We start from the raw sequence: 288,358 nt of genomic DNA on the forward strand, positions 1-288,358 counted from the left end.
GAGAATAAAATACCTATTTTTCTACCTGGAATCACTGTGGTATTATTGGAAAATTGTTAGAGGAAAACTGTTATTTTCGTTAAATAAGTAAGGAAAAAAAAGGCATTTTATTTGTCCTAGAAATGGTCAATTCCTGCAGGGACAAAAGCAAATTCAAATATTCTTACATGGGCTTCTTTAGGTTGTGTCACCAAAGGCACTTTTCCAAATGGTAAGTTATAATTTAAGATTTGACAAGTCCTGTGCCCACTTTTCTGATCTAGCCAAGTTTAGTATGGGAATGACTGAAACTTCCCTATTATTCTTTAAATTTGAAGAATATGTCACGTATAAAGTGAACACACTGAAAAGTGCATTATCTGGGGCTATCATCCTGTAGTCTTTTACTTTTGCATCACATGAGGTCTTAATCAGAGATGATACAGATTCGTGCTTCACAAGGTCTTGGAAGGAAATGTGCTGAATGTAAACCTTAGTTCTCTATCTAAGTGTAACAGATGATGTTAACCTTTTTTTATGTAGCTTTCTTAAGATGTGAGAGAGGCTTGTCCAACATTGGTACTTTATTTAACACAGAAAAGCAATTTATTGTTTGAAATTAATGAACTGGTTGATGTAAGCATAATTTCACAATGTTTTCTTAACACTTTTGCTTCCAATTTGCTGCCTCATTTAAGAAGCTCCCTCCAGTTCTTTTTTTAAACTAAGGTTGACTTTTCAGGCTCAAATTTGATTGGGGTAAGAGTAACTTTTCTGTGGGTACAGATGTCTGTGTATTTATATACAGGACTCTTTTATCCCTGGGCCTTTCAATATGTAAAATTGCAGTTGCACAAACTGTCTCTTCTGCTAAGAAAGTGTATGCAAAACTGGAACAATGAATAAATGTCTTCTTCTTCTTTGAGGTTTGTGATTTCAGTGTCTGATCCCACTGACCTTTATCTTTGCCCCAGCAGTTGTAGTTTGTAGTATAGATTGAGTAGCTTTTGCCAGTAGGTACAACAAAACAAAACCCTCATTTTCAGCACTAGAGCAATGATTTTGAAGACACGATAGTTGAAGGCCTTATTGGCCACAGGGACCTTTTCCACTTATTTTCTGCTTTTCATTGGTGAACTAATTTAAGATGTTACTCCATCTTTTCTCAGGTGCTAAAAATAGAGGTCAATACCATTGTCCTTTCACTGAAGGTTATGCAAAGCTTTTCTTACTTTGTATTTGATCAGCCATAGATAGACAAGTGCCTCTTCTGCTCTGATGAATGTGAATTCCACACATTGCTTTGTAAACAAATTTTTTCCTTTTTAATCCATGGACTCTTGCATCCCCTTGAGCGTTCATGTACCAAGATGTCCACCTTGGTTTGACGCACATCTAGAAGTGGATTGAGTGATGCCAATTGCCAAAATTCCTTTTCTCATTTAGTTTTTTAAGAGACTTTTAAGACTTGGCTGTTCTTTCCAACTTGAGTAGTTCATAGGTTGTTTTTGAGTGTTTCTAAAGGAAATAAACATCATCTTGGGAATCAGCAATACATAGATATTGTGAGTTTGTGCTTCTTCCTGATAAAAAAAGCCCCTTGATACTTTGTGCTTTCCTGTCTGCCTTCCTCCATTATCAGCCTTTTATAGCAAAGAATAAGGAAGGAAAGTGAGTAGCGACCTTAATAAGCTCCTTTCCCCATTTGCTGTGCAAGGAACCTGAGTGACACTTTTCTAACAACTTTAGAAAATTGGCTAAATCAGTATCACACACAGACCCCAACACACTCTGGAGATGTTTCATTGGCTTGGACACATCACAGGACCTGCCAGCACGGAGCTGCTGCCCCTGCAGAGCCTGTCTGTGGCACTGGGCTGGGCTCTCTCTTGCTGCTCTCCTGTGTCTGCCCCACTGTATGGGGCTCAGACACAAACCTTGAAGCTCCCTTGGGTCAGAAATACATGTAATGGTCAGACTTTTCTTCTTTCCTGATTTAGCCATGCTGGTGCTAATAGTGGTTATTTAATCTGATTCTTTAGCTTTTCATGGATGTTTCCCTACAAATGCTGTGCTAATCCAGAAATTCAGTTTCTTTCTGTGCCTACTTGATCAGGGCTCTTGCAGGATCTGTCATCTTTATGCCTCTAAGTGTTGTCTTTTTTTGGTCTGTCATCTATGCTGGACATGTTCTTCATTTTTCCCTTGATCTTTCTGTTGACTGTTGACTTTGGAATTTACATTCATCAACTTATTCTAGACTTAATACAGTTCCACTTATTTTTAAAAGCCTAGTCATGCTAAAGCAAGCTTGTGCTGCTCTTGGAGATCATATTTACCATATCCATCAAACACTGTGGCATGGCAGTGGTCTACAGCCAGCTCAGAAGGATGCTTGGATCACTGCTGTCATGATCTGAGTCTGTGGGACAGTATCAGCAGAGTTGTTTCTAGGCTGTCTAGTACCCATGAATCTCAAACAGGAGTGCTGCTCTCACTTTTTCTTGAAATCAAGTTAAATCCAGCTTCAAACATGTGCTGTTATTATTTAAGTAATGATTTAGGACTTATTTATCCAACCACCTTTGTTACAAGTGAGGGTGAGTTCTCATAATTCCTGGTGCAAGTAAATGCTGACTCACAGTTACAAGAGGTGGCCAATTAACAAGTGAAATTCTGGAACCAAGGAAATATTTCTCATATATTTTATGTTGAGGATCTTGCATGTAATTAGTACCAAAAAGCTTAACTTGAGAAGCTTCGTGGTCATACTGATCTTACAGCTGGAGGATGAAGCCCAAGATACAGCCAAGTATCTGTGCCTGTATCACCAACAGATACAGCCCAGTATCTGTGCCTGTCAGATACTTAGCTGAGTTAAAGTGCATGGTGCAAGTGGGAGTGAAAACAAAAGATAGAGTGTAATTGACTCTGATCCTTAATTCACTTTAGCCAGTGAGTGCATCTATCCTGTTTTTCACTTAGTAAAAAACCACATTATGAGTTATATTTAGCCCTGATGTGCAGCACCCAGAGGTCTCATTCTGCTCTGTCCCTCAGCAGGCTCAGCTCTCTGGGAATACAAAAATGTGTAATTCCCTAGGGAGCACAGAGCCTGGCTGCACCCTGGGGCAGATGAGAGCCAGGGCTCTGCCCAGGGTCACTCCAACATCCTAAATTAACTTGTTGGAATAAGTGAGCCCCCTGCCAGCCGCTGTGCCTGCTGGCCCTTGGCTCAGCTGTGCTCCCTGGAGCAGGGATGAGAGCTGCCTGAGGGCAGCCAGGAGGGCAGCTCCAGCTCAAGGGGCCTCTTGAGTTTGCTCAGAAGCCTCGTGTGCGTCACTCACCCAATTCTGTGCCCAGCCAGCAGCACTGAAGTGAGCCCATCCCCATGATGGGCACTATAAAAGGGCAGCAAAGGCTCTGTGGGGTGCACAGAGCTGCCTCAGGACAGAAGGGGATGGGGCTCCCCCATTGCAAGATGGGCTCCATCCCATTTTGCACCCTCTGTTGCTTTATTAGCATAGCAACAGCCAATATATTTGGTAAGTACACTTGTCCTTTCCTCTGCCTGTGTCCAAGAGTGACTGATCTTTGTGCTGCTCTGTGTGTTGTCCTGATGGAGTATATAATGGTCTTGAATCTTGCACTCTGCAAATGTAGCAGGTTATTGAGTGCTGTGCAAACTAAGGCTGGGCTGCTGGTTGAATAGTAAACTATCAGGATCTTTAAGTGGTCAGGCTTACCTTAGTTTGTACAACTGAATTTTAGGTGGAAAAAAACCATTTTCTCAAGGGCTAGAGAAGGAACACAGGTAAGAAAAGGTGCTGCTGCAGGGTTGTGAAGTTCCTCAGTCACATCTTCTACTTGTAGGTGCCATCGTCTAATTTAGGCTTGAACCTAAAGATATTGGACAGTCTGAGTGCTGCCCCCAGTTCTTTGGCCTGAGTTTGATAGCCCTGCACAACCAGTGATTTGAATCACTGAATGAATTAGTTATTTAACTCAGATGTCTTGGTAGACCCTCTCTAGCACTGTACAAAGGGATCTCCACCATCCCAGAGCAGCTGATGTTTGAGGTGAAAAGGGGGAGCTTTGCCTATGTGACATTGTTTATAGATGAGATCACCTGAAATTTTGCAATCTCATGAAAACTTTCACATGGTCTTAAGGGGACACGGTAAAAACTCAACAAACTGATGTGATTGAGAAGCATTAGAAGAACAGGAACGGTCTGTAGCTGTAGAAGTTCCATGAGTTGCAAATTATTTCAGGCTGAAAAGCATTCAGAACACTTATGATGTATTTGCACTACAGTGTATGATCATGCTCAGACCAAATACTGGCTTAAGCAAACATTTGGACTAAATTGCTGTGGGGCTTGTTTGCTGTATTTTTATAAACTAATCCGTGGTATTAAGAGCATGACATTCATCAGTTTTTAAAGGGTGAGGAAAGTGTCAGATCAACTAATCTGCTCTGTAAAAAAGAACTTATTGAATTTCATCATTCTACATTCTGCATCTAAAACAGCAGCTAGGGCAGCTTTGAATGCATTAAAAATTTGCTACGTGGCTTCAGTAGTTGTCCCATTGAAAACACAGAGTACTCCTAGTAGGAATTAGTCTGATGCTAGTGCTAGAAATTGATTATTTTAAAATATTTTATGAGATTAAGAAGAAATACCTCTCCTTTTGGTGAAATAGTGAGTGACTTAGCTTCAGTAAAGGATAATTTCTCAGAAAATTTAATAGTCGTGTGTGTGGTTATGCAAAGGGCTCTTTTGTGGTCATAGGCACAAGTAAGTAAAGAACCCCAAGTACCAGAAAATTATAGCCAGGCCAGTGCAGAACAGAGCTGAGACTAACTAAGCACAGGCCTGGAAAAGGCTTTCATGATCATCTCCACCATGTGCTCATCCTGCAGCTGGCAGAGCAGTGGTTTGTTCAGTACCTCCCTGTGCTGTCCCACATGGAAATGCACATGGGGAGCAATGGGAAAACAGCCAGGGAGGACCCCTGAACCTGCTCCCCTGCAGCACTGGCACTAACAGGGGTTTGGTAAGAATGGGTTTGTGGCGAGACCACCCTTAGGTGTTTGTCTCCTTGCTGTTTTCAGAGTACCAGACTGACTCCCAGCCCCTGCGTCCGTGTGAGCTTCAGAGGGAAGAGGCTTTTTCAGCAGGAGAAGCCTACGTTCCTCAGTGCTCGGAGGATGGCCAGTTCAGGTAATTCATCCCTCCTATTAATGTGCTGCCATATGATGTGACCTTTTGTTGCTAATGGAAGTTTTACCCTGTCTGGAAGAGCCACTGCATCAGTGGACTGGAGGATGAGGGGTGCAGGAGACTTGAAAGGACTTCACTGAGCCATGTTGCAGATCCAAATGAATTCCTTGTTATGGGAAATAATCTCTGAGTAAAGATGTCTATCTAAGATTAACAGGCTAATTTTGGCAGCATTATTTGCATGTCAAATGCTTTTGTGGTCAGTTTACAATGTGGTGCATTTTGCTGTCTTCCTACACATGCTCATGGGTGAATGGAGTGCCAGCTGGCACAGCTCAGCCAAGTGACTGAGAACTTATCCACCATGGTCAGTGGCACAGTCAGGGTTCCCTCTAAAGGCAGTGAAGGAACTGAAAAGCACACAGAGAACAGTGATTTAGAGAGCAGCATGTTGCTTGAAGGTGCAAGAAGCTAACAAGTTAAAGCTGAGGCTAAGTACAGATTTTAATTTCTCTATTATCTTTTCTTTTTGCCACTGGTGGCAGCTGTGACCATTCTAGATTTGACTTTGAAACTGCCTCAAAGTGTTTGGTGAATTTCAGATAATGACAATTAGGGTTCTGTCCAATGTGCTTGCTTCCTCAATGACTTCAATTCACGTATCTGCAATTCCTGAAGAGTTCAGAGAATTACTGGAATTAAGGGCTCCCACTGATCAGTCACCAGAAATGCAGCTCTTGCCAGTTCCATTATTTGTGATTTTGAAGTATTTGATGTGGTTTGCTTTGCTTTATGGTTTTTTGGTGTTTTTTTTTTTTTTTAATGTCTGGTACTGACTGAGGACTCTGCAAACACAAAATAAAATATTACTTGTGATCTTCTTCAGGACAGTCCAGTGCACTAGGAATGGTCTTTCCTGTTGGTGTGTAGATGAGAATGGTGTTGAGGTTCCTGGCAGCAAACAGAATGGATATCCCATATCTTGTAAGTAAAAAGTTTCTCTCTTTCCTCAGATTGGGTAAAGAACCATTTAAATCTGCATTTGAACTGCTGAAATCAAGAAAAGGCCAGCCACAGACTTTGATGGACTCTAGTTTGTGATAATTGCTATTGGAAGGTCTGGAGTTTCTACAAGGCTTCAACCTGATACACCTGGATGTCTGTCCCAGTAAGACAAATTGTGAATGAAAGATTGATTTAGTGTAATGGCTTTTGAGTTGGAGAACTTCAACCCCATCTGTGGTGGGCTTCTCTATACCCATTTTCATAACCTCAAGTCCATCAATGCCCTCATGCCACCTAGGTGGGAGACTTAGAACTTGTAGTTCTGAGAAAACTCAGATGTTGCCTCAATAAAGGACTCAGTGCCCAACAAGAACCTTCCTCTAACAGTGCCCCTCTCTGGTACCACAGGCTTGTCCTTCTGCCAGCTGCAAAAGCAGAGGATCTTGGTGAGCCGATACATCAACAGCAGCAGCATCTCCTACATCCCTCAGTGCCTGGATTCAGGGGCTTTCGACCAGGTGCAGTGTGACACAGAGCTGGGGCAGTGCTGGTGTGTAGATCCAGAGGGAATGGAGATTTATGGCACCAGACAAAGAGGAAAGCCAGTACGGTGTAAGTGATATTCAACAAAATGATGGGGTTTGTGGGTTTGAAAGGCTTGGTGTGAATAGGGACTAATAAGATTATTAAGTCCAACTCCCTGCTCTTCATAAAAACAAGATAATGCACCTCAGTGTCCCTGCTCAATGTAACCCCCTTTTAAACAACAGGGTGGTCATTCAGCTGTTTGGGGGAAATTAATACACAAATAAACATTCCCTCTTTTCTTATTAGGTCCAGGGAACTGTGAGATCCGGGACCGTCGCATCCTGCACGGGTTTGGGGAGAAGAGCCCACCACAGTGCTCAGCAGATGGAGAGTTTCTGCCTGTCCAGTGCAAGTTTGTCAACACAACAGACATGAGTGTTTTTGATCTTGTTCATAGTTACAACAGGTAAGAGCTCAGGCTTCTGAATCAAGAATGTAATCCTGCATACCCCTACAAGGCACCATCTGACTGCTTTTTTGTGGTTTTTGCTACATGGAGCCCTTATTCTGTAACTGCACATTATGATATTTTCTGTTAAAGAATGGACCAAGTGAGAAAAACCTTTTTCTTCTGAATTAAATCTGCTGATTAAAAAAAAAAAAAATATATATGTATATCATCCATCCCTGCAGTCTAATTGTTGTGTCCTCACACAGCCCTGGATACCACGTTGTGATCTGTAGTTGGAAAAGTAGCCAGGGCTACTTTTGAGACAGACAGACAACAGCAAATGAGATAGATGCAGAAGGAGCAGAGGAATTTGGATGTATATATGAGGTAGGAAAGGACAATTCCATATGGGAGATGAGAGCAGATGGACAAGTGATAACATGCAAAGATGAAGTTCCATCTGATGATGAGAACCTCTTACCTGTCTAAATATTAGGCAGTGCCAGGGCTGCTCACATGGCTGAAACAGCAAATGATGAACAGCTGTGCTTCAGAACACCAGATCAAATCCTTGTCTGTGGGGATAGGAAGCTCCCTGTCCTGTGGAGGAGCTGGGAATTAACACTGTGATGGAGACACGGGGATGGGCAAGGGGAGCTGATGGGAGAGGAGTTTGTTTTGGTGCAGATGTTCAGACTCTCCAGAGAAACCTTTCAGTGTCTCGTGAAGTGCCACTGACTTGGCTCCTCCGTCAGCACCAGTTTCCCTGGTGGAGAGCAGAGCACTAAACATAACATCTCATTGTGACTTGGCTCTGTAGCAGCAAAGGTGTTTTATTGTAAATGTCAGTTTTGCTGTGTGGAGAGGTTTCTTTTTTTAAAATTTAAGTTAAACTGAAAGACAGGTCTGAATGCACAGTGCTAATTTGTCAGAGCTTCAGGAGAGACTATTTTGGTGAGAGCAAAATAATCTGACTGTTTTGTTTGTTGGTGTTAAAATGCTAAAAAGCAACTACAGTGGAGAAATCAATGCTTTAAATTGACATTTTTTTCCTCCCACTGGGAGATTTGCTTGCAAAGACCTGCAAGATTTGATTTTTCTGTCTGTGTAATGTAATTAATCACAGCAGGATCATTTCAGTCCCAGCTGTCTACCTTCTAATTATAGCATTGGCTTAACCTATTGCCATCATATCTGGGTATTTCAGGTCATTAATATATTTATTTTCACACTACTCCTGCCTGAAATGTCATTATTCCTTCCCCAAACCAGGGCAGAATGTGGAATTGAAGGGATGAGTTCCACAGCAAAGGGCTGTAGCTGAACAGGGATTTTAACCCATGTTTATGGTCATATGGAACCAGTGGAGAAAATTTCTTTGGTTCCACAGACTGATTTTTAAAGTGTAGACATATAATCCTACCTCTCTTTCCAAACAGTTTCCCTAGACCTTCATAAATATTCCAGAATAAGCCAGGTGGTTTAACATACAAACACACAAATGGGGAAACTCAGAAGTTTAGAGCTGAGACTTTCCCAAACAGAAGACTTCCACAAAGAAAGGTGAGCCCAAATTTCCTGCCTCACCTGGAGGGCTTGGCTGCTGTTACTTTTTCTGCATGGACTGTGTCCAGGTCCTGCCTGGATAGGCAGCTATATAGAACACCCTGTAGCAAATTGATGGGAATTATCAAAAAATCAAAAGTCAAAGAAGATTTTTTTTTACTTTCTTGCAATAATCAATAATGAGTAGTCTTTGCTGGAAGCCAAGAGCAGAGACTTATATTCTGAAGGCCAAAAACTTCACATTTATGTTTTCCTGTATTTTTGAGTGTGAGCATTCTTGTTGAAACATATAGAAACACTAGAAATTTACCCATAACTTAAATGCAGTCACAGTTGGTTTGGACTGGCTCTGAAAGATGAGGAATTCTATGGTTTTGCTACTCATCTTGATGGCTGTGGTTAAAGAGTCTGAGAAAATAAAAAATGTGGTAAGAATTGGGTTTTCCACATAAGGTGAGAAAAGTTTTGCCCTCTTGTTTGTGTGGGCCTAATTTATATCTGTTTGTAATTTATTTAGCTTTACTCTCCACTTGGAACAAAAATAACCAGAATGACAAGATGTGACTACACATCTGCCCCATATAAAGTAGTGTGTGTGACTTTTTAATGTTGAAAATGAAAGAAAGCAGGATGCAAATTTTGCCATTGAATCCTGTGTCACTCAGAGGTTGAGATGCTTGAGGTGATGAGCTCCAAGGACATGAGCAGTGCAGAAGAAAGATCATATTCCTGACTAGGAAGTGGACAGTGCATGATAATCCAGGGCAGCTGAGAGGTCTTAAAATACCCCAAGCTGTTCATGCCTGTGTGCACATGGAACACTACAGAAATCAGCTATTTATATGTTTATACCTTAAATTGTATTGTTTTCATGCTGGCAGAAGTCCCTCTGTGCCCTGAAGTGTGACATTTTGATCTCTCTCAGCATGCCAGTGTCAGCAGTGGAGCAGGATTTGACAATCCAAAGTGGAGGGACTCAGTGGGCTTTCAGTTTGTAGATGTGGAAGGGTGCCAGAGCAAAGCAGCACTAGACAGGGATGTGCAAATTCTGAGACAGGAGCACTGCTGGGACAACCCTGAGCTTACAGCCCCCTCCTCTGACAGAGGTACTGTTGCTGTGGGCTTCCCCAAGGCTGTGCTTTGATGTCCTGTGGAAGCAGAAACATCTTCAGCTCTCCTGACAGGAGGTAGTGGAGCTTCCAGGAGTGCCCTCTCCTATGAAGACAGGGTGAGAGAGTCCCCCCTGGAGAAGAGAAGACTCTCAAGGGACTTTACAGCACCTCTCAGCACCTCAGGGGAGCTACAAGAGAGGTGAAGGACTTTTAACAAATGCGGTAGTGTTAGAACAAAGGGGAATGGCTTTGGACTGAAAGAGGGTAGGTTTAGATTTAGATATTAGAAAGAAATCCTTTCCTGTGAGGTGCTGAGGCACTGGCACAGGTTACCTACAGAAAATATGGATGCCCCATCCTTAGGAGTGTTGGAGGCCAAAGCTGGATGGGACCCTGAGCGGCTTGGTCTGGTGGAAGTGGCCCCTGCCCATGGCAGGGGGGTTGGAATTAGATAGTTTTCAAGGTTCCTTCCAACCCAGAATATTCTATGATTCAGGCAAAGTCTTGGAGGTGGCAATGACCCCTTGCTCTGCTCAGCTGAGCACCAGCTCTGAGCCAGACAAGCATTTCACTGCTGCTCTCAGGCTACTCATTCTGGAGCATTCCTGAGGCTGCTGGAGTGTGGCACTGAATCCCTGGTCACAGTTCACAGGGAGGCTGTGAACTGCTTTTCCCCAGTTAATCAGTGCCTAATCCACCAATATTCTTATTGCTGAGTGTCCATCCTTGGAAAAAACCTAATTTGTGTAACTCTCTGGAGGTGTTGAGCAGAAAATCCCACTTCCTTGTTATTAGGTTTTTCCAAATAAGCTACATGCAGCTGGGACACCACACCTTTATAGTATTTCAGGGTAAGGGGATGTGTCCATAAAATAATATGATTGTTTTAGAGCTTGGCACTTTGAAACTAGAACTTGAAACTTACCTTTTGCTTGGAGAAACCCTAGGATGTCTGTCAGTTAAGACCACATTTATTATGGTGTTTCTAGCTTGGACCCTATTAAGTTTCTTTCTTAAATAATTGCTTTGCTGGAATCTGGCTGTTGTCATTCCTAGAATATTACACTGTAAACCATCTCTTTGATCTCCAGAAGCCAAAGTGATTCTTGTTTCATATTAGAATCCCTTTCTCCTTTTCCTTAATCTGTTGAGCCATGACTTGAAAATGGAAGATATTAGCAAGGTTTTTATCAGCTTTTGTACTTAATTCAGTGCAGAAATTGTACGTGGCATGTAAGGAAGGGGAAGCAACCTGTTTTTTTAGGCATTCTGCCATCTCATGCAGATTTGTGGAAGGAGCTAATGAATGGGTGTTGTAATAACATTAAGCCAACGCCCATCTATTTTACACTCTTTGACAGGCTTCTGAAGATGAGAATATAATTGAAAGTGAGTTAGATGCTGGGTACATGTTTAGGAGGGCTCAGAAATCTGTTTGAAGGGAGATTATCCACCATTTGTTTAGAAAAATGGCATTTAGGAGAGTTGCTATCCTGCTGAAACAGCACTCTGGATCATGTCAGAGCCTGGTTGCCAAAAGGAGACCAAAGCCTTTTGTACTGGCCTTGTGCTCTGCAGACATCCTTCTCCTATGAAATCAGGAAGGAAACAGCTGATTCTTTGTTGTGGTTGATGGGGCTCCCTGGGCTCTTCACAGCAGGCTGCTTTTTATTCCAGGCTCCCAAGGGCTTTCCAAAAATTCAGCTCGGTGAGGGAAGTGTTCCCGGAGATCTCTGGGTACTGTTACTGCGTGGACAGCCTGGGGAGGGAGTTAGCAGACACAGGTGAGTGCCTTCCAGCATCTTATCCTCTGATCTGGGGGTGTTGAATTCCCAAGGGAAGGGACAAATAACAACTGTCAGTCTTCAGGTTCATTTGTTAGTTCAATTTCACTCTTACAAGGGGTAAGAACAATGTGACTAGTGTAATGCCCATGGAAAGGGCTGGAGCTCACTAATGAAATCCCACCCTTTTGAGCAGAGCTCAGCAGCAATGAGTGGAGTTGGGAGCTAATCCTGTCCTCTTTGGGATGTGGAATGGGATTTCTGAATGTCCACTTTCTGCCCACGCTAGGGAGCTGTGTCATATTTGATATGTCCTATTAGCAAATACAGGGGAATATAAAGGGCCTGAAGAATGAACTCGTTTCTTCTTGCTTAGGTAAAATCTAGAATTGTTTGGGTTGGAAAAGACCTGTAAAGAACATCTAGTCCAACCTGTCTACAGTGGGCAGGGACATCCTCTTCTCTCATAATCTCAGGATTTAGGCATGTTAATAGTTGATGGGATGCTTTAGAAGAAAGAATGTTCTTTTTTCAGCAAGGAGGAATGAGGAGGTTGAGAATTTATAGACCTTCCTTAGATACTGTGGTTTTAATTTTCAATTTTTTTAAAGGGGAAAAATACAAAGCGCAATATCTTGAAATTTAGGTGATAGACAAGACCCTCAACATTTAATTCCCAGAAAAGAAAGAAGTACTCAAGAAATCTGTGCAGTCAGAGAAACTACTGAATGTCTTGGTTTTTAGTATGCAACCAAAATGACTTGTAGTTGGTTTTGGTAACATCTGTTTCCAAAATTCCATCAGTTTCTGTACTGGAGGCTGAACCTAACAAAACCACAGACTATAGCTAGGTATGGGATGTTTTTCTTGCTTGTTTTGGTAGATGTCAAGGCATAAAGGTGGTGCATGGACACCCATCCCTGGGTCCAGGGTGTGGTGCATTAGGGTTATGTAGGGTTATAAGGGTTATGCCAACTTCACATTTGACTTGTTTAGAGAACTGGATTTATTTTACCTGAGAATCTCCCAGCTTTGCTCTTCTGGGGTAATGGTGACTTCTGTCTTAAATGGAGTCCCTGTGCTAAAAGTCTGTCTTTCCCAGGCCTGGAGCTGCTGCTGGATGAAGTTTACGACACGGTTTTCTCAGGGCCAGAGCCTGCCCGCACGTTCACGGAGAGCAGCATCCATCGGATCCTGCAGAGGAGATTCCTGGCAGTCCAGCTGGCCACCTCTGGCAACTTCAGATGTAAGTAGCACCCAGGAGATGCCCTGTAAATCAGGTGGCAGTTCTGGAGCTTTTATGTGACAGCTACTGTTGGGGAGAGTTGTTCTAAAAATGTATAATTTCACATTTCCAATGCAAGAATCAAGGTCACTGAATTGCAGATGGCTTTTATCCTCTGCACTGAACATTCTTTACAAGCAGATTTTCCCTGTCTCTGATCAATGCTTTCCCACGTGCCTGCAGATCACATTGTTTGAAATCCCATGAACTCTCTGTATCTCTTGCCCCGAGATTACGGAGATGGATTTGTTGATTTATTAAATTAAAAGCCTGAGAAAATGCTCCCTCATTTATGTTGGTACACTCAGAAACAGGAAGGGTTTTACACTGACCACAACACACTCCACTCCCAGGAGGCCACACAAAAGTTTGTAGAACCTTGGTCAGCAAGGCTGAACTTTTGGATCTGCCCTTGGGCCCATTCCTTCCCTGGTCAGGACAGGCATGTGGGGAGAGAGTTTCTCCACCTACAGGCAATGAACTCTGCAGGACAGGAGGTCAGGGACCTCCTCCCTCCTAGACCAGAGCCCAATGCAAACTGGGAAGAGTTTGAATCTCCCATGTGATACTTCATCCTCCCATCCAAATTCCCAAACTCCTCTGACATTGCTTTCTGAATCTTGCTAAGGAGTTGCATCACCAGAAATATGAAGCAGATATGATGTCAGTCTTTTGGTCATATAGTCACACAGTTTTCCTGGCTTTGGGACAAGCTGATCCTTCTGGGGAGTTTTGAAGGCATCTTCCCTCTGCACTGCACAGTGGTTCTGGCTTAGCTCTGGCTGTGGCTGAGGCTGCAGCAGCTGTCAGCACAGATCAAGCTGTACCAGCCACAAGATGGAGATGTGACCTCAGTCATCAGCCACTGAGGGGGATGCTCTGGTGACTCAGGAAGCTCTCGCACTGTCACCTGAATCCACTCAAACTGGGGAAGCTGTCAGAGTCCCCTGGATGAACAGGTTGCTCTGACATAGTGCTCTTGCTGCCTCACTCAGGTAGCTGGGTGTAGCTGGAAACTTCTTGAAGTTGAGAAGTGTTTAGGCTGTAGGATTTCAGGTTAATATAAACAAGCAAAATTTCTGTTCAGAGGGTGAAGTCTTGTATTGGAGAGATCATACCCCAGAAAATTTACTTGCTGGATTTTTGCCCTCTTTGCCTTTAAGGCCAGTTTGACAGGAAAAGGATCTTCAGATCCCTGCAGAGGGAAATGGAGAAATTCTCAGCCCAAATTTCCACAGTCAGGTGCAGATCTGTTTGCCGGAGCAATGCTTCATTCTCTTCAGAAACACTGAAGTTTGCCTTCAAATCAGTTCCCCAGGCTGTACATCTGTCTCTGTTGACCAGCTTTGCTTTTGTACAAAGGTCTAGAGCTCCCCCAGCCTCCAGCATGGTTTCCTGGGAGAAATATTCCTGCTCTGCCTACTTGCAACCACGGCTGAAAAATGTGTTGAGACTTTATCTTCTGTTTAGTTTTCAGAAATTGTCACCATTAGGTTGGATGTGACATACACACGTGATCAGGGTCTAAGAAGAAAAAGTTTTTTATTCTGTGTGTTCTCCTGCTTATATACTTTTAACAAAGTGTGATCTTAAGTCATTAACTACATCACAATAACTTATTATATTCATTGGTGCAAAGCAATTAAAGTCGATGTAATTGGCAAAAGTTTTACAGAAATTTAATAAGGCACATATACACATCTACTGATGCACGTAGTCTAGCTTACAAAAATTTTCATGTATCTTTTCTAATCTGTTTTCATGCTGACAGCCTTGTCTTCTTCCTTGCTATGGATACACTTGAAATTCATCAATTGTTATTTCTTCTATTAACTCAGCTTTACTTGCAAGCCAGCTGTCAAGCCCCTCCATAGAAATTAATACCTACAGTGGAAAACCACGGGGCAAATTCTTCATGGGAAAAGAGGATGGAGAATTCACATTTTGAGCTAGTAGTTGATGTGCCACTGGAAGTGATCAGGAAGTTAAATTCTCTTTCCTAATTTGTTTTTTCTTCCCAATCTCGGAATCTCTGCTGGTCAGAGTGACCCTGAGATACATTAGAAAGTCTCTTTTCCCATCCTGGCAGTCAAAGAAGGAGCCAGAACTCTTCAGTTCTCGTTCTCAAGGTTGTTTATTGTTTCTTATCTATAAAATTCTTTCTCCTGGCCTGCTGAGGTTTACTCAGCAAGTCAGACAGAGGCACTCTGACTGCCTCAGAGACAGTGTTATCTTTTATACTAAAAACTACATGTACATTATTTACCATAACTTCCCAATACCTATCACCTATGTTAGACAGTGAGTTTCTATTCTAAACCAATCTAAAATTGCCAATATCACCCAGAAGATAGAGGGTAGGAGGAAGAAGGTAAAAGGCTAGGAAGAAGAAAGAAAAATTCCTCCATCTTGGGACCCTGAGCCCCCATACTAAAAACCTTAAAAATCTATTTTTCACCCTGTGACAAACTAACTATTGTTCTACTTAAACTTTCTTGACTTGCAATTCTTCATATAAAGGTTGGTAATTGTTTTTCCATGAGTCAGCATCAAAGGCACAAGGGTCTTGGGCTCTGTGCCATGGTCTCTGAGCCCCCTGTCACGGTCTCAAGTCCTCCAGGGAAGCCAGAGGAATTTCCTGGGTTCCAACACCCAAACAGGCAAACAATGGGATCAAACAAAGGTGGCTCTGAAACTTTGAGCTTTCCGTGCTTAACACTTGCTGTTTTCCCTGCAGGCCCCTCGAGGTGCGAGGCTGAGCGCTCGGCAGCGCTGCGATTCCAGGAGCCCTTGGTGCCATTCTGTGCAGCCAGCGGGGCCTACGCGGCCCGGCAGTGCCACCCGCAGGGCCCGTGCTGGTGCTCAGACAGCCGCGGCCAGGAGGTGCCGGGCACACGGAGCCGTGGCCAGCTCCCAGCCTGTGGTATGTATGAGATTGGCCAAGGGAAAAATCCCTCAGTGTCTTTAGCACTGCGCTTCCAGCAGCTCTTGGTGCCATCCTGCACGGCCAGCGGAGCCTACGCGGCCCAGCAGTGCCACCCACGGGGCCCATGCTGGTGCTCAGACAGCCATGGCCGGGAGGTGCTGGGAACACGCAGGCGAGGCCAGCCCCTAGCCTGTGGTACATACTGAAATAAACACGGGCAGGAGACCTTTCTCCTTTTAATGCCTTTATTAAAAGTGATCAGCTCTGGGAGGGAGAACTGGCGGGTCCGCGCTTATGGCGCCGCTGCTCCCAGGAATGGCACGGAGGAGGAGGAAGAGTGCAGCTTTGTCCACTGGTCTGGGGGCAGAGCTGGGGGTCCCATCCTCATGAGAGCATCAGGAGATTCCCCGCTTTTCACTTCAACATTGGAGGTATTCTGTCTAGCCAACATCTTTGTTAGGGTGAGGGATAAAAAGGGTCTTAGCAGGTACTAGATTCTGTTCCTCACGTCTAGACATCACTTTGATTTGTCAATTTTGTGTTGGCTCATTGTTTTTAGGGGTTTTTGGCTAGGTTTGGTGAGGGGCTTCTCCTGTTGCATGCTGGTTCCTAGGTCATTTGCATGCTAACGCCGATGTCTCCTCCTCTTCACCTTCCGGGTGCCATCCTCCAGGAAGCAGCAGGGTGTCACTCGACAAAAGGGGGAATTCTTAACCATAATGACAGGTAGTTAATGAAAATGACAGGTGATTACAATAAGAAACAGTTAGAATTCCACTCTGGCAGCAACTGGCCCAACCTGTGAACTCTGCAACCTTTTGAAAAAATGGGCAGTTTTTTCTACTCATAACACATACGAGATTGGCCAAAGGAAAAATCTCTCAGTGTCTTTTGAGATAAATAAAGGGCAGGAGATTTTTCTCCTTTTTAATGCCTTTATTAAGAGTGACCAACTGGAGTGGGGGCCCAATGGGGTCGCGCTCACGCCACCGCTGCTTCCCAGAGTGGCTTGGAGGAGGAGGAGGGGGTGTGCAGCTTTGTCCACTTTGCACAGCAGCAGAGCTGGGGATTTCATCCTCACGGGTGCGGCAGGATTTCCATACCCCAATTCAACCTCTGAGGTCCTCCCTCCTTAGACGTCACTTAAGTTGTTCAGTTCTGTGGTGGCTCGTTGTTCCAGGGGTTTTCTTTGCTGAACTTGGTGAAGTGTTCCTACTTTTGCATACCAGCTCTGATGTCACTTCCTCCTCACAGTCCTGGGTGCCATTTTTTAGGAAGTAGCATAGGTGAAAACCTGACCCTATGGAGAGGGAAGTCCAACAGGTAATTGACAGGGGATGAACAACAAGTAATTGATATTCAACAGGGTAACCTCCCCAGGACTAGTAACAGTGGGTTTAACTTTATCAACTATGTAACTTTTGATAAATAGGTGTTTTCTTATTCATAACATCTTTAGATGGGAACAGAGCAGACCAGCTCCTTTCTCAGCTCTGACAGATTCTGGTGGTCAAAGATCCTGGAACCTCCCCAGGGCTAAGAGTCACATTCTAATAATTTAAATATCATACTGCTTTTATTTTCTGTTGTGATCTTTTAGTTTTGCATGCAGCAAGGCTTTTCTTAGCATCTCTGATATCTGGTGTCATGGTTTGACACTGGCACAATGCCAGTGCCTCTATGAAGATACATTTTCTCTGGTAGCTGCTGTGAGATGTGACCAGGAATAAGTAAAGCAGGCTCTTACTTAGGAAAGAAAAGAATCAGAACTTTATTAACTACTCTACAACTACAGATAAAAAGGAACACACACACAGGGAAAATGAAAACTTCACAAATGCATTTTTTCTTCTTCTACTAAATTTCTAACTCAATACATTTGTTCTTCAAATCATTAACTCTCAGTCTAGCAGCACCTTTTAGACAATCAATCTTCAGTTCATCAAGAGGAGAGGAGTCTTTCTTGTACTATGGGCTTCTCCTGGAAACACAGCTGAAGCTTCGTGTGTTTCTGTGTCACTTGTGGCACTGCCCGGAGTACATCTGCCGTCGTGACTTCTTCTTTTCTATGTCCAGTGCTCTCACCACTGAACACGGACTAGAACTGCTTCTAGGGTTGTCTTTTAAGGATGCTCTGTCTCGATCTAAAAAAAAAAGGCACAGTCTCTCTTTTGGGACACCTGTCTCCACAATCTCTCTTTTGGGACACTTGTCTTCTTCATATTTTCACCCCCTGGGGCCGAGGGGCATCAACACTGAACTCTCTTGGTTCTGAGGCCATTGCTTCCTTCTAGAATGCAGTCTCTGTATCACAAGGAACATGGTTCTGTCCATGGCTATACAAAAAGAGTCCAGCAAAAGCCACTCTATTATCTCTTCTCACTAGGATTCTTCTCTATTCTTCTACTATCTCTCACTCGCCCAGACTTCTCTCACACTGGCCCATTTCCTTCTTCATCTTCCACTCTATCTTCTAGGAAAGGTCAATGATCTGTAAAGTTCTCATTCTCTAAAAAGGGGTTAAAAGCTCCTACAAGCGGCCGGCTGAACCCCCCCCTCTTCTCCGTCTCAGCCGTGCTGCCAGCACAGGCCCATGTTTATCAAGTCTCAAGGTTACAGTCCCAGGCAGCGGCTCTCTCTCTCTTTCTCTCTCTCTCTGTGTCTCAGGGGGGGCTGCCCGATGGCTCCCGGTGTCTCTCTCTCTCTCTCTTTCTCTCTCTTCCACCCTTCTACCCTGGGGCTCAGGCCTACCTCTCTCGGCCTCATGGCTTTCCCCTCCCCCTGCCCAGCCAGCAGCTGGGCCGGGGGAGAGACCCGAACTCTTTCTCGCCGGAAACCCAAGAGGACCCTCCCAGGGGAGAGCTCTGCTTTTAACCCTGTGTTCTCAGAGGCGTGTCTATGTCTCAATGGTCAGGTTAAATGCTAATATTAAAGTCTGAATATCTATTGGCCAAAAACACAGCATCCCAAAAAACACATTTCCTGTCAAACCACCACATCTGGATATCATCCCCACTTGCACAGAGCCCCTTTGCCAGCCAGACTCCTGATCTAGAAGCCACCCTCAGTGAAGCCATCGCAGGGATGTTCCCCTCCAGGGAACTGGCTCGAGTGGCACTGCAATTTACTGCCAATCCAAAGCGTTTCCAAGAAAACCTCTTTGGAGGAAGGTTCTTGAAGAATTTGATCCAGTTTAACTTCACAGGGGCGCTTGGCACTAGTGGGAAGTACAGCATTGGCCAGTTTTTCCCACAGGAGGATCTGTCAGAGATGGGTAATGGGTAATAGCCAAGGCCCTCTGGAGTCAGCTGAGGCATTTTCACTGGACTCCAGGAACTGAGGTGTTAAGTGAGAATATCTTGGGTAATATAAGAAAGCAGGTGATGGTGATTTTGTGTTTTGCCTCCTTTCTTTGGTGAAATGCTGTGGAATTTCATCTCCTATTCTGACTGTTTTTTCTTCCAACTCTGTCACTGTAAGTTTTGCCATGAAAACTGCCAAATCCTGTAAAAAACCACCCAACAAACAATTCAGAAAAGGTGTATAGGTTAGGGCTTTGAGAGATTCCACAGAGAATACACCATCAAATCACTGCCCCAAATAGAAATGACAGCAGAAATGTCCAGGGGCTGGGGGGGAGGAGGAAAGTTAAAAACCTTTGCTCCGAAGTGCATTGCCTAAATATTCAGGATTGTGCTGGAGGGCTGGGGCACAGGGTCTTAATGTGGGGGCTGCCTTGGGGAAGGCAGTTGCTGTGTCTGTGAGACACACACAGCTTCCCATGCAGCTGAAAAAGGAGGAATCTGCCCTAGGTGTCACATCTCCAAGTGCTCAGAGCACTCTGGGCACACACAGGCTTGCTGTGAAATGAAAACTTCAGTGTGCCTTCAAGGCTGATCACCAAGGATATTACAAGGGAACCTCTGAGAGTCCTTGCCATATGTTGGAGCTGGTTGTTTTCTCTTTGAGTATGCTTTGCTGAGCCCTCCTCATAATTTTTTTGGGAGGGAGTGAAGAAAGGGGGGCAATGACTTCAGGCTGCTTGCAGCTTTTATTGGCAGACTCAGGAAATTTGAGCAGGGAAAAATTTCTGCAGAGGTTTCACAGATTAACTCCTGAGAAGGTATTTCATGAGGTTATGGCTGAAGTCTTCAGACAGCTACATGCCATGTATGTGTCTCCAGTTCTCCTCTGTTTTATTTCATGTTCAAAACCCATGTAGATGTGGTACTTAGGGACACAGTTTAGCGGTGGACCTGGCAGGGCTGGGTTAATGGTTGGACTCAATGACCTTACAGGTCTCTTCCAAACTTAATGATTCTGTGATTGTTTAATGTCTTTGGTTCTCACACTCAGCAGTGTTAACACTGGAGGAGTCAGAGCACCAGTCAGTCCTGATGGGGACGTGCTTCTTTTCAGACCTTCTGCAGTAGATTCACGCCAGCAGGGCCTTTGGTGTTTATTCTTTCTTCCTCTGTTTTGATTTGATTCAGCAGTGGGTAGGAGGGGAGAGTGTTTATGACCCGTGATCCTACATTTGTTTCATATTACTGTTCTTGTGGAATTGTGGCTTACACTAACTTATTGGCCCTCTGAGGAATGTGCTTCATCCCTCCAACCACCAAGAGCCAACACTGAAAACAGAAGGGGCCCATCCTACAGAAAGTTCTTTTACAAAGGAACTTCTGGGAAGGGGCCCTCAGCTCCTGTCAGGAACTGCAGAGCACGACAAGGGTGCAAAAGCAGGAGTGAGAAAGATGTCAATCATAGAACATCAGATGACTTGCTTATCTTTTTAGCAGCTTTTTAGGTTTCCAGCTTTTATCCTTATTGTTAACAGGATTTGTGACTGCTTTATCATATTGCTTGGTTGTGGAATAAATGGAGATGGAGTGGGAAGCCCAGGGGAGCTGGTGCTGGAGCAGACTTAAGCTGCTTATCCATCTTGTCCCCTACAGGGACAGCAGTGGTGCTGAGTAAGAACGACTGAGAAGCATGGAAAATGTTAAAAACAACTTCCAAATATCCTCCTGCAGGTGGGAGATGCCCCAAACTGGAGGCTGAGTCAAGATCATTGTTTTCATCCCTCCCCTCCCTCCCTTCCAGGGATTTGCCTAATTGCCCTCTAACCTTTTAGCCTTCCTAGAACTCTCTGGAAATAAATTTCATTATCATAATTATGTGCTCTACATCTGGACTTCTCTGTACTGTGAGAAATACTGAATAATAATTGTCTATTGTGAATGATGTGGAGAATCCTGTTTTTTAAAAACCTTTTCCAATATTTTTTTGTCCAGGCTGAATGTTCTCTTGTACAGCTTGGAAAAGCTGTTCTGTCCTCAAAATATTTTTGTCTCCCCTTCTCTATAGTTCTGCTACTTTTGCCTCCCTTGTCTATAATTCTGCTCTCCAAGGACAGGTAACTGTGTGGCACGTGAGTTAAGCTGCTGTGTGCATTCCAGACATGCAGTCAGTGCCATAACCATGCTGTCTCTCTGCTTCTTGCTGTCTTTATATTTACCAAGTCTTTCCTTATTGCTGTCTTTTGAGCCCTAAGCTTTGTCCTTTTTCACTGGTGTGTTGCATCCTAACTTGTAGCTATTGCTGCCTGTGTGTCAGTGCACAGATGGGGCTGGATGCAGCTACACCTGGGACACAGCTTAGCACAGGATATGGGTGCCCAAGGCCACTGTTGGTACCCTCAGTACGCTGACATTGGACGTTTTTTGTTGAAATTCTGTTATTTTTTCCCTTAGAGTTCATTCATTAATGCCATCTGGTCCTTAGCACTCTATTACTGCTAATTTTAACAATTCATTTTCAAACCTCTTGCAAGGAGCACCTCACTATGAAACTGAAGATCTAGTTAGGAAACATCCATAAATTCCTCATTGGTGGATATTGTTTAAAATAACTTTGTGTTCTTCCACAATCTATTTCTCCTTCTAAGGTTCCCACGTTTCACCTGGATCATTGGAGTTTTCTATTAGCAGCAGGGATCCTACTAGAGTGCTAAAATATTTGGAAAAGACATTTTTTATTCTTTCAGCCATGAGAACAGGGATGAAAATTTACATTGGGAAGCAACAGAACCAGTAAAAGAGCACAGAGAAGAGAACAGAGCAGTGGGGAAGGAATGCTTCCTTTCATTTGGGGTCTTAAATGGAGAATTTTATTTGTAGACCATAGGCATTAACATTTCAAATTCCTTAACAATGTGCATGATGCATAGTTGAGAAGCAAGTTAATCTGTATTTTAATGTTGTTTTTGCCCCAGCTGCATGAAAGAGAGCAATAGAATTACAGGTTCTGGAGGTTCCAAAATGTACTTTTTTCTTTTCTAAATCTTTTTCTAGGTGAGGAGCAATCGTGCATCTCCGAGCGGCGACGGGCCTTGTCGAGGCTCCTCTATGGCCCTGCTGGCTACTTCAGTCAGTCCAGTTTGTTTTCCACTCCAGATAAACAGTCAGACAAAACTGATGGCTTTTCAAGGCCCTGCCCTCCCTCTTTCAAGGAGCTGTTTCTGGACTCTGGATTGTCATCCCCACTTGCACAGAGCCCCTTTGCCAGCCAGACTCCTGATCTAGAAGCCACCCTCAGTGAAGCCATCACAGGGATGTTCCCCTCCAGGGAACTGGCTCGAGTGGCACTGCAATTTACTGCCAATCCAAAGCGTTTCCAAGAAAACCTCTTTGGAGGAAGGTTCTTGAAGAATTTGATCCAGTTTAACTTCACAGGGGCGCTTGGCACTAGTGGGAAGTACAGCATTGGTCAGTTTTTCCCACAGGAGGATCTGTCAGAGATGGGTAATGGCCAAGGCCCTCTGGAGTCAGCTGAGGCATTTTCACTGGAGGTATCAAAGGGGAGCTCCCTTTTGAGTAAACCTCTTGTGAGCAGCTTTGGCCGCACAGTAACTCTGCAGGACAATCAGAATCGGATGAAATTCCTTTCTTCTCTCCTGGAACTACCAGAGTTCTTTACTTTTCTTCAGCAAGTGATTTCTGTCCCTGAAAGTGTTGCTGAAGATTTAGGTGAAGTTGTGAAACTAGCACTGGGATCCAGAGGCTGTGGTGAGGAGCCAAGGGACCTGTTTGTTCCAACATGCACCAAGGAGGGGGGGTATGAGGAGGTTCAGTGCTATGCAGGAGAGTGCTGGTGTTTGGACACTTTGGGTAAGGAGGTTCCAGGCTCAAGACGTCAAGGCAAACGCCCAAGGTGCCCCACTGAGTGTGAGAAGCAAAGGAGAAACCTGAAAAAGCTGAAGCAAAGCCTGCCTGCAGGATCAGATCTCTTTATTCCCTCTTGTACTGAGAATGGAGACTTTCTGCCACTCCAGTGTTATGGATCAAATTGCTTCTGTGTTGATTTGAATGGCAAGACTATTCCAGGAATCAGGGAGAAGGCTGGAAATCCAATGCAATGTAAGTTTTAGGGACTGGGAATTTAAAGGTGCTTTCTTTTTTATTGGAATTCAATGATTCTTTCTTCATATCTGATTACATCTGGAACTAAATGGATGATGTATGCAAACATCTCCTTACAGGAAGGCAAGCCAGCTTTACAGTGTGTGTCAGCCTTGATATCCCCAGTCCTAAAGGTGGTCAGGGTGTAAGGTGGGCCCACTCAAAGCAGAGGAGCCTGAGGTTTTCCCTGGCTCCTGAATGTGTCATTGGCATGTCTCTACCTCAGTGTGCAGCTGGAGTGTGTAACATCCATGATGCCCAGGAGACCTGAAGCATCTGTGGAACTGAATGTGACCCCTGCCTAGTGAAAAAAAAGCCCTTTTACTTCCAGACCAAAGCACCTGGGCATGGTCACTGGCTCATCTTTTCATAAGAACTTAAGATTTTCAGTGCCTTGAACTATGAACTTGATTTAGCCTTTTTAGCTCAAGAATATATCCTCAAATCGGTAAGATATCACAGGACTCCAAACATAAAGGGGGGATTTAATGGCAGGTAGGTTTTTCATAAGTCACAAAGTCAGGCCAAAAAGGTGAGCTGCAAATGACTTCTGACATCAGGTTGATAGACTATGAACTGCCTCTCCTTGCCCTTTTTAAAAATGGAATATGAAGAAGGAAGTAAGCACAAAGGCAGTGAATACTTGTCTTTCAAGTTTCTGTGAACTGACAACAACACATCAACAGGGAGAATAGACCAAGAGGAGAGCCTGATTCTCATTTTGGGGGAAATAGCAGTGTCCAGCAGTTGAGAATGGTGCGTAGTGGGGGAGCTCCTTTGAATAGTAGTTTGCAGAAGTAGTGGGAAGTTTGTTATAACAATCTGAATTGAGAGGGGATTTATATCTAACAACTCATCTGTAGTACAATCCAAAATAAGGTTCAGAATTCTCTGGTGCTCAAAAGAAGATGAACTCCATGGTTGGCTGAGTCTGCAGAGCTGCTTGGTGGCAAAGTGAAATTTGGCTCTGGAGATGGCAGGAAAGGTTTCCAAACCAAACTCACCCCAGTATTTTGAGGGATGTTTTTTTTATATTCAGCAGCAATGTTCTGTAGAGTGTGGGAAGAGAGGACACAGTATTAAGATTCGGGTTCAGTCTAAGGGGAAATAAAATTATCCCACTATTCAGATGGTTGCTTTTGCATTGACTGGCTGAATAACAAGTAACAACCCGACTACCATGTATATCTGAAAATACCTGATCTGTGAAAACAGATTCAGGAAGGCATTTAGTGACACCTGGCCCTCCAGTAAGAAATACAAGTACCTAATGTACTCACAGATTTTAAAAAAAACATATCTGTATTCATCTTGGAGGGCTCACATCCCTCTGGAAATCTTACCCTGGTTCAGCATGGGACCTTAATAATGCTAAGCCCTCTTAGTAAAAGGCAAGGAATGTTGTTATTATTGGGCTGAGTTACCAATTTTTAGTAGTGGTGTTTATTGTACTAGAGGACAGGGCTATTGTATATCTTCAGTGCATTCAGAAGATGTGCATGTTTTTCTTTTCCCAGGCCCAAGTGCTTGCCAAGTCACAGCTGGTCAGGAGTTTCTCAGGGCTGTGAAGCTGCTGTTGTCAGATCCAAGAGCTGTGCCCCAGCTGTCCAGCCTTCATGTCCCTCAGTGTGATGATGAGGGTGGCTGGAGGCAGGTGCAGTGCAGTGGCCTCCCTGAGCAAGCCTTCGAGTGGTACCAAAGGTGGATTGCAGAGAACAACGAGGGCAAGCCCCTGCCTGTTCCTGACCTATTGGACATAATAGCTGGGTATAAGGAGGCATCCTCTGGAGACTTTTCAGCTTTTGTTAAAGCTTTGTATGAGGCTGGGCACCAGAATGTCTTCCCCACGTTCTCCATGTATTCCTCCTTCACGGATCTCCCACCTCAGGTGCTGAAGGGAAACCTGACCAGTGCATCAGAGAACATTTTGCTGGACCCATACATATTCTGGCAGCTTCTGACTGACCAGCTCAGCTACTACCCAGGACCCTACACTGATTTCAGTGCTCCTTTGGGCCACTTTGAACTTCGGGACTGTTGGTGTGTTGACAGCAAAGGAGGAGAGCTGGAAGGAACAAAGGCAGGAGTGAACCAGGTTCCAGCATGTAAGTAACAATTAATGGCATGTAAGTAGGAGTGTTTTCTGGTCTCTTATGTTATGCCACAAGAGAGGGAAGTCCTTTCAATTGCTGTAAAGTAGCCAACAAGAACTTGTCAGAAAGATCATCAGCACTGCCATTATCATTGGATGTCAGAAGTAGGGTGACTCTTTTCCAGGGGTGTCAGAAGTAGGGTGACTCTTTTCCAGTAAATAAGTGATGGCTGAGCTTTGGGAATAAGGAAAAATAAAGTTCCATATCAAGTTTGAGTAAATTTTATAATTTGGAGTTGGGACATATAATGCTTTTGCAGAAGATACCTATCCAGGTGGTGAAGGATATTAGAATGTGTGAAGAGTTGTATGGAAAAATCAGGATTACACTTTCAAGAGTGCCTTAAAATGAAGCAAGAGGGATTTTCTTTACTGTTTCTTATTAGAATAACAGTGGTCAAGAGTAACAAATGTCCCCTAGAAGTCATTAGAAGTCACTGAGGCCAGCACGGAAGTTCAGTAAGCTCTCTGTCTCAACACCTCCTCCAAAGGTGCTGGGCCCTCTTTGGGGTTACTCCAGCAGGTGACCTGTATTATAAATGCCATCACTGAAATTGTTCTCATCACATGGTATTTTTGCAGCTGTGAAGAAGAGACAGGACAATGAACTGGTGGAGGTTCCAGTTCTATGGGAAAGTGGGGAATAAAGGGATGAAGAAGATTAACAGAGTTATTTTGGAGGAGCAGCTTTCATGGAGCTGGTTCAGTGCATTGAAGTGCCCTTTCTGGGTCAGTAGATGTGTGGAGAGGACAGGCCAAGTGCCAGCTACTACTCCAGACCCAAAGGATCAACCTTCCTTTTCCTTTCTGACTCTCACTTGTGATTAGCCACATTTTTTAATGGCAGCAACTGAGTGGATGTTCTGTAGAGACATATTAACTCAGTTTGTAACCAATAAGGATGTAAAAACATCAAGCCTTTGGCTCAGGGCATGGAGAATGTTTGTGTGACTTATGGCACTCTAAGACTTGTGCTGTTAAACAGCTGAACACTGGCAAGTCTCCTTTGTTTGTTTCGTTATGCAATTCAACACTGATTTCAGAAGGAAACAGGCAATGCTAATTAAAGACCAGTTAGTTTTCACATGCAAATATTGACTGGATTTGGATGAAAGTCATTAATATACTCTTCTTTAATATATACTTTTTAATACAGGCCCTGGTATATGTGAAGGTGTGAAGCAGGAAGCCATGAAATTTATGGAGGAGGCCGAGCAGCTCATCCTGGCCTCAAATGGGTCCCAGTTTGCCTTTGGAGAGAGCTTCCTGCTGGCAAAGGGGATCCAGCTCATGGACAGGGACCTCCTGCGCCCCGCTGGGCCCTACGGGCTGGAGGCAGAGATCTCCCAGAAGCTGCTGTCAGGCACTGACTCTGCTCTGCAGCTGGCTGCATGGTCAGGTGGGTCAGGAAGGGAGAGGAGGGCTGAACTGAATGGAGTCATGCCCAGAATCTGTGCAAGAGCACTTGATGTCAAATGCATCTTTGCTGCAAAGCAGGTGGGACTCAGCAGGTGTAATTAATCAGGGTCATTGAGCTGTCCCCTAAGAATTGATCTCAGTTGTCTCGTGTGCATGACACAATGCAAATATAAAATCTGGGCACTTAATTTATGTATTTAAAACATCTATTAATTTATCTTCTGAAGTACAGGGAACATTCAGATTTTTGCAAATGTGTGCATTTTATATATCCTCTATGGGCACTAGAGCTTTCTTTTACTTCTCTTTTATAGTCCTGCGCTTCTACTGGCAGAGCCACTTTACTTCAAAGAGTTCTGCTGGGGAAGCAGCACAGCTGGGATTTTTCCCTTACATCCCTCAGTGTGATAGCCTGGGAAACTGGGAGCCAACTCAGTGCTATGAGAGCACAGGTGAGCAATTCCTAACAAGACATTCTGAGCTATCTAAACAAAGAAAAACTCCAAGCAACCCAAACAAAATATAGCAAAAACCTAAGAATTCTAATTAAAAGATAGAAAACCAGTAGTCGTCAGACTGGAGGAAGGTGATGTGGTCTACAAGATGTGTGTAAATTGACTGGACTCAAGTGGAAGCTCATTGGGACTCAAAAATCAGTAGATATTCAGTTGCTTGCTGCTAGTTGTGTTCCCTGTGGGTTGGTCCAGGGGTTGCTATTGCCTTATGCCTTCACTCATGACCAGGATGATGAGATGGAGCACACCCTCAGCAAGTTTGTGGATGAGGCCAAATTTCTGGGAGTAGTTGATAGGGCTGCAGTGGGGGAGTGTCACCAGAGCTGCTACATTTCCATTTGTACCACTGCTCTCAGGTGTGCTCTACTTACCCCTGGATAGCTGTGCTTGGATTTACTGACCCCTTCCTATAGAGCTACTGAGGGTGAAAATCTTCCTAGTATGCAACAAAGCACACAGCAGTACCACATCTGAAATGAAGCTGCTTTTCTTCCCTGGCCAGGTCACTGCTGGTGTGTGGATGAGAGAGGTCGTTATGTCATGGATTCCTTGGTCTCACGCTCAGCAGAACTTCCCAAATGTCAGTTGGGTTTTCTTCCTAAATATTTGTCTTGACCTGTTCTTGCAAATTTTAATATTTATTGGAAATTCTAATATGCATGAAGTAAGGCTTGCTTCTAGCCATTCCAAGAAAAGTAAAAAGAATTATATTTTTGCTAATTCATTTAATATCATTGTGTGTGATTTTGGCTTGCATGATTTGAGAGTGGACCCTCTACTGTTGGTGGCCCTGCCTGAGACTGTAGCAGTGCCTAATGCAGATGTGTGAGGGAGCTGGTGATGTAACTCTTTCTCTTGCTTGGGCCTGAAACTTGATTTTATTTTAAAAATGTTTTCCCTCTGACAGGCCGCACTTCATGTCAGCGATCTCAAGACAATGCACTCATTTCCAGCTGGAGACAGAGCAGTGCAAAGCTGGACACCTCTACAGCTGATCTGCTCATCCCCAGCTGCCTTGAGGTGATTTCACATGACTGAGGGAAGAAGCAGTTTTGCTTACACCATGCACACACACTTTCTGTCCATGCTCCTTGTGCATTTCTATTAACCTGAAAGAAGAGGGTAAGACAAAACTAACAGCTGGTGTTGCCCTGCAGAAGGCAGAATTTAAATAGCTTTGAGATGGAGACTGGGGACAGGAAGCTCTGTGCCTGCCCACCCTTCCCTCCCACAGGCTGGCTCTGCCTGGTGCTCTTTCAGAGCTGTGCTTTAAAGGCACATCTTAATTGACTGACATTTGTGGTGCTCCTTCTGCCTGAGCTGTGAGATAATGACAATGTAGGGGGGAGCTGGGTGCACATGTCCCAAAAAACCAGGGTCTGTGATGCTCTCAAAATGTGGCAATGAGCAGGAGAGAGACAGGCAAGGAATAGACATTTCATGTAATAGAGTCATTATCATATGGAATCACATAATCATTTAGGTTGGAAAAGACTGCAGAGATCAAGTCCAACTCCTACCCCAGTATTGCTGAGTCCACCACTAAATCGTATCTTGAAGCACCACATTTCAAATTTTTTGAAAACATTTCAAGCTAGGATGTTATCAGGACTTTATGTCAATGGACTTCTAGCCTACATCCTGCTTAATGGTTGGACTCAGTGATCTTAGAGGTCTTTTCCAACCTAAATGATTCTTGATTCTCTCAGGGACTGGTCTATCTATTAAATTAGTTAGACAGTATTTTGTGTTTCTTTTCAATATGTTTTAGTAATGGACAAGTGTAAATATAATAAAGCATTTTAACCAATCTTTGGGGTATGGACTTTGGTGTGTCTGTACTAAAACACATTGCTCTGCAGTGACAGCTCCTTAATTCTTTGTAGACAGGAGAATACACTGTGCTGCAGAGATCTGACACAGATATTTGGTGTGTGGATCCTGTGTCAGGAGAAATATTCCAGCGTGGCAGCAAAGACTTGGATGGCAATCCTGAGTGTGAGTAATGCTTTGCCCCCTTCCTGTGATCCCTCATGCTCTGCAGCATGTGCACTTTCCTTTTCAGAATGCTGCCTGTGAACCATGGGAGGTTTAAGTAGTTTAAAATAATTAAAATAGTTTAATAGTTTAATTCCTCAGTGATGGGGTTCATACAAAGCACAGCAACATTAAAAGGGTATCTGAGAATTGTTACCCTTTACTTTCGTAACACCAGAAATAAAACACCCTATAGAAACTTATGAATAGACTTTTATGCATTTTTTAATTTTTGATTTCTTAACACCATTTTAACTATTTAAAAATGTAAATTATCATATCATTACATTTAAAATTACCTTGATCAAAAATTTTTACTAAAAGCTAAATTTTTCTAACTTGATTTTTTTTTTGTCTCCTAAGTAGGAGCTGCTAAATCATACACCATCACATTTGTAAAAAAAAAAATAAATATATATATAAATGAAAAATAAATAACAGCATTTTTCCAACTGTTTTTCTAGAAGAATATAATTTGCACTTAAATCTTTAGAAAAAATATGTTTTTTTTTTTTCTAGTAGAAGTAAATTCCCCACTTCTATAATGAAACAAATTATTTGTTTTTGAGGTCACTCTTCTTTCTTCCTATTAAAACAAGCTGGAAGCACTGCTGCTGAAGTCTCTAGGTCAATTTGTTGTCTTCTGTTGTGTATCTTGCAAAGAATCTCTCTCTTTGCAGGTCCCAGTTTCTGTAACCTGCTGAAGTCCAAAGTGGTTTCCCGAGAAGCTGCCAGAGGAGACATCCCCCAGTGTGAGGGGCCCAGGGGGAGTTTCTCCCCTGTGCAGTGCAGCCAGGAGCAGGAGAGCTGCTGGTGTGTCTTTGGCAATGGAGAAGAGGTGCCAGGGACACGAGTGAATGGGGCAAGACCGGAATGTGCAAGTGAGTTCCTGCTTCAGGCATTTCACTTGTGAGCAAATCCAGGCCTGAAATTTAACCCAGACCCTAAATTTTTCCACTCCCTACTTGAATTTAATCTTATTTCTTCAGACCTTTAGCGATTTTTTCTCAAGCAACAAGCTTATCTTTGTCTTACAGAAGATTTCAGACTTGCCTGGGCGTGCTGTCTGATTATCTTCAGGTGCTTTGTGAGGGGAAAAAGGAGAACGGAATGGATCCTTGACTTTTTTAATTCATAAAATTGGTTGAATCAAACCATTTGAGCTATGAAACCCAGCTATAAGGCCAATCTGAAAAGCTTGCTGCAAACTTGAACCTGCTCCAATGTGAGCTGGCTCTGGGATTAAAACCCATTCAGCTGACTAAAATAAAATTTGAAAAATGTATGCTTCTGCCATTCTGACTCTTGGCTTGTGACCAGAATTGTGTAAAAGATGTGCCAAAACATTGCATATTCACAGAGTATTTCCTGAATGACCAGAGCTGTGTGAAGCACTGGAATTCACTCATGGTTTCCAGTGAGACATCCAAATGGGAGACATTTGGATAAATTTAATTTGTAATGTCCTTTATGCATTTTCCCATCACTGAAGTGAAGCAAAATTAATTAAACTTTGTACAAGGCTATGCTCCAAAATGTAATGGTTAGTGGGAAGTAGAGATGTAAAAAGAAAACCTTCAACAGTTGTCTGCAGGACACTACTGTTTTCAGGTTTTTTGCTGGTTTTGGGGGAGAAGGGTTGAAAAAAAAATTAGAGAAACAAGACCACATAATTTGCTTCAGTTTCCTTTTGTGATTCTGCTGTATAAAGATCAACACAGGCTTGTGCTCACTGACCAAATGGAAGATGTGACACTTAAGGACATGGTTTAGTGGTGGAGCTGACAGTGCTGGGTTAGTTGCTGGACTCAATGATCTTACAGGTCATTTCCAAACTTAATGATTCTACAATTCTATTGTAAAATACCTGAATGTGTGAACCCAATTGCCTGCAAGGTTTTTATCAACTAGGTAACTGCTAGCCATCTTGGAAATAATTTTCTTTGCACCCTCTTGTATCGATAGAGAGTTCTGAGGATGGGATTTTATGAGAAGCCAGCAGGAGACCCCATGGCTGTATCTGCCCCATGCTTGTGGGGTTGTGTGAAGATGCCAACTGAGCTCTGAGGAGATAAGCTCCAAAGTAGGGTGGTGTAGTCACCGGAATGTAGACATCCAAGGCAGGTTTTTAGCTCTTCAGAGAAACAGAGCTGACCACAAGTACAGTGCTGCTGCCATCCTGTACTGTTCCTAGAGAAAATAATGACTAATAGTGATTCATGACCTTTCTTTTTAAAATACTGAGCTGAGAAGGAGAACTGCTTTGAAAATATAATGGAAGCCTGGTTTTACTGAAAGCTATTCATTTTTTTCTGCATAAAGATTGAAATAATTCCCTGAATTTTGAAATAGCGATGGAACTTCTCATGATACGCAACTTAGTTATTGTGTAAAAAATAAAGGAATCAAAAGTTAGTTTTCTCCTCAGTCTGCCCAGCCTTATGCCTCTAGACCTGGGAATTACTAATAATTGTTCAGAAAAAAGGAAAAAGGAGTACTATACTGCCACTCTGGAGATCTTGCCTTTCAGCAAAATAAGCTGTTGTGGTGGGAAAATATGATAAATTTCTCCTCCAGCATCAGAACAGACAGCTGTAAACAGAAAGTAATAACTCAGAGTGTCCAGTACATGCCAGGAGGTTTTCATTAGTTTAATCACTTCCATAAGAGGTAGAATGCAGCTTCTTCTAGCTGGCATGCACTGGAGAGACAATGCCAAGTATCCCAGCAGTCCTCTTGCCTCTCCCATCCTCATGCCCATTTCCCATAACTCTGAGTAGAGTTAGAGGGGAGGGGTTTCCAGAGAAGGTCCTGGAGTTGTTATTTTCCTTGTGAAAATCTTTGGAAACACCTATGAAGGAAGTGTTAGTATTCATCTGGATTCTGATTCACTCCTACAGGACCAAGAAACAGAACAATGACAAAATGGTACAGGCTTAGTAAATAGTAAATGAAGTGTAATCTGCAGAGGGATAAATGAGCAAGTTACTGATGGTGAGTTGAAACCTCTGAACCACACCAGGAAACCATTGATCACTTCTGCTTTGGGGGCTGGGTATTTTCCTGGCTCACACACCAAATCTCAGTGGAACAGGCAGTAAGAGATTGTAGCCCATTTCAGCTGAGACTGGATACAAATTGCTGGATATAGAAACATGCTAGAGCAATTAAGAAACCACAGACTGATTTTTAAATACTCTGTATAAAGATTATATTATTGTAATTTAACAGCCAGGATGAGTATTACTATCTCTTTTACAGAGATGCCTTCTGGTCCTAAAAGCTTGGGAGATTTATTTGAAGTTTGTTAAGCAAGGATTCCAGGTTTCCACCTTTACTGAGAGAGTCTGGCTGCAGAGTCAATGAGTGAAGAGAAGGAATGCAGTGGCCCCATTTACAGAGTTATTGCAAAAAAGTTGCTGTAAAGGAGACTTGGATAAAAATATGCATTTGGCAATTCAGAGAGGCAGATATGAAAGCTTTTTTATTTGTTGGCATTGAAATGCTTAGAATTGGAAAACAAAGATGTACTGCACACATTGGATTCGAGATTCATCCTGCAATGTTTTAATACTTTAACTGAAAGTTTAATACAAGATATATTATATTGATCTTTAAATGATGTGGCTGCTTAGTTATGGAATTAATCTCCATCAGAAGGGGAGAGGGAGGGAGGGTGCTCAGACCTGAACCATCATCAGTGTTTGCCTCCCTTCAATGATCAGGAAGTTTAGGTCTGATCTGAGCATTGTAATTTGGAAAATGATCTATATATACACCAAGCAAGTGAATTGTATGATATGATAACATCTTTTTCTCTGTATTTATTTATAAGTGAGGAAGTTGTTTTTTTCTTCTTATGTTTTGTAGCTCTGGAACTAACAAGTGTTTAACTATTACTGTATATATTTAGCAATTAAGTTGGTATTTGGCTAATATTGAGTGAAGTAGTTGGCCTGTACTGATTAGTAAAAATTAATTATCACTGTAATTAGTCTGTTACAGTGGGCTAGCAGGGTTTGAATGACTGCACTCTCTCTCTATATATATATATGTATTATATATATATATATGTATATATATATTTATTATATATATATGTATATATATATAGAGAGAGAGAGTGCAGTCATTCAAACCCTGCTAGCCCACTGTAACAGACTTATTACATATATATGTATATATATATATATATATATATATATATATATATATATATATAAATATATAATGTATATTCTGCCCTTCTGCCCTACTGGTCACTACAAACATCTTGGTGCTGCTGCAGACACCACAGTCATGAATTCCTGATCTCAAACCTTTCAAACTTCAGTCTAAGGTGAACTGAGGTTTATTTGGCCCTGCCTGTTTCCACTAGATATCTTCTATAAAGGTTTATTCTGCTGTTGGTTAGATAGATATCTTCTATAAAGGTTTGTTCTGCTGTTGGTTAGAAGTCTCCTTCTCATTTCCTGCTGAAATTTAGTCATGACTGTTCAAAATGTATCTGTTCCTAGAAACCACGCACGTCCCTTTCTGGGCCTGATGCATTACCCATCACAGTCAATATGTGTCTTTCCATCAGCTTCAGTAAACTGAACCAAGCTGCCCTCAAACCAGGTCAAAGCTGATGAGTGGGAAGGGCACAGGATGCTGTCTAGGTTTGAATCTTTGGATGTGAGGGATTTATGGACTTTGTCCTAGAAGTCATCATGGCCCCTAACACATCTCCCCTTTCTCCCGTGCCTGCAGGTCCGCAGTGTGCTCTGCCATTTGGTGCCTCAGCAGTTGCCAATGGGGTTGTACTTTGTGAAAACATCCCTGGGGAAGCTCCAAGCATCCAGCAGTGCCAGCTCCTGTGTCGCCAGGGCTTCCACAGTGCCACCCCCAGCACCTCATTCCAGTGCGACGCACGGCAGCGGCGCTGGGTCTCGGCTGCCCCTCTGCTCCAGGCCTGCCAGAGTATGTCTGATCTGATCTGATCTGATCTGATCTGGTTTGATCTTCTGGGGCCTGGGGAGGGCTCAGAGCTGTGTAAACAGTGCAAAAATCAGCTTTTATCACACAAATACTGTGTGAATAACAACCATAAGTTATAGGGGAGTGGCTAAGTTGAGGTGCAGAAGATGTGTTCTGTCTTCTGCCATCTTCATCTCTGGCTCTTGGCTGGCCCCTGTGCCAGAAACTGTCCCTCTTGCCTGTAATAATAGAGCTATAAATAGCTATTCAATCTATATGCAGATTTTTCTTGTTAGTTAAAAGATGCTGGCACCATAAGTGATTCTGATGGAACTACTTAGCCCTGGAAGAACAGATGAGTGCCAGATGTTTGAATTTGGCAGAACTTGACTGTTTATTTGCATAATCAAGTCACTGTTACTTCTGCATCTTTTTTGCAGCAGTGTGTTCTTAAGGATTATTGTTGTAGTTTTTGGCTGACTTCTGGTATTTTTCAAAACATTTTGCTTTCAAGAAAAAAATAGCACTTTAAAATCTTGTAAGAATTGGATGTCCATTCAGAGCTCATGTAAATGAATATTAGTGTTGGCCTTTTCAATTATTTTAAAAAGACATACATTCTGGTCAAAATGGCAGTTTGTACCAGTGTTGAACTTTGAGAAATGCAGGTCTTCCTGCCAAATTTGCAGCTACTTTTCACTTCCAGAATAGGTTACTCTCATTAAACAGTCTTCAGAATGGGTTAAACTCTTCTATTCCAAATGCAAAACTTTTCATTTCAGACTGAAATTTTTGTCTGTTTGTGATTGTGTTTGTGAGGTTTCTGTAGCATGTTATGAAATAACTTCCATGTTTTCCTGATGGCATGGGATAATGTTGTGAGGGCACAGAGGGACAGAGGGGAGTGTGTGGCAATCTGCTGTAAAGTTTACTGTAAGCCAAGGACTTCCCCCAGTAATTTGTGTTTGGGATAGAGCATGGTTTTAAGGAGAAAGAAGAAATTCCCAATGCATGAGAAGGTGATTGAACAAACTTCACAATAATGGAGAATTCACCACAACACTTAGTAATTTGTTCCAATGGATAATTACCCTCACTCTCAAAAATCATGTTTCCTGTTCTTTATGTATACATCTAGAGACTGTGTTAAATCAGCTCTTTAAATACTCTCTGAGAAGCTAAGCAGAGAGAGGCCTTTGTGCCTTGCAGGAAGAAGCAGGGGTTTGTGTCCATCTGCCATTCTCCTTGGAAGCTCCCCAGGCTTTCTCATGCTCCTTTTTGGGGTGAGGTATTGTTCTCCAGCAGTGACCCCTGTATGTGATGCATGGAGGGCCTGCAGAGGAGCTGAATGAGGGAGAGCTCTGCTGCTTGTCCAGCCTGGTGGGATAAGAGCCAGCTCCACTTGGAGGTGGAATGACCACATTGCCCTTGTGCTGAACCTGAGATAACAAGCCCTCCATGGGGCCTGGGATCAGTGTTACTCCAGGGGAGACAAGAAATTTACATTTTTTCTTGCTAAAAACTGATAAAATAGATTTTGATTTTCTGATTGATGAGCTCACAATTTGTCATCAATTTGTGTGATTAGCATCACTTGGGTTTTCTATCAAAAATTCAGAAAGCTCTTGTAGACATCCATAGCAACACCATTATTCTGCAAATTTATTGTCTACTAAAACTTACTTCCAATTAGTTTGACAAGCTGGGTTTCCAAAAGCCCATTTACATTAATATTAGTTGCTTTCATCATCTAATTCCTTTTTTAATTGAAGTGTTTTCATGATTACATGTAAGGGAAGTGAAAATTGACAGGTCAATAATTCCTGTCTTTCTGTTTCTTTTCTAAGTATTGACATAATGTCAGCTTTCATATTGTTCTCTGGAACTTCTTATTTGCTAAGGTTTATAAAAGAGTATCAGTAATGATCCAGATTGTCCTTATGCTTCTGTGAGCTAGTGCTCCAGTGTAAAATAGCTCTTCATTATTATGTAAGTGTACCACTTGTTTTTTTCTCTAATGCACAACATTTATATTTATCAAGCTTGTGCTTGTTATTATCTTGCTGCTTGTTATTTACTACTGACAGCTCTATTGGTTTCATCTAAAAGTGGGGAGATGTTTTTGATGCAAAGTGAGAATGTCAAATCAATGTTGTCTTTTCTCAAAGTAACTCTGAAGGTCAGGTTCCTCATTAGTGAGGTTACTAAATGTCCTCTCTCCTTCATTTTAGAGCTCCAGTTATTTCAGACAGTCCAAGCTCAAACACACTTTCAACTACGCCTGCCTCCTGAGAAGACATGTACTTCTGACTACTCTGGATTACTCCAGGCATTCCAGATATTTATTTTAGATGAATTGAAGGCTCGTGGTTTATGTCACCTCCAGGTAATTTAAATTCCTTTTGGTGGATTTTGTTTGTTTGGTTCGTTTTTGTTTTCTTTGGTTGGGTTTTGTGTTGCATTAAAAATAATAATAAAAAAAGTGAAACACAACATAGACCTTTGCCTGTTTGAGAAATGTGGAAGAATGGAATAGGCCATGAAATCTGTCAGGATTGGCAGCACTCTCATATGAGTGAGTGGGAAAATAGGTTTAGTCTCAGACCACATCATCAGATCAGTTTAGTTCCAGCCATAAAAATCATGTCACACCAGTCCAATATTTGTTAAAAAGTTGTTTCAATGGAATAGAATATTTTGACTATTCTTACAGTAAGTGTATGGCTTGCTAAAATTATATTTTCTTGCTTCTGTTTTTACAGCCCCTTTTCACAGTGTTACTTTCAGTATAGTACAGTGCAAATGAATAGGGCAAGTCAAGAATAAGTTCTCAGGTTGTCTAACTGTGATTTCACTTAATTCTGCATTCAAGGTGAGTGCATTTGGAACAACTGGCTCTGTTTCCATGTGTGATGATTCCACAGTCTATGTCGAGTGCCTGAGCGTGGATCGCCTGGGAGTGAACATCACGTGGAGGACTCAGCTGGAAAACATCCCCACAGCGTCTCTCCCTGACTTACATGATATTGGTAATTTTTCTTTCTCTGATTGTTCTGTGGATTAAACCTGATTTGCTTTTAATAATTTTGCTTCCCTGTCTTTATAATGCTGATGCTGTATTTTTTGAGCTTTTGGTGTTGATATATTTCCCTTCTCAGGCTGTCACCACACAGTGGAAAGAAGCTATAATTGAATGTTTCTTTCAGATAGGACTGCGGCTGCCTTAACTAGGATTGCAAATTACTTTATCAGGCATGAGCTGAACTGTCCCAGATGTTAGTTTCCATTGGCAAGTCCTCAGTGGTGGAAAAATGTTTATATTCATTGTATTCAGAGAAACACAATTCACACATTGTCATAAAATCAACTAATTTCTTCCAAGTTATTTTTTCTTTTTTTTTTTCCCTTTTCCTTCTTTTTCTATTAGTTGCATTACCTTTGACACTAAAGAATGATCTTTACTTCTGACATTCTAGAGCAACTATACAGAGACCACTGACTGGTAGCTGTTTGCTGTGGTTTCCATGAGAGTTAGGGGTGGTATAAGGAACTTCTTTCAAAGCAGTCAGTATTTTCCTTCAATATAAAATATAACAAAAAATATATCCAAAGTTCAAATGCCCTCTGTGGGCATATCAAGGACAGTGGCCTGTATCAAGAATAATGTGGCCAGCAGGACCAGGGCAGTGATTGACCCCCATACTCAGCACTGGTGAGGCCACACCTCGAATCTTGTGTTCATTTTTGGACCCCTCACTTCGAAAAGGATGTTGAGGTTCTACAATGTGTCCAGAGAAGGGCAATGGAGCTGGAGAAGGGTCTGGAGCTCAAGTCTGATGTGGAGCCGTTGAGGGAGTTGGGGCTGTTTAGCCTGGAGAAAAGGGGAGATCTTATTGCTTTCTACAGTTGCCTGAAAGGAGGTGGAAGTCATTCTCTTCTCCCAGGTCTCAAGTGACAGGACAAGAGGAAATGGGCTCGGGTAGTCCCAGGGGAGGTTCAGATTAGATATTAGAAATTTTTTCATTGAGAGAATGGTCAGGCATTAGAACAAGCTGGCCAGGCAAGTGGTGAAGTCACCATCTCTGCCAGTGTTCAAAGGGCATCTGGATGTGTCACTTGAGGATGTCATTTAGGGGTGATTATGGTGCTGCTGGGTTGGTGGTTGGACTAGATTATCTTGAAGGTCTCTCCCAACCTTGGTGATTCTGTGTGACCTTTTCTCCAGTTTTACTGCTTTGGAAAGGTGTGTCCAGCACTAAAAAGAAATAGCTCTGTCTGCATGTGTTCTTCCTTCTAACTTTGGGGCTTGGAGATATGTGTCCTACAGCAATTTTGCTTGACCAGAACTGAATCAAAATCCTTCAAGATACAGATGGCAGCTGTAGTGGTCCTGTAGCTCCTGGCTCTACAGTTTGATATTGTTTACATCCATCCAGTTGTTCCATATCGTAAGGGAAACACAAAATACAGTGATAGAATGATTTGGCTTGGAAGGGACATTTAAAGGTCATCTAATCCAACACCTCTGCCATGGGCAGGGACATCTTCAACTCAGTCAGGTCCCTCAGAGTCCCTTCCAATCTGACCTTGAACATCTCCAGGGGTGCAGGATCTACTGCCTCTCTGGGCAACTTGGTCAAGTGTTTCACCACCATCACTGTAAAAAAACTTCTTCCTTTTATCTAATCTAAATTATATCTAATCTCAATTATATCTTATCTACTATTCCATTGCCCCTGGGAATATTCAAGCAGTTTGCAGAAAGTGAATCAAAGTATAAGTGTGTTTGGTTTTAAATTCAACTTTTCTTTTGAAAGTGTTATTCTTTGAGGAAATTACCTTTTTGACCCTCTCCACACTAAAAATTACCTGTAGTACAAAAATAACTTTTTGAGGGAATGATTGTATGGTTTCAGAAGAGACAGAGCAGAACTTGCTCTCTTTGTATGGTCATGGCACCATCATGTCCCATTAAGTTCCAACTTCCATTACCTGCTAAGGCAGCTTTGGGGCCTTCTGTTTGAGGTGGTTTTGGGTGTATTTAAACAGAGTAAAGTAAGACTGTAATTTTATAGATGCTGTACAGATTAATTATGGTCTGCTGTTTGTTAACATGCTTGTATTTCTGCATCTGCCTCTGTTTTTAGCTTCAAACCATCAGTTTCTGTGTGGTTATCAATTCCTGTACTACGGAAATGTCTTTCATGCTATTTTGTTGTATTTTTTTTCCCCTCTATAGAAAATGCAATTGTTGGGGAAAATCTCATTGGAGCATTTATAAAAGAGATTAAGGATGGTGTTTTTCTGCTGCATTTGGATTCCAAGCAGTTCCTAGCAGATTCTGTCATTGATTTTCCCCGGGATGAAGAGTTTGATCTGTCTCCCCGTGTGCAGCTCGGATGTAGAAGCGGGTTTAGAAGAATTTCATCTCCTGGGAAAGCAGGCCCTAATTCACAAGGATGTGGTAGGTCTCATTGTTAGCCTTCCATTCTTAGATGTTGTCAGGAATCAGTATAAAGCAGAAATTAGACAGTCATCAGTGAACTTGTGTTTAAGGTTCATATTTAAAAGGTGTGAGGCACCAATGTGAATGGGAGAGATGGGATTTAGTGCTTTGCTTACTGTTCTTTCCTTGTGTTGAACCAATGATTTGGAAATAGGCATCATTGCACTGACATTGTGTAGAGAGTTTTGTAAACATTTTTAAGATTTTTGTAAACATTCTAGATCTGTCTGGTGATAGAAGGTCATTCTGTAATGCACATGATCCTTAATAAGAGGATTTCACAAAGATAATATAGCCAGAGCTTCAGATAATGATCCATTACCTGGAATAGAAACCTAGAGTCAGAAATGCCAAAAGTCCTGGGATTGTGAATTCCTGGGCCAAGTCGAGCCAGCTCAGATGGAAGCTTTCCTTGATGCTGGCCAACACCCAGACCTAACTACACTTCTGCCCTCTTTTCTTCTTCTTTCCTTCTGTTTAGTCTGCTTCCCTGGAACAGGCTGCCTTTCTGCCAGCATCCTGCTTAGGGCTGCCAAACCTGCCTTTTCCACAGCTCCCTGTGGCTGTGCCAACCTTTCCTTGGTACCAGGCCACGCTGCCAAAGTGCCTTTGCCTTACCAGCTCCACTCTTGTTTCTGTCAACACCAGCCCTCCTTCAGATCTTGGTTGTTCTTGTTGGCCAATTGTCCTCAGTGAGTCCATGTCTCATTTATGCCACTTTGGGATGTATTCACTATCCCTAGCCCTTTTTAATCTAGGGAACAGAGGAGAGAGGGACCACTTGTAGGTATAAGATAACAGAGACAGGTTTTGGATAGGTTTACTAATGGAAATGTTTCCAGATATTAATCACTTCATTGCTATGAAGCACATCAAAATATGTGAAAAAAACTTATCTCCCTGCTTGGTGTGGTGTTTCTGTTTAAGTTCAGAGTTTCCTATGCCTGGGTCAGGTAATCAAGTGCTGAACACTTTTGAACTGCTGCATTTTCCAGCCTGGACATTTAAGGGTAAATTGCCTGCACGTTTAGTTCCTCTCCACAGTCTAAAGCACTTCAGATCTGCATTATTTAAACACATGCAAAAAAAAAAAAAAAATTAATTCCTGCTGAGGCCAGAGCCCATAGCAACTTGCAGCTACCTAACAAGATATAGTGTTGTATTGCTTAAAGCTATCATTTTTTAAGTAGAATCCATCACCTAGAGCAGAACTTACAACTTGGATCTTTCTGCCAAGTCCTGCCTGCCAGGCATAAAGGCCTCTAGGAAGCAGTGAATTAACTTGCCTTGTGAGTTAATTCATACATAGTTGAACTAGCTAGCTGTGGAAAATGTCACTCAGTAAAACAGACATCAAAGTTATGTGGAAAGGAGACTGCTCCAGCCTTTGACAGAGATTTTGTACTCTAAGCTGTCATAGTGTACCTGCTGTTGGATACTGGTTTGTGTTGCAGGACTGCATATTTTATTCTGAACAGGGAACTTAGGAATTCAGGTTCTGGTTCTTCTAACAGATAGATAGATAGATAGATAGATAGATAGATAGATAGATAGATAGATAGATAGATAGATAGATCCTACTCATCCATCCTGTCTTGGTCTGTTTCCCCACTAATAATAGTGACAATTAGTAAGAAGCATCACCTGTGACAGCAGAAAACATAATTATGTGAGGGTGGCAGAGATTCTTTATTCTCTTCTCCTTCCTGTTCTGGCTTGTTCTTGAAATACAAATTGTGTTTTCAGATCCTTATCCTTTTGATTTGTTTGGTTTTATTTCATTGTCAATGTCATTGCTTTTCCTTCAGGAAGCTCAGTAGCAACAGGTTTCTGGTGTTCTCAATAAGCTTAATATATTAATTAATATATGAACATGCAACTTACATGGATCTACCTCTTTGTCTCTTGTATTTTACTTACAGTAATCTGTTTATTTGCATCTATTGTTGTGTTGTTTCATGTTTTCCTGCCTGTGAAATGGGTAACATTTATCATATGTTAATTTTTCTCATATCACATTTTTTCTTAGTCTCAGCCTTACACTGATTTGTGTTATGTCACAGGTAGCTATGAATACAATTCCTTAAGAGTTGGGGGTAACAATATTATTTTAGCTAAATTTTAATAGTAGAAAAGACACTTTCTTTTGCTAATGTATGATTTAAAACGAAGAGAGTTAGAAACTGTCCAGGGAGACTTTAGGAGCATAACCCTTCTCCCCCATTTATTTCAGGAAAAAACCTAAAGGCTGTTTGTAAATTAGCGTTGTCTTGTGCTGGTTATTTTTATTAAAAACCATTTATTAAAAACCTTTTTATTAAACCTTTTTATTTAAGAACCATTTTTATGCTGGCTCTTTTTTATTTAAAATGCTTGATGTTTCTATTAGATTTGCTTTAAACATAATATAACTCAAATGAAAGGGCTAGATTTATGAATGACTGACTGCTGAAAACTTAATTTCTAATAATCTATATCAAGAATCTGATATTCCAAAATTTTCCAGTATCCCTGGAGGGAAGCAGGAGCAGGGCAAGCACTGGACAATGATCAGCTGGGACAGTTTTTGAAGTTGCTCAGTGTAGTGAGAGCTGAGGCTTTAATGAAGGGCAGTATCCCTGTGGAATCACTTCACAGGGAGCTGCTCCTCAGCCTGGATTTTGCAGCTTGTTCCCCTGGTACACAGAAGCCCAAGTCCAATTAGAATTGAGAACAGGTTCCAAATTTCATGCAGGAGCAAAGGGTTAAATTTATTTGATTTTTTTTTAAATTTTTTTTTTGGTGTGTTTTAGGGTTACACAGTTTGGTCCCACTGCTAACACTTAGCTCTGGTATTTTGGTTGAAAGTTGTTCTCTAGTTTCTTATGGTGTTAAAATGTATTCATGTTAATGCTTGAAAGAAATACAATATAGTGGCTTGTCTCACTTGTAGGGTCAAACTGAACCTACATGTGATTATGTCAGAGTGGCCTGTAGCTGAAGTGATAGGTCCCTCCAAGAGTTAAAGACTCTAGAAAATGTGATTCTGCACCAACATTTTTTACTCTTCTTTGTGCCCTTTTGTCAATCCAACATGTGAAATAAAAGACAATTTTTCCTGCTCAAAATGTGATAAGAAACACAGATATTTCTTTCACCTTGTGACTAAAACTACAAAAAAAAAAAACAAAAAAAACCAGAGTGCTTTGAAAAGCTTAATTTGTTTCTTTTTAAACTTTAATTGCTTAATTAGCCTCTTCATTCATTGCATTTTGTCTTCAATTTAGGCGTGGATTTCTCATCTCACTTTAATTTTTACTGCTGTTCAATGAGTATTATGCTTTTTGCATGTGTTGGAAATTGTCTTTAAAACACATCAGACACTTGTGTATTAGATGATGGGTTTTTGAAAGGAGAATTCTGACTGATCCAGGATTTTTTTCATTCTGTAATTGATTTTAGATATGTGTTTTGCCCAGAGTAATTGCCTTGATTCATATTAGGAGGAAAATTTCAGTCTCACAGTTGAATCCTCCCAGACCTTCCCACTGGATTATTTACAGAAGATGAAGGAAGATAGGATAATTTTCCTACTAGTTGTCTTTTTAGTCTGTTTTAATTTAGGTGGTCCCATGAGTTAAATTCATTTATATTCTAGTGTGTTGGCCAGAACAGCAATTCATCACATGGGTTGTAGTGAGAATGGCCAATATTCTGTTGCTGTTTCTCTCTCATGGAAACTTAAACTTCTATCAGCATGCAGGGCAAGGACAGAAATAAAGTTTTGCACCTTGTCAAAGTCCCAAAATATACTTTTGATAGTGTTTTGAAGGAAATCTACATCTGGGAAGCAGCTGTGAAATAACAAGCAGGGGTATTGTCCTGCAAATATGTCTGTGACTCTTCTGCTTTAATGTTCATTTGAATGCTCTGGAGGGAAAGACAGTATTCCATGACATCCCAGAAGATAAAGAACTTTCTCTGTAATATGCAACAAGTCAGCTGGAAATATTGCTCCTGATTGTTTTGAAAATGATATAGATACAGACTAAGAACATCACTGAGAGCACCTTTTTGTTTTGGGTTTGGGTTGTCATGTGCACAGCTAGTGGCTTTTAATCCAGCCCTTACTGTTTAGTTTGGAAGTGCTTAACAAAAATTTCTTTACCAGGAATTCTGAATAAAAGTGTTACCATATGGTGGATTTCTGTATGATGGTTTTGGAGTTTCTGCTCCTCAGAACCTTCCTGTTTCTGTTTGTAGTGTTAGAAGTTACTCTTTTTGTAGCTCGTCTTCCTTTGTTTTCTTTCACAACTCATCCACCTGCCTTATCTTATTACAAATGGATTTGACAGTTGGGAATCAGGCCTGGACTTGGCATTTCCAAAGAGCTTCATGTGCTCTAATTCAAGAAGAGAATTTGGGTGATCTGAGAAAACATATCACAGCCCATCTTCCTGTCATTTATGAGTTTAATGATCGCTTAAAAGGTGTTTACTTTGTTCTACCACTTAGAAACACATTTATGAAGAGCTTGAAGCCTATGGCAAATCTATCAGCATTTTATATATATATATATATATATATATATATATACACATACATGCATACATACATATATATATATATATACATTTGGCACATATATAATATATATATATATATTTATATTTATGTATCTTTTATATATATATATATATACCCACACATGTGTGCAAATGCCAGAAGTGGTTGAATTCCAAAGGAGTAATAAGGTGATTGTTCTCTTTGCAGTTGTTTGTCCTCCAGGCAGTTATTTCCAGAACAATGAATGCATTCCCTGCCCTCTTGGCTACTATCAGTATCAGACAGGACATTCCTTCTGTATCAAGTGTCCTGTGGGCAAAACTACCAACTCCTATGGGGCAATCACTGCTGATCACTGTAAGTTGAACTCATTTTTTCCATATCCTTTATTTTCTGGCTTCAAATATCTAATGATTTTTTTTATTCATCTCTAAGCTTTTTTAAAAAAAATTAATCCTCCCTCTGGGGGTTTTTGGATGGATATGATCCCTTCTGCATACATTCAGAAGCATTTTACAAAGTACAAACTGTCTGGTTTTTAGACCAAAAATGCATGAGAAACAAGCGGTCAGTCTCGTCCAGGATGTTGTGGTTCCTCTAGACATGTTCATGGTCCTCAGGAATGATATCTGGGTGTTCAGTATCAGTAAGAAACTTCTTATGAAGTTCATTTATTGTCATTTCCATGAACACTAAAATAGTCCTGTTTTGTGTAGCTCTTTCTCCTTCAAATACAAGCACTTCTCGCAAAGCAACTATTGAAATGTTCACTAAAGCTGGTGAATTCAGCTTAAATGTTTTGCTTTTTTCATACAGTTCTATACAGAAAACCAGTTATTAGGTACAAATTCAGTTTTGTCTACAGAATTATATAAAATAAGATATAAATAAGAGCAACAAGAATGGTCTTCTTGGGAAGTGTCATTAAGTATAATCTACTTTGTTCTCTTTCAACCTATTTGTTTCTTAGGTGGGATAAACCTCCCATTTTTATTGTAATGTACCCCAACAGCAATTTGCTTTTGCCTATGGTTGTTATTCTTCTTTTCCATGTGTGTTCCCTGGGCAGGTATTGGATTTGTGTCTTTAAAGTTTTCTCCTTAGGGTTTAAAAATGTACATTTGCAATTTTTTTACTAATCCTGTTCCCTGCCTGGTTTCCACTTTACCTTTGTGCTGCTCCTCAATGCCAGCCCTCTCCAAAAGGGCAGGTTACACATTACCCTCCTCCTTTCTTTCAGTCCCTGCTGTCACCTTGAAGAGCCTGAAGAGTTTTTCTGAATTTCTTGGTGTGATAGCTCTTCTTGTTGCTCACAGATCCATTGCAGGAGTCACTGAACAAACCTGGATGGAAGTACAGCTCCTTCTCCTCACTTTGCTTTACAGTACTGGAAATACAGCAACAGAGATTTGATGCATGACAGAGAATTCAAAAAAAGTTTGAAACACAAATTGAAATAGCAACAAAGCAGTGAGACTACCATGCTTCAGAGTGTGCAAATACTGTGCAAATCTTTGCTTAATTTTCAGTGAAGTCTCTGCTGTGCTAAGGAGACTCTTGTCCTTCAGCTCTGAAACACTGTCCTACTGCATTGGCAGCACCAGTGGCTGCACAGGAGGCTCCCTCTGAATATCAGAAAATGGTTTTTGCTGTGAGGACAACCAAGATGTCACTCCCAGGTTGTCCAGGGAGGCTGTGGAGTCCTTGGAGATGGGTGAAAGCCATCTGGACAGGGTCCTGCACAGCCTCTAGGTGGCCCTGCCTGAGCAGGGGGCTCTGACCTTACAACCTCCAGAGGTCCTGTCCAGCCTCTGAGCTCTGTGAAACCCAGTGTGAGCATTATCAAAGAGCCTTTTTCCCTTCCTCTGCTCCCTTTCACCAGGCGTCACCCCCTGCCAGAGCAGAGAGCAGGGCCTGCAGTGTGATGAAGATGGCCAGCACAGACCTTCCCAGCAGGACCCTGCCACCAAGAAATCCCTCTGTGTGGACAGCTCTGGGGCAGCCCTGGGCTGGACTGAAACAGAGGATCTCCTGACAGATGAGCAGTGCTTGGGTAAGTGGCAGAAGGAAATTTTGGATATGCTTTGACCCCTCAGAGGTGAAGCTTCCTTATGAAGAGCACTCCAAAGCTTATAGGGATTCACGGTCCCATAGTTATTCACTTTCCCATACTTGTGGCCTCTGCCTTAAGCCACATTCCTCCTTAGTTTTGCATTTCTTGACTATACTGGGGAAGTTATTTCTGGTAAGGGAAGAGAGAGAAGCAGGTTTCCTGCACTCACAGATGGCTGCCGGCTTTTGATGTGTGTTGCCCTTGTGCTCTCTGCTTGAAAACCCAAAAGAGTAATGAGAGGGCTAATGAGAAAGAAGCAAAATTATTAATTTCTTTGTAAAATTATCCCTCATCTGTGTATTTATGGGAAATAGAATATTTTCAGCAATGACCTCACAGCCACAGAATAACATCACCCTCTGGGCCCCTGCTGTAAGGTATCTGACTTGGGGAACACATCCTAGCAGGCTGGAGGAGGTTACTTCTGCTTGAATACAGCTACAAAGTGCTGGTTTTCAAGGATGAAAAACTTGAAAAAACAAAGAAAGTCATCTATCAAACAGTCCCCAGACTGCCTGCAGTAAGGTCTAATTGCACCTCTCAGCATCAAAGCTCTTGCTTTTCCCCAGAAGTTTTTATATGCTCATCATATGATTGGTATTGAATTTAATGGAATATTCTGTTTAGAAACTTTTGTCATAGTGTGCTTTGAATTAGATAATGTCTTATGACAAGTGTGATCAGTGGAAGGAGTGTGAAAAGTAAAGTCCTCAGTTGTGAAGAGGTTGCAAAACTATCTTCAGTTAAAATAACTTTTTTTCCTCTGAGCATACTCAGAGACTGATCACAGCTATGAACATGAGGTGAAAGCCTCTGTTGCTCTCAATCATGGGGTTGTTGGGATGTTTCTCTGCAGAGAGGACTCAGGATCTTAATTCTCCTGCTACCATGAGCCTTTCTGCTTGGGCATTTCTGACTCTGTGCAGGATGGAGCAGTTGTAGATATTTGTGCTTGGTTTTGTGGGTCATGCTAGAAGATGTCACTACAAATATTTATGACTGTTGAAAATTCATTTATGACTGCTTATAAACACAGCAACCATGTGTCATGGAATCACAGAATGGCTTGAGATCCCTTGGAAGGGATCTTAAAGATCCTCTACTTCCAAGCCCCTGCTATGGGCAGGGTGAGCTGTGCTCACTCAAATGTGCTCATGTGTGACAGTGTTCACAGGGGTCCCAGGACGAGGGAAGAGATGAGAATCTTGACTCCATGTTTCAGAAGGCTGATTTATTATTTTATGATATATATTATATTAAAAGAAAATTATATATTAAAACTACACTAAAAGAATAGAAGAAAGAATTTCATCAGAAGGCTAGCAAGGAATAGAAAGGAATGATAATAAAAGCTTGTGACTGACCAGAGAGTCTGAGATGGCTGGACTGTGATTGGCCATTAATTAAAAACAACCACATGAGAGCAATCAAAGATGCACCTGTTGCATTCCACAGCAGCAGATAATCATTGTTTGCATTTCCTTTCTGAGGCCTCAGGTTCTCAGGAGAAAAATCCTAGCAAAAGCATTTTTCATAAAATATGCCTGTGACACTGGTGCATCAACCTGTGGGCAGACTGTGACCAGCCCCTTGGTAATACAGGTGGCAGCAGCCTCAGAAGGGTGTTGGTGGCACTGTGTGTCCTCTCACCAGCCTGTAACCCTCTGCAGGGCACAGACAGGGCCAAACCCTCTGGAGCCTGGAGTCTCACCCCATTTGTGACCTTTGGGGTTTGGATCTCTAGACCCCATGAGCTTTTCCCAGTGTGTGAGCAGTGCTGCTTGTCAGACTCCTCACACATGGGCAGGTCCAGTGCAGAGGGAGCAGGTAAAAGGGTTTGGTCAGTAAAGTGACAGTCAGATCAGGTGAAAAGTGGAATGGAGAAGTAATAAAGCAACATGTAGGACATGCTAGCTTGGATATAGCCTTGGGGCTGAAGTAAGTGGATGTGTTGGGAAGTTTTCTCTTTTCACAAACAGAACAGGACTGCTGGAATACTCTCCTTGAGCTTTTATTGCAGCATCAGCCTCATTAAATGGTTGAGACAATAGGAAGATGACAAAAACTCACTTAGTTCTAGCAACAGCCAAAGATTTCTTTGTTACAGAGCATTTAAAAAACTTTCTAGCCAATAGCATATTGCTAAAGCTTACAGACAGTTGTTCTAGGCAATCACTAAAAGCACATGTACACCTGCTTCACACAATGCTTTCTTGTCTTCTTTCTGTTAACAATACACAGTATTTCATTATTAAGCTTAAAACCTTCTACTGTCTTGCTAAGCATATTTTTCTGCAGTCTTAAGGTCTATCTTAGCCAAGCCTAAAACTCAAGCTGTTGTTTCATGTCTTGCTTGCTGTACTATTGTAACTTTTTCTACTTTCAAACTTTGCAGCTGCAGCTAGTTCTAATTTCTCTGTTCTGTCTGCTTCTAAGGCTGCTTTTCCCAGCTTTCTGAAAATCTTCTTACCTTTACTATTTCCCACAGTTGAGATCAGGCTGTTGTGTTTCTGGATTTCCTGTCTGACCAAGTGCTGCTGGAGCTGGCTCTTGTTTCTGTGACTGATTTGGAGAAACTTGGTTCCCCCTTAGACTCAATAGTTGGTAAAATGCCATGAACAAGTAATGAGAGATGGCAGGTCTGCTGCTGCAAGAGAAGCCTCACTGGAAAGTAAAATCCCAGCCCACTCCTGGCTAACTGTTTGTTAAAACATCTTGTGACACTTTTTATTTCAAAGCAGAAATTCTACCCTCACACCATCTGTCTCCTGAATTATCTGTGAGGTTATGGTACATCATTTAATGAGCAAACCTCTTTACCCACAGAATTCTTCAAGCTCAATTTCTACCTAAAATATTGTCTGTTTGCAGCATGGGAACTGATAATACTACTTGGTTGTGGTTTTTTTGTTGTCTTTTTTTTAGTGCTCAGAAAATTTGAAAGAGTTCCTGCCTCCAACCTGATTTATGGATCAGAAGAAGCTCAAATTCTTCAGTCTCAGTCCTTTGGGGGAGACCTGCAAAGCACATATTTTCAGTGCATTTCAGGTGAGAAAACTGAGAAAAGCTGTAGAGGCAACACTAACAATTGTGAAAAATAATAATATTTTCATGTGAGTTTATAGTTAAGCTCCTGGATGAAATATATTTTCTGCAGTTTGTCACCAATTAATTGCAAGATATTTACAACTTTTGATGACCTTGGTTCAGGGAAAAGATTGATGTTTCTTTTAGAAAGAAGTCTTCTGACTTTACATACTACTTCAGACAAGTCATCTGACTTTAAAGCCAGTTGATGTAGTTTGCAATACAAATGAGAACTGAGATTTAAACCAGGAAACATTCATCAGACTGTGCAGATGTGCAGACAAAAGAAGAATTAGGTGTTCAGAACATATGAAAAGACAGCTTTTGCCTCTTCACAAATTACCTGATTGACACAAAATAGGAATAATTGTCCTTGCTTACATCAGAAGGGCATTAGAAGGAGTTCAGAGATATTCCTCTGCCAAGTCTTGCAGTTTATATACCATATTGCATTGGTTTAAGTTGGTTCAGAATCATCTAGAACCCAAAGGAATCACCACACTGCTTTCAGGATGCTTTGAGTCAGTCTCACCTTGTGTCTCCTAAAGCTCAGGCTGTCAGAGGCAGAGGGATCTGTCCAAAGTAAAAACTCTCTGCAGTAACAGAAATATCCAAAATTCTGACCAATCAGTGGCTTTGTGTCACATGCCACAGTTTAGTTGGAGCAATCACCTCTCATGCTGAGAACTGAATATGTGAAGCCTTTTATTACTAGAATGATTTTCCTGCACGAGCCCATCCTGGCTCTATACTGTAAGATGTCTTGCACCTTCCCCTGAAAATTGGGATTTTCAAAAGCAAGACACTGAACTGAGCCTGAGAACAAACCTGGGGAGGAAATCATGCCCCTCTGCCAACCAATCTGGTTCCATCTTTCTCAGCTGTGTTTTCTTTATAAGTTATGTAAATAAATGGTAGCACAACTACAAAATATTACTGCTGAAGTTCTCATTGAGGGGTGAGGGTTAATCTTTCCCTCCCTAAGTCCTTGTAAGGTCAGATAGCTCAGCTTGCACTTCAGCTGATGTTTTGATCTAAGTTGGTTGATTTTGTACTAAAGATTTGGAAAATGTTTCACCTGGGCTAGAAGCAGAGCTGTGGGAGTAAGTTAATGGTGAATGTGTAAGGGCAGAAGGATCTTCCCCTAAATATGGAGGGGATGGCTCTTTCTCCCTTACAGTGGCCAGGGGGGTGCTGCAGGGGCCACCAGCATGATTGAAGAATTTCAAATTTGATTTTTCCCTCCTTCCTATCACTCTGATATTTGTCACAACTTCCTTGCCATGGGGTTTCTGTATCAGGCAGATGTGATGTGCTGGCAAAGTGGTTCATGAGAGTCCTGCCTCAGGCAAAATTATCCAGCAGTCTTTAAATATTTGGGTGTGTGGTCAGACCTGTCTCAGCTGTTTATATCATCAGGTGATGAACAACTTTCTGCATTAATTTAATTCAATTTAAAATCCTTAAATCTCTACTAAAATAGTTGAGTACTAAAGTTCATTTGCTAATTAAATTTGTGTCTGATAGACATAAGGAAATCTACATAAGTGGCAGTAAGCAGTGGAATTTGTAGCAACCATTTTGCATGTGAAGTGCTAGAAAACCTAAAATTTCCTTCCTGTTTTTCAGGCTGTGAGAGGGAAGATGCCTGTGGCTTTGCAACTGTAACTCCTGCTGGTACTGAAGTGCTCTGTGAGTTATACAGTGCTGCTGAAGCCAACTTCAACTGCACCACCTCTGGATTGGTAAGAATGATCATATTTAAAAATGTGTGTTTACCACAGTGCTGAGTGTTCAATGTAAGTAGACAAGATCACAGAAGAAAGGCAGGCTCTCACCTGACCCCTTGGACATTGCTCTTCCCCATGGCAGTGATAAATCCCTGCAAGTTGGTGAAGAAGCCACACCCTGATGTTTCCAAAAATGACATCTGAATACCTCAGTGTTTGAAACATCACACAGCACTGTTGTCCCTATATCATGCTGAGCACCTGCAGATAGGATATCAGGTTGGTTTAAAAAGAGGGTTAATCTGGATAGTCTAAACTAGAAGTAGCCAAGTCAGTAGTTAGGCCACCTGAAACAATCCTACTTTCTGAGTCCCTTCCTCTAGCCCAGGGTTTGAACTGTGTGCTTTTTATCACTGTGCTATTTTGCTATTCACTATTTTAAACAGTAATGTGGCATTGAGGAGCTGAGATCTCAGTTGAATAGTGTAAAAATTGTCTGTATGAGAAAGACTGAAAAATGTCCACATGGAGCTGTGCTGTGATAACCTTTGTGTTGCTCATTGCTCCCCATTAGTTTCTTAATAAAGAAAATGTATTTTAGGAGAGGAAATCCATTAGGTTGTATTTATTTTGCTTGCCTGTTTTCTGTCTCAGGTGCAAGGTGTTCTGGGGAACCCTGCTGCCACTAGCATCAGTGGCCTCAGCTGCTTGCTGCATGTCAGGAACCCAGAGGGAGATGCCCTGATGGCCTTTTTGAAGAGAGGTACCAGATGTGAATGAATCCCTCACCTAAATCTGACTCTGTGTCCAAGCTGGTAGTTACTTCTGTAGAGGATCAGGACTAAATTTGGGAGCATCTTTGTTTAAGAAGACACAATACTTTAAAGAGATCAACATTTAGTGACAGTCCAGAAGCTTCAGCAAATTTTTCTTTCATATCTTGATCCCTAGAAATTAGAAATACTTTTGTGAGTCATTTTGATGATTTTTGCCAGCAACTAGTCCCATAAAAACTCAAAATCTAAACAACTTATCTTAACTCAGCAGTTTGTTATTTGAATACATAAGGCATTATTAATGACCAGCCTGTACATAATTTAATTTCACTTTACTTATGGTTGTGAATTGCTCTAGTAATATACCAGCCAAGAAGTAAACTGCTCTCCATGAAAACATTTCAGATGAGCTAATGAATGAATGAGACAAACTTTATTTATTTATTTACTTATTTATTTATGGCCTGAGTGTGTCTGATTGCACCACATCCACTGGGTGTCCAGCTTTAATTGTCATGCCAAACTGGAAGCAAGATAACCAAATGCTGTAGGGTTTGAGTCAAAACTCTCTGGTCTTACCATATTCTTTGAACTTCTATCCAAACCTCTGAGGCACTATTTATTAATATTAATAAAAAATAAAAGATCTAAGTCTCACCTGAAAATAAACCAAGTCCCCTGAGCTAGTTGTGATTGGTATAATCTTTTAAATACCAGATCTATTCTAGTTTTCTAGAACCAAAATTCTATGAATCATACCCTCCTTGTTAGCAGAAGTCTTAATTGCAGATGCAGCTATGCTGGCCAAATGACACATTTTACTTTTTAAATGAGATAAACTTGTTTCATTTTGATCTGGGAGTTACTAACAGTAACTGAGTGCTTGAGGGTGGAATATTACCAACCTTACTGCATAGATCAGTTTAGGAGCTCTTTGCTGGCAGTGCATTACAACCAGATACTCAGGAATAATGGCACTGCCTCATTTGATGATCTTATCTTGCTTCTGAAACTCAAAATCCAGAAAAAGACTTTTAAAACTGAGTTTTGATCATAAAACTTTCAACCAGCTCCAGTCTGCAGGCAATTCAAAAACATTCCTTGAGCTCCCCTTGAGCTCTTTTCCCTTTGTGTCTCCCCAGGACAGGAATTCAGCTCCTCTGGACTGAAGGCCTTTGAGAGGACTGGCTTCCAGAACGTTCTGTCGGGCGTGTACCGCTCCCTGGTGCTCCCAGCAGCCGGAACATCCCAGACTGATGCTCAGCTGCTCTGCAGGCAGGAGTGCAGCCAGGACTCCTGCTGTGATGGGTTCATCCTGAGCCAGCTCCTGCTGGATGCAGGTACTGCCTGCCTGCCCAGGAAACCAAAGCTAAATGAGTAGGGGTCTTTGTTGAACACAGTACACCCACCTTCACACTGTCTCTACATCCCTGACTTTTCTTTGGTGTTGGGAAGGTTTGAGTAATGCCCACGACCTGAGGTAGCAACCTGCTCTTGGAACAAAAGGGGCATCTTGAAGGGAAAAGCCTGACGAAGTTTCAGCAGTGTTTGGGCAATGCTCAAACACTGCTGAAACTTGGGAGCATGGTGTGACTCTGTGCAGGGCCAGGAATTGGACTCAGGGATCCTTGTGTGTCTCTTCCAACTCAGCCTGTTCTCTGTGTGTGTGACATCTCCATCTGGATGAGACAAATTGCTCTGAAAACACCTCTCTCCACACGTAGCACAGCTTGGTTACCAGAAGTTGGTGCCTTTCAGCTGATGCAGGAACTAAGAAGGTGCCTCCAGACAGAGTTCTTGTGGTGCAAATGAAAATCAGCTTCCTTTTAAGAGCAGGAAAAAAGGATGCCTTACGGAATTATGTTGCATTATTGCACGCAAAAATGCTAAAATCTCCCAGGTCTGGATGTCTCTCTAGGAGAGCAAGTGGTAGTGGGATGGATGGAGTCTGGCAGAGGTGGGATTTTGGCTCAACCAGATTTTTGCCAACAAGTTCAAGCACTTTATGCCAGTGCGTACTTTTTGCAGTTTAGTTTCAAGCTCATGTAGTATTGACTTTCCTCCTGGGGATGCATTTCCTGAAGGAAATGTGAAGTTTTAAATGACATGCCTAAAGGATTTAAAGACAAGCTCTGTCAACAGCCAGGAGTTGGACTTGATGATTCTTGTGGGTCTCTTCCAACTCAGGATATTCTATGATTCTGTGAAATCCAGAATATCTAGTGGCTGATATGTGACAAGCACTTCACCAGTTTGGAGTGGAAACTGATCCTAGATTTAAGAAAATCTGTGAAAATCTGTCACAAATTATCTCTGAAAGTTTTCAAGAAAATGTTTCCAGAGAATCAGAAAATTATTTTCTGGTTTGGCATCTTCTTTTTTTTTTTTTTTTTTTTTAATCACAGTATTCTAGATGATCTTGTAAAGTCCATTTTTCTATATATTTACAATCAAATTCTGGGTTCTCTCTACTTGTGAGTCTAGAAGGGGAATATCTGTTTTGTCTATTTGGATCAGTTCTACAGGTGAATGCATTACTTGGGACTGGCATTTTGCTTAAAAGGAAAGAAAAAATAAGGAAAAGGTAGCATATTCAATATCTCATGTACCCAGTCCATGAAAAACAAACTGGAGAGGACATTATAAAACCTTAGAAATGCCTGAGCTGTGACACCAAGTGCAAAGCAAGACCTGAGTATTGGCTAGAAGTTATGGTAACAGATTGATGCCAGAACATTGGCCTAACACTCTGGTCCCCAACTCACATCACTGTGCTGGAGAGACTCAGGCCTGGGATGGCTGAAATCAGGCACCAGTTCAGGAAACCACTGCAGTAAGAATATCTAAGTGCTTTATTTTTGGTTCAGAACATGAACATTTCAAGATCATCAAAACATTGGATGTGTGTCTGGGGTGCTATGAAGAACATTGTTGGATATTATCAGACAACAGTAATATTTTATTAGGTGATAATAGTATGTGCCTGAAATCCCTAAAAAACAGGCTATAAATTTTTAGTTTGGGTATGAGTAGCTAACCTTAGCACTCAAATTTGAACATATTATTCTAATTTGCTTATTTAGTTTTGGTTTTTTATGGTTTTTTTTTTTGGTAGCAATACTGGAGGGTATCTCTCTCAGTGCCATGGGTTCATTTGGAACTTAGAGAAAGTATTAGGGTGCAAAGCCTCATTGCAGTGGTGCAGCTGTGTCTTTTCCTGCCCCCAGGTAGCATTCTGTGCAGTTTGCTGAGCTCCCCAGATGTGCTGATCTGCAGTTCCAAAGGATGGAGTCCAACACCAACCTCAGCCATGGGGGAGGTGTGTAAAGGTGTGAGCTATGATGAGAAGAGAGGTTTTCCTTCACCCTGGGAGGACAAGTGTTCACTGGAAGTAAGTGAATTACCTCAATTTACATCAGTTCTCCTTAATTGTTGTTTAGACACTGTCTTATTCACTAGCCTGCCCTTGTGCTCCAATGCTTTCTTCAAGTAAATCCATATCACAAGAGAATAAGAATTCTCTGGCTGGATGTAGTGCTGGATAGATGGACCTCTCACATTTTGCCATATGAACATTAATGAAAGTTGAGACTGTGTTTAATATATCACTCTGTAGTACTTGAAGCATTTAATTTGGGCAGATCCAAGCCAATAATCTGAAAGACAGGTAAAGTCTGGAGCAAAGATAAAAAGGAAGATGCCCAGACCTACATGGTAAAAGCAGTGATAGGAAATTGGGTAAAGTTTAGCACCCTGGACCCAGACTATCCCCATGACACCTGGGATCTTCTTCCTTAGACTTTTGTTTTGTAATGAAGGTGATGCATAGTTTAATAATGTGTTTTCTATACAATTTCTGAGCATTAAAAAACATGGTTAATTTAAACAGTTGTTCTAACAAATTTTTTTCTTTGTTAGCTTTTCAGTTGATGGAAGAGGCAGAAAGAAATTTCACTACCTTTCAGGAAATTTACCTGTGGAGAGGTAACTTATCTCACAGAATTTCTTACAAAAACTTATGATGAACTCTGGGGTGTGGCAGGTGGCTGTTCTGTAATGGAAATGTCATTGTCACTTCATTTCATGCTATCCAAATTAATACACAACTCAGAAGCCTATTTGTGCAGGGATTTGTAATCTGGAGTAATTCTTCTACTGCCCGTTTCATGAAATTTGGGTAAATTCTTGTGTCTGAGAACATAATTTATAGCTCATAATTCCCTTGAAAATGATATCATGAAGACACCTACCTTTGTCCCCTGTGTCCAAGTACCATAATAGTTTGGCACTTTATGCCTAATTACATGGGTTATGTTTATTAGCAGAATAATTGTATATTTTTCTTTCTGAATCTCACCATGTACATGGCAGGAATTGCACAAATTATTTGTAATAATAATTTGTGCTTTATAAGTGCATATAAAGCCTTCAGAGGGCTGATGCTGAATACAGAGTGACTGTGGATGTGGCATTTATTTTTGTCATCCAAACAATGCATTTTGGTTTAAGTGTTCCCCAGAGCTATACAGAGATGGTTTTACCCATTCTTGATTCAACATTTGGAGGAACTACCAAAGGAATTTTCCTAAGTGGTGCACTTTATATATTTATTCAATTTGGGAGCTGAGGATTATTTTGTGTTGTGAGAGAAAGATAAAGGGAATTACTCTGCTCTTTGATTCCTGTTTCATTCCAGACTCTGATGTGGCCACCCGCATGAAAACCTCTCTGTGTGAGGCTGCTGCTTTGGAGACAAAGGATGATCTGGTGTTATCAGGTATTGGAGCAATAGCAGACAGAGCAGGCAACAGAAGAGAGCAGGGAGGGAGTGCAGAATTTAACTAGAAATTATCATATATTGCTATATATATGTTCATTATGGAATAGGTACTGTAAATTCCAGAGGATTTCCCTGAAGCAGGATGCCTGATAGAGGTTTTGAGAAAGATGTTCAAGATGTAGGCCTGGCTTTATGATTCTTACCATGCCAGGACAGGCTGCAAATTAAAGTGTTAAAATGTTCAGTGTGAGACCTGTTCTTTCAGACTTACTGAGCTGAAGAGGCACAGGAAATATTATTTAACTGAGAAAAAAATTTCACATAAACCCAGGAGTGAAGTCCTTGGCCTGGGTACCTGGGCGTCTTTACTGCTACTGACAGTATGATTGTAAATACAGGGCATAGAGAAACCCAGGATGAAATGCAATCACAAGTGTTTCTTCCATGCATGATGACCTGTGAACTTCTCTTAGCTCCTTTGTCATTGCAGGGTTTGCTCTTTGTTATATGAAATAATGTATAGGTCCAAAATAATTTGTAGGAAGTTACTGGAGTTCATTTGGGCCTTCAGCACCATAATCCTAAGAGAAAGTGAGCAGTGGGGTTTGGTGAAAGCACCTTGATTCATTTTTAATGAATTAGAATCTTTGCTGAGGAGTCTTGATGAGTGTCTGAGCACGTGATTTAATATGTGCAAAATCCTAAAAGGAAGTGAATTGCTTATGGTATTTGAAAGGAAAGTAAATGAAACTAAATAAAAAACTAAAAATGCCCATTTACCTAGCAGAACTCCTATACAGTTAGGGGTATTTTAAAGTCTAGACTTAAAAAGAGAGAGGAAAAAAATGCACTTTCTATGGTAGTTGAAATTATCTTGCATTTACCTGCCAAGGCATGAGTGCAGCCCTCAGGGTTCTCCATTTACCTTGCTGGGGCTGATGATATCATTAAAACCTGCAGTTATGCAAGGAATGCAGCTTTTACCTCCATCCCTAAATCTCAGTCTTGACACCAGCTGTTCAAGAGAAACTGAAGGTTGAAGTTATGACTTGAGAGGTAACAGGAATTATAGGTTACCATTTTAGGAAGTCATGAATGCATCTGGGAAAATGTCTACAGAGCTGTTATCACTTGATAATCATTTATAAAACACAGGGTAACATATCTTTTCTAGTTTCTTTTTCTAGTTTCTGATAGAAAAGTCAAAACTACAGTGCATTTTCAGCATATCAGTAGGTGCTTCAGCACTTGACAGAATCATCAGCATGTCTTTACTTCTTGTTTTCATTATTGTCTGAATATTTCACTGCATGTGAGATTAAGTAATACAATGTCCACAATGTTGGAACTGGGGATGAGATCTGCTGATGATATTTGATAAACAAGAAGTGTTTATGAAGAAATTTTTAAGAGATCAGTGAAGAGTGTCCATTTCTTTTAATACTGGACCCTTATTTAAGGGGATGAATTTGGGAACAAGAAAATAGCTGTGATTGATTGTTTCAGAGGGAGCTCAGGAGATATAAATCATTGTATACATGTCTAAAGGTCACAGGCAGGTGACAGAAACGAGTTATTTAATGTGGTCTGTGGGAGCATAAATTCAGAGAAATGAGCTTAAATGACTGAAATAGGTATTAAGCTTGTCAAGAAAACTTTTAAGACTGAGGTGTAAAAGCTTCTCAAGGGAATATAAGGAAACTGCTCTATTTTGAATTAACAAAACTACATAGATTAAGGAATTACAAACATCCTTTGAATCCTCATACTTACGTCCTCTGAATCCTCATGTTTCACTGTTAGGATATTGTGTCACATGACAGAGTAGAGCAAACCCTTTAATTTCTAGGAGCAGGAATTTTCATCTCGTTTTTGGGTGTTGGAAATAGTCTGGCAGTGCTATTTTGTACAGTGCAGCTCAGTGAGGAGACACTGCCTACAGGAGAGGCCCTGTGGGTGGACAATTCTGTTATTAAAAGCAGGCTTTGGTGTATTCTAGCCCTACAAAATGATTGCAGCTGTTTTACTGAGAAAGGCAGAATTTTATATATAAATAAATTTAATTCATTCCAGAATGAATCATAGTTAATTTTTTTGTGTGATTCTTTGTTTGTTTGTATCTCAGATTCCACAAAGGATCTTTTCTACCTAATGGACAACAGCCAGATACAAAGTGACCAGAACTATTCCCTCCCTTACCAGCAATATTGGGTCTTCAGGCAGAAGTACTCAGCTGAGGAAGCTCTGCTGTGGTGTCTCACACGTAAGGCATCATGGAGACTGTTATTCTGTAGGGGATAATAACTAACTAAAATCTTTTAACAGGCGTTATAATAATGATGAGTAAAAACTTTAGACTTCGAGATTTTTTTTTTTTTTTGTAGATAACTCCTAAATTTTCATAGGAATTGCCAATGGGGCCACCTGTTTATTCCTTACAGTCTTTGCCTGCCATGGCAGAAAGGGTGCCCATCATTCACCATCAGGGTGCCCCTGTCATGGGCAAGAGGAGTCAAAGGTACAGCTTGGGCAATGCCCTGCTGTTCTTGAAGTGTACCACTCCAAATAGGGAGGTGGCATAGTGGTAAAAGAAGGTAAAATGCAGATAATTTGGGTTAGTGATAAATTATATTTTGATGCAGTAAATGGAGAAGAGTTTCTAGTTCTACCAGGAAGTCAGAACTAAGAGTACTAAACAGTGCACAGACAGCACTGTAAGAGGTCAAAAAATTAAAATTGTTTAAAATTAAGCATTGACACACCTGTTTCCAGGAGCCATTGCCATGGTAATTAAGAAATGGGTTTGACAGCTTTCGTTCTTTTCTGAAGGTGTGCTCTTACCCTGGGACAAACTTCAGAACAAATTGCTGTGAGCAAATGTCTTGAATAGTTCATTCTAGGAAAGTTATGTTTAATTTTGTGTGATGCTTGAATGCTTCAGAAATATTTTTTGTAAAAGCTTACTAGGACATAGTAGACATTATTGTCCTTTTTATTTGTTAGAGACCATGACTGATGCAGAGTTCTCTTATGATTATACAATTTGTATGTCAGATTTACTAAGAAAGAAAAACATCTTTATGAATTAAAATATTAAAGAGAGAGCAATACACTGGAGTAATGCTTGTCACAGCTGGGGAATTTATCTTCCCAATTAGCTCTGCTGGAGCTCCTTTACTGTGCTCTCCAGGTAAACCTGCTCTTCAGTGCCACTGGGGCCAGAATGTGTCCCTCTTTCTCTTGCACTTTAAATTAATTAATTAATTAATTTGCAGATTAGTAGGATGATATTGAAATTCTCCCTTTTAGTTGTTTGCTGATGGGTAGCTTTGCTCTGAAAACATGAAGGGGAGCAGAGAAGGGAAGGAACCCTCGTGTGTGTAACTGTTCATGACTTTGCTTCCCAGGTTGTGCCCAAGAGGAAGAGTTCTGTCGAATGGCAGATCTGCAAAGTGCCACAGACAAATACTTTGTGTGTACCCTCTATCCAGAGGCACAGATTTGTGACAGCAGCATCAACCAAATACCAGGAGACTGTGCAACTGTGCTACCCTGGCAGCCACAGACACTGTACCATAAAATAGGCAAGTTTTGGTGTTTGGATGTATAATGTCTGCTCTAACCCTGGGAATGCAAGGCAGTGTTTTGGCTCTTGGTTCTGAGATAAAAATTCTGCATGTTTAAATGAGTCTTGGGATGTGATGGTGCAGGGAAGGTCAGGCTGTCTGGGATAGGGTTTTTCATTTTCTATTCAGAATGGAAAGATATCAACCATGAATTTCACTCTGTCCACCTCAGCCATTCTGAAGTCAGAGAGGCCAAGTGGATCTCAAATTTGTATATCAGTTTTAGCCCTTTTTATAATATGGGTGAAATAGGAATGTCATTGGAATGTCACAATCTACCATTAAAATTTCTACAATAGCTAAATAATGCAAAAACTGAAAGCACTGAGTGTAATTCTTATTTTGCTTTAAATATCTTTTAGCAAATGCAGAGCTATAGATGTGAATTTTAACGTTTGCTCTTTGGATAGTTGGGAAGTTCAATGTTTTTCTCATAGGGCACATGAAAGGAAGCTGGACAAACAAGGCTGTTTTCACTGTACAGGAACATGTAATTTTGCTGTGACAAATGTAAAGGTCCACTGAACTGAGCTATTCAGTCATGTCATTCTGGGGAGCCCAAGGGCAGCATGGGCTGAATAATGCATGAGCACACTGGAGTCTTCCAGTCTGGAGCTGTATCCCAGTTTAAGGCCTTGTGGAAGAAGTAGCATCAATACAGGTCTCAGATTCAAAAGGCCTGGCTGGCAGTCTTTCCTTGGTGATGTAATTTGCTAAGCTTCCAGAGCCTTCACTTGGTGAATTTTTATTCATCTTCATGCTTAACAATCAGAATTTTCTGTGATAGCATAAAACTATCTCTTAATCAACCAGAGCTCAGCATAAAAGTACACACTGGACTTCTACCATTTGATTACTTGGCCAGTATTTGTATACAACAAAGTTAAACTGATTATTCCAATTTTGTTTTTCTTTTTCCTTCCAGTCACTCTTAAAAGTTCTGTGAAGAGCTTCTACACACGTGTACCATTCCAGAAAGTAACAGAAATCTCAGTGAGGAATAAGACTGACATGAGCAGAAAAGCTGTTTCAGATGGGTAGGACATGAAAGTTCCTTTGTTCTCCTTGGAGTTTTAACCATGTATGGAATTCCAAGGCTGTGTTATGCAGATACAGGAAATCAGATGTATTGATTGAAGAATTGCATTGTTTGAGAGTATTTAATGAAGAAAAGATAACATATGGTTTAAAGGAGATTTAGAACTGAATATTATATAAATAGAATATTATATTTATTATTATAAATAATAATCTATATAATTATTAATTATAGACATGAAAATTCTTACTTATAATGCTACTAATTACCAGTTGGCCTGTTAAATCCCTTACCAATGATACACCAAATCAATTTAGGCTGATATTTTTAGGGCAGATATCAAAATAATCATCTAAATTAATAGATGAAGTCTGATAAGCATACTAATCAAGCATGATTTCATCTACATATGGAAAAAGTATGGAAGTGTGTGTGTATACTGGTTCTTCAGCCTTATTGTGAAAGGCATCCCTACAGGTTCTCATGGATATTGCTTTTCCTTTCCCAGGTTTTTTGAGTGTGAGCGTTGGTGTGATGCTGACCCCTGTTGCACAGGATTTGGCTTTTTTAATGACTCCCAGCTGACAGGTATTTCCCCCCTGTTTGTGTTTCTAAAATAACTTCAGTCTTTCTTCATTATCCAGATTTTACTCTTCTTTTGCTCTGAAGTGTGCTTTAAAAGCCCTTTCAGATCTCATGCACCTCTCGTCATCACCTTTTTGGGTAACCATAACCATATCTGGAGTTCAGCCTAATGACACATTCCACAGTTCAGAAATTATTAAGAAAACTTCATAAGAATGAGTCCTTAACAGGCTGCAATTCCAACAGCATAAAATTAAAACTGATAAAACTTGATTTCTTTTAGTGATTTTTTTCTCCTTTTATGTTGTTTCAGTTTTTAAAGGCTAAAGGACTCGGAAACCTAAATATTACTGAAATTAGGTGCATGCAAGCACATAATGTCTGTGGATATACTGGGGCAGTTTAGCCTTTTGGCTTGTTTGGTTGTCTGACCTTCTCTCCTCCCAGATTTTAGTCTTCTGCTTGAGGAAAAAAATCTTCACCTGATGTTTGAAATTGGATTTCAATTTCAACCACCCAGCTCAAAGTCAATGAAAAGGATTTTAATATGTTATTACAAATTCAGATTTAGGCCACTAAAATGTGTAACTTTGTTTTTGGTGGAGTCACATGCTAATCAGCTCTCCCTGAGGTCATTAAATGGGCTGTTTTTATAATGCATTTTGGAATTTGAAACACTTCTGAAATACATATTTTTAATTCCTTTCTTTGTTGAGCAGTCAAAATTTTCACTGCTCAAAAGTGTGTGCCTTAGAAAATTAATCCAGTTTATTTTAGATAAGAATTAATGTGGAAATAAAAAATAGTTGATAGTTTTCATGCCTCATTATGATCATATGAAATTTCAAATCTTAACTGAATATGACTTTGAGTTTCTTTAAATACTTCTAAAATAAATAAAAAAATTTAAGGTGTCCAGCATGCAAAATGGACCCATTTTTAATTTACCTGATTAATACTTAATATCTATGACATTTCAGACATCCAGTCTTGACACTCATATAGTCAAGAGAACTAGCAGTGATTTTAACATGAGCCGAAATCTTCAATGAAACTGTGTTTCAAACCCTCCATATTTTTCAGGTACAAAATTATTTATACTAGGGCTTTGAAAGAATTTTTATTTTGATGTAAGTAGGGGACATGTTTCAACATACATGCAGATTTTTAACTACATTAACATGAAAGAGCTCCTTGCTCAGAGTTGTGACATTTGCTCAGTGAAATTCTCTGTGATTTGGATTATAATGGATTTTAATGCTGGTACCCACCTTCTCTCACAATGAATTCAGTGAGATTTTTCAGCATTAGTTTCAATCACTTTCCTCATTTCAGGTATTTCTTTCCTTTGATTTCTAACTTGGTTGAATTTCACTTAATTTTAATTTCACTTAATTTCACTCAGTGGAACCATGCTGTGTTCTTTTTCCTCACAACACTATCTAGAAAAGGAAAATTTTCATCCTTATTTCTATACCCATGTGCCTCCTTGGCAGGTGGGAAGATTGTGTGTGTGACTCTGAACAGCCTTGGAATCCAGACCTGTGCTGAGGAAACAAGAAGTGCTTGGCACATTTCAAATTGCACTTCACCAGATGCTGAAGTCAAAATACACCCATTTGGCTGGTATCAAAAGCCTGGTAAGTGATGCAGGACACATGACCTCTCTAATGGATTTCTGCACATTGAAGTTTATTATTTGGCTTCAGTGTGTGAAAATTCCAGCTTCCAGCTGTAGGACCCATTTGCAAGGACCACAAGTAGACAAGGCAAATAAGTATGTGCAAAGGAAAGAAATTGCAATTTAATGTCCATTTTAATAGAAAAGGAATAGCAATACTTCAAAGATGCATAATTTAATTTCTTACACTCTATCAGAAACTTGTGGCCAATGTCAGAATTTAAATATATTTTGCTTCACTGTGCAGTCCTGATCAGGAAATCATTCTTTGTTTCTCACTCCTGGGCTTATTGTTTTACCATCTATGTGGATACATAACCTCAAAAGGTTCAGATTTGCTACAGAACTTAAAATCCACTTCTGATTGTTTTGGGAAAGAAAGGACCAAGACCAAATTCCAAAGCAGACCTGTGCTTTTCAAGCAGCAAGAAGCCATCAGGTGTTTAAACAGAAGAGCAGTTATGAGATGTTGTGTTGTTTTCTTGTGAGGAATCAAAACCACTCCTAGTCAGGATGGATTTTATTTTCTGTGGAGAAAAAAAAGCTTCATTGCTCTGTTAAAAACTTTAAATGGGTTTCCCATTTGTCACACTCCTTTTGGGCAGGTCCAGTTCTACTTTGTTAAGCTCTGATTTCACATGACTGAAAGAATAAGGACAACAATTGCCCACCTGAGTTTGTCTCCCTTTATGGGAGGACAGGCTGTTTCTTGGTCACACAGACACAACTCCTGAGCAGAGAGCCCCCATGGGGGCAGGTCTGGTGATGTTGACAGAATCAGGGAAAATTTTTTGAATAAGGAATACTTTTTTCTGCTTTTATACTGGATTATACCCTTAGTTCTTGCAGAGTAGAGAAGGGCTGATAGCTGAGAGGAGAGGGCACTAAGCATGGTATATATTGTCCAGGGAATAGGATAGAAAGATAATTCAGTTAAAGCTGTGTAGAGATGGATCAGATATTGTGGCAATACATTGTATTTTACAGTGTTGATAAATAAAACCTTCATTCACACTCTAAGTTTCTGAAATACAGACTCATTGTTGAGCTTTTCAAGTCTTGCCCTGTCCCTATGCCCACAGAACCATCCATGTCCTCTTGTGGGGCAGCCCTTGTTAAAGGGTAGAGACAGCATGGAAACATTTTGGAAGCTGGGAAGGGGTGGGCTGAGGGTCTGGCACTGAGAGGAAGGGAACAACACCCTGATAAAGCAATGGCAGCATCCTGGTGGCAAGGGGGGTTGAGATGCAGACAGGAGTAAAAGTGAAACAAAGAAAGGTGGAGCAACGAAGGACAGCAGAGGTTTGGATAAATTTCCATTTCTTGGAATTGTTATCCCCTTTTTGGCAAAGAACCAACAAAAGATAAAGGCTGTTTCTCACATGCCAGACAGAGGGATGATGAAGAGGAGCCCTGGTGTATGCAAAGTAGGGAGTGTTAAGAGAGACAGTGACATTTCCTTATGCATAGAGGGAGCTACAGATGTTTTTCCACCATAACACCCAACAGGGCACAGATGTTTATGCAAATGGAGATATTTACAGACGAAAATTTGTATCAGTTCTGCTGGTGTGTTGAGGGTCTGAGAACCAGGAAAAGGAACAAAAAGGTTCTGAGGCTAAAAAGGAAAATGAGTAAAATCTGAAGGAGTGACTTACTGTAGGCAGTGGGATATTAGCATGATACAAGGTCTGTGGCTGTATTCCACAGTTTGGTTTGAGGAAGGCACTTCTGTCCCTGTGTTTCAGAAAAGGCTAAGTTAATGTGTGACCTGTCTGCTGCACAGCTCTGCTCATGAGCTATTTGATTTTGTATAAGCTCAGTCAAAAAGGACCATAGAGCAGCATTTCAAAGAGTTTTGGATAGGCCAGATCCTTCAGAGCTGTGAATGAGAAAACCTCTGAGTTTTTAGAAACATTTATCAGTTACGTGCGTGGGAAATACATACTGGAAGAAGTTAACAGAAAATCTGATCTGTCTTCATCTTCTGTAGGGATGGTAATTTATTATGTCTTAGTGGAGAATTTATAACTGGTTTGAGTAGCCAAAGTGTTCTACCAAATATGAATGCACAGGGAAAGCTTCGTTTTTATTATTTGTGATTACAAAATATTTATGGGAAGTATTAGCAAATGAGAAGTTTTTTGTATGGAAACCAATATGAGGTTTTATGTATGATGAATTCTTGTTTAAACTTCAATTTGGAAAGTGTTGTGCTGGAAACTGCCTTATTTATAATTCATATTTCTGAGAAATTCCAGTTAGCTGGAAGCAGAGAGAATCTTATGTCTCTCCTGGAACATAAAGTTGAATACAGAGAGGGACATAGAAAAAAGCACAGAAATACTGAAATGAGTTGTTCATAACTTCATCTCAAAAAGCATTTGTAGAAATGTTTATGAATACAGAAATTTAGGAAAGTCTGGTTTCATGTACAAGCTCAAAAGGATTAGATAGCAAAACAGCCTTGCATCTTTACTCTTGGTGTTTGTGGGGAGAAGATTCAACATCCAGGCCTGAGAAGTAATGCTGGAAATATTGAGTATCAATTGCATTTCAAACCTTGAAGTATTATTGTTTTCAATTGTGTTGTTGTTTTTCTGCTTTTAGCTGACTTGAAGAGCACCATTCCCAACCTGTGTCCACCTGTTAATTTACCTTTCAGGCCAGAAAGTGGTAAGTGTATTTATGAATTGAACAAAAACAAAATCAAACAGCTCCCCACCACTTTCCCCACCAAAAAAAACCACAAAAAAACCAAACAGTAAAAATCCCGCCATCCTCTACTTTGTTCATATTGCTGAAAAATCAAACTATAATGAAAGTGTTCCCCATGAGGTCACTCATTTAGGTGTTTACTCATTTTCATTAATTGTGTATCATTTAAAAGAAAGACTGTCATGTCCACAATGCTGACCTAATTTTTCACACTTGCTGCTACATGAGACAAAATATTTGGCAGGACTGATGAAAAAATTTATTTATGAGCGTGTATGGCGCTTCACTTTCCAGATGCAATAAATCTTATGGCACTCACGTGTTATTTTAAAAGTGGGTGGATCTTCTTAGTAAATGAAACTTAGCTGCTCTCTTTCAGGTCTTTGTGTCTACTGACCCCTAAAAATCTATGCAAATTGTCAGCAGCTACAGGCTTCCCTGAAGTGTCTTTCCCAGAAATACACTGCATTGCTGCAAAATGCTGTGTCTAACAGAAAGGAAGAGAATGGATTCATCTAATAATTGATAGCTTATTAGAAATCTCAATTTAATCCTCCAGTTTTAGTGAAATTGAGAAGGCACTTCCATCTCTGCCTTTGATTTTCTGTTTTATCTGAACAAATATTTAATCTGATTGAATCTGCCTTTCTATGAACTATATGCAACTGAGCATGCAGGAGACTTGATATTTGCAAAGAATTTTCAACACTCAGTTCAGAATTTATATGATCTGCCTTTTCATCATATCCATCACCACAAGTCACAATCAAGTTTGGTCTAATTTTTAGTAGAATTTGTGATTTTTAAATGATCATTTTAATGCAATAGAAGGAAAACTCCTATCTTTGTAGGTAAGCAGAAATAATTTTTGTATGAAACACTTTGAGGAGGTGGTGGAGGAGGCCTGGCCTGTAGGTTGGGCAATTCAACTCCTTTGCCAAGGATGTTGAATGTTTTTCTCCTGGGATGTGGAAAACAACTTCACTGAAGCTTTCTTCCTCCCAGAGTGAAGCTTGGTAGTAATTTTGTCATTTTCCTTTTATGTTTTTCTTGTTTGCTTAAATCTAGGAAAACAGTGTCCTAAGCAGCACTTAAGAAAATCAGGAAATTAGGTCTTTCTGCTGTTTGCTTTTGACTCTAAGGCTGCCCAGAACAGCAAGTGAGGTGCTTGTCCTTTGTAACAACCCTGATCATCCATTTCCAGGCCATCTTTCAAATGCAGAGCAACTCAGGGTATCACTGGTTTGCAGAGATCTGGTTGAGCAGCCCAAGCCAGCAGAGCTTCCCACAAGGATGCAGGATTCTGGGTTAGAGTGGTTGTTCTGGGGACTGACAGTGGTTAGAAGATGTCACTCAATTACAGAGCACAAAAAGGCTGGAAGTGAAATTAGCACTGGTTTCCTGGACACTTTGGGGCTCTGACAGCACTGGAGAAACACATTCAAAATGCACCAGGACACCATCTGTCCTTGTTCTGCATCATTTTGATAGTAAAAGTACCAGACTGCTTATTTTGGTCAGATTATGAACTAGGCTGTGTTGTCAGAGACTTTAGAAAATTTTCAGAAATATTGTCTCTAAACACTTTATGATTGTATGTTTTATTAATATGTGCTATAGAACACTTACTGTTTTAGAGCTGGGCATCACACAAAAGCTAGCATTTACTGAATTTTGCACATTGTGGTAGTGCTTGTACATGGGGATAAAAAATTACTGTGCCTACTCTGTGGTAGCCAGATGGTGAATGTGAGAAAATATCACTGATTAAAGGGCACTGCCATGAGTAGATGTGTGTGTGTGAATGTAAGTGTATCTATACATATGAAAAATAGAAATTTTTCATCAAAAGATCAGAAAAATACTTAAATTTTCCTACTTTGTCAGAAGGCTCTGTGAAATTGTGAATTAATGTCATGTCCAATCTAGAGCCTGAGTTAACTGGAGCTCTATTAGGGCTTACATTTCATATAAAGTTAATGCCCTGACTGCCTGATTTCTGAGTCAGCCAGTTTGCAATGCTCAGGACAGAGTGCCCAGCACTTTGCTCCCTCCCATTTGCAGTCAGGATGCTGCTCCATTCAAAACTGTGGTGTTTGCAGCCCCAAAGTGCTGTGAAGAAACCCAGATGAGCAGACTTATTTTCAGCCTGGTGGGAAGTAGATACTTTGCCTGTTTTACTCATTGTTCTTCTCAACAGAGAGGGTGGAGGCATTGTAGGAGCATAAAACAACAGAAAGATCTCAGCAGGTGTTTCACAAGTACGTGGAGATCAAAGCCAGGGTAGGGAAAGTGTGGAGCTGCTGAATGGGGCAGGAGACCTGATGACAAAGGAGATGGAAAAGGACAAGGTGCCTTTTCACCTCAGTCTTTCCTGGCAGCTCCAGCTTTTAGGATATTCAGACCAGGGGGGAGATTTCAGCAAGGAAGTTTTAGCCTTAGAGAAGGAGGACCAGGTCAGGGACCAAGCTGGACATACAAATCCAGGAATGCAGAGGGGGCTGGTTAATGTCATTCTGAGCCCACTCTCAAATACATTTGAAGGTCATGGGGAGATATATATTTTCCTTCTGTTCCCTGGTCTGGGCTTTTGAGGAAGTTCCTTAGCAGTAATCACCATAAAATGTCTTGGAATCTGCAATAACAAAAATAATTTTCAGGAGCAATTTTTTTTCATGTCTTGTTCCAGAGCAGCCTGCAGCCACTAGGGAGATGCAAGAAAAGACCCTTTCCTATGTAAGGCCAATCCTGGGAGAGCCACAGCAAAAGGAGAGGGTCAGGGTTCTTCCTGTTCTTTGCCTTGTACCAGAATGTTCATCCAGCCCCCCATTGCAGTCTGAGATTTCTCTCAAAAGCCTGAGGCTCCAGTGGGCTTTTCCCAAATTATTGCCCCTACAAACAACACTGTGTTTCTAACATTCATTAGCCTGTGAAAAAAGGGAATTAGTGCTCTGTAGTGCCTGTAGCCCACTGCTCTCTAGCAGGAGGGAGGTGAAGTGCACAATGGCTTTCACCTGAATTCTCATTGATTTGTTGTTGCCTCAGCAAGTTTTGCAAAAGCCTTTCCACAGCAAGGCTGAAGTCTCCAAGTCATCTCATCTCCAGGCTGTAGTGTGTTTAACTCAATGTATGGTTTTCATCTTTAACTGAATGAACACTTCCATTTCCTTCTGTGCATCTATTGCATGGAGCAGAGAGGCTCCTGCTGCTCTGTTGTGATTTCCACACAGTTCCTGTGATCTCACAAGTGATGCTTGAAAAATTGATAGCCTGAACTGACTGGGAAAGTCCAGCTTGTTAGGTTGGGAGCATTTTTTTCCCCTGTAGAAGTTCATGTGCTGTGATGACACTGAGTATGGAACCATCTGTGGGGAGTTTCAGGTACAATCTATGACCTTTAACAATGGGAGAACAGATGTTATTTTAAGACTGCCCATGCTGAAAATGCTCATATGTCATCCTGCAGTCTTGGTTTACTTAGGCTGGTATTTAATCAGCTCTGCTCAGTTGTGAACATCTTGAACTGTCTTATAAAGAGAAAACAGCCAAGTCTCATAATTAGGTTTGAGATGGAACTTCCTGCAGCCAGCTGTAAGCTAGGGGAGATAAGAAAATGGGTTTTAAAATTAGATATATTTTTTTATTGTTATTTTCCAAATATGTAATGCTGTTATTCAAGCAGTGTATGCACAAGGGTTTGAGTCTTGGAAATTTTCATGTGTTTGCAAATTAGTCTGAAAGAAGCAAAACAATCCATGAGACAATCAATATTACCAACAATCCATATTACCTGAATTTCTAGAAGGAATACTTGTACTTAAAGCACACTGGAGAGCCTGAAAACACTCTTGTGTACGTGGGAGGAACAACCTTGGTGACTTTTGACTTTGTTATGAGATTTATTAATTGTATACAGTAATTATCTAAACTTTATTGAATATTTTTGTATTCATTTCTAACTAGAGCATGTCTATCTATCTTAGATTTGGAAGCTGTTAGGAAGCAGTGGTCCTTACAGGGTGGGTCCTGTATGGCCCTGTGGATTACACACAGATCATGTGGGCTCTGTTCCCACTCCATGCAAATCAAGTAATTGACAGAGAAACCACCCAGGCATGAGGATGTAATGATCTTAGACCCTTCCTGTTGCTGCCTCCTGTGATCCCCCAGTGATTTACAGTCATTCCCTTGAGGCAGGACTGAGCAGAGCAGTGGCTACAGGATATTCCAACATGGGAATGAATTTCCCATCGGGCTATGTCTGCATATGGGGTATTTCCATTCTCAAGAGAGATGTTGATGGTAGTACAAGTGCTGATGTAGCTGACTTTGGTGATTAATAGCATAATTTATCTTCCTGTTTTCCCGTAATGCAGAGTATTTGTTAGAAACATCCTTAGTGTAAAACAAAACCTTATTTTACCCATTTTTGGGGACTGATTTACCATGCTCCCACACAGCAAACTTGATCTCTGACATGGAATTACTCTATCTTTGGTCTTAAGTTTGTTTTTTATTGTTTGTCAATATGAGGATTTTAGCCTTTTGAAAACTGCTTATTTTAAACCTGGATAAATACCTAGTACATTTTTAATATCCCCTTACTGTATCATTTGCTATAATTGGCACCCCTAAAGGAGACAGAAAGCTTGTATTTAACAGGAGCACAGCGAGGTTGCTCCCTGCTCAAGGCCATAAATACACAGTTGTTATTTTTGAGACTTGTCTGAGGTGTGATTACAGTTATTATGCAGCAGTTTAAAGAAAATAATTCATTTTGAATTGTACGAATCTCAATGGATCAACAAAAACAAGTAGTTCTATTTTAGGAAGAGTATATTTTCTGCAGGTCTACTTTGAGTTGATGATTTGCTGTCTTTGAAGATTGTTGGTACACAGACAGGTTAGCAGACATTTGGAACAAACCTCTGAAAACCAGGAATATAAAGCTCTGAGTTCAGTCTTTAAGCATGTTTTGGGTTTGAGTCAGGGGTATTAAATATGGCTCACAAATTTCAGCATTAAGATCAGAATTTATTTTTCAAACATAAATCAGGCATACTGAACCCAGAGGTCTGATTTATGTACCTCCTTAACCTCATATTGACCTCTTCAACTTCACAAGTTTTCTTTTAAATTTAACTTGTTATTTTAATGCACTTCTGTATCTCTGTTTCCTTAGATCAAGTGTTAAATTTTACAGCAAACTCATAATTGATGCCTCTTTTCTTCCACTGAAGTCAGTAATGAAACTTTTGTTGACTTTATGGCAAAGATTTTAAAACCTCTTTGCCAGGAAATCTATTCCAGTCTTCTGATCTTGTGACTGCAGTGGGAGCAGAGTAAGGCCAATGTGAGCATTTTTGCAAATCCAGTCTTAAATCTTGCCTACCCAAACAAGAACATCTGGAAGAGAGAGGCTCTCTATATGGGACATCTATAATTTTGAAATAAGAGTTACAGGGATGGCTGGATTCAGAGGGCTGTAATTATCCAATGAAAGCCTTTGCCAAAATGTGGGTTGGAAGGTCAGCTCTTACCCTATTTATAAACCAGAAATGTGTTCCAGCCCATCAGGTGCACTGTGCATTGCCAGGAGCACAGGGCAAGTCTGCAGCTCTGCCTTGTGAGAGCAGTTTCTGCATGAGGCAAGCTGAGATCAGCCATGGAAAGTTGTGTTTTGCTCACAGAATGAAGTGGGTGTCATGGATGTGGGTGTTGCTAAATCTGCTTTCAGGAGAAGGGAAGAACCAATACCCAAATCTCTTGCAGCTCACTGCTGGCTGTCAGTGTCCACAGTGGTGCCATGCATGGCTCTGGGTTAAAGAGTTTTGAACTGTTGTTAAAATAAACATTAATGTTTATGCATCTCTCTGCATCTGGGGTCAGCTGGCCAGAAAAGGGAAAAAGAAAAACTGAGACTCTCAGCATTTAAATCTGACCTGAAATCATGAATATCCAGGAGGAAGAAAAAAAAAAGCCCCAAAACAATCTAAATCCCAACCAAACACGAAGAACCTCCCATGTGGGAGGTGGCAAGGGTCACTTCTGTGAGATTTGGGGCAATGAATAACCAGTTTAGGTAGGAATGTATGAGCTGTGGATGTTTGCATCATGAGTGGTCACTCTTCCATGCCTAGCATGGGCTGCAAAGTGCCCAGTGTGCCTCATATGTATATAAAAGGTATGGACTTGACACTATCCCACATAAAGGGGCAAAAGAAATTTCTAATGCAGAAGTAGAAAGTTTAGCTTGTGAAATTAAGTATAGGAGGCAAAATTCAAGTGTAAATCCCAATTCAGAGGTGTAAATCCCAAGAGTTTATTTTGGTTTTGTGGATTCATTTTTAATTTCCTGCCTGAGAGAGCGAGGACCCCTCTGAATGTTTGGTCTGCGGGAAATGGAGGCAAAGGAGGACGGTGAGACTTGCCCCAGGTCACTTGGTGAGTCAGGGAATAGAGTCTGGGGAAATATCTTCCAAAACCACTGGTGTACCCAGACTTTCTGTGTTACAATGCAATCCAGACAAGGCTCTCTTTTGGAAGAACCACAGCTGGTAATTTGAAGCTTTGTGTTTGAAGCTAGAGAGAATTTGCTTGTTCCAGTAGCAGGACCTCAGCTGCTGGTATTGTAGACAGCACAGGATGGCAACATTGCTCTTAGGTAAAAACTAACTTTGAGTCATATTGATAAAAGAAAAGTTTTCTTGTTCCTCAGGAAAAAAAAAACCAAAACAAACAAAACAAACTGAAAACATAAATTTGTAAGATTCAATCTGGAAAAGAAAGACCTGGGGGACCTGGTATTGCAGGCAGAAAATCTCTGGAGAGGATGTAATGGTTAATTCTCCATCACTTAAAATTGATGTCTATTTCTAAGTATCTTTCTAAACAAGTGCCACTGTCACCCTAAATGAAGAGGCTGAAGTTTTCTAACATAGGTTATGCAACAGCTCATAGTGGATGTTTTTGAAAAAGAGAAACCATTGACAATACAGAAAATAGTAATTTCCACATGACTAAAACCACTCTGTTCCTCTAAAATAATTGAGTAATCAGTCCTTACAGGGAAGAAAAAATCCAGTGCAGTGAGTCTGTCACACAAGTCAAGCTGTGACTGCAGGGTCACTGCTCCTGACTAATTCAGAACCCCTCTGATGTAGCACTGGTGGTGACTTTGCCTCCCTGTGATTCAAGTAGGGTTGTGGTGTTAACACAACACAGTGCAACACCACATTAACCTTCATTTCATGTTGAGAGCTGTGGTCAGACTGTCTTTCTGAGAGGGGGAGAAAGGAAACTTTGGCTATCTTTGCCAGTCACTGATTTCTCAGTAGAATAAAATAAATATTTAATGAAATGAGAGGTCATGACTTTTGTGTCTGTGTGGGTGAATGAACTCAAGGGCAAGACCTGCTCACTAGGAATAGCAAAGGAGCAGCTGACTCTGCTCTCTCCTCACCCTACAATTACATGGAGGGAGCAACACCAACCTACTGTTTGGGACTCAGTGGCCACAGCAGGACTTTTGCTTTTAAAATATACTGAACTTCTTAAAGGAACTAAAATAATTAAAGGCCCATTCTGTCCCAAACCTTCTGTTTTGTCTTCTATGTGCAAAATTAAGAGTTCTCAGATATTTTTATCTGTTTGTGTATGAGAAAAGAATGTTTGTGGTATTTTTTTAAATATAGTTTGAGACAGAAGGACAGTCCTTGAGGAATCCCAGAGTTAGTACATGTGTGTGTGTGTGTATGCATGCTCACACAAGTGCATGGCTGTTAAATGTATATATGGGAATATTCATAGACATAATACATGTCTATATTTACACATATGCACATATTTGTGTATATATATGCCTGTGAAATTGAGTGAAATCTCAATTATGTGGAAGTTACATGACATTAAAATTGTTCATAGAATTTAATATAATTCTGTCCACCAAATCAAATTAAAATGGTCAAATTAAACTCCATTTACTTTCCAATAATTTATTGGCTGTATCTGTTCAGGAACTTGTGTGCAAGCATTAGAACCCATGCCCTTTAATGTAATTAGGGCTGTTCAGAAATCCTTTATTTAAATCAGTTGGATTTACCTTCAAACCTGGAAAAATCTGCTCTGGATTTACCTGTTTCTTTACTAAACACCTTTGTGAAGCAATTATTATCTGACCTCTGAACACAGATTGGACCTTCAAGCCAATTAAAAGCCTTTGAATATTTAATTTGTTCTCAGTTGATGCAAAGGAAATGACACTTGTACATTGAGAACTCCCCAATGCTTTTAATTCTTTATTAGGGTCCTCTGAAATTTTTACTGCTCCTTCTAGTCATATTATTCTTTTATGGTTCATTTTACAGAGTATATGGATGCATGGCAACCCTTAAATATGTCATCTGTTCTCCTGGATTCATCCATCTCCCACTTTGAAGTTGTGCATGTTAGCAGAGATATATCTAATGACTTCTCCACGGCCAGAGATTTTTGCCTATCTGGTAAGAAATGGTCATTCACAGCTTCACAGATAATACTGACTTGTGAGCCTGAAAACCAAGAACAGCTTTCCCACTTCTGACATAGATACACTGATTTAACTTGTCTTTAAAGACTATCCCAGTGTTTCCTAATCTGAGAGAAGGGGTCTGAAGCAGTTAACTGAGATGCAATAGATATAAATGCTGTAATATAATACAGTAATTAGGTAATTTTGACACCTCTTGGGCATGCAGATCTCTTACTTCTCCATGCATTGTACAGCTGGGAGAATATTACAGCAAATAATAAAGCAATGATGTCTTGTTTTTCTAAAGAACCACTGCCATTTGCTAACCCCACCTGCCAACACCTAAAGCAACCTGTGGCAGTGGGGAGTGAGGAGGGGTTAACTGGGGGCTAGGAGGAGCAGAGATTGAGCTGTAGTGACAGCAAAGAGAATTATTTGATCTGCAACCTGACCAGACAGAAGAGTTCTTTAATTTCACATGACTGGGAAATCCTCAATGCCACAGAGTGGTAGAAATAAGGGAAAGTTCCCACTTACTCACTGGGGACTGTTAGAATTCAGATGAGATTATCAGCACTTTACTAGATGATGTTTTTCTGTTTCTAAAACCTAGTTTTAGTTCTTTTGCTGCATTATTCCATTTTAAAGCCAATATAAGCTTCTGTCCTTTGGCTATTTTGGAGAATGTTCTGGGCATTTGGAGACATTTATGTCCCATTACTCTGAATTACATCATATCCTTGTTGCTTCACCTGTTGTAAAACCTTTCTTTTAAGAACAGTGTAAAGCTGTCATGCAAAATGTGAGAACACATTTTTTACCTGCTCTTTTTCTTCATGCTTCACCTCACAGCTTGTTCAAAGAACCAGTCATGTTCAGTGGTTACACTGGAGATCCAGCCTTCAGCCATAAGGTGCATTTTCTACCCTGATACACAGATGTGTGCCCATGGCCTGCAAGGGCACAGCTGCTGGGTTTTACTCAAAGAACCTGCTACCTACATCTACAGGAGACAAGGTAAGAACAGGCCAGAGCTGTGGAGGAAGGGCCTCAACTGTGGTGCTCAATTCTAGTGAATGGAGGACTGAGGAATTCCTCACCTCATAAAAGAACATGGGTGTCTCCTAGACACTTGTCCATGTCTGTTTCAGAGGAGTTACAGCCAAGGGGATGGGAAAAATGTCCCCAAATGTTGTTTTAAAAATGTATGAAATCGTAGTGTTACCCTCTGGTGCTGAAGAAGGCATAACAGAGGAAGTCTAGTTTATAAAAGATGTTTTGAAAGTGCAAAGTAGGGAAACCAAACAACAACAGAAATGCAAGTCCAACTCTTAGCTTTTCATCTGCAGAAGCTGCTTTGATATGCTCTTCCTTTTAAGCATGGAGAATAACACTAGGAGTGTTGAAAAGTCACTGTCAATTGAAATTATTAAGGACAATCTCTAGAGAAAACAAAATGCCAAACAGATATCCCTGGTCCCTAAACAGGATGAAATAATATTTTAAAAAAGTGAAAAATATTTAAGAGAGAAAAAGAAATTGTGTAGACAGTGTAGATAAGTAAAAATTCTATTGTTTGGTTACATATTTGTATGAAAGTGTAGGTTTTGTTGGGTTTATTCACCTTGATTTTTAAAGAGATTGCTTTCTTTTTATGTAATACTGGTTATTTTATTTATTAAAGGTAATTAGAACCCAGGCAACAATAAGAGGGAAAGGAAGAAAATTTTCCCATTCACTGAAATTCTGTGAAGTCAATGAGAACCTTCTAGGTTGAAACTCAATGAGAGAAAAATCAGTTTATCATTGCAACGTAAAACAAAATCACAAACTGACACTCAAAAGAAAACTTGTGTGTTTATTGTTCATTACAGGTTTGGATTTAGTCCCATGACTTTGAATTTTGTTCCTGCCTATCAAATACATTGTTTAAGGAGAAAAATAGCAGGAGGTGTCACTTCACTGTGTTTTAATGAACTGTTTTATGGGAAAACAGTAACAGGAAACTGTTAAATTTTTCTGTGTTTCATTTAAAGAAGAGCATTTTGAACATAACAGAGTTACGAGAGTTTAAACATAACAGTTTAAAACTATGGGAAATGGGACTAATTTTCATTCCTGAAATGGCCTAACTTGAAAAAAAAAATTATTTTTCTCTGCTCACCCTCTGACAGATTTACTCCAGCCCATTTCTGAATCGGAGTCAACCCCAAGAGTGTACATCCCGTCCCAGGGATTCCTGCTGGGCAAATCCCAGGTGATCCACGTGGGCTCAGGATGGAAGAGCATCAGGCAGTTCCTGGGCGTCCCCTACGCTGCCCCTCCCCTGGGCGAGCGGCGCTTCAGCGCCCCGGAGCCGCGGGCCTGGCTGGAGCCCTGGAACGCCACCGAGCCCCGGTGAGGAACCCCAGCGGTTACTGTCCAGCATCTGTCTCATTCCATGGGACTGGCAATGGGAAGGTGCCAGCACCTCACATCCCAGGCAGCAGACCAAAAGCTTAATGTTACAACTCACTTTAAAAGTTTTCTGACCAATCAAACAAAGCAAAAGCACATTGACAGTAGTTCTACCCAACCACTATAATCACACGTACCTTCGGTTAAAACAATGCTTATTTCAAACACAATACCTGCTTGTAAACCTTAAAACACAATGCACAGATTATCAGAAATTTAAATAAATTATTATTATTATTAAATAAATTTAATAACCAGCATTTCAGCAAAAGAGTGGATTTTGTAGGGTGCAGGGGAGACTTCCTGTGAGCCTCAGCCCTGCTCTCTTTACAGCTGGTGCTAATTTTGTGTACTTTATGTTAAGTGTGGGTTTTTTGAAAGCACATTTTTAAGTTTTAAGGGTTTTTTAAATGAGGCAGGGTTTGTGAGGACAGGTTCTAGGCACACAATAATGGTTCTAGCTCCATTATTAAGCTTAGAACTTCCTAATATCTTACTAGATAAATGATTCTGTATCTTAGGGAATTATTCTAGATAAGCATTAATACATAGATCATTGTTCTGTTTGTCCTTACTTTTCTACTTCTTGCATAATTTTTCTGCTGACCAATCCTATGGCTACTGCTTAGCTCTAATCACAGCTCTGCTGTCTCTGAGGCCTGCCTTTTGCAGCTTTCCCAAAACCCTCTGATTTTATGGATTCCCACGCTCAGGAATGCTGGTCCAGCCAGGGCTGGGAAAGCTGCTGGAGTGATGACAACAATATTCATGTCCTTTCCTGCAAAGCAACCTACAGAGTACAGATAGATACTTTGATTAGAAAAGAGAATAATTTCTCCATCTATATGTTAAAGCATGCAAGCACCTCGAGAGAAAAGGCAAATTCCTGTACACTCTGTTGAATCTCTGCATAACTCCCCATCAACTGTCTGCTGTCAGTCCATTTTCACCCTGAACAGTATTTATACAGGTATTTATTATATTTATACAAACAGCTTTGCTCCTGCTGAGCCATACATTTGTACACATTTAGTCCAAGAGGGGCACATCAACACTGATGTAACCAGAAGTTGTGGGCCTCATATAGAAATTCTCTGCCTGGTAGTGTCCAAGAGATCAGGTTGAAGGGTCCACAAAATCAATGTCTTCTGTCCCCAACTTGGGGAGTTGAAAGTGTATTTGGCCTTTGGTTGTCCCATCCTTCAGGATGCTCCTGGACTGTGGGGGTGTGAAGCCACAGCCTCAAGTACATTGCAGGGATCTGGTGGGATGTGACTTTTTGTTTCCCAAGGTGTTCAGTGGTGTTATTTTAGCACACACAGCACCAGCTCTTGGTGTCTGAGCCACAGACTGGGTTTGGTTAGACCCACCTGCCTCTGTGATCTCCCCTTGAAGACGCAGGGTTTCAATGAGCAGCCTGGCTGGGATTTTCAAAACAATCTGGGGACAATCTGTTCCTGTCTTTTGAATCCACAATTCTTGCTTAGTCCAATGAAGAATTTGGCCATTATCTTCTATTATTCATTTAAGGTTTAAAAACCAATTATTTGAGTTTACACTTGGGGAATTGGAGAGGCCTCACTTTATGTATAGAAAATGTTGATTTTTTTTAAGATTCTATATATTCTGTATTGATGCTAAATATTTATATATAAGAAATTCACATTAGCAAAGTGCCATTACTGATGGAACAGAAATATTTATTTATCAGCTTGGACTTGATAAAAGACTTAAAAAACTTGAAAAAACCAACCCAACTCAACCAAAAACACCAGCCAGCTATTGGAGTCTCCAGCTCCTGGGCTTCAGCAGGTGGCAGTCTTTCTCCTGGGAGCTGGAGAAAAGAAGCCTTGGTCACAGGTGATGATCCCTGCTGCCCTGTGGAAAGCTGTATGATTAATGATGTAATACCTGATTTCCTGGCAGGAAAATAGGTACTACATTTGTATTGGAAATTGTATGGAAATTTGTATTTTTTCTGCCAAAAGTAGCTTCAGCAGTTTTTTTGTTTTGGAGATGTCCAAACTCCGCTATGCCAGTGTGAAAGTTGTTGAGTGACATCACCATCCTAGATGAATCTCCCCCTTATGAAAAAAAAAAAATGTAGAATTCCATTAAGTCTGGTCCTTTTCCTTGTAGTTTTCTAATAATTTCTTTACACCTTTAGGACAGAATTTTACAAGGGCTTTAAAAATGATAATTTAGAAATAATTTTCTGAGCTATTACCATAATTTCTGAAGCACTTTTGGCTTCTTCACTAAGAAATTGTGAGTCTTCCCCTAATTCATTGTGTGCTATGGATAAAGCTGTGAAATAGAGGAACTGGCTTCAAAGTAGGTTATTACTGAACAGCAAAAATCATCTACTTGATTCAAGCTTGATAAGCTTGAGCAGATTAATCTCATTCAGATGATGGCCAGAAAATAATTTTCTCTATGTGGTTGGTTACTGAATTCTTATTGGAAGGGTACTTTAAACATAAATTGACACTGCTAATGTCTGCTAAGATGCTTAGAACAAAGAGATTTTAAAAATGCATTAAAATTTTGAAGTTACCAAATTTTCCCACAGACCTTAGAAATTAAATTAAACACAATGCAATGTAGCCCACAGACCACTGGGAAGTAAATCACAATGTATGTAGCTCACAAATTATTAGAAATTTAAATAAATAACCAGCATTTCAGCCAAAGAGTGAATTTTGTAGGTATGAGGGGAGACTGCCTGTGAGCCTCAGCCCTGCTGTCTTACAGGTGGTGCTAATTTTGTGCAGTTTATGTAAAGTGTGGGTTTTTTGAAAGCACATTTTAAAATTTTAAGGTTTTTTAAATGAGGCAGGCTTTCTGAGAAGGAGTTCTAGGCACACAAATGCCATGGATTATGTGTATGTATACAAACCTACTTAGCTATTGTTTACTTATAGGTGGGCACAGTTTTAAATGAGATCAAGACTTACAGATTTAAAGATTTTATTAACTAATGCATGAAAATATAAGGAAGTAGCAGCAGTGGAAGAAGAGTAAAAACCTTTTTTATTGTAACTCTCAATCTGTGTCTCTAGGGCAGCATGTTGGCAGCCAGGAGATGGAGAGGCCCCACCACAGTCTGTCAGTGAAGACTGTCTGTATCTGCACATCTTTGTTCCTGACACCACTGTAAGTATGAGATGTAATTAAAATCAAATTTTTTTTGTAACTGAGGTTTGTCTCTTTCCAAAGTGCTTTTAATTGGCATGAGTGGCTGTTTTGCCTGTGTTGTCCACAAAGCCTGCAAAGTTAAATTAGGCACTCTGGTGTCTTTAGTGGTACAAGAGTATTCCCCACAGGCTTTGTGTGAGCTGTCTTGGGTGACTAGGAGGGCAGCACACTAAAAAGCCAGAGATAAGAGAGGGACAGAGAGGGAAATACAACACCAGAAGAAGGTGACAGCAAAGGAGGAGAAATTAAGGACAGAGATGGCAGTGTTCCTGCAAGCAGACCATCTGTCCAGGAGAAAAGAATGCAGTACAATACATCAACATTTACCACCAGACAGGGGGCTGCTGATGGTTTTTTTCACCCTCCTCTTTACTGTTCCTCTGTTGACATCTGTGGGAGTCTGTTGGGAAATGACAGTGGCAAGCAGTGCTAGATTTGTGGCCAGCTCACAGAGGTTAAAAATAGATGTTTCCAAAAATGGCTGGGCCACTGGTAGAGTGTGAAGAATTTTCATTTGAAAGTTCTTGATTTTCTCATTCTAAACAGATATAAAAGAAAGCTGCAAGTTAAAGCCAAGCTAAAATGATTGGCCAGCCCTTGGGAGGCTGGTGATGAAGATGCTGAATAACATGTGAGTCCCATTGAGGAGTAGGCCCAGAGACAGGAACATTTTTTTTTTCCACAGTACTGGCAATTTTCAGAAGGTGGTGGTAGTTGTAATAGAAATTTATGAATCTGTCATACTGCATGTCTGGAAAGAGCTGGTTTAGCAATCTGACAGCAGCACAGAGTCCCTTGCAGGCCCATTTTAACCACCAGAGAGACCAGCAATCTGTCTTCTCCCTGCAGCATGAGGCTGTCATTTTGCCTTGAGTGCAGTCACCACTTATTGAAAACATCAGGTCACTGTCCCAGGCAGTTTGCCATCCATGCTTAAGAGCTGCTTTCAAGATACTTTATTTGAAACCATTGTATTTTCCACTTAAAGACTAAATAGGCTTCTCTATTCTCCTTCTCAGTCCTGAGAACTGAATCTCTCCTGTCTTTTTTTAAATTGTAAGATAGAAGTAGGTCCAATCAAGAAAATCCAGTTTTACATGCATAAGTCTAGTCCAGGAGAGAACTAAAATTTCTGGTTTTGGAGAAGTAGCTGGGAACAGAAGGCATTGAATTTTCCTTCTCTTTTTGTGGCAAGCTCTATTTTTTACTCACATGCAGATAGATAGTTATATATTTTCAGTCTGTGGAAAGTTAAATTAGCTAGTAAATATGGAATATAAAATCTCCCAGAGAGCAGTGAATGCAGAGGTCATTCAGGATCATTTTGAGCCTCAAAAAGAGCACGTGCAGGTAATGCTGCCTGTCACCAAAGGACTCTCAAACTGTCAAGCACTGAAGAAGGTGAATGACATAATTTTGCTTCCATAGCTACAAGTACCACAGTTAAACTGGCACTTTTGACTTTTTTCCACCTACAATCATGACCACCTGTCACACTAGCTCAGCAAAGCCGTGCTTTGCCTTTATTTAGAAAGGGTTTAATTGTAAGATCAAGACTTAAAAATCCCCATTAAATAGGAATAGAAACCCTCTCTCTTCTTTCTCCATTTCCTGCACATTCCCATCGTTATTGTGTCATCCCCATTGCACTCAATTCTTTACAGAGCAATATTATACAGTAGTAAAAGCACTGAAGGTTTCCTGTCTTGGTGGGGTTTAAATCTGTCCCTGTCAAGTAGCTCATCAAGTGTTTTACAGAAGGATGAGCAGGGAGGTTGGACCAGATGGCCCCAACAGTGCTCTCTTCCAAGGTTAACCATCCTGTCATTCTGTGATGGAGAAGTTGCTTATGAATTTATGAAGCTTCTCGGATTTCCAGCTGAGTTGCAGCATCCTGGTGGCTGCTGAACTTCATTACCCCATTAGGGTTTGCACGTGGGATCTAAGCCCCTGCTCAGAGTCCCCATGAGACCATGGGGGAGCTGCTGGGCTTCCCACTGCTTGGTGCAGAAAAGAAATGGGAATTCTGCATCCAGACACTTGGCTCTGTGCACAGTCCCAGTGCTAAATGTTCCCCCGAATTACTCCATATCAGTTGCAGCTGTTATCAATGGCTTTGGTTTCCTATTTCCAAATTTTACTGCCCATATTTGCCCTTTGTAAGCTTTTTATTGTGTAAAGTCACTCAGAATAATGTAACATGCAATTTACAGGGCAGCTGGAGGTCATGGTGCTGCGGAGACTGTGGACATGTGGGAAATGCTTAGCATGAGTCTCAGGGTTAACCATGCTGAGCTGAGGAGATGGAATGGGCTAAATATAACTGTTAATAACATTTTAGCTGACAGAACTTGATGTGGTTGTATTTCAGAATGAATTTCCATGTGAAAACAGATGATTTCATTTTTTTCTTCACCCCCATCTCTCTCTGTGTTGCATGCAGTGCAGAAATGGATGGGAACCAGGGACAAGGCACTGCAAGTTAGGCAGTTTCAGTTCAAGAGAAGTTCATGAGAAAAAACAACTGTCTCAGTGCTTGCAATGTCTTGTGTTTTCTTGGCAACATTGTTATGTTCACAAGAAGCCCCTGAAATGATCCATCAGAGAGATAAGTGAGGAGTGCACACAGATATCTGTAATTTTGCAGGATGCTGCAGCCATCGCTGCTCTGCTGCTTCTCCCATACAGCCATTTGTGTTTTTGCTGGAGACATTCTTTGCCAGAACAGATGGGACTGCTGTGTTCAGCTAAGCTCCATCCAGAAAATAACAGCAGCAGAGCCCATTTCCCTCTAGGTGCAGGGAAAACCAGCCCCAGATGTAATTTGATGCTGCTACAGGAAGGGGGAAAACCAAACCAACCTCCCCCCTTCTGTTCACTGAAGGATGTTTCTATTGAGTCTGTAACCTGCTGGTGAGTGCTGAGGGTCCTGGGGCTGTTCTGCCTTTTTCCTGTTGATGCAGCAGCAGCCCTGCTGTGTGTGCAGAGAGGGTCCATACCTGGTGCTGCTCTGGGAAAAAAGTTTCTGTTTCTGTGCAAAATCATGTAGCTCTGCCAGGAGTGTTAACATGGGTGCAGATTGGCACTCTTGCCATCCCAGGAATCCTGCTGGGCTCTTTTGAGACAGAGTCCATCTGTACTTTGTGAGATGGGGGTTTTTCCTCTGCAGAGACAAAGTCCTTCTCTGCAGAATCCCTCTATGTATCTGGTAGGGGAAAATTTCCATGGGCACTGAAGGAGCATGGAGTGTTATCAATACCAAGTGACATTTTTGAGACTAGACAGTGTTTGAGTGCTGAAGACTTGGGAGCAGGAAGCAGCTTGCACAGATGTGAGCTAGTCTTACTCAAGATGGAGCAACCCAACAGGCCTTTTCCTTCTCCTGTTTCCCACTTGTTTTCCTGCATGTTTTTGTAAAGCACATGTGCTCTAGCAAAGACAAGCACACCACATGCTCAGTGGCCAAGGCAGCAGGAGCTGGCCTAGAGGAGATTCTGGCTGGTGGAATACTGTGGTACTGTTAGATCTACTTTATACTGGAGATAGTACCCTCTTTGTGATATTCAGATCATTGCAGACAATTTGTGGGCAATTGTGGACAACACCCTTTAAATTCCTGACAGATAGGCAGATATTCCCTTTTAATGGTCACTCTTAGAAAGGTATAAATGTCTTAGATAATGGTCATGAGGAAGCTGCTTGTGTTATCATCAGTGACCTACCAAAGCAACAGGAATATTAATCTGGTCATTGTCATGGCAGGTCAAAAACATGTCAGTGTTGCTGTTCTTCCACAATGGAGGGAGTTACAATGCTGAGGAGGGAAAGACAACCCTGGATGGGTCATACCTGGCTGCCATTGGTAACGTCATCGTCGTGACAGCAAACTACCGGGTCGGCGTCTTTGGCTTCCTCAGCACTGGTAAGTCATGGGTTTCCAGGGCAAACAGAATTATGCATTCTGTAACTCCTCTGTTTCTGATTTTTACTTTTTCAAGTTATTTTTTAACTCAAGTAACCTATATCTTTCACAGATTTTTTTTCTAAATTATTGTGAGAAAAAAATGGCCAAGAAATAGTGGAGACTTGATCTAAAGAGAAAGGGGAGAGCAACAAACCAAACCCAATATCTATATCAAAGCAATCATTGTGGGTAGAGTTTTCAGCTATTCCAACTTCCAACCTGTTCCATCCATGAAATGTTGCTGATGCTCTCTTGTGCCCATGCCAGAGTGGGGAAGGGGCAGAGACAGATAACTGCAGGTTCATGGTAAGAAGGATGTGAGAGGATGGAAAGTAAGGCACAAAGGTAGTTGGTTGCTTCCTTAAGAATTCAGCCTGACTTCTCTGAAGAACTTGCCACATTTAATCTGAATCTGCTCTGGCCTGGATGTGACTCAACATTTGCATGTTCTGTGTTGCAACCCTTCCTCCTGTTCCAGTGCAAACGATTTTTCGCTCTCCTAATGCCAATTGTCATTAAAAATTATACAAATTCCCATTACAAACAGGATTTTGTCTTGTACAAAGAGGTATGAAAACACACATTCAATCTCCCTAAATCTTTGGGGTAGTACCATCAGGTCTTGGGGATTGTTTTTTTAATTTTGCCTTTTTTTAGCCATGCCTTTTTAAGCAGGTAGAGAACACGTTTCTTTCTACCATCTTTCACTTCTGCCTGGGGCAGGGGAACTTGAGGTAGAGAGCCATTGAGAGAAAATGCAACAGCTGCAAGTGGAGCTCAGTCTGGTGGCAATCCTTGGTCTCTTTAGTGGGCATTTTAGTACACTTATAACTTTTAGGATGTCATGTTTGCAAATATCTGATCTACATACTTGGCCTCATGATCCTTTTGAGTGTTCACTGCTAGTGATGTTGGGTGGATTTTGCCTGGTTTGAGGTTATAGCTGTAGTTGTTGGTTATTTTTTCCCTCCTGTGATTACTGTTTTGTTCAAAGCTTACTCACAGAAAAGTCTCTTTCATTCTGTAAATAGAGAGCTGTAACTACAAGATCCTTACTTATTTAGATAAGAATTTGGTCATGGGTGTCATCTGGAGAAAAAAAATAAATCACTGTTTACATCAGTGCAAACCCAATGTTAATGAATGTGATGGAATAATTTCATTTTTTCTAGAGCCAAATGTAGTGTGGATATGTGCTGTGGGAGCTTCCAGTACAAGCACTGCCCACACCACCCTCCTTCAGCCCTGTCAACCTCACCTAGGTTTCCTCCCAAGTGGAAAATGCTAGTTGGGTTGAATGTGATGCAGCAGTGTTTATGTGATGATGATGCATAATTTAGGAAAATTATTTGGTCTCTGTTTCACAGGGTTCTGCCTGCATGGTCCAAAATGTCAATACATGAGCTTGGTGTCCATGATTGGCATTCCTGCAAACCTTCAGACAGAGGTGGTTCATTACATGACTTTTTGGGGACCTTCTCCTGCTCTCTGTACTATGGAGCTGTGGTCAGGGAAAAGTTCAGTCTTTTCTGGCCTTTTCCTCTTTGAGGAGTCCATGGTGTGTATTTGGGAAAATCCTACAGTCCTAGAATCACAAAATATCTGAAGTTGAAAAGGACTTAAGGACTTAATACAAGAATAATTGAAGTGCAGTTCTTGGCCCTGCACAGGACAACCAGGAATTCCACCATACACCTGAGAATGTTGTCCAAACACACCTTGAACTCTGTCAGGCTTGGTGCTGTGACCACAAATGGGTGATTATTTAAGTCATTAACTGTTAACCTTCCAGTCTCCTGCACCTGGGCCTTTGGAACTTTTGCCATTGGTTTGAAAGGGAGCAGGAGTTCACCCTTAGGGCTTCACTGCAGGGCTGTTTGAAGACCCTGCAGTCAGAAATAAAAGTTATGAACTTGTGAGTAATATTAGTTTGATTGTCCAACTAAGCAAAGTCCTGAATCCTCTCAAGTTGATTTGTTACAAATTAAAAAACTAGAAAGGAAGGAGTTAAATGGGTTTTTAAGGAATTGAAGGATAGTGAAAACAGAAGATTTCCTTTTGTTTGGATGGAGTTTTTGTTAGTTCTGTAGTTCTTCTGATCTATCAGTGGCAGGGCTTTTGCAAAAAGGGAAAGAACTCTCTTTCTTCTAAATATAAAAGATGTTTAATTAAATTTGCTATCACCCATTAATGTTGCAAAAAGTGATGCACATTCTTACTAAGGCCTCACTTCTTCCTTTGTGTCCAAAAAAATTAAAGTGAGTTGCCAGTGATATGGATGGCAAGAGTTTGGAGAAGACAGTCATGTTTTTAGGTTCTAGTCTTTAAAGATTCCATGAAGTCATATAAACCAGAACAATTTTCATGCTTTAATTTAGCACTATTGTTCTTGTTCTGTTTAGTAGTAACAGAAGGAAACACACAAGGACTCTGGTTTCTTTTCAGCTTCCTGTGGTCCTCAGGAATGTGATCTTTTCCTGCAAAAAGGCAGTGGAAAAGATTCCTGGCAGACATGTTTCTTTCAGTCTAACTCCTATGAAGGTCCATCCATGCATGCATCTGTTCTCCAGTGTGGTACATTCACAACCCAATTGTGGTTTTTGCCAGGGAGAAAGGAACTGGTTATATTTCCCTTTTTGGTCTTTTTGTTTAGTATAGTGAAAGCAAGGCAGATTGTGTGGCTAAAACATTTACATGGATCTGCACATAAAAATTTCTTCACCAAAGGGATTGTAAAACATTGGAACAGGCTGCCCAGGGCAGTGGTTCAGTCACCATCCCTGGAAATATTTAAAAATATGTAGATGTGGCACTTGGGGACATGGTTTAGTGGTGAACTTGACAGTGCTGGGTTAACAGTTGGGCTCAATGATTTAAGGGTCCCTTCCAAATCTGGCTGATTCTATGATTTCACTTCCTTTGGAGTGGTCTCAATGGGGATGGAGCAAGTCCTTAAAATGAGATTTCTTTTTAAAAAGTGGGTTTATTGCTGGATTGAGAGCTCTGAGAACTGGTCATGGTATGCAGAACAAACTAAAAAAACCCAAAAAATCAAATCACAAAACTAAAAAACAAAGCAGGGAAAATATTTCCTCCATTGCTTCACTGGTGTGGCTTGGACTGATCATCTGAAGCAATGGCTGTAGGTAATGGCTTTTTGGGCCTTTCACTTTTTGGCTGTCCTGCTGAAAGGCTGTTCCTAACAATGGCTGTTGTAGTGTGGGCACCTCTAAGATCTGCAAGGTTACCATTAATCTCTTCTCTATGTTTACTCTGCTGTGTAAACTGGTGTGCTTGATACCTCAGGAATTCACTACAGGATGTACACTTAAACTGCTCCTTGCCCAAGACCTGTCCACAAAGCAGCATCTTTTTATCCCACTCTCTGTTAATTTTAATTCACTAGTTTCTGAACCCACCCTTATTTTAAACTTCTACTATTTGGTCTTGGCAATGGAAGAAACAAATAGTTTCAGCTGTGTTTCTATTCACAGCTTTTCTGTTTTATCCTGTGGGTTTTTGGATTTTTCCAAGGTTTAAATGTGAAGAATTTTAAAACTTTGAAAATGAATGGCTCATTGTGGATTAAAAAGAAGCAGACAGTGAATAATAATTTTCTGTTCCTTTTTTTACAAACCATGGAGGAATTACTTATTTCTGCTTTTGTTGACATAAAATCAAGCTTACCTACATTCTTGCATCATTTGATGCTTTCAGCATTAGTTACTTATTAGTCAAAGTATCAGGTAACCACTTTCTGGTGTTGAAAAGGAGGTGGTCATATTTAAGCATGAGAAGCACATGATTAATTATTTGTTTTTATGTTTACAATATATGTATATATCAGATTTGTATTGGATAGTCATAGGACGATCTCAAAGAATATAGACAGAAATATTATAAATTTTAAAATAATATCTGGAAGAGTGTAAAGAAATTCAAGATGCTGTGATTTATGATTGGTCAGGCAGGGCAAGTGTAAGAGGTAAGTAGGAAGGAAACATGCAGTCTGGTGTACTCCAGGAAAACAGTAATTCTTATAGATCCCTTCCAACTTGTGAACTTGGCAAATACACAGATTTCTTTTGCTTGTTTTTAATTCATTTTAAGATTGAGCTACTTATGTAGAAAAAGAATCCTATGGGTAAATCTATGGACACTTGAGCCTGGATTCATCTCCTGCCATGATTAGTCCTAATGAAGCTTAGAAGTTCACGTGTTATTTTTCTGTCACTGGGGCAAAGCAGCACCCCTAGGGCTGCCCTGTGGAGTGGTAAGAACTGAAATGGAGTCACTGTGTAAAGTGATTACCTTGGAAGAGACCACCTCAGACTTTTAAACCCTGGTATCAGTTTTGTCAAGTTTCATCTGCAAGAGCTGCAAAAGATGTAACATTTACCCCAAACTTCAGTGTTTGTCGCTTTCTTTTCAGCTGTGTTTTGTCTCCTCCACCAGGCTCTGCTGAGGCCAGAGGGAATGCTGGCCTTTGGGACCAGCTGGCAGCTCTGAGGTGGGTGCAGCAGAACATCGCCAGTTTCGGGGGCGACCCCGGCCGGGTCTCCGTGGGCGCCGCGCGCGGCGGGGCCGATGTCACCAGCGCCCACCTGCTCACGGACACAGCGGGCACAGAGCTCTTCAGGAGGCTGCTGCTGATGGTGAGTTCATTCCTGCTTCAGCCTCACCTGCACTGGGAGAGGATGCTGCTACAGAGATGAGGATGCTGCAGCGCGTGGGTGCTGGTTTTATTTCATCCATACCCTGCCAGGGCTGTTGTTGCTGTAGTTATTTTTCATCTCACCTGTGACTGTTATCTCCAGGAGCTGGATGCTTCACCAGGATGTACAAGAGATGCACTTTGGTGTTTGGTTTACTCATAGTAAGAATCCAGTTTTCGTCACTGTGGTTTTTTGTGTGTTATATAAATAACCTTGTTTCGTAACCTGGAGGTACAACAGCTTACTTTCCATTCCATAAATTTGATGTTGGTCAGCAGGTTTTAGACCCTGAAACTGATGAACCAAACTCCCACATGTTAAATTATCCAGTCTTTTTATCGGATCTTAAGACAGCTTTCATTTAAAAGAAAAAACAAGTTTCAGAGAGTAAAAATCAGTTTACAGATGGGGTTGTTTCCTGTCAGCTTAGACCATTTTCTCAGTCACTCCAAGTGATCCATACCCTTACAGCCTTTCCTGTGTTGAGTCTCAGGACTCTGATATCAGTTTTGTCAGCATCATTACTGCTATTTATCTTCACAGTCTCAGTGTGCTCTGAAATGAGGCTTAATCACCAGAGAAAGTTTATATATACATCAGAAATGGTACTTGGACAAAATGAGCTCTGTTAGCAGTGCTGCCTTGGAACAGTGAGCAGTGGAATAGGATTCTTGGTTCAGGAAGCTGAGGGCCCAATTAAATAAAATGCTGCCTTGAATATAATGACATCTTAATTCAGTACCTAATTGTTCTTCACTGTGTCCTTGCTTCAGGAAACATATCTTTCTTTTGCATCCCTGTGGCTCAATATGTTTATTTTAATTGCATCGCTCTAGTGAGGAAGGCAAAGGAGGTTTTTGAAAATTGCTGCTTATTAATTGTTTTTTTCTGTCATGATCAGATAATTCCTCATACAGTTCCTAGATTTTTAGTCAGCTCTTGACATGGAATTTAATTTGCTAGAAGACCCAGAGTACTTTTCTCTCAGTTTCCTCCTACTCTGAAGTCACAAACCCTTTACTGACATGGCTGAGGATGGGGTCCTGTGAAAACTGTGGCAGGACACAGTGCAATTTAACAGCTGAGCCACTTAGGGAAGGGAAATGTAAGGACCTCTTTGCTTATTTTTGCTTCTAGAAAGTAGTTTGACATTATGTATTTTCTTTTATTAAAAAAGTTTAAACTCATTCTTCCTCCTACAGCAGAACACTGGTTAATGGAAAACAGTGGCAAGTGCAATGAGCAGATAGGTGCACCAATTCTTCCCACTTTTCTAGTGTTTATATGATTTTTTTTCTGGACTGTGCAGACCACTGTCTTGGCAAAAGCAGCATCTCCACTGAGTTCAGGGTAGTGTTAATTATTTATCCTGACAGCCTCACATTGAATTTAATTTTCTTGTGAAATACACTGACAATATAAAAAGCAAGCAACAACTGAAGTAACTTGTAGCTTAAAAGTATACTTGATCTGTCTTTTTCTCTTTTTTTTTTTAAGTGGTGCTAAAGTTGGTTTTTCACTTACCTCTTCTGTAAAGGGATGTTTTTGTTCAAAGACACCAAAATCATTGAGTACTTTTAATTTTACTGTAAAAAAGGAGGTGCACACAGACTAGAATCACGAAACTGAGAATACATACCAGATATACATTTCCTGAGGGAAAATCCCTCAATAGAGCTCTTCTGCAAAAGTCAGCTTTGTGCTCCTTTTTTCTGTATTTGTTATGCATGATAAAACCATGCTGTTCCTGAGCATGCAGAGAGGAGTGGTGCATGAAACTTTCTTTACTAGAAAATATGCTCCTGAAATAGCAAAATGCTTTTGAGTTTTCTGTGTCTACCCTGTAATAGCTTTTGCTTGGAACAAATCTGAAAACAGATTGAACAAAATCAGTGCAAAGCTATCACGGGGACTTTTTAGAGTTTATTCATCTTTTTAGAGTTTATTCATCTTTTCTATTCATCAGTGGTATGATTAGAAATAAGTGTTATCAGTAATTCTGGTCTGATTTTAATTGGTTTACGAGCATTAACCTGGCATTTGACGTCATTTTTTGATCACTCAATTACTTTACCAGTCCATTGTTGATGTAGGTGACTGGATCCGTGGTATGGATGGCAGGGGGCTGCAGAGGGCAGCTGTGTTGGGTGTCCTCTCCAGGCATTCCTGGTGGGTGCCAAGGGCAGCTTCCAACCTTCTTCCACCCAGTGCAAGGGAGGACACCAGGTCCCTCCTGGCCATGGAAGCAGATCAGACAATGGTGCAAAGAGAAGGTTTATTGCTCTTCTACTGCAGTCATGTGCAGGGCTGTCTGACATGGACCCTAAATATCCCTGATCCTGGTAATTAGCTACTCTTTAGATTCCCTTTCTTCCTATCTCCGTTTTCTCTCCCTTTACCAGTCTCATTCCCTCTCAAACAAACCAACCACTTCTCTTGGGTACTTTTGTCAAGATACCAGTTTTGCTACATCCCTACCCAAATTTTGTACTTCTGATACCATTTCATGGGTAGTGTCAGATTTGTATAAAATCACCTGTGGGCTGTTATCCCTTGCAAGCTTGTGTTTCCCAAAAGGTCCCAAATGAAGTCTTTCAATTAACTGTAAAAATGACCAGACCTCACAGAATTTCTCCATAAGCATCTGTGAAATCCAGCCATTCCTATGGCACATTTAATTAGTTTTTGTCACTTTATCATGTCATTACTGTGAGGATGACAGAGTGTCGGCATGGGTCAACCAGGGAGGTTGTGGATTCTCCATCTCTGGAGGTATTCCAAAGCCACCTGGACATGGTCCTGGGCAAATGGCTCAAGGTGGCCCTGGTGGAGCAGAGGATGTCTGGGGGTCCTTTCCACACTGAACTGATCCCTGATTGTTGAACCTGTCAATGTCAGAACGTTTTATCCCCTTCTCACAGAGTGTGTCTGAGTGATGCCAATTGTGTGGGCTCTGGGATTCTTTTTTCACCTTCCATCCAAGATACCTTCTGGCACTGGTATTGCAAGGCTAACTGATTGTACTAGTTGCACACAAGGTTTCTCATTTTCTAAAAGCAGCACAAAGTAACTACTGAATATTATTTTAATGAATAAATACAAGTCATGACTTAGAAATCTGAAATTCTACCCATATACATTTCATGGATAAAATGCAGTCACCATAATGTATTGATTATCAGTAACAGTAATTAGATTGTACAAATGCCTAGAGTTCTTCAGTGTGTTTTGCTTTTTGGAGTTCAGTGTTTACCAGCCAAATTATATTCATCCTTTAAGTCCTGAAATATGTTTAAACATGTGAAATATTTTGATCTCTGAACCTTCCTTGCTAGTGCAAATGACCTGATACAAGATCTAAAGAGCACATACATTTGTCCTAAGAGCTGTTTAGAGATTAAATATAAATATGTGTGTGTGTGTGTATGTATAACCTCTCCAGTTCTCTATTTCTCCAAACCTTCATTATTCAAATCTGTGCAAAAAGGTACATGAGAATATTGGATTGAAACTTTCTCAGCTTGAGAGCATAGGTTGCAGAATTTCACACACTCAAACAAGAGTGATTGCTTGGTTTAGAAAGCAATCACAAACAAGGTTCAAAGGAAAGTACTGGAATGGCCTCCCTGGGGAGATGGTGGAGTCACCATCCCTGGATGTGTTAAAAAAAGCCTGGATGTGGCACTGGGTGCCATGGTTTAGTTGAGGTGTTGGGGCATGGGTTGGACTTGATGCTCTTGAAGGTCTCTTCCAACCCAGTCATTCTGTGAATTCTGTGAAAATGCTATGTGCTCTTTTATGACTTAGAAATGGTACATACCAGTAAAAAAAAAAAAAAAAAAAAAAAAAGACATTTTAGAAAACCCTCTAATCCTTAAGTGATTTGATGGAAAGTATAATTACTATTTGACATAACTCTCATCAGACAAGAAATTAGAAAAAATCTCTAACATCCACTGTTACCAATTTGTTCCCTTAGTTTAATTATTTTAAAAGCTGCTATTAATATAAATATTATACATAAATATGTGGCTGACTTCAGAAGTCAAAGTTAAAATATATCCCTGTACACATAAAAGGTCACACCTTTGCAAGCCAACCTTTGCAGTTAGGCACAACATCATCACGTTTTATTTTTCAATTAAAACCCCCTTTGTTCTCTGTTTGTCTGCTTTACTATGAGCAGCTGAATTGCATGTTTGGATATGCCTGAATTCCCATGTCAGGTATAAGTAGGAACTGCTTTTCTCAGTGAATTAAGCCTCTTCTTAATTTTGTGACTATTTTACGACACTGCAGGCCATTGCCAGCAAGTGAATTAAATGCTACTTATAAAGTCAGTGATTTTAATTTTTCTCCTAAAAGATAAGTATGGAGTCACTATAATCAGGTGTTTCTTGGATGCCAGATGTTAGATTCTTTCTTGGGGCTATTGATGTCTGTCCCACTCTCGATGACAATGGATAAGTCTATCTTGGGAAGAAAAATGCTCCTTTTTTCAGTGTACACAGGTTCTGCAAAGACAGTTTCAGCCTTGTGGAGAACACCAGAGTCAGACTCAATTTAAGTTCTTGAGCTGCAGTTAGTTCTTCCCCTTGCAGTCACCTCTGTACAATGGGCGTCGCCCCTGCTGAAGAGTCACCTGCACCACTTGGCTTTTGACTTTGAGTCTATCTCAGTTTATCCTGCTTGTGAACCAGTTCTGGTGCACTGGGGACATTCCCAGCACATGCCATGGCTGGGATAGCACCTTTGAGAAGGTCTTCAGAAGAGGAAATGCAGAAGCACTGCTGGTGTTTGGTCACCAGCTTAGCAGATTGTATTTCCCAGCTGTTGAAGGATGGCAGGACCACAGGATGCTCTGGTTTCTGTCCTAACTCGTCAGTTTGTGGCTCTTTCCTGTTTGTCCTGTATTTAGTTGTCATAGTATCTAGGTGGCAAGGGAAGGGCACTCTTATGTTTGTTCCCTGTGTATATGAGAGATTGGGATTTCTTCTTTCTGGCACTTGCAAAAGAAGCGTTGTCATCCTCAGTTAGGGAGAGGTAGGAAGCGATGCTTTCCCTCAGGCCATAGCTGAGGCAAGAGTCATCTATTGCTGCCAGGGTGCTTTTGGTATCTTCAGTCACCTCCAGCCTTTAAAAGAACAAAATTTTGTTACCATTTCAGCTACTTGGACTGAGCCTCTTGGGATAATATTAGCAGTTGTTAAACCTAATTATGTTATTGTTGTTGTATAAAAACATTTCTGCTTCATAAATCACCAAGCATTTCTGTCGCTTAGCATTTCTCAAAAAAACAGTACAACAGTAATATATAAATATTTTTTGGCACTTGAGAAGGGAGTATCATCTATATTCTCTTCTTAATCTGTAGGAAAAATTGCCTCAATACTGCACAAAATTTTCTTACCTTCATAAGCACATGAATGTTTTGTGAAGAAGAGTAGTGAAGGGAAATTTACCGTTCAAAAATAAAAGGTGCTTTTGTTTCTGAGGGTGGTTGTTTCCCCACCTTCTGAAACCTGACCTACTTTCTCTTGTGGCAGTTGTGATATTAGAAATCTCATGAATTGGGCTGTGTGTCAAGAGAGACACAACAGGAAAGGTTCATTCTTGGACAATGTGTTCATTACACCTGTGCTGCTCCCTGGGTGTGGGAAGAGAGGGGAGCCACTTCTGCCCTGCACATCAGTGGGGATGGATCAGCAGTGGTGGATGTCAATGGGCTTTGTGACACAGCTCTCACTCCTGCCCCTTGGTGAAAGGACTCAGGAGTCCTGGATAGCTGGATAGGAAAAATGATTGAATGCTAACAATCCTTCTTTCAAAGTTAAAAATCTAGATTATCAGTTAGAGAGCTGGGCATTCAGTTTTCATGTGTTAACTTGATGACAGATTGTCCAAGCTTTAAAACTGCTTTTTTTATTTCCTTTAGAAGGAAATAAATAGCTATGTGTTCTGTGTTGCAAGCACAAGTATACACATGGCTGGGAGCAGCCCTGTTGTTTCTGGCAGCCTGTGCTGTATGTGGTACCTGTGAATGTTTCTCCAGTTGAAATTTTTATTCCTCATCACCACAGGAGGAACTGGATTCATCTCGGTGTTGTTGTTAGTGCACTGGGTGAGACAGGGTGTTGTAAGGACACAGCAGAGACCATCAGCAACTTCTGAACAGAAAATGAACACACAGACAGTTAATCTTTGCTTATTGTTTTCTTTCCCTGTTGCATGCTCAAATAAACAGTTTTGTATTCAGCAGCAGCAGTCAAAAATTTTGTGTTCTCAGTGAGGACACAGTAACACAGGCTTAATTTTTCCTTTCTTCATACCTTTGCCTTTTAATTTTTCATTGGTCATATTTCATACAGTACAAGTGAGGAACTGAGATACAGAAAGACAATGTGACTTGCTCAAAGACTAGAAAGAATCTTGTGACAGAGCAGAAAAATAAATCCAGTTTTTCTGAGCCCTCAGTGAGTTCTGTTTTGCTTCCTATTGTCTCAGCCATGCAAACTGAGTGTAAAAAAGATCAGATTGGATTGTGTGCACACCTACTCTTCTGTGGAACATGACTGTGGCGTGAATTGAAGTTCCCATATTACCTTAATCAATGTTTCTGTGCTCTACCCTCTTCTTGCTCCACTAGGAACATCAAAGATATTCTTCTGTCCAAGTAGAGAACATCATGGCTAAATGCTGGTGTTCTACAAATCTGAGTCTTATTTCAGAGTGAGATTTTGTATCTTATGGTGAGGGAAGGAGGAGACCTAAATCTGGCTATGTCTCCTCTTACACCTGTTACTCAAGTAAAAATGGTAGTTGTTGCAAGTTTTGGGTTCTGCCCCAGCCCAGATTTTAGGCTTCGGTTGTTTCCTTCTTTCTAAATCGTGAAAGGTGTCAACTAGCTAACATGTAAATACACATATATCTCTTGTCCAAATTCTTACTCTCTTTATGTCATTGGACTTGAAAATTTCATTTGCTTGAATGTGAATGACTTTTCTCCTCAGTTTATCAGTGTACTCTTTGGCATCATACTTTTTCTTTTGTCTGTGAAATACTTAGGAATGGTGTCTTCACACTTTTAAAATTACAGAGTACCCATTGCTTGTTAAAGCACAGAACCTATTGTTCTCTTGTAACTTTTAGGCAATTTGTTCTTTGCAATTTCCTTCCTCATTTTAGAACACGCTCATTATGATGCATAGTAACTGCAGCCACTCAACTGTGTTGTTTGTCAAGTTACCTTTCTGACACAGGTTAAATTCCCATAAATCTGGAAAGCTGTCATAGAAAAAGTGTCATCCACTGGACTGATATTAATAACAGTGACAGCTGACTCTGCAATTGAGCTAACAGCTTGAGCCTCTTGATATAACCTTTGCTGATAAATTCCTGCCATGCACTTCTGCTAAAGTGATAGGGAAGAAGCTCACAATGTTTCTGAAAATTTTCTACTGCAGATAAGATTATGTGCAGTTCTTTAGTTAGTGGTTCTTTAGGAAAATGTGAATAGAGAGCCTGATGTTGCATGCCCTGAAGCTATCTGTCTGCCTAAATGGCAAATAAATGAATGGCAGACATCTTCATGTTGGTAAACAGGGTCAGCCAGGAGTTGCAATTTGTCTCTGGAACCCAGACCTACAGGTACATGGCTTCTGTACAGCTGAACATTTTTGGATGCTAACACTTTGACTTTAGGTGTGCTCTGAGAGGGTCTGGGCATCCCTGACCTGTGCTGACCTCCAAACTGCATTTGGAAGTTCTTTAGGGAACGCCTAGACCCTGGTGTTTGGCTCAAACTGTGTTACTGACATGGCTATACAATATCCTGCAAAACACCAATACAGACAGAGCCTATCTGGCTTTATCTAGCTGAGTTCTTGCACTGATTTCAGTTATACTGTTAAGGGCTGCATATTTTAATTTAGGATGAAAAATAAAGTAAAATGTATAAACTATTTCCATTGATGTTCTGTGGCAGTATTTACAAGTCTTGGACATAAGCAAAACTTCTTCTTCTGGACCTTTGATGGATAGTTTTACAGTTGCCAGTGGAAAATATGTTTTTTCTACACTTATTTTTACCTGAGTAGTGATTGACAAGGTCTTCAAGGCACTGGAAGGTTTGTCGTGGAGAGATGTAATACCAGTTATTGGGGAGGCGGAAGATCCTGTAATGTTTCACCTGCCTGTGCCTCACTGACAAGGAATATAAGCCTGGAGAGAGAGAAGAAGTAATTACACCAAAGTAGGGCTGCTTGGGTGTCTGTAGCAGAATAGAGTATCTGTAAGATCTGGTGCCATTACTCAAAACATCTCAGAAATAGCTGAAAAAACCTAAGTGGCCGTCTTGTATTTCTTATTATACTTTATAGATATACATAAATATAACATGACCTGAGATTTTGATTGAATTTAATTTCAACCAAATTAAATTCAACCAAATTTCTGGTGTGCTTTTCCTTTATTATTGCTGGCATGGGATCTTTTGAAATGGCATAAAGGAAATAGGCCTTCACAGAGTTGTTTGCCCTCCATTGAATAGGGAGATCAGACTCCCAGGCTGGTACTCTTTTATCTACAGCTTTGAGTAATGCAGTAGCTGAGACCTGGTAATGCAATCATGGCAGGAGATGACCACTTGGATTTTTCTGTTGCTTTGTTTAGAACTGTTCTGCAGCATTTAGTGGCAAGGACTAAATGCCAATCCTAAATTTCTTTGAATTTAGTATAGATATTAAGAAGGTAATTGGCCTGTGGTATGCAAGAGGTCAGTAGAGATGATGTGTTATTCCCTTTTATCTGTAGTATCATGATATTAGAATGTGTTCTGGTGCTTCAGAAAAGGAAGACAGCACGTTGCACATGGGAGATTTGTTCAGCCTGGAGAAGAGCAGACTGAGGGGAGCCCTTATTGCTAATTGTGCTCAGCATCCTCAGCAGGGGCAGCAGAGGGGCAGACACTGATCTCTTGTCTCTGGTGACCAGTGGCAGGACCTGAGGGTTTTTGGGCCCTGGAACTGTCTCCCCAGGGGAGTGGTCACAGCACCAAGCCTGACAGAGTTCAAGAAGGGCTTGGATAATGCTCTCAGGCATTTCAGGTGGGATTCTGGGAGTGGTCCTGTGCAGGGTCAGGGGCAGAACTCAGTGATCCCTGTTGGTCCTTTCCAAGTCAGGACATTCTATGATTCTGTTTCTATGTCCCCATTGAAGAAAATAAAAGTATAAAGTTGGCACAGTATAATTCCCATGTAGCAAAAGAAAGAAAATAAAATTGAAGGCCAGTCAATTTTTAAAATAAATAAAAGACTTCCCTTGTTTACATAGTAAACACTTATCCACCACCCCCTAGTACTTGGTGTGCATTTTACACCTTCTTGAATCAATCCTTTGTGGACAAAGGCAAAATTGTGACTTTTCCTTCATTGAAAGTCCCACTGTCTCATCAGGTTTGCATGCAACCAAAGTAAATAATAGTGTTTAAACAACTGTGTCTTGTTTGTGCTGATTCCTGTGGAACTTTCCATGGCCATCAATAACCCTATTCCCAGTAGGTGACTGGTAAAGGCTGGCACTCTGCACTGGGTGCCTTCACCTTCCCATTATATACCTTTTCTGCTTTTGGAATGTTCCATATGAAGCAGGATATTAATGAATGAATGAAAGAACTGTAAAACTGGTGATGCCTGAGATCAAGAGGGAAAAAAATCTGTATTGTCTCACCTTTCCTAGTTTCACTCTCTCTTATCATGAAGGAGCCGACCTTGGTGTTGGGCAGCTGTAGAAGTTCCTCTGCTTTTTCTCTTCCCAGCCCTTCAAATAACCAGCTGTGAAGCAGGAAAAAACAAATCCTGAAATTTGGACACCAGTGAAACAGTGAGCAGCATGTGGCTGTGAAATTAGCCAGGAAAAGTGACTGCAAAAATTACACTGTGGCTTTCTATAGTTATTCTCTCATCTATATTCAGGCATATTTCCCCAGTTTATGGAGAAAATTTTGCTGGTTTTGAGTTCCATTAACCTTTGTGAGGTTAAGAGAAGAGTAATAAAGTTTGGGAAAAGAAAACTTTTGGAGCTGCTTTGGTCTGTAATGCTGGGGACAGATTCATGTGGTATATTGACGACATCTGTGGCATTAGTTAAATCTCTCTTTTTCATTTAAGCACTTTTGTTAAACCCAAATTGTGTCATAAATAAACCCCAAATAAGTTACAATTATTTTGCTTCTTCTGGGGAACAGTCCAGCCATTTAAGTTAATGGCCTTTGTGGATAAGGGAAAGTGGAATTAGTCCTACAAATTTTCACCATAACTTGATGCAGTGCCGTGTTTTGCCACAGCCAGTGTCTCACTATGCACCTGGGCTTGCTCAGCCATTCTAGACTTATGGAATAGAATGGAATTATATTTTAAAGCTGTTCTCATGTGTTTGATCCTGTCTGCTGTCACTGAAGTTTCAGACAGTGGCTTCTATTGCCCCACATCTGTGCCCTGCCTTTGGGAAAGCATCTCTGTTTCAGGAGTATGTAAAAGCATGTTAAAATTGAAGCACTTGCATAGTTTACAGTGACATTAACAGTTCATATCCTTAAAATTAAACAGGCATTAAAATATTTGCCAGAAAGCTTTTAAGTCTGTGCTTTAATGGCTTTTTGGGGGTTTTTTTGTTGTTGTTTTTTTTTTTTTTTCCCTGAGTGGTGTCTATGGCAACAAGAAATGTCTGAAATTTCCTTAGCTCATCCAGTGAGAAAGTTTACATTCTTGAATGACTTATTAGCATTTCTATTTGTTCTTTTTGGCCTGTTTCCCTGAGCAAACCTAGCTAAAATTTTACTCAATGTAAATATTAAAAATCCATTCTAAATAGGTTCTCCTCATCAATGTCTTTAAGTTAGAGATCAGTCCATGCAACAGATGCATATTAAATATCTTATATGTGATTTGAGGTGGTTATGGCTCTTTCCAGTATTTAAAGGAAGGATTTTCCTTTTCACTTAGTCTGAATGTATAAGTGGATTTGAGGCTCTCAGTTTTCAAAGATGTCTTTTAGACTGTCAATAAATGACATTTCTGTCTGCCAAGTTACTATTGGCATTATTTGAACTATGACTCAGAGTAATCAGAGGAGGATATGTAAAAACGTGGTGATGAAAGGCTATAGAAATGCATTTACTTACCCATGATAAACCTTTGCTACATATTTTCCTGGAATATAATTTTCTCGACCTGTTGTAAGGGAATGGACTCTCCACCAGCCTCCTTCACTGTGTGAAAGCAAGAGAAGGGATATTTTGAGATGTATTTTCAGAGCTTCTCATAATTTGGAAGTTAGTGAAGTTCCACAAATTATCCTGCAACCTTCTGTGTGTACTTCTGAAACTGTGTATTCAGAAAGGAACCCTGTTTGGTTTCATTTAGTGCAGTTCCATTTTTAAACCTACTTGAGAATTAAATGTGGACAGAGAAATAAGCTACTTTGTTCCATTTAAATTACGTAAGTAATAAAATATTTTTCTGCAGTTGAAAGAAGAAGGATAAATACTCAGTGGTTAAACCATGCTGTGCTCTGTCTTCCCACAGCTAGACTTGTACTGGTGTCCAAGATATTCAGTTTACAGCTGAATGTGTTGTGTCTGGACAGCCCTGTAACACCAGGATAGAGGATCTGGGAAGTGGAGCCTGTCTGCTTGGGAACAGGCTGTGAGTCCAACTGAACCTGCTTTGTGGTTTGCTCTTGTCCTTGTCTTCCATGAGCAGCAGAGCAGACTCCAATCAAATAGGCCTTGTAGCTGAAGCTGCAGGCATATGTATTTCCCCCAATATATCTTAAGTCATTGCTGTGATACAGAATTCTGGCTTTTACTCTTGAATCCCTTCAGAAATAAAGGGTACCAAGAATTTTCACAGGGATGCTGCAAAGCTTTAGTTGAAGTGTAAGGATCCTAATGACTATTGAGTTCTTTGCACCTTCACTTTAAGAGTTTGAATCCAAGGAACTGTGTCTTGTGTTTGAATGCTGGTTTTGTGGATGTTCATATAAATGCTCCCAAAATAATGTCTACACTGCAGATCAGAGTCTCAGTGTGTGTCAGAAAAGCTGAGTTGAAATCACTTAGATTAAATGTCATAAGTTAGAGCTTCTGGGACCATGGTCCAGAATGTCTGTGCTGAGGGAAAAAGGGGAAGTTTGGGGTTTGGGTTTCCAGATGAAATGAATTTATCTATAAGAATTTTAGGTTGTTTTGGTCCTTTTTCCCCAGAACTTTCCTAGACAGAACCAAGAATTGCAATATGAAAAAAAAACCAAATCCAAAACTGAGAGATTTGTAATCTCTCTCCTTCCAAACTTTAATATGACTAACCCTGAAAAATCCCTATGATGATTTAAAATCCCAAAGCAGCTCATCTCTCCTGCTGCAGGAGCTACAGAAATTATGTATATTGAGGCAAATCTTGGAGGACATTTGGTTTAACTACTGCCAGCCAAATGCAGTTCATCTGGTAACGAAAGGTGCCTGACCAGTGTGGAGAGTGAGAAACTGTGCCAGTGGTGCTTACATAAATCTGCCAACCCAGAGCAGTCACAAATATCTGTGAGGAATTGCATTTCCCATGGAGGTGCCATATGTCCTGTTCCTGGCAGGATTGCTGGGGCTGATTGCCACTACACATCATTACTTTGGTAGAAGGCTGAAAAGCTGCTGTTATAAAAGCAACTGAAAAGCTGCCGATTGTGCTGACTTCTCTGTGGTGACTCCTCATCACTTGTGCTCTGGTCACAGCTTCTTTTTTACTGTCTTTTAGTTCTTTGAATGATCTTGGAAAAAGAATTACAGCTTATGAGCAGGAAGAGGCTTCAGGTAAGAGGAAGAGGCTGACATCAGCATGTACCCTGTCAGGGGAGAAGAGGTCCTTCATCAGAACACTGTGGTTTGCCTGGAGCTTTGGCTTGTCTTCCGTGAACAAGCTCATGATTCAAAATAAGAAGAGGAAAGTTCCCATCAAGGCTTGCTCTGGATGTAATTTATCCATCAGGAGAAGCCCTTGTTCACTGCACAACAGACAAACAGATCAAAAACTTCTGCTGCCAAAGCCTATTCTTTTAGAAGTTGTTCCTGCAGTAGATTTTACTTTGCAGCACATGTGTACATATAATATGCCACACATATAATTCCCATTGATGTGGGTATAGGCAGTCCTGTGGTGTGTGAGGGCCTGTAGCTGATGAAACCTGAGAGTGAGGCTTAGAGCTGGAATTTCCAAGCTAATGCAGTTTTTGAACCATGTCATGTATGTTCTGCAAACTGCAGCAAGGTTTTACACTACTAGAAGCTGGCAGAGATAATCCCCCTGGTTTAGAGGAGCTCTCCATCAGTGCAAAATTTATCTGATGGTATTGTCTGAGTCTTGGGACCCTTAGGTTCAGGGAGGAAGAGAAAGTACTGTCTCAGCAGGACATTAGTGCAGCCATTCTGGGTCAGACCAAAGGTCCTCTAAGGCCTGTGTCTTGTGGCTGACAAAGGCCACTGCAGCTCATGGAGGCCTGGAGAAGAGTCTGAGAAGCATCAGCCATCCGTGATGCTTCTCTGGAGTACTTTTCTCCTCCAGCCATTTCACTCTCTGGTTGAGAATTTTAAAATTATTTTAGAAGTCCTCCAAGGATTCCTCTGCTATCAATTGTCTGGTCCCCCATTGAATCCATCTGCTTGACCAGCTGCAAAAATGAAACCTTTCAATTCATTTTGAGCAGTGCAAGTAGTAGCTGTGGGGCCAAGAAACTTCCAGGAGGTCACTGTGTGCTGATACAATCTGTGCCTAGAGGAACATCAGGGCTGCTGACTTCCAATTTTTGTACACGTGCTCATTCTTGTGTCTGGCAGTACTGCACTAAGGTTAAGGTCTGAACTAGTTCTCCAAAGCCTGCTTACTTCTGGGGCTCTTAAATTTTTTGAGTGGAACTGGCTGAGAAATCTCTTTTTTCCCTCACTAAGAAAATGCAGAATCAATTAAAAAACAGAAAAAGAATCACCCCCCCCACACTTTTTAAAAGTTTTTTTTTTTTTACATTTGCCTTAAATAGGGATTAAATTCTAAGACTTAATAATAATGGAGTTTTTAGATTAAAAAGGATGAGAGAGAAAATGACAGACATACTTGACATAAAGAAATTCAGAGTGATTTTCCTTTTCTATGTGATTCAAACTATTTTGGCTCTTACTCAGTTTTCCATTACATTTGGGGAATACTTTCTCATAATTATTTTTCAAAGCAGAATTGTTCTGAGTCTTATTATAGAATAGAGTCTGAATCCAGCTTGAGAAACCTAAGAGAAATATATAGATCAAAGGACAATATGTAATCCCAAATCCTTAAACTACATGGAAATTTACACTATGGCTAAGCATCCTTCCCTGAAAATTCTGAATTCAGTTCATTTTGCTGAATTGCATCCAGTTTGGGCCAGGTGCATAAAACAGAGCTTTGCTTCAGTTGTAATAAAGCTAACTTAAAAATAAATTGATCAACTTACTCTGATAGCACCCGTAGTTTTTCCCCTACATGAAATATCGGTTGGCTTATGTCTGCTGAAGGATAGTCATAGAGAACAGCAAGGAAGTCACTTTCCTGACCTGTGGAAGAAGAAAGAAAAGATCACTTAAACCAAAGGTAGGGCTCTGAGACAAAAATGGATTTTTCTTTAAGTATGATAGATTTTATGTAATAGGTCAAATGGGGGGAAAAAATCTCTGAAATATCAATTAATAAACATCATGAGCTAAAGAAGAACCTATAGATTTATAAGAGGACTTTGAAGATACTAGAAATGAAAAGTCATATGGTTAATTGTAAGCAATTAAATTTAGACCACTTTTTCTAGCAATTACCATATTTAAAGGACATATTCAGCTTAAAACTAAAAAATTAGTAATTATTTATAGTATTAGGAAGTAACCCAGTTTGATTAATGCCACTGTCTCTAATTGCCTCCAGCTACAGTTTTGTAGCATTAAATTTAAGAAAAGGAAGATGCATGTTCAATTGTTTCATAATTTTACACCACTGATACTTTTCAATGGTAGTTTAGATCAGGGTCAATGAGAGTGTGGCCATTATTGCCCATTTCCATCACTTTTTAAAAGAGCTTAATGATCAGCCAGTGCACTTTTTTCTCAGCATTGCATGGAGACTATGCAAGAGCTTCAGTGACAGAAAACAGGCACAGGGGTGTTTAAGCTGAAACCATTGTAAAATGATAATTTGCAGAGCTGAGGTCAGCAAAGAGATGAGAAGACCTTTTACATCAGCTGGGATGAATCTGGGACTTGCACCCTGTGTAGGACATGCTGAGTCTTCTGGGTTTCTGAGGGGTAGAGCACTGTACTCAAGACTGAGATCATCAAACATGAAATGCTCCTCATCCTGCTGAAGTCTGTGGTGCCCAGTAAATGCTGACAGCTGGGAGGTTCAGAAATGTGTCATGCGGGGTGTTTTGAGCTCTTTGTCACAAGTCCTGGCAAGAGGGATTGTGCCATTCACTGCCTGCATTTCTCCTGGAAGCAGTTTCCCTCTCTGCACGTCTCAGTACCCTCCATGATCTCACAGGGAGACAGAGCTTCCCTCTGCCTCCACCAGGATCAGCACCCTGGTCCTTAGGAACACCATCTAGCACTACAGTTGCAGAGGTTGTTTGATCTCCATACTTCCCATTCTGTGCAGCCCAACATGTGCAAAAATGGGTGTGAGTTCAGGGTAGGAAAGAAAGAAATTAGAAAGAGAGAGAGAAACACTTCTGTATCTTGTTAGTTTTTTCTCATTTAATATAGATTTGTTGCCAACTTCTCTTTAAGGAAGACATCTTTTGAGGGAAACCTAGGTGCAACACTCTGAATGAATGCTCTGTGTTTTTAGCTATGTGTCTCAGGGCCTTAGAAGCAACTCATAAAGATAACTGTAAAAGGCTGAAAGAAACATGAAGGAAAGAAACACAACAGGTTACCCAGAGAAGTTATGGATGCCCCATCCCTGGAAGTGTTCAAGGCCAGGTTGGATGGGGTCTGAGCAACTTGATCTAGTGGATGACATCCCTGCCCATGGCAGTGAGAATGGTATTAGATGATCTTTAAGATCCCTTCCAACCTAAACCATTCTATGATTATTTTAAGAGTGCGTTTAATATTGATATTAATAATGTTTAATATTATTTTCTTAGTTGTTTAGTGTCACTGACTTAAACAGGACTAGTCCAGTACAGCCAACCACTGTGATTAGTCTAATATAACTTATTATACACTTAGTTCAACCCTATTGAAGAAATTCTGTGCTAAGCCTTTGATGGCTGCCTTGTTCTGCACAGAAAACCTAGTGGCACCTTCCTGTCTCTGAAGCTACTTAGTACCTGAGACTAATGACACCTAAGTACTGGCACTGAGTCTTTTTTGACAAAACAAAATCTTTACCCTACTAGAAGAATATGAGCCAGAAGATACATTTTAAAAATAGCAAAATGAGGATAAAGTGCCACCACTTCATTTCTCGTTGCAGGTTATAAAACATCATGTAATGCTACATTGAATATAATTATTTTAGCTTAATGCCTTTAGCAATCCTTTTAAAAAAAATGATGTTATTTATTTATAAATATTCTGCTTCCATAGTGAAAGAGTGGAAAACAAGTGCTTTTCTGCTCTCCTTCCTTATGCACTGTCATTTGCATCTCATTATATACTGTGGGGAAGGTGACTTTTTGTCTACTCTAGCAAGACCTGTCTTACTTTGCTTACACTTTCATATTTATATTAATTTTTGTTTCAATTTTGCATGTAATTTTTAGTTTTGAATAGGAAGGAATATATCAGAGTGTTATTTTCCACATCCATGCAAATGTTACCTCTTGAATTACATAAAGTTATATTAAAGTGAAAGGAAAGGAGTGAGCCCCCTCCTTCTTTTCGTTTTGATTGGTATTAAAGTCAAACCTCACTGGGTTTTTTGGTCATGCAAAATGCTCCACCACACTGTACAACATTTCACAGAACCCATATCAGCTCCTTACAAACACAAAAGCCTGGAAACAGGAACGAAACAAATTACACGCTTTCTCCACTCCTAAATTTCATAGTGATCTAAAAGATTTCATCTGATGAACTCCCCACACTTTCAAGATGTAAAAGAAAAAAGATTTGCCTGAGTTTATCTAACACAAACTCTCCTCCACAGGGCAAGTGTAGGTTACATCTGAAATGGAACAACCCAAAAGTTAGAGTGGAAAGATCGAAGCACAATCGTTTCCACTGCATAAGGTGTTAATTCTGGGTGGTTTTTTTAGGAATAGGAAATGAATGTGAAATACATGCTAATTTTAGATGTCTTCACACCCACATGTCTTGCAAAGTGTGAGACTGAATATTGTATCCTTCAAATTATTCATTGGGAAGGGAGAATGAAGCATTATTAAAGAGTAGGCAGAGCATAGACAGAGCATCCAGATCCAGGTCATTGCCCTCAAAAATCTGCTGTGCTAGGCACTGATGTGGTCCATGTCTGGAGTGGGAATGAACTCTTTGGAGTTCGGCTCCATGCATCATCCAGCTTTACTGGCCAGCAGAAATATTATGATTTATGGAAGGGGGTGCACCAGAGAGGGTGAAGGAAGGCACTCATCTGGGAAACTGCAGCACCACAAGGTGTGCCTGCAGAGTCACACTTTGGTACCCAAGCTAGATCTAAACCAGCCAGCTTGGGAACTGAGATTTGTGTAGGTGCAGCCCAAAAGGATTAACCCTTGATTCAGGGTCCCAAAGGAGGACAGAGAGAGGCTCACAACCCTTGATGACCCGATGACCCCTTGCTGCTCTGCTCACTCTGTCATCAGTCCCTGGGTTGTGCCAGGAATGCCTGGCAGTATGCGGGCAGATAGGGTGCAGTTATTTTGGGCTCCAAATCCTCCATGGGAAATGCAGCTTATACACTGTTCCCTTTCTCAGGGTCAAGACTGGCACACTGGTGCTGAGGAAAGCACAAGGTTTTGCTTTCAGAGCACAAGGGGCTCATAGGGGTCTGATGAACACTGCAGACCAAGTCTGCAGGCTGCAGTTATCTATTTTCTTCCCCCTTTTTGTTGGAAACTCTTTCATTCTTTCTCTTCTGTTTCAGTCCTTCATTTTATTCAGTCTCCCTGAAATGAGCCTGTGTCAAACCTACTTCTCCTAATAACTATTTCAACTATTGACAGTCCATGGATTGGATCCTCCACCTCAGTTAAATCAAGTCTGTTCCTGGCGTGGTGGAAATCTATGTTTTGTGATGTGATTTGGAGTTTGATCTACTCAGGAAGGGAAACAGATACAAACTCACTGGATGAACCCCAACACACACTTTGGTACCAGGTTCATTTTTAGAAGTCTTTTTACATTGGATTTGGATGACAGTACTGATGTTTGTATCCCAACTTTCATTAGCAACATCTAAGCCATTATAAAAGATACTGGTCTGATCCAGACTAAGAGATGGATGGATCCAAAGAGCTATTCAGGCTGATAAATCCTGGAATCAGGGAATAGTTTGATTTAGAATGGACGTTCAAAGGTTATCTAGTCCAACCCTCTGAAGTGAGTGGAGACACCTTCAACTGGATCAAGTTGCTCAGGGCTCCAACCATCCTGACCTTGAAAGTTCCTGGAGATGGGGCATCTACAACCGTTGTGGGCAACCTGGTCTAGTATTGTACCAGCCCTATTATAAGATTTGTTTCCTTATATCTAGTCTAAATCTATCCTATCTTAGCTTAAAACCTTTATCCTCTGTTGTATCAAAGGAGGCCCTACTGAAAAGTCCATCCCCATCTTTCTTATAAACCCTCTTTAAATGCTGAGAACTGCAAAAAGGTTTCCTGGAACCTTATCTTCTCTAGGCTGAATAACCCCAACCCTCTCAACCTTTTCTCATAGGAGAGGTGTTCCGTCACTGGTCATTTTTGTGACAACCCCCTTGCCTTTGGATGATTAAACATAAGTATCTGGTGCAATTTCCGCTGTGAGAGTGTCTGAAACATCCCTCCAGCCTTGGCAGTTGCCACTGCAGCTACAGGAGATTTGTTCTCTCCCAGGTGATAGCGGGAGGTCAGGTAGGACTAACAGCACCCCTTTCTAGATGTGCTAGATGTGTAGGAAAGTTGAAGTAGACCGAGTCCTGAATTCCTAAATAGATATTTCCCTATTGTAATGACTGTGCTATCAATGTTTGCAGAGGTGTGTTTTAGGGATATGTTATATTTCCATCTTAGAAAGGGTTGCAGTTATTTTTAGCTCTGCTAAATCCCGACTTTTATCACATGCGGGGCCAGGACAAACTTGGTGACAGCTATGGCCTGCTCATCACCAAGGTCCTGTTTGAGTGAATGCATGTCTCTGTTTTGGTGTTCATATGTGGTATTTGTGTCAACAGTTGTTGGGAATATCAGCATAAGGCACTTTTCTTCACAAGAAAAACCCCAAAAAACAACAAAAAAAATTAGCAATTTGCTGAGTAGTTTTTGGTCTCCGCTATGCTCTATGTTAGGACCTAGGGCTGCAAGGCTGCCCATCTCAGTGAATTGAGTTCCTAACCATACTAAGAGCAGGGCTGGGTTTCCTTGCAGCAAAAATCAAACCAGGCTGATTCCCTATCCTTATAATAATGAGCAGCCCAGTCAGAAAATCTTTGATGGAAAAAACCCAAAATCACAACACAACAAAACACAAACAAATAAACAAATAAACCTACTTAAAAAACCCACCTCAAACCCAAAGGAAAAAAACCAAAACTGCTTTCTCCTCTTCAGCTTTGGGGAATGATTTCTTGCAGCTCTAGTGCCAGCTGCCTGTATTAGTGCACCAGGAGGGCTGAGGCACTACTAGTTCTCCACCTACTCACTCACTCGCTCACCCACTCACTCACAGTTTGTAGTAGCTGATCACCAAATCCCTCTTCCTTTCCCCCTCCAGTGCATGACCTCTACCAGCCTACAGAAGTGGAAGGGAGGGATTTGCAACCTGATTTATTCACATGTGGATGCAGAGGGCAGATGTGGTATATTTTTCTTTGGCAGCTGGCCCTGTGAAACTTGTATTCCTCTCTAGCCTTTATGGAAAAATCTGGTGACAGGCTGGCTGTGTGCTACTTTTAATGCAATTGTCTGACAGTGGATGGACATAAGGTTCAACGCAATACATCATTAAAATTTTAACTTTAAATGAAGGAACCCCAAATTTCAAGGATAAATTAGTATAAAATATCACATGCAATTATGTCAAAACACAGCATTCCTGGTTTCTGACGTGGTGTTTCAGTGCTTTCTGATTTGGAAGGAACATCTTTCAAGGAGCACCAGCAAATAATATGTTTAACATTTGGAGTTTTTAATTAAAGTGCTTCTTGGAAAATGAGCTAAAACGTAGCTAAATATAAGCACTGTCTGGTGGATGCCCTCCTTCTGCCACAGCAGCCATGCACTTGCCTGCTCCTGTCAGGCGGGTGAGGAGCGACACATGGCTGAGTCTGTCGCGTACCGTGAGCGGCTTTTTCTCCCGAAGGAGTGAAATGAGTGAAATGAGTTCTTACCCGTTTGGCTCAGCGTGTTTGTTTCCTCAGATGCTCTTGGAGTTTTCACAGTGTTTCCCATTGTGCCTGCTAATTCCGTCGGAGTTCTTCAGAACTAAATCAAAGCAGACATTGAAATTTAACATCACAATAACACCTGCTGTTCCAGCAGATGAGAAATGACCTCGTTTGGGCGTCTCCAATTTCATACAGTTTTTCTTTTGAGAACTCTGGTGTCAAATTCATGCGCGAGTTTTACATACTTGCTAAACTCTCACCACTTTGGTGCTTTTATCAGGGGAATAGCAGAAAACCACAGCTAGGGAAGTTGCTAAGAAGAACATGATGTAGTAAAAGTTTCCATTACCAGTACCTCAGCACAATAGGAAGTAGCAGCAGAGCTGTGCCCATATGGGCATTTCATATAAAAAATGTTTTTTTCAGCATTTAGGGTTCTGAGGCTATGAAGGATCTAATTAGACTGATGTTCCTGGTTTTCAGCACTGTGTGTATATTTTGCTGGTTTACTACTGATCACAAAAAACACAGCTTGGTAGGTTTGGGCTTTTTTCTGATGCAATTGTGCCCTCAGCAAGTGTGGGCAACTTTTTTTTAAGTAACACCTTGCCTAAAATATGTTTGATTTCAAATCAGTCCTTCTGCATAAAGCCAGCCAGTGAAAATTCTTCAGATACCTGTATTAAAAAGTTTTGGTGGATATACAAGAAACAGTATCAGACAATTGTGGAACTAAATAGTGTGAGAGGAGCAGTTCCTTCTCATAGCTTTGCTGCAGCCATCCTAATTATCTCTGAGAGAGTACAGAGAGATAAATATTTTGAATGTGGAAAGTGTATCATGCTATGGTATATTTTCAGAGGCAGAAGACAAAAAGCTATATCTATTTAAAAACTGTTCATTAAAGAAAAATAACACCACCAGCTGATGGGTAATTTGTTTTAAAAAGTGTATTTATGTCTATTGCCCTGTGAAAATGATAACAGGAGCTCTAGCAGCATTGTGTGAGTATTCTGCATCTTGTGGCCTTTTCTAGCTTAAATATTTCAATGATTACTGACTTTGGTGCACTGCTCTTCACTTACACTTGCTAGAGCTTGATGAGGGTCAGTGAAATGGAGAGACATCCAACCTGAGAAGTAGAACCACGGACATCAGCAAGACTTTATTGCTAATTGTCTTTCAGAATTAGATTGGCAGAATTTCAGTATGTTGATTAATACAGTAAATTTTTAACATCTCACAGACAGTTTAGGAAGACAGAATTTTATCCTACAGAATAAAATGCCATTCAAAGGAAAGAAAATTCATCCCTTACCAAATGCAAGGAGCTCAGTGCTAGAACAGATGGTAGTGCACAGTTTGACTCCACCTCATCTGCTTTCCAAGCTTCTTAGTGCTGTTCCCAAAGGCTCTTGGCTAGAATTCTCTATTTCACTGGCCAAATGGAACATTACCCCTTTGCTTTATGCACTCAGAACTGGCTTGTGGCACATCTGGAGGGTGCAGCTGTGCCAGAGTCTTTCTGACAAGCATCTGAAACCTACTTTCACAAGAACAAAAATGTGTGGCCTGATAGGAGAAGTCTAGAAGCTGAATAAAACAGCATCCTTAAATTTAAATAAACTACTTGCGTATTCATGTTTTAAAAATAGGTCTCTTTATAGAAAACAAAACAAAAAATCTTTCTCCATGTAAATGCACTTAAATTTCTAAACCTGAAACCGGAATTCACTTTGTCAGGCAATGTCTCCTTTCAAGATCATAATTTTCTGATCTAATTATGGGTATTTTTCTGCAAGACCCAACTTAATTTGTTAAATACTTTTCTTACTTGTAGCCCATAAAGAACAAGAGGTAAACCCATAGGAGTAGTGCAGCCAGTATTTTGGCTACAGATATTATAGATGTTCATGGCTCATCTTCAAATTAGCCAGAAAAATTACTGGGCACAGCAATAAAGAGCTCAACAGGGCTGAAAATGTCAGCCAAGAGAGTGAGATAAATACCTGGGCTGATAAACTCTGCTGAGCTCTGTACTCTGGTAGATGCATTTTTGCAGTAATTTAAAAGGGGGTCTCAAATCTTGCTCGGTGTATAGAATCTAAGCTGCAGTTACTGAAAATGTTGACAATTCCAGGTAGATGGCAAGAATAACAGCATAAACATCTGATGTCCATCTATCATTTTGACATATGCAATTGATATTTAGATGATAACAGCTTGAATTTTGTGTCCCAAAAGTCTGGGAAAAAAAAAAAAAAGAGTCCTACCTCTAAGTACCATTTTATGCTGGGTTTTGTTATTTGAGGGCTTGGAGAGCAAGTCATCCTACAAGTGTCAGGCTTCTGACCAGTGGCCTTTTTCCTCCTCCTAATTTCAGGTATGCCTGAATAATTTTGGAAACTGATATGTAGTATTTCTGTGTGGTGGAAAGACTTCTGAAAATTTTACTTCAGGCTTTCAATCTTTCTAAAAGCACAGCACATTTTACCAAGGCACTTAGATTTTTCTAGAGGGTGTTTAAGGATCTAAACTCTACATGCTGCTTTAGAAATATCTGAAGTGTTTCTGCAGGGTTGCTTATACATCATTTGCAATTAAACCACTGAGGCATTATATACTGGACAACAGGGAAGTTCCTACTTTGTATTTTTGCAGAGCACAGCCTGGTTCCCTTCTGCCATACCAGGCATTGTTGTTCTCAGAGTACCTCTGGTCATCAGGGCACAATGTGCAGCTCCTTGCTGCTGCCTTAGATGTGGGATAATCTGGCTTGTGGAAAATGCAAAGGTTACAAAGTGCTTTCAGTGCAGTGAGGAGCAGTGACGTCTCGGGCTGTGCCATCATTAACGCGGCACTTTGCTGTTTCTCATTGCATTTTCCATGCTCTCTTACTGTCACTACCACTGGTAGCATAAAGTCCTGAAAGGCACAGAGAGTTCAAGATGCTCTCCGATTCAGAGCAGAATTGCTCAGTGAAAATTAAAAAATTAAAAGCTCTGACTCTTGTTGTTAATTCACTTAGCCAAAGTGACTAAAAGGAAAATGAGACATCAGATTAGGTTTTACTATAAGGCCATTTGTCATTAGGTACATGGGCAGAGTAAAGGTTCCTATAGTCCAGTCAAAGGTAGTTGAGTCAATGTTCTGAGGTATGACTCAACCTTCAGATGTTGAAAATGGGACATGGAAGTTTTTTTTGAAATAGGGAGGCAAAAAGTGTTTCTACTTGTTCGCTGGCAATGGCATATCACTAGATTAAGAATGTACAAAGTAGTATCACCGTTTCTAGAGTAAGAATGTACAAATTAATCATATTTCTAAAACAATGGTGTGCTTTGCTCTCAAGTGAGTGATAGAACTTGATGGCTTAAGTAGCTTGTGCTTCTATCAGGTTGTTGTCAGCACAATACAAATTCATTCCATCGCTGCATGATAAATTCTTTGTGGTTTTCTGAAATTTTGAGACACTCTGCAAAGCCAGACTTACTGGAAGCTTTAAAAATGTCATGAACCAATTCTTTTCATTGAAATCGATAGAAGAACAGTAATAGTTTTATAGATTATAATCTTCTGAAATAGCAAATTTGCTAGAGCCACTGCATCTCACTTGACCTTATTGAATCATAGAATAATTTTGGTTGGAAGGGAGACTTAAAGACCACCTAGTCCAACCCTTCCCTCCATGGACAGGGACATTTGCAACTAGATCAGGTTGCTCAGAGCCCTGTCCAACCTGGCTTTGAATGTTTACAAGGATGGGGCATCTACCATGTCTCTGGGCAACCTGTGTTTCACCGTCCTCATTGTAAAAACTTTGTTCCTTATATCTAAACTTGATGACAGAGTTTGGGGTACAAGTAGAAGTGCCATCCTTCCATCACAGGAGCAGATAATTATGTCAGATCCAAAGGAAATAATTTACTGAGGGTGATGTAGGAAGAACTAAAGAGAAATGATAGACTCTAAACTCACTGTGTCTTATCTACCCCAAGCCCGCTGGGCTGCTGGGAACCAAAATCTACCTGCAGCTCGCCTGCTCACCAGCCACCTCCTCAGGCTTGCATGAAAATTTGGTTTTAATTGTTAAGATCACATTTGCACTGTTCCAAGTCTGGTCCTTCCTCCTCTCCCCTTTCCACTTGTGCACATTGTGTCAGGGAGGGGTGGTCACAGGGCTGTTTGCACACACAGCTGTTAGGGCTTAGGGATCGTTGCTGCCAAAAGGAACGTGAGGAAATATCTGCAGTCCCAGACCTGCTTTGTGCCCTATTTATCAGAACTCTCAGCAGATATGAATTCTTCACCTGTCAAGACTGGAATCCCACTGACCTACATCGTGTGAGTCCAAAACCTGTGGTACAATTTTCCCCTTCCGTTCCTGTGTGCAGCACATGTAGCAATAACTTCCTCTTGCAGAATTTGTTCTCTGAGAAAATGTGTTTCTGCATCAGTTAAATAGCATGGAACATATGAAATTCTGCTCCTTGGTGAGAACTTTGAAAAAGTTATATTTAATATGATTGAGAATTAGTTAATATAAGAAATGAAAGTAATAAGAGGAATAAAAAGGCAAGATAAGCGCATGAATAAAGCCCTCCTACAAGGAATACCATAGACTAGTAAAATTAGAACATTTATCATTCCTGAGATGCTATACTGTATTTTATTTTTGTTTCCTGATATTCACATCTATATTGCCAAGGTCTTAAAATTTAATTCTCAATAAAGTTCACAGGTAATGTCTGAATCTCATTTAGCTTGAAAATGAAAGCACTGGCATCCTGTTATTTTTCATTTGTGGAAAGAAAAAGCAAAACAACTTAGATTTCAGAAACTGTATAAATTTTTTGGTGTATTTCCCTTAATTTATCATTAATCAAAATGAACATCCTTCCAGCTTTGAGGCAGTTTTACCTTTGCACTTAGAAAGAATAACATAATACTCTCAGCAAAGTAATTCAGAGACACATGCAAACCTGAAACAACACAGAAATACTGCACTATCCACACTTCTAAGACTTTGAATAAAAAGCCCACTAATCTGTAGGCTCCTATTTTGGTTACAGTGAAATGCAGTTTGCTTTAGCATAAGGTTTTGAGCATCTGTCTTACTCTTAGGTTTCAGTAGAAATACTCCTTGTCCTGTCTATCTTTAGTACCACTCCTTATGAAAAGGATCAAGGCAGACTCTTCTATTTCTGCCTTTGGTGGTACTTGAAATCCCCGGTCTGAATCCTGTCATTGTTAATGAAATAGAACACCCTTGTATATAAATAAAATGGAAACATTTGGTCTCGTACGCAGCTAATGTAAAATATATCACAGCAGTGATTACCTTTAAATGCTGGGCATGGCATTCCAGGTTGCAGTATTCCTGAGAAAAGCCGTAGTCATAGCACTGCTCTCAGGCTGCCAGCAAGGTTTAGCTGATCAAGTGGAGGAGCAGCCGGTCGAATGAGAGTGTTGTGAAGTTCACGCTGTCATGTAGAGCAGCATTTGCCAAACAGGCCACATACTTCCTCTCTGAGAAATAAGGAAGGCTCAAAGTGTTTGCAACAGATGAGGTTCCTGTTGCAAGTCACTACTGAAGGCACACTTTATCTATGGGCTGAGAAAAACAGGGAGGTTTTCAATGTATTGCATCAGGGCTGGTTTCAGTAGATATAAAAAATGAGAGAAATAACCCAGTTTGCATTACTTACACAAAAAGAGTTTATTTTCTCTTCTTCTTCTTCTGAATTTATTTATCCAGTAATGCTCATTTCCCAACTGTTTTCTTTTATGCAGTTTTACTATTTTTTTCTGACAGACAGGAAGAGGCACAAAACATTTTTTTCTCTCTTATTGAATCTGAATAGGAATGCAGCCTTTGCTTTATGCTTTACTCTGTACACCAAATACCTCTGTCTGCAAATAATTGAAGCTTAAGATCAGCAATGAAGAAATATGGATTGAAAGACAGTCTGTGAAGCTCATTTTCACATTAGCTGTAAAAAGTGCAGAAGCTTCAGGACCTTCCTCATCTTAGTGTCTGAGATGGAGGAACCAAGATACTGGCCTGTTGAATAACCTGACTAAAGGCACTGAAGAATGTTGTACTGTGGGTATGAATATAGAAGTCAAAAGGATTTATTAAGGTTTGACCTTTGCTCTTATAATCAAGATGGGATCTGAAAAACTCCCTAACGTAATACAGGAAAATGTTAAAAAACTCTTGACAAACTTAAAGAAAACAAAATAACCCAGCAAACTCTAGCAGATTTCCCACTTTGCACCAGAGCAACTCCAAGTAGGTGCTTATGTGGGAGCTGTTGTGTAGCTGTTATTGAAACTAGGAAACACTGATCAAATCCCCAAAGCTGTGCAAAAAATTGGTAATTTGGTAATTTCATGAGAATATTCTTTCTCTTTGATGGGCTGTAATAGCAGTCTTCAGTTTGAAGGGTCAGGAAAACACAAGGGAGCTTGATAAGCTAATCAGTCTAAAGCACAGCTCCATGGTTACCCTGGCCAGTTATATTTTATTGTTTAGGACCATCTTGCTTTCTTCAAATCACAAGGATGGGACATGCATATCCATTAATGGCATTCACTGAATTGATGAACAGTGTCTCTAGAATTACTAAAATATGATGGGTTAGGGGATGTCTGCAGGTGGGAATGGGCAGAGGCAGAGCCTGTTCCCAATCCTCTCAAACCTGAGCCTTAGGCTGCCTCTGACAGTCTTTGTGCCTTTACAAGAAATAAAGTTACATCCTAAGATGCACTTGGGAATGGGACAGGTCTCGGACTTAGCAGGAGAGATTGGTCACACTTAAGGAGAGGTTGGACTTGCTTGATAGAGCATGATCTGCTGGAAACGCAGTAAATCTCAGACACTGTATCATGCTTGTAGAGGAACAGATGAGTTTGCAGTGGAGGGTGGTAGAGAGACTTCTCCATTTCCCTGCCATTTCTGCCTGTTGCTGGTGGCTGGCTGCTCCTGTGCAAGGATGAGAGCAGATTTACCCTTTCTGTGCATTTAGCTAATACCTTGTGTCAAATAGGATAATTGATAATTAGTGTTTACATCTAAATGGAAGAAAGTGCTTGTATGAATTAAGTAGGACTTTGTATGTAATCTTAGAAATATTCATATCCTGTTATTCAAGTCACTAACCTGACACAGGCACTCTGTGAGTCACTTGTGAGAGGCACATTGTCCTTGCAGGGCTGCCTCTGGTGTCAGCAAAGAGGGGTTTGCAAAGGCTGATCTATGAAAAGAAATTTTCCTTCTTCAAAATGTTATTTTTGATATAAGAAAGAGAACCTTTGTCTTCCCTCCATTTTATATGGAAATTACAGTCTAGTAGACAATTATGGAGGAAAAGATGTTTCTTTCTCAGCCCCCCCTTCCATTGTTGGACTGACCTGACCATTCCCTGTTACACTCCCTGTGCTGCTGTTTGCCAGGTGTCTGCCAAATGTCTTCCTAGCTGTGACAGAGACTCCCTGAGCTGTTCCCAAAGCTTTCTACTTCTCCAGGCTCTTGAAGCCAGGCTTCATGAAAGCCTGGAAGAATTACATTAATGTCATCACATAGAGCCCTGCAGCCTCAGTTCTTGTAAGCACTGGTCACTATGCAGAATTGGTTATCTAAGTTTTGGTTTCAGTGTCCAATGAAGGACACTGAAAAACAACCTTTCAAAAAGAAGCAAATAGGGTCCAAATTGAAAACAACTTCTGAAAATAGTTTAAATCTAGTCTGTTAAAGAATAATCTCCTGAACTCATTGGGAAATTGAGTCAGTGGTTATTTAGTTGCAGCTTGCTTATTTTTGCAGGAAGAAAAAACAGGATTTAAACAGTATCTTTAATCTGGCATTAACTGAAACTGAAGGCACCCTCAAACAGAAATAAGGTTCTGTTGCCTGTCCATGGAGAATCATCCTTAAGCACAAACTGCCAAGGAGAAGGCTGTGGTATCTATTTCTCTGTGTCTCTGAGCCCAGCTTAAATGCTTCATGCAAGATCAAACACAAGCCATGTTTTAAAGGATAAGAAGCACTTGAGCTCAGCAGTCAGGAAATGGAAGAGCCCTGGCTATCCTGGAGGTCAAACCAGATGGTCTGACAGATACTTCTGGCTGGGAACTGTGTGCATCTGAGCCTGGAGAGTGCCTATTTTTAACAAATAAAATATTGCTGTACAGCTGGCTCTTTTGGGAAAGTAGAATTCTAAGGACATTTCCTTGCTCTGACTGTTTGCATTAGATGTCTTTTGATCTCATTTTTGGGTGGTGTTACTGTAATTGCTGTTTGCATTGCCTAGAGCATGGTTCAGGGCACACAGCCTGCTCTGGCTGCAGCCATCAGAGAAACCCCACGCACTTGCAGGGAGTGCGTGTGTTGAGGAGACAAGAAAGAATTTAATTTTCAAGTCAGTTTGGGAAAAAACAAGAGATCATGATGTGAGGAGAGGAAGCTGCGTTTGGGTTTGCAGAGTGTGGGAGATAAAATCTAGTTCCCATGAAGTTTCTAATCATTAGATGTGTTCTGAATAATTTTTGAAATATTTTGCAGAAGTGAGTTTCCAAACTAAATGAGGAATCAAAAGACATTGAGCACTGCAGCTTACATGGCAATTGTCTTTTCCAGATATGTTGTGAGACAGGTACAGAGTACAGTGATAGCACTGTGGTGGGTTGGCTCTGGCTGGACACCAGCTGCTCACTAAACCTGCTCTGCCCTCCTCAGCTGCCACGGGAGAGAAAATAAAATTAAAATCTCATGGGTCAAGATAAGTACAGGGAGAAATCACCCACTGGTTACCAGCACAGACAGGGAAATCAAACTAATTTATTTTAATTAGTTTAATTTGTTACCAATTAAACAGAGCTGGATAATGAGAAGTAAAGCATGATTATGACCATCTGGGATTTTCCATTCTCACTCTTCCTCACAACACTGCAATTATTTCATTTAGACTCCCTCACTACCAAAACATGGCCAAACAAACCAAACAGAGGTCCGTATATTCTATTTAATCATCTCATCAGAACAGCAGCAAGAGCTTGTGGAGAAAGAAGTGGGAGGGCCAGGATAGCACCAATGAAAGTCTGTTGAGCTCTGATGTCCCAAAAGAAAAGTTTGCAAGAGTCATCAGCCCCAGCTCAGCTGGTCACAGCCTGATAACAAAGTGAGAATTCACCTTCATGTAATGCTAATTAATCAGCTTCTCACCATTGTGAGCTGCAACATTTCCTGCTATCTGAATTTCTACTGTGTGTCTGAGCCTCTAATATTGAAAAGAGAAATTAAGAAATGCTGGCAATGCTCCTGGTCCCTGAACTAAATAGTACCCAAGGCTTTGACTCCCATTTTCAATGCCATCACTTGCAGTAGGTGCTATTGCTCAACACTGTAAAGTTCCTCCTATTCCTATGAATTTTGGAGAGCAGTGTAACGATGCTGTTGTGGATTGTATAAAACAGCTGCTACTGCTTCTTCTTTCAAACACTTTCGACTGGGTCGATGTCAAAAATGTCAGTGGAACTTCCTCTGTCTACTCCTTCCCCCTTGTTGTGGGTCTGTCTGTAAGGACAGCTAAAACAAGAAGTGTGTGTGGCTTCAGCTCCCTGTTAATCACTTCTAAATGATGCCCCAGTGATGACAAAGTGACTATTGACTACAGTTTTATTGAATATGTCATTTTTTAGAGGTTCACTTTCAATAAACAACTCTGCTGGAATAGCAAAGATTTCACTTGTTAGTTTTAAAAGTGAATTTTTTAGCTCTTGTGTTCATGGGTACAGGAGAATTCTTGGAGAATTAAATACCAGAGGACTAACAAAAAGAACACAGTGTTTGTTATTCTTGAGCTGATCTCATGATTTTTGGTTTTCTGATTCATGATTCTGTCATGTTGATGGTAGTACGGGTGTCATGTAATGGAAACAAACAGGCCCTCCACTATTTCTGCTTCTGCCTAAGTAGTACTATTTTTTAGAGTACACAAGTCCTCCATTATTGGTTTCTTGGACTAATCAAACAAATAATTATGGGAAAAGAGGGAACTACTAAGTGTAGCTCTGTTATTCTCTCTGTCCTGAGCCCAACCTGTAATGTGAATTCAGTGTTTAGGGAAGATTTCTGTTTAATGTGAAAACTGCAAGCTCAAAAAAAGAAAGAAAATTAGTTCTAGGCAGTACCAGCTTCTATGCTCACTTATTTGTTCCTGAAGGGTTTTGCTTTTTTTTTTTACAACAACGAAGAAACAGTGACCCTGAATTTTGATGTGCATTTGTAAAGCAGAGAACTGGTACAGTTTTGCTTGCATAACTTCTGCTCTAAGAGAAGTCATGTTTCTAAAGCCTGGAACAAATTTTGGATGCACCTTGGAAGGAAACATAATGGTGTTGTTTCTAAATACTCTTTGAATGATACCTTGTGTTTCTCTATCTCCTGCTTCCAGTCCTAGCAAAAATTAAACATGGTTAAAAGTAGTAGATTCCACATCTCTTTCAAATCCCAAAGATTTGGTCTCTTTCAAACCCCAGATGCAGGACTTGCTTCCTGAATATGGGTGTTACCAAAAAAGCAAACTGAGAAAGTGGCCATTTAGGTGGAAAATGGAAGAAAAAGTACAGAATAAAGAGCAAATAAACCTAATGTAACCACTCACAGAAAGAAGATAAAATATCCACAGCCAGATTGAGGCTCCATCAAGCTCTCCTCCCCTCAGAAATGTATTTGCAGAAGTTTGGGGGTTTTGTTTTACTCATTGAGCTTTGACTATATCTACTGACAGCCCATACACATCCCTTGCTGTGACATGAAGATTTGCCTGCCCAAGCTTTTAGTTCTGCCCCTGCAGTAGAGAACTTGGGGGACACTTCTATTCAGAACCTTTGCAGTCTTTGTTTTGCTCAGTACATGACCTCAGGGCAAGATATCTACAACTTTCAGGTTGTAGATATCTGAAACAGGGAAACTTTGCACAGCTTTTAAAATCTCCAGGAGGAAACGTGTTCAAAATCAAGCACACACAAGGATGTTTTGCTTGGTCCCAGTGAATTTTGGATTCCATATATCATCTGATTTCAGTACTCTTTCCCTACCAAACTTGGCATTTTAAGACAGCAACTTCAGAATTTCCACAGAAACTGACACTTTCAAAATTTGTGAAACTTTTAGAGTTTAGGGAACATAAATCCTTTAAGATTTTATTATTATGTTTAAAATTAATACCATTTGGAGGTACTGGATACTTGATAAAGCATGCTGAGCCTGTTCAGATCTGATGTGGAAGAATATGTTTGCCAGATTAGTGCATAAATATTGTGCAGTCCTGGATTTAATTTTCTGCTGTATTGAGGGGGCTCATAATTCCTTACTCCTCATGAAAGTAATAATTCCTTCCCTCATGCAAGGAAGCTCCTTTTCTGAGGGAAGCTGACATGGTGTGTTCCTTTTTCTAGTCTTACTCATCATAAATGGATCTCACTCAGTGTCCTAGGAACCCACCCACAGACAAGATAATCTCATCAAAGAGATATTTTTCTTTCTCTCTCATGACCAGCTGAGTCAGTGTACCTAGTCAGCAGCTGGCAAATATCATGCCTACAAACACAAAATAGGCCACTTCAAATCCTATGAGAGGATAAAGCCCATTTCTCACTCGAGTTCTCATCTAGACTGAGTGCTGAAGTGAGGAATAAGACCAAGTGATGCTTATTTCTTCTTCTCTAGTTCTTCCACTCTCTAAAACTCAAGATGGCTCTTACAGTGGCCCAGATTAGAAAATTAGGTTTTTCCTTTGCTTATCTGCAACTATTTTCATCTCAATCATGAAGCTAATAACAGTGCTTGTTTTCCAGATCTGCTTAAAAAGAAGAGAAACCTATCAGGAGGGTAGTATCACTGGAAATTCTGCATGCAGTGAACTAAAAGATTGTCTCTACACCCAAACCCAAATTACCTCTTTGTCACTATTTTGGTAATCAATTTCTCAAGTTGTGAGCAATGGTATCCCATTGGTATCAATGGCTCTGCTTGTTTGAAATATAAAAAGTCTCATGGGTGCTGGCCAGGGCTTCACAGAGTTCTTTGGGCTCAGAGGTTTGAGACAATTTCAATTTAAAGATTTGCTGATTGGTTTTTGTTTCTTTTTAACTTGCTTTTTAAGACTTGTAGTTATGCTTTGAGCAAATTTAGTAAGAAGTATGTTAATCAGTTCAATAGATTGGGGTCTATCATACCATGCATCTGGGTTGTGGGGTTTTTTAGAGGACAGAGCTAATTTTAGCAGCTATTATCACTAAATGATGCAAATGTTTGGAAATTAGTCATTTGAACCATGTCAGAGCTATTTCAACCTGCCTGTTCTAGGTCAGATCTTATCAGATTTAAACTAATTTATCTGCATTTGCAACAACTATTTTTCATGTTTACTCAAAAAAATTGTGCCATTCTTTCTTGTTAAGAACATTTGCTATGTTGGCACAGCTGTAGCAAGAATACAAAGAGTCTGGGGTAGAGACTCGACTGGAGCCTGTGCTCTGGTTTTGATCTTCATGCTCTGGTTAATCTTCTGCAGTTTCCTTCAGTCTTTTGTTCCTACTTCCTCAGTTCATAGCACCTCCAGACCCTCACTGCTCCCTCTGCTAGTTATCCTTGGTTTCTAGCCAAAGTTGATTTATACTCAATGTGGATACTTAGTGCTCATTTGTCCTTCTACCAGCATTGTCCCAAGGCAGAAATAGCTCTTCTTTATGGACATCACACCTGCTCTCTGCTCTTGTTTATCAGAGCTTTGATAAAACTCCATTTAGTCTCCTCTTGTAAGATGGGCTCTCCATTCCCTCACAGCACCTTCTTTAAATCTGCTCCTGTCTCAGTGTTTCTCCTTCCACCAAGGTTTTCAGAAAGATCTGTGATTTGGTTAGAGACATAATATAGATACTTAGACCTTTTCCAAAATATCTGTGGCAGAGCTGGAAACAGCCTAACTGACCCTTCACTCCTTTGCTTTGATCTTTAGAACTTGCTTATTTTAATTTAAAAACCAGGGGTTTATGTTCTGCAGGTGGAAAGATTTTTCTTCTCATCTTTTGTACCTGCACCAGGGAACCAGGTGTTCTGACAACATATATTGACTGATATTGTGGGGTTTTTTCTAGGGAGGCTCAGCTTTTTCTCCAGCATCCATAATTACTACCCAGAGGGCACAGACCCAAGCAGCAGCCCTGGCTGAAGATGTGGGATGCCCTTCATCCACCAGTGAGGAAATTGTAGCCTGCCTTCGTCAGTTGCCTGCTCGTGTCCTCAATGATGCTCAAACTAAGGTACAACATACCAAAGCAAATGCCATTGGCAAGAAATCAAAAAGTTTCCATTCACGCAAAGTTGTGAGAGAGAAACCATAAAAAATAATTTAGTCTGAATCCTTGTGAAAGAGGAACTGGACTATTTTTGGTGGAAGGAAGTTGTTGTCCATGACATCCAGCCTTGAGCTATGAATAATCACAATTTGATTCTCCTTTAGACTAAATTCCTTTTACACTGCTTTAATCATGTCTTCTGAAATAAATCTAAAAATTTTTTAGTTTTTCCCTCCTTTTAGTTCCCTCTAGCCTGCCCCTGGGTGTTACTCTATTCTGAGTCAAATGTCTGCAGCTTTAATAACAGAACTTACGCAGAAAATGAAGCAGGATGGGATGTCAGTGTTCAGTGTTTGAAGTGGGAGGCTTGTGAAATCTGCAGTATAAATAAATCGAGAGATGGATCCTTTACCCACACATTAAAACACCCACCTGCATTAAATTTTCCAATGAGGACCAGCATGGAGTCAATCCCTAGTTTAAAACAACATTTTTATGACTATAAGACTATCATTCCTCTTGGCCTCTTCAGTTTGTTTCACCTACTGAGACTGTCAGCAAAATCATTGTTTCCTGCCAATGATGAGTTTGCACTTATATTACCTGGTCACTTGTTCACTTGAAGGGAATCAATCAGTTGAATTAAGCATAAATAAAATAAAATTAAAGGGCAAGCTGAATTAACTGCACAATTCTTGCTCTTTTTTTTTTTTTTTTTTTGCCATCATAGCTGCTGGCTATAAGTGGCCCATTCCAGTACTGGGGTCCAGTGATAGATGGAATTTACCTCCAGGAACCTTTAGCTAAAACCCTGCAGCGCCCTCGGCTTCAGAAAATAGATCTGCTCATTGGAAGTGCTCAACAAGATGGTCTCATCAGCAGAGCCAAGGCAATTAAGGTAGGAAGACACTCACTGTTAATGAACTGATGCCATCACTGTGATTACAGTAATGACTGTAATCACATGCAGCCTGGAGAGATGCTTTTTGATTTCTACAAGTTGTGAATTATGCTCCACAAAAATATGCAAATGCATTGTCCTTCTCCAGCTAGTCTTGGTCAGGATGACTAATGACATAATAATATGTATTGATTAATATTTCTGTGGGAGATACAAAATGGTAAGAGACCAGAAGTGATTTAGCATTTATGCTCTACTGTCTTCAAAATCCTATTTATATTTCAGTCTCAGTAGTATCTCACAAAGATGAAAGCAACTTAACTATAAATTTCTTCACTGTGCTGCAGGATTAAATCAGCATTTTGAGTTTTTTTTATCAACCTTTTCCTCTTGTCTTTAGCAACCTTTTTTCCTTTTGTCTCCTAGAAGTGCATTTTCTTGTACAGATGATTCTGAGTATGGACTAGCTGTTGTAAGGAGCAGCACTGGCCTGATGTGGTCTCAGGTTTCCGGACAGAAACTGGTGAAAACAAAAATTATTTCATCCATGCTATACTGTCTGTTGCTACCTTGCAACAGGATTTCTGCAATACTTCACCTCTTAGAAGTCACTGAAATGTCCCAGCTTCTCTTTGCTGGTAGCCAATAGCACATAGACCAATTTCATTCAGGATTAATGGCCCACCTGAATTAAAGTTCATATTACTTGTTTACTCTCTGTCAGAAATTTCTTGATCTTTTTTTCATTTCTTTTTCTCTTTTGGAATCAATTTCAAGAGAAAGTCATAGGAGAAAGGTACAGAAGGTATAGTGTGATGCTGGAGGCCTGAAGATAATAATCAAGACCCTCTGAGAGTGGAATAAACCTCAGTGACCTCACTACAAGTCCTGTGATGAAGACAAGGAAGTGAAATTCTTTCCTTTACCACTATTTCTGCATATGACAGTTGTCTGCAAAATTGAGATGAAATTCCATGCTGTATTAAAAATTTTGCTACAAATCATGATGTTGATGAAAGGCACAAGTGCTAAATCCCAGCACTGTCAGATTGAAATGAAAAGAAAAACACTTGCAACTGAGAGTTCAGTAGAAAAATGTTGCCTGTCCAAAAATAAAACTGGAAATATCTTTTTTATTTAAAGGCTTGAAGAAAATAAGATTGGAAGGGAACTCAGTAAGTTGGTGCAACTCAACTGTAAGAAAGGATCACATCTACTAATGGTTTTTAAAAATTTCCCTCTATTTCTATTTTCCTGTGGCTTCAGGCTTTTAGGACTTGAGGGAATATGCATGCTTTGGCCAGTCTGTATTCCTGTCTGGGTTGTTTTCTTAAAGACTTGCTGCAAGGTTGAAGTTTCCTGATTTCTCCCTTGTCGACACAGTAGGGTATTAATTGTTGGGAAGCTGTAATGCTCCTTCCATCACTGAGCTACTTATAAAGATGCAATCTCCAGGTCCTCAGCAGCATTTCTGTGTGCTGGCCATGACCATGTATGGTTGCAGTCAATCTGATTATGAAGTCCTGAATAAGCCACAGACATATTTAGCTACAGTGACAAAATCTAGTGCAGATGGTGGTTGTTACTTGGAAGTCTGTACCCCATTTCCTCTCTCATAAATTTCATAAGAGATCTTTAACCTGTGCGAAATGTCCTCTTTCCACAGCAGACCTCAAAGAAGGATTTGAGACAATCCACCCTGTATCCCAGTCATCCACATAATTAATGTTAAGGGTTCCTTTGAGGTAAATCTCACTTGCACCTCTCTAGGAATGGCCAAAGCTGGTTTTACTGGTACACTCAGGCATGTGGGAAGGCTTAGCTGATGGACAGAGCACTGAACTGAATTTTGGAAACCAAGGCATAATTACTAGTTTGCCTTTGAAAGTATTTCATCTGTTCTAGAAAGATGGAAGCAAACCTCTCTGGGGTGAAAATTCACCTATGGCTGTGCTGCTCTGCAGAGACAAGATCTCTGGATGTATTTCAGTGGACAAACACAGCTGAAGGGTGCTCTGACAAGCCTATGGAATTGGCAAAGTCCTAATTTCCATCTTCTTTAGAGTGGCTGATGTCAGTGTAGACAGTGCAAAGAGTGAGGGTTAAATGTTTTTCTACTGGCTTGCTCCACCAGTTCCTGGGAATAACTGTGCTGGACAATTCTGTCAAGGACTTGTTCTATTAATCCTGATTTCTCTTATTACTGATCCTGTAAATGGTAAGGAGACATTTTAAACTATTTGGATGTAAGCAAGCTTGAGACACGGTGCAAATCTTATCACCTTAGACTGAAGTTGCATGCAAGTGTTATAAACTCTTTGCACTCTTCACAAAAAAGTGGAAGTGAAACTCTAGGCTGCAACCAGACCAGAAGGTGGAAAATCCATTTGACACTGTGTTGTTCTATGGCATCTCAGTGGCCTTGGGTTGCTCTGGGTGTCTCTCTGCTCCCACTGCAACACTGTGTATGTGCCTATTAAGATCTTTGCTATGAAAAATGAAACAGAAAGACAGAAGGCACCACTTATGTGCTAGCAAAGCATTTATGTTTGATTTGCTTACAATTAAAGGCTGAGGTCTCTCAGTGATGTTTGCAGCAGAGAGTATGCTCATGAAATGTCCATTTTATGGCATTCACTGAAATGCTTATTCATGTGAACTGAGCCAGATTCATCACTTCCTGGAGCACTTCCTACTCATCCCCAGTGCAGCAATCACAAGGTTGAAACTAAGTGGGAAACAAAGCAGAGTTTGTTAAGGGAATGGCAAGTGGTACCATAATGAACTATTATGTGACATATGGAGTGGTTAAGCCTGAACCCATTCACTGCAATTCCCATGGCACACCTTCAGGGAATATTAGCTTTGAGCAGTCAGAGATTAGGGCAGCTGAGCAGAAACCTCTAGAAATGTTGATTTCAATTCCCAACTGGACAAAAATTTTATCCCTGTCCTATATGTGATGGTCAGGTGGGAGGACCTAATGGCCTTAAATTTATGGATTCACTCATGCTTCTCTATGTCTGTGTTTATCTCTGTCTGAATGGAGATCAGTATAGCCCACTCTGTGTCCTCCATATGTTAAGCACCTACTATGTAATCTCCACATTGCAAGGATTTAGTTGAAAGACTGAGGTGGTATTTCATGTGTTTCCTTTCTTTTTCCTTCCCTCCTTAGTACAATCTAGTTGGATGCAGAACCCAAATCCAGTACATAGGGCAGTGGGTAGATAAATATCTAGTTTATTTACCTCATGTAAGCAAATGGATCTGTGTAGAACAGAACTACCATCCTGCAATTTATTGTAGTCAGTTAATTTCTTTATGGAAAAAGGTATTCAGCAATATACAACAGGTCATAGATACGGGTATATTTCTTGTAATGACCAGGGAGAAGTGTCTCCATAAAAGCCATCAGTGAGGAGAATGGGCTGAACTCTTTACTTCATATTGAAACTAGTTAGAAACCTTGGAAGACTCTGCTGAATGGTGGCAGGTCTTTCACCATCTTTTGTGACAGTGTTTCTCAAATGCCATTTAAGGCCTAAGATCTGTACATACACTGTTAGCATTATCACTGTTTCAGTTTGTTAAAAAGTATATTTTGCCTCTTGGAAGATGTAAATATTTGGTCTACCTACTGCTACAATTTCTTTTCAAGTAAAACACTGGGCCAGTTCTACTCATATGCTCCATAAGCTATCCTGCAGCAAGAAGAACAGTAAGCAGTATTTAACTCATTATTTAGGCAATGTTATGATATTTTTGAATCATCAGAAGAGTAGAAAGGAGTGCATGTGCTGCCTTTAAATATTTTCTTAAATAATTTCTTAGAAAACTTGACTGTAACTCTGAGCCAATTCCTAATGCTTCTTTAAAGGTTAGCAAAATGTAAATTATTTTATATGTTGTGCAGCTGTTTCTATTAATCTGGTAGCAGCTGTTGTATCTACTATGATTTGAAAATTGTTCTTTGGTCATATATTTTCTAATGGGAACATATGTTGGACATGGAAAATTTGTTGAATTGAATCAATTTCTGAGAAGTTAAAATATTTTGTCTTTTTCATGTTTAATGAATTTTATTTTGAACATATTGCTTTGGTTTTGGCTATCATGTTTAAGTCAGATGTTTAAACTATACTGTAGCCAAAGCAATGCTTGAGAAATTGTTTCAGGTTGTGCTCTTTTAGTGCTGTTTGAGGGGTAAAAATTCTTGCCATCTTAAAAATGCTAGTTCTGTTTATCATCCATCTCTGAGGACTATTAAGCCCTCTTTCGTCTGAGTCAACATGTCTTGAGGGCCCCACAATATTGTAAATTATTGCTGAGAAAACTCTGAAAAATTGCAGAGTTTTGGGGGCATTTTGAAGACCACAGAAACCTGTACATAGGTTTATGTACAGGTGAACCATAGAATTGTAGAACAGAATCATAGAACACACTGAGTCGGAAGGCATCCTTCAAGATCATTGAGTCCAACCTGTGTCCCTGCACAGGACAGCCCGAGAATCACACCCTGTGCCTGAGAGCATTGTGAAAACACTTCTTGAAATCAGACAGGCTTAGTGCTATGCCCACTTCCCTGGGGATCCTGTTCCAAAGCCCAACCATCCTCTTCCTGACCATCTTTATTCAGGAAAGGGTCAATGTTATTTCTACACTGCCTCTTTTCATTAATATATTTGAAAAAAGCTTTTTATTGCCTGTCACATTTCTGGCAGCTTCACCTCCACTTGAGCTTTGCCCAATTGAATTCTCTCCCGACAGTGGAAAGCAGCATTTCTGTGTTCTTCCCATGTCACCTGACCTTGCTTCAGCTGGGCCTACACCTTCCTTTTTTGTCTTATTTCCAAGAGAAGATCCCTGTCCAACCAAGCCAGCCTTCTGCCTCTTCTCCTTGACTTCTGACATTAAATACCCAAGGCCAGCCACACTGAGTCAGATCAGTGGCTTTTCAGCACAAAATGCTGTTTTCAGCAGTGGTTAAAAGAGACTGCTTATAAGATTAGGGTAAGCAAATCTGATACTTCTGGTAAAAGCTCCCCAAACCTCTAGCACTTTACAGCTCAGGGACTTCCTATCCTGAACGGATCTTTCTGTATTTAATAACAAATTATTTTGGTTTCAATTTTTTTTTACTTCAAAAATCATTGATGAAACCTAATTTTCACCAATTTTTGCCATTTACAAAAACATTTGGCAGGGAGTTTGTCGCCTTAACCATATGTTGGTGTATGATGATCCATCTCCTTCTCTGTGGTTTTCAAACATAACCTTTATTTGATAATTGACCATTGATGAGAGAGTGATGGATAAGTTCCTAGGTTACATAATCAATACCCTAAGGTTTTTTTACTTTGTTTCTCTCTGCTTTAAGTATCTATGACAAGAGTAGAACAAGTTAACAAATCCCTTTCAAAAAGCCAACAAAGTGAAAGCACTGCATCAAAGTTGCTTGTATGGGTTCATTTATACATAAGAGATTGGGCTTTGCTCTGCTACAGAAAAATATCTTTTCTTACATGCAACTGCTAACCCCAGTCTTCAAATGAGACATTCTTAATTAAACAAAGCAATGCTTCTGCTGGTTAGTAGGAAACCAAAGTGATGTGTGCCAGAGCTGTGATGGAAAAATTGCTTTTGAATTCAGTGAACTTGCAGTCAGGCCTTCAGTGAGCATTTCTATTTTCTGCAGAAGAATATGTGTCCTTGCTGGTTTTAAGCTGAATGATTTTGCAGGCAAGAGTGCTGTGCAGTTTCATATGTGGCATTTGTGCACATGAGGTGACGTGTCAGGAGCGAGCTCCCCATCTTTTTTGGAGTACAGCTGTATTACTAAAGCTGGCACCACATGACTCTTTCACATTGCATGGGCCAAAATCCAGCAAAAGAAGAATCTATTAAAAGTACAAGGCAAATTGCCAAGATCTTCCTGGACCTTGGGATACTTGGTAGAGTTTTCAAATCCCTCAAAGTCACTTATTCAAAATGCACAGAGTGTTAGAATACTAAGGACAAACCTCACCCTCAGCACATGGGGACTTATTTTCCATCTTTAATTTCTGTGACTCTACTGAAAAGGTATAATTCCATCTGTACTTTCTGTATAGGGTTGTGGAAAGACCTTCTAGCAGCATGATGAAAACCAGCTGTGGGCCATCAAAATAATATATTAAGTAAAGCATCTACAGTAACTAAACTGGGCAGACACTGTCCTAGTTTGCATCAAATAATAGAGGTGGTTTGACTGCCCAAAATAATAGAGGTGGTTTGTTAGATCTTTTTCTCTGGGGTTCTTATCCAAGTTTCAACCAATATGCACCTGTATAGTGCCTCTTTAGAAAGGACTTCATGCACAGAAAAGTTCAGGGTATATTTTTTTTTGCTTTCATGAAGTTGTTTTGTTTCTGAGATTAAAATAATTTTTTTTTAAAGTTTCAATGGATAACAGAAAAAAAATTCTCAAAGAAAGATATGTTGAAAAATTCCAGCAGTCTTTAGCTTTGGTAAAATTATGCTTGATTACAGAAGTTTGGCACAGAAGGTGGTCCTTGTGACATGGGCACATTGCTCTGGGGAACTTGCCTTTATGTTATGAAAGGTCACAGATCTCAGGAAAAAGGTCATTTCCCTGTTGGTTTCTCTGAAAGGCCCTAAGGGTTATGAAATTTGAAGATCATGGCTGTTCCCTGCATTGGGAGTTGAAGGAATGGAATTTCTCTTCCAGGTCTAAGGCAGATATTATTCCAGAAGGGACCCAAATAGAGAACTTGGAGCAGCCATGTTCCTTTGTAGGTGTTCCCAGAAGAGGCAGAGTGACATAGCCATGAAATGGCCTACACAGCATGTTTGCTTTCTGGAATCTTCAAAGGAAAAGAGCAGTAACTCCCTCTCTCCCTTCTAGTTTTCCTTCATGGAGATCATCAGAAAGGCAGCACTGGACAGACCTGCAGTGGAGGACTGTCCCTGGGAACCCCTTCTGTGAGAGCCAGCAAGATTTCTGTACTGTTAGAATCCATTGGCACAGCTTGCTACCTATGATTTGGACCTACTAGATCAGGGTTTCTGTACTATTGTGTGTCCAGAGGAAGCCAATATTTCTCATTGGTGACAATTTTGGGAAAGCAAAAGTAGGACTGTCCCCTACTCAATCCTCCAGGAATCAGAGATCACAGCAGAGAGGACTTGTTCCAGCAAAGGGAGATCTGAGCCTACATTGTTCCTAAAACACTTATCTTTTGGTTTTGTTTCTGAATTCCATGTATGCACTTTTTTCTCAGAAATTTGAAGAAAGTCAAGGAAGAGCCAACAGCAAAACAGCCTTTTATCAGGCCCTGCAAAATTCTCTAGGAGGAGAAGAGTCCAACTCGTTCATTGAAGATGCAGCTACATGGTATTACTCCCTGGAACACTCAACTGATGACTATTCATCCTTTTCCAGGGCGCTGGAAAACGCCACCCGGTAAGAAAGTCATCCTCGTACAATTGTGTGATTGGAGTTGAGCAAGGCTTGTTTTGCTTATCTAAAGTGTGTATTTATATTCTGAAACACTTGAGAAATTCTTATGTAAATGAACAGAAAATGGGGGATATGATTTCATTTTCTCTGAGGTTTCCAATGTCATTGGTAAACAGATATTGAACTGATTTTTATGCCTTGTGAAAAGTTTGACATGTCATTCTAGAACTGGGTATTGAGTTCAGACTACTAATACTTCTTTTTGCATTTTCATGTCATAGATGTCTGGGTTGCTTGCACACTGTGCATCAACAGTTCCTTGAATTGTCTCATCCCTATGACAGTAGAATTAATAGTCTGCCTTTTATTCCCAGTCTCCTAATTATACAGTCAGATACTTTTTCCTGATGGCCAAATTTGAAAACTTTGACTTCAGCAATTACAATCATATTTTTTTTAATTATGAAACCTGCAAAATACATTTATTGACAATGTCAGGCATGACTTGAAGCCATTTCCTCTTGCTTGTTACTTTGGAGAAGAAAGTAATCATCACCTCAGTACAACCTCATTTCAAGTAGTTGTAAAGAGCAATAAAGTTCCCCTTGAGCCTTTTTTTTCTCCAGGCTGAACACCCCCAGCTCCTTCAGCTGCTCCTCATCAGACCTGTGCTCCAGCCCCTTCCCCACTCCATTGCCCTGCTCTGCACAGGCTCCAGCACCTCATGCATGTCAGCAGAGGAATGAGCAACTTGCCTGCAGTAAATGCACTCCCATCCTTTGCATTGAAACATTGCATGGACCTTTGGGAGGTGGAAGTTGTAAACTTCCTGTTTTCTGCCTCTGAGCAAATTCAGAGACTGGACATGTAAGTGGAACAGATTTTCCAGAAATGAATAAAAAGATTATTTCCCTATTCTTGTCTCTGCTTTATGAGCAGATTCATTGTGGAAACTCTTTACTTTTCTAATGTGATGTAGCTTATAAACTGGTGACTTGAATCCAAATGGGCCTGTCCAAGATGTTCCACCTGTGTTCTGAACTGAGACATCATAGCTACAGGCTCCTGGTGTCTGCACTCTCAGTGTTTTCTGTCCCACTGTGAGCCTCTCCACAACACCTCAGAGACAGGATTTTCCTTTTATTCCTCCATCAGAGCTGCAGAACATTGCTCTGGGAGAGCCTTAGGAGCAGGAGAAGAACAGAAGCCAAGATTCTCTGGGAAACATCTGATTCAAAAAGAAGACAGTCATTTCTGAGTGGTTCAGGTGTGCTGGTGCACTGAGGTCATGGAGGAAACAAGCCAGAGGGTTGTGGGCTGAGCTTTGTGTCATTTATCAACTCACACATGTTGCCACATTTGTCCTCCTTTGTAGCCTGTCCCAGGGATGGGCCTCCCATCACCATGACACTGGGACCATTGCCTGCAGTACATGCAGAAGCACTGTGGTACACGGGCATCAAAGCCAGAACTTGTCTTCAGTCTCCTTCCATCACCACTGTTACCCCTGGGGGAATATTCTTTAGATCAGTGAGGTTTTAAGCCATAATAAACCACTGTACAATTTACATTTAAACCATTCTTCCCACCCAGAGAACCTTCTATAAGGAGCTGTTTTAACACGGCTGTCACATTTGATCACTGGCATTCAGCCCAGGGCTCAGTGTGGTGCAAACATTGACTTTTGCAAAGCTGCAAGGGTTGGCACACCACACATTTCCAGCAGGAATGGGACACACCACACATTTCCAGCAGGAATAGGATATACCACACATTCCAGCAGGAATGGGATACACCACACATTTCAGCAGGAATGGGATACACCAGCAGCTCCTCAGGCTCAGCAGCCTCCTGGGTATAGGGATTACCTGCTCCTTTATGATATGAGGCAAATACCTCGGCTAAGGAAAGAAGTGAATGGTTTATTCCTGGCCAAGCAAAAGGATGAATAGTGAGACAAGGGCATCTGATGATACTTTGCTTCAAGCACTTTGGAAATTACTCCATCTACAGCAGGAAGTGAGGTGAAACAGTAGGTACAGAATGAGAGTCACCTATATCAGCATCATATATGTGGTGGAGAAAACAGGTTTTTTGGGGTTTTTTTTGAGGTTTTTTGATGTTTGGTTGGTTTGGTTTTGGGTTTTTTCTCCTTAGTTTTGTTTCTTTATAACAAAAAACTTACTACCAGCATAGATGTGTAAGCCAAGAAAAGTTTTATGTAAGGAATTAACTGCTAAAGTTTTAACAGGATTACAAAGTGTGATAAAGCAACATAAGTGGTTGTTATAAACTATATACATTGTGCATATTTTGTGGTTTTAAAATAATTCTGCTTTTAAATTTGTTTTAGCTGCAATTTTCTGGTATTTTTTCCCAAGTGTAAAATGAGTTTAATTTTCTTTTTCTTTCCTTTTTTTTTTTTTTTCTTTTTAAAACTCTGGTATTCCATGCTTGTAAGAGACAGGCATTTCATTTTTGTGGTTACTATGCATTTAGGGTTTTTTTCATACTTCCTCAGAATAGCTGACTTTTTTCCCGCCCACAGAACCAACTGAGAATCCATTTTAAATGGAGAAATGTAACTCAAAGCATTTCTTGAGGGCTATTGCTCTCCCCAGACTCCCTGGTTTTCAAAGACCATCTGCTACTCTAAAGCCCCATGCTGGTAGGCGTGTGAAGCGCAGTAATTTTTGTTTCATTTGGGTGTTGTCAACCATAACTGTCGAAGAGCCCGGTGGTCAGTGAGCCCAAAGTTTGTGGTCTCACAGATGAGCTTAAAATAAACTCTGCTGAACCAAGATAGGTACCCAAACTGTGCCTTTCATAACCATACCAGTTAAAAATAGCAACATGTTTTCATGCTTCTCTGATGCCATTTGTTCTTGCACCAGTGGTTTTTTTTTGTTTTTTTTCAACCTACTAAGTCTGAAGGAGAAGCTGCTGTTTCAGATTCACTAAACTGAGAATTGAAACCTCCCAGTTCCTCAGCAGAAATGTTTATGTGCACTCACCTAGGTAAAGGTATATAAACACCCAAAGCACGTGCTGGGTCCTCAGGCACAGGAAGAACGGCGAGTGGAGGTGCATGTGTATATAATATTGCCTTGAGGAAACACGGTGAGATTTATTGCAGTCAGGTCTCCTCTCTTCTACCTGCCCCTCTTGAACCACTCATGTTTCTTCCAGCTACTGCTCACCCCACCTTCCAGCACCCCTTCTTGGGGCAAAGGAAGGTAGGAAGGTTTGGATACATTTGCTTCACTTGTACCTTTTAGTCCTGGTGTTAAATTGACCATTTGACTTCCTCTTGCACTCTTATTGGTTAATCTTTCTCTCCCACACATATTGCACCAGGAATTCCATATTGATGCACCCTGCAGGTTATCTTTAAAAGTGGTCTCTTATCTCTTCCAGTTCTGGAAACTCTGCCCAAGAAATCACACAGATTCAAATTCAGAAATTATATTACTGATCCTTAAACCAGGAAATACATAAGACCTCTTATTAGATGCCATCACAACCTAGAGGTGCCATAAAGAACTTTAAATTACTATAAGCATGATCCCTTATAAACTAGACTAAAGTGGGATTGATGTGGTGTTTTTTTTGCCAGGATAATTCTTATGTGTCAGATCTGGTTGGTTTACTATCATTGCTCAGCACTCCATAAAACAGCACTTCTAGAGAAGTGCTAGTCTTGTAGAGGGTGAATGTGGTTTCCTTCAACTTGAAGATAAAGATATGAGCTGGTTTGGAAAATTGAAGTAAACTATCAAGATAGAGAGATATCTGTTCCTTGTGGGGGTTCTTTCCTTTTTTCCTTTACACAACTGTGTCTGTTCTCTGCTCCTCCTTTTTTATCAGTGACCAGTTTATCACATGTCCCATCATAAACATGGCGAGTTACTGGGCTGCCTCTCAAGGAAATGTCTTCATGTACCATGTACCTGAGAGCTCCTCACAGAGCAGGTAAGGAGATGGATATTATTATGTTTCTTGGATTTAGAGTTTGTAAAACCAGGGCTGACTGTTTGGGCATGCTGTGGAATAAATGAATAGATCTAGGTATGTCAAATAAACAGTTCAGATGAGCAAAGGAGGGATTGGTCTCTAATAAATTCTTTAACTCTACAGGAATGCTTTTTCTGAACTGAGGCACTTCCCATTAGATATCTGAATTGAGTTTCCCCTTTCCAGCTTACCTACCCTGACCAGTTCCAAAGCCAGCCTTTCAGATTCCTACTCTGCATCTGATAAACCTCCCACAAAGAATCAGAATTTGGTCCAGGTCATCAGGAGTCCATGACTCTCAAGATAAATGGGCTGTCATTTTCTAATTACTCAACATTAATTGAGCACTGCCCTTTTTTGAGGTCAGTGCAGTTGTAGCCCAGTTGTACTGACTGGCCTTCAGTGTGGATGAGCTCAGGGATTTATTCCTTCCTGTGCCAGCACTGTGACTGCTGTTCTGCAGAAAGACTGTCTCATGGGAAGAAAAATATTTTTGCACACAAGCATTGGTGGACTCAGGCTCTGTGTCATCCTTCATTTTAGAAGCTTACTTGAAAGATTGTCAGCAGGACAAGCTGTATTATATTTTAGGCAGAAGGGCCTAAGTGGCTGTGGGAGATGCAATGTCTTGTTGGGCACAGAACAATCTGGCAGGCAGAGGCCTTTAAGGTGACCTTCCCTGGCTTTATTTTAGACCCAACCCTTCGCAGAAGTCAGGAAGAGGTGCTGATGTTTGCAGGCAGTGGTCAGCACTTTGGGCTGCCCTGTGACTCACCTGAGTGGCTCCTGCTCTCACAGGCTTGGTGACCAGAAACTGCAGTGACAGTCTCCCCTTCTGCTCCCTGAATCCCCAGAGCAGGGCAGGAAAGCACACAGGGATGCTTATCCTCATACTGTTTCCTTATGAGGAGGCCATGCTTGTTCCCAGCCCTCTGGTCTGACCCTCACCTCTCTCCAGGAAGGCTTTTTGAGACCTTTTCCTTGTTCTCAGACTTCCTCCAAAAGGGCTTAGGGGAGGGATGGTGGATTCCTACTGGCACCATTTGATCCTGTGAAGTTCCCTGCAAACTGCCTGGGTTTTTTTTCCTTCCTGATAGCATAATGAAAAAGCATTTGAAAGAAGCCAGCCCAGATCTAGGTTACAGATGAAGGCTATTATGCTGTGGTAACACAGGCTTGCTTTCTTTTTAACTGAGAAGTTAATCCTCAGGGAGCCGTTATTTCTCTGGCAGCTCCAGCGGGAATGTTCACAGTGTTCCATTTGGCTACTGATAGGCCCAGATAAGTGATTTTTACAAGGCTCCAAACAGGGCTGAGCTATGGTATGCCAAAAATCCAGCCACACAAAAAGAAAAGATGTGTTCTCAAATGAGCCAGCAAGTTTTTTCTTGCTTTGGAGAATGACAGTGACCCAGCCATCTACGATTAGATCTTATTTGTAAGTAGATTAAATAGTACTTACACAGCTTAGACCCACTGGCTTTGAGGCAGTGATTTTGAATTGATAAGAATTTTCTCTTCTATCCAGCCCTATTTAAGATTCCTCTTGTGCTGATGTTATTTAGCTCTCCTCACAGTCTTCTGTACAGCAATAGTTTACATAGCATGCAGCTACACATTGTAATTATATTTATGTTGACACTGGTGTTCTAGGTGAATTACTTTAACTTTAGTGCAAAAGTTATTGGTTTGCTTTTTCATAACCCTCTTTAAAAGAACAAACAAAGCTAGAATGCTGTCTGAACCTTGCAGGGACGTGAGGCAGAGGCTCAATTGCCTTAAGTTAAGCCACTTGCAAGGAGAAATGGCCCAACTTGATATGCTGCATGGCATCCTTACTCCTTTCATCTTTATTTATCCTTAAGTGCCATTAAAATAAGTGCTGAAAAAAAATGCTTGAAAAGCAAGAACTTTAACAGAGGTTGCAGAATTGAGCTTGCCTGTGTATGAGAGGATCTCATTTGTCACTACAATGTGTCTATTTATGAAGTGATACCCTCATTTTCCCAAGGGACCCCATACTAGGTCCTCTGCTGAATACACTGCAAGTATTTTGTTTAAATATTATCATTCATTCATTCATTCATTCATTCATTCATTCATTCATTCATTCATTCATAAATTAATTTTCCTTTATTCTTCATCCCACTTTTGCCATGTCACCCTCTCTAGAGCATTCCCCCCACCATGCAATGGATGTGCATTGCAGCCCCACTCACGCCAGTGCTGTGATGCTGTTGAGGGAAGGAGCTTCAAATGGGAGAGTGACTCCTAAAAATGGGAAACCATCAAGAATCTGGAACAAAAACACCAGTTCTTGGGAATATTATCAGCAATTTATCTTATCAGACTAAAACCAGTGATATCCATGAAACAGCCTTCGAGTAGAACATATAAACTAATCTGGGGGAAACATCCGGCAATCATGTCCCCAACTTCCATGAGACTTCTGTAACCATTGGAACAGAGTCCTGAAAGTTCTCAAGTTCTTCTTTGAAAACTGTGACTCCTAGGGGGGGAAGCAGAGGCATCGTACTCTCCCAGATAAGCTACACCCTAGGCTGGAAGGCAGGACTTGTGGGTGTGAACCTGCTCAGCAGAAGTGAGAATTGAACCCTGCAAACATTCTATCAAAGGCCTGAATAGCAGAACCCTGTTACAGCCATTTCTTTGTGTTAATGAATGCAATAGCCAAAGTATGATTTTGCACATGGTAGTCATGTACAGGGCATTTTGTGAGAGGACACACTAAATAAGATCTCCTCATCCTCTGTAGCTGGAGGAAAACCTCATTAGACATTCCTATCACTCAAAGGCTTTTGACAGAATAATGATTTCTCAACCAGTTTGCTGAGATATAAACATTCACTTCTTAAAATGGGAAATTTTATAGTGTTATGTCCATAGGGTAACATGAAAGATAAAATAATGAGGTTTTTTTACTTTGGTGTCTAAAATGTTCCTAAGAGGTCAGTTTACATGGGAGATGGACCTTCTCTCTGTGTTTGCAATCTGTATCATAAAGATGATGATAATATAATTATATATAATCTATAATAATTGCTAATGGTTACCTCAAAGGAGTATTGGAAACACTACATTAAAATAATGTTTAGATAATTACAACAGTGGAAGACTAGTTACTCTTGGACAAAATATTCTGTCTGGGAAAATAGCCATTCACTAATTAGATAAGGCACCCTATAGCAACACATTCTTCAATTTCTACTTTGTCACCTCTCTCCTACTTTAGGTGTCTCCCAAAATGTAACAAAAAAGAGAGTTAAAATGCAGGAATGAAAAATGTACTGGTATTTCCTGTTTCACTTAATAACTAACAGCAAAATAAACAAGAGGGAGGGAGAAGTCAGCCTGTAAAGACAAATTCAACCACAATGATGCAAAGTAGACAAAAATTGTTAAACAGGGAGGAATTTTTGCCAGTAAAAGTAAATTAGCCAAAGTTTCTCTCTCAGCTGGATGTTTCTAAAATGTATACACATATGCATACACATTCAGGCTGTGTAGATACAAGGGTAGGGTTAAAAAGACTGCTCTATGTTGATGTCTATGACATATGTGGAAAATCACATAAAACTATGAACTGACAGTTTTTGAATAGATGAATGGATCTTGCAGAGAGCAAAATAATATCTTCTTCCACGTGGTAGCATTCTCCTGAGCTTGGCATGACACCATGTCTGCTTTAGTCTTCAGTTCCCATTTGAATGAGGAGCCAACTCCCACATTAATAATCTGTGGTAAAAATATATACATGACCCAGCTGCCATTTTCTCACTCTCTCTTTGAGAACACTTAGGCCTTGGAGTAAACATTTATTCTAAACAATGTAGGAGGAATGTGACTGCTCAGCACTGCCTAGGATTAGTGGGGAGAACTGGAGGATAGTTTTAGGTATGGTAAAGAAATGTGTGATAGGAGAAGTATGTTTTGACAAGGATAACATTATTAACTGTACAAAGATTTGCCTTGTTAACCCTTCAAGAGGTTTCTGGGTGATTTTTGTGTATTATATTGAAGAAGCACCTCTTGCCATGTCAGCACAGTTTCCAAGTCACACTGTGGTGCTAAATGTTCTGTCTTAAAGATGGTGGTTTAAAATTCAGTCCTCTGCCCACTGAGGGGGGCTGATCATCATCAACAGCAGCAGGATGGAAAATCATCAAACTGAGACTTAATGAGGCTTTATCTTGTAGTCATTAACATGACCATAATAGTCATCATTAAAGCTTTTCTTGATTTTGCATGGGACAAATTCACCCAAGGTTAATAAGCTGCTGCCTTTTTTGAGTAATTTTGTTTGGGGCTGTCTTCACCTCCTGGCCATGCATTCTGGTGTGTGTTAGTGTGAATTGTTAAAAGGCTGCTGTGTGCCAAGGCTCACATAGTTGGCTGGGTTTAGGTGACACTTAAGATTCCTGTAACTGAAGGCGAGAACTCCTGACTGATAAAACAAAAAATGTTTGTTATAAACCCATTCAACTATGTGAAGTATTCTTGGTTTCTGTTTTTTATGGATGCAGCAGGAATTCTGGCTATACTTAATATCTCTTTAATTAAAGGAGATTTTTCTACTCTTTTCATTTCACAACAATTATATCATATCCCTGTCCTTTAATCCATCCATTACTTGCTGTCCACTTGATGCTCTCCCATGAGAGATGATGTGATACCAACACCCCACAGGCTGGGGACACAGTCTGGGTGCTGTGCAGGCAGACAGGAGATTGCCTCTGGGCTTCAAATAAATACAGAAGGCAAATAAATTACCAGTGGGGTGGTGACAAAATGCATGCTGCTCCATAGCTGGGCAAGCACCACAATTGCCTGTGTCCACTTGCTGGAACAACAACTTGTCATTGTGCTCTCTATCCCAGTCTGTACTCCCAGGCATCCCCTAAAAGTTGTTGCTTTGGAAGTGCCTCTCATTCCTTTGGCCTTATCCATTGCTTTGTGCCAGCTGCAGCTATGAAAACACTGTCCCACTGATACAGCCACATCATCCCATTCTCAACTCTTTGCAAAGTTTCTCTGCTTCTAAAGGCTTGGGGTCTGGACAATTTGTGTTTTCTTCCTGTGAAGTAGTTTAGAGGCCTTTGTAATTCAGTAGATTTTCCAGATCTTGAAAATTAGCAATAAATATGCAAAGGCAAAGTAGCCAGCTCAGAAAAAGCAGAAAACATCTTTAAATGAACCAAAATTCAGCTGAAAGACTCAGGAAAAGACAAAGCAATTTTGGAGCTCCATGTGCTGCAGTGGCAGTTCCTATCAAATGGAATCTACAAGACAAGCACAAAGTGGATGCATGTTGAGCACCATGTTCTCTGGGGTCTCTAGGTGTACACATCACCTTTTTCTGGAAATTCATCCATTCATTCCACTTAAGAGTAGCCATACTGAACAAACACGTGAATTTCTGTCTCCCAAAAGTCCAATCAAGTGTCAGCATGCCTATTACTAGATCTTAAATACAGTAATTCCCTGACAGATTTGTGTAATCTATGTTCTTTAGGAGTTCTGACAAATTGATAAAAGTGCTTTCTTTCTTTCTGCCTTAAGATCTATGATTTTTTTTTTCAATTAGTGTGAGCTTTCAGGCTCTTGAATTTACTGTCTGCTATTTCAGTTTTATTTTCTTTAATTGGCACAGCTATAATGCAAAGTGGAACATTGTGTTTGTTGGGAGTAATTCAAGTGGAAAAGACACAGTAAACTCTAGAATACTTTTGCAAATCACATGTATCTACAGGGCTTTTTTGGTACAAAGGTGGATAAACTTGGCAGTTTAATCCTGTTAGGAGTTAAGCTTTTTCCATATGTCCTGATTTTCCTGAAAAGAAGAAAGTAAAGCGTTCATCTGTTTTTCACATCCTTTCCCCCATTTTTTTGGCAGGAGTTCATGATGAGAGGAGACACAATGAGCCAAATCCATCCCTAGAACTGCTGAGGTCACACCAGACCTCATATTGGCTCACTGAATTTCTATAAATATCCAGCTATCCTTTGATTATTTTTTTCTCCCTGCAATCACATACCATTTCCTTTCATAAAGTGTGTGGCTGTATATAATTTTAAAAATTATTTTTGCTTGGCATACAAATGACCATTTCAGTCCAAGCAAAGTGCAGGGTTGGTAGGCTGCTCCTCTCCCATGACATGGATGAGACAATGGCTTTTCAGGATACTGGATATGCAAATATACTCTGGAAAAATCTGCTGGTGTTAATGTGAAGATAATGCAGATGGGTGCAATTTTAATTGCACATTTAATATTTCCAATCATTCTTACAAAAATATTTTAAATGCATTTGCTGAAAATAAAAATCAGAATGGGGGCAGAAGAGCACACAGGCAGTGGAACATTTTATGTAGATCATATCCTCTTCTCCTGGGACAGAGTTGTTATGAAATCCTATTTCAGCTCAAATGAGCAGGAGATTTATGGGCAGCCTTTGAGTCTGGGTTTCAGAACCTGTGCTGCTCAACTCACTCAGCATGTAAATAACCTGTTCTCAGCAAAGCCAAGTGACACTGAAGAGGTGGGGATTTTTACCTTCCCAGTGGTAGGCATGTCCTTGCAAATGGGATACAGAACAGGGCCTTGATTGTGAGGCTGGGAACTGAAAGCCATGATCTCTTCTCTAACACAAAATATTTCACAGAATTATTAGAAGGAGCAGTTATTCTCACAAAAGTTTACATTAAAGGACAAATGGTTTTATTATCTCAGCGATCTGTCACAGATTGCCAACATCTGCTTTACTTGGTGACTGACATGAGTTTGAGCACAATGTTTCTTCTGCATTTCTCAGATGATCACTGGTAATTCTGGCTGAACTCTAGCTAGTTATATCTATCTTGTTATTATAAAATGTAAATGATTGAATAGCAGTGGGAAGTTTTGTGTTTTGGTATCATATAGGATATTATTAAAATTTTAAGCTAATTTACGTTGGCTTCTGTCTGTGTGTAGAGGTCTAAAATAGAACCAAAATCTACATTAAGGCAACTAAGAATAGAAGCTATGACTCAAAATGCTTTGAGATTAATTGATATTAGTTGGAACAGAGACTAAGGCCTATTTTTAAATAAAAGGAAAAGGAGAAATATTAGGCTAGAGTAAGTCATTAATCATCAAAATGAGTTTCCAGTCTGAAATAATTAGCCAGACCTAGAACAAGGACAAGGTTCAAAATGAGATCTATGTCCTAATTTACTATGGATCCCACTGTGAGGTCCCTGCAGCCCCAGCTCTGAGTTGTGCATTCAGTCCTAACATAGCATGGTAGTCTGCCAGATCATATTCTGTTCTGACTGCTCTGATTATGGATTGCCAGTAATGACAATTCCATTTTTCAAAGTTTTTGAGGATTTCTGAACTGGGGGGGGTGGTGGTGAGGCATTTTGGTTTGGGTTTTTTTTTTTTTGTCTGGTATTATTTTTTAGTTGTTGATTTGGCTTGGTTTTTTTTCTGTGCCAAAAGCTTGTGATAAAAATTTTAATTTCAGCTCTTGGACATGGGGGCTTATATTTATGCTCTGCTTGATTTGGAACCAGAATTTAAACCAAATCAACCATAACTGGGCTGGTTTTGTTCTAAATTCTGATCTACTCATCTTTTAATCTTCCCTGTTGAAGCTGTCCTTTGTGTGTGAAAGTAGTCACAGTTCTGCAGAGAGAGAAGTGGAGTATCTGGTGGCTGAGTAATCTCTTTCTGTCTTTCCTACTTGGAAATTTAAATGGAAAATCCATCTTAGGTTTAAGGAAAATTTTCTCAGAACCTATACCTTCCCAGTTAAATGGCTTGGCACTGGATAATAAAAATTCCCAGCAAATGATATTTCAGGGTCTGTTGTTAAATTGTTGGTTATGAATGTCACAAAGTTCCTGATTTTAACATCTATTTTTCTGTAAACTGGGCTCCAGCAGCACTTCGCTTCTGAGGTGAGGTAAGAATTCCCCATTGAGAGCTCATTTTAGTGTGAACAAAGTTGTAGGATCTGGCTTCTCTCTTCCCCATGGCATAATTTACTGGCCCTGCCAAATAAAAAGAGCTGTGTATCTGAAAAATATTGACATCTTAAAAAGCAAAGCTATACAGAGAAAATCTGAAGAGCCATCTTTGCACAAAGTACTAGTTCTGTAAAATTATCAAAGCCAAGATTTCATCCTTACACATAATTACATTCACTGATGTCTTTAAAATAATAGATCTGTTCCTTGAAAAGGGCCTTCAGTAGAGGAAGTTAGTTGCTATTTGGTTTCCTTAAAAACTCCTTTTGCCCTTGTCTCTGCAGTCCTCCCTTTTGTCAAATTGTCCTCTGAAGTCCAACAGTTGTGGGACCTTCACATCCCCAGTTAGAGCTGCTGCTGTTGAGCACATGCTTGGGAGTGCAGTTTGGAGCAGCTCAGGAAATAAAAACCTCCCTTCAGAGCTGGCAGTGTCCAACAGCAAAGCTATAAATACTTATTTATTTGTCTCTCCTTTCTTTCTCTCACTCTATTTTTCCAGTGAAAACAGTGTCACTACCTGGTGTTACCTTAAGTATGTTCAGAGCTCCTACACGACTCCAAAATCCTTGTTTGGGTATTTCTGTGCATTTTTCACTTCCCTCTGGTCCCTTCTGACCCAAACCATTTTATGGTTCTGTTATTCTATGACTCTGTGATTCTATGATCATGATTCTATGATTCTATGATTCTATGATCAGAGTTTGAGGAAGGAGACAGAAATATTCTCCTGATATTTCCCATCCAGCTGCCATCTAGATGTTTCCCAGTTGTCTTTCCTGCTCTTCTGTGCATTTATGTATGTGCCTTTTTCCCCTCTTAACCTCAGAGGTTTTCTCTCATCCTCATGTTTTCTTTCTCATCAAGAAGAAATATTGAAAGCAGATTGTGAAATTGTAGGGGTTTGTACCACTTTATATCTCTGTATCAAACCGAGTACAGTCATACAAATAATTTCAAATAAAATAAATTCTCTATTTATGAGATTAGTCTGGACTGTGACCTTAACAGTTTTCACCTCTAGAAACATGAGGGCTAAGAACAAAATCCCATTTAGGGGTAAACCCCCAGTCCCAGCCTACTTGTTTTAGCTTCACAGCTAAGTTTCACCTCTGCTATGCAGTCCCTAAATGGTAGATTTGTCTCTTCATTGCACCTCATCTAATTTCATGTCCTCTAATCTAATCAAAAGTGACTCTTCTTTGCCAAGAAAATTGTCTCTTTAAGTATATCTTACCTTTGCTGCAATACTGACACAAGAAATTGCTGTTATATACTGGGCCAAGCAAATTATTTTTAAGGCAAAATTATTAAACTATGATCTTGCTTAATCCTTCTATAAATATTTGGGGAAGAAAAATATGCTTTAATGTTGTTTCAGTTCTACATTTTTTTGGTGAATAATCTGTGAATAATTCACTTTCCAGATGCAAAGTATTACTGAGGTATTATGATAAGACTAAGGAAAACACAACCCAAGATGTATTTCATTTAGGGGGCTGTGTGCTTTTCAAAATAGAGGCTTTGGTGCCACTACTCATAAAATGTAAACCAGTCATCTTGCTTTTAGACCACCTGCCCATAATGGTGGTGGAACATTCCTTGTTCCATTGGAGGCAGTATTAGATTCACACCAGTGCTGCTGCATTTCATGTCCAAAGATAAAATAGTTTCAGTTGTGCTACCTTTTGACAAATGCCACTGCAGATGAAATCTTGTTGAGTGGATCTGGGATTTGTTTATTCTTCACTCACAGACATCTGTTCCTTGTCTCAGGTCCCCTGATGCTGTCTGCCTTCATGCAGCCTTAAACCAAGTCAATAAGACCATTGTCCAAATGTGGAGATATGGAAAATGCAATTGGACCAGTCCAGAAATATCTCCCCCTGAGCTGTGGTTCAAAGCTATGTGTAGAACATAGTTTAGTTATAATTTTATTTGTAGAAGCTGGCCACTATTGTTCTGCAGGACTTGACAATGTTGAAATCTTTGCAATTAGGTCCTGCAAGTCTTACCTGGCCAATCTTGTCTCTGAAATGTTGAAATATTCCTTATAATGAATTATAAGTACTATGTGGAACTACATAGCAGTTGTTCTATCTTGTATCTTATCAGATTATTTCAAGCTGTTTTGATTTGTCTGCCATATAAAACTTGGGATGAACCAAAAACCACCCAGCCAGCAGAGAAATTAGATTAAAACTATGTCTAAGAGAAATCTTCATAAACATCTCCTATTACATCTTTTCTTATCCAGAATCCTGGCCACAATGAAGTCAATGGAAAAACTCCAGTTGCTGCTAAGAAAGGCCAGAATTTTATTCCAAGTCTGTGAAATAAGCCATAATTAACCTTCCATTGTGGCTGCCAGAATCCATGTCACCACTTGCTTCCACTTTCTGAATTTAATTTTAGTGAAAATCTGTCCAAAACTTAAGAAGCATTTAAGTAATAGCCAAGTGACTTTCTCCCTCTATCACTCTCCTTTATACACCCAGATAATTTAGAAAATGTGCCCTAATGCCTTCCACAGTTTCCTTTTGTAACAAATGTTAAAGACGCTGCACTAACATAATGGAAAATTCTCCTTGTTATTGCTTGCTCTTCATTTATGTTTTGGATTGAAGAAGTCCCACAGCTCACCACACTCTAATTAATGGTCATTAATTATTTACAACTTTGCTTTATTCTCTGAAGTAATTTATTTCTCTTTCTTCCACAAATAAATAAATGATGGTTTTAATTATCTTCCTATAAATATTTGGTTTAGCTCAGGTCAGGAGTTCCTGCTGGATGTTCAGTATGCATTTGGTCTACCCTTTTACCCGAAGTATGAAGCACAATTTACTGATGAAGAAAAGGGCCTTTCCTTGCAAATTATGCAGTATATCTCCAACTTCATAAACTCTGGGTAAGTGTGAGACATTTAAGAATTGCTGTGACTGGGGAGATGGTGAGAAGTAGAGGGAATGTCGTCAGTCCAGACCCTGCCCTCACTTAATCATCTCCATTTCCTCTACAGTTTGTAAAACTACAGTGGGATTTGGTCCACACTGTTGGAAAGTCATAGCCAAGTTACCAACCAGAGCAGCCACCAAGGGTTCAGAATATGAGATTTAGTCAGGGGGAATAGACATTTTATCTCCATTGACCAGCTGCAAGTGCTACTAAAGTACATGCAGGCTTCAAAGACCTTGCTCGTCTCCAGAGCTTAGTTCTAGGACCCCAATTCTTAAACTTCTTGGCTAAGAGTTCTCTTTCTCCCATAAGAAAAGGGAAAGCACAAGAAGACACAGTGCACCCTTTACCAATTACTCTGTGAACATCATTCTGTGCTACTGTGCTGTGGCCATGCTTGAGAATGAGGAGTATCTCTGGAAACCTAGTGGGGGAATGGTGGGAATACTGACTTAGTGTGCTTTTTCCAGTGTCTTGGGTTGGGCTGGGATTGAAGGCTGTTGAGGGTGTTCATAAGCCTGTGTTTATGCAGGTTCTATGTACCTGTTCTTAGGAGATGAACCAGGTTAAAAAAGTACTGTCAGATGAGGCACCATGAATGATTCACCAGTCTGGACTGAATCTGAACCCTTCTGGTCAGAGTGACTGGATGCACATTTCCCTGACCTAGCCAATCTTCTTATCATTTTATTGTTCATTCTTTTCTAATGATAATGTCTCCCACTCCCTTAGAAATCCAAACTACCCACACAGTTTCTCGAGAAGGATGCTGGGGGTGATGCCTGCCTGGCCTATGTATCTGTCAAGTGATGGTGGCGATAACTACAAGGAATTCACTGTTTCTTTGCCGACTCTTAAAGGACTGAAAAAAGCAGACTGTTCCTTTTGGTCTGATTATATCAGAAGGCTGAAAGCATCCACAGGTGAGAAGAGTGTTTTCTGACATTAAATAAACCCTAAATTCTCTGCTAAATGTTTTTATCTGACTATAGTGCTGTTACGTTGCTGTAGAAAAACACTTTTGGCAAATTAAACATCTTGCAATGTCCAGGGTATGTAGTTAAGAATGTAACACTAAACAAATTTACTTTATAGCAGATAATGTGTATTAAAGTTTAATTGTCCTGGACTTTAACTAGGTAGAGAAATATTCTTATGATGGTAGAAGACGTGATGAAGCCATAGAGAGAGCTTGCTCCCTGTTTACAGTCATAATATAGACTCTGGGTAAACCAGAAGGCTGTGTACACAGGCCTCTTTTGTATACTGGAAACACCTAACATGAGAATGTTGAGACTCCTATGGATTAGGAGGAGCACAAATCATTTCCATCCACTGTAAAATTGCAGCTGAGGCCTTATATCTTGTTATGGTTCCTGCATGCTTTGACTTCTCAGTACATTAGTTTATTCGACTTTTTTTATAGCTGTGGGGATTATGCCTCTTGCATGTGTCCTTTTATATTTGCCATAAATTTTAATGCAGCCATGAGAGCCCTTCAATTTTTTCTTACTGCTTAGGACAGTAAAGCAACTCTCCTTAGATTTCAATCTGCTGTCTGTCCTGAATTTATTCTAGTAAATATACTCCCCTTCATATCTGTGTATCTTGTAAATAAATATGGATAGCCTCAAGCAAACCAAACAAAAGCATCCCTTTTTGGCAGGCAGAGATGTTTTGAATTGTTCTTGGAGGCCTGCAAGTTTTGCATCTATTTTTTATGTCCTAAGGATTCATCTTCACAGTGAATACAGTTCAGGCTTGCTCTGCTTTGGGGGCTGTTGAATTTCTGGGAACAAAATGTACTTTCCAAGACACTGAGCTACCCAGGCTATTGGTGCCTGACATGAGACCTCAGATGGGCTGAGGCTGATGTTTGAGTAACTCAAAACTAAAATGTCTCAGAACCATCAAGCTGGTGGTTCTGATGCAGACACAGAGCATCAATTCTCTCATTCAATAGACAATCTCAATCTTTACTCATGGTCTTTCTTCCAAAGTGGAGCCAAGATTTTGTTGTCAGCCTTTTCATCAGTTTCTTGGTATACCTCATTGTCTTTCAGGGTCAGAGGGGATACTTTGATGTCTTCAATGGCTTTGTGCTGATTGAGATATTGCTAATTTTCACAGCTTTATTCTGAGGTTTAAACAGTCCTGGCAATAACTCCTAGATATTTTTGAACCTCACCTGACAGCAGTGTGGCTGTGTAATGCCAGACTGGGCTGAAGTCACAGCTCTGGCAGAGTGACTGCTGACCAAGCACCACGGACAGAGACTATTCCTAGCACCTATGGAAATTCCCCCAAAAGTGGGAAAATATCCACCAGGGCATATTGGTTTTGACATAGACAATATTTAAAACTATCCAGACTAGTGTAGTAACACAAAATTCATGTATGGTTTAGTCCAATGATCTGTCTAGCTCAATATCCTGCTCTTCTCCACAGCCAAAGCCAAATACTTGCATGTTAAACATAAAAATACAGGGAGCAAGAGAAAAACATACTTGAAGAATTCAAAAGGTTGAGTAAAATATTTGAAAATAAGCCATAGAGTGTGAAATTTATGGAGTATGGATTGTCAAGAAAATGTTTAAAAAGTACATGTTAATCTTCAAGCAGAACTGAGTACACCCAGCTGGATCTCTAAGGCAGTATTTGCTTGGCCTCAGCACCATGGTAATGCAGTTACAAAGCTGATTTCTAAATTCCATCTAAGCTAAATTCCAAGCTAAATTCCATCTCACAGAAATGTGGGCTTGACACTGTTTTGATAGTCATTTTTAATCTGTTATCTCTTGAATATTAAACTTTTTCATACTATTTAAGTAGACATCACATGAAACCCTTTTCTGCTACAGACCCCTTAGCCTGGGATGGTAATTTACAGAGACACTTGTGAGTCTCTTGATAACAATCTGAGCCTAAGTCCTTATGAGAAAAGATTCATAATGTTCATCAGTTCACTTTGAAAAAGTGCAAAAAAAATCAGATGGTGATGGCTGAACACCCTTAATTTATTTTTGAGAGGATATTGGGCTGAAATTCATGCCAAAGCAGTGTCAGTCTACCAGAAGAAATTCATCACCTGCATGGCTCCCAAAAATTAGATTCTGCAGGAATTGAGTCCCTATACATTATTTTTTTTACCTTGTTGATGTGTGTCCTTGCACCCAGTTTGCTGTACCTCCCTTCAGAACTGCAGCCCTGCACCTCTGTTGTTCCCTGACTGCTCCAGCCTCTGCTCCTGGAGAGCTGTCAGGCTGTCCTGTGGGACCTTGGCATATGCTGAGCACCAGATTTGAAAGAACAATGCTGCAAACCATTTTTGGATGTTGCACCTTGTACTCCTTCCTGGGGGGGATTTATTTGTCTGTCAGCTACCCCAAGATCCAATATAACACTTTTCTGCCTTTCAAAAATTATAAATGTTCATGAAAGTGTCCTTGGATTGTTGTTGTGAGTTGCAATTTGTGGCCTCATGCCAAGTAGGTGGAATTTAGAAGTGTGCCAGCGAGAAGCATGGATAACAAAACATTCCAGTCTTCACATCACAAAGCGTACAGGATCTAGTATGATACAATCTCAACCAGCTGTGATGAATCCTGTTTTGTTCATCTCATCTTTTCCTTAAAATCAATATTTTTCCAGCTTCATATACCATCTGGAATCTATAAGCAAAAAAATCCCCAATTTATTTCAATAAAATGGAGAAGAACTGGACAAACCAATGATCATAAAATATAGCTGGAACTGGCATTTAAATTTTTTTTCTCAATCCTTTTTATACCGCTGTGGGAAATGTCTTGACTTGGAAATGTCAAATCAGGGATGACTAAAGGCTCAAAGCTCAATATCTCTGTCCAACAGAAAACTGAGGTATTCCTTGCTGTGGTTTAAGCTAAACTCATAAATTTCAGCATCTGGAATAAAACCTCTCATATTAAGAATCTGAGATGTCTTTTAGGTTATTCACTGCTGGATATAGAAGCTGTTTATCTTAACTGTTACCTGTAATTTTCTTTCCATTTAGTAAAAAAATTGTCCAAGTTTGTGTTTCGTTTTGTGATCAGACCAAAATATTTAATGACAGAATGTATCGTTTGTCCCTGGCACATAATTGGAATGTATGTTGTTGTATTTGAAGATAGTTTTTAAAAATCCATGTAATAAATGCAATGATTCATCATAATGTTTGCTGGCAGTGCCTTTACAAACTATGGAGGGAACTTGAAATCTGTTTCATTGCCAATGAACTAACCATCTCTTGAGGTTTTGTTTGAGACCAGTTTGTAAAGTTGGCATTTTGAGGAGCAGTTTGCTTGGGGAATTATGAAAGTGATGGTGCTTGAAGAGGTTTGGAGCTCCCATGGTTGCATTTCAAAGATGTGTTTTATATTTTGAATTATGACGGTTTCCATGGGAAACATCAAACTGAGAAACAAGAAGAGTGGCAATTGTGGAAAAAAGGAGCTGTGGATGGCTTTTTCCAGGGAATGTGTTAATAACTTGAAATTCAGTTAGAAATTCAGTTCAAAACAGGAGCTCCAGAATGTTTATATATATTCAGACAGATGTCTGGATGCTAACATTCCTGTTACATAGTGTGGTGGACTGTGTGTGCCTAACAGTGAGTCCCTTTGTGAGAGGCCTCTCAGTGCATCCCAAACAGGTGGAGTTGGATCCAGCCTGCATCTCTTACTCCTCCAGCTGGTATCTAAACAGAACCAATCCTCCTAAAGCAAGTACCTCTGTAACAGTCTTGCAGCTGGGGAGAAAGAGATGCCATTAGTGTCTCACAGTGAAATCTTGTCTGCCTAACTCATGTGCCTAAATTTTGACTTTTAGGTATATTTCCCATGCCCAAGTTAACCAGGTTGGACTTTATCTATGGAAAATTCAACAGGTAGCAAAGCTGGAGCCTTCTCCAAGAGCTCTAGGATGCCATGTAAGCCAAATGAGAGTCCAAACAAAGTAAGAGTATTCAGAGTTCACGCTTGAATCAAAACTGAATCAGGAATGTTGTTGTTAGCATTCATCTTTTATCCTTTCTAGTCACACCTTCTTTTTTGGAAATCTCGAATAGAAAACATTCCTTTAGTATGAGGGACATGTGTGCAGCAATGAGAGCACTTTGGCTATGAGGCATTAAATAAACACCCTCAGTGCACTTTCTTGACAGAACTTGGTGGTGTTGAGGCAACTGCATCACTGAAATAGGGTTGAAAACTGAAATTATAGAAGGTAAAAAATAACAAAGAAAAGATTTACTGGAGGTGAGTATTTGGGGCTTTTTTGTATTACAGACATACAAAAATTAATGTTGCCCACACTTCCTACCTGGCAAGGAATTTTCAGAGACAATAGAAAAATAAAACCTTTCATGAGTGGAGAAAAAACTATTATGTATTCCAATGGCAGTTATTTAAAGGACAATACTTAATTAACATGAAGTGATCTACCATTACTCTAAAGCATTTTGCAATGGATTGCCAACTGAAAAAAACAGTTTCTTGAACATGTATAGCTGCATGAAAGGTTTTTAGGTGTGACTGAAAAAATGTGTACGCTGTAGCTTGCTGCCTCAATGATATGACATCTATTTTAATCTTAATTGTATTGTTCTTTCAGGAAGTGCAAGTGGTGGAGAGCCCTCTGCAGGAAACAGCTCTGGTGAAACTCCAAGTGAAGTTACCTCCCTGGAGAGCCAGCCCCTGGGAGATGAGGTGGCTTACAGCAGATAGGGAATAGGGAATCACAGGGCTGTGGGGTGGCTTTGTCACACAATTGTGCACCCACACAACCATCTCACACCAGATGAACACTTCTTTTAGTTAACTTTCTCAACAAGTCCATTAGACCTTTCAATAAAGTAGTTTTCAAGAAAATTTAATAATATGGCACAAAATGAGCACTACAGCTAATGTTTTAACTTGAAAGAGACTGTAATTCGAAAAAAAAATTAAGTACTAATAAAACCTGCAAAACCAAAACAAATACACTTGGTCTTTATTTCTTGCAACTACACAAATGCCAGCATATTCTAGGTACCATCAGCCAGAAAAGGACAGACATTAAAATACTCAGAAGCCCCTTAATGATGAGGCTCAGATTTGTTAAATGCCATATCTGTATTATCCTTTTTTATTACTCATCCCATCACAAGCTGCTGATAGGAGAGAGATTGGTTTGGCATTCTGGAGAAAACTGAAGTCTAGAGCAGGAAGGAAGAGCAATTAAGAAGGGAATCAAGAGTATGCATTGAGTGTGTTCACATGAAGTCATGCACATGCTATATTCATGGTCCCCTGTGAAATTATTTGAAGACTATTTGGATAAGGCAGAGTACACAGAAGAGATAATGCAAAGAATATGTTCATTAAAGCTTAGATCATGCCATCCCTGGGACACCTATCTTTTTAAAGAAGAAGATGATATACACAATAGTTTTTGAAGAATAAGGAAAATCATAAGATACCTCTAATGGCTCTGAAGGTATTTTGGATTAGGCTGTTAATTTATTGCTGGGCTCATTTGGCAACAGACAGACTTCAGTTGACAGTGTATCACACACATGTTCATGAGACCTCACAAAAAGTAAAATCAAGGTTGCCCAGTAGGACACAAATTTCTTGTGCAGTGCTGAAATGGTTTAGGAAAACAACTCATAAGGTTTTGTTTGCTGCTTGAGCCCTTTGACAACACATGAGCTGTTACTGCTCTCTGCCATGTATCCAGGTTCCAAAGGTCTTACCAAGATGGAAGAAGAACTGTGTAACATTCCTAGTTCTTACACTTACATCCTTTTCAATAAATAGTAAAAACATTGGAAGAATCAAGAAGCTTGTTAACTGGTTAAATATAAAAGAGTAAATATGGAGAACTCAAACTTGGTTTCCATCATTAGCTATACCTAAACTAGCTAACTGTAAAGGGAAAAAAACCCCCCCAAAAAAAACCAAACAAAACAAAACCCAAAACTATTTAAGAGCTTTTTAAAAAGCCCAGATATTAAACATCTATCTCAACAGAGGATGCTTTCTTTGCAGTAACCATAGATACAGCAGCTCTGATTCCTTGGGCAAGACTGGGCTTATTTTTGCCCTATTTGAGAACAAATTGTTGGTCACAGCAACTCCAGTATTATTCTGCTGCCCATAGAACTGGCAAACAGAGAACAGATTTAAAAGGATTCAGTATTGACTTATGTTAATGAAAGACAAATATATAATCTTTTCCCACTCACTATTCAGCTCCACCTTGAGCCCAGAGATATCTCAAGAATTTGAGAAAAGATTTTCATTTTGAGCTAGGAATGCAGCAACTTAGCCTTGCAGGCTCCTAATTACAGGCTTGGCCATCTAGTAGGACTGCTAGATGGACAGGTCTGACTGGCTTTTTTATCTGACTGGATATCCCCTCCTGAGATATCCAGCTCAATGGGCAATTTGGTAAAAGAGACTCTTTAAGAGTGGATTTTTTGTAAAACATCTTAATTTCACGTCTGACTTCCCCGCACATACCCTGTTACAGTGGATGCAGCTCTTTAGACTGTTCTGTCTCTCTCCAGCTTTCCTAGAAGTGTCTTTTCTATAGCCTAGTGTTGGTTTCCTCTTTAAAAAAGCATGAATATATTCTTCCCCAGTTCTCTGCACCCTCTTCTTCTCTTATGCTAGTCCTGCTCATTCTCCATGCTTCTTTAAACTTGCTTCTGTCAAGGCACATTTTGATGCTGACAAATGCAGTCCCATGATCCTTTGTGTTCCTGTAATTCCACATTTCCTCATCTTGCATCCCATATCCTTAAGCTGAAACATCTTTGCATTCCAAGACAACTTTTGCATTAGCACAAGTGATTCAGTGTTTTTGGCTGTGAGTCTCATCACCTTCCTGAGTTTACTCCTCTTTCTTATGGGGAACCACACTGTTAGAAATATCCTGGTCAAATCCAACAGGAGATTTAATTAGAAAAGCACACATGTGGACTGACTGACAGAGGTCAGGAAACTTTAGCCTGGGTGATACTGAGAGGCCAAGTCTGCTCCCACATATAATTCCTAGTAAGAAAAATACATTCCCAGACTATTTAGGTCATTGAGCTCTAAACTGAAATACCAAAGACTCCAGTGATCTGGTGCTGAAGCAATGCACAGAAGCACAACTAGAGCCATGCTTTCCTCCTTCCTACTGGAAATGGCTATAATATTTTAAAAGGGCAGCATTCTTTAAAACTTCCTATGAGCACACACACAGACAACTCAAGTTAATGCCATTTAAGTTATTTAATCTGAACTTTTTGAAAGACAAGCCATCAGAACCTTTCTGTATATGTTGCTTTTAATATTTGAATATCTAACCTACAGCATTTTGTGTGTGATTTTTTGCACACAGGAGGTATTAGGCAACAGAGAAAAAATGTGGAGTATTAGAAATATTTTACCATGCAGAGTTGGAAAGAAAACAACTGACTTAATGGCAATGCTGGACCATTGATTGTTTGCATAAGTACTTGACACATAGAGAGCTGGAACATCACAGTTGTCATCCTGCTATTACCCACATCATATAATTCCCTTGGCTAAAATTAGGGACTCAGTCTTTCACCATAGCAGCATCATAGTCAATGTTATGTATTACATAAAGACTCACATTCTCTCTAACTTGCTCCAACTACACTGCTCTACAGCAGTGGCTTATGTAGTAGTAATTAGATATTTATGGACTGTTGCTTCTCCCTGTGTGAGGCTTAAAAACAAATAAACAAATCAAAAGATCCTCCAAATGGTTCTCATTTGGTCTTTGAAACACAGACACTGGCCTGGCTAGGATTTTATTTAAGTTTCAGGTATGAGAGAGTGTGCTTAATCGGAAGTGAGATAGCCAGGGCTTTCAAAATTTTCTATTTTTTTCCTGTTTTTATATGAGGCTGATCTGGCCCAATGCTGAGGATTGTTACTTCCTGCTCCTGCAGATGTGAATCCTCTAGCATGGCCTTTGGTCATGATGATGTTGGCTCCTTCTCCAGGTTTTCCAGCTGCCCAGGGAAGACCCTTTGAATCCAGCACTGGCTAAAACTCAGTGAACCTCAGCTGAGAGCTCATGTGCCCTCAAGGACAATTACAACAGTTTTGCATCAGGATTCCTGACAAATCTACTCACTCTCTGAGAGGCTGGTGTATGACTGGGTGTGGAGAATGCTGTGTTCCACAGCACAGATTTTGGATCATTACAAAAGCTATTATTTTCCTGTTGTTATTCCTCATATATTCTGCTATCATAGCATGAGAGGCAATGCCTCAGGAGTTTATCTTTCCTGCTTCTTACACAATCAGGCAGTCTGGTGAGCACAAGTCAATCTAACTTTTAGTATCTTCTAGGCCTCTGATCAGAGTCAGATGGGACTGGATATTTTTGAACATTACAGCTGTTTTTCAAAGCTAAGGAGCTCTGTAAATCAGATCCCACTACCCTGTAGGGAATTTGGATGCTCGGTTCCCATTATGGCTTTGGAAACCCCACCCAACATCTGTGCAATGGTCAGTGCTCATTTAGGAACCTTTTCTCTTTCATGATGAGTGGATGGCCACAGAAAAAAGCACCATTGCAACTGGCAGCAGTTCATTAACCCACAAGGGGAGAATTTAGCTTATTGTTTAGCTTCCCTGGTCCAGACTGAGATCTTTAGCAAGACAGACTAAAAATCTTGTTTATTTTTGTTTCTTCCAAACAAGACAGTGGACAGTTTTCAGGGGCAGCCAGCATGTTCATGACCATTATTAGCATACAGGTACTGTCTCACACAGAGAAGTAATGCACACCTCCAGAGGGACTCACATATCACACTCCAAAGCTCTGTTTTAAATTCAGGAAAGAGTTCAGAGGAGTCACAATCAGTTTACTGCAGCTTTTTTTACATACCACTGAAAAAGTGAACTGCTCTGCATGTGTCAGCTTAAGTGAAATGACAGCCCCAAGTTCAAGAGCAAAGAGACTTGATGTTCTTCCACATTATGCAATCACAATTGCTCAGATATGTCAATTTTAAATAACAGAAGGATGATTTTTCAGTGAAAAGTCTTCTGTTTAAAAGATTTTGGCTGGATACCTCAAAAACAGGATACCTAGGTAAGGCAAGGCTTTATTCTGGCTCTGAAGAGTTTACTCAGTACTTGTATCCTAAACCACAGGGAATATAAATGTGAATTGATAGCTGCTCTTTGGAGTGGCAATTCAAAAGTCAATGGCTGGATGCTGGCTACCTGGGAGATTCAGCTCTAAAATAAAGGCCATGTTGAGGTGAAAGATCACTCAAATAATTAACTGATTGCTTGGTTTATCATAGGAAGAGGCCAAAGCAGCACCATTTAAATTCAGCATCTCAGATCTGCCTAAAGTGAAAAAAAATTCAAACTGTTACCTTATAGCAGAGTAAGGTGTAGGGCAGTTACACAAATCAGATCCTGTTTCACGGGGTGTAGATCAGCCTGGGGTGGTGACCAACAGCACTTGGTGCAGATGTAGTAGAGATGTTTCCTGCAATGTTCACCACAGGGGAAGGATGGACCTCAACCTGACTCTTCCTTTCATCCCAAAAGGAAGCAGTTCCTTCCCACCATGTGCTGAAGAGAGTCCTGTGTCATCTCCCCATTCTCTCCAAATTCACAAAGCTATTTAGGCACCTAACTTAGGATCCTGGGGGCAAGCTAAGCCTAAGACGTACACTCCTACCCTTCATTACTGTCCATAACTCCTACAAGTTGTGGGTATGGAATGAGGCTTTCAAGAACAGCCAGAGTTGTGCCTGACAGCCTGGTTTGTGTGACTCCAAAGCTCTGTTTTCTCACAGTTTCTGCTGCAGCCTCCTGGGCTGTCAGAACTTGTGGCTTGGACATGATGATGCAAGGGCTGCACGCCCACCCAAGGGACTCCTCAAGGACAGCACTCTCAGGAGACAGGCTCCTATGTCTGTTAAAACATCCTGAAAAGCTGTTTCTGACCCAGCCAACACAGCCAAAAACCCTATCACAAGCCTGACCGCTTTCAGAGACAGCAGCTGGCTGGCAGGAGAGAAGGCAAACTCTTGACAGGGTGTTTGCTTCACATCACTTCTATGGCAGTTCACTCCTTTCCTGCCTGGTAATAAACGCCTCACCAAGGGCTGAGGCTCCTGAATTTGGCAGAAAAGCCATGGGCCTGCCTTTCAGTTGAAGTCAAAAATGTCATCAGAGCCAGAGGCTGCAAGCTGCACTGATTCAGAGCAGTGGCACTCAGAGTGGTGACTGTGTTTATGAGGGAATGGATTATTCCTTTGCCAAGATGCCACAAGTGCTCCAAAAGGAGCACTCTCTCTGAGAAACCATTTTTCATCAAGCCCCTCCCCACAACCTTCCATCCTGGAGTCCAGCTGCAGATTTACACCTTTTTTATCACCTTTTTTGGAACATTTTAGCATGCTAAAAATGGATCCCTTGGGCTATGCTTAGCTCTCAGTCAGGCCATTGTCTCACAGAGTGGAGCTCAATGAAGCTTGATGGAAGACTAGAAAGGTAAGTTTTGAGTGTGATTCCCAGGGATCAGGTGCTTGGCATCTGCCCAGACAGACCTAACATACTCCTTAGGTCTACTGAATCCACTACCTTTTATTTTGGGTGAAATTTGCCTTTTCTGTTATTATTCTCATTCCTTTCCATTGCATGCAGTTCCCCACAGCTGACCAGGCTGTTCTGATGGAGGACCCATTTGTGTGTACCTGTCAGTGACCCAAAGCTGGTGACAGTGCTTTAGCTTCCTTTCAGCACCAATGAAAGGCTGGCTGTTCCAGTGTAAGCCCCTAAACACATCTTCATGGGTTTCTTTTATTGTTTGCTTGAATCCTCCTTTTCTGTCACCTCTTGAGGGCTGCAGGATGGGGCTGGAGTGGAAGGGCAGGTAGATTTTAAGGTTCAGCAGTGTAAGAAATTACCCTCAGGAAAAGGTAAATTGGAGGAGACCACATTCCTACCCTGCTCATGATGCTGCCATAGGTCAGGTTTGTGTGAGAAAAATGTCTTGTTTGTGAGGACACTGGAACTGTGGTGGTTATTCCAGACAGGTCCTTCTGCACAAATCAGTTTACACTAGTGGAGGAGCAATCCTATTGCTTGTGAAACTCCAAAAAGGGGCACTTTTCATCTGTAATGGTGATGCTTTTGCCAGCATATCAAGAAATCCACATTCCCCAACTGATTTTGGTTTCATCACAGCCCTGAGCCAATGGGAAATGCTGTCCTGGAAGAGTCCTGCTCCATATCCACAGCCCTCCCTGGGCTGCTGAGCCTGAGCTTGCCAGCACTCAGCCTCCTTCCTGCCCACTCTTGCCCTCTGCAGCTGCTTTTGCTCTTCTCTTTAACCCCTAATTATTTATTTCCACTCTATCCCATTTCTTCTCACTGTCTATATTGGTTTCAGACAACTCTTCTCCCTCACCTTCAAGCTGACCTTGTTGTACTTCTGCTGTGGGGAACTCAGACATATTCTACTTCCACTTTTCCTGAGATTTACCTAACATGTCATGATGATTGTGAATAAAAAATAAAATAGAGGGAGGAAGAAAATTTAAAATAAGATAGTGTTTTAATGTTAAAAGGTGCTTGGGGACTTAGTTTAGCACTGATTAAAGGAGTGGAGCTCTGCAGAAAGCAGATGATTCACAACCCCTAAGAGCGACATTTAGGGCTACTAGATAAAATCTAATGGTAATAGTATAAAGGAAAAAAATAATAAATTCAAACTGCACTGCAGTGCTTCCTGAGACACAACATCTTTAATTCCCACTCAGCATTTTCACTCAACCACCACAGTAAATAGGTCTGTGAATGAAAGTCTGCTGAGATAAAAGAACCTGCATAACAGCTTACATCAAAAGAAAAGCCTTTTTTTTTGCCTAATACATTGGGGACATTGTTTCCAACAAGAACAATTCATCCAAGTGAAATTCTGGCCACTTGAACTGCAGCCAGATCAGGAACACTTCCTGCAACTGGCCAAGAAAGTGTCTGGCCCTGGAAGCAGCCTGAAGTTCTTAGTACCTTGAAAAACACCAGAAAGCCAAATAGAGCTAAGGTCTTCTCCCACTGAAACCCACAGCTAAAATCTCTCTGGCTTCAAATCTGTCTTCCCTGATGACAGCAATGGTCAGGGAAGAGCAAAACAAACTTGCTGACACTGCAAGACCACCAAGCTCCAGCCTCAGAAAGGGGGAGTGCTGCAGGGCTGAGCCTGGTCCATGGCTAATTTAGAAACAGCTGGGGAAAAATTCCAACATCCTCCCAACACCCTGAGGGCTGCAGTGCAGACAGAACCAGGACAAGAGCTAAAAGCATCAAATATCAGATGATGAAATTTGATTGCTAACCTAGGTGTTGACTTTTTGCAAGAAGGACCAGTGATGAGCAGGGACGATGAGAGGGGGACAGATGTCCCCATTCAGAGCACGTGTCAGAGCATCAGCTGGTGCTGCTAGGGAGAAGGAGGGCCAGGGTTAAGCAGGGTGAACAGTTGAACACAAAATGTTCCCTCTGTCTGTGCAAGTCTCCTTCCAGAGGTGTGCATCATGAGACAAACCAGACTCAATGCAGCTAAAATATTGCTATGATTACCCAGGGAGATATGAATAATGGGCTATTTGCTAAGTCTTTCTCCGAGTGCAATGTGCAACAGGCATGTTCCATGCTACTTGTTAGTAACTTTTAAACAAAAGCCCAGGGCAGACCATTTTCAGCAATTCTTAGGCAGGAATGGTGTGCTAGTCTCTGTTAGGACACAGTACAGTTTCTATATACACACATATCCACAATATGTTGTCACCCTACCAAGATACATTGTTAATTGGTCCCCACGACTGTGAATCCTTTGCACCATTTTTAAATGCCCAAATAACATCCTAGAAACAAGATTTTCTGAAAACTTTCTCTTGTGCATCATCACCTCAACTTTCACAATGCAAGCCCATCTAATTTACTCTCATGTATTTGTTTTGCCCCAGTGGCTGCAGCCTCCACTGGGCACTGCTCTTTCTGGCTGTGGTCTGAACCTGTGGAGTCAGTGGCATGTGAAGGGCATTAATTTTTATTACAGCTCTGGGTCAATCCCTGCAGAGAGGCAGCAAATATGATGAATAGAAAAATGAGTTGCTGGTGCTGAGAGCTGCATCAAGACCTCTTATCTTAAATTCCCAAAGTACAGAGTACCATTCATAGCTGAAGGGAGACTTTAAAAACATTTAGCAGTGCCAGGTTTCTCTGTCACTCTTCTAGACAATACCACTCTACTTTTTTATGCCTGTGGAAATTGCAGATATCACAGAAATTTGTAAATCCACAACAAAACCCCAGTGAAGGAACTGGGAGGCTCTGCACCAGTACTGGCGTGAGCTGAAAAGGGCTTTGGAGCCAGATATCTTTCCACAGAGACCTGATGGCTTTTCCTATTACCTTCCAGAATCTTCTTGTGAACAACTTTATTACATGAATGGGTTAAGCTACATAAAAATAATCAACAGAGTTGTGACAAAAGCCTGGACAGACAAGGTTGTTGGCAGTCTCAAAAAAGCATGTATCATCTCAGTTATTAATGGCCAAAACTGTCAGGAGAATTTAAAACTTTCCAAATTGTCATCCAGTAGTTGATGAGTCAGACACAGCCTTCAGATGAAGAGCTGAAGTTTTCTTTCATTTTTTCTTCTCTGCTGAAGGAATCCAAATATTCAAAACTCTGAAAAGGCTCAGGCTACCATTCAGGGCTCCTTTGGGATAAAAGGCTGATCCTCAATGAAGAAAAATGAAGTGTTGATAGAACCAACTGCTGCACAAAATGCAGAAAAGAGAAAAAAGAGGAAGGATATGGCAGTGTATTCATTCTTCCATAAGGCCTTGGCTGTTTGGGGAGATTTTGTTATGGAGGATGCAGTCACTCTTCCAAAGACCAAGGCAAGACATTTTCAGTCTTCAGGCTATTGATATGAAATAGAAGAACATTTTTCTGTATTCAGTTCCAAAGACCAAAAAGCACAATAGAAAATGTGAGTTTCTCTTTTTTTTCTTTTAATTTACTGAGGAAAAATGTCTGTCCAACAAACAGGAGTCCCTGTATCATTTGCTTTGGCAAACTACTCAAAGGCCCTCATTTCATCATCCCTCAAGAAATCAACATCAGTCTGGGGCCAGGTGTTTCACTGCTTCTCTGAATGTCTGGGTGACTTCAATCCTTTCTGGTCTTCATCGACAGAGTAATTTGAAATGCTTTATCCTGACCAAAAAACATTTACCTTGTCTCTTCCTGTGTTCCCTGATATTATTTATTGTCTCTCAGAACTGATCATTCTGAAAAGGAGGATGATGTGAAGCAATGGTGACAATCCAGGGCCATGAAACACATGAGAAATTGCCTGCCTTGCACAGGGGGTTCATCACAGTAGGAGGTCACAGATAACTTCCCCTTTATTTAATTCACTAATATGGCTGGAGCCACTGTAGATAATGGAAAGAAGTAACAACAGAAAACTACATTTTCTAATATTTACTAATAACACTGTGGTTTTTTCCCCTATAATTTACAAAATGTCAGGAGTAAGTTTTTCTGGAGCCTTTTGAAGGGGATGACCACCCACAGGTGTTGGCTGAGGATGTGCCTCCAGCTCAGCAGGTTCCCCTGCAGGAGAGACAAAGCAGCCTAGGGCATAGGCTGAGGACTTCTTCCAGGGCTGATGAACCTCATGGATGAGCTGTTTCATGGCCTAAAATTCTAATAACCCATTAGCAGCTGCTAAGGGATTCTTGTGAGACACCCCAATCTGGCTTCAGGAATCTCACATGATTTTGAAATGTTCCTGTGAGCAGAGGACTTCCCAGTTCAGTTTGTCTCTCTATTGGGATGAATTATCAAAATGAAATACTAACAGTCCCATCTGCTGTATGGACTGCACATGCCAGTCAAAATGTTACCTGTCTGCAGTTCCCCCTTCCTTCACCCTCCTGAAGACAGAGATTTGAATACATATTGAATAAAAATTTGAAGTGACAGGTTTATCAGGATTTGATTCTTTCACCTTAGTATTTTTTTTAATATGAAAATTTATTTTTCCTTTGAGCTGTATCTGAGTGTCTGAGACAGACAAGGAGCTAAGAAAGGGGCAAGGAATTGCAGAAAACACAGCTGAAAGATAAATTTCCTACTCAGGCTTTCCCTTGAAGATCAGTTTTGGAGTTTCTTCTTCAGAATGAAGATTGTCCATTACCTGACTACCCTAGAGCTTAGAAACCTCATCCAGTTATGAATGCATCAAGGAGTTCTTGTTTTCTCTATTTAATCTCTGTTTTCTATGTCAGTCCCTTGGAGAGGAGCCCTGGTTGCACACTGTTCTCAACCTGACCTGCTCTCTGAGCAGCTCCTCTGACCTCTCTCAGCCTGAAGAGGTTCCTTGCCACAAACACTCTCTCCTCATCTAATGTGCTCACATCAGGATTCCTGGCTTGAGGCATTTGGCTCAATCACAGCTGCTAAGATTTCTTGGAAATTCAACCACAGTGTCATAATTCCAAGGCATGTGTGCATTTTTTCTTTCGTGTTGAGATGTGAAAACATGGGTTTCTTGTCTGCTGGGATGGAAATTCCATTGTGCCAATGGCTATATTTTCCTTTTGTTCCCTAATCCTGAAAGTGCTGGATGCTTTGTGGGCTTCTCATGTGATAAAAACAGATGTATTCTCAATTATGTTCAGTGCCTGCATTAATGAAAAGATTTTAATTTCTTCCAGAGTTAACTTTGTGTTTTTGCAAGAAGGCATTTTGTTTCTAAGTGTTATTAATTCCAGTGTGACTAACATCACCTGGAAACCTGGAAGCTGAACATTCAATTTACTCCAGTTTTTGACACAGCCAAGTTCAGAGAAACTTTTAGCAAACGAGCAGTTGGATGTTTCCCCTTGTCATCATGTCAGCAGTGCTGATGGCTGTGCCCAGTTACCTCTGGTAACAGGCGAGACACCAATAATCCCACCCTGGCTGCAAAACCTTTCAGAACCTCCTGCTGCTGCCAGATGGATTTAGTTGGGTGAATTGATAAACAGTGCTCAGATTTGTCAGGGCAAAGAATTTTGGAACTGAATAACAATTACCCTTTTGAGGATGAAGAGAAAATCATCAATCGTCCTTACTAAAGAGTGAAGAATTTTAGGCCTGGCTCTCATTTTGATTTCACACGTTCCATTCATTGCTTCTGTCAGAAATCAATTAATCAATAAAGCATGATCCTACACATGTTTTAGGCATTTTAGATTTGCTAGGAGACTCAACAACACTTTTGAAATGGGATGCTTTTGAAAACTCTCATAATAAAAAGCCTACTGTCCTTAAACACTTAATGTCTAAGCATGCACCCTTGGCTATAATGCCTTCTTCCAGGCTTAGAAGGAAAATCAAATGGGATTTGTGACTGACTGCAGTGGATTAATTGACCTGTTTAAAAATGCCTCTTTAAAAAAGTGTGCAGTTCTGGGTGCTGCAGTGTAGGAAGGATGTTGGGCTATTAGAGAGTATCCAAAGGGCTGTGAGGATGGTGAAGGGTCTGGACGGGAAGCCACAGGAGGAGCAGCTGGGGTCTTGGTTTGTTCAGCCTGAATGAGTCTGAGGGGAGACCTTATTGCAGTCTGCAACTTCCTCAGGAGGGGAAGAAGAGAAGCAGACACTGATCTCTTCTCTCTGGTCACCAGTGACAGAGGGAATGGCCTGAAGAAAAGTCAGGGAAGTTTAGTTTGGATATAAGGAGCAGTTTTTACCCCAAGAGTGGCTGGGCACTGGAATGGGCTCCCCAGGGAAGTGGTCACAGCCCCACACCTGACAGAGTTCAAGAAATGTTTGAACAATGTTCATAGGCACATGATGGGATTGTCAGGATTTTCTGTGCAGGGCCAGGACTTTGGCCCTTGTGGGTCCCTTCCAACTCAAGATATGATTCTATGGCTCTATGAGAAGTGCTTCCATTCCCCAAGGTCCCAGTGAACAGGTCCAATGATTTATTTCTCTGCTGCACCTTTCCAGGAAAACTTGCTGAGGATAGTTTACATACCACTGCTGACCCATGTGGAAAGGAACATTTCTTATAGACGGACAGACACTTTCTTCATTCATTCATGCCCTCTAAGATATTATTTTTTGCATTCAAATTTTTAAAAAAACATTATTTCCATTCATATGTCAAATATAGAATCTCAGTTATAGGATCTAAATCATTAAGCAAACTATGGTTTCAGGATGCCTGATAATTACCAAGGATCCAAGAAGGCTCAGCTCACTTTGCCATTGCTGAAAAACCCCCAGGAAATTAAACTTGGGACACATTTAAATGACTTTTTAAAGTTATTTTTCATACATTTTCTTTCCTTCAGAAGATAGAGTATTATGGCAATCTCTATTTACAAGTTATGAATGTGAGGTCTGTAGCTATGTCTGCTTCTTTGAACTATCCTTTGTGAGGGGGAGGGGGAAGGGCTCCTGCAAAAATATCAAAAAATGAGACCTGTAGAGAGGGATTACAAGTTCCCCATTTGCAAGAGAAGGACACACGGCACTTCTTCTTCAAAGCCTTTTCTGAGCTCTAAAACATTTCATCACTGACATGATGAAAAATATGAAACAAGTGTCTACAAGAACCAGAGTCTGAACTTGGACTCCCTTCAATTTCACATCTCAATTATAAAATAATCTTTATTTTCCAGGTTGTGGTTACACAAATATACTTCCACAAGGCTCATTTGCCATCTTCACTCCTCTTGAATTTCCCCCTCCTTGTTTGTGTTACAAATTTTGTTTATAATCTCTTTGTCCAGCCAACATTTTTTTTTCTCCTCTGTCGATGTACAGATGGAGGTTCTGCTTTCCTGGAGATTCATGGGCTCTGGGATCCACTGCCTGGACACTGCCACTGGCTGCTGGCCCAGGGCTGTCTTTGAGCTGTGTCTGCAAGCATGGGTCAGAGTTCATGTTCATTTTGCAGGACTATAACTCTATAATTAGCACAGCAGGTTCAGACAGGAAGCTGCTCCCTCCAGACCCATTTTCAAGGCAATTAGGGTTGTGCTTTTTCACCATGGTGCTTCTGAGCTGGGCTCTGTCTGTCCCACAGCAAGAATAACATGGGAAGCACCCATTACTGTGTATTGTTGTGGCTTGGCATGAGGAAAGAAAGCACACATTCTATTTATAGCTCAGTGTCAGACATGGGGAGATTGTGGTGAAGATTGTCAGTGGCTTTCTGTTTTCCAAAGATATTGACATGTATATGTACTGCAAGTAGCAAACACTTGCACGAGGGAAAAAAATCAACCCTCAGTTTGAGGAGGTGTTTCCGTGGTGGATATAGTGCCCTTCCAGAACTGCTCCAGCACTGGACTCTTTTAAGATGACCATGTGTGCTATAAGAGCTAATTTCAGAAGTGAAATATTTTAACCTCATTTTCAGATCCCAGAGGGCCTTAGCATCCAAAGTTCAGGAACAGGACAGGAATGAGATGGTGGAATTTGTCCTTGCACAGAGGACACACATTGTTTATGTCCACGCCAATGCTATTTTGGAGCACTCTTTCATGTATGGTGTCTGCTCTGGCCTTTAGCAAAGGTTGGTATTTTCTCAGAAGATTTTTATGCTGAAAGGCACTCCATGACTTGTGAGGGCTCTGTTGAGGGCATATAAAATATAATTAGGGTCACCTACAATAATTAGATTATGCATCTGTTATGCCTGTATTCCAAATGGTGAGCTACATGCCCTCTTCAGTCAATCCCAGGGGAAAATTGTTCTCATGCTAAAATAAATGTTTAAAATAAATTGGCTCAATTCCCAATTCTTGTCTTCTTCTGGTAACTCTGGAATGTCGACACAGGATGATTATCTCAGCTCAGAAATCTTAACTTTTATGTGGCCAGATTGATGAACTCTGCCTTGATCTCCATCCTATGTCATATTTAGCAAAAGTGGCAGGACCAGACTGTCAAACTGATGAGAATAGACCTGGAAGAAGAATGATATCATTCAAAGACCCATAATTTTTGTTTTCCTTCAAAAGAAAGCTTTCAGGTCATGTGATTTTGCAAGGCTTTGCCTGTTCTTTTAAATAAAAGTACATTTCTAACCCTCATGGTTCGGTTGAAAAGGCAAATTTGTTTGTGTAAAAATGTGGCTGGCAAATGAAAACAGCTGTAAATTCTGAGTGTGGAGCAATATTAATGTTAGACTTGTCCTGTACTTTTTGAATCAGTGATGGAACTGGGATTACTGGGGAAGAAGTAGTAGAAAAAGAATCTGTTTACAGTAACATGCTCATCCTCCAGGCCATGACTGAGATACTGTGTTATTAAAGACACTGTGATATTAAAGAACAGCACTTGGAGCATGGACAACAACACCAATTGCAGTCATATCTTCTTTTATTTTCTGGCTATATGTGATATTTAGCTAAGGGTGATTTTAATCCTAGTTCTTGAGCAAATTTTTGTGATTAATAAATATTCAGTAACAAGAGCTGTGAGATTCTGGACTGGTTTTTTAAGGAAAAATTTATATTCACTACACAGTAAAGAAGACAAAGGAAATACGGAAAATCTCTTCTGGAAAAACATGTTTATGGCATTAAAGCAAATATAATTAATCACAGATGACTCATTTCCCCAAATAAATACAAATCCAAGAACAATAAATCATAGAATCATATATAAAAACTCTCCATCCTATTCCCTATAAGCAATGATCCAGAAACAAAAATAAAAAAGAGCACAAAAAATGTTTGCCCTCAGCTAGTCTTATAATGAGAAAAAAAGAGATTGACCCTTGGGTGTTTCCCCTTGTCATCACATCTGATGATTAGATCTTTCATGGTTTCAGTCTATGATGGACTTCTCATCCCATGACTGGGCTTGTGCTTTATTTTGGAAGCCATGAGCTGCTTTGGTTCCAGTAAACCCCCATAATTTTATCTCAGAATTGCAAGCTGGCAACAGAGGTTCTACTTTTGAACTTCAATCTGTATTTCATTTCAGGACAAAAGCTTATTTTAGCCATCATGGGGCTTCAGTTGAGTAAAAAACTTTGCCTGCCTTCCCACCCTTGTTAAACACTTCCTAATCATCCACAGGTTAATTTTTTATTACATCCTGCCCTAAGAGAAGAGACATTCTAAACCCCAGAACACAAAATTTTTCATCACAGTCTTTGTTGTGTGTTCACTCTGCAGGGACAGAGGGCATCTTGTGTGAGGAGCAGATGCTGAACATTTAAAGATGACAACTTACATAAAAGTTACACTCCACACATCAATATTTAGCCAGCACAGTCCCCTATTTCAGTGTAACAGACATTCCATCATCCCACCAAGCATCCCAACAGTGCTTTTTTTTAATTTATATTTTTTTAAGGAGGAAAGAGAAGGAAATATTTTGTAATTATGGAAGGAAAGTTAACTGTGGAAGGGGAACATAAATTATCTGTGCTGCTGCAGAGCAGTCTTAGCTTTTTGTCTTGTGAGGCATCTGTGATGCATATATGGAGGGGGAATGAGCACATCCATTCCTGGCAAACCCACCTCTCTTTGTCTTATGTCCTGTAAAAATGTGAGCCTCAACTGCCATGAAATAACAGGAGGTCTTAATAAAGTATGACCCTCTGGAGTTTTAGTGTCTATTCTAACTTGCAGGCATTCATCAGGATTAGGAACATCGACCTGGATTCAGACTTGTTTGTGTGGCTACAGCTCAAGGGGTAAAACAGGGGAATAGACCTAACTGTGCCATGGTCATACCTAAAGTTTAATTGCCAGCACCAAAGCTATTCCAGTTTTTGTCCCATGCCACCCAGCACTCCCTTCCAGGTGTTTGTAGCAGCCTGTTGATGGCCTAGGGGTAGGCTGGCTTATCTGCCTCAAAAACAAATCCACATTAAAGCTCTGGGTTGTTGCTCCTTGTCCTAGTCAGTTTAAAGCAAATCTCAATATCTACAGGCTATGTGGTTGTCACTTGATGTAGACACAGCTTACAGACCCCTGCAAAATGGAAATTAGCTTCAAAATTGAAATTAGTTTTTAGACTCATAGGTCTGGGGCAGGAAAAGTCGCTCACTGAGGAAGCTGCCAGAACCAAGATATTGTAACTTGGTTATAACAATTGTTTATTACATTGGGTTCACTAGGGGCACAAACTTCTAGCAAAATGTGTACTCTCTGTGCAAAGATGCCCTTGGTTTTGGGAACCCTCACAGGTACAGTGGTTTTCCCATGAGCAGTCTGTCTACAGCTCAGCAGCTTGGCTGGGTGTGCTTTGGGTTTCAGTGGTCTGGATGTAGAAGGGTTAATTCTCTGTGTCTCTCTTAGCCATGTTGTAGGATGTGGGAAAAGAAAAACACAGTCTCTGTAAAAACAAATACAATTGTCAATAAAAGCTAAAATAGCAGCAAAGCAAATTTACAAATCCAAACGTTTTACATTTAGATGGTATTTAATTTGCTATAAACTTGGGTTGCTGTTAAAGATGTGTGTGTGTGGTAAATACCAATTTACAATGAGCATCAGGATGTCAGTGGATGAATTATAATCTTGGACAAGGCCAGATGAACCAGGCACTAACAACAACAGCAAGAGCAAAGCTTCAGCTCTTCTTCAGCTGTTCTGCTGTGCTTCTCTGGGATGTGCTGCTCACCAGGGCAATGCCAGACTCAGGCTGGTCATCATGGAATCCTAGAGCAGTGTGGGGTGGAAGGGAACAGAAGGATCTCCTTGTTCCAACCCCTCCTGCCTTGGGCAGGGACACCTCCCCCTAGACCAGGTTGCTCAAGGCCCTGTCCAACCTGGTGTTGAACACCTCCAGGGCTGGAGTATCCACAGCTTCCCTGGACAACCTGTGCCAGTGCCTCACCACTCTCACAGAAAAGAGTTCCTTTGTAATTTCTAATCAAAATTTGCCTTCTCTCAATTTAAACTGGTCTGAGCTCACACCCTATGAAAGTAATGCACACAGGCCAGGGAGAAGTGTACCCTGTGTGTGAATTCCAGGATCAAATGCACATCATGTCCTGCTCACAGGACTGCACTGGAGCAGCTGAGATGCTCTGCACGCAGTGTCTCTTGATCTCTAGGGAATATTTTTTGCAATGCTCCCCATTATACAAAGGAAAATGTTTACCAGTTACAGATCTGCTGCCTGGAAACATATGCCCAAATATCTTTTATTTAGTTTACTGTCTGGACTGAACATCCTCAAGCAGGAAAACAGCTGGCCAAGGTTCCTGCAACTTTCAAAGAAGGCTGGTCACCTGGACAATTCTCATTTATGCATAATGAGCTTCTCTCTGAAAGCTTCTACTCCTTTTTTACTTTCTCTGCCATTCTCATCCTCTGACAATGTAGGCAGCCTCAAATCAGTTAGTTGAGCTAAATGTGGACCAAAGTGATAGTTCAAAGTCACCTAGAAACCTTGTAAGAAAGTCCTGTCTCATAAAACCTTTGTTTAGTGCCTTATCTGTGTATGTTGTAGTGGTAGAAGGAAAAAATCAAGCAGTAATCTTAAACAGCTCTGCTAATAACATTGCCATATTTAAGCTGCCCTTGAATTATTTGAATGTTATTGTAAAAGCTGGCATCTACTACTCAGACTGCAGTAGTCAAATAACATTAAAGATCACTTAGAGCTAATAAAATACTTTCTGGTTGACCCAAACTGCCTGGGTGTGGGGGGATTCTTCAGTCCCTGAGGGATCTCACTGTGAGCACAACATGAGACACATCCTGTAATATTTGAGCTCTGTGGAGGGAATTAGGGGTAAACTGGAAACCTTAATTAGGCATTTTTATTACAGTCATGGGTTGCAGCCAGGCCTACAATGTTATTTAAACATAAGGTTTGTGGGTTTCTTTTCCATGACCCTTTTCCAAGGGAAATGATGGGATTCAAGTAACAGAGGATGCTTCTTGCAGTGAGTAAAGAGTATGATGCATCTCAAATAGCATTCCCATTACACATTGTGAAAAAACCAGACTTTTTTTCTTGTTTGGATGGCTGTTGGGGATTCCAGGGCACTTTCACCATTTATGGACACTGGTATATCCTACACTACTGGAGGTGGCTGCTTAGTGAAAGATCAAGTGGGTTATTTGTGTTAGACATGGATTAAAATATGTTGTTTGGTTATTTCAACTTTTCAAATGTTTACTATGAATAATCTATGAAGAATTAAAAGATTAAATCTCTCTTAAGCCTAGAGAAGTAGGCACAGAAGACTCAGATGGGAAGACTTTATAAGTTGCATGGGCAAGGACATTTCAGGCTGCAGGTGTATTAAATATATTTATTATAGCCATTCAAACGTGAATATGGGCCCAGCCAGAGACAAATGATGCAGAAACCTTGTGCTCACATCATTCAGTGCTGGCACTCTCTGGTTGTCACAGGGCTCAGCAGCTGGCACTGGTGTTTTCCTGGCATCAGCTGCTCTGTGCCTCTGAGATATCATTGCCAGCTCCTGTGCTTTAATTCTGCTTCAGCTGCTTGAAGCAGTTTGTGGATTCCTGTGTGGACCAGGGGTGTTTGGATGGAGTGGGCCATCATGACCTGCCTTGCAGGAATGCTTGTGTTGGAGGATGCTGCAGGGTTGGTGTGAGGGTTGGAGCTGTGTACATTGCAGATTTACTGCTCCTGTTTCGTGGGAAGGACCTTTGAGCTGAATTGTGCCCCATGAAGGGTTTTGTTTTTTCAGGAGACACAGTTCTCTCCAAAAGAAAGTACAAGTTACAACCAGCATTAAGTCAAAGTGAATGAACAAGGAACTGGACTTGAAGGTCTATTTTGGGTCTGACAGAGGGAATGTGTCACTGTCGAGGCGGTCACGACACAAAGCAGAGACCACAAGCAGTCTCAGTTGGCAACTCTTTATTATTGAACATGGTTGACTTTTATACACTTTCTAATTGTTTATGCTTCTTCTACCTTTACTATTGGCCACAATAAGTCAACACAATACTATTGGTGAGAAGTTATAGTGACTTCAACTAACTTTCTAATAATGCTTCGTCCAGCTGCAAGGTTCTCTTATCTTTCTTCTCTCTTGGTTACAGCCTTGGAGAGAGCTCCTTGTCAGCTTCTTCTTACTTCTCAGCTTCTTCTCGCTCCTTTAGCTAACAGGCCTGCTGTTAGCCCCTTCCACAGGAATGTATCCCCCAACATTCACTAAGGGAGAGTGGAAACAGACAAGTACCTCACTCAGGATTGGGGTCAAGCAATAGGTCATGTGGCTGTTGCAGGTGTCATCCATATTTTACATTGTGCAAGCTGAAATCATCAAAACAAGAACTTAAGTGTTAACTTAACTAGTATGTGGCCTCAGCAAAAAAAAAAAAAAAAAACCAACCAAAAAACAACAGAGAGACAAACACAGAACTTTAGGTTGATAACATGTTGATTGCAACTCTTTGAGAGAATTTCCAATAGAAACATATTTTCCAGCATCTTTGGAACAAGACCCATTAAAAAAATTCTGAGGGCAGTAAGAAAATACAGCCATGAGTTTGAACTTCCTATACAAATGTTCAATCTGTAATTGATTTGAATGACTAAAGAAATCACATTTTCTAGTAGTTTCCTATAAAGAGTTCCAGAGTAGAGGATCACAGCTGGTGGCACTCAGCCCTTGAAAGATCTGCCAGTGATAGCTTTATGGAGAGGATCCTCTGCCAGGAGCAATCCCATCATCTGCAAAGAAATCCTCCACAGATTTCAGTGGCCTCCTCTGCTCCCTGTGTCTCCTGCAGTGCCTTCACAGCTGGTAGGTCACAACGTGCTCAGCAGCAGCCTCAGTGGTTATGCAGCATAAGATTTGAGCAACACAAATATTTAACTTAACCTTGTCATAGCACAGGGAGAGTTATAGAGATATTTGTCAGACTTCCTGCACTGTTCTAATCTTTCTGAGAAATGCAAGAAGAGCCTTTCTGTCTGCTGGCCTTAAAAATTTCACTGCAAGGAAGGCCAGGGTTAAGAGATTTGCCTTTTTCATTTATTATGTGCAATTCCAGATGTATTTGCCTTAGCTAAACTTTAGTAATAAAACCAGCATTTTTCTGTCACAGGTGATTCTCAAGAAAATGCTGTGAGCCTGTTAACAATTCTGGAACATGAATGTGTGGCCACATACATTCATGTTTTACACAACATATTCTGTGTCAGTAAAACCCCACTGACAGGAGTACAGAGACATAAAAGCAGGAGGCAAAAAAAGACAAGATCTCTGTGTAAACTCACCTGTGCCCACCACATCAGGCTCAGCAGCACAGCACTGCTCAACACCTGCAGGCTGTGGCTCAGAGGTTTCCTGCAAGGCTTCAGAGCAGCTCTGTCTCTGCTCTGGAGCTCCAGACACAGCTCGAGCTGTGCTGCTGCCGCTGAGTGAGGAGAATGATGCAAAAACATTGTGGGATTCTTCCCTTACCACAAAAAAAGGAGACATCCATGGGAGCAGCATATTAGAAAACCAAGCAAACAAACAGCAATGTATGAAAAGAAAGCTGTTTTCTTCCTTCAGTAAAAATACCCACATTCCTGGGAAACTGCATATTAAAAAAGCAAACAAACAAGGGGAAATATGCAGATAAAAACCTTTTCATTGCTAGTTAAATCTTCAACACTTGAGAACATCAGATTTGTGATTGCATCTGAAGTCTTCACTGAACTCTTCTTAAACATAGATATTAATGATACAGTTTTTTTAATGTTATCTATTCATTTTCAAAGGACAAATGCAGAGAAAAAGTTGAAAGTGGTCACACAACCAGGTAGTCTCAGAGGTCAGCCAGTGGCCTGATTATCCCAATCATCAAACCAATACCCTGTGCACTGCTCTGATGCCGTCTGGCAGATGCTTTAACAAAATCAACAATAGATTGCTTGTACTGATTTGTATTTTTTAGTTATTCTTTTTGGATGCCCCATGTGTCTGTATACTGGGAGTTTCCTCCTGAACTTTCAAACTCTTTTTGTCACTTCTTCAGCATTTCTCATAGCAGAAATGGAAACAGTGAGGTTTGCCCATAAACTCAAGTATCACAACTAAAAATGCACTAAAAGAAAGGAAAGCAAGAGTCATCAGGGTTAGCAGCTGGACTTTATTGATATAAATGGTGTCGAAACACCAGAAAAGAAAAAAAAAAACAACACACTAGTTAGAAGTACAATTGGCAAGTAAAAGCAATAAGTGCAAACAATTAAAAAATAAAACAATATTCAAATGAAAAGGTTGGGGATATGTTTTGGAATTCCTCCCTGATTAGTTGGTTGATACGAGAAGCTGGACACTAACCAGAGTTAAAAGGGCCAAAGGCAAGAAGAAGGAGGGGTTTTCTAAGTATATCAGGAACAACTCAAATGCCAGTACAAACAAAGGTGGAATGCTTCCAGTCTGATTTGGGAGCTGAAGGGTGACACAGACACACTGAGATCACATGAGGATGACAAACCACCTCCTGAGCCTGCAGTGGTTCAGAGAGCAAGAAACAGCAGCAGGTCTAGATAACTTGGACTCGGGCACCTTAAAGTGAAGCTGGTGTCGTGTCTGGTTCCCTGATGTTTCCTTTTAATCTCACAATACTGGGGAAACTACAAATGGCTGGAAAAATGTTCATTCTCTGCCAATGTTTGTCAGAGACAAACAAGACAATGCAAAGATAGGCTTGAAGCCAACAAGTTATTTGTATTAAAAAGAGACATGTTCATAAATCAACAATAAGGCTCAAGGCTGCAATTAATGACTGTTAATGACATCTTAACATGAAAATGGCTCTTATTTAACAAAACTGATACTTTGTATATGGCAGTAAACTGCATGGCTTGAACATGCTCTAGAGATTTTAGAATTTTAGTACCACATAATTTTCTAAATAAACTACAATAAAATATGCCCTGTACAACACTGAAGCACAAATATTAATAGATTAAAGAACTAATTAGCCGTCAGTTATTAATTTATTTACTTTTTTTTAGTGAGTAGATTTTATCAAGCAATAGATCTCTTAGTGGATCTCATAGAGATTGGTCCAAACCCAAATTTTTTTAAGCAGCTTTGGGGTTGAAACTAGACCTTCCCAATGGCACAAATCTTGTCAGACTCCTAATTTTTCCTGTGCTTAGGCAGTAAGAAAAAGGTGATGAAACGTTTTGTAAATTAGGGCCAATCAAAGTAAATGCAAGTGAATAAAGATGGCAGCTGAGTCCTAGAAGCACAAACCAAAGCAGACCTAAAGATGGTACTGGATGCACAAATGAATTTGAACCTTAAGAATAATGCTGGGGGAAATTACACTGATGTCATCAGCAGACTTACACGGGGGGAAAGTGAGTAAGAGAAGGGATGTGATTTTTACCTGGTTTTGTAGCAGAGCGTGTACTGGAATACCACACCTTGGCCTGATAACTCTGTTTTTAAAGGGATGCTGAAAAATTGCACAGAACCAGAGAAAAGCCATTTAAAAAACCCCAAAATAATAGGACAGCAAGAAAATATCTCACAGTGAAATAGGCAAGTTATTAAAAAATTTGGCTTCTGTAAGCTACTAGGTAAGAAGAATGAAATGCTTCTTGGAGGCATGGAGAAAACACCAAGAGAAGTTGTGCAGAATACAAAACTATCAATTAACATGAGGAAAGCTTAGGGTTGAGGAAAGATCTACCAGTCTCTGCAAAGGCAGACTGATGGAATTGTTGAAACAAGTCAGCAGGAGGAGTGGCGGCTGCTCAGTCTCCTGCTGTTTCCAGCCATGGCTGGAGGCTTTTCAAGATAATCTTTTAGCATGATCTGATTGCAGGCAAGTGGGTGATATTCTGTGACTTACAATTCACAGAAAGGTGATCTTAAATCCTATAAAAATGTCCCTGCTCTGAGCAGGTAATGCATAATGTATATCTAAATATTACTGTACAGAGATTTCAGAACCCACTTCATACATATGTGTATCATAGGCATATCTTGTTTTTTAACACATTCATATGTGCCATAGGCATACCTTGGTTTTTAACAAAGGATTATGAAGCAGGATATATGAATTCCCCAAATTTTCTCTGTTCTTTTTGACTTATTTTTCTTCATCTATTAATAGAAATCAAAGCATGTCCAACCTGGCTGCTAGCTCAGATTCCCATGTAGGTATCTGGCTTTGCACACCCATCAATGAGTCATTTCCACCACACAGCAAATTTCCTCATGGAAAAAAAAAACCAAACAAATTCAAACCCCCAAACCATTCAGTTCCATGGAAGGATGCCTTCTGGAGATTCCTACAGAAGTCAGTGAGTAGTTCTGAGATCAAATAGTGCAAATCTCTCTATGTGCCCAAACCAACACAGTGTCCCTGTTTGGTCAAATTTTGGGCCACCTGGTCCAGTGGAAGATGTCCCTGCTCACAGCAGAGGGGTTGGAATTGATGATCTCTGAGGAGCCTTCCAACCACAACATTCTGTGATTCTAGGACTGTGATTCCATGGACAGCCAAGCAGTAATGTAGGGTTGAGGGAATGGTTCACCTTTATTGTATTTGTTGGATGCTCTGTAGCAGGAAGGAATGATCAATCTGACTCCATGTTCTCAGAAAGCTAATTTATTATTTTATGATACTATATTATATTAAAGAATGCTATACTAAACTATACTAAAGTAAACAGAAAGGATACTTACAGAAGTCTAACAAGATAATGATAAAAAATTCATGACTCCTTCCAGAGTCTGACACAGCTTGGCACTGGTTGGCCAATAAGTCAAAACAATCCACATGAAACCAATGAAACAACCACCTGTTGGTAAACAATCTCCAAACACATTCCACATGTGAGCAAAAGGAGAAGCAAAGGAGAAGCAAATGAGATAAGAATTTGTTTTCCTTTTTCTCTAAGGCTTCTCAGCTTCCCAGGAGAAAAATCCTGGGTGAAGGGATTTTTCAGAAAATATGAATGTGACACACCTTCAGCAGTACACACCTGTGTGCGGGTGGATAACCTAGCCCATGAGCTCCACTGGCTCAAGGGGCTGTGACTGCAGAGCAGAGAGCTCAGGTGAGCCTCCTACCATGGCAGGTGTTATGAATACACTTTTATTTGTCCTACAGATCCTCCCTGTTGCTGAGGGTTTGATATGAGTACCATAAAGGGCCAAACTGAATGCATTGCTCTGGCCTGTCTGGCAATTACTCTTATTTCATATGGTAAAGGAAAATTGATGTCTCTGCTCGTTTAGGATACAGCCAAGCAAATTACTTCAACACATGAATAAACTGCACACAAAGAACTCATTCCATAGAAACTTTGAGCAAACTGGGGAAAGATGGGTTTATATTTCTATCAATATAAAACTGTCACAGATAAAAAAATTATTCTAAAAAATTGAACATTCTACTATGATGCAGCTCTACCTGTCACTTGTTTTTTTTTCCCCTTTTTGCTCTTATCTGACATTGGAGTTAAGGAACAGCTCCCAGAATTCTGGCCAACTGCAGATGATAATGTGATGATGTAATACAATTTCTTCTCTGTGGTCCATATGTGCTAAGAGAGAGACTATGCAGATATGCTGTACTTATAAGATAATGGCAATATTTCCTAAAGCAGTGCAATTTTTTACTGCTTGTGCTGGGTTTCAAGTCATTACCACATCTCTCAAGCAGTATTTCCTTAACCTCATGATTAGTAGGGTGAGTGCAAGGAAATACTGCAAGGAATTGCTAAAGATGAGAGTCATTTATACAAAAAGTCCTTTTTTTTCCTGTTTACAACAAGAGAATGTGACAGTCATATAATGTAGAGTTGACCTCAGATCAACATGAGCAGAATGTCAGGGATATTCAGCTCTGCTACATGTGCTCAAGCTCACTGGAAAGGCAGCTCTCAATGGGGCAGCTCTGCCAGCAGTGCAGCTAGAGGAAGGCTTGGCCTGGATCCCAAATGCAGGGTCACAGGCTCACAATCCTCCACAAGGTGACAAGTCTGAGTCCAGGTTCAAGTGCCAGGGCTGCTGTAAGAAGAGAGTTCTGCCGCTGTGTCCAGTGCTGGTTCCTGTCAGATGCTCCACAGCAGGTATGAAAACTGTACAGCAAACAGAAAGAACAGGCTGAGGATTTGGTGTGCAAACTTCTGAGAGCTCAGCCATTCTGCATGGGCAGGCACAAAGCTGTCTCCAGACACATATTGTATAAACACCTCCAGTTCATAAAAAGGTGTAAGCAAGCAAACACCATCAGCTGTAACCTGCCTCTTACCTTGAGCCCACCGCAGTGGGAAAAGTTGGACTGTGTGATCCAAAATCCCCTTGAGCATTATGTCTATGATTTTAAGAGTTGTGCCTTTCACACCACAGAAACTACTCTCTAAATGCTGGATTCTCCAGGGAGCTCCAACTCCTTTATGTTGCTTTGGGGAAGCAGAGCAATTAACTGCTTTAGCTTGCTTTCCAGCTGCTCCATGTCCCTGGGGCACTGCAAAGCACTTTGGTGCATTTTCTCCTGCAAAGCCCAGGGCATGCTAATGGTAGCTGTAGGAATAGACATTCTCACCTGGGACAAGGCAACAGAAACAATCATGCTCAAGAACCTTCCAGAGACCTCGAGCACACTGAAGGGCACTGAGCTTAGCATTAGCTGAGGAGCAGGAGTATACATTTTATGGAGTTTTCCAAATAATTTGCCAAAAGTCTCACTTCCAGCTAAGAAATGGTACAGAAAATGCTGCTGGATGTGCAAGAACTAGCACGTGTGTGGTTTAAGGGATAAGCTGTGGAAAAAACTATATCATTGAGAGCTAGATTTGGGATTTATATGCCCATTACAACTCCTTGTTCCATGCTGTAATAATATTTGATTATCCTGCCAGCCTGCAGCCCAAGATCATGAAAAGTTCATGCATAAGAAACATCTGTTTTAGCATTCATGACAATAATTCAAACAGCAGATAATTTACTCCAGCACTTTCTTCACCACAGTCCTCCACAGGAAGGCACAGTGGAAACAGCTTTTCCTCAGCAAGTACTTGCATCTCCCAGGGGAGGGGACACAAGAAATGCCAGATTTGGGCTTGTTAGTGAGGATGTGTCGCCATTCTGAGCAAAGGAGCAAAATTTTAAGAAAACATGGGAGAGGATTCATGCACAGGGATGTGAATTTGAAACCACTGAAACCATTAAATATCCTATTTCTCTTCAAAATTCCAATGCCTCAGTTTCCAAGGAGAGTGTAAAAAGAGACATCTGTAATTGATTACAGAGAGTTGACACCTTCTGCCATTTGATGACACAACCCTTTCTTAGGCACCTGCTTCTCAATCCAGTGCAATACTGAGGTTTCTCTTTGCTCACAGAAGAGATGATCCCAGAATATTTCTTCTGAGCAACCTCATCCTGGTGGAAATGATTTGGTAGAGGATCCTGGTTTTCCTCAATCTCCAGGTTAGAGGTGAATCACAGCCTGCACTGGTATGGACTGGCAATCCAGGCATCAGGCAAATGCTCTATGAGGACATGCAAGAAGTGGAAGCTTGGTCACTTTAATAAAGATGCCTATAAAAGAATTGCTGGGGCATAGAGGGACAAAATCATAAAGGCCAAAGCACAAAATTAAACACAACTTGCAAGGCATGTGAAAGATAGCAAAGAGCTTCCTACTAATATTTCAGCAGGAGGAGCAAGATGAAGGAAGAAGCCGGTCCTTCACTTAGTGAGGAAGAAAAGTTGATTATTCCTGGAAGGCTGAAGTAGTTAATGCCTTTCACCTTTCAGCCTTCACTAAAACTGCAGTGAGCCTATAACTAACATGGTAATACCAGTGAGGAGGGAGGAGCAATTCAACTTCCAGCAGGCAGAAGGAAGGCTAAGGGATTTCATTAAAAACACTGATTTTTTTTTTTGTTTTGTTTTGTTTTGGTTCAAATTGCAAAACTGGCTAGTCACTGTCTTGAAGGATATGTGAGACCTAGGAGGGAGAAAAAAGGACAGATATGGGTCTGATGTTCTGAAGGAAAGGGAAGAGCTAGAGAATTATCAACCAATCTACATACTGTCAACACCTAGAAAAAAGTTGAAACAAGTGGAACAGACCATTTTGGAACACTCTGAAAACCAAGTCATTGATTAAAAGAACACCAAACTTGACAGATCTTGACGGTATGGGAGACAGGGTATGTACTGTAGAAGAAGATGGAGTTGCTGTGGTGTAATTTCACCTTGACTGTAGGAAGGCTTTTGCTAATATTTCACATGAAATTTGCTCAAGTGAATTGGAAATCTAACCCAGATTCCATCCTGTAGTGTCCATGGCTATCTTCAGCAGGGGTTATCTGTGCTGCCCTCCTGTCCTGGAGGAAAAGCTGGAGGGGGGCTTTGGAATGTAGGCTGGAGTCTTGCAAAATCTGCCTTGAACAGCAGCACATAAGGGCTACATCTGCTGATGATGCAAATCTAGGTTTGAAAATAAAAGATCCCATGGAGATCCTATGAAGGACTTCTTTCATGATGGCATTGAGGAGAACAGCAGTCATGGATCTGCCTCAGGCTCCTCAGCTGTGTGAACCACACTGACAAGGGTGGTTATTTTCTCCAAGGGTGCATTAACAGGGTTCATATTTATCACATAAAATCCAGCACAGAGGAAGTGCAGAGATGGGAGCAGTAAAGCCCTGCAGGTTACTTGTCCTGCTAGGGCATACCTGAGAATGGCTGCTGATGCTGAGATCTTGTTGCTTTTTTCAACCATTTTATCCCAGCAGATTGCTTATAATTTCTTTATAATTTAAGTGGTGTTGCAGATATTTTCCCTCTTCCACCACTGCAGTGGTGACCAGACTGGCTCTCCCAGATGTGAACAGCAGGGTTTTGGCTGTACTGGTGGGGCCTGTTTTGGCTTGGTAGTCATTGATCTCAGAGGGAGAACCACTAAAGTGGGAATAGGTGCCTTCCTGCAGAAATAGGCTAGGTCATGAAGATGGAGGTGGGAAGTGAACTCCAGGAAAATTAAAGAGTGGTTCTCTGTCTAGTCCTGTTGAAACCCTGGATACTGAGAATTTTAAACTTTCTGTACTTAAAGGCACAAACCCACAAGAGAATACTGCAATTGACCTGAGGCTGTGGAGAAGGCTTCCAAAATTAATTGATAACACTGAATTATGGGTGTGTAGTTGGTTAGAAGCATGTAATAACACAGGGTAGAAAACTTAGAGTTTGGGGTTTTAGAATATAGAAATAAATATGAAGCAAGATGTAGGTTTTAGGGCAGAGACAGGTTGTTCTTTATCTTCTTCTTCTTCTTCTTCTCCATGGATCTGGGTGGTGTTTTGTAATTGAACAGAAAAGTCCATGTTGCGGGTTTTGAAGGATGAGTTATTGGGCTAAAAGTGAAAATAATCTAGGTATCATTTCTTAATTGGATAGTTTAGCCTTAAAAGACCTTGTAACAAGAGATAGTTAGCCATTTTATGCCTTGCTAATGAAAGGCAGCAGAAATCATGGTTGAGAGGCTGTAGCACTGATAGGAAATAATAAACACCTGAGTCTGAACATGAACTATTGTTTCAAGTGCCTTCAATCCTGACCTTGAGAAACTGATAGAGTCCTAGTGCTATCCCTGTTTGGGGCACCTCAAAGGAAAACACAGAAAGCTGCAGTGGATCTATGTATGTTGTCTTTAAACTCATGAAATTCTGCAATGAAGATCAAATAAAAGATTTTTTTTTTTCCCCAGTGTGCCCAAGAAGCAGTGGACCTACATTGCAGCAAGAGAGATTTCAGGTAGAGATTGGGCTTAACTGTCTGAGGAGAGGAAAGGCTTGGAACAGGTCACTGCAGAGAAATTAGAGGGAAGGGGCTGTGCTCCCCACAGACATCTGTCAGTAAGAGCTGAGTTAATGCAGGCTGTACCTTGGGGCAGGGCAGACATGAGAGGAACCCTTTAGTGTCTTCCAGCCTCTGACTGTGTACTCAGATGTGTTCCCTTGCTTCCCTCTCTCTCCCATTTTTCCTCTTTATCTCTGGAGTCAGCTCGCTCGAGGCTCAGGACCTTGGCCCTGCTCTCAGCCCATATCCTTCCCTGCTCCAAAAACCTGGAGGCCAGAGGCAGGAGAGAGGCTGTGATGGCTCCCATCTGAGGAGGTTCCTTGCCAGGAGCTGTGCTCCATCACTGGTACCCTGATGGAAGCAAGGCCTCTCCCTCACCCATGTGGACACTTTCCCTGGGCACATTTCAAGAGCCCTGACCCAGCACATGGTGAATAAATAATGCCAAGAAGTTTTGAACACATGAAAGCTCTCCTAACTTTGCCATCTTACTTGTAATCTCAGCAACTGCTTTAAGCCTCAGGTGGGTCAGATATTTATCTTTCTGAGTTTCCTTTGGGAGGTGACAAAAGATGAAGTCAAGAGTCCCCACTGTGCAAAGAAAAGAGTGATTTTCTTGAAGAAAAACAAAAAACCAAGCAGACAAACACCAGACACCATGCTGGCCACAATTTTTGCTCAACATGAAAACTACAGGCTTTTCCCTCTGTATATTTTTCTGGTGCTTAAACCCAGGGATAATTAATGCAGCCTAAGAAACACAGTGTTGTGGATCCTCTATGAGGTCTCACATAGTGCCCCAAAATACATCTTCCTTGTCCAAATTTCTTTTTGGAACCTGGCTGAACGTCTGCAGCCCAACCATTTCTCAGGGACTCAAAAACTTCAGGTGAGATTAAAGGGAGATTGACCACAAAGTCATATTGAAGGGAAAGAAGTACTGCCAGAACCCAGGAGATCCTTTTTTCACTTGATGAAGAAGAAAAAATTTGCTGGATCAAGGCAGACATAACTGCACCAACTTTTTCCCTGAGCATGTGGGGTCAGTGCTTTGATGCAGCCTGATCTTCTCCTTCTCCTTCTCCTTCTCCTTCTCCTTCTCCTTCTCCTTCTCCTTCTCCTTCTCCTCCTTTCTCCCTCTCTTCAGGTTGAATACAAGTCTAGATGATGTCTTCTGCTCCAAAAGGGTGACAGGAGAAGAGGAAGGAAAAATAAATCCAGAGGGAAACTGTGATCACTGTGTGTGGTGCCCTCAGACCAAGAGAAGGTGGAAAGTTTTATCACACTAGGCAGGGATGGAAAGAAGTAGAACTGATCACAAAGATCAGAGCTCAGGGCAGTGATTCTGCTCTGGCACCCCAGGTGTGATACATCACCTCCTGTGCCCTGGTTCCCTTCTTTGAGTTGGGTTTGTTGAAAGTGTCCAAATGAAATCAGGAAACAAACTCATAATGCTTCCAATTTTGTAAAACTGACATTCAATGCTAGCAGACATTGTGGTGAACGCCTTCCAGGGCATGGAAAAGTAGTTTATTGTCTTCATTGTCATATATTTAAATGTTTCAAATACAACTATCAATGGTAATAAAATGTGAATATTCTGAATGCTCTCCTTAGACCCCAAATTTATTCATCTTCTTGAGACAGAACCATTCTATATCTACTGAAAAATGACTGTATCCTTGCACTTTGAAAGCATCCAGGCAGGAATTTGGAATGGAATTAATATTTTACTTCCTGAGGTGGTGTAAAAATGGATACCTTGATTTTCAACTCTTTTGCTTTTATAATCAAGATCAAATTAAGAACAAATATTGGTATGAGGTGGGAGAAGAGGAAGTGTTGAGTTCTGGTGGCAAGAAATAAAAAATAAAAATATGAGAACCTGAGAACACGTGGGCCATGTGTGCCTAAAGTAGCAGCATTTTTGTAAGAATTACATCAATAACAACCACTTTCCCCACAGATTTGTGTCTGGTGGCTGACTGCAAACTCCAGCTGAAGGTGTTTTCCTGCAGACTGACAGGTCTCAGCTGTGTGGCTTCTCTGGCTCTAATAGTGTGTGAATAAACAGCTCACTTTTCCCAAAAGTGTGACACTCCAATGGCCTCTCTTATCTCCCTCTGTGCCTCCTCTCACAAAGGGCAGGGATGCCATCATCAGTGAGATACCCATCTTTCTGACATAATTTGGCTTGGTTTTGCCCAAAGGGCTCAAAAATGACTGCAAAGGCACACAGACAGACAGACATGAACACACAAAGTGATTGCATAAGCTCCATTTCCCCAGGAAACACAGACTGAAAGCAACTCTGTTGAAAGGAAAACGTTTACTAACCAAATGCCACAGGAAACTTTGAATAAAATGTAACTAGAGTTAGAATGCAGAATTTGGATACTTGGGCTATGGAGGGAAAATATTTGGTTCTCAAATATTTCATGTTTCAAACAGGTTTGATCTCTTGGGAATTTATTAATAACTTTTCTAAACATCTCACAAGGTTTCATTTTTATTTCCTTTAATAAGAAAACAGTATGATTTGTCTGCATTTATGAAAAAAATATTTTAAAAACAAAACTTGGCTGGAAGAGCAGACCTGGTTTCCAACAAAAAACAAGGCCACCTCAGACAGGAGATGGTTCTGTTTTATAGACTTCATTTACTTCTTGTACATTTAAGGCAATTTCATGGGTTTGTTTGGTTGGGTTTTTTCCCAATCAAATATATGTGTAATGTAACACAATCTTGGAAATTCACAGACATATCTACAGTGCTGGGAAGCCTCAGTGTGTGACTGAAAAGTTCAAAATCTATTCTTCCCTAGAATAGAATTTCCAGGAGAGCAGAGGAGATTTCCCTCCTCATGTAGCCAATCCCAGAGACAGCAGAATATTGCAGCACTGGTAGAAATAAAAAAAAAAAAAGGCCAGATTAATGTACAATTTTGCAGTTCTGTGGTCACTGATCTAGAGAATAGGATTGTCAGCATGTGGATATTATCTGCAGTGGGTGAGATCATTTTTTGGAGCATGTAACAAAATTGCTTGTCCAGGAGACCATGATAATGAAGCTGACAAACCTACAAAGGGAGCAAGCTGTGCCATTTCAGGAATGGCACAATATTCCTGAATTTCAGGAATGTGTGTCCTAACAAAAATATTTGTTAGGACTCTTCATGCTTTCATAGCTTTTTAGCCTATATATTTTCCTCTCTTTTAATGGGCATCAAGAAAAGCATCTGCAGGAGGCAAGCCCAAAGATTGATTCCTCCCTGCACCTCCTGCATTTGTTCAAATTGTTGAACTAATATTTATGAATAATGCATTGCACCCATGAATGCCACAAATTAATGGAACTCCAAGTACTTCATACTTAAACCAGCTGAGGCTCAGACTCAATATGTATTATTAAGCCAGCTTCTTTTAATGGTCAGTAAACATTATGTAAATATTTCTTTCCAGAAGACTACTTTTCTACAGCAAGAAATTATTAGGAGTTTGTTTGTGTTTATGGCAGTTTCCTCATTCTTTATGGCCTGTTCATTTTGGTCATTAATTATTTTTAGAGCCTGGTACCTTACTTGTGTGATGGTTTTGTGTTTGATTTTTAAAAAATTATTGCTATTAATTTTTATTCAAAGTTCCATTAGAAAGCTTTAATTAAGTAATTGGGGATTTGAGTGCAGATATTAAGACAGACAATTTCTCAGGAGAAACACTGGATACCCTAGGGTACTGTTGTTGTTGTTACAAATGCCTGGTTGTGGTTCAAAACCATCAGAGTGTGTGTTTAGCCCACATAAATGTCCATCAGGAAATTATGAGAATTTATGAATGAACACAGTAGTGAGGCTATTGAAGGCAATGAAGAAAATACAATGTTCCTGTCATCAGTAACTGAAAATCTAATAAAACACAGATTTGAAAATTGATATAAAGTTCTATAATCTTTTATATGGGAAGCTACAGTATTTTAATGACTTCTTTCTCAGCTACTGTCATTGGTGCCGGTACATTTTTGGTCACAGTGGAACAGTTCAGATGCTGTCAGCCAGATTAGTACTGCTGAAATCAGAGTCACACAGATTGACACCAGCTGAAGACCTGTCCTAATAAATCTGACTTTATTTATGGGGAATGAAACCACAGTCATGTCTCCTCAAAGGCAACAGTCCTGCTTAAATGGTGGGAATAAATTATTTTGGCTGCATGAATGAATTAAATATTTAATGTTCCATTTTTCAGACTTGGCTGATGCCTCACCTAACTCAGTGAAGCTGATTTACACCAGCTCTTTGGAGAAATGACCAGCTGGTCCTGGAGTGCTGACAGTCAGGCTGGTTTACCTGGACCAGCTGATTTTCTGTTTAGCAGCTGGATGTGTGATCAGCCTCACAAATGTTCTGGCACCTGGAATTCAAGCCACACAGGATGGTGCATACATACTCAGTAATGGAAACCTGGGCTGAGTAGCATTCCAAGGTAAATCCCTTCATCTGGCATCTTCTAAAGGGCTGAGGGAATTCAGTGCTGGATTTGCCCCCTTAGTTCCTGGTACCTTTTGCATCACTGTATCAGGGGGACACGAGGCTGAACAGCAGCAAAGGAGCTCTTGGCTCTGTATCCAGTGTGATTCCTGTCCATCTTCTTCTTTGGAAAGGCTCTTTAGGCAGCAAAAGAGTGAGTCTGTAGTATTACAGCTTCTTTCACTCAGATGTCAGATCTTATCTGCAAAGGCCAACATCTCTGAAAATGAAATATTTACCTGTGCTAAGGGTGGCTGGCTGAGTGCTCAGGTGCTTGATATTATCAGGAGTCAGCTAAAACACATGGTTACATGCTCTGGTTTGTAAAGCTTCCTGGATATTTCAAAGGCCCAGGCTGATGTAACTCTCCTTCCTATCTCCTAAGTAGTGTCAATAACAACAATAATTGATGGTGCAGTTTGAATTCTCCACCTCCCTTTCCATTCCAGGATGGGCTTCCTGAATCCCAGCCCTTCTGCTGATTGAAAGGGATGTCACCTTCATCACAGAGAAAAGCAGAAGAAAAAGCACCCTGATGGGAAACTAACACAACTAGTGGTTTGGATCATTCAAAAGCCAGATCCATGACTCAGTCTTTACCTTCAATGAGTCAGGAAAGTCCAAGGTGTTTTTTTTTTTCCTTGGACTTGTAGGTAGACTCTGATCTCACCTATTTACAAAGGAAATCAGCTGCAGACAAGGAGCTATTCCTGCCGTGCATTTGCAAGAGGAAACAGCACCCATCCTCCCTGAGCTCTCTTTCTGTTCTTAGTAGTCCCTGTATTCTTTGGCTGGCTACAGCCTTCAGTAAAAGTGTCAGACAAATCAAACAGCATAAAATAAATCAATCAATTTCCCAGTTTATTTGTTCCAAGAAGACTGTAAAATGAAGTTGAGTTGAGAAACCTGTTTATGTGGCTGAGAGGCATAAGAGATGTATTGAGAAAGAAGTGATATTAAAGCATCAGCCTGAGAGAATCAGAGCTAGCTTGAACTGGGACATTCTGCCTGTTTCCTGCTCACTGTGGATGGCTGTAGAGTGATGGATTGTGCCATGGGCAGATATAATGTCCATGGAAAGGTAAAGAGGTAAAAGCCATTAAACTATTACATTCAAGTTCCCAAAAAACAATTTGACACTGAGAATTAAAAGCAATGTGGCTTCCTTGTTTTATTAAAGAGAAGAGTCAGCAGTGATTTATGGAACCTTTGCATATTTATATGCTGGAAGAAAGTGCTGAATTCTCATCAGCCAAGCAGACATTGGCAGAAAGATGAAACCAGCAAACTCAGACTGAAATATGGCACAAATGTTTAATAGTGAATGTAACTGAACTCATCAAAACATGAAGTGGATTTTCCATCATTTGAAGATCTTAAATTGAAGTGCTTGAATTAGACAGAGAAGTGTCTTTAGAGGCTTCATTTACTGGGGTCAGTACAAGACTCCCCAGGATCAAGCCAGGGTGACACAGGACTGCAGTGATCTCTTTCAGCATTGTCATCCTTTGAGGGACCTGAGAGCTCATAGAAGCCCAGGTTTGGGCTGCTGCTATCAAAGAGCACAACAAGAGCCAAAATGTCCCTGTCACTTGGGATTTAATGAAATTACATGACACCCAGGCACACCTGGAAGTGGCCAGTGTGCCATACCCACACAGGAATCACCATCAGAAGGCTGCTCAGGCACCCGGGTGTCTCAGCAGCCCGGCCCTGGGGCTGCAGGGCCAGTCCTTGAGCCCTGTCTCAGCCAAGCCAAGCCAGAGTGTCTGCTTTATGATCACATGACAAACTCTCACAAGCCAGCTGAGGTGGGCTGTGGAGCTTCAAACAGCCAGATGTCCACATCTCAGTGACTTCATCCTTGCTGACACACTCGACCACAGCATTTGCTAAGGAATTCACTGAGGCAATGAAATACGCTGGGGAAATAGTCAAAGAGTGGGAGATAACCAAATGTTTTTTGGGAAAAAACCCAAACCAACACAATGCCATATTTATGTCATTTCTAAAGTGCTCTTTCCCTTGATGTTGTAGTCTGATACCACATGAGCTTTGAACTTTTGTTCCTCCTTCATTTGGAAAGTTATTTTTGCTAGACCTGCTATCGTGGCTCCTTTGTCTCCAAGCCAGCAATCCCAATCTGTATGAAATATTAGCTATCAGATTTACATCTGAGCCTTTTACCCTAGACTAACCCAAATAGTTTCACTTTTTTTTAAAAAGAGGCCTTTTCACCTAGGTCAGAGGAATTGAACTCTCAAAACTCTCTACTTTCACTTCACAGAGTATTAGAGGTTTGGATCCCAAAGTCTGGCACTCAGTAGTGTCCTCATGCAGGTGAGCACCACCCAGGTGACACCAAGAGTGCAGGGTCTGTGCTACATTCCCCTGCAGAATATCAAGGATGTACAAGGAAGGATGTGCTGGTGACACCAGGGTGAGAGAAATATTGAAATAGAAAAAGCTGGACTGAACAAACAGAGGAGGAAGTGAAGAAAAATGGGGAGGACATAGAGGAGGGAGAACAGACATAGTTCTGGAAGAACCTGACAGAAAACATAATCCTGAGCCTGCTCTTCAGGGTTATGAGTCCTGGGAAGAGGCTGTGGTAGGGGTGAAGATGCTGGAGGAGGAAGACAGCTTGTGGAACTTCCTTCAGTTTAATTCTGTTTGAACCATCTCCCAGAGCAGCTGTCTGTCCAGACAAACAAACTGATCTGTTAGAGCTCCCCAGTCCAGCTGGTGTGAAACCATTACTCTGCCCATGCCACATCACACAGCATGGAGGCGTAGAAGCTGCTGTGTGACCAGAAGTCACTGGAGCAGATTTCTCACCCTCCCTACCCCCACTCACTGTCAGCCCCAGCCTTGAGCATTCAGCTGTGCCAAATCTGCAGTTGTGACAACACCACACAGCACCAGACACGCAGCAGGGCTGGGAGAGAATCACAGAACACTTTGGGTACAAAGGGAATTTAAAGATCAGCTAGTTCCAACCCCCCTTCTGCAGGCAGGGACATCTTCCACTAGATCAGGCTGCTCAGAGCCCTGGTCTCGAACACTTCAATGAATGAGGAATTCACAGTTTCTCAGAACTTGTTCTAGTCCCTCACAATTCTCACAGCAAAGGATTTCTTCCTAATATCTAATCTAAATCTAGCCCCTTTCAGCACAAAAATATTTCTCCTTGTCCAGTCACTACATAAAGGCCAAAAGACTCTCCCCTGCTCTCTTGGAGCCCCTTTACATACTGGAAGGTGCTGTAAGGTCTTCTTGGTGCCTTCTCCAGGCCAGGTTGAACAACTCCAACTCTCTCAGCCCTTCCTCACAGGAGAGGTATCCCATCCCTCTGATCATCTTAGTGACCTCCTCTGGACTCACTCCAACAGCTCCACATTCTTCTTATGTTGGATGGCTTGTTAGGCTGAGGGGCTGGGAGTGGCTCGTCCCAACCCAACCTGGAACACCTGAGTTCCAGGTGGTAACCAAAGCAGAGCAGAAGTTAAGGAAACATCTCAGTTCTAGTTTGGCCACCAGAGTGATTCACCCACCCATCACTGCCCAGCCTGTCACATCAAGAAGAAAAGTTTGCCTACTTTTAAATTTTGCTTGATGCTTATTTTAGCCCATGAATAAACTCTTACATTTAAGACCTTTGAAGCTGTTTAACAGGGTTTTCCATCCCTTTGCTAGCACTCATTTTCCTTATAATATTCTATTTTAGTTTAAGGATAAAGAGACTTCAAATTATTTCAAATTAGATTCAGAATGGTTGGAGGAAAGCCTATACCTGTGCCTAAGTAAAAGGAGACAAATACATCAGACATTTCTCAGCTAAAGTAAGGGCACACATTAGCAGGGATACAGGTGATCAGAGAGTTTGGGGTGAGGTTTGAGTTCAGGGTGGGGTTTGCACTGCTACGTACCTGGACAATATTTGTCATGCCCACTGCTGACACGGGATAGAAGGGTAACTGGGCCCAGGGCTGATGCACCCTCCTAAACACTGAAATCATGGAAGGGATGTGAGGCATGGCAGGGGATTGTGTGATCTGGGGGTGCTCTGTAAGAGATCTTTACAGAGATCTGGGTGATCTCTGTAAATAGAGGAGTCCCAAAGGAGTTGTCAGACTGTTCCCCACAGGGTGTGCAGGACAAATGTCCTTTTGCTCATCAGATGAAGTCACTCTTTTTAAAAATCAAATACATCAAACATCTGTGAATAATTGTATACGTGTCATCTCATTGATTGTAACCAGCAAAGCCAGATCAAACGTTTCTTGCTGTACCAGCTACATTGCCAGAGTCTGAACGCCTTCAGCAGCGTGAGGGATGAGCTCTGAGCCTCTCGGAGCTGAGCTGAAATCGCAGCGTGTTGGACCCCGGCGCTGCCGCTTCCCCTTTAAGAGCCCTTTGGCTCACGGCGATGCTCTGAAATGCAGGAGGTGGGACAACACCACACACAAAAATGAAGAAGTGAAGGCAGGAAAAGTTTCTCCAGAGGAAAAATGCAGGGCTTGTCCTTCACCGTGACGTCAGGTCTGTCTTTAATAAAATCCCCAAAGAGCCAAGAGAAAAAGGCAGAGTGCCTAGGCTGGGTTGCCAGTTCAGGATTGCTCTGCGTTCCCCAAAGTGGTGTTTTTGTTCAAAACGGCTCTAAATCTGGGTTCAATCAAATGTATTTAATCCCGGCTTCCAGGGATGAGGTGGCTTTTGCCCTGGATTCTAGCAGCAAGCAGCATTTTGCAGGTGAGTTTGGAAACTGCCGGGGAGAGCTGACTTTGCAAACACACTGGGGTTTAATGCAGGGTGGGCTGGGAGAGCCCAGGGTGCTGCGTGTGGGAAGGAGGGAACTGCAGAGATCTGGGGAGTTGTGAGAGCAGGAAGGGAAAGGTGAGCTGAGGGGAAAGGAAAGGAAAGGAAAGGAAAGGAAAGGAAAGGAAAGGAAAGGAAAGGAAAGGATGCAGAAGTGTCTCAGGGTTGAGCTCTTCTCAGCATCCAGGTGGATCAGCACAGAAAACTGTAGGGTTTTGTTTTTTTTTTTTCTTTGCATTGTTACTATTTGTGCCATGGAGCAAAAGCAGGATGAGGAGATTCCCCTCAGCAGAGCGGCTGAGGCTGTCAGGGACCGGTGTGGAGGGGAAAGGGCAGGTTCCCGAGGGTGCCCAGGAGTGCCTGGGACTGAGGCAGCTCCGGTGCCGGTACCGGCGCGGGGCGAAGCCGTGACGGGACCGGGATGGGATGGGATCGGGATGGGGACTGGGACCGGGATCGGGATGGGGACTGGGACCGGGATCGGGTCCCGGAGGTGCCGCCGGCCGCTCCCGCAGGTGGAGCCGCTCCCGCCGCCGCCTCGGGAGCAGGGTTTGATCCCCTCCCGATCTCTTGGAGCCGCTTTCCTCCCCCTCCTCTTAGGAAAAGGCGGTCCCGGGAAGCCGCTCGTTTCCCGAGTTTTGCTTTGCCTTTCCCGGTGCTTGCCACAGCTCGGGTGGAATTCCCGGGCGGGAGCCAGGGCTGAGAGCAGCCGTGGGCAGCCGAGGGTCCGGCGGGAGGAGCAGCGCCTGTGAGCGATCCCTGTCCCCATCCCCGATCCAGCGCTGCACTCGGGGCTCGGGGAGCCTCGGGGACCCCGGGAATGAGTTCCACTCTGTCATCCCATCCCCGGGATGTCAGAGACCCGTGTGGGCTCCCCAGCTCGAGGTTGGTGCTCCCGGAGCCGGACACGTGTCAGCGGTGTCTGAGCATCCCTGTGCCCAGATTTTGCATCCGCTGTGCATCAGGGGCTGGCTCGTGTCTTGTGAGATGCAGCGAGACTCTAAACCAGGAGAGCAGCACACCTGGGTGACGGCAGATGGCACAGAGATAAGTCCTGCGTGGATGCTGATAACAGGGCGGCTTCTGTAAAATAAAACACACCGCAAAACCGACGGCAAACAAACTGCACCTCTTGTGCTCCTGCGGGAAGCTGGTTCTACCACAGCTGATTTTTGTTCGGCAGGGAAAAAATCAAAGGAGGGAGGTGCCCCCTGCCCCCAAAAACACTGTCACTAGAAGAGATCTGTGCAAGCCTTGTAAATTGTGCAGGGGTTGTCCTGGGCTCCCTTGGTATCAAAGATTTTTGTGAAAAACCTGCTGTGGAATGAAAATCTCTATGTCAATACATGCAGGCACATGCTCTTGCTGAGCAGATAGGCAAGTGAGTGCAATCCAGATGCTCCTAGCAGCCTGTTTGGTCTAAAGGGTATCTAAAAAGAGTTCAAAACAGTTTAAAAATAGCCTAAAAAGCCTCCTGGGTCTCAAGAGTTCTAGCTCAAGCTCTCCATTGAATAGACCAGGTGAAGCTGCTCCTTGGGGCATTTGGGGACACTGTCACCTCCTGAACACACCCATGGGGTTGGAACTTGGAAAGTTGTACTTGGAAACCAATGAGTGGGGATAATTTCTCCCCAGTAATGAATTGGCTTTCTCTGGACCCTCTCCATGCCTGAGCTGGGATGTGATGGGAGCTTGGTAGGCTGAGGAAAGCAGGTTTCTGTTTGTCATATACAAGGGAGGGAGGAAACAGGGATGAAAAATGTGTACAGCACAGATCAGTGAAAGAGGTGGGCAGAGCATCTGGGAGGGAGTATTAGCCTGTGGAGTATTGAAAGGACTTTTGGGAGCAGAGAATTCTTAGTTTGGTCTGATTAAGGGCACTGTATGAAGAAACAAGGAATATTGCAATTACTTTGTGAATATTTATCTGGCGTGGCCACCCAGCTCATGAGATATTTTAGATAAGTCATGAGAGTCATAACAGGCGAGTCCTGGTAAAGCTCCAACACTGTCCCAATTCATCATCCATAGCTTTTTGTTTTTGCTGGCATCACCACAACAGTAATAAAGATCTTTCTAACTCTGCAGAGACATCCATGGAGTGGTAGCACCAGGCAGGTCACTGTGCACACTGTGCCAAGCCCTGTGGTCTCCCTGGCTCCTTGTCACTCTTCACATATAGGAAGAACTAGGGCAGAAAAAGATGTTCCACTGGGAAAGAAGAGGATTGACCCTCTGGGTTAGATATAATATTGTTCTAGGGAGAAAGGCAGAGGAGATAATATAGGAAGGTCAGGCAGGTCTCAAAGGCATTTCAGAAGGCAGCTCTCAGGTTCTGCATCTCCTGGTACTGTTTGAAACTAGTTATTCAATTCTTAAGAAATTTTATCAACAGGGGTTTTTATTAGGGCAAAACTGCACAGGTGATGGACTTGTGAAGAAAAAAATAACTGAACATAGCTGGAATTTTAGGCATAAGTTTTGAAAAATTTATTGAAATACTTTGTTGGCTTTTATATATATATATATATATATATATATATATATATATATATATACATATATATATATACATACATATGTAAGGACAGAGACCATGGGAGCCTAAGTCCCTAACCAGGCTGAGATTCCTCAGTGCCTGAGTCATTTTTGCAGCAAGGACTTTAAAACTGGATATGTTGGCTCCTTTCAGTGTTGCACATTGAGGAGTTAGAGCCAGCATCTTCAGTCTCCAGTCCTGATGACTCAGAAGTGTGAGACCACTTATTCAGAAAGGACAAAATGTCCTAAACCAGGGTGGTGGTTAAAGAAACTATTCTGTACTTTGTAGAAAATTAGTAAAGGAGCTTAGGTAGGAAGAACAGCATTGGAGGTTTCTAAAACATTTGAAGTGGAAGAATGGGAGGTGTGTAGATGTGACAATCTAAAATAAAAAATAATAGGGTGAATGCAAACCTGCAGATTTCTCAAATAGAGAAATAAAGCAAAGAATCAAGTTGTTCTTCATCACATCTACTACTAGGCAGGTATTGATTTATCTGATGTGATGGCAGTCATGGTCCACAAACACAAAGCTTTTGGCTTTGATGGGTGGGAAGGAGGAGAGAGATGCTCAAAAATGGTTTTATTTGGCACCATCTCATTTGCGGACACATATTTCACTACATAGTAACTGATAATGACCCAGGCTCAGGGCTGCCTCAGGCTGTGTGTTAAGAATCACAATGTGTTATTTTTACTTCTTTTAAGAGATTTATCTTACAGATATAAACCCAAGAATTTAATCTTTGAAATATTTGGATTTGGTAGTAGGAAAAAATTTAAAATGTCTTTGGGCTCTTCCAGGAAAAACCATATTTTCACCAAACATAAACATAAAACCAAAACAAAGCAAAACAAAAACACAAAGAAAAGACAAAGTGACACCTTTATTCTTCCCTGCAAAAATCCCATGGTACCCCAGGGAGGGTGAGCTGAGCTTTACCTGTTAAGTGCTTCTTGACAGAATGCTCCTGGTTTGCACCATGGCTAATGATGCACAGATTATCTCAGGCAGCACAGGTTCAAAATTGCTGTGCCTTGTCCTTCTAACCTTCCCACTATTCCCTCTTGCTTGACAACATCTGGTTACCAGAGGTAGACTGGATACACTTCTCTGCAGAAGGGCTCTTATCCTACACTTCCATAAATTGTAGTCAGCGATTAAATTGCTCTGGTTATAGCAGCTGAAGATTCAGCTATGGAAATTTAACATCTTGAGGCTTGGAGCTGGCAGACACAGCTCCCATGGGTATGGCTGCATTGTGCACAGGGCCTTCCCAGAGCTGATCTTTCATTTGGCAGACCCCCCTCACACATCCCCTTGCAGAGTGAAGTCATTGCTAAGGCAACATCCTGAAGGTAGCACTGAATGTTCTTCACATGGATCAGAGACCCACACCCAGGTCTGGTTTTGATGAAGATGCTTCCCAAGTACACACACACACACACACACACACACACAGAGTTTCTGCTGAGAGAAGTAGGACCTGATGCATTTTATTTCAGAATTTCTCCTGGAAGGGTCTGAATTTGCTTTGGTAGTGTGAAACAATATCTTTTCCAGCATCAACCACAACAGGGCTGTGGACAGGGATTGCTTTCCTCACCCTCCTCACAGCTGTGCCTGTTTATGTCCCCTGGGACTGGTCCTATCCCCATTCCACACTGCAGCAGTCCTGCCCTCAGGGGAGGCTTCTCCAGGAGAAAGCATTAGTTAAAAGTGATAGCTGTGGATTTTAGCAATAGTGTGAGATTTATGTGGTGATTCTGTGTGTCTGTCCTTTCAAAGACTCATGTTTACTTTCTCCTGCCTTCCCGAGTGCTATGGTTAAAAATTTCAGAAGTCCTCTATACCCATATGGGACATTTGTTCTTCAGAAGCTCTGGGCTCCCAGGTTAGCATGTTAAGAGTTGCTCTAGCATTTTGCCAGGGCTCAGCTTACTGAGAACTTCTCCTTTTGGATGTCTCAGTGTCCCAGAGGGGTCTTGAGCATTCCTGTCTGGACAGCCCTGGCTCTCATGCATGAGTGGAATTGAAACTGTTTATAAACCCAAGAAATGTATGCGAACCTTGGCAGCTGTGGCCTGGCAAAAGCTGGACACCCACAGCTTCAGCTGAAGATACATTTGGACATTGAACCTGACAGTGTCTCAAAGTGTGGGCCAGAAAGCAGGGTGAGATTTTACTCAGTCTTTCAGATATGTCAGTAGGAGGTTTGGGTAGGTGTCTTGCATTAATTTATTCCTCCTGCTTCCCCCTTTGCTTTCATATGATATAGATCAAGCATCCTCATTCTTATGGCCCTTATCTCAAAAGCACAATTTTCCCTTTCTGTTGAGTAGAAACATTGACTGGTAGTTGATAGGCCCAAAGAAATGCTCCCCTTTTGTTTCCTTTGTGTGTTCAAGTTGGACTGGACTTCCAGCACCCAATTTCCCCATCATTGCCTCTTCATATGTTGTAGCACCCAGGGTTTGCTGCACCCTGAGGTGAGTTCTCTTCAGCTTCCCATTGCTGCAGGAGATCACAGATGTGATTTTTACAGATGTGTTGCAGGGTCAAGGGACTCTGCTGCTTTAGGAGCTCTGTGCAGGCATTCTCCAGTGCTGCTCTGGGTTTCCTAGCTCTGGGTGAGGATCACAGGTTCTTCTACAGCCTGGTGGTCTCCCAGCTTTGGGATGTATCTCTGCTGGTGCTCTGTTCTTTATTTGCATCCACATGGAAATGTCATGTTTGTTCTGGCGTCCTGGGTGAAGCTTCTGGAATCCTTTTAATCCCTTGTATTTTCTTGTCGTCTACTGCTGGGCTTTGTAATCCTTGCATCTGGGCAAGGTGTGGGAAAGCAAAAGGGAAAAAGGGCATTTTTACCTCTGTGGGTGCCAGCCACTGACTCTGTCCCACAAGTAAATATTCTTGTGGTTGGGGAAGGAAAGGAGAGCCTTTAGGCTGAAATGGCCGTGGAAGAAAGCACTTAAGCTGAACTTTGTGGCACAGCTCAAATAATGAATTTCTAATACTTGGGTTGGTAATGCATTCCAGGACTCTGTGGTCATCTCAGTTCCTCTTCTCTTTCTCAATAGCTCCCACGTTGTTCTTCTGTTTTATTAGTCTGGGTCTGTCATTCCACTTAACCTATAAAGCAAATGAGAGATGAGCAAGTTGGAAGGCCAAGTTTCATGAAATCCAGGATGGTGAGCAATGAGCCCAAAAGGAAACCTGAGAGGGATTTGCAGAAATAATTGTGGGCTCATCCACAGAGGGTTATGAGTCACCTGGACCCTGATGCTGCTGGACACCTGCACAGTTAAACCTTTGCTGTCACAGAGCAATTCCAGCACTGCAAAAGGACCTTATCCTATGAGCTTGCATTGCAAATTCACAGGATTTCCTTGGAAAAAACATCTCATGCTTGGTGGTGGGAAGGTGCAGCAAGATCTCTTGGTCCAGCATGAAACAAACTCCTACTCATCTCAAAGTAAACCTGCCCTTTCCCTTCCAAACACATTGAAACAATCTCCAGTGAAAGGCTTGGAAGTAGATATGATGGATTGGTTTTATTATTACATCTCTAACATGCAACTGTGTGGCTTGACTCAGTTAGTATTTACATTAGATACAGAAATATGTAAATATCATGTGTAGTCATAGAATTTTAGAATGCTTTGGGTTGGATAGGATTTTTAAAGGTCAAACTGTCCAACCCTGCTGAAATGAGCAGGGGCATCTTCAACTCAACCAGGCTGCTCAGAGCCCTCCAACGTGACCATCAGTGTTTTTAGGGATGGAGCACCCACCACCTTTCTGGGCAACAAGTGCCAGTGTTCAAACATCCTTCCAAAAATCTTCTTATGTCTAATCCTAATTGCCCTTCCTTCAGTTTAAAACCATTACCCCTTGCACCCTTGCAGTATCTGTGTGTAAGGAAAAGAACACAGTAAAGTCAGGAGTAGTAACCAACTTTGTAATTCTGTACAATTCCTGACAGAAAATTATCTGTATGCCACCAGGAACAGTGCAGCCCACACAGGCTTCACAGCTCTGACCAAAGTTGCTCTGAATGACCCACTGACTATCATTATTAAAAATAATGATAATATTTTCATAATAATGATTTTATTTTCATTAGAAGGGAGCAATGATTTGTAGCTGCATGAACTACTGAACTCTCCCTTTTCTAGGATTTGTAAATGCAACTCACATTTTAATTTCTGAGTGGCCTAAAGGTTTTGATTCTTTCCATGCTCCACCAGTCTTTCACACTACAATCAGGCTTTTCTTTTTGTTGTTTTCTTACTGAAGCTCTTTCAGTTACATTTGATGGCAGGATGGGCAGGGGGTTGGGTTTTTTTCTCTTGCTGAAGTTTCCTCTTCTGCGCACACATCCTTGTCCTTTGAAAAGAAGAATATAGAGTAAGAAATGGAGCATGGTTTTGCTGGAACACAGTTTGATGCCTTTTGGGCACAGCACTAATCACCCAAAGCAATGACTCTGGTGGACTTGTTTTATCCATGTAGGGACCAGACTTCTTGCACTGGGTGAACAATAATATACCAGGGCTCTGCAGAGAGACTGGGAACTTCCCCAGAAAGGGCCATGACTATCCCATAGCATCTCCTTGCTGTGCTCTACACCCCTGTGCCATCATCTCTGCCATGCCTGATGTGTCCTTGGCATTCTCATAGCCGTGGGCATGTGAGGCCACTCTGTATCTGAGGTTTTGGACTTGCAAATCCTCCTTTCTGGTTTTTCCAAGTCCACCAGTAAATTCCTGGGTGTATGTGATGACCAAGGAGGCCATAGATCACATTTATGGTCACCAACTTGTATCAGCTGTGACAAAGAGAACTCTGTATCTGGGCTGATAAGGAGGCAGAGACACTGAAATCCACACAGGGAGAATTAAATTCTCCTCTGAATGGCTGGCACATGTTCCTGGCTGCCCCTAGGCTACCAATTCCTGGGGTTGAGACTAACAGCTGGGTTATTTTAGCTGTTTAGCAAGGAAGGACCAAACCACAAAACTGCAGCCAGTGCTAAGAATCTGCAAATGGATTACATGATAAAACTCTTCAGGTACATTTTAATGAGGAGGGGGAAAAGGCTGGAAAACAATAATAAGGAAAATAGCCAGGTTTCATTAACTAGTTTGGCCATTTGGCAGGTGATTTATTGATAAGTACTGCTGGCAATATTTCCTGCAAGATCTTGGACTTACAGGACTGGATCATACCCACAGCATCTGTGTGTGGGCTGATAAACACTGAAGTAAGAGAACGAGGGCAAATTCATTTGGCTCCTTTGTGAGTTTTATTTCCACATTTGACCCTAGCAGTTAAATGTAAAATGACATCCCTGCTATTTAACACTGCAGTTCATTTATGGAGACTGTTCGCTATTAATTTTCCTGTTCTAGTGGCGTCCCAAGGGCACATTTTTAAAATGACATTTATTCTATGAGGCACAGCAGTCCTGGAGCCTGACAAAGGGGTCATAGGTGGTGGAATTTGGGAGGTTGTTTGACTTATATTTCCAGATTTTGCATCAAAACCTGTGGTGTTTTTGCTCAGTGCACTGGGGCTCCCCACAGAGGGGGTGTGATCCTGCTTTTGAGGCTGGTGAGTTCCTTGCCCACCAAAGCTGCCTGGGTGTGGGTGAGCTCCTGGGTTTGTGGTGGAACAATGCATTACATAACTAGGTTCAGGCTCAAGTAAGATGTTTCTGCTTTTTAAAGATGATATGCTTAATTTTGTGTGGTTTACGTATGTGTGTGTATATATATATAGTACACATATGCATATATGCACCACCCCCCACTCCCTTTGTATTTTTTTGGTTTGTGTCAATTTTTCCATAAATATCATACAGAGAGTCTGCTTGCACTTGAGGAGATGTTTGTGCTGTATTTTTCACTGTTTCTCTCTGTCCCAGCTATATTAAAATGCTTTCCAGAGTATCATCTGGGAGCCTGGAGTATTTGATTAGAGGAGTAAATGGATCCTACAGCAGCAAAGTTGAGATTCCTTTAAAACCTCTGCATCCTCCTTTAAAACTGTAACATTTTATAGAGCATTTATTAAATAATTGAATTTGTTTCATTCCCACGTGACTATATGACTGTAAAGGGCTTGATCATGGTTTCATTGTTTACCCTCTAGAATACAAGGGAAACCTCCTTAGAAAAACTGCCTCTGCAGTGGGAGCTGACAGGATATAAATATCCTGGCTTAACACCTCCTGCCCCTTCCCATTGCCTTCTCCAATGTGGTTTTTCTGGCACAAGTGGTGTCCATGGAGCAGCCTCGGCCCGGGGGGATGCTCTGCTGGGAGAAGCAGGGCTCTGCTGGGAGCACCATTTGTGCACCAACACTGCCCTCGCGTGTCGGGGCCGTGGGAGACCGAAATGCTGGTAACCACGTAATTAGCAATTTATCTTCATCCTCCCAGAGACAGACCATACAGCTGCTGTCCTCCTCCATGGCTGCAAGCAGCAGTGTTAACTCTTTAAGGGCTGAGGTGTTGCCACTTTCCAGGCTGGCATGGTTTGGGATGGGGAAGTGGCAGCAATATGCTGGCCTGAGCAAAGCTCTGTTTGGTTTTGCTTTGTTTTGTTCTGTGTTTATGACATTCATAGTGTCAGCAGGTCTCTGGATCACAGACAGGAATTTTGTCACCGTTTTGGTTTAGTCTCAGCAGTATCAGAGCTGCCTGCAAGCAAGAGGGAATCACGTGTGAGAGACCCATTTCATCACTCTGCACAGATCCATCAAGCTATAAACTACTGATCACCACTGATGTGTGGGATTTGAAGGTGTTGGAGAGGTGAAAGAGTTCTGCCCTTTTGCAGGCATCAGGTGCATGTGAGGGTTGAAAGCCAAACACTAAGAATCTGGCTTTGCTGAGCTGACACCACCTGAGAGGCAGCTCAGTGGAATGATTTCTTTTTTGCATCCAGTAAGAACTCAGTTTATTACCTGTGTGTAGGAGGAGGGATCATGGTTGCAGTGCAGGAACAAGAAATCTAACTGCTATTTCTGGCTCTGCCACAGATATCCTGTCTGCCTGTGGGACAGTCACTTCACCTCTGGGGCCCCAGATTAAAACAGGATCATTTAACAATATCACCCTCATGAAAGTTACTTCTTTCCACCATAAGTACTCCCTCCTAGAAACAGAATGTGACACCCTCTTCTTGCTTGTGCATGTGATGTATGTGCATTCCAAGCTGGAGAGGTGATACCTTTAAGTATACCAGCCTTTATATTTAATTATTGCATCAGTTTTTTAGGTTCATTCTCTGGTGTCTCTTTTTACCAAAGCTCTGAATTTAAGTTCTGTTTCCACTGACCTTGGGATCCAAGAGATTAATTCTCCAGCTCAATTCATCCTTTTTCTATATTTATAATTTCACTCCTTTTCTTTTTTTCTTACTGAATTTGTGCCAGGAAGTGTTCCCTTTTCCTTACTTGTAGTTTCCACTGTATTTAATTCAAAAGCTATGGTTTTGCCTCCAAAGTCTTGTAAAAGTCAAGGCCTCTCTCTATTTTCTTTCTTCTACATTTGCAATGTGTCAGCTTTTGTTAGGGGTGGTAGGGAAGGTACATCTGCTTTTTGGGGCTTTCTGTTGTGTATTAAAAGAGGATCTGAGCTTCAGGCATATCTGGTTTAAGGCTGCAGTGCAAAGCCCAGGCTGGCTCAAGGGCTGGCTCAAGTGCTGGCTCTGACTTTTCCAAGCCCCCTCATTCCCACTGCACAAATTTCCTCTTTTTTGCTGTTTCTGGGCCAGATCTTCAGGAACAGCCTGTTCTCCCTGTCCAGGGACTCATCACCCCCACTGCCTTCTCTTTCATGGGACAAGAAGCTGCCCATAGCCATCACTCTGCTGACTGCTCCTCCAGAGCAGTTCTCACTAAAGAGAAAAAAATATCCCTTAGAAAAACTGTTTGGATCAGCCCATCTCCCAGGCCTCACATGGGAGACTTATCCAGGTGATCTCTCCAAATTCCCTTTGGCTCTGTCTCCCTGCTGGCTTCTCATCCTTGATGCTGTGCTCAGCTGCTGCTCTGGGCAGCCAAAACGTGGCTGAGAGAACCCTGTGGTGTTCTCCTCTCAACAGCAGGGACTCTTTGTCTCCCAGGGCTGCAGTGTGGGGCTGCCAAGGCAGATGAACCCCAGGTGGTGACCTCGGGGCCTGGGCACCCACAGCCCCAACTGTGGCATTCACATTCTCTGAAAAAATTCCTTCGCCCGGGGCTTTTCTCCTGGGAAGCTGAGAGGCCTCAGAGAAAAGGAAAACAATTCTTATCTCATTTGCTTCTCCTGTGTTGTGCTGGTCTGGAATGTGTTTTTGGAGATTGTTTACCCAAAGGTGATTGTTTCATTGGTTTCTGGTGTGAGTTGTTTTGACTCATTGGCCAACTGGGGCCAAGCCATGTCGAGACTCTGGAAAGAGTCACAAGTTTTCATTATTATTCTTTTAGCATTCAGTAAGTATCCTTTCTGTATTCTTTGGTATAGTATAGTATTCTTTAATATAATATAGTATCATCAAGTAATAAATTAGCCTTCTGAGAACATGGACTCAGATGCCTCATTCCTGCCTTTGTTGGGGCATTCCTGCAAACTCAATGGGCTTCCCTTGACGTGGGCTCCAGGATGGGAGCAAACACCTGATTCAAAGCTGTCACAATGCACTGGCCCTGGGAGCTGACCACCTTTATATCCACCTTTATAACCAGCTTTATCCAAGCCTTGCATGACAAACATTCTCAGCCAAGTGCTGCTGATTTTCAGAAAGGGAAAGAATTCTTTTCCCAGCCATGAGCTAGCAGCCAAGAGAAGGAACTTTCCTGTGCCAGGTCTGTTGAATTTTAAATGTGAGCTCTGGAAATCCAGACCAACACAGACCAGATGTGGTGAAATTGCCCATGACAAAGTAAGGAAACTTTACAAATCTGAGAGAACATCAAGGTGAAAATTTTGAATCTGAATTCAAGGGTTTTTTTTGAAGAATGTTATCAAGTAGCCAAACTATTAAAAAGAGATTTCCCTTAAACCTGAGATGCAGAGACCATCTCAGAACATCTGTTGATGGGAACTTCCTCATGAACCCCGGTTCAGTGCTGAGGAAATACTGTTTTGGAACGAACCCATTCTTTTATTCCCTTCTCACGAACATTGAATAAATCTTTCTGAGATATTTGAATAGCAGACATTCTGAATGATCTTAATGTTATGAGCATACCTGCTGCCTCCTGGCAGTTGCCCTGGATTTTCAGTCTCTGCCTGTGGAAACTCCTGGTTCTTCTGGGTATTTTTTAAATCTCATAATATTTTGTGATCATCTTATTTCCTTTTGCTGCTATTAAAGTGTAAGACAATATTTGGTTTTGGGTTTTTGTTTGTTTGTTTGTTTTTGGGGTTTTGTTTGTTTGGGGGAGGGTTTGTTTGTTTGTTTGTTTGTTTGTTTGTTTGTTTGGGGGGGGTTTGGGGGTCAATCTGTGTGGGTTATTTGATGCTATTAAAATCTATGGCATGAAATGATACATCACCATTTCCCCTGAGCTGGGTAATTACCTGAAATAAAACCCCCAAAGAAACAGGATATGGATTTAAATCTCTCGTAATGATTGAAAATAAGGTAAAAATGTGCAGAGTGACTGTGAAGCCCAGGCATCCTCTCTCTGCAGCCACTACCAAGCAGGCAGTATCTGTTTTCTCTTCTGACCTGGGGCTTTAATGGCTGTGAGCTCTGTGAACATGGGGAGTGAGACTCTGGTCCCTAAAGGTCAGCCTTAAACTCCCCCCAGCCACCATGCAGTTTGTAGCAGACTTGAAATCATTAGTTCTTGGCTTGCAAAATGAGTGTATTTGGAAAAATGAAATGTTGTTCCTTCTCATTTTGCATCAGTCTCTGTAGCAGGCTGGCTTGCTTGTGTGTCTGTGGTTTGTTTTTTCTAATAAAAGAGACTGAGTAGGAAGGACACTCCAAGTGTCCTGTAACAAAATTTGCAGGTTTTTTACTCACCTTCTGGTAAAATGCTAATGCAATTCCTGCCACTTTTGCAGAGTTGTGATGAACTATATCAGGAATGGGGGGTGGAGGAAGAAAAGTCCTTTTGTATTACAGTTAAAATGCGGAATTGCATTGTTTACTTGGAAAGCTAATGGGAGCTCTGGGTAGGGTCAGGAACCTGATCCACACCTATATTCTAACATCTCTTTATTTTTCTTTACTTTGTGTCTGAGGTTTGTATTGAAAGCCATGAGAGTTGGACACTCCTCTGGGGCTGGGAGCTTGGCTGAAGGAATTGAGAAATACAAAATTGAAATTATAATTTCTGAAGGGTATTCAACCACAGAGAGTAGGGGAGGGAGGGGAAAAGATGCGGAGGCCAGGCAAGATGTGGGGGTGTATGCTGAGATGGAGAGCTATGGAGGTCTGGTCCACACAACTTTGTCTGATTCTGGCTCAGCTCGACCCAAGGGCCTGTCAGTCATCCCCATGTCAGTAAATTCCCATCATGTGAGACTTCCTTGAGCCTTGAATAGGCTTTATGTCTTCATGGTGGGCTGGGAAGAGGATGCTACTGCTGATAAGTGCTGTGCCAGCACATTGGATCTGCCCTCTCCTCTCTCTGTCCTTTGTTGCTACAGAGTGTGCACGCTTGTGGTCTTTCTTTTTTGTGTTAAATCCCCACTGTTAATCTCCTTGGTAGGTTTGAGAAAGAAAAGGACAAGTTTAAAAATGCACTTCTGACTCCAGATTCCACTTCCTGTTGATACAGCTGTGTTTCCTACTGGATGGCTCTGTAAACACAGAGTGTAACCCTTCAGATCTTGCAGTTGTGTTGCTTCAGCATCACCAGTTTCTCTCCTTAAAGGACATTTCTAACTTCTCTGTCTAGAGCATCCTTTCTTTCCCCTCCTTCTTCTTTTAGCACATCCTCACAAATTATACATCCTGCTGTAGCTCAATAGTTCATTCAAAAGGAGCAGGATTTCCTCCTGCTGTTGGTGAAAACACTTCTGTCCTTCACAATCCCCATTTTGTCATGTTGTTTTTGTGGAGGGGAAATAATTGAAACTTCTAAGTTTAATCCACAGTAATTGAAATCATTAAATTCCCTGGCAAGAGCACCAGCAGAAAACCAATGTACCAGAATTCTGTAAAGAGAATTTTTAGTGCATGAGATGAGAAAGTGTCTAATAGACCTCAGCTTTGGATAAATTACATTCCAGGGGTGTTTCAGCCCTTCATACCAGAACAAAATCTTCACCTGTGTCTGTTTTCCTTCTGGGTCTGCACACTATTTAATAGATGGCATTGGGGATGTCACACCCTGTTTAATTGATGGCATTTGTGATATCATACCCATTGGTGAGGACCTGGTTGCATGGACTCTGCCATCCTGAGTGAAACCTCTCTGCTGCTGGAGCAACAGGCACATCCAGCCTGAGGAGCGTGCTGGCTGCCACATCATTGTTCCTCTTAAGTGAAGAAAATGCAGAAACCCTTTTTTTCTAAAGCAGGTTTCTTGAAGGTGCTCAGCTGCGGTGTTCCACCATATCTGAGCTCTTCCAGACATTCAGACAAAATCATATGCTAAAAGCTGAATAAGGATATTTCTGTGGGTGAGTGGGTAGAAATTTGTTCTTCCCAGGTGCAGCACCAGCAAAACCCTGAGGTTATAGCCCTTGTAGCAGCTCTGGGTTTCCCACCTCTCCCTGTCCGTACTGATATCTTCATAGGGAACTCATCCCTCACCTGCATTCATTCCCTTCTCCCTGGCAGCTGCATGTTCCTCTGTGGTCTGGGCAGCTCACAGTTTTCCTTGTAGCAAAAGAATTGTCACCCCTCCTGTTCTGCAGACACAGAGAGGTTCAAGCTGAGTTCAAACAGCAAAGTCATGCTCTACTCTTCCAATGTAGAGTTTATGTTTTCTACCTTTGGCTGTATTAAAATCAGGCATTTTATGTAGAGTTGTCCAAACTCCTGTGAGGTCAATGCAATGATCCCCTCTGCATGTAGCAGAGAGGGGCCCTGGGTTTGCACCCAGCAGCTGTGAATGCAGCTCCTTATCAGAGAAGCTGAGGAGAGTTTTGGGTGGGTTTTGACACATTTCACCAGTGCCAAAGATCCCAGTGATCTACTGAGTGTCTCACAAGTGTGGTTACTGCTTATAACCAAACCTGAAATCTTCTACAGCACTGCACAGACCTGGTGACTTGCTCCAGCACATTTTTGGAGCCAAAACACTCATACATTTGACTACCAGGGGGGTTTATTTTGTGGACTAGATCAGATTAATTTGTCAGTGCAAATTATCTGACTTTTATTAGCATAAATATTTTTTCAAGGCATTGATATTTTAGTCATGCTGTTCTGCCTGTCATTTATGCTTTGCAGTGACTATGGGAAGTGAACAAGATGCATCCATGTGCAATTACCACGTGGCTTTGTGGTCTACATTAGAAAAGGAACTTCTCTTTTATAGACTTATTTGTAACTATGTCTTACTGCATGGGCATCTCCAGGTCCCAATCAAAATCGATTTCCTCCATTTCTCCTCCTCTCTCCAGCTCTGACTCTCCAGCTGAAAGATTTTGGGTTGCTCAGCCTGGAAAAGAGAAAGCTTCATGATTGAGTCATTGTAGCCTTCCATTACTTATAAAAGCAGCTTATAAAAAAGAGAGACAGAGACTTTTTACATGGGCAGGTAGCGACAGGACAAGGGGGAAGAGGTTTAAATCAGAAGAGGAGGCATTTATGTTAGATACTAGGAAGAAAGTGTGAGGGTGGTAAGGTAGTGACACAGTTGCCCAGAGAAGTTTTGGACACAATGTCTCTGGAAGTGTTCAAGGCCAGGCTGGATGGGGCTCTGAGCAACCTGCTCTACTGGAGTCTTGCCTTTTCTGGGGGAAATCTGGTCAGATATCCTCTTGGATCTGTAAGAAATGAGTAGCTTCTAAATTGACAGAGAAAAAATAATGTTTATTTTATACCTTTAATGGGATAAATTGACCCTCAAATGCCTGTGTGCCCCAAAACATTTCCCTCCTCATGGGCTTGTCTTGAAAGCAGATTTTCTTTTCCTTTCTTAAAGAAAAAGTGGAGGTTAGTTTACTTGTGGTTGGGCTTGAAGCTTATATGAAATTTATGACAGCACTAAGAAAATTAATAATATGTAAAAACAATTCGTGTTTTGTCTTATTAGATGCTCTCTTGGAAATGCAGTGCTGATGTTGATTTCCAGCATGATCCCCAGACAGGTTAAAGTCTGTCATGAAGAAGTCATCTATCTCAGATTGGTGCCAGATTTAGGGGGTAATTTTCATTCTAGATGGCATTCAGTCTGTGGGCTTCTGATGTCCTTTTGCACATCTCTTAATTCAGGTACTGTATAGCATTTCACACCTGACCACCACTGACACTGAGCTGAGCAGCTGGGTAATATCACTAGATCTTTTCTAGATTTCAAAGAAGGACAATGCTTTTTCCCAATCTTGTCTGTTTGGTAGACTACAAACTACCTGTGCAGGCTTGTCACTTGTAACAGATCATAAAAACCTGAGCACAGGGTTGTCCTGGATCTGGTACATCTGGGGATGAGCACATTGAGTATCTGAAATTTACAGTCTCTTCCTTTCTGCTTACAAAACCTGTACTCCAATCTACTTCAGTGTCTCAACTACCATCTAGAAAAGTTAACAAATTACAAATTTTTTTAGTTTTCCTTTCCATCCTCATGGCTTTAGGCCTAATGTTCTTTGATATCATCATTGGGAAGGGTTGTTGTATACATGTTTTGGCACATAATGTCTCTGCTCCACATGTTGAGCTAGTAAATTTCTTCAGATAGGCTGGGCTTGTTCCAGGGATTTAGGCAGATAAGTTCAGCAAAGCTTGGGAAAAGCAGGCCTCCAGCTAATCACTGTGCTCTTGCTAAATGATCTCACCATAAAATTGGCAAGGTTGTTTGTACTGATCTCAGTTTAGCTTCTAATATGAGCTTAGAGCAATTCATCATTTCTCTAGCTTATGGACCACCCCGTGTCTGGCTTGCTGCCTACCTGCTGTGCCTGGGCTCAGACTCCCTTCCAACCATGGTCTTCTGTACATTTGATCTCATGCAGTGCTTGCAGCTACATTTATACTGAACTTATGGTTTTATTTAAAAGTCTTAAGTCTATTTTTGCATCTGTGTGTTGTTGTTTTGTAGATTTCTGCTTTTCAAGTCAGAAGAAAAAATGCTCAGAAGGCTTGTGTTAGCATTTTGCTGCTTGCTCCTGCTTTTAGGCATCACTGCTGCAAAGGACTTCAGATTTTCTTTGGAGAACATTTTCTGCACATTCTAAATTGCAATGACAAAATACATAATTAAATCTGTTGGGGGATTTTAAGAGGCAGTTGTTTGACATTGGTACCCTGTGATATGGCTAAAAGCTTGATACCAGCTTTAGGAAGTAAACAGATTAGGAAGATAATGTCTCCCTAGGGAATTCCCCACTTCAGTTCCTCTAGGATGTGATTTAAAGCAGCATCTGCTCTGTGCTGTGTGCTGTTTTATACTTTCCTTCAGATCCCTGAACTGAAGAGATGTGTCTGAGTGAATCATTTCACACTGTAGTATAGAGAAATGTCATGGGAATTCTGTCTGGGATTTTGAAAGAGGCAGAAGGGACTTTACATGGTGTCCCACCCTTCTAAGAAAAGGAAGCACCCAAGATTCATAGGTGTTCATGTTGACAGACAATGACAAAATCCATGAAAATTCACAAGTTTTATTGGTAAATTGCTCACTTTGCATGGAAATTGGTGTAAGTCAGACCCTGTTCTCCGAGTGTAAGCACATAGCAGTTGGGTTTGGGTAAAAGAATAGGGTGATAGAGAAAAGAGAGAGAGAGAGATGGATTGGATTAAAGAAGGGGAGAGAGGGGAGGGAAGAGAGACATCACCAGTCCTGGTGATCCATCTGATTGGGTGCCCATGTTCCTGGGGGGCACACACACCAGGGCTTCATGGGGGTACTGTTTTATTGATAAATCTTCCCTGCCCTGGAAATAAGTTTCTAATTTTCTATGGAAATTATTTAGCATCACAGACTGTCTGTTCTTGACTTTTCTGGAAATGGGTTGGAGGGTTTTGGGGGTATTTAGTGGTCTTGATTCCCCCTGAGCCTGTTCCTCATCCTGCCCTTGTGCTGTACTGCATTGTGATAATCTGCAGGAGCCAGAACAAGGACATTTCTCCCAGAAATGTACTGTCTCTACCTGCCTATGATCCCTGCTCCAGCCACATCCTGTTCTTTCTCACAGTGTGTTATTACCAATACCTTTGGTGCCTCCACAGCTGTTTGGCTGTTGGTGTTTGAGACATCCACATTAGCCCCTAATCTTCTGTGATTCCATGACTTACATGACAGTGAGGGCAGAAAACAAAACCCTTGGAAGTAGCACAGGCCATGGTGCTGTTTCTGTGCTGCTGTCAGTGTGATCAGATGCCCCCAGAGGGTGATGGGGGGGGAAAGTAGAAGGTTCCCCTTTTCCTCTTTGTGGAAAGGTTCAGTTCCACTTTTCCTCTTTGTGGAAAGGTTCAGTTCCTCTTTTCCTCTTTGTGACAACCTAGCACTCCAGCTGCCTCAGGTTCATGGTTTGTCCCTCACCCTGCCTTAACCATGTCAATGACTTTAACTCACTGGGAGGTTTTGTGGTTTGTCTTCTGTGTGAGTCTCTCTTTCCTCTGCACCCTCAGTGTGATGATAACAGTCATTCACTTCCCAGATGTCTTAGCACTGCCATGGTCCTGTTTTCAGGGATTTCCAGATGCTTGCTGCTTGTTCAGAACATCAGTCAGACCTCTTGCTGTCTGGATGCATCTTCAAGTCATGTTTCCCTTCTTTCATTTAAATACTGTTCCATTTATCTTTGCAATTTGATCTGATTTTTTCTCAGAGGAACTCATGGTGGGAGATATCAGCTGAATTTTTCACAATACAGATGTGAAAGTATCACAAGATGAGCTGAGTTGTGATGGAGACCACGGTGCAAGTCTTGTTCTTGCAAGCCCAACACAGCAATCACATGGATGGGGTCTGTCATTGCTGGTACTTAGAATTGCACTCTTGTCATTCTTTTCCCCTGCTTGGTGTAAGATAAAATCTGATTATACTCCTCTCCCACTCTGTGTTTCACAGCTTTTCTGATTTGGTATTCTAGAAAGAGCCACAGGCTCTAGTTAAAGTCTGGTTGAATATCTGGATTCCATGATCCTGTGAAGAGAAGCTGCTTTCCTCACAGAAGTATGGCCAGACCACACCCAGATCAGGCCACCATCCACTGTGCTGGGGATGCCTTTGCTTCAAATGCACAAATGCCGCTTTACTGATCCTTTTGCACAAGAACCAGCTCACTTCAGATGCTGCAAGAGACTTATGCCATGATTTTGCCTGGCAAAGGGTGAGATAACTCATACCACTTCAAGCTGGATCATAATGATCTGCATTCAGACTCAGGATTAGTTTCAGGTCCTCCTCAAGTATGCAGAAGTCTGGCATCTCCCATTGGCCCTAAGGATGTTGCTGACCTCTGTCTTCCATCTGCATTTTCTGTCTAGCAGATCTCATAATATATTATGAGCCACAGTTACCAAAATATGCTGCACTTGGCACAAAATACCCTTTTGTGATGGGACCCTGTATCTGGAAATGCTGCTGTTTATTCAGACAAGTTGTAGGCTCCATCTCTTTGTTACTTAACCACAAGGATGTAGCAGTGCAAAGACTGCTCATCTTTCATTGAGAGTCTTGAGGTGGCTTTGATATAATGATACAACACTGTATAAAATGGCAGCTATGTTTTTTGGATGAAACCAGGCATGCCATGTGTTCCAAAGGGGCCATTAAAGTAGCAGGAGCAGCCGCTTATTTTTCCTTCCTGCTCCAAAACCAGATTTATGGTATGTTTCCTGTCATCAAATAAAATAATAATCTTTCAAGTAGCTTTTGTTTGGCTGGGCTTATGATAGGAGTTGGCGTGGTCCTGAAAAATAGAATTCTTTTATCTGCATTATATGCACCATTTAACAAATAGATCAGTTTTTATTCCATTTATGAGCCAGAAGCAGACTTTAGGTGGCACAATGCAGAACTGAACTGGGGAAGATGCCCTGTAGGTGGTTTGGGTTTGAGGGCATCTTCACATGTGGATTTGGCAAGCTGTGCCTGCACAGGCTGCCAGGAGTGCTGGTTGTCCTTGCCCTCTGAGTGCAACACACGAGGATGGAGAATCCAGAGCCTCCCTGGACGTCCTGGTGGTGCATTGCTCTGCTGGTAAAGAAGTTGTGTTCAGAACCTCCCCGAATATATTTTGTGGCTTCTGCCCATTGTTTCACCCTCTGCTATCACTGGGAAGAGTGGACTGTGAGCAGCCCAGCTCTCTCAGTGTCTTCTCCTTTTGGTCTCTGACCATCTTGGTTTCCATGCTCTAGACTGCAAACTCCCAGACAGACCGTTTGAAGTGAGGGTTCAAGACTGTAATCCAGGAAATGAATTGTTCTACTGATATCTCAACAGAACCAGATTCTTTTCCATATTGCATCTAAATAAACTTATTAACATAACAATTGCAAAATGAGGGCACTTAATATGGATTTCAAGGAGAAAGGAACTTTGATAGTTAGAAAATAAAGTGACCAACTCAGAAATTCAGAGCTAGAGAGAAATAGTTGTGAAAAATTGATATGGAAAATTGCTATTTAAGGGAAATAGGGATGCATGACTTCATCAGGTAATTAGCAATTCCAGGGAAGAGCAGATATTAGGTCAAGCAAATTGTTTCAGATTAGAGAATTTAAATAACATTGAAATTTAAAAATGAAAAATTGTTTTAAGTCAAAATTCTCTGCATTGGAACAGAAACAGAAAATTCAGGATATTTGAAAATGCAGATTTATATTTTTATTTTAAAAAATCATGAAAACCAGGATAATATTGAAGAACTTAATGAAATTTGGACTATTCTTGCCATGGGGAAAGACACCACAACCAAACAAATAAGTGGAGCTTTAAAATTTTTCTTTACTTTTTATGCACAACATGGAAGAATGTCCCCAATAGGGTAAGAAGATGAAAAGGATCTTCCTTTTGATTTCACAGCCATGACTAAAAAGGAGATAAGCAAAAGCAGAACATGTCCACTTGTAAAGTAAAACCTCTGCCAAAGCAGCCTGCTCCTGTCTGGCTACTGGAACTGATACTGCTTTTTCTACCCATCTTTTGGCTGGTAGAAACATATCTTGTACTGTACAGTTTTAGGATGGTTTCAAACTCTGTGATCTTGGATGGTCCACATGCATTTTCCCTTTCCTAAAACTGAAGTCTGTCTGCTTGTACCTTCTGGAGACTTTTCTCATCTGGAGACTTTTCTCCAGATGTTCCCTGTTACTTTTCATACTCCAGTTCAAGCTTCTTTCATTGGATGAGCTCATTGCAGCACAAGACATTAAAATGCTCTTAGAGCACAGAAATTGTGCTGCTCAATATCTCTATTTGTGGAGTCAGTGGTGGCAGTGTCAATTTTTTAATGATGCCCAAACATTTTTAGGTCACCCTATTCTAAATAAGTGCTTCTACAGGGGACAACAGTTATAAAACATCAGGTTGCTTTCTAACAGGGAAGGGTTTTTTTTTTCCCTCTGAATACTCCATAGAAAAATATGAAGAAAAGGGGAGGTCACACTGAGTTTGCCAGTGTAAGCAATCTTTTGGCAAAGAGATGAATGTATGTAATCTTTACTCTGTAATTGTCTAAACTGAGTTAGAAAAGGCTATTCCAAACATCTGTCTACATTCTTCCCACAGATACATTTCCCAAAATAAAGTTATGGGAAGCTGATTGCTCGTCATTCATGGATCCACAGACATATAATGGTTGGCTCACTGGGATATTTTATTTTCTTAGGCTATTGGGTGTTTTCCTTCATGCAGAAGGTTCTTTTCTGTTCAACCTACCATGCACAGCAAGAATAAATCCAGCTGGCACCTGACATCTTTAAAACTGTCTTATATTTTCTGCGTTCAGAGTCTGTTATTTCATAATATGTCCAGGAGATTTCAAGTCTGGGATCAATTTTAATGAGGTATCTAGACCCTCATGCATGGAGAAGCTGAGCCCTGCATAATCATATTTTACTCTGACCATTAAATTACATGTCCTGCAGAATCAGATTTATATCTCTGTCCTGATGCTACTTGTCCCTAGCATTAGCTTGTGACAATTTATGAGCATTCATGGGGACTTAGGGATTTGTTGCAAGAGTTTAACAGCAAGGAAGTCCTGATGGTACTGTGATTACTGCTGATCTCCCTGTAAGAACTGGCTCTCTGTTAACCCATCTGTTTTGGGTATAATAATAATGCAAATATTCAGAAATATTCAGCACAGAAGTTTCAGCTGAGCAAAATCAAGAACAAATGTCTACCCTGAGGGCCTGATTTAAGCCCACTGATGTAAGCCAGGTCCTGTTTTACATTGCCATCTCTCTGACAAGCATTATGAGTTTTTAACTTCTGTCAGTTCTGGAATGAAACTAAGCATCTTCTATGCTTGCCCAGAAATACAACTGAGGGATGGAAAGGTATGTGCCTTTATTTAATGGATTGTTTATATTTCATTTTGTCTTTTCATTTTTAACTTATTCATTGAGCTGCAGATGCTGTGTTCCCCTGGGAATGTGCTCCATCAGTTTAGTGTAAGAAACTCTGGGAACGTGCATGAGTCTCCTGGGGTGTCTTTAAAATAATTTTGGATAATGGGAAAACATTGGGTGGTTCTTGGAACTGGAATTGACTCTACAGGCATTTCTGCCTGTGCTGTCTCAATAGTTCAGCCAGTAGGTGGAACCAGGGGAAAGCAGATGTGTGTTATGTACAAATGCTCAGCCTTTTCCTAGGAGATGCATCCCACAATATCTGCATAAAACTATGTTTTTAACTTCAGTGTTCTTGTTTAGAACAGTCAAACTCCAAATCTGGACTTCTAAACAGTGGCAGGATGACGTTTTCAGACCTTGTAGTGCAGAGAATGTTTTAATAAAATTTCCTCACTAATCATTTTCGTTTGTGAGTATGTCAGAGATAGAGAACAGGATAATCCAGATCACATCATATCCCTCCATCAACAACATCTGGCATTTGCTCAGAAAGGCAGTATCAGAAATGTAGGTTAAAAATACTTCTTTAATGTCTTCTACTGTGAGAAATTAAATGTAGTCTACCCAGCAACATGTATCCTGCAAAACACAGCTTGGGCAGATCTGAGTGAAGTAAAAAGTTCTCCTTTGAGACTAAATTACCACCAAGGAGAATACAGTGGAAGCTGATAAAGCACTAAGGCTTCTTCTGCTATGGAGCCACTTCTCCAGCTCTCTTGTCAGCCAAAGGAATCCAATTTAGAAGTCACCATCCTGTTGGAACATTTCCCATCAATAAACTGGAAGGGAAGAACAGGGATAGCTTCCTCTTGCCTTCACCTAGCTGATGAGAAAAATACTTGAAAGAAAAGGTTTTAAGAGTAAGATCTTGTAGCATTGAAACAGTAAAATCAATACACAGGAATATATTTTTAAACTTATGTAAAAGCCGGAAGCAAAGGGATATATTGTGGTGCTTTGCTGCTTTAAAGAAAAGGTTAATATGAGGTTTCTCATGTAATATGTAAAAGTTCTGCAATAAGACTGCCTAGCTTGTAGTTTGGGCTACATACACTGGTTTCAGCACTATATCTTGGTTCTCCCAGTTTTCAAAACTAAAACATATTTACAATTGTAGTATTTTTCACCAGATTGAAAATATGTGTTGCCAGTAGGAAGATTGTGCTGATAAAATGCTGCTATCCACTTTATATCTTGAAACTTGTTAATAAAACTTCTGGCTATTAAAAATACTGAGTTTGTGGCTCTGGCAGACAGCGGGTAATTTTTTTTATTTTCTCCTTCTCTTCTCTTGAATATGAAGACAGAAATTAACTGGGAATTGTTGCTAGCAATCTGCTCTGCAGATGCAAAAATAAAGTAATTTTGGAGCTTGCCAAGCATAAATCAGGAGTGACTTTAATAGAGAATTATCAGGCATAGCAGGCTGAGAAAGGCTTCATCTTGTTTTAATGAGGATGGGCTTGTATCTCCAGAAGCAGAAAAATTAGAACTCATGAATAATTTTGGTGGAATATTTTCTCCTTGGCACCCAAGATAACAAATCTGCAGACTCCAAGATTAAAGAAAAATTAAATGAAACATGTTAATTACCAGTACTTGAGAAAATTAATTTCCTAACAGGCATATTCTTTTATCTTTCTGATATTTTGAAATAAGCTTGTGAAATCCCCACTAGTGTGACTTCTAGTGTTCATTTTCTCTTTGCTCTTATCACTTTCTTAATCTGAAATATTATTTCAGATTTCTTACAAAATCATTGTCCTTCTCTGCAATATACTGACCCTAAATACATGATTCCTGAAACCTTAAATTACATGGGTGGATTTTTGGGAGGTTTTTGGTGTTTTTTTCTAATAAAAGACAGCCATTGAGGAAGGCTGTTACAGTGTGATTTCCTGTTGATAGCACTTGTGGAAAGCATTAGTCATGATGATTTAACCAATATACTCATTAAAATGGAAGGGTCTATTTTCTAAAATGTTCTGGGACATTGAAGTAGTAGGGCTGAATGACTTTTCCGAAGAGACTTTGGTACTGCTAAGTGATGACAGCTGACTATGGAAAGGAAAACCCAGTACTTTTATAAATCTACGGAATGGTTTTTCCCTCAGTGAAGGTCTGAGGAGGAGAGGAGAGGAGAGGAGAGGAGAGGAGAGGAGAGGAGAGGAGAGGAGAGGAGAGGAGAGGAGAGGAGAGGAGAGGAGAGGAGAGGAGAGGAGAGGAGAGGAGAGGAGAGGAGAGGAGAGGAGAGGAGAGGAGAGGAGAGGAGAGGAGAGGAGAGGCTGCAAGGCTGTACAGGTTGCACACTTTTAAAGGCTCCAGTGGAAAACAGTTTCCAAAGGCTGGGTTTTGTTTAGGTGGTGATGGAGCCTAGGACATGATGCCAACCCCGTCACTCCATGCCTTCCCCATTTGTAAGATCCAGGAGTGATGGGTTTGATGCCTGTCCACACTGATTATCTGAAGATGCTCATGTAGCCCACACTATCCATCCAATGGACTCAGCCACACGTCTGGACAATTCAGCCAGTACATCCAAGATCCACAACAGCTCCTCACTGTGAGGACACTGGAAAGGCTTCCCTGGCCAGCTCAGGTGTCAGACCTAGAGGAAGGGCTGTTGAATAATTTACTCTAAACTCCTGTCAAGCCACCAAATGTCTCCCAGCTGTTCTGTGCTTTACAAGAATTCAGCCTCAGCCCTTCACATATTAACTAAACCCACAGGAGCATGAGGGCTCCTCTTTGCTACGTGTGCTGGCTCACAGACACATTCGCATCTGCACAGGGAGAAGCTGCTTGCTCATGTTGACAATAGAAACAAGGGATGGTGAAGGGATTTACCTACAGGGCTGGGCTGTGGCAATGAGCTCTTTAAATAGCTGTGTGACTTTTGTCTGTATATCTGGACCTGATTATTAAACACTCTTTTTAATGATCAGCAACAAAGTAAATAGGTTTATGGCACTCGAGGAGGCCTCTCTTCTCAAGTGGCAGATTATTGCACCTACTCTAATGATTGTGAGTGGAATGAAAAATCCTAGGATTGAAAGGCCAGGGCTTTTTGTCAATCTGAATGTTCCTCTGTTAACAACTCTGACAGCATCAAGGAGCTTAAAGTGGGAGTAAATTATATTGGTATGTTTTAGTTTAAACAAGAGTTTAAAGGTGTTTTTTAAGCCTACTTTAGGGCCAACTGTTTGTAAAGGGGGCCTTAATGGAATTGGGAATTATGCCCAGAGCAAACACATTGTCTATTTGGCAGTGATTAGCAATGTGTTCCCAATTTAGTGTTCTAAATATAGGATAATCAGTTTCCAAGATATTTAAATACACCTTCAGATATAGCAGTAACAGGCTTCAAAATGTACTTTAATAAAATCTGAGCATGCTAACAAAGAAACTGTAAAAGACACTAAAGGCACTTTGCAAAGATATCCTGATGGATAGCTCACTATAGTGGGGTCCTTTCCCACAAACTCTTGGGTGAGGCATTTTCATCATGGAGAGTTTTTGGAAAACTTTTTGTTTGAGACATCTCAAACTGCAAAGAGGAAAAACACTGGGGATATAAAGTACAGTACAGGGAAGGCAGCAATAAGTGGAATTGCCTTAGCAATTTCTAGAGTCTGACTTTCCTTCTTTGAAGTTTTTAGGGTTGAGGGTTGCACACTTATTTTTTGCAGCACTAGAAAGGGCTTCTGGACCACATGTGCCCAAGCAGTGCCATGTTCCTTCTGCTGTTGACCCCATGTTAATAACTCCATTTGTTTCTGTGCCTGAGATACTGTGCCCCTGCTTCACCCCCATGTACAGCACAGGTTTCTTTGCAGTGATCCTCCTAGAAAAATGAAATCTGTGCTTTGTCACTTGCCCAGTTTGCACCCTTCCTGCACCACAAGCAGGGCTGGTGCTGTTATATATCATCCAGAGCTTGTTGACCTGGGATTTGAGAGTTCAGAATGCAATGAGCCTCTACCTTCTGTGGGTTTTGATATGAACTACAGCATCCCAGTACTCCATGATCTCAGCAATAGTGACCTGGAATGTCATCACTCTGCTACATGAAATCCCTTTCCTACCTTGATTAACCTTGATCAGGCTTTTTATCTGATTATCAGATTTTGAATTTGATAATCCATTTATAATGAATAATTGAATAATGAATAATGAATAATTGACTTGCAAGCTTGGTTTGTTGAAGTTTCTTTTTTACTCATGAGACCTGAGGGGATTTTAACTGAGGACCAAGCAGCACAGGGTTTGCAGCACAGGGTTTGCAGCACAGGGTTTGCAGCCCCCATTTCTCTGTAACGCTCTCCAAGCTGTGTTTCTTTGTTTGCAGGCCACTGGCCAGACCTCCCTGACCATGAGCAGCCCTGTCCCAGCCACGGCAGAGCCCTACACACGGACTCAGTACTGCAGGTGGCCCTGTGAGTGCCCCAGGTCCCCGCCCCGGTGCGCGGCCGGCGTCAGCCTGGTCACGGACGGCTGTGACTGCTGCAAGACGTGTGCCAAGCAGAGAGGGGAGAGCTGCACAGAGGCTGACACCTGTGACTTCCACAGGGGCTTGTACTGTGACTACAGCGGAGACAGACCTAGGTACGAAATAGGAGTATGTGCACGTAAGTGATGTACATATATTTTTGATTAGATATAGGCTGGCAGCTCAGCTGACTGAGCAGGGGTTGAGATTTATCTCGTTTTGGATACCTGGCTTCACGCTTATCAGCTCCTCCTTGCAGCATCTTCCATTCCCTTGTAGCTGTCTTTGTTCTCAGGGCAGTTGGCTGGATGAGAAATGACATCTGAATTCCTGCCTTTTGACTTGGCTGCAGCCAAGAGCAAAGACCAACCAGCATTTGAAAGTCTCCATATGTGTAAACAGATTACTCTGTAATAGAAGGAGGTGCTGTAGTAGGTTGGGGATGAAGGAAGGATAGGCAGACAGCTGGATTTACAGACAAGCAATATGGGCCCCTACATGAATGCCATGGCATTAAAGGGACACTTTTGGCTAATTCCCTATAGCGGATACCTTGGATGGATAGCACGTGGTCTGTAGAATACCCTGTCGAGATGGTCAGGAATAATCATCTCCTATCAGAGCTTGCCAGCTACAAATTAAGGTTTTAAGCCTCAATTTTACAATAGTTACATTAGCTGTTATGAGGCAGAAGGATATCTTCCCACCTCTGATAGCAAACTCTTGGTTCTGTGACGCTGGAATGCTTTTCAAGAAAAAGCACAAAAAGAAATTAGGTAGTGGTTTATGTATTAAGAATACATTCACTTGTTCTGAGTTCCAGAACATGAGGGGACTGATTCTCTCATAAAAGTCAGAAATTATTGAAAATTGTTTTTCTGGGAATGATTAAAAATGAAAGGATCATCAGCACAACCACACACATTGCTGATCAGAAAGGCTACTTTTAGTAAGTTATTAGAACATATGGTCATGGCTTTAGGTTCATAAACAGGAAAAAGACATTCAAATGAAGGGTCTTCTGGGCTAGAACATAAAAACAAATTATTTAAGACAAAATGTAAAGGTGAAAGGAAACCTGGAGGAGAGCTGACTGTGAGATGGACTGATAGAATAACTGATCCACAGAAGAGGAAAAAGCTCGCAAACTGTGGGCTTCAATAAACTTATATGAGCAGAGGTTACCCAAGGGACAGGTTTGAAGAGTTAAGAAGTTCAGGATAAGCTGGCAGATTCTCACACAAGTGATACTAGGCATTGCTCTTCCTCAGCAGAAGGGTGGGAAGTCTAGTAAGAAATGACATTGGCTTTGCACTGGCTCAGGCACAAAAGAAAAAAAAAACCAAGCATGCAAAAGTGCAGTCTGACCAGATTTTTGTAGGATACAGGCAAAATAACAAGAGAAGTTACGTGCTAGGAGCTGTAAGCTTAAACAGTGATTTTCAAGATTAGAAAAGATTAAGGTTAAGAAAAGAGGATATGAGATCATTTAAATGTATTGTCTGGAGTGTGTGTAGAACATTCAGGAGAGGTCTGCAAGAGCAGGTTAGACAAACATTGTCAAGAATGACATCGTTACAGCTGGCCCTGTGCTGAGAGAGGAAAACAGGCTGGATGTTGTCTCAAAGCTATCAGGCTTCCTAGGCCTCTTTAAAGGCCCTCATGCTGCTTTGCATCTGTTTATTTATTTAAATGATTGTTTTCTTAGTTGGATATCTTTTGGTCTTTGCAGTCCTCCCACGCATGACAGGCACTTGGTGTGCCAGTGGCACAGCCCTGTGCTGAAGGAACACTGATCCCAGCTCTTCCAGTGAGCTCTGGAGGCATTCCCAGTCTGTGCTTTCACTTCCCTACTGCCATGACAACGTGTGACATTTATGGTTATGTGACATTTATGGGGTTTTGGGGAGCAGCATTACAGTGTGCACAGCTGAAGGGAATAAGAGGAAGGTCTTTCCATGGGTAGGATGTGAGGCAGATTTTCTCTGACTGCCAGAGAAACCTGTGCCCTTTCCTTTGTTTTCAGCACCCAGCCAGAGGTAAAGGACAGGGTCTGCTGATGTGTTCTTTTTGTACCCTGGGCCACACAGAGGGTGCATCACCCTGCTCTGAGCCCACCAGCTTCTGCCCTGACCTGGTACTGAAAGCTCCTGTGAGTGGGAATCCTGTGCTGAGGGTTGGGGACTAACTGCTCTGAGGAACTGGATTTGCACATGGATGCTTTTGGCTGGATCCAGAGAATCCAGGGCGTGAAGGGCCACAGAAAAAATATAATTTATGGAAATTAAAGACCCTGAAAGAGTCAGGAATATGTGTTGGGAAAGGGAGTGGTTTCAAACTGGGGGAAATTCAGTCTGTATCTGGACTGCTGAGGTGTGTCCCAGGATTTAACCTCACAGACATCAAATGGGAACCTGCTGGAAGTCACTGCAGCTCTGCTTTTGTTGTTGGCTTTTCTCTGCAGCAAAGCAGAGGCAGCAGGTGCTGAGCACAGGCCCAGGGGGTGAGGCAGGTGTTGTGCATGTGAGGCTGGGAATAGGGATGTGCCTCCAAATTGCTTTATTTTGATGCAGACTCAGTGAGGTTCTTCATGAAGACATTCAACAGCTCCTTTGTCTGTGTTTGGGGATGTTCTCATGGTGATCCTCTTGGTTTATGAGACCTGCAGGAGAGTAAATTAACATAATCCAGGAGGAATATGCTTGTAGGAAAACACCAGGAGATACAGCATTTTTTGAACTGTCATAATCTGTGTGCATACCTAGAAATCCCTCTGAATTCTCAGGCCCAGCTCCAGCAGAGTGATTGCCTTTTCAATACAAAGGCTGAAGCACTACAAAAATTGAAGCTGAGCGTGAACTGGAGATCTAGATCTGTGCTTGAAATTCCAACAGCTCTCATTTTTGTGCAGAAGGGATTTGTGCTTGATGTTTTCATTCAGCTCATTCTAAAAATAGGAAGCCTTTGCAGAATTTTAATCCAGCATTTCAATTTGTGTTTTCCTGAAGCAACTCCATTTCTGACCAGATTCAAAACATAAGCAACCCAACCACTGTGTGAGCAGTGCCTCCATGTGACTAAACAAGAGACTGAAGTTTGAATTTTCCATTGAAAGCCACTGCTTCAAGATACAGGCAGTCTATAATTTGAAACAAACAAACTAAAAATGCTGCTCTGTGATTCCTGTTCATGAGCAATCAGAAGGCTTGACTTTTTACAGTGATTTTATATTAAAAATTATACATCAAATATTTATTTTTATGGCTTTAAAATGTGTACTTCATTTTCCGAGAAAACTGCTCTGTGATAAACTGGGTAAGATCCTAAATATAGGATCCAGAGCCATTTGGGTGCTCCTTTTGCTCCCCTGTTTGCTCTCCCTTTTTGCTTCAGATATACACAGGTGTTGTGAACAGCTGTGTCATCTGTGTAATTCCATGAATGTCTCATATGTCTCTGAAAACCTCATATTTCACTAAATATTTTTTTAATTACTTTGATTTCTCCCCCTGTGAGTAATTCGTACCACCATGCTATGAAATTATTTTGGTTTATTTAAGTAAGAATTTGTAGATAAAATTTGTTTTATTTTCTAACTTATTTTTTTATTGAAGCTTTAAAAGGTTCTCTTTTTTTGCTGTGATTTAGAATGAAAACAGTTTCCTAGATGGTGTAACTACACATGGTGCAGCATCAGGCTGAACCTGATGCTCTGCAGCACTGCCAGCCCAGGGATCAGCTTGGTAAGGGAACACATTGGAGCTGTTTGTTGCCAGCATTCTTTTAATGGTGCTCTGTGTGTTTTTTTCTCTCTTTTTCTTTCTTTTCAGAGATTGTTGGTGTAGGATGTGTCCTCAATGGAGTGAGGTACAAGAATGGGGAGACATTTCAGCCCAACTGCAAATACAACTGCACGTGCATTAATGGGGCTGTGGGCTGTGTTCCCATGTGCACAAACTCACGTCCTCCACTTGTCTGGTGCCCAAACCCAAAGCTGATTAAGATGACAGGGAAGTGCTGCGAGCAGTGGGTTTGTGATGACTCCAGGAAAATCAGGAAGACATCTCCGCGCCACATCTCCTCTGCAGGTACGGTGGGAATGAGGCAGAGCTCTCCTTTGCCAAGGCAGAGCTCTCCTTTGCCATCTGTCAGAATCTACAAGCAGAGGATCAGCTTGTACTGCCAGTCCTGGCAGGTGTCTAACCTTTGTGAGGGAGACACAGCCTCCCACGCAGCACGTGCTGAAGGACAGGGCAGGCAAACACCAGGGGAACTCATTAGTAGTAGCAATATGGATTTGGATGCCCCATCCCTGGTGGTGGTCAAGGACAGGCTGGATGGGACCCTAAACAACCTGATCTAGTGGGTGCTACCCCTGGCCATGGCAGGGGAGTTCATTGAGATGATCTTTAAGGTCCTTTCCAACACAAACCATCTCACAATTCTGTGCATATGATATTCACAATTATGCTTGTGCAACCATTCTGGAATTCTGTGAGCCAAAGCCCCCTTTGAAGGACATGTCTACTGTAACTCTGAAGATATCAAAAGTCCTTTTTAATTCTTCATTTTCATTTTTTTCCCTCAGTCTGAACCCTCTGGAAAAGAGAATGGGCTCAGCTTAATTTGGGACAGAGGCTTTCTGTCCAGGTTATGTTGCTATTGTATTGCAATTTTAAAGCCCCTGTACATTAGGATAGGATTTAGGACTCTCAAACTTACACAAGACCTTGAAGGCAGTTATTGTGTGGAAATTTCACTGTGAGTTGGGCTAAGTTGTCTTTGTGGTAGTACAACTTTTCATCAGTTCTGAACTGATGACATTAAACATTCTGTCCTCACACTCACATTTATAGTAATGATCACTTAACCCACAGGGCAGAGGTGCTATCATTTGCCTCAAACATGGTCCCAAATGCTTAAGATGGATTCAATTTGCCATATGTGTTAAAATTATTGTCAAAATGCCCTGTGACACACTGTAGTGACATTAGCCACACTAGCTCCATGTTTTAGACCATCTCACAAAAGCGGAGCTCAAGGAGAGATAGGGTTGTTGTATGCAAAGATTTTGGCTCTTTGGTTGGTAGGAGTTTTTCGTCAAACCTTGGTCTTTTGTTGCACAAAGAAAAGTCTCAGTCTTCATTTGTGAGTTAAAACCACCAGAATTTAGCCCTCGCTTCTCTGTCCCTGATAGTTCTGAAATGAGGGATGGGTCCAAATTCAGAATATCCACTACTGAAACTGGCCTTACGTCCTCATGGCCTGTCCCCCAAAATGGGCAAAACATAGCTTTGCTTTCCTGATTTTTCTCCTGTAAGGAGAAGTGTTATAGAAGACAGAGTAGCATTTATTACATTTAATATAATAATGAATATAAAAATGAATATAAGAGCGAGCAAGCTCAATGCAGCAGTTTCTATCAGAGTTATGCCTGTGGACTGTCCTGTGAGCTGTAGAGCAGTGGGACTTTGGCTGAGGCTGGGACAGAACTATAAGTGGGGTTGTTGGCTGCTTTCAAAACAGAGCCCACCCTTTCTTCAAATGGTTGCTGAGCTCTCTGAGAGCTATTGAAGCTGTTCTTCCCCCCAGTGAAAGGCTGTGGCTGCTTCCCAAGCCCTCTGCCATCCAGCTGACTGCTGACCACTTTCTGCGATGGGGAACCAACTGAATGGGCTCAGAAATAAACCTTCATGGTGAGATCTGATCTCATCCCCTCTCTCCACCCGCTGGCTCAGGCTTCTGTAATTGTTTATACTGTGGCAGCACCTGGGGGTCCCAGACAAGGACCCCCTTGTGTGAGGCTGTGAAGGGAATAAAGGAATGAGCCCTGGCCCCGAGCGCTCGCAGCGATGGAGAGTCTGACACAAGTAGGTCAGCACAAAGGGGGTGGGATGTTCACAGGAATGCTGGGCCACTTTGCTGCGGTTTAGTTATTTGGGTTAGTGGCCTGAATGTGCAATGAGCTGGGGTGAGGGTGTTTAATATGTAAAGCTGCCCGGGCTGAATAATGTGGGGTTAATCTGTGTCCACAGCGTACGAGGGAGAGGAGGAAGCCTGGCAGAAGAACTGCATCGTGCACACCTCACCCTGGAGTCCCTGCTCCAAGACCTGTGGGCTGGGCATCTCCACCAGGATCTCCAACGACAACGAGCAGTGCCGGCTCCTGAAGGAGAGCCGCCTGTGCAACATGAGGCCCTGTGAGGTGGATATAACCCAGCACATCAAGGTGGGGGCTGTTCCTTTGCGTACCCCATGGACACTGAGTCAGCCTTTGTTTGGCAGCATTCAGGCCTCATGAGGCTGCACTTGTACATGGACTTACTGTGCTGCACAGAGTTCCAAAATATGTCCTGCCTGTGTTGGTATGAAAACCTTTCCCTGAGAGTTTCAGCTCCAGCCAAAAGGTCCTTGCAAGGAAAGCCAAGCCAAGCCTGCTGTGCTTGATGCTGGCTCGGACAGCCCTGTGCTCAGCTGGCAGAAAAGCAGAGCTGCACGCCTGGTCATGGCTATGAACTCTATTGTGCAAGTATATGCACAATATACTCTGCAGCTTTTGGGTTCCTCTGTCTAAACATGTAAATCTTTCACGCCACCTAGGTCAGGGCTGTAAAAGTCTTCCTAATCTACAAATCCCTTTAAACACAGGAATCATAGAATAAAATAATAAAATCCTTAAATTTGGAAAGGATGTCCAAGATCAGTAAGCCCAACCTTTGACTGAATACCACCATGCTTGATAAACCACACTGCAAAGTGCCAAGTCTATTTATTTTTTGAATACTTCCAAAGATGGTGACTCCATCACTTCCCTGGGCAGCTTTTTCAAATGCTTAACCACTCTTTCAGTGAAAAAAAATTTTCCTGATATCCAGCCTGGACGTCTCATGGCACAATTTGAGGCTATTTCTTTGTCCTACCGCTGTTTACCTGGTAGAAGAAGCTGAGCCCCTCATCCCCCCCATCTCCCCTTCCTTGCCACAGCCTCCTTTCATGTAGCTGTAAAGAGCAAGGTGGGTTTTACTCCCTACATGTATCAGCACTGAATATTTACCTCTTTGTTTTTATTCTCTTTTCTGATTTAGCCTGGGAAGAAATGCTTGGCTGTCTACAGGGCGAATGAGCCCATGAACTACACCATCTCTGGATGTGTGAGCAAAAGTCCCTACAGGCCCAAGTACTGCGGTGTCTGCACAGACAACAGGTGCTGCACACCCTACAAGTCCAAGACTATTGAAGTGAGCTTTCAGTGCCCAGATGGAACTGAGTTTTCCTGGAAAATTATGTGGATCAATGCTTGTTTTTGCAACCTGAACTGCAGGAACCCCAATGACATCTTTGCTGACTTGGCTCATTACTATGATTACTCTGAAATCGCTAATTAAATTGGCTGAATGCTGGAATTGACCCTTTGCTCTGATTTTACAGAGGTTTTAAAATAAAAGGAGACTCTTCATCCATTGCCAATGTGCAATTTGTTTTTTTCCTGAGTTAGGATGTTGATGCCTTGAAAGGCTACGTAGAACAGAGGCTAGACAGTGTTAAAGGCATAAATTATTTATTTAAAGGTATTTATTTAAAGGTATTTATTGAAAAGACCTTCAAAAGATACACCTTGGGCAGTACAAGAGCCCAGCTGAGGCTAAACCCAAGATGGACAGCTGGTCATGAGTTTTCACACTTTTATAAGTTTTGGTCCATTTACAAATTTGGTTTAATGTCCAATTACAGCTTCAGGTTATGAAGTCCCATCCTCCCAGTTTGCTCTCCTTAATTTGATGTGTTTATACTTTTTGGGCCTGAAGCTGCAATGGTGTCCTTGGTTCTCAGGCTGGGAAAGGATTGTTTTGTCTAATGAAACTTTGAAGAGAACTTGCTAACACTTTTCATGAAGTTCAGAGTTATAAACTAATGCAGGACAGAATCTGGAAAATATGAAAGCTAAAGCCTAAGGCATCAATGTTAAATCTCTTTGTTTTGTCACATTGTTTTTGAGGAGGCCTTGAACAAACAAGATTTTTAATAGGTCTTCATCCATTAACAGTAGCCAGAAATTCCTTTATGCACTGATGCTGGGACTTAAATGACGGTTCTGTTGGCACTGTCATTTACTAAGCCAGCAGTTTAATTGCCCATAGGAAAGAACAGTACACTAGTATGACAGCAAAAGTATGGCTGTCATTAGTTTAGACATGAGATTCAGACATCCTTACTGTCATTTCATGAATGTTATTGTCTAAGCTGGAAAACTGGAATATATGTTTTATATTCAACATTAGACATCAGGATTTGATGGTCTGACCCTTGCAGCTAAAGTCTGTCACACTGAGATCAGTCCTAGAATCACCCCTCTGTTATTCTCAGTCAGATTTTACTGCATTGTGAATTTTATGGGAAAAGCCTAGGGGGAAGGATGTTTCTCCTGAAATCTCTGTGTGATGTTTCTGTCTCACTGCAAAGGCTGGGTCCAAGAACTTCTGTGTCCTGCTCTCCTCGGACTCATCTCAGTCTCTTGAAGTATCTTGTGCCAGGAACACTTTCACAGTTCTCTGCATTATCTGATCTTGAATAGCCTGACTGAACCCAAAACAGGCACTCCACAGAGCTCATGCTTTCAGGATCCATCTAATCCACAGGTGATGTATTGCTCCTAGGATTTCTCTGCAGATGAAATGTGGAAAGCCAGATAAGAAGTGAAGGACAAGACCTCTTGCATCCATTTATTCTGATAGAAATAGAAATTGTTTGGCCAGTGCTTGGGGACCACCACCACCTCCTGCTGCCCAGGGTGTTACCAGCACACAGGTGCCTCTTCCCACTGCCACCTTGCCAGTGACACAAATCATTGTTTTACATGACTGGGGAAGAGGAAAAGAGATGTGTTAAATGAGAAAACAGGTGTTAGGCTTCACATCAGCTCTGAGAATGTGTGGATGCAGAAGAAGAGGCAACCCTTGGCATAGCCTCTGGTGCATTCATTCCAGCTGGGCTGATGCTTAGAGTAAACATCAATGTAAACAATTTCTACAGAAGGGGTTTCACATGCAAACATCAGCTAAGAGAAAAAAGAAAGAACCCTGTCATTATCTTTCCAGGTAAGAAATTTATCATCACTGAAGGATGTTGGAGCCAGTTTTTTCTCCAATAAATTTTTAGTACAGCAGCCATGTCCCATGACAGGTTTGCTGCTGCTTCAGTTGGGAGAGCAGAGTTGTGTTTCTGCATGAACAAGAGAAATGTAGTATCCACTTCAAAAATCCCTGGTGACACAGTAGAACTGCTGAGTGACACATGATCTGGAGATCTGACCAGTACAGGGCTGAACTTGGGATGATGCAGTTATTTTGATTTACTTTCAGCTGGCAAATTGTCTGTCTTCATCTTGATAACCCAGGAGAATCTTGATCAGTTTCTGGGAGACATAAATTTTTCTGGCTATGATGAATTAAAAGTTCTTGTGAATGGCCTGAAAATAATGCCATGCCTATATAAAAACAATTAGGAAAAATGCTGTATATCTCCAAAAGCTGTTAACACCAATAGCATCTTAATTTGTCTATAAGGATTTGGCCCATATATTCTTTATAGACATAGGTAATTTCTTAATTTAAGCTTTATTTATTTTTTGAAACTTCCATGAATCTCTAGTGGCAGAAAGGAAGGGTGATCCCTGACCACATGTTCCAATGAAAGTGCAAAGCCCCTCTTCCCTTTGTTTCTCTGGTCTAAGGAACCTGAGGCCACCACATTTTGAAAGATTCAACCTCATGACTGCCTTGGCCTGGATGATGTGAGAGCAGAATTCATACCTGACCTATCTGCCTCCAGTCAAACAAGACCTCAGCACTTGCAAGAATGAGAATGTTACATTTCAAACTCCCTCCCTTGGTAAAAAGTTCCATGTGAACTTACAAAACAGAGGCCATGGCCAAGAATTTGACAATGTTTTCCAAAGGGGAAAATGGTTTGTATTAAGAAGTTATAGGGAGGACATTCTAGGACTTCTTTCTCAATCAGGTCCCCTAAATATGACTTGGAACCCTGTGTTCTAATTCTTGCCCATCTTAAAATGCCATATATATGCATATGTGCATACTCATTAAAATAAAGAAATAATAAATAAACAATGAAAATAAATATGTAAATATACATTTATATGTAGATGTATACACACCTATAAAATATTATGTGCAGACATCTACATAATAATATATATAATATTATATATAAAACCTTATGAAAACATGCCCATGATTATATATATATGCGTATATTTACAAGTATATATTCCTGTGGGCATAAAAAGCAGTGTATGTATAATGGGTGTTTATAAGTACATTCAGTCTTTCTCTGTATTACATGTACACAAAAGGAAGCAAGAAAACAGGACCAGATCATGTATGAAAAACTCTGTCCCTTAACTGGCTTGCTCTGCTTGCAATTAGTTAATTCTGTAACCACAGCAATCAAATGCTGCAGTGGCTGTAACACAAGGCTTTCCCTGAGAGATAAAAGAAGCTATTGAGAGCTAATGCATGACCAGCAGCTCCAGTGTGTGTCAGTTTTTAGTGAAGTGAATGCCTGGAAACCACAGATCTTGCCCAATGCACCCAAGATGTTTCTGTCTCTAGCCTGGTTTCCTAAGGAAACTGAGTGTATGCAGACATACTGTTCATTTGTTTGTCTGTCAGGCAGCCCCTTTGTGGGAAATGTCAAACAAAGCAGGCAGAAGTGTAAAGGTCTCAGAAGCATTGCAATTCCTTCAATAAAACATGAAATCAAAGAGCAGGGCAAGGTAGAGGCTGACCACATTGTCCCTGCCAAGGCCATGCACACCTGCCAGGCAGTCACTGCACCCAACACGTCTGCAGTGTGGCCCAACCACCCCAGCAGCAGCACAAAAAGGGGTTTTAAACAGATTTGCAGGCTGGAAACAAGTAGTCATGGAGGAGGCAGAGCTGAAGGAATCACAGATGGGAATAGTGGTTATTACACATCTGTAAAGGAGTTTTGTGGGGACATTGGACACAAGTCTGTAGGAAACCAAGCACTGTTAGCTCTGCTGCTCTGCTTGTGCCACTGGTTGTCTGTCCAGTGGCTCTTTATGGGGAAGAGCATCACTTGCAGCCAATTACCTTGATCTGAAGTCTGTGGTGCATTTGAGATCCTTTGTTTTAATGGGTGTTTACAAGCAGATTAGCCCTAGGACCAGGCAACAGTCCAGCTTTAGATTCAGTTCCCTGGCTCCCTCTGTGCCTGGGGAAATCATGCATCTTTTAAAAAAGTACTTTTGTGGTTACTGTTTGAATTCATTGAAGATCTAGATCCCCAAAGGCTTTAATGGATCCAGCCCTTTGCTTCACTTTTCCTCAGGATTTCAGAGCCAGAACAAGGCCCTACTGTTCATTGCCTCCTCCAGCAGGAACTGATGCTCATTGTACATTTGTGCAATGGGCCCAGGTCTCTGCTGGGACCTGAAAGTGATGCCACCATCAACAATTACAGCATTGAGGAGGTACCAGGGTCAGACCCCTCTGCTGCAATGGGCAAGTGAAAGGCTAAAGAAAGGATGAGAGTGACAGTTTTGCAATCCACCTAAGCCAAGACTGTTTGACACACATTCAGCTCATGGTGATCATCCTGTTGGTCCTCTAGGCTGGGTCAAGGATGTAGGGTGGGATTTTGAAGGTCTGGTCATGCTGGCATGAAAGCAGGCATGAAGCTTTTTAAAATGCCTTTCCATGGAGTGTTGGCTGGAATTTAAAACACCATTTTGATGTAAATGCAACTGGAAACAGGGAGTAGTGCAGTTGCCATGTTTTTGAGGTGTTCACCAGGTTTGTCCTGTGTATATGTAATATTCCAGGAAAACCACAACATTTAAAAAGACTGTGTCATCTTTTAAATTAAACCCTGGGATTTTTCTTGTCCCAGATTTCTTGAAGGAAATTTGAAACAAACAGTTTATTAAATGGATAGAGACAGTGTTCTCACTATCTAGAGGCACATCTCCATACATTTACCTTCTCAAATTGTGACTTTCCAGTTTTAACATTTCTATAGAGTTATTTCTGTCAGCTTCATATACAGAAATATATGAAAAAATAATGAGAAAACCAGATTGGTTTGGCAGTCTGAGTTACTCCAGCTATATAACACATTACTTGTTTGTAGAGCATCATGGTGAGGTTTTTTTAAGATGGCACATTGCTGCTGTGGTTTAAAGATATTAAACAAGTGGCAAATGGTTAATGAATCTGTGACTGGCACCTCATTGAGAAGTTTAGGCAAGCAAATGAAGGTGAAATATATTTAGGTGAAATATATCTGTGGCTGACATTTCCCATCTTCTTGCCTGGCTAATGTCCAAGTGGGCATTTGCAATCTGTGACAAAGCTGGAAACTAGAGGACACAGAAAAGTAAAACTTGCACTGTAATGTGGTGAAAAAGGATAGTCTGAGACCATTTCCTTCATTTTGAATATTTTGGCAGATTGGAAAAGCCAGTTGTTTCCCAACTTACATTTCTTTGCTGGTCTGTTTCTGGCTCAACATTTGAGGGTTTTTTTTGCAGCACTCTTATTGGACTTGGGACAGAGGTCTAGAGTATTTGAGCAAAGTGGAGTGTATTACCCAACCTGCCTAAGCATGTCTTCATTATCAGCTCTCTTGAGAAGTTGCAGGAACAACCTGTTTGCAAAAGCCATACAAACTGAAATTGTTCAAACAAGGTTATTAAAGACATGGGGAAAAGCATTTAAATTAATTACAAAACACTTTTTTGTATCACTTCATTTATGTACCTCCAGAGCTAACCACAGTAAGGATTCTACCTTTTAATTCTAGAAAAAAATACCTGCAGTGTTTTCCAACAAACCAAGCTTGCCTTCTAGCCTGAAGTACCTTACTTGCCTTCATAGGAACATAAACACTTTGAGTGGCCTCCTGTCCTGGACTGAGATTGGTCAGCAGGGCTTGTTTATGGCAAGAAAGCACCTTCTCCTCATTCTCCCCAGCCTTCTCCTCCAGTGTGCCTTTTTTATACTCTTTTTTTTTTTTTTTTTTCTTTTTCCCCCAAGAAGGGCAGTCCTCTACACTTTTAAGCATTTCATTTTTAAGCATTTTCCAGCCACCTGTGCCTCTGGCAATAGCTTTCCACAAAAGTACCATATTTCCCTGCTGTCTCCAGAGGCACCAGAAGTCCCATCTGGCCTCTGCAACCTCTGCTCACCCACGTGGCAGCTGCCCAGCACACAATCCTGCATGAAGGGCTTCCTGGCTGCTTCCACTAGTCTGGGAATGCCATCATCTCCTCAGTATTTGCACTTTCCAAATGAAGTGCTGATCCTTTGTGAGGCCCTGCTTCTGTAGGATCTCCTCTGCCCCAAACACACATGAGCAGCAGAGAGGGAATGGCCGCAGGATCAGATCAGCGTTTAACATTGGCAGCTGATGATAAAGAGCTAAGATTTTTTTTATTTGGCCATATTACCATTACAAATAAATGAAACCATGTTGCAGTCATTCAGTAAATGACAATTCCCTAGCTGGAGAGATCTGTGTGGCTCTGAGGTCCAGCAGGTTGGTGGGACAGTGTGCACCTCACCGCTGTGTGTGGGTCTGGGTGGCACCTTTGCATGGGGTGGGCTTGCCAAACCCTACAAGGCTGTTCCCTGTGCCAATGCCAGGTCCAAAGGGTGGGGCAGACCCACAGCTCAGCAGCCCCATCCTCCCTGCCCATCATGCTGAGCCTTGTGAGGACTTGTGCACACACAGAGGTACATACACACGCAGAGCCAGGGCATGAAAAGCCCAGGCTGGTGGCATGTCCTGCTCTTTTCCAAGTGCCCTGGCTCGTGTAGGCTTTGCCTGGAGCTGCCCCAGCCCTTCTCCAGGGCTGCTGCCCAGCAAACAGCCCTGCCCTCCCCAGCCCCCTCCAGGCACTGACCTTGACCTGAATACCATAATCCACTCCAGCCACAAGCAATTGCAGAGAGTGGCAGGTCACCCAGGGATACTTTCTGCAGCTCTACTGCAGGTCACAGCCCGCTATGGTGCAGCTGCTTATGAAGGAAAACTGCCTGCCATCCCTTTTCCCAACCCTTGGGCTCTTTCCCATGCCCAGGGGTGTCTGCATCCAGTGTTTGATGCACATCCCACCAGTGCCAAAGCACGTAGGGGTCCATGGGATGTGGGGCTGCCTCTTTAATGACATCAAAACAATGACTCTCCTCCAGCCCATAGGAGTGCTGGGTAAGCAAATGATCCCCACGCTGAGCTGCAGAGAACAGACATTGAACTGTCTGGCAGTTGCAATCAGAAGCCTTTTTTTTTCCTTTTTCTTCCCCCCTAACACTGGTCAGCAGCTGTGTTGTTTATAAAATGAATGGAGCCCTTAATGAAGCAATAGATAGAAACAGTGAGAGGCTGTGTCTGTCTGTTACAAAGGGCTGAGGGGGAAGGGTTGAGCTCTTAAAATACCCTGACATCCTTTCTGCCACTTATTTAAACATTAGACATAGCAGCGATCAGCTACCACCATAAAGTCTATATTTGGCTCTGTGGAAATGCTAAATCCACACATCAAACCAGCTGTTCATATAGACAGGGAGAGATTTCTGTGCCTGTGAATGTAAAATAGTGCAAAATAATGTAAAGAAAAAAAAGGAGCAGACAGCATGTGGGAAGGGGGAGGGCCAAGCTGCAACCAACACTGCTCAGTGTGTTGCATTGGTGGATGCAATAGACCCATGCATTACAGGCACATGGAGGATTGCAGCAGATACTCTGCCCAAGAGGCAAAGGCAGACAGGGAGAGGATTCCAGCCCTGGGGAGAAAAAATAAGCAGCTTTGCTATAAACAGTTTTCACTCCAGCTCAGTCCATCACTCACAACACGTGACATTAATAATAAACCTCAAAAACACATCTAGGTTAAAGTTTCCAGCTGTTCAGTCAATAGAGACTTTTAAAGAGGAAAGCAGCAGCATCCTTCAGCACAAAAGTCCTGCTGCCATCACATGGGATTGGCACATCCACTCCCCCTCTGCAAGGACAGGGAGGGGGAAGGATAGCATGAAGTTAAGCCAGATTTTTATACAGTAGATGTCAAGGCCTAGGCAGAGGTGGAAATAACTTGGATTTTAGCAATGACATCCCTTCTATTAGTGGTTTTGAAGAGTACCACTGCTGCAAAGATTTGGCATTGAGATACACTAATGCAATCAGGAAGCCTCATGGTCCCTGGGAGCCCATCCTGTTTTGTTTCTTTATAGCCCCAAAAGCACTGTGAGGAGCAAACTGGATATTTTCTGGAAACCTCCTGTTACCCAGTCAGAATTTCCTCTATGCCATAGTAGCTCCATAGTGGCCATTCACACTTGGAAAAAAGTGAGATCCCAGCTCCTGTTTTCCAGGTTAATAACTCTACAATACTCAGGCTAACACAGAAGTCAGCTTCTGCAGGTCTGGGAAGGGTTTTTAAAAAAATTCTGATAAATCTTCAAACCACTTGCATCTCTTAAGTTACAACACAAGCTAAAGATGCCAGGAGAGCAGTACTGCAGGGAAAGAGGAGTCAAAACTCTTTGTAAAAGATGAGACACCACTCCTCTGTGCTGCCCTCCAGCTTTTATGCACAGGAACACAGTGTTCTCTGCCAAATGAACACTTCTGATGGCAAAGCTGACATTTGTAGTGATCCTAGCAACTCCTTGCAGCTTAGAATTGCTTGCAGATCCCTTTGTGCTGCAATAAGGCTTGGATGCATTCCTCTCCATTAAACCAAAATAAACTGCCTGGGCTTGACAGGCACACCATGGTGTCCTTGTGGAAGGAATGATTAGCCATTCCCAGAAAAGCTCAGCAAAGAACCCAACTTTGCCCCTCTTTTGTAAGATGAGCTGGCACAGGTTGCTCCTGTTTTCACTGGCACTGGCTGTCAAGCCCTTTGCTGGTATCAGTCCAGTCCTGTGCTGAATCATCACATCCAGTAGAGCCTTGGCTCAGACATGACAAATATTTGCTTTTACATCTTCCTATCACAGGATTTTTTGAGTTACAGGAGGAATGAACAGCCCAAAATAGTCCCAGCAAAGTCATCAAAGCACCTGTCCCTGAAAACTCCAGTATGTTAAGTAAGTCACTGGGTTAATCTTTACTTTCCTGAAATCACATTCTTGTAAGAGCTCCAAAAAGAACCACCTTTAAAAAAATCCAAGTCACATCTGCAATTTCAGTCAGGAGGCCTGAGTAACTCCAGCTATTCATGGGGAACTCATCACATCAATGGATTTAGAGATCAGAAAGGATGCAATGAGTGTGGCACCAACTCCAGTGAGGAAGTCAGACCCCAGATCTGTGCACTAGACAGTACTTTAGCCAGGGAGACAGAAAAAAGTTCAAACAGCAAATAGTACTCTGTATCATGGCTCAATAATTTTCTGCATTTCTATATCCTTTAGTACTACAATAGTCAGCAAAAAAGCTGAATAAGTGTGTGCTGTTTTATTAGAATAGTAGGCTGGAGGAGGGAAGACTCTGAGCATAAAAGCAGGGAATGACAGATCTGAGTAAAATCAGAAAGACTTGATTGATACAAACGGATGACAAGAATATATTTGGACTGAAAAAGATTATTGTACTCCTGGTAAAATATGAAGACACCAGACATTGCAAAGTTACAAATTTATTTGTTTTGAAATAAATACAAATACTTCATTAAGAAACTTTTCTTGATAGACTTTACACAATAGCTTTATTCTTTCTGGAAATTGTCTGTTCTTCCCACAAAATGTTATGGATATTCTACACAAGAGCTGAAGTTAATCAATATAAAGTAACCTAGATGGTGTTCTTCTGAACAAGCAATCCCAAAGTATTAACATTTGCTATTTAACTGCTCAGCATTTGAGCTTTTTGTCTGTGTGAGGACTGCAATTCAGCAGGTATGCACTGGAGCTGTGGAAATCCTGTCCCACTAGCTATGGAAGGACAAACTTAAGAACACCCAACTGTGACATTCTGAGTGGCAGAAAGGTATCAAGCCACTAGCTTCAAAGAAAGCAACTCAAGGAGGCTATGCAAAGATGCAGAACCAGCAGATCATGACATTTACAAAGTCATTAGACACTGCATTCCAGACATACAGTATTGCTGCTCCACCACTTCATGGAATACACTTTTCAGCACCAGTGAAATCTCATCAGTTTCAAATCTAGAAATTAGTGGCAGTTGAATGTACAGTATCTAATTACATGCCCACCCCACAGTTATTCATCTCTCCTGACAAAGAACAGCTGAATCTGTCTTTGCTTACAGAACTCCAAATTTATGACAATTGTGCTGGACACAAAAAAACTTGAGCTGCAAAGATAAGAAGCTTTCTGAAGGAAATATCAAGCTGATTCTTCTTAGCTCGCATGTACAGCTACCCTACTTGTTACAACTACACCAACTCCTGCAGTTTGGTACACCCTTTGGCCCAAGTTCCCAAACAGGAAATCCTACCTTGCTTACCAAATTTAAATCCTGTCCTCATTTGGCTAAGCAGGTTTTAGGGTCTAGGAGGGGGGAAGGAAAGGAAGACTGGAACTAAATCTCAAAAAAGTGAAATGAAAAACCTTAAAGATTTAGTTCATCTCAAAGTCACATTAAAATTGCCTATTTTAGTAGAATATTATTGTACATAGGAAAACAGGCTTGAATACTAATGAATTAGAAGGCCTATAAATGCACGATACATTAACTTCTCTATCATTTGAAGTCAAGCTATATACAATGAATTCAACTCCAGCTTCAACATGAGGCCATAACACATTTGTTTCATTTCCTTTTCTTAAAGTCATCCTTAACAGTTATTTTTTTTCTCCCCCGCTTTGAAACTCATCTCAAATTGTGCCAGTTTACTTCAAGAGAAGAAGAGATAAAGGGCCCTGTAACAGCTTTGATTTTAAAGGAGGGTACTGAGCAATTCTGGTTTGACTCTGAAGTGTTTACAACCACATCAGCTTTTGGCAAGTATCCTTTAGAATTTGGCATCCACTGAAGGAGGGCACAATAGCAGCAGCTGTCTGAGACACAAGAATAACGATAGAGCAAATGAGATGCTTCTTTTCTTTGGTCCCTCTCAGACCCTGGTGAACAGAGTTCATCCTACAGAATAGCTAGAGATTAATACCAGTTATGTTTTTGTGATACACAGGGGGCATCCATTACTTTTTCACACTGTGACCCGTTTTGAACCTCCCAGAGCCATCTAACAGGACACTTCCATGGACTTGGGGCTCGATTGTTCCGCGTTGCTCGCCGAGTTGGGCGTCAGCTCGATCCGCGTGTCCGTGTGGGAGCGGTTCCTGGAGCCGTCCCCGGTGTGGGAGCGGCTCCTCGTTCCCTCCCCGGTGTGGGAGCGGCTCCTGGTGCCTTCTCCAGTGTGGGAGCGGCTCCTCTGTCCTTCCAAGGAGTTGACGCTGGAGCCAGAAGCCGTGCGGGACCGCATCAGCCTGGTCATGCTGGCAGAGGGCACTGCAAGAAGAGCCCTTCATTAATGCCTCGCTGCATGGACGTGGAAGGAAGCCCTTGCCTGTCACAGACATATTTGCTGAAAAATCCTTTCCTTAGGATCTTTTCTCCTGAGGAGCTGAGACGCCTCAGAAACGAAATGTAAACAATGGTTATCTGCTGCTGTGGAATGCAACAGGTGCATCTGTGATTGGTCTCATGTGGTTGTTTTTAATTAATGGCCAATCACAGCCCAGCTGTCTCAGACTCTGGTCAGTCACAAGATTTTATTATCATTCCTTTGCCTTCCTTTCTAGCCTTCTGATGGAATCCTTTCTTCTATTCTTTTGGTATAGTTTTAATAGATCATTTCCTTTTAATATAATATATAACATAAAATAATAAATCAGCCTTCTGAAACATGGAGTCAAGATTCTCATCTCTTCCCTCATCCTGGGATACCTGCAAACACCACCACATTTGCTTTCCCCTTGGCCTTAACCATCCTTGGAGGAGCCTTCATGGTGGAATGGATACTTTTCAGGGTACCTTCACATGCTCCCCTGCTCCAAGCATGTGGTTAAGGAGACAAAATTACTACAGTGGAATTAATGGCCAGGGCTGAGGAATTCAAGAAACTTTAGGGCACACTGCTGTGGCTGGAAGAATCCAGAGGGAAACTGAAGAGACTCATCAGCCCTCCCATTACTTTCCGATATTGAACCCCTGCTGGCAGCCCAGGGTCATGGTGCATCCTCACAGCAGCAATCAGAAGCAAATACATGAAAAACAAACAGCTACAACTCAAAGAAGTTTAAATGAGGTTTTAAACCTCATTTGAAACCAATGAGGTTTTAAATGCTGTGTGCAGTAGATGAACCTCATCCTTTGATGCCACGAGGGGACACTATTACAAATAGCCAACCTTAAAAACATTGAGACGAAGTAAAAGAGGTATTTGTGGGTATAAGCTGTTTACAAAGCTCTCTACTATTTAATAACATCACTTGGTCTGAAAACCCTTTGCCCAGATACAGCATGTGTTTTTTCCCCTTGCAAATGCATTTCCAAAAGGGAAAAAGTGACACGCGGGATCAGAGACTCTCTGGGTGCTTAAATGCCCAATTAACTTCAGTAGCAAGATCAGCCATTCAATAAAGCCAATACTTACTGTATCCCATTCCCTGAACAAAGTATTTGAAAGCTTCAGCAAGCTTGGCAGGCTGCAAAAAAGAGGCAGAGTTATCGTAGGCATTGCTCAGTAGGTTATATTACAATGTTACAGATTCCACGGATGCCCTATCTTAACAGGGACATATTAAATATTCTCTGGGTTCTAATGACTGCATGAAAACTTCATTTATAAGAAAATTCCATCATTTCCCTCCCTAGTCATCCCCCCATTATTTTACAAAATGGATACATACATTTGAGATCCAGGGAACACAAATGGTCCAAACCTGGCTCAAAACTTGCCTTGAGCAGTTACTGAGGCAGGTGAACCAAAGTAAAACAACTGGCCTCACAAAATGTACAGGGCAGTTCATACTAGACTGGTAATTGAGTAATTCCTAATCAGCAGAGAACAAATTCAGCTATTCAGAGCTGATAATTATGTGTATAGGGCAAGAAAGCTCACCAGGCATACAGCAGCACAAATGCCTACAACCAACATTCTTGCAATGAGGCACTCCCTGCTCTTCTCCTCTGCTAACAGTGGCCACATAAGCTTTAAAGGCTCAGTTATTTCACATGAAAATATTTTTTGCATAATTCTCTGAACCACTGCAAAGAATGGACTCCCTATAACAGAAGCAATGCACATACTACCATGTGGCTTTAAAAAAACCTTTTCCCAGTTCCCACTGTTGGAGCACACACTGTTTAGGCATTCAGCTGCAGGCAATTACAAATTTATCTTTTCCTGAAGTTCACAAACACCACTTTATATTTCTTAGAAATCTGTTTAAATGTTAGATCACATTCCAAAGCTGATTTACAAAACAGCTTTTTAAGTGAAGCAATACAAGCGCATAGGTAAATTTTAACTTTGCCAGCCTGGCTTTATTAGCAGCTTGGAACTTATGCCTAAATGTGTTCTAGAAACTCCACTTCATCCACAGTCAAGCTGAGCCAGTGTATGCAATAACCTAGCATTGTTATTTCCTGTCTCCCACTTTCCTGATGTATACTATAAATAGTCCAAGTAAGAATGCTGTTAAAATGTCAGTGGTTAAAGCCTTAATCCACATTATCTTAGTAAATAGACATAAAATAATACTTCTGCATTCCCACCTCAGTTCTTTCCTTGGTTAAGACTATCAGTGAAAATAGTATCCCCTCCCAATCTTAATTTTGTGCTTCATTGCTCTTTAAAGAAAAAAAGAAATCTCAGATGACCAACTGACATCATTATTCATGAAATCATAACCATCCTTTTGGCTGACATTTGGGAACAGCAAGTACCCTATAGGAAAACACCCATTTGCTGCAGAACATGATTGGTAGGATTTCCGACAGCAAATCCTACCTGGGAAACTTGAGGGAGCCCACCACAGTCAGCCATCTGAAATGGGATGAGAACAGCCAGTTAGAGCAATGCCAGAGGAAATCATTTGTGCTCAGGATATATTGAAATGACCTTTTTAGCTATCTGGCAGAAAAACACTTCCTTTTGTTGTGTGAGTAACATACACGTGGATGAACGCATCAAAGCAAGCTGTTAAATGTTTATAAAGCTACCACTGCACCCGAGAAAACCACAAAGGCTCTTGATGCTCAGGGAAAGCATCAGCTGGAGCTACAAATGCTTTTTGCTGGGCAGCAATTACCAGTTTCTTAGAAACCAGCCTATTAGTCCTGCTTGCAAATTCAGCTCTGAATTCCAATAACATGACTCTGTATTGACCTGGATGACAAACAGGGTAGGGAAAACAAACACCTAAAGCTCAGAGGTGAGAGAAAAAAGGGGAAAAATTATTTGCTGAGATTGCTGATGGCAAGCATCAGCCTGACTTGCCAAGGGAAGCAGGGAAAGTCAAATGAGAAAAGCTATCTTGAGTGCATGAAATATTTTTGGAGCATTTCATTTTTCCTGCCACTCCACCCCTCAAGTCAACCCAACAAAAACAGTCTGTTCCAAGGAACACTACAAGCTGAAAACAGTAGAGTTGTAAATTACAGGAAACCCCAAATCCTATCTAGAATTAGTTAGCAGAAAAACAGACCTGCATCAGGATCAGCCATATCCCTGGACTGTTCAAAGGCTGGCCAGTGATACAAGGTCTGAGACAGTGTCAAACTTTTTTAGGGTGTCTGCCACACCCACATTATAGGGCAGCAGTACAACTCTTCAATGTTAGGAGGAAAAAAAAATTAAATATTTTTATTTATCATAATTTTCACTGACTAGTTCACTAGAGATGCAGTAGAAGCTCTTGGCAAAGCATGACCAAACTTGTTTCACTGTTTACATGCTATTACTTCATTACAAGCTGAAGATTGCACTCATACTCTGAATGCCAAATATGAGCCAAAGCCTCTGCATGATGTTCAGCTGTTTTTAAGTGCATTTTATCAATTTTTCTTAGCAGTATTTTTTCTTTTCTTTAGCAGTAACATGTCCTAGACTGTACCCTCATAGAAGGCAGGTTGACCAAACTGTGGCTGATAGATTAGCTGTTGATTCACCTGATACTGCTGCTGAGAGGCAAGCACAGGAACAGAATGAACTGGTTTGCACTCCTACTCTGCTCTCAGCTTTCCAAACCTTTCAAAATATCTCAAGATAAGCTTTGCCAGCTCTTGTCAAATTCATTATGGGTATGTGAAATACTGAACATTTCAACTCTCATCTCTACTATTCTAAAATTGAGGAGCTGAGAAATTCCCTGCTGTAATTCTGACACGAAGCCCCTAGTCTTGTTTATCCCACTAGAATACTCTCACCCTGAAGGAACTGTGTTTTTAAATCAGAACTGGATTCTCACTGTATTATCAGTATTGCAACATATCACTCTAGTTCTGCTTATTTAGCTAATCCAACTGGTTTTATGTGAGAGGAGTGTTTATTTTGAAAAGCACAGTTTTTGTTATTACCTTCAGAAGCGTGGTCCTTGTTGGGTCCAGCTTTGAGTTGCATTCAACCTACAGAAAAGAATAAGCAGCATAAGGCATTGCACACAAGATTTTAAGTGTGAACTCTTGTATGAAAACAGATCCAACACCTTGTTTTCTGGCTTAACTCAGACTAAACTGAGTGTCTTATGATTCTGTGTGAAGACTCTGTGTATACATATACACATCTTTAAACCCAAGTAACTCAGCTCACATTTTTAACTGCATTTTCTCCACGTTACAAACCCATACTTGGGAACTGGAGATTTTTTTTTCCCATCTGTTTCTGGGACTTCAATGGCAACAAGTGTTGTTTATCTTGTGATTTGGGGTCATCTGGTAGCGTCCCAAGTGGTGAGTAGCCATGTGGCCACAGGCCAGCAGACTGGGCATGCCCATTAAGGCACAACATTTGAAGTCATCCAGTCATCTGGGGAGAGTTATAATGGTCAAAAAGAAGCTCTTCACTTCCAGAGTGACCCAGGGCACAGCTCCAGCACCACACAGCAAGTTAAAATACCAGCAGCAGATTCCTCTCTAAAGGAAAATATTTGCGGTTCACTGGAACTGCTGTGGTGATTGTTCCTAACGTGGTAGCTATTAAATAATAGTGCACAGGCAGAAGGGACAAACAGCATGGAATTAATGGCAGCTCTCCTGTGGTCTGGAAGAGGAGAGCCACTGGGCTGGACTGACAGCCAGCAGGGCTGCAGTGTGGCAGGGGCTCTGCTGGCCTCTTGCAGCCCCTTGGCTTGCCCATCCATCCTCAGCAGGGTGGCAAAGATGGCTCAAGGTACCCACCACAGCATCCACTGCTGGGGAGCTGTCACCGACCACCAGGAGGACAGGACACCTGCAAAGAAGCACACATGAGAGGTGTCATCTCTGCCACCCAGCTCAGACTTGCCCTGAGCTCCGTTTGTGTCTCTGGAAGAGTGAGACAGTTAAGCATGTGAAATGATTTGGTTTGTATTCCAGGCACCTTAAAGATACGTCAAATCCTGCATCAGCTGCAGATCTAGTGACGTGCTCTGATTCCCTGCCTGAGAACCTGTTCTCTTCCCCAGCTGGCAGCAAATCAGCCCTTGCCAGTGCTCTTATTCCTTCCTTGATTTACAAAAAATTGAATGTGGGTATCAGCATCAAAGTCTCATGCCTACCACCCCCCAGACCCCTGAGCTCCAACTTTTGGTTCTGTCCATCCAACTCCAGATTGTCAGAGGAACAGAGTGTCCTGTGTATAACCATCAACAGCTGAGCTAGGAAGGACTTGACAACTTATGTTGCACAAGTTGGAGCATAAGCAAAAGCCAGATGATCTATCTGTCAGTCATTCTCACTCCTGCTCTATCTTCCTGGAATTTTTTGTTGTTTGGTTGGTTTTCTTAATGGTTTTAGGCTGGGCTTTCTTGGTTGTATTAGCACAGCTCAAGTGCCATCAGAGCTATAATTTCCATTAACTATAACACATTTCTGCATGAATCTAAACATACTAACTTTTCAAGTACTTTGTAAGCCCAAATTTTTATATGCACAGTGACAGGAGCTACTTAACTTTCAATTTTAATATGTTTGCCAGGTCTGAAGAGAGGAGTTCTTCCTAATGGTAGTCCCTAACCTGCAGTAAGCTCTGAAATAAAGTACTTACTGAAGGGTGACAACATTCACTCCAGGAACAGGACGCTCAATCTCTAGGTCTCGTCGACTAAAAAAAAAATAGAGAGGACAAAGGCTTTTGAAACACTGGAATTTTATAGTTACTTCTATATTCTTCTAGTTTAGAGAAAGCACAGACACTCACATGTTAATTTAATCTGACTTAATATTAATTTAATCACAACTTAATATGTCGTGGCCTCCATAACTGATGTAGAACCACACTTAGACTGAAGGATCAATGTTGTAGTTCAGTCCCAGTGTACAACCTTTCACCCCACAAATGCACAAGGTCCTTTTCCAATAAGCAAACCACCTGAGATCCCTAAAGGCACTATTAAGCAGAACTTCATACTGGGAGAACACATGTAATCCCATCACACAAGAAATACTGTCTCTAAAGAGCTGGCCAGCCTCTTAAAAATTTCCAGTTAGAAATCAGGTAAATGTATTTACCTGTTGTAAGAGTTGACAAAGAGATGAAGGTTGGTTTGATTCATATCATTAATGATATGCTGACGGTAAGTATGGATCAGGTCATGGTTGCTGTGAATCTCTTCCTAAAGTGGAGACAGAATTGTTCAGAACAGGGGCTATTTTCTGAAAGGATCTGAAGACATGGCACAGTAGTTGTTGTGTATCAGACTCATAGATATGAGAGGAACAACAGGAGTGCACCTTGAGGGAAGGGACAGCTTTCAGCACCCAGTGAAGTCACCCAGAATTAATACTGGCTTCTGATTGCAGTACCACAATTTTCACTTGAAAACTCAAATATGTCATAACGTTTAAATCTCACAATTGCAAAACATGTTGTAGTGCAGATGGTTACAGCCAGACAAGTGTGAGGTTTTAAAACAAACAGAAGAAGATTCAGGGTAAGAAGCCTAATAAATGTTTCCAGGGTAAAGTAGATGTTGAAAGCTTACAAACATCCAATGTGGAACTCAATTTCACAATAGTAAATAACTAAGCTTCGAGGACTTCAATCAGTAACATTTTCAAACAGTTGGGTTCTAAAGTCTTTATAGATTAGTTCCTTGTTCTGCTGGAATGGAGTTTTCCATTGCATTTACTAACAATTTCAAGCACAGCAAAGTAGCCTCAAAAACAGTCCAGCACTTCACATGAGGCTTGCACTGGAGAGCACTGTTAATACCAATAACCAGCTGTCACAGAGCTACAAGCATATTATATAAAAAAATCTGTGGGGTTTTTCAGCTCAGAACATGAGCATATACAACTCTTATACTTGTGTTTAAGTGTTGGCTGCCTAGACAAGGAGCTGGCCCCTACTAGAGTTGTTACAACTGAGATGCATTTGAGTACTCAGGACACAGAAAACCCCATGGCAGAATACTGCTCAAAATGCTGGAGACACAAATATGAATCCTATCTCAGTTTAACTTCATCTTTTGTTGTTTGACTGAAAGCTTCTGCACTCCTCTCAGCCCCAGGAGGTAAATACAGATGACTGAATACATCAGAGGAATCTTTTGAACATTACCTTTCCAAATAGATGTGAAATGACCATGTCTGGCAAAGCATTCGTCCAACCTGAAATCTGAACAGCAAGAACACCTAAGTATCTGCTATTACCCCAGCCCCTGAACAAATGACACCTTCCAATTACCCATACACAGACCAATGGATGTTTCTCTGCTCTCTCTACATATAGAATATCCTGAAGTGATACTTTCCCCCGTCAATCCAACTAGAACACCATCAGGAGCTGGAGTCATTCTCATCAGATGCCTTCACTAATGCAGCTGTACAGAGAACACACTGCTAGGGGCAGAGGTGAACAGGGAATCACTCTCTGCAGGAACACCAAGCAAACCAGCCTGGTGGGTGTCACTGAACCCCACTGCCCACTCCCCTCCCTGACAATGCAATGGAACTGGGACCAGAAGCTCACAACCCACAGTAAATACTCCTGCTTTGGAAGGACATAAGAACATAAAGCACCTGCTGTGCTCTTGAGGTGAGCAATATTCCCCTTGAGAGGTGGAATGCAGAGGCACAGATATGGAAGAATTTAATGCACTGAGGTGCTGGGTGAGAATCAAAATGGGTCAGGAGGTTCATTTCATAGAAAATGAAAAGTTACTACATTTCATTTAAATAAGTCTGTCTATCACTTTATTTTGATAAGTTTGATGTGGGAATATATTTAGTAACTAAGCCTTGAAAGAATGTTACATCCTGGCTCTGTAAGTTTCTCCTAGGAGTTTCTTTTATGTCAGCATCTTCTGGTTGTACAAACCACCTGTAGCCAATGCTTTTTTCTGAGTCCTTTTGGCATCTAAGACTCACAAATGACTGAAAAATGGAGGATGCTGTTCTGGGCATTTTTCTATGCTCTGCTTCATATTTTGGGCTGTGTTGGTAAACAAAGCCATGGACAAGAAAACACTGAATGCTACACTACACTTGATGTTTTCTTGAAAGATGTTTCCAAAACTACCATGTCCAGGTAAACTGTTCTCCCCAGCAGTTATGAGCTGCTAGGAATTGTCCCACTGTGCCACATGTATCTGTTTTCTCAAAGTACCTATTTTTATCACTAGCCCTGTATGAAGCTTTTTTGCAAATGGAAGAATAAACCCAAAAGGAATTAGCCCAGGATGTTTAGTATCTGCAGCCATGTCTGACATGCAAGATGGCCAAACTCCTCATGTCCCACAGGCTTTCAGTAAAATTTATTTTTCTAACTGAAAGATGTTTACCTTAGTTGCTGCCCAGTCCATCCAACCTTCAGCACAAGGGTTTACATTAATGAGAACTAATCCCTCCACCATCTCTGCATGGTTTAACTGCAAAAGAGAAGATCTAAGATTTGTCAGATATCCTCTGAAGCTCGACAGTCAGCAAAAAACTTAAATTAGCAAATTATGTCATGGAGAAAAAAGTGGTAGGTCTAGTTTTATCTTGCAGAAAAGAAGCATATGTATGGGGAAAAAAATCATTAAAGCGATTCAACTGAGCAGCTGGAGAACATTAGGATTTAACTTTTTCTCCACCCTCAGTTTAAATAGAGAACTCCCATTAAAAAAACCTTCTGCAAATTAACTGGGTAGAGCCCAGGCCTTAAAATGGAAAATCTAGGTCTTCTGGATTAGCTATCCTGCAGATTGTGGTATTTCACTTAAAAGCTTGGCCTGCATGCCTAACTGGGCACAGCAGAACAGGAATTCTCTATGCACGCTATGGGGACAACAACGTGTAAGGGAAATCATGCTTGAGGCTTTAGGGAAGCTCCACAAAACTTACAGCAAATCTGGTTAAAATGTAGGCACCAGCTCCAGTTCCCATTCCTATGATGGTCTTCAGCCTGCACAGCAATAAAACAGAAGAGACAAATGAGGAAGGGTGCTGAAAATAAAGTTACAGCAGTAGCCTTCCTCTTTCACATGCCAGTGTGTATCTGCAGAGGGGAGGGCCCAGCTTGGGCAGGCTGTGCACCCCCAGCAATGTCAGTGGCCCCAGTGATATTTGCAGGACCCTGGTCCTCCTGCATTGCAGGGCAGCAGCTATCCTCACTTATCTTTAAGTAAATACACTGAGCAACCACAGCATTGTTCTGATCCTGGGAGGAAATGATTCTTCTCTGCCAGAAAAACTTACAAGATACAGACCTGAAATCTGCAGCCTAAATAGAAAGCTCCCCCTCCCCAGGCTCCCCCTGCCTTCCCCATCACAGCTATCCAACTGGGGCACTGATTCCTCTCTAACAGGAGGCTGGCAGGGAAACATCTCCTGCTATCCAGTCACTGGGGTGATGAAGTTTAAACTTCATAACCAAACAGGGCAGAGACAAACCAAATATTTGCATTAACTGAAATCAGATTTAAAGCATCACCTTCAAGGTCGTAGAAAACACATGGGAGGGAAGGCTAGACAAAACCACTGAGAAAAACAGGTTATTCAATGTTTTTAGGAAAATACCTGAGGATAGTTTTAATTCTCATTAGCAATATTAAATCAAGACTTTGTAAATACACTCCAGTTTCATTGATTTCCAAGGTACTGATGTTATTGGTCACATTTTTTTGAGCAGTGCAACAGAACTGGCAACCCTGTGCCTGACATTAGGCAGTTCAGAAAATACACATCCCCTGAGGAGGTAGTGAGGTAACCAGGTCCACAGTACTGTAAGAGCTGCTTATAACTGCAATGTCTAAGTTGGGGAGATGGTCCAGCCTGTGTTTGCCAAAGCTGCCTAACCCTGAATGACAAGTTTTCTCTGCTTGTTCTAAAAACCCCTTGGAGGTGTCTCCTGCCCTCTCCACTGTGAACCAGGAGCATGAGCTCCACAGAAAATGAACTTTTCTCAGCTAAAGCTCCTGCTAAAGCTGAGCTTTAAGGGAGGACAACCCAGGAACACTGCCACTAGATGTTTCAACACTGGTGACCTGGCATCTGTACTTGGTAGTAGAAGATGCTCAGAGAGGTCAGACTGACCCCCTAGAACACTCAAGCCACAGAAGCAAAACAGTAAATGTCTTCAGATGGGACAGTGCTTCTTTTTTTTTTTTTTTCCCTGCTTAACCACACAGGAAAACGTGGGTTGTTACAGTGGGAAGAACAGATTGTCTGTGCCCTGCCCCTGTGAGGGCTATGCACACAGAATACTGGAGGAAGCCCCTAAATTAGGTTCATGGGATTTCTCCTAAGCTGCTTCCTGTTTAAAAATAACCAGACACTTCAAAAAGGGCCAAAAAAGAAGCTCTTTCAGAAACCAAGGCAAAAGCAATCCATCTATAAGAGAGGAATCCAAAAGAACCACAAATGTATTTCTAGCAAACAAAATGCCAGACTGCCAAGCTAAAACAAATGCCTGCTCTTTCAGTGAGCCACATAGAGAGAATGAGAAAAATAAGTAAACAATTCTGCACTCACCCAAACTGTTTCAGGATTCCAGGAATCATTTCAGCCAGCTGATCCATGGAGGGATACACATACCTAAAATGAGCATGTTTTTGAGGAGTTACTACACCACATCCAGCAGAGTACACTGGCATATTTAGAGGCACAGTGATCACTGTAGAGCTAGTACCAAATGTGGTCATCATGAGATCACTGAGTGTATGAGTGAATTTAAATCAGGAGCAAGCACAAGTAATTCTGCAGAAATATCAGCATAATCTATATATGTATTCTATATGTTACAAGAATAGATGCCTAAGAACAAAACAGACTACAATGAATCTTTCCCAAGGAAAGTTTACACTTAGAAATTATGAGAAAGTTTGAACAAGAGAGATGAGTTTCCAACCACATTCACTATGTTTGTATTTCTAGTCCACCACAAAATTTTCCCAGTATTGCATAATCAGAGACCACAGAAATGACTTCTAGATAGTTGGCAAAAAACTTACATGCATGTTTTTAGGGACACAAACATTACCATAGGATAAATGAGAACAGCTTTCCATTAATATTGATGAAGAAAATGAAGGCATAAGAAAGGCTATGAGGCTGATGAAGAAGGCTCAATAAAAACAGCTGTTTGTTAATGCTCCTGGTCTTCTCAAATCAGAAATAAAACTGAGAGAAGGAGATTCTGAGCAAAATCTCAACTGAGTAGCATGTGGAAAAAAATCTATCCAGAGTAGAGCTGGAAAACATCTGCCTAGGATGTATTTAAATCTCTGTTATACCGAATTATTCTCTAGTTTAGTCTCCAACATATAACCAAACAAAAACCACCAAGGACTGCAAAACATTTTGTTTTCTTAGATTTTCTTTTTTGGGAAATTAAACCTTAACGTGACAAAAGCTGGTGCGTCACTGCAACTTAAAGGAGACCTATAAGAAAGAGGAGGACAAACCTTTCAGCAGGGCCAGTTGTGATAGGAAAAGGGGTAATGGTTTTAAACTAAAAGAGGGTAGATTTAAATTAGATCTAATGTAGCCCCACATTTCTCTTCACAGAGAAAAGCAAGGCACAATTCTTTCCAAGAATATTTCTGGGTTTCACATTCTCTGAACATCAGAGAAAGAAAGCACAATTCTTATCATTTGCTGTGCCTGTGTTTGCAAAAGTAGAATACAATATGGAGATTGTTTACCCAAAGTGTTGGTGTTTTGTTTCCTTGGCCTAGCAGGGCCAAGAGTGTGTGTCAGGTGACAGTCACGAGATTCAGTGCAGTGTGTACAGGGTCGAGTGCTTGGCAGGTTCAGTTTTAGATGTACAGAATAATAAAGTATAATAAAGTAATTAATTAGCCTTCTGATATCCATGGAGTCTTCCTCATGATTCCTCACAGCACAGGTCTAATCTAAGGAAGAAGTTTTTTTACAATGAGGGTGGTAAACCCTGAAAGGGGTTGCCCAGAGAGGTAGTGGGTGCCCCACCCCTGCATACATTCCTGGTCAGGTTGGACAAGGCTCTGAGCAATCTGATCAATTGTCCCTGCTCACTGCAGAGGGGTTGGACCAGGTAACCTGCAAGTTTCCCTTCTAAACCAAACCATGATTCTATGACTTAATTTGGGAATGCTGGTCTCCCAGTTGAAGGGCAGGTAGAGATAATCGAACTTCTTACATGCCCATCATGATTATATCAAGTCTTTGCCAGCCCCAGACCAGGATGGCTGCCCTCTGCAGCTGCCAACTCAGTGTTAACACTCGCTCAGGACACGAGGGCTAAGGCACTTAAAAGCTCATGATTTAAACAAATGCAAAGACAGGGTGACTGAAATAGCTTTGTAGGCTGCTCTGACAGACAACTGGGCCATTGCAGCGAACAGCAGCATCAGACCAGCTTAAATATTAAGCAGGGAACTAGTCTGGCTCATGCAGTAAGGGTACTTATAAGCTCCTTAATACGTGGTTCTTACAGAACAACTGCTCCTGGCCTTGTACCCTCCCCTTGGCATGTTGGCTGCTCCCTTCCTCAGCCAAGCTGCTTCTTGTCCAAGGGGCACCTCAAGGTAAACCTGTCTCACTTGCTCTAAACAGGTAAAACATTTTGGCAATGGCAGTGCTCATGGCCCATAAGATTTCCAAGAGCTACAGCATCGTACATGGCACAGTCAGGAGTACAAAAAACCTCTCTAAAACCTTCTGTGTGGGTCATCAACACCCCCTTACTGCCCAACAACCTGCATTTTCCAGGTGGCTTATCAACTTAACATCTACCATGCTGCCACTTCATAAAGACCACAGATTTACAAGGGAGGTGATGTAGAGGTTAATGCCTGTCTTGTTTAGTTTTCATTCAGTATTTATATTCAGGGGTGTCATTACAAAACAAGCTAACTCAATATTTAAATTGACAAAATGTAGATATCTGTCAAGGAACTGCTTTACAAGCAGCCTAGTTAGCACAGCTAAAACACAAAATTGCAGCCACCAAGTCTGCTGTGAACTGGCACAACAAAACAGAGCTCCCAAAACTCCATTTCTTTAGAAACAGTGTCAGGATTTAAGTTCAAAAGCCAACTACTGTGCTTGGTGCAAGGACTTTTTAATGAAACTGCAGCTCAAGACTCTTTTTTCCAAAAAGAGGGTAACTATGAAAGCATGGGCTGTTTCCCTGACAACTCACCCAGCCTGGAAAGATGGTGCTCCATCCTGCTGACCAGGTGCATCCACATGACAGACTGCAAAGTGCTGGGTGATTTCCTGCATATCCTCGAAGTTGAAGAGAGGATTGAAACAAGTTTTATCTTGGGAAGGAAAAGAAAATATGAAATAATTATGCTGAAGGAAATACTAAGTTTGCAGCTACAAAAATAATTTATTAATCTATCCTGCAGGTTAATGAAAAGTTGAATCAATCATGTCAGCTAAGGTTTTCCATCTTATTTTTGTACCTACTAGAAGTATTTACTTGGTACACCTAATTCCTCAAAACATACTCCTCATGCAAAGTTAAAATACTAACAAAATTTAGCCAAGGGTATTTATCCCAGGTTTTGTCTTAAATTAAATTATCCATTTCCTTGTCCATTTTCTTTTTTTTTCTTTAATTGTGTCAAGACAAATGGAGGGAAAAAACATTCAAGGCTAAGATTGTGACTTGTTCTTTTGACCAAATATTACAAGTTAAACATTATGTGATCAACTACTGCAGCTCAAGACAAAAGCATCTTTTTGGGATACTCAGTGCTGTAGGCTCCAAGGCTTGAGGTGATCTGATTTCTGATTTTTAAGCAATATTAATACAGGGAGAGGATTAGCACATTTTCCTTCTGGTGTGGAAAGTACCATCTTTGAGATGCCTAGAAAATGGTTCAATAATCTCTGTGTGTTTCTGAATGTCCTCAGAAAACACACATGCAAAACCTGGGCAGAATATAAAATACTTTTAGCTCAAATCAAATTTAGAAGAATATGCAAATCCACAACAACTTTGGGGAGGAAAAGGTGTAAATTTATAGTTAAGTTACAGATTCTCTGTGCTGATTCACTGAAAATCAAAATTAAAGACACTTCCAGGAAACACAATGGCAATGTGTTTCCTGGAAGTGAATGAAGCTTTTTTTTTTGTCTGAATAGTAATATTCACCCTCTTGTAATAGCCAGCCTATAAGGATCAGCAGGTGTTTTTAAATATTGATAACTGATTAAGAAACCATGAACTGTGTGTAACAAATAGGACTGACAAAAGAACACACTAGGGCAGGTCTGGCTATTAACTCATCATATGACAGATAAGATAAAAGGCACTTGAATTTTTTTTTTTCCTAATGCTGGCTAAGGACACAAAGCCAGCACTCATTTCATACTGACTTGACATGTAATTCATAAAAACCCAAGCAGCACAAGGCTGCTTATCAGACAGGACCCAAAGCCCCAGCAGAGTTCTTTTTCCAGTCCTGTTGGCAATACATCATCAGCCTCCCCTTGAGATTTTTTTCAGCATTCACACACAGTCACTGTGAACTACCAGAGATCTTTTAAAGCATTCCAATTATTTACTGAGCAAGGATAAAAAAAATCTGAGAATTACACTTGCTGTAAGAGTTAGGTACCATCTAACAGCTTCCAAGGCACAGAAAGAAGCAAGGACCTGGGGAGGGTTCCCTGAGCACTGCTGCTTTCTGGCAGAGCTGTCCCAGGAGCTGAGCAGGTGAAAGCAGAGCTCACTTACGGTTGAGGCCGATGTCGTGGTAGGTGAGGATGGCCGGGCGGTTCCCGCGGGGAGTGCCGCACATGGTGACCCGCACGGAGCCGTGCACGGTCTCCACATCCTGCTCCTGCCAGGGAGCAACAACAGCCTGTCAGGGATTGTCCAAGTGCTCCTGCAGCAGAGCCTGATGGACCACGAGCACAGCTCCTGCCCCCTGCCAGGGTCTGCCCAGCAATCCCACCCTGACACCCCCCATTCTGCCCCATGGTACATTTTACATTTCACTTTCACCTTCTCCAGTCCACAGACAATTACAGAAGCACTCAAGCTGCTAGCTCTAACCAGATGCTGAGGGAACAGTTTAACAGTTTTTAACCACATTAAAAGGCAGAATAAGAAAACAAAGAAAGCAGTTTTGTTGTAGTGACACCTTGAATAACAAGAGCTTCCAACTATGACCCTCAACATTTGCTGAAGTACAAATCACCATGATAAAATATTTCTGATTTCTAGGAAAAAGAACTCTAGCTGAGAAAATAGCCACTATTCCCCAAAGAAAGCAGCATTAAGCAGCTTGTACATACTTATCTGCCATAAGGATTTATTACACTGTGAAGCCAACATTTAGTTTACAGGATTCCTACATTCCTACTACTTGCAGTAGTCTCCCCAATAAAATCAGCAGCCACATGTGTTTGTTTTATGGCTTGTGATGTACAGACCTGAGCATAAACCCAACTGTGTAAAGTTTGCTAATAGAACAAAACAACCACAACATTATTCTGATGCTTACCAGAAAAAACATTAAAAAGTAAACTGCTATTATTTGGCATAACAGGAGTTTCTACCACTTACTGATCTTAAAGCCAAGGACACCTTCATTAACAACCCAAAGTCCCCATGTGCACCATCTTTTGGATCTCTAAGTCAGATGTGACTTACACAAAAGATGGAACAGTTTTTTGTTTCTTTTCCACTTGAACTTCAAATGGGTATAAACAATTTGGTATTTTGCCAACATGTATCAAGGGAATCACAAACCAACAGTTATTTCTGACACTTATCTACAGTATGGTTACACTCACATAACAATCAAGGAATTACATAGGCAGTAGCCAGTCTTTGCATCTCCCTAGAATCCTTTATTTACAGCACAGGACACAGATATGATCCATGGCATTCAGTGCAGTGCACTGCCTGCTGCTGCAGGGCTTGTTTGACTTGTTCCATGCAGTAACACTCAGAGGCAAAGTCCAAGTTAAATTCAAATCTATCAAAAACTATGCTGTAGAAATCAGAGGTGTACAGCCTCTGCAAAAACCTTTCTAAAAGGTTTGATTACGTTCCAATATCTGAAGTAATAATTCAATCTAAATCTCAGCTCCTTAATTTGATATAAGGAATGCACTGCAGATTTTGTTGCAAATAAGGATTCTAGGCAACACCATTCTACATTTCATCTATTTTCCTTTTAATTACACAATTACGTCAGTTTAAAGTTACAACTGAGGCAGTAAATCAAGCTCTATCCCCCCTTGCACACAGGATAAGTTAAGCATCGCTGCTCTCTGAACTACACTCCAAAACTCTAATTTTCAGATCCTCTGTCTCCTTAGAGACTCATTCCTCTGCATACTCACTGCATTACTTATCAGGTAAGCTGTATCTTCCACATCTAGGACCATCCTTAGGCAAAACAGGGTGACAAATCCAGCGAGTCACACAGAGGACGGGTGGCAGGCTTTTATTTTGCCCCAGCAGGGAACTGGGTTATATAGACAAGCTGCTCTCCTACATAGGCTTATGACTCCCATCATGCCCAGCTGGGGAAACCAAAACAGACTAAATCACGAGGATGTCACTCTTAAATAGGATTTGAGCCAGGTTTGACCAGGGGAAGAATGTACTCAGAGGTCAGACATCAAAGATGAACTAAGTCCTTGCCACACAATGTACAAAGTGCCAAATTTTTAACCTGGGATTTAGCACAGATCTTCCTCTGCTGCTGTTTCCATCAGATTTTGAGAAGTTTAGCTTCATTTATGTTTTGTTACCTGAAATGCTGAAACATCCCAAACTTATGCTAAACTAAAGCAGAATTGAGTTCTTTCCTAAAAGCCAGGATTAAAGTTTCCAGTAAATGCAAAAGAATGAAAAATTAGTATAAGTCACAATGATTCTGAACAAAAAAAAAAACAAGGCCTTTTAAATGTTTGATATCTAGTATTTCCAAAGTAGATAAGCAACATTTAGTTTACAGGATTTCTACATCACCCCACTAATGTCACCAAGTTCAGCTTTTGGTGGAAAATATGGTGTTTACATTATACATTGGGTGGTTCATTAATATATACTATTAAAACATAATTATAGAAAGGCTTGGGCTGGAGGGGATGTTAAACATCATCTAATTCCAACTCCCTGCTGTGGGCAGGGATGCCACCCACTAAATCAGATTGCTCAGGGCCCCAATAACAGTCTGTATCATAAATATATATTTGGGTACCTTCATTATACAATAGTCCTAAAGAGATTTGCAGTGCCAGTACATAGCAATTAATAATACATCAAATTTATAATGATGGCAATTAATATTTTCCACATTCTACTTTCTTATGCTTAGCTAATTAAAATAAAATAATTTGACAACCTCAGCACTGTAATGAGAGTAAGCATTACTGTGTAACACACCTCCTGCTGAGTATGGAATATTGAAATTATTTTCTCCTCAGTTAGAGACTAATAGGCATTTCATATAATCAGATTTTATTGCTAGAGCTTTCCAGTAACAACAGTGAAAATCCAGGGCTTGTTTTCTTTGCAGGGAGGACTTTCAAGATTCAGGATCAACCTCCTTCATGCATGAAAGAAAAAGTCTGCTCATGGTAGATAAAACCAAACCCTTGAACCTGTACATCCCACTGACCGCCACAGAGAACTGCTCCGGAACTGGAAACCTGGATCTAGTTCAAACTCAGTGTCAACTAAAAATAGCTCAGAGACAACAGGTGACCATGCTCCCAATAAGTGGCACAACACAGTCAGTTTAACAACAATTGGCTCAATTCCTCGTTATTGTCACAGTGAGACTCCCCTAATTCAATAGGGTTGTGCTGTTTTCCTGTAGCACAAATTCTTAATGGGAAATGCACACAAGGTTCTAAAAAACAATCAATTCAAACCAGTTTGTTCGGTGACATCAACAACTTCACATCCCTATTGATCCTATTAAAGATCAAGAGATTTGTCTACGTGATGTAGGGATGGATGTTTTCAAAATGCAGAGCACTGAAAACAGATGGCAGCACATCCCAATCAACATCAACATTATAGTAAGAGGCTCTTCACCAACTGATTTGTATTAAAACACTATCTTGGAAAAAAATCCAAGGTACACTAATCCGATAGAAGGATAAAGACAAACACACCATCTGTTCACATCTCTCACTTTAACAGAGGTGCAGTCTTATCTCAGTGCACTAAACACACACATAAACATACTTTCAGTATGTGCAATTTAAGAGAGGATGTCTCAGTTTGGAGGAGCTGGTAGATCCTAAAATAGATTTTATTTTTGCTTCAAGTGACCTTTTAATTTTTTCATGAGGTTTGAAGGAGAAGACAATTTGTTATCACACAGGAGGGTTCACTTATTCCTTCCCCTCTACCCTGGGTAAGTAAGACATGGATTGAGAAACATGTTTATGAACAAGTTGTTTTCTCAAGTACGGAATACATGACCAAAATATCTCAGATATCTAAAAAGGAAAACTGCACACTGCACGTTTTGCTAAATACATCATGTTTTATATTTTAAGTAAAATACTGCATTCCATCAAGATTATTTTAAAGCTTTCAAACATACTTAATCCTCAATTAAAATCTCATGCTTTTTTTTTAATTCATGATGTTATGACTGTTAAACACACCTCTCTTCTCTTGCCTTAATTTAGGGAAAAGCTTTGGGGCTTTTAAAGAAGATTTAAATAGCTTTTAAATTTCTAGAAGATAGTATATTTTAAATGCTTATTACTTAAGAACTATTATAGTAATACCTGCATAAGCTATTTTTTCACTTTTTCAATTTCTTGGAGATTAAAATTATTTGAGATTTTAATGTGCTATTTCAATGTTGAATTTCAAACCCCCTTTACCTTGAAGTTCTTTAGCATTTTCTCAATAGATTTTTTACTCTAAAATAGAATTTCAATTCATCTCATGCTTGTTTTTTCCTAAAACCCCACATTTCCATTTTTATTTTTTAATTGGTTAACATTTCTATTCTGAATTAGCAATATTAAGAAAAAGGTTTCCCAAAATCAGGCTGGGAGTCTGGTACATTAATAAGGATGATGACTTCAGATGTAAATGTAAGTGACCCTGCTAAGGTGGAAGCCAAGAACAAAAACTTTGCAGCAGGAACTGACGCAGGTCATTGCGACAGCTCTGCCCAGGGATCCTTCCTAGTCCGATTAGCAGGGGTCACCCTGCTCTGCTCTCACCGGTGATGCAAACCACAGCCACCCCCATCCCTTTCCTTCAGGGTCCCAAAGGATGAGGAAAAGCACACACCACACTGCAACGCCCCAAACCCGGGAATCCCACCCCTCCTGCCAGCTGCTCCATCTCCCCTGCAGCTCTTCCCTTCGCCATCAACAGGCAGGAGGAGGAGGAAGTAAAGCAGAAACAGATCCTTCCTGCCTATGGATACAGATGGCCACGAGTGCAGGGGACAAACTCATCTCTGCAGCTGCCACACTGCTCCAAGTTCTGCTGAGTGACTGAGAAAGCAGAATCCTGATGGACTGAAACAGAGCTGGGAGGATGAATATGCACAGTGAGGCGGAGCCAGGGACTACACACATACATCAAACTGGAAATGCAATTAAAATGTGCTTGGCTTGAAGACAACAAAGGCACCCAGGGCACAGTGCCCTGCACCATTTATCATCAATTATCCTAAAACAGGTTTGGCCAGGAACATTCCCCTGCTTGAGATACAGGAGACTTTTACTGCAATTTTCAGGTGGGTGCCACAGACATCATAACAGACAAATTGCTGACTGGAGGCAGCTCAGAGCTGTCAGTTCTTTCATCTCTTGTCTTGGCCATGCCCTAGTAACTTCACAAAGATTTTCCTCCAGAGAATAACCACACACATGTCTTGCAACATGTGCTTTCAGAAGGGCAATATACCACTATACAGTGGCTTACTCTAAAAATGGAAAGCTGTGTTTAACTCCAGTCTGTCTAGAACTGCATGTGAAGTAAGAATCTATTTTTTTCCAGATCTGACTAACTATGTAAAATTTTACTCTTGGAAGGAGAACACGTCACACATACTTCTTTTCACTAGTAGCAGAAACAAAGTCATTAACTGAACACAGCCTAACTTGTTCCCACAAGGATGGAAGAACTTACAGTGGATATGGTGGACATCCACATCCATACACAGGCATTAAATAAGAAGCTTCATCCTGCCAAGCACCAATAACTTCCTTCCCTGGCCAGCTTCATCCTCTTCCCAAGTAGTTCATAGGAGAGGTTGCTCCCTAAGAGCTTCAGCTTCCTGAATGATCTGGGTCCTCTAGGGCCACACAGGAATTTCTCTAATGAACTAAGCAATCAAATCTCTCATAGCAGTTCCAAACCACTTTTTCCACAAATCAACCACAAAAGAACTTAAAGAAGCACAGAGTGGGTACTTGTGGCTTTAAGGACCAAAACTAAGTCTCCTTTGCAGTCACAATTCTTAACAAAATGCATTGAGACTTATTCCACATCTTTCCTGAACTAGAACAACTAAAGATTAAACTCTTAACAAAGATAGATCATTAAAAAAAGTAAGAGCTGGCAGAACATAGCTAAATGACAAGAACCACTGCTCTGGATTAGCGATAGTTAATCCAAAACATGGAGGGAAAAAAAAAGCAAAAAGGCTTAGAGAATTTGATCTTGCAAGTTAAAACAATCTATATATACACATGGTTTACAAACCAAGCAATTTATTCCAAGAATAGAAATAAAATATGGGTCACTTCTGGATTCTTAATCAAAAGACTGTAGTACTCCTGTTAGCAGCCTTAATCTGGGATTCAATTTATTTAGACCAAGTGATCAATCTGGAACCAAATAGAAAGCTTCTCCCATGCTGTGCACAGCCCTGCCAGAAGCTGTGTGGTGACAATCTTAACTTACATTTATCAAGACCTCAGGCAGTAGATTTCATTAGGAAAAAATAGGGGTAAGATGCAGGATTAGTGTAAACTACAGCTTGCTGTAGAAGTAAGAACCATTGAAAGATGAAAAAAAGTTCAAGATTGCTTTCTCACTTGGTTTCCAAGGAAAAGTCTCAAATTTGGGCTGTATTTTTTAAGCAACTGGCATAACATTGAATAAAAATATATTGACAGGTGCTAATAAAGCACAACATGAAATAAAGTAGAAAAGGGTTATTTCCTTCAAGGACCTGAACAGAGACTAGAACAATTTAACAGCTTTCCCTGGTTCTGCACAGTCTTGATAAAAATGAGACACCCAGTGAGCCTCTGTTCCCAGTACACAATCCTCATCCTCAGCAGTGGGAAAACAGCACTCACACCATTCATCAGGGCAGGTTCACCCTCCCTGATCTCCATCCCAGCTCATCCCAGCCTGGCTCCATGCAATTCCTGCAGCCATGCAATTCCTTGGTCTCAGCTAAGAATCAGCAAGGACAAACTTCTCAGTCAAAAGCCCAAATGGCAATAAAATAAGGCGAGCCAGGAGAGTGACCATGTCATCTGTCAAAAGTGTGACACTCAGGGAAAGTGAAGGGCCTCCATGTGACCCAGTGTTGTGCTATGAACCTGTATGCTCGGTCTCTATATAAAAATATAGACACACCATCACTCCTTTTACTGACAATACTGATTGCTTAGCACCTTCCACCACCCCACAGGCTTCAGGAATATTTTGGAAAATTTCAACAGCATAATGGGATGCATCCAGAGGAACATTTCCTCTGAGGAAATGCACGCACACTGCTCATGAAAGCAAATTAACTGGGGGAAGTGTGTGCCCATGTGGGAGGGGAATATGTTGTTTTCACCATCACTGCTGAAGATTCTCATTCTCCCAGCAAGAACAGAACTGCTTGCAAACCAGCCACCCCCTTTGACTGAAACTTTCTCAGCTCTAGCCTGAAAAGGCCCCCTGTGGTCCCCTTCACATGGCTACAGCACAGCCCCATTCAGACCCCTCTCCCACAGTAACAGCATTCCTGGCAAGCAGGCAGCCCCTTCTGGTCACATCTTGCTGCTTTCTCAAATGTCAATTCAATCTCCCCTCGTGCCAAAAGAAAAGAAATGGAAGAAAAAAAAAAAAAAAAGAAAGAAAGAAAGAATGATAGTTTTACTTGCCTGAACATCGAAGTCTGGAAGGAGGCGAGTGATAGCCTGTGAAGAGATTTGAAAACATAAATGGAAGTAAGTTGGAGCTGTGGAAATCTATGCTTGGATATGAGCCTCTCTCTGTCCGTTCAATGAAAGCTCTTCTGATGAGCATCAAAATTCACCCAAGAGCTTTTAAACCCACTAATCTTCATGGAGAAATGAAAGCAGTAAAATACTAGATTACTGACCAGCAAAATGAAGGCCAAAAGCTGCTGCATCCTCAGTTATTGTTAAATCTCTGAGCAATACACTCACAAGGAGCAGTAAAACTGAACTTTTCTGCATCACTTATTGTGGCCATGGGACAGCCAACAGCCTCAGCCCTGCCTAGGGTGGGAAGCCTCAGTTCAAGAATGTGCTGAACACTTGGAACTCAGTTAAGCAGTCATTACTGGGACTTGGTTATGTGATGTGGAAGGTGGGAAGGGTCTTATTCTGGCCAAAATTAATCTTTGCAGCGTTTGGGAAGCTGGCTGGACACAGAGAGGTCGATTCCAACCTGTCACCTGCCACAGCTGCCACTGACAATCTCCTGCACCTGTCAAGGGTCTCCACCAGGAAAGGAGTTAGGTGACAACCTCCCCCCCCTCCAGTAGCCCACAAGGCTTATAGCTTCAAAGGAGGAAATGTCTTCTAGTTACCTCCTTTTTTGAAGGGAGAAGAAAGAGGTCAAACTCTTATTTCCACTGGAGGGAAAGAAAACAGAGGGAAGAGCAGCCAAGCAAACACTTTGTGCTGCAAAGTGCAAAAGGCCAAAGCTTGAAAAATAATATTGAGATAAAAAGGAAAGCATAGAATCCTGGCAAGGAGGTCACTCAGCCTCAGAAGCACAGGCAAAGTAAAGAGAGATGTAAGAAGCACCACAGCTGCTTTCTTAGGGACCCTCAAGCACTGCAGTATAATCTGTAATTCTCACAGTTTGACTTTTAGGCAAAGTCTTGAACATGTGAACAACTACTTAAGGTCTGACTGAGCAGAAATAATTTTGCACAGCCTTAGCTTTAGACACTATGCTCCGTTTCACTCTCACTGTATTGTTGGTCTCATGATCTTTTAAACAAAACATTTCAGCCACTGCTGCTCCTGTGGGACCCAGGACTGAAAGGAATAAGTGTATTTGGCACCTGTACCAGCAGCATATGAAATAAAGGTGATCACTGCTCAGGAACAAAGACTTGGCTGCAGCAGAAGCCCAAGCACAGCAAGCCAGGACACAACTCCAGAGAGCCTCACCCAATAACCCACTCAAAACCAGCTCCCCTGTTCATCTCAATCTGTGCTGAGCATCCTTCAGGACAACCTTTTCCACTTTCTCAAAACACTTCAACATCCTTCATCTATGTTAAAATGGCCAAAGAGGAAATCAAACTCTGTCCTAGTTTCCCCCATGCAGACAAAATTTAAGGTAACATCATGAACAAAAGCATATAGGGCTCCTTGTTAAGATTCCAACATTTGGCCTATGGCATACCAAAACCCAAAGAGTTAATCAGTATTTTAAGGTATTTCTGAACTTTGAAGCAAAGATATTCCAGTACCAACAGGATTTCTGAATCTTAGAATCTTCTTTGCTTTGGTAGTTCTGAACAATATGGGCATTAAAAAGGGGTCTTAGTTTCTGAAAAGTTTGAGCACTGCATTCAGTGGTATCCAAACAAGCTCTGCTTTCATACAATGTCCTTGGCAAAGAGCTGTGTTTAAAGTTTCTCTAGCCATTTCACTGCAGTCACAAGTGGAAATTATTTTCTGAAGTGTTTACATAAAAGAGGGAGGGAATAAAAAAGAAAGCAGTAGATAGAGAAATGAATTCTAGTGTATAAGACCAGAAAAAACCCAGCACATTATATACATGATTGTCAAGAAAAAATGTCATTGGGACCAAGAGAAAATCTTAGTTTTGTTTCAAGAAAACATTGAGATGTTTCTTCACATATTACAGTGAATTTTTTGCCATGAACCTACCAAAGCACAGAGTATGGCTACCACTGAAGAGTCAGCCACTGAATCCAGATGTTGTTGATAGGGTTTAAAAAAAAAGTCCAATACAGAGTGGAAAGTAGTACAACAAGGTTAAAGAAAAGAAAAAAAAGCTACTCAGGACAAGAAGGGGCTCAGCCCTACCTCTGGACTCAGCGGTGCCCAAAGGAAATGTAAAGGCTCTCTCTGAGAGGCAGTTGACAGAGCAAAGTCTGTCTTTACACTGAGTTGTAGAGGCATATATGTGAGACTGCCCAATTGGCATCATTTGATACAGCTAAAGACACCCAGAGCTGTCATTATTAAGAGAAGAAAAAAATGTCACCATCATATTAAAATAATAAAACCAAACAAGAACAAATAATTATGGTCAGTTTTGCATTATTTGAAAGAACCAACCCAATGAACTATTCTTATTCCATCTCCAGTTTTTCTTTTCTTCTTCCATACAATATGTTCAAAGCAATCCAAGAACATGTTCAGTTCCAAAAGCAGTTCTGACAGAAAACACAGAAGCTCTAAAAAGCTTTAGATTAATTACCTCCTCCTTCTCCACCAGAGGTTTCACCTCTGCAAGGTGAGCATCCTGGAACTCTGTTGACATGGTCAGTAGCTGATATCTGCAAAGAGGAAAAGAGATTTGTTCTCAGCTTGCATCAAAGATTAAATACAGGAACAAGTAAAGATCCTGCTCCACCCAGCCCCCACAATGCCCCACTCTTTCAGGTTATAGTTTAAAAGACGTCTGCTAGAAGATTATAAATCTCTTGTAAAATGCCTCCCTGGTTTATTTATATACACACTCCTGCACAATATGAGATTAAAGAAATACTAAGGCTGCAAGATCAAACAGAAGTTTGGCAGCTTCAAAGCAGGGAATGTTGAAGAAAACAGGGTAGGGACAGCAGAGAGAACCATGGAAACTATCATTGCAAGGGTGAAAGAAGACATAGCCAAATCTGCATGACTATCTCTTGAAATGTGCTTGAACAGTTGTTTCTGAAAACCTTTTTTCAGTGTATGCAAGGCTCCCTCACTATTCCCCAGATTTTTACAGTGAGAAAAGTCAAACTGGACACACATTAGCATCATTTTATTGTCAGATTGATGTGCTCCATTCTTTAGGACAGATAAAAATCAGAGACTCCATTGAGTGGACACCAAGGTTCACGCAATAATGCTTTGTTCAAAACTGTCAAAGGAAGGGACAAGATTGCTGTATCCTGCTCTTGGACAGGACTGGCATTGTGATGTCCAGCCCTCAGCTGCAGGAAGCTTAACTGGGAACCCAGAGACAGCAAAGCCCAGCAGAGGTGATTGCCAAGGAAACAGAGTCCCAGGTGATGGCTCAGGTGCAGAGCACCTTCTGCATTTCTCCAGACTGGGATTCATCTTCTCATTCCTTTGGCAAAGAGAAGGGACCAGAGTCAGAGGGCTGCTCCCAGTGAAGCTCTAAGGAATGACTGGGAACAGTCCTCAAGAGAGATCCTAGAACTGCTGCAGCAGCAAATACAGAAGTCAAAGTCGTTTTATTACATATCTTTTAGTCTGCTGGAGAAACACATATCATATGGGGTTTGGGCATCTTTAATAAGTTTCCAATGTTCTCCATCTACACAATTGTAAAACAAATTCAGTATTTCCTTTTTAAGAAAATTTTAGAATGGTCTCAAGTAAAGCTTTGAGAAAGTGAACTCAAAGCAAGCCAAAAGCCTGAAGCATATTTAGGAATTATTGATTAAGTGTAACTGAACACATTTTAATTATTTTCTGAAAATAAACATAGAAGTACAGAACACAATTTACATCGATTCTTTAAAGCATGATTCTCCATCTCCTGACTTAAATCTGATTTAAGCCCATCATGCTGTCTACATAAATGACCTGATGGCTCAGGAAGGGCTGTGAAGCCTGCAGGAGCATCCAGGCAGTGGCAGCAGCATTATTTTTCACTCTGCCCCATGGATTACCTCGATGCACTTGTCCCTGGGCAAAGATGCTCTGGTGACAGTTTGCAGGACAGCTGGGTGCTGCAGAAAGCAATGAAGGAGCACACTCAGACTAAAAGAGTTAATGCTGGAAAAACAGGGGTGTCCATTCACATTCAAATATCTTTGGACTTTAGGAACTCTTCTTGCTAGCTATGCAATGGGGGAGATTTTAGGTAAAAATTAGACTGTGGATTTTAAGTTTAGAGAAATTTTTCATTAATATTTTACACCACCAGTTGAGGCATGAAGACAGAACCAAAACTAATCCCACTGCCAGTGCTTTGTAGTTCAAATTTACAAGATGACATCAGAGGTACTTTAACAATCAGGGGACTCAAGTGACTCTGATTCACCCCTTTTCTCCAGGTTTTCCATTGTGTTTTGTCCATTACAAATTTTAATAATAAAGAATAAGCAGGGGGAAAAAATTGCAAAATTTTGAAAAAATGCAAGGGACATTTTAGCAAACATTACATGTTTTTGTGATGACAGCCTTCTATGTAGTCTGCCATTCTACATAGTGGGCCATTGGACACAGCAGAGAGGAAAAATAAATGCTGTTGCAATATCTGGAGGTTGAAAATTCATAAGCAATTGCACCTAAGAGATTTTTTTCTTGAAATTAAGCAAGTTCTATTAAGAAAATTACCTTAATATTGCACCTAATTCTGCAATAGGGATTGGAAGTGCAAGAGATTTCTCTATGGCTTTCCCAAAGGTGAGGAGAGTAAGAAGGCAGGTCCCTGAGTTTTCCAGTAAGAAGTGTTCAGGGAACAAAGCCATGGCCACTGTTTGTGGAATAGAGCTGTTTACATGGGGTAGTTTTGGATTTTCAGGGACTCAGAGCATTGACTACAAATGAGCAAAAAAACTGTGCCAAAAAAGAACAAGATGGATGCTTTTTATAGCCTTAAAAACAATCCTGTTTTCACAATAGTTCAAAGTTGCTGCTCTGTGTTTCCGAGAGCGCAGGCATTAGGAAGTGCTGACCAGCAGATTGCACGACTGCCACCAAGCTTGCTGAACAAAAGCCCTACCTTCACCAAGCTCTCACTTGTGGAAATATATCTTGGAGGCACAGTGTTTTCAGATCAGGCATTTCCAAGCTCTGGGTTTTCCTTTTGTGCATCAGGAATACCTGAAATGCTCCTAGCGAGCGGCAGCCTTGCGTCAAGGCGGGATAACAACGCGCTGTTTGTTCACAAGAGCTGCCAAACAAAGCCCTGCTATCTGACAGCACTGTAAAAAACATCTTCTTTTCTAAGGAGAAAGATGGGGAAGTGGCTTTGTACCACCCTTGTTCAGCACAAATTTTATACTTTCTAAATAGGTGCTTTGTGCTGCCCTCTGTTATGTGACAGGGCAGCTCAAAGCTAATGTAGCTGCATAACTCTCCTAAATAGATAATCATACAAGCATCCCTTTATGCACATTTCAAAGCACTTCCCTCACAGATGCTTTCCAAAGACAAAGTTCATTTATATCTGGAAGCAATAGTGTAAAGTTGCCAACTTGGAGAAAAATAACTTTTCTTCACTCTGCTTGGCCAATTCAGCCTGCGGAGAGGTCCCAAGTTCTCCTCTCCAAGACAAGGCACTTCCACCAAGTGCCACCCTGTACCCAGGTACCCGTCTTAAAATAATTATACTTCTGAGAGAAAACAAGAAGGTAGCAAAATGCTTTAAAAGTGATGGCATATCTATCTTTGCCAAGTAGTAGGAAAGGCATCAGACTCTAGGAATCAAGGAAGGTGTGGGGTAGGGTGAAGTCATCTGTGCAATACTGTGTTGGCTAATTTCATTCAGAGGCTTTTCTACACCCCGTCCAGCCCAATCCCACTGCTCCAAAACCCCTGCAGCAACTGGCCAGTAGCTCAGGAATTTCTGATTATTTCAATATTAAAAGTTCAGAAAATATCCCCTCTCCCTCCGCATCATTGCCGGAGGGACAATCATTGCTGCAGCCTTGTTTTGGTAGCAGAAGGTACAGGATAAATGTGCAGCCTGGCTCTGCAGAACACAGATCCCAGCAAAGAGGCTAAGAAGGCACCCATCCTCAGACCCCAGCAATGCTGCAGTCATAAATACCAAACATCAGGTAATATGCATGTGTGTGACTGAATTCCTTTCAAGCACAGAAGCAAAACAAGTTCCAAGATCTCCCATTTCAAACTTCCTGCTTCTGAAGGCACGTGCAGGGCTGTCCAAGCTTGTGCCATGGGGTGCATAATCAAACACAATGGCCTCACATCCATGAAGGCTTGGGGACACTGCTACCAGCTCTTCAGCATTCCTCTGCCCTCACACCCAACCATTTTTTATTTATGTGCTATCATAGAAAACAAAGAGCAACAAAAGGCTGCTGTCTGAGTTTCATAAGGAAGGCAATTTCCTCAAAATTGCTTGTTTAAACACTGGCAGCAGAGATTATTCTCCCTTTGAGTACTGGTGTGTAGAAGGGTAACCAGAGCATCTTGATGGCATTTTTATCTCTGCAGGAAGAGCAAGCAGGAGGGACAGCAATCACTTTGCATGTGGGATTAAATTCTCATGAGCATCTAATGGCAAAGAGGGAAACAGCTATGGGCACTGAGGGTCCCAGCTCCCAAGAACAGGTGTTGTTCTCTTTGGAGAGAGAGGGACCATGTGAAACTTGTGCTGCAGAACCACAGGTGAAAGGTATTCCAAGGCTGTCACATCACTCTGCACTTTATCCCTTGAAAACTGTGGGTGTCCTCTGCACTGTCACCAAAGAAGGTAGGAAGGACAGGGGTGGTGGAGGTTTTGTGAACCTGTAGCAGCTCCCAGAACAATTATGAAAGAATGGAGAGAGCTGAAATGTCTCCAAAGCTCTGAAAAAGTTGATTGGCAAATATCCACATTAAAAAAAAACCCCTAATCTCAGGCATCTGACAATGAGGGAAAGTTACTGCGATGCTCAAACAGCCTTTGAGCCTTCCCCAGTCAATTAGACCTCTTCCAGTCATTAACAGTAAATGCTGTAAACTTGTCTGACCGGCCTAACATAAACATGGTTACTGCAAACTGGAGGCAATCTTGAAAAAAACCCAAAAATCCTAGCCTCCACTAAGCAGAGACTAAACAGAGATAAGTGGACAGCAAGACAAGACAGTTCACAGCACCCATGTGTGGTTTGGAGCCATAATGCATCTCTAAGTACAGTTTACATCTCAGGTATTTTATATCAAAGTTGACAAATTTAATCTTCCTGTTTGTGAACCAAATGATTCATTTGCAAGCATCCAAAGAGTTCATGCATAAGCATCTGCCCCCACTCTGCCCTGTTTAAACTCCTCTTTGTTACAGGCCTGGTATCACGAGGTCCTTTGTGCTCAGTTACTGCTTTTCTCTGCCATCGTTCCACACAATAAATTATGAAAGAGGTTTTACAGCATTTCCTCCCCTTTAAAAAAGGCAAATTACTTTTGACATTTAAGTAGGATCTGAACAAACATTTTGAGCAGGAAGTGTCAAAAGTTGAAGACACTCAACTACCTGGGACTCTCCAGGCTTCCTTAGCCTCCGGTTACACATTATCTCAATTTGCAACTAAAAGTTAATAACCTGAGACAAAGTTTCAAAGCAGAACCCTTAAATAGCCTGAAGTTTCAAATGAGAAAAAGGTCAGGAATCAAAGTATTAAACCAAATATTATCTGGGAACTGAAATAGTTGTGCTGCCTGGTGGTCTCCAGTTCACAGGTGTCCTGGGAGCTGCTATCACCCAGCCCTCTTCAAGCACAGTACACTGCTGATGCTCAATTTCATTCCTTTTTTCTAACCATTTTACTTTTGTTCTCTCTTAACCCTGTTTGTGAGTTACTCCACCAGCATATTTCCATGAAGGATCTAGTTGAAAATGAGAGCTGGCATCCAAGGGAAAAAAAACCCCGAATGTGGGATGTTAGGAGGATAACGTAGCATAACAGTGATCTTTTTCAAGCCAAAAAACCAAGAGGAGCCTTAAGTTTTAACCATTTTTAACTTTACACTTATGCTATGTGCTAATCAATCTGATTAGGAAATCAAAGCCTTTCAGCCAAGAACTTGAGCCCTGTGCCAGGGAACAGCTGGGTGAAGCTGCAGGGACAGAGCCAGTGTCTGACCCAGCACAAAGGCACAGCTGGGAGGCCACAGCATCCCCCCAGCCCCACCTGCCAGCAGCTGGGCCACCCTCCTGCAGCGAGGGAGGAGATCTCCAGGCTCAGCTCCAGCACACTTCCCCTGGCTCACCTCCTCTCATGCCACTGTCCCCAGTGCTCAAGGGGCAGAGCTCAGCTGTGGCCACTCTGGGATCAGACACAGCCCTGAAACTGCCAGCTCCTCACACCAGGGGCTGGTCACCATCCATGAACCCTGCTGGCAGCTGCACATGGACAGCAGCACCAAAACACAGGGAGCTGGAACAGCCCTTCTGCCTACCCCACAGATGTTGAGCAAGAAGCTGTTGCAATGTAGCTTGCACAACCTCTCTCTGTGGGATGAGATGAAGAATGTTCCTTAGAAAGCTTGAGGTCCTCCTGTGTTCCACAGGAGCAGAAGTTGGCTGTGGGAAGGGTTGGTGAGCTGGCCAAAGGACACCCTTGCTGTTCCCATCACCAATTTGTACCTCTGCTGTGTACCCCTCCCAATATAATGAGCAGCTCTCTCTTCCTAGCTGGCAGGGAAATGGAAAGATTTCAATGCCTTCGGGCTTTTTCCTATTGTAGCAATCCCTAATGTTACCTACACTATAATAACATCACAGCTCCATGAGGGACAGATGACAAACCCTAATGCAGTTCTCAAAAAATTCATGTTTACCTGAAACTGCCCTGGGTCACAGCTCTGTGACAAGTGGTTCTGTCTGATAATGCAGAGTAAGTTCAAGGCCAGGCTGGATGGGGCTTTGAGCAACCTGGTCTAGTGGAAGGAAGGGCTGGAATTAGATCTCTAAAAAAGACAGATTTGCCCATTCACACTGGTGCCAGTGTTGTGCTTTGGCTTTAAAGGGCTTCAGACCATGGGTGGCAGCACTGGAGGGTAGGAAGGATGAACAGCAGTCAGCTGCTTTCCCAGGCTTTGTTTCCTCACACCCACCCTGCCAGCCAACCTGTCCCTTCCACCCCCCAGCACCCTCCTCTGCATCCATCCCACTGCTCCTTCCACTGACCCACACCAGGGTCTGAAACAAAGACTGAAGGTGATGCACTGACACAGGACCTGACACCTGCTCTGCACTGGGGTGTTGGGCTCTGGGGGCAGAGGAAATAACAGAGATGTTATGAGGGGCAGAGATGGATTAGGTATTTCATAACATGGAAGACACAGCTCCTGCCACAAAGATTACAGTCTAAACAGACAAGAAAAAAGCCATTGTTCCTGCAGCTCACCAGTGTCAGGACATGCTCCCTGCCCCCTCCTATTCTCAATCTGCCATGCTTTAACAGCCCAGAGCTGCTGCCCAGCTGCAGCCGCTTCAACAAGTGGGTGGTGCTGTCAAAGTTAGAGGCAAAAACATACTGAGATTATTCCAGAAGGGAGAGGCTCACAGTATACTCAGAGATGAGGAATGCTGTCTGGCTCTCTAGGTTGCACCCTCACAAGATTATAGTGGATTCTTTTTATATATTTTGCATTTTCACATTGATGTTGCAATGATGAGGACTTAAGTTACAAAGCATTGCAGCTAAGGTTGATGACATTTCTTAATTTACATTTATTCATGAAGTTGTACTATACAGGTTGCAGCTTTTGAGTACATAGATGACTTGCTCTACCACCTATTAAAATTGCTTGGTCATTGCTATTACAAGTTCTTTCTAACCCCTGCCAAAATGTCTGGGCTGAAGTTTTCCATGATGAGTGCATGAGGGTTTTTGCTTGTTTGTTGAGCAGAAAAGTATAATTTATGGATATTATTCTGTTCCTATCCACGGCCAGTTCCCTTTTGTAGGATGAACTTTAGCCTTCTAGAGCTCAATCTGAACTCGAACTTGGCACAAATGGCCATTGTGTTAAGACATATCTTTCATTCTTCCCAAGCAAGTCCCTTTATAAAATTACCCAAATGTAAGCATTTTCACATGCTGAATTACGTGGGACTACATCTGGGAAAAAGTCTTCCACTGCCTGCAAACATCAGCACCCAAATATACAATATGATCTTCCCAAGGGCTGAGCACACAGCCTGTACCACAACAGGTGGCACAGGTGAGGAAGTGTCTAAATCAGCAACATTAAGGACCAGAATACTCCTTGCTTCTCAAAACAAGGCCTTCCAAAATCCTTCAAAGTGGCAAAAGGCAATTCACCATCCTCTGCTGACTTATTTCAAAGCCTTACCCATCTACACTCCAGGTTAGTGCCCATCACAGGCAGAGAACTTTCTTATCACTTTCCAGGCTGTGTTTACAAGAAGGGTTGGAGTTATACATGTCCAAGCTTTTATACAGCATTGGGATTTTATGTAAAACTTCATAAAATTCATAGTGTTTCAGATGGGAAAAAATGTGATGCTCTTAAACTGAATCATCTAGGAAAGAAAATATAAAAGGTCATTGTAAAATTCTGCAGTGCTTCTACTGCATTATTAAACCCATAGCCCAAAAAGCCACAACTTTGTCAAAGGATAAAAATACATTTAAAAAATTAGCAGGGATATGTTACAGTACATGCAAAGCATGTTTAGAGCACTCCAGAACTATGGCAGCAGGAAAATGACATCATTTGACAAGGTGCACACGATCTTCCTGAAGGAAACAACCCAAAAACCCACAGCAAGAGCAATCCTTCCTTCCTTGAACACTGCATTTCCCATCTGGATGTCTCTTTACTGTGTTCACAAATAAAAGTTCCTTTGAAAGTTGCAACCTACTTTGCTGATTACTTTTCCATTACAGATTATGCCTACCAGTAAACACACTACCAGATTTTTTGTCACATTGCCTCCACCTACAGAGTCTTCATGAGGGCATTAGAGTTTATTTAAGATCCTTATTAATTAGTTTGTGCTTCCTAAATTCAGAATTTCTTAAAGTCAGGTTATAAGAAAAGTCATTGAGTTGTACGAGTGGTGAAATGGCAAGGACAGAAAAAACACACACACACAAAACACCCAAGGGATGGAAAGATTTGTTTTGCAGTGAGTTGGGTTTTCATGCTGCACTAAGTCCTAATGTTTGGTGTTTCCACTAATTTCTGCATCATCTGTACAGGTCTAGCAGACTGGCCCTACACATCCATGGTAGAAAATAAGCTGAAAAAGCTACACTTTCAAAGCTATACTTAGGTCAAGCAGGAAGCAGCCAGTTGATGGCTTTGAAAAGTGGTGAATAACCAGTTCTAAAAACAGGTCTTGAAAAGGAAGATCCATATTGACTAACTTCCAGCTACCAAGAGAAAAACCTTGACAGATGAAAAAGATATATTAAAATTTTGACAACTAACTGAAAGGAAGCAGCCCCAAACCCAGAAGAAACATAGGAAATGTGATCAGCCACACAAAATAAGAGCAGCAAAACTGACACACATCCTGCTTAGTACAAAGAGATACAGCTGTGGAAAATTTCCTCAGCACAGGCAGTCCAGCTGTGCATCAGCAAGCACACCATGGAACACCTCTGCATGGAGAACACCTCCTCTGACAACAAACTCCTGGGCATTATCCAAAGGCAATACTCTCTTGCCAGCTGGGAAACAAAATAGGCCTGAACCTGCAGCAGCCCTGAGACAAAAGTAAAACTAAACTCATCTCCCTCATCATCCAATGTAGGAGCTTGCGCGTTCAAGTCTGACACTTGGACAATTTCAGGCTTTACTTTTTTCTATACTCCACACTTGCTGTTCTGGATTAAATTCCAGATAATGGTGCTGATTCCCATGGACTCTCAGTACTGGGATTAATTATGTCATAGTAACACTTCAATGATACATGAACACATATCCAGGAAAAGCTCTAAATGGCTCCTTACTGCTGCTTAAAAACCACAGCCAGAGGAAATTACCAGCAGGGATTACCTCCCACTAGCTGTCCCTCACTGAAGTCACCCAGGGCTCTGGAAGTGACACAGATGGGGAAAAAAAGCTGTCACCATTTGGTAGAAACACCAAGTTCAATAGCCATTATATTCACAGCCATTGATTTCCAAGATGTCTAACCCAGATTTTAGTCATCCACAGGAACACACACCACTGAACCCGAAAATGGGTTTGCCTCACTCTTAGTCTTTGAAACAGTTGCAGAATATTTCCCTTAACTTTCCAGTAGTAGCAAGTAATTTACTTGGAACTTTTGGGACAAAGCTTTTGACAGAAGGCAGAGGGGTAACTGCTGCTCCTGGACCTGAGCAACCTGATCTAGTGGGTGGCATCCCTGCCCATGGCAGAGGGGGTGGAACTAGAGGGTTTTTAAGGTCCCTTCAAACACAAGCCCTTTATGATTTTATGATGAGCTACTGAAACTGGAGATCAGCTCCTGCCTAACTGTCCAGGGAAATTCTCTAGAGGCAGCTCCAGAGACAGCACGATCCTGCTTTAGGTAACATTCAAATTCATATCTACAGCTGAAGCCAAGGGCAGTCTGTAAGTGCAATGCCATCTTTTTAGCAACACAGTGACAGGGAAAATTGGGATATTCTGTACTTCTGTATTTCTAAGTGCTGTGACTGAACTTGAAAGTTAGATCTAAAAAGTCATCTGGAGGTCTTACTTCATCTCCAGAACCACTATTTCATCCTTGTTAATGCTAAGCAGTTGCATTTCCTGTATATGGGAAGGTTTTCCTTCCAAGTCATCAAACCAGGGCAGTTGAAGACAGTCACTCTTTTTGTGCATTGCTGTGACTGAGCTGATCCAGGCCATTGCTACCCCAGGCTCTGCTCTCCCTGGCAGCAAACAGGCTTTGCTGCCTTAAGCTTCCAGCTGTGCACATGATGTAAACATTGCTGATCCACCACAATTAGAATTTGCATTATTTTTGAGAGTCTCGCAGTTCCTGCTCATGTTCTGAAGAGCTTCAAGGCAGATTCACCCCTTCTGTATCTTTTCTTTTACTCTTTGTCTATTTTGAGACAATAAAAGCAGGAAATGTCTCATTGCATATATGCTCTATGTTTTGTGCTCTAATGAGGTAAGTGAAAAAACAGTATTTTCTGTGGGAAGCTAGAAGTTTGTCAAAATCTCTTAAGCTGGTCATGAGAAGTTTTATGTTGCACTTCAGTCAAAGAAATTAATCACTTAGGCTTAAAAATCTGAATCAAAGAATTTTTCTCCCAACACTTCACTGCTAATCTCACCTGAACTACAAGAGCAAATGACTGAATTGCCTTGTAACTACCTCTAAGGATCAGGTTCCCTTGCCAAAGTGTTCCAAAAGATGCCCTGTAATCTCCCCACATAATTGTCATAGTCCAAAAAGTCATATCCAAAGAGCAGAGTACCTCCCACTGGAGGGAGGACAATGAGGGAATCCTGCTGGTTTTACTGAGCATTCACACAGTCTGCCCAGATGGTCTGCCATAGTTTTAGTGTTCCTTTTATTTTGGCAAGAATAAAAAAAGCCATTGCAGAAGGCACAAACTGAAAACCTTAAGAGCTTGTTTGCTGGTAGCCCAGGTGCTGGTTCCCAAACACAGGCAGTGCCTGTGGCAGCCCTCCCTCAGCAGAGGGTGACACTTCTTTGGCTGTTGCCTAATTCTCTGGACACCCGACACTTTGACATCTCTATCCTGCTGTCATCTGGGTACAGAGGCCAATGAATGCAGGAAATAAGCACACAAACCCTTCTTTCCAAGGGAAACATGCAAACCCTAGCTTGTCTAGACCCTTCTTCCCCAGCCTGGTTCAAGGTCAGGCACTTTGCAGTGCCCATTCTCAGGGGAAGAGCTCATCTTTTTACAAGAGTGTCTAATGACAGGACAAGGGGGAATGGCTTTCAGCAGAAAGAAGGTCCATTTTAGCCAGATATTGGGGAGAAGTTCTTCCCTGTGAGGGTGCTGAGGCACTGGGCCAGGCTGCCCAGACAAGCTGTGCGGATGATTCATCCCTGAAAGTGTTCATGGCCAGGCTGGATGGGGCTTTGAGCAACCTGGTCTAGTTGAAGGTGTTCTTGTCCATGGTAGGGGAGTTGGAATAGATAATCTTTCAACAAAAACCATCCTGTGATCTCACAGCTCAGTACTTGTAGAAATTCCTGTTCAAAGTTTTTAAAGTTGAAATCAAACCCATTCAGTTTTCTGCTGCACAAGGAACTCAGACTCAGAAGCTGAGGCCTCCAGGTCCCCAAAACATTATATTGTGGCATCTGTTCAGTTTTTACTGAAAAATATTAGGTGTAAAAGCCAAACCCTAAGGAGTCCATCATTACTACATTAAAACCTGCTTTCACTGCATCTGTGTTTTCCTCATCAAAACACACACCAGGTCCTCCTGAGCACATTCATGAGTTACTCTTCTTTGAGGGCCTGGGACTCATTAGTACTCTGGGAACTGTACAGGCCTTTAAGAATCACTGTTTGTGCTGCATCTACTCTGAGCTTTAGCATTTCATCCAAAGTCATTAAATTCTTGCTGTGCACAGAACATCATACAGCATTAGCTGCCTGCTGTTTACTCAAGTACCTGTGATAAAAACACAGTCATTCTATGCCAAACTACATTAGACTCTGGTTAAAAGACCACAAAACTAAAATAAACAACAGGAAATAAATATACACACACACACAAAAAAAAAAAACCCCTAATGAAAATACCAAAACCAAATGAAAAAAAGCCCCCTCGCCCCCTCCAAAAAAAAACAAACAAAAAAACCAAAACACAAAAACCAACCACCAAATATGTTCCCAGAGCCAAGTTCAAAGTGCACTGCTTAATGCCAGTGGCTGAAGTTTTGATGCAAATTATACCTGTAACAGCCAAGGCTGTAACAGCAAGGTAGGCTTCTCAGATGTTTGCCTGAAGCACTTGATAGCTCCTCTTTATAGGTTATTTCCATTGCTTGCCCTCAACAGTGAGTTTTGCAGCAGTTATGTATCTTTGACACGCACAAAAAAAGTTGATGAAAAGCCAGAAGAAAGCAAAACAATCAAAACACCATGCAAAGAACCTGGACAGAAGCTTCAGGTTGTCTTTGACCTCTTCTATGTCATTACAAGTGCATTTTCTAGGTTCAAAACACAGTTCCTACTTAAAGCAGAGAAAGAAAATAATCAAAATAACGTAGATGAGAAATATTTCTATCTGAAGTCCTGCTTGGGGATGGGGTGCTAAGCAGGGCACTGTGATCTTTGTGAAACAGTGGGTTATGCAGTGAGCAGTGCCAACTTGCAAGTGCTTCATAGGAAAACTGAACCACGATGAAAAGCATCAACCAAAACCTCCTCCTTAGCAGAAGTGAAATCCCTCGTGTCACCAAGCCCAGTGCGTGGCTGTGCCTCCACCGCACACACTCACACTCCCTGCAGGGCTCTGAGCCCGGCAGTGCCCGCAGCAGGGGTGGCGAACTGTGCCCATCGCCAGGCACGGTGACAACAGCCCCGCTGAGACACACGGTGACAACAAGAGCCCCGCTGAGACACAGAGCGGACCCCGGGCCGCGCTGTCCGGCGCTCCAAACCCAGCACTGAGCTGCGAGAGCAGAGAAACACGAGCAGTCACCAGTGGTCAACTTCCTTAGAGAAAGTATGTGCCTTGGCTTCACAGCTGTTTTCCAGCCCATCCTATCCCATCCGCTGCTCCCTGCCCGGGAGCCCGGACCTCGGCAGCAGCAGCAGCAGCATCCCGCAGCCGCTCCGGGAAGGGCCGGGGTCCGGCTGGGGGGACCGAGCCGCTGAGAGCCACCGCTGCCCCGGCACAGCCCTGCCCGGAGCCGCGGGGAGAGGGGACTCCGTTCGAAGGAAAAGCGGGAGGGTGATGCAAGGATGCGCGCTCGAGGGGACCGTGAACAGACGGACGGAAAGACGGGTGGAAAGACGGACGGGCTCCCTTACCTGCCGCTGTCCCTGCGCCGCCGCTGCCGCCCCGCGCTCCGCTGGCTGCCCGCGGCCCGGGGTGCATTTATAGCCCCTGCCCCGCCCGCCGGGCGGTGCCGCCGCCGCCGCCGCCACCGGCTCCGCCCGCCCCGCCCGCCCCGCCGGCCGCGGTCTCTGCGGCCGCTGCGCCCCCGTGCCCGGCCCGACAGGCAGCCCGGGTATCGGCAGGGAGCCCCGATATCGGCAGGGAGCACCGATATCGGCAGGGAGCCCTGGGCATCGGCACGGAGCCCCGGGCATCGGCACGGAGCCCCGACACCCACCGCAAGCCCGGCCGCCCCTCCCTGGCCCCGGCGGAGGAGGCTCAGCGCTGACATCGCGCTCCCGGCGGGCTGGAGAGCCGCGTCCCGCTTCCCTCGTTAGCCGGGGCTTCCAGCAGTTCGGCGAGGAGAAGGGAACGTGTGCAAGGGCTTGCCCAAGGACCCAGTAGCAGCCTTGGGAAAGGCTGAGCCGAGGGTGGCGAGCGGGGTCCTGGAACAGATGGTCTTGGCAAAGTCCTGCGGATGTACTTCTATGTGATATAAAGTCTATTCACCAGAGTTGCAAAATCTTATGCTCACGCATTAAAATGACCACTAGGAAGGAACTGTAATTGCAGGAGGGAAATAATGCCTTTGCACATTTCTGGTGAAGTTCAGAGGGTGCAGCCGGTGCTGCAAGTGCTGGGTGAGTTTCCCAGTGAACTGCCCTTTGGCAAGAAGTGCAGCTAATCGTTTATTCCAAAAAAGAGGCCCTCGCCTGCTGAGCAAAGAGTATCTCTGTACACACAGTTCTGTGTGCAGCCATCCGCCAAGAGGCGGGTTAAACTGTCACGGCCTCAGCTGCTTTTTCTGACTTTACTGTAAAACACTCTTCCCCCAAGTGCATGATTTCACTTAACAAACTTCACTTTTATGGCATGTTACTGTGACCCAAACACATGAAATCCACAACATGTTGTCACTGCCCCTTGTGAAGTGGTCTGAAGACAAAATCAGAAATTCCTCAAACTCTGAAACTTGTTAAACTCTCAGCCTCTGTTTTCTCAGCTATATAATAAGGTTATTAACTGGAGTCTACAAAAGCTTGCTTCTGTTTAAATGCATATTAGCTTCTCTCCTCCTAACTCAGCTTCTGCACCTGAGTCAGAAACTGCTGCCTTTGGAAATGGAACCCTGGAAGTCTGGTTCCTTTTCACCATAAAATTATGGGAGATCATGTTGTGCAGCTATAATTGAAGTATTACCAAGTGTAGAATAAAAGGAATGCTTTGCTTTCTTCCCTCTGATTAATTAATGTCTGCAAGGATGAAAAGTATTTCTGAACAATGCAAGAGAGCATTTGTCATCCTAAGACAGCACTGTTCTCTATGTGCTTTCTTTGGTTTTTTTTGAATGATAAAAGGCCTAATCTTTTTTCATAATTGTTTTAAACTGTGATGCCAGGAAACCAATGAAACCATCACAAATAATTTAATTTGCAACTGAGCCTATTTTGAAGTCATATGTTCAAAAGTTATGTCATCAGCTCACTGGCATGCTGTGTTTGTTATGGAAGGTCTGTCTAGCTCAGTGTACCCAAGTTATGGAACAACTGCAAATGCTAGAATGAGAACATGGGCTTGACTAATTTTCCAACAGAATAATCCTTCCTTCATCTGATCATGAAACAATATCCTTACTCAAAAACATTCAGTCCTTCAGAAAACAGATCTGGGGCAGTGTATGATTTGGCCCATCCTCAAGCAGTTTTAGTGTATGCTGTGCTTGGCTGCTTTTTGGGGAAGGGGCTGAAAGCTTCAGAGATTCAGATGAAATGAGCTATTCTCTGTTCACTAAATGCAGACTTTTGCAGTTAAAAAACAAGTGCTGAGTCTGGAGTGGACTGGAAAACTGAAATGAAATGTTTTCTTTCACTTTGGCCTTGCAGTTTCTTTAGATCACATGCAGTGTTGGACTTTCAAAAATGCTGAAGACAGGCAGGTAGAAATCCCAAGGAGTAGTTGCTTGGAAAGCCTGGTAATCTGTGCATCCAAACAGAGCCTTCAGTAGTTCATGCACTCCTCCCAGCTATTTTGCTTGTTGTGGCTGAGGATAACATGGTGATTTACAGTCACTTCTGAGAGACTGGTGGATTGCAAAAGAAAATGAAGTAATTCTAAAAATCCAAGTTAGGAAGTATTTTACTGTGTAAAGATGTAATTGATAAAGTTTGTACTCAGAGATCCAAATTGTGACCTGTGCCAGAAAGGAGCACAACTGAAAGCTTGGGGAACATCACTCCCCTCTGCTTGAAAAAGTCTGCTCAGAAGACAGGTTGGAAAAACAGGAATTTCCAGGCTTAATTTGCCAGTGTCACTGCTGACAGTACAACAACACAGCCTCAGTGAGTTTTCAGGCTGTGCTGGGCTGCAGGACTGCTCTCACTGCATTCCCCTAGCAGCTGGATGGCTCCTGTAGCAGCAGCTGTACGTGTACAGACGTGTGTACTTTAGGAACCACCGTGCTGGGGAGACAATACAAGCTGCCACCCATGTGGGCCCTCTGAAATCCTAATGGGTACTTCTACTGTAAATATTATTTCACTTAATAAACCAGCTCTGTGCAGCTGGCATGCACTTGTCCTTTTGAGAAGAGCATCTCTGGAGGGGTGGCTGCCCTGACACAGATCTCCATTCCCATGCCAGCTAACAGGCTGTGCAAATGAACCTGAAACCTCTTCTGTGCTGCTGGTGCTTTCACTTGAGATCACAGCATAGGTCTTCAAGTTATTTAAGAGTAAAGTAAACAAGTCCTTGGTACTGTTTTGTTTTATTTTATTTTACTAAGATGGATTGGTGTAGGTATCCACACAACCAAAGAATGAAAGGCCAAAATTCCATGCTAGTGCAAGACTAATCACATGTGCTGAGCAGAAACCTGCCTATGTGTTCCAGTATCTGGCAGTAACAATATTTCAGCATTTAAATAGCACTTTAAGGCCATTAACTAATCAATGCTAACAAGGCTCCAGGGAAAAGAGTATGGTGCAAATGAAGAACCACCAAGTAGAGACCTGATCCAAAGTCCACCAAAGGGTGTCAATTCCATCAATTTTGATGCTATGGAAACAGGTGTTAATTACAAGATTATTCCTCTTTCCCTTGACATTATGCTTCTTGCCATGCTAGCATTAATTCTGGAAATTTCAGTGGTTGTGCTGCAGCAGGAAAGAAGGAAAAAAGAGTTAAATAAAGTTGGAGTACAGTGTTATATTTTGCAAAAGATATTATGCATTTGTTTAGAAAGATCTCTGCACACTGTTTATATTTAAGCAGTGGTAATATTATTAGTCACTGCAAAAGAAACTGGGTGTTCCCTTGTTCTCGCTAACAATAAAGGAGGGATAATTTTGGATTCAGCTGCATGTTTTATGAAAAATATACTTGATGTTTGCTGGTTCATGTTAAAAGAATTCCCTGTGTGACCCATCAGATATCACACCCTGTCCACTGGGAATTTTATTCTACTATAGTCTTTTGTTGTTGTCTTTGGATCCCTGGATGATGCTGACATGTAGCCATTCAGATAATTTGTCCTTCCAAAAATTATTCAATGCAGCTTTGAACCAAGGGCATTGACCTAAATTAAAAATGTAAATAAATAACACTACAGACTGAAGATTCACATGCCTTTGTCAGAGATTTGCCTGGTATTATTCATATCCCCTCTTAAGTACTTATTTCCAGTTTGGAAACTACTTTTGGCAGGTTTAGCTGCTTCAGCAAAAGTGTAGAAGGGGGTGAGTCATTATTTGGTCTTGCATTAGGAACTTCCTGCCATTTGCAAAGGAAGTGGATTTTTAAAAAAAATATTTCAGAAGATTGTGTTTATCTGTAAAGAATGGAGGGGCTGGGGGGTTGATCTGTTTCTCTTTGAACAGGTTTGTTCTTCAGGAGGTTTTGGTGGTGTTTTAGCAAGGGGAGCATTTCTGTAGGAAGCTCTGTTGGCTGCTGTGGAATCTGTGAGTGTCGCTGGCAGCAGGACTTGGCTGCTCAGTGACGCAGCCCCACGTTCCCCACTCAGGCTTTTGGTCCCATGACATGGACAAATAAGTGCCTAAAAACTGGGTTTATGAGAAGTCAGCATGATGACTGGTAAATATTAAAGCTAGCCAAGAGAAAAAGCCAAGAGGGACAAGGTCTAAAATAGATTTTATGTTTATTTCCACATAAGGTTTTTGACTGTGAGTTCCCTCTGAGATGAATACCTATGGTCACTGAGAGTTTTCTCTGTGCTGCCTCACAGTCTGTAACCCATAGAGGATTCAGGCAACCAGGGGCTTGGTGTCAGATACCAAACTCAGCTGTGTGAGCACAGCTCTTCTGCTAACCAGGAAAAAGTCTCAGCCACAGCCTCCAGGGTGGGGGTATATCCATTGCACAATGCTTGCCTGCAATCCTTCCTGAAGGAGTTAATGCATTTTGTAAAAATAATGAAAGTTCTTCGAGCCAAACAGGAAAAAGGAAGAATTTGGCTCTGCAGCTCACAGATGTCATTGTGAAGGCAGAGAGATAGCTCTATATCCCTGCTACAGTTGGAAGGGGAATTGGGATTTGCTGCATACTTTCACTCCTCCTCCAAACAGAAAAGGCTCCAATTGCAATATCTAGATGAAAACCTGTCTCTCACACCAAGAACTCACAGAGAGAGCCTTCATTTTTGGATCTATCTGTTGTGCAAAGCTTAAGCCAGCAGGGATTCACTGAAACTTGTGCAGGATAAGACAAAAGGAAAGAAATCCCAGCTGGGGTTTCAGTTAGGAGCTAGAGCAACTCCTTTTCCCAGGGGTTTCACACATGTCCTTTCACACATTTGGTGGCAGCACAACTGGGGTTTTACAGGTCTCAGTGGCACCTGTGTTTCAGACTAAAGGAGCAAATGCAGGGTCCTGAACCTGTGGAGGGATAACCCTGGGCATCAGTACAGGTTAGGGGCTGACCTGCTGGAAATCTGCTCTGTGGAGAAGGACCTGGGGGTCCTGGTGGACAACAAGCTGTCCATGAGCCAACAGTGTCCTTGGGACCAAGAAAGCCAAAGGGACCCTGGGGTGCATCAGGGGGAGCAGGTCAGAGAGGGGATCCTGCCCCTCTGCCCAGCCCTGTGCAGCCAAACCTGGAGCTCTGTGTGCATTTCAGGAGTGCTCTGTGCAAGAGAGATTGGAGCTCCTGCAGGGGGCCCAGTGGTGGACAGCAAAGATGATAAAGGGACTGGAGCTTTCTCTTCCAAGGAAAGGCTGAGGGAGCTGGGCCTGTTCAGCCTTGGGAAGAGACAGCTGAGAGGGGACCTCATCAATGGCTGTCAGTGTCTGTAGGGAGGGGTCAGAGGATGAACCAGGCTCTGCTCAGTGGTGCCCAGCAATAGGACAAGAGGCAATGGGCAGAAACTGATGTCCAGAAGTTCCACCTGAATATGAGGAAGAACTTTACTGTTTGGGTGACTGAGCACTGGCACAGATTGTCCAGAGAGGGTGTGGAGCCTCCCCACTGGAGATATCCATGAACTGTCTGGACAAGCTCCTGTGCCACGTACTCTGGGATGACCCTGCCTGAGCAGAGAGGTTGCACCTGATGACCCACTGTGGTCCCTTCCAGCCTTACCCAGTCTGTGATCCTGTGACTCTGGGATTCCCTGAGGTTCAGGTGAATTCACCACAATCAAAGTGTAACACACAGATTTAGTCTCAGTTTGGCTGCTCAGATGGGTTTTTTGTGTAACCTTCTTTGTCACCTGCTTGCCGCTGTGCAGAAGTTTGAAGAGTGCCACGCACTGTGGCCCATGAAGATCCCTGGTGGCCCCAGCAGGATGTGTGTGGTGACCAGCTGCTCACCTACCCTCTTGTTTGTCCAATGGTCTAAAAGAAAGCTGCTTGGAGCTGCTGGGGGATTGGAGAATTGGGTTTGCACGAGTTTGTTTGCTCCTGCCATACTCTTCAGACCTGTCCACCTGTTAAACACACATGTACACACCTTGTGGACAATTGAAAAGAGCTTGTTGCTTTAGATCTACACTAAACACACACAATAAGTTCCTTACAAATGCAGCTTTACCAAGCTGGCATGAGATTTTTTTTTTTTCATTCACAATGATTTTTTTTGGTCAACTATGGGCAGGCAAGGAAGTACAGAAACCAATTTAACTGTGAGCTAAAGGCAGTGCCTTAGTCCTACACAGCAGTCAGAGGTGGGAGAAATGGAAATTTGAAAGGCTTTAAATATGAATGGATTTTTCTCAGATCTCTCATAGATAGGTGCCCTTCTCTATCCCATCCCCAATGAGAAAGTTTGTGTTTGTCAGAGTTTCCTCTGCCTGAAGAAATACAATTAGTAAGTACTGCATTCAGCATTAACATCTAGCTTTTGACATTTCTCCTCCTTGAACTTTTCTGTCCAAAATGGCCTACAAGAAGGCAAGATGAAGACTAATTAATTAATTTGTGGTTTAATTAGACCCCTAATTAAACTGCTGAGGGATCGAGTGAGCAGAGATTTTAACAGAGCCCAGCTAATGCTCACAATTGGTCATCCACAACTTCTTGCACCTGCAATCCTCCCTCAGTCTGCCTGGCCAAAACCTTGATGTGCCAGAACTCCCTCCCCATTCACTCAATGATTCTTGTGGGTCCTTTCAAGTCATTATATCCTGTGGTTCTGTGATTTGCTCAGTGAGAATCTGACTGACCATCCACTGCAAATACTGTCCTGTGCTACAAATTCAACAGCAAATTTAAAAAAGTACCTGTAGGTTGTAATTGTCTTTCCTTAAAAGCAGCTTTCACATACTAGAAAGGAGGTATTCTGTGAACCTGACCATAGTGAACCTTGCTCACATCCTCCCTGCAGGCAGTGTCAGGGATGTTCTAACAGAGTTCACCTGCACAAGCAACTTGAAGGGGACTTTTAAAGCCATTTATGTAAAACAGACTTTGCAGCAACTTTTTCTTTAGCAGGAAAGTATGGCCAAGGAGGTGTTGTGTATGAGTCTGTGCTCTGATAAATTATGCTGTTGGAAACAAGAGATCACAGAATGTGGAAGCCCCTAGGAAATCTCATTTCTAACAGTTTGCTGCAGGTCCCTGTAGCTGAGCTGCCTGCTGTTCCTATACTGACCAGGGCAGAAGGTACCAAATGCAATTTGGCATCTTTTTGATTATCTGTGGTCATTATTTATTTGAGAAAAATTGCTCCAAAACTGACGTGCAATTGCCCCCCTCTCTCCCTTTGCCCCCACTTTAGCTGTTATATTTTTAAAGAAGTTCCTCTACTGGCTAGAAATCTGGAAAGCACTTCCCTCCCCCCTCATCTCTTCCTCCCACTCAGTCTGGCTGAGGCATTGCTACACACAAACACGTAGCCAGGGTTCATCTGTGTGTACCAGAATCCTTCCCATTCCATTTTTCACAGCCTCACTGAAGGAACATCCAACTCACATCTCAGCTGAACTTTTGAACCCACCAAGGCTGACATAGCTCAAAATCAAGCAGAACAGGCTGAAGGGAGCCTATCACTTTGAGGAGCAGCTAAGCAAGTGCAAGTCAGAATTCTGTCCTCACTGATGTCTGATAAGGAAGAGCTGGTAAAAGGCCTGATCATTGTCTAATCTTCCTCACACAGAAATATCATGTGCCCTCTGCTTGAAAGTGCTCTGAAAAGTGTGTGTCCCTTTGCCCAGGGGCAAAGCAGAGCAGTGCAGGGCTGAGCAATTCACTAAAAGAAAGTCTGGTCCTTCAAGACCCTAAATGACATGTGTCACTTGTGAGTAGTTAGATGGCTGCTGTTTTTTTCTGAGGTTGTTGGTCATAAATGTTGGCCTTAGAGCTTTGAACACAGAATCAAGGAGACACAAAGTGATATTGTTGGTTGGCATTTTATACTCAGAGCTGACCACACCAACAGGACTGGGACCACATTCCTGCTCTTGGACTCCTGGGCATAAAACAGAAACACCTATGAAACAGATGCTTCAGGTTTCTCCCCTGATTTCTGTCCAGGTAGAGGAGACAAGGGTTGAATGGCTTCATACAAAAGTTTCGAGGAAGAAGATGCCAGAGAGGACATGGATAGGATACAACAGCAGTTTCTGATTGTAATCTGTTTAAAAGGCTTTTTTTGACAAATACTGGGTGTAGCCTTAGGACTAAGTAATGAAGGGAGTAGGGACAGCAGAAGAGAGCAATAGGTAAGCTGATTGCAGCCCTTGCAGCAACACTGGACATGCTCTTTTTGCCAGCCATTTCAAAACAGTTGCTCAGAATCAAAGAGCCAGCTCTAAATCAGCAATTCGTTCATTTAATAGCTTTAGAGGCTGTTCCCTATTAAACAAGGCATGGTAAATCTGTTTCAGATTAGCAGAGCAAAAGAGTTACAAAAAAATCCCACTTTGGTGTTAAGTTTTGGCCTGTACAAGCTGCCTCTCAAACAGATGCTGTGTCCATTCTGCTAAATATAAAATGGGCAGCCCCAGTGTCTGGCCCTGACCCCAAGTGACGTGGCCTGGCTTCAGTCTTTGGGTGATCCCTCTGTGTCAGACTGACCCCACAAGTTGTGTGGCACTTGGCCCTGGCTCCCTTCTGTGCTGCAAGCGGTGTCCCTTCGGGTCCTAAGATTTATCTTCTTTTCTGTGCTGTGTTTTTGAGTACAAAGGCTCTGAAAAAAACCTAAGGGTGGTGTTGCAACCCACAAGAGTGATGTATTTATGGCCTGAAGCTGAAAGGGTGTGTTGCATCCCCCGGGGTATGCATGAGGCTCTGCAGGAGGATGGGACAGCCTTGGGAGGCTGTGTGGGCTGGAGTGTGGTCATCTACAAAGTGCTGGCAGCTCCTGGGCAGCCCAGAGTCAGGGAGCAAAACAGAAATTCAGCGTGTGGGAAAGCAAGGGTATTGAGCTCACACCCTGTTCCTTTTAGCCTACACATCCAGAAGAACTGAGCAGGCTCCTCTGTGGGTTTTGTTATCACATGCATCCACCTGGAGTTAAACCCTGAGCAGAGAACAGCCCCTGAAAATCTCTCAAGCCCTCAAAAACTTCTTGCTAATGAAGAAGTGCAGCAGGTAAAACTCCACCTCTGCTGGCAGCCTCTGGATAGGTGGAAAACACTGGGAAATTTCAGCAGCATTTCAGCTTCCATCTGCCTGAAACTGGGTGCCAAAAGGAAGGCAGTAGTCTCATTTCTCACAGCAACTGAAATGTTTGATATGTTTAACAGCTTTCAGTTAACTCAAGAACAACTCTGATAAGTTTTTTTTTTTTTAACAGAATACAGACACTGCCATAAATAAAACATAACTGCTGTATTTTTATCAGAAAACAAATTGTAAAAGAAAAATGAAGAATTTCTCAAGATACCACAGAATAGAGACGTTTGCAATCCAAATCAGGATACTTCCAGGAAAGCTTTCCTCAGCCTAAGGCCAAAAGAAGGAGAGAGGTTCCTTGCTGTAGGAACCATCCGGCTGGTGATACCATCAAAGATGAGTGATGATTGCCAGGTTGATGTCTGCCATCAGCAAAGCCTCCTGTTATTTATGGGAAGTTCCTGACATTTGTCCTTGGAAAAAGGACAGCCATTGGAGAGACTGGCTATGTGAATAAAGAGACAGTGGAGAATATATCCTGTCTCAGGTAACATTTTTGACACTCTCACCCACAGCATTCTTATTTTCAAGTTGAGGAAGGATGCATGAGTGTGCTTGAAAAATGGCTGTGAGGCCAGGCCTAAAGTGTGTCATAATCAGTGGCTTAACTTCCAGCTGAAGGCCTGTAACAACTGGAGTATCAAGGATATCCAGGATTTTTCAATGTCTTCATCAGTGATTTGGATGATGAGACAAGGGGTGTGCACCCTGCAGCGAATTCCAGATGATGCTTAGTGAGGGAAAATGATTGATCCCAAGTGACAAAGCTTTAGCCCAGAAGGATTTTAAGAAACATGAAAACTGTACCAAGAACTTCCTGAAATTCAGCAGAGAGAAGTTGCAGGTTCTGTGCTGGGTGGAATAACCCCACACATCAGCACAGGCTGGGAACTGAATGGCTGAGACTTTATAAAAGGGAATCTGGATGCCAAAATGTGTAAGGAGGAGGAAATAATCTGCTCTCATTACAGGTGGTGCAAACAGCACGTGGAGCTATACCAGGAGAAGCAGATTCAGGGAAATTATTGCCTCATTTATTCATCCCTGGTGAGACCAGTTTTGGACCTACCAGGATGTCAAGAACTTTAAAAGCTCATCAAAGGGCTGCAAAGATAGTTATGGAAGGGCAGAAGATCTTCAAGGAGAAGGTCAGGGAGCTGAGCTTGTTTGTCCTGGAAGAGGAGACACAGGATGGTGGAGCAGCAGCCTGCATCTGGGTGAGAGGAAACTGGAGGGATGATGAAGACAAACCCTTTTTGGTAGTGGCAGAGAATATAAAAGGGAAACAGACACAAATCATGGCATGGGAGGCTGAGATAAATCTGATGTTTAAGACAGTAACAAAAAGCTAAAGGAAACCAAAATAAGTTCTGCTCGGTGGAAGGAGCAGGCCCAAAGGAAAGGAGTGCATGGAGTAGATCCCAGCAGTGCTGGGATCTCCACTGCAAGACAGAGTCAACAGTGAAGGGTGCCAGGAGTGCTTAAAAAGGTGAACTCTGGAGGCTCCACCTACTTGGAAAAATAAGCAGTTTCTGGACAGAAATTCTACTGTACAGCATGTCCTCTGGATATGGGAGGAAGGCTTAGAGTTTAAAAGCCCAAGGCAAAAATCAGAGGCATAAGGTCTCTGTTAATTTTGGAAGAAATATGGTTCTTTCTGACCCACTTCTTAATGTTCAAAACAAATATCTAATAGAGCAAACATCTGAGGGTCGATGTGAGCAGGTCAATGTCATTTAAAACCTGTAAACATCATATTTCTTTTTTGAACAAATAGGAGGTCAACACTGCAGAACTACTGCTAAGGATGGGCTTTAGATGAGAAAACATTGGTTAAAGTTATTGTTGGGAGGCAGCTGCACTGCCTTTTTCCAGCTCCAGTGGTCACTGTAAAGGTAAGAGCTCACTGTAAATAAAACTTGATTCAGAGGCCTCAAACTGCAGAGCACCAGCTGGAGCAGGAAGGAATTCTGATGAAAATGCTGAGGACAAGGATGTCACAAAAACTGGGAACTTTCAGGGCTGTGTTGGAGGGTATCCAATGAACAGAGATAGAAAAATCCTAAGGCCTGCCTTACTTACAAAAAGTACAGGCCAAGCAGAGTAAGAAGGAACAACCAAAGCAGTGTTAACAGCAGCTGGAAAAAATGCATCTTAAAGGGCTACTTGTGTTTATTTTCTATGAAGCACAGTCCTTATAGCTTGTATCCTGAAGGGCCCTGGTGGAAGATCCAGTATTTAGACACACCATTTCTCTTTAATTCACATCTCATTTCACAGCAGGTGATGCCCAGCAGTGATCACAGCCTGGGGGCAGGAGCTCCCACAGTCTGTAGTGAGTTACTCCTGCTGCTTTTTGCTGGTCCTCACTGCAGTGGGCTGATCACCAGTGGTGCCAAATGAAAAAAACATCTTTTCAGGAAGTGTGTGTTGATCCCTGTTACCTCACTGAACTCTCCAAATGTCTCCCAGCATGGCTAAGCATTGAATTTAGCTTTTCATCACCCAGAGCCGAGCCATAACATAAATGTGGATGCAAGGCCACAGGTGTTTAATAGTGTGTAGCAAAGCTTTACAAACGTGGCTAATTATTATTCATTAATTTTGGTGTTACATTGCTTGGTAGAGCTAAGGTTAGGATAAGGTTGGTTTACTAATTTGAGGCTAATTTGTTCAATTAAGGTTAATTCACTAAGTTAAGGTTATTTTACTAAAAATTAATCTTGAGAGACATTTTGTGGCATTACTATTGAAGTGGTGAGGAAATTCCCTATCCTTTTCTGCTTGAGAGAGCCAAGGCCAGAATATAAGACTAGAATACTTTGAGGTTGCTGGTAATTCCAAGTACTGGAGCTAGCACAAATATTAGGGTTGTGGGATGAGCAGATTCTGAGTGCACGTAGGCACGCTTTGGGTAAAGGCCTGAGTGTTGTAATCCACCCACACATGGTCTGTGGCACTGGGCAGCCTTGCAGAAAGGGAGAATCCATCCCAGCAAACAGCACTGTGTGTGGCATTCACATTTTCTGAAAAATCCCTTTGCCCAGGATTTTTCTCTTGGGAAGTTGAGAAGCCTCGGAGAAAAAGAAAAACAATTCTTATCTCATTTGCTTCTCCTCTGTTTTGCTTATGTGGAATGTGTCTGGAGATTGTTTACCCACAGGTGATTGTTTCATTGGTTTCTGGTGAGTTGTTTTCACTCATTGGCCAATCAGGGCCAAGCTGTGTTGGGACTCTGGAGAGAGTCACAAGTTTTCTTTATTAGCTTTTTAGCATTGAGTAAGTATCCTTTCTGTATTCTTTAGTTAGTATAGTATAGTATTCCTTAATATAATATAGTATCATAAAATAATAAATTAGCCTTCTGAGAACATGGAGTCAGATGCATCATTCCTCCCTTCCTTGGGGCACCCAGCAAATACAATAACCATGGATCATGGAGCTTGGACACATCTGAGCAGAGAGAGCAGGGATCTGAGCAGGATGATTAATACAACATCACCCTGGGAGAGTAATGTGGACATTCTGAAACAAAACGGTTCATGCTTAAAGGCCCTGTATCTGAAAAGTCTGCCTGTACCACACTGTGTGTCCTTTCAGCTCTGAAAGACCCTGAGCAAACTGAGAAGGGAATAATTAAGAATATTTGTTAGTGACTGTAAGATTTCCTGTTAGTGCGCTTTCCCTGATGGAATTCATTTATGGCTTTGTTTGTCCCACACATCGTAGGTTATTTATATCTCAGAAGAAGCTCTTTAAAAATTATCAGAGTTTAAAAGAGGGCAAAAACCTGTTGCAGTTTTTACTGTCAACTTTCAAACATGATATCTCAAGCTATATTTGGACAGAATTTCAAACCCATCTTGTTAGAAACAATTTCTAACTGAGAAAGGAAGCCTTGAGCATAACTAGTTAATACATTTTGAAAATCATAATGATCCATCTGCAGCAGTATTTTAAACTGGGAATTACAGTAAAATTGGGAACATGCTTTAAAAATTCTTGTAAGGTAGCATGGAAATAATATAAAAAACTTTACCTAGATTTTTTTGACTGCAAAACCAGATATGCCATATCTGATGCTTCCTGCTGGGTTATCACTGTCATTAGTTCCAGAACAGAAAAGCCCACAGAAGCCAAACTTAATGTTGTGTTCTTTCTGTGGCATTTGATGCAGGCAGGGAGAAGGAACAGCTCTTGCCCCACATCCCTGGGCAGCTGTGAAGATGCTTTACAGCAGTTTATTCTCAATGGTGAAAGGAGATTTTCTAGACCTTTCTGTCTGCCGCTATTTGAAACTCAAGACAAAGGCTGAGAGCAGACTTGAGCTGCCTGAGACCCATTATTGATTGGCTTTCATCAGCTTTTAGCTTAATCCTGGTCTTGGCCATGCTGAGAGCTCCAGATGCAGACATGAAAGCCAGACCAACATCTGTTCCTTCTCTGTGTGTACAATGGTTTTCCAGGAAGGGTCCCAAAGAATTCCTGAGATACCTGCAGGAAGCCTATCCAGGTCTGATCTACCACCTCTCCATAACCTCAGGCAAGAGCTCAGGTTTATCACTCACAAGCTTGAGTGATAAACACTCAGGTGATGGAGGAATCTGGCGGGTTCTATCCTCAAAGGACAAGATTTGTAATCCTATCTGCCTCATGATAAAGTCCTTCAGGGCTTTTTCTAGATGGGACAATCCACATCCTTGGTTTGGACCC

The 288,358-nt window shown here is 41.5% G+C and overlaps 4 protein-coding genes across 4 annotated transcripts; 2 read left to right on the forward strand and 2 right to left on the reverse strand.

The window, feature by feature from the left end:
* The first annotated feature begins 3,460 nt into the window (after window positions 1-3,460).
* TG (thyroglobulin) lies at window positions 3,461-152,762 on the forward strand. Its single transcript, XM_036406748.2, is given in 49 exon segments — window positions 3,461-3,524; window positions 5,098-5,206; window positions 6,093-6,190; window positions 6,620-6,823; window positions 7,046-7,205; window positions 11,546-11,652; window positions 12,755-12,898; window positions 15,675-15,860; window positions 22,220-23,284; window positions 24,844-25,431; window positions 26,635-26,877; window positions 27,212-27,349; window positions 27,915-27,992; window positions 28,320-28,432; window positions 29,299-29,410; window positions 30,130-30,330; window positions 34,202-34,411; window positions 36,640-36,794; window positions 37,281-37,437; window positions 39,648-39,872; window positions 44,667-44,816; window positions 46,342-46,512; window positions 49,498-49,620; window positions 51,289-51,404; window positions 52,044-52,152; window positions 53,308-53,505; window positions 55,393-55,509; window positions 55,512-55,556; window positions 56,084-56,149; window positions 56,862-56,942; window positions 59,071-59,208; window positions 60,353-60,529; window positions 61,497-61,608; window positions 62,119-62,198; window positions 63,692-63,835; window positions 66,487-66,552; window positions 74,961-75,095; window positions 75,956-76,120; window positions 77,278-77,500; window positions 80,623-80,716; window positions 84,521-84,680; window positions 89,178-89,377; window positions 123,199-123,363; window positions 124,130-124,297; window positions 131,584-131,765; window positions 135,630-135,734; window positions 146,578-146,718; window positions 147,498-147,688; window positions 152,397-152,762. Coding segments are annotated over 49 exon segments (8,292 nt in total). The 3' UTR covers window positions 152,510-152,762.
* SLA (Src like adaptor) lies at window positions 93,397-115,583 on the reverse strand. The gene is made up of 8 exons (XM_036378928.1): window positions 115,376-115,583; window positions 110,038-110,131; window positions 103,970-104,069; window positions 100,617-100,703; window positions 99,164-99,267; window positions 97,526-97,657; window positions 95,472-95,604; window positions 93,397-94,571 (listed from the first exon to the last, which is right to left on the reverse strand). Exons 2-8 carry the CDS (start codon window positions 110,096-110,098, stop codon window positions 94,352-94,354), a joined length of 837 nt encoding a protein of 278 aa, XP_036234821.1. The 5' UTR covers window positions 110,099-110,131; window positions 115,376-115,583; the 3' UTR covers window positions 93,397-94,351.
* Window positions 152,763-190,786: 38,024 nt separating the features above from the next.
* CCN4 (cellular communication network factor 4) lies at window positions 190,787-225,175 on the forward strand. The gene is made up of 5 exons (XM_036406426.2): window positions 190,787-190,909; window positions 217,575-217,854; window positions 221,546-221,803; window positions 223,751-223,944; window positions 224,801-225,175. Exons 1-5 carry the CDS (start codon window positions 190,862-190,864, stop codon window positions 225,098-225,100), a joined length of 1,080 nt encoding a protein of 359 aa, XP_036262319.1. The 5' UTR covers window positions 190,787-190,861; the 3' UTR covers window positions 225,101-225,175.
* Window positions 225,176-234,386: 9,211 nt separating this feature from the next.
* NDRG1 (N-myc downstream regulated 1) lies at window positions 234,387-274,532 on the reverse strand. The gene is made up of 16 exons (XM_036406887.2): window positions 274,454-274,532; window positions 261,019-261,097; window positions 258,468-258,503; window positions 251,089-251,194; window positions 249,541-249,661; window positions 246,888-246,950; window positions 245,259-245,319; window positions 244,715-244,801; window positions 243,493-243,549; window positions 242,442-242,545; window positions 241,978-242,034; window positions 241,131-241,182; window positions 240,312-240,359; window positions 238,744-238,779; window positions 237,385-237,436; window positions 234,387-236,237 (listed from the first exon to the last, which is right to left on the reverse strand). Exons 2-16 carry the CDS (start codon window positions 261,079-261,081, stop codon window positions 235,972-235,974), a joined length of 1,209 nt encoding a protein of 402 aa, XP_036262780.1. The 5' UTR covers window positions 261,082-261,097; window positions 274,454-274,532; the 3' UTR covers window positions 234,387-235,971.
* Between the last annotated feature and the right edge of the window lie 13,826 nt (window positions 274,533-288,358).

This window comes from Molothrus ater, chromosome 1 (genome assembly GCF_012460135.2).
Source record: "Molothrus ater isolate BHLD 08-10-18 breed brown headed cowbird chromosome 1, BPBGC_Mater_1.1, whole genome shotgun sequence".
NCBI lineage: Eukaryota > Metazoa > Chordata > Aves > Passeriformes > Icteridae > Molothrus > Molothrus ater.

What these genes read in the sequence shown, in the direction of transcription:
- SLA (XM_036378928.1), bottom strand. Translation starts at nt 110,098, where the DNA reads ATGGGAAACACTGTGAAAACTCCAAGAGCATCTGAGGAAACAAACACG. An exon ending in AAACTACGGGTGCTATCAGA is followed by an intron (nt 100,704 to 103,969) that starts GTAAGTTGATCA and finishes GCTTTCACACAG; the next exon opens with TGAAGGAGGCTGGTGGAGAG. An exon ending in AACTGGAGAAACATTCACAG is followed by an intron (nt 94,572 to 95,471) that starts GTACCACATACA and finishes GTTCTTTTAAAG; the next exon opens with GCTGGAGGTGACTGAAGATA.
- CCN4 (XM_036406426.2), top strand. Translation starts at nt 190,862, where the DNA reads ATGAGGTGGCTTTTGCCCTGGATTCTAGCAGCAAGCAGCATTTTGCAG. An exon ending in CGAAATAGGAGTATGTGCAC is followed by an intron (nt 217,855 to 221,545) that starts GTAAGTGATGTA and finishes CTTTCTTTTCAG; the next exon opens with AGATTGTTGGTGTAGGATGT. An exon ending in ATATAACCCAGCACATCAAG is followed by an intron (nt 223,945 to 224,800) that starts GTGGGGGCTGTT and finishes TTTCTGATTTAG; the next exon opens with CCTGGGAAGAAATGCTTGGC.
- NDRG1 (XM_036406887.2), bottom strand. Translation starts at nt 261,081, where the DNA reads ATGTCAACAGAGTTCCAGGATGCTCACCTTGCAGAGGTGAAACCTCTG. An exon ending in CCACGACATCGGCCTCAACC is followed by an intron (nt 249,662 to 251,088) that starts GTAAGTGAGCTC and finishes TTCCTTCCCAAG; the next exon opens with ATAAAACTTGTTTCAATCCT. An exon ending in GTGAATGTTGTCACCCTTCA is followed by an intron (nt 241,183 to 241,977) that starts GTAAGTACTTTA and finishes GCTTCTTTGCAG; the next exon opens with GTGTCCTGTCCTCCTGGTGG.